Genomic DNA, 239,773 nt, shown 5'->3' on the forward strand with positions numbered 1-239,773 from the left:
AGCTCTAATTAATTCCCTCAGCAGCTGAGGAGAGTTCCAGAAGAAGACTGGCATTAAGATAATGCTCCTTCTCCTCACATGTCCTCTTGTCAATCATCTCTGCAATTTATCACATCACAAATGCCAAAGTGTACTTTTACTCTCTCTCTCTCTCTCTCACCCAGGCTCACATACATCTTCAGTTTGCACAAATGTAACAGACACCACATTGACAAACAAAAAGAAATCTTTAGTTCACCAGCAACTACCTGTTTTCTGCCACTTTAAGCTTTAGATTCCTTTAAAGCTCTTACTATTGTAAACAAATTATTTCCTATTCTTTTTCTGATTCTACAGTTATTTTCATAAATCCATAGCATTAGGCTTCTGTCATGTGTTCTACTAAATCAGGCGGAGGAAAAAGTCCTGCAAAACAACCGAGCACTGTTTTACATCACTCAGAAGAATATCGAATGAATGTTGTTATTTCCTCTTCATACATACATTACCTCTGTGCCTCACACATCGAAATTGTCATCATATCATCAGGAGGAGAACAAGAGCTCAAAAGTCAGAATAACACCAGAAAAGCCTGTCCACTGTTTGTTTAAATACACCTTAGATGGCGTACGTGTCTCCATCACGATAATGACAGTAATGACACTCTAAAACCAATAACACAACAACTAGCACAGGATTGAGGAGAAATCAATTGTACAACTATGATAATTTGGTGTAGGACCTTAAAAACAGCAAGACATTCTCAGTTTTATCCATCCTATGCATGGATAATCAGATGCAGCATCTTCAGAACAGTCCCACTCTAAAAAAAATCTTTATAGCTGCAGTAAAAGCTCCTCTGAATGTTCTTCTCCATTTGTATGAAGTCCACATGACTAAACTGTAGCCCACTGTGATCCTCTTACCATGTTGAGGGCCTGTTGAATACAATGAGTTTGATTGAAGAACAACAGAAAGAATAGGATCTTTGTTTCCCACAAGTGTCCAACCAAGGAGCTGCACACTCCCCTAATAAATACCCCCTCACGTCTACCTGTTTTCCAGAAAGTTCAGGATTGGGCTAGAAGCTCTAGACTGGGGACTTATTGACCAATGTGTGCCCTGTTTTGATCAAAAGCACCACCCCTGTCCTTGCATCCTACTTTAATACTTTACGTCCCCTGAGAAAACTCTATTGACCCATATTTAGATAATGCCCCAATGCCATTTATCAAGAAAAAAGCTGAGGGCGGGGGGACACTGAGAGGTTATTTTAGCAGTGGATAAACAGAGATTCTTCCAACAGCAGATGGACACTAGTCATCACATACAGACACACATACACACACATACACACACGTACACACACGCGTTTATCCAGTGAAATAGGAGATGGGTAAGATTTGTGGCATTACACACGATACATTTCTTCGCCTTAGCTGCCAATCAGCTGTGTATATGGAGGTGTGTATCTGAAACTGAAGTTAGAGCTTTTGCAGTAATACACTGAAGTGAGACAAAGGGATGTCCCCATGAGTCACAACAAAGAAATCTTCATTCTCCAATCAGGGAAATTTGTGTTGGAATCAACCTGCATTTAGACAGCAGCATACAATTATCCTGACAACATATTATATATAGTACATACACACATACGTACATACATCCACATGCCTGAGTGTCAGCAATAGCATAAAACAACAAATTCCACAGCCTGACACATGTACCATACTGCACAGTCCCAGCATTATTGATCAGCACACAGTATTGCACAGTTCTCTGGATCTTGCTATTTAAATTTCTTTCATTGAAGCTGGTCCAAATGTCACTTTGCACTTTGGCACACAGATGATCATATATTAATGTAAAGAATGACTGAGAAAGCTAGGATGAGAGTAGAGTATACTAAAAATCTTTGATTCCAATATTATATTAACAATTTCCCAGTTTTAGCCAAAATTCTTCATTGTCCTCTCTCACTGTCATTGAGATATTTAGTACCACAGCAAAGAAGTTACTTATCAGCCACTTATCTCCTTCTCCACATCTCCTTCTCCACATCATTTGCAATCTATACTAGCTGGATCTGATTTCATGCACTAATCCTTAGCTAGTTTCCCTTGCTTTGCTCATTTATCTAGACCAAGAGCTGAGTCTCAATATTAACAGTGAAATAGTCTGGCCACGAATATATAAACACACAAATGAGCATAAAAAGCTATAGTCAAAGTTATAGGTAACAATCAATTCTGATGGCATGAAATGAACACATCTCTGTCATGGACTAGCATGGTGGCCCAAAAAGAATTGTTCACAGTGTAATGAGTTCGTAATCACTTGCTGTGAATGTGGGGTGTGAAGACGTTGCTGCCAGGAGTTTATGATAATTATGAGCTAACATCAGACATCTCTCTCTCTCTCTCTCTCTCTCTCTCTCTATGCTTAAGCAAATTAATGTTTGTCATGACTATTGGGGTAAAATTCATACTGATTTTTAAAAATGGATTTTTTTTTTCTGACCTTTAATTCTGAAATAATTGAAATGAATAATGAAGTTACTGGGTGTTCCTTCATGCACATGGACCAGTCCATAATGAAAATATCCTCATATAATACAGTCACTAAACTGACAGTAATTAGCTTAACTATTTAAATGTCTACATCTGTGGCATACCCAGTAATTAATTTCATGGGGGAATGAGGAAATATGCATATAACATAAATGACATTTTACTTCATAAAACCAGATCTACCTAAAAACAAATGCATGATTCTGATGGTTAATCCTGTTTCTCTGCACAGTGGGTGGTAACCAGTGAACTGAGATTAAACAGAGTAGAGGAAGTGTTCAGTGGACTATGAACAACAGCACTGCTCAAAACAATGTTAACTGACATGTACATAATCACAGACATTGTATCTATGTTTTGCTAATCATCCATGAATACTCATTTGGAATGGTCATAAAATATTTCATTTTTTTGCCACTAGCCTATCCCAAAAAGACTAGGTACGAGGCAGAAATACACCCTGGATGGGAAGACACTGTGCACACACATTCATACGCTCATTCACACCAATTTCGAGTCGCCAATCTACCTACTGGCATGCTTTTGGGAAGTGAGAGGAAACCAGAAAAAACCTGGAGGAACCACTTACCAGACAACAGACAGAGCTCAGTATCGCAGTCAATTCAATTCAAATCAGATCAGGTAATCTGCCTAATACCCAATTAAAAACTACAACTATAACAGTAGTAGCTGATGGTGATCTAAACCATTTTTTAAAATAGCCATCAAATAAATAGCCATTTATCACAGAGATGAGCCATAATTTTAGTTTGCTTATACATTCCACTCATCTGATTATGTTCTCTTTTGCATACATTTCATGTTTGTAGTTCTAAAACTATATTTCAGTAATATTCAAGAATTTTCAATAAAATATTCAGAATATTAAAGAGGTCAGGTGAATGAGAAAACAGAGGTCTATTTGAATAGTGTAATCCTTTGTTTGTGCTGCTGTAATGCTGAAATATTCAACCTCTTTGCAAGATCAGTATCTTCATTGATTCGGGGACAGTTGCTTCAAGAGTTTGCAGATATGTATATCCTGTGTCACTTACTGCTACCTAGCCAGAAGGCATAATTCAAACCCCATGCTTCATATGTAGGGCAAAGGGTCTTTTCCAAATGTTTCTTGTTTCCTCAGATTTTCTTAAATCCCAGCACTCAGAAAAACCAGAATGTTTCTGACTTATGATACATTTGTTTTGGGTGTTTTTGACATCCAGAACATTTCTGCATTGTAGTTTTTAACAGCCGTGGTTTGTGGGATCTACCTTCACAAATCAGAATCATTAGTTGAACGATATTCCAATATAAAGTAATGCTAATATTTAACACAATGTCTTAATGATGTTTCTTGCAGAAGGTCCATATTAACTTCCTCTGGTTGCGCACTGGCCATTATACTGATAACCCTGCAGATTACTATAATGCCCAGCTATAAAAAAAAATCATGTTCCAAAATATAACCCTGAAATCCAACAAATATTCATTATCTAATAAGTAACCCATGTTTATGGCCTCTGTCACACTTACAAATTATTGACCATGACAGTTAAGATTTACTGAAAAGATTAATACAAACTGTTTGTTAATATCTAAGTAGTTTTATGTGAAAAGCTACATGCAGTATAATATGCAGTACTTTTTTTTTTTTTTGCAAAGCTTCTGGTTCCCTGTAACTGTTGCACCTGTCCAGGTTGTCCAGATAGTAGATTTGAATTTTCAAGCTAGATTAATTTAGAAACCTTCATATAGCCACATACTTAGTGTTATTTCAGCATGATTTTCCTTTTTTAGTCATCATATATGTACATAGAGAACACCAAACACACCGTGAAAGCTTTGACTTTAACATGTTTTGACACGCCGCATGGCCTTTCAGCTCCTTCTATCTTTCAATGATACCATGTTTATGAAATTTACAATAAAGTTAGTTATGTGGACATTTAGGTACAGTGTTTGTCTCAGTGTGTACTGATCCCAGATTACCCAAAAGATACAGATGAATCAGTACAAATGAATATAAGTCTCTGAGAAGCAGGTGGATTGAGGGAAAAGTAAAGCTCATTCATTTGATACCGAGTTGCCTGTCACTTAATGTATTTGTGCAATACTTGTGTGTTGCTTGGAGCCATGTATGTGGGAGAGACAGGCTACAACACACACACACACACACACACACCAGTTATAGTGATTTGACAGCTCAGTTAACAGGCATCTCGTCTCCTTGAGTAGGTGTTTAAGCCATTTCAGAGGCTTAAGCTCAGGTGACGGACAGCACCAGGTGGCGGATAGACACTCGCTCACTAACTCACTCTCACTTGATCTCTCTCGGCGCTCCACCTATTTTCCACACTCTATTCTTGGACATTCTTGAGAGGAGCAGCTGTAGCCTGGAGACCAACTTGAGACATGATTCAAACTAAATAAGGGAAGCGGAGCTGAGACCCTCCACCTCGTCCCCTCCTCAGACCCTTTCACCCATGTGTCCTTGAAGTCAACAGTGTTGCAAGAGTGGGTCAAGATGGATTAACACTACCTGAACAAAGACTTTTAGAAAAGAGGACTAATATTGTTTTGGCATCTTGGTTTTTCAGTTACAATCATGATATTCATATACAGATGTACTACTTATAAATTTTAAATTCAAATGGATTGATTGGGTGCATATTTTTATAACAAACTTTCACCATCTCCAACACTGCCTTCATAATCAGCACACAAAACAAGTTAAAGGCCAGTAATGTTTAATGCTGCCATAAATATGAGCAGGGGAGCACATGGAAGACATGACTATTTGAGTGATTTAGTTCACAAATAACTAAATTATAATATATAATTTAAATTATAGTTATATCTCAAGACATTGAGAAAGTTGCGAAATAAGATCATTACCATGACAAAACTGTCATTGAGAGGACATATTGATGGTAACTCCATATACTGTATACTGTGCATTGGTTTGTGCATCATAGATTTGTTGAGCCTATGTAACCTCTTTTAATTATAACTAGAAAGTAAAATAATGTAATATATTATTATTTTTTATGCCTATTCAAAGATTACCACTGATGTGATATACTAAGGAAAACTTACAAAAACTTAAAGACACAAAAGGGCTAATGACAGAGAATGTAAAGTTTTATTTGAATGATTTTGAAATATTTTGTCTTCAATTTTGCTGTGACAACCTTGGAAAACTAGAATTTCAATTCTCTGGTAAACCATGATCTGTTCTTCATTTCAGAACATGCAATAAAACATCTAACCTAAGATTATTTCATTTTAGCTGACAATTAAATACAAATATTCAACTTTTTTTTCCCTAACAAAATTAGTTTCAGATTTTTTCCTCTAAAACTATTACTAAATATTGTAAAATTCCAAATGTATGAGCAAATATAAAAGGTCACACAGGCTCAGATTTGATTTACCACGTTTACTGTGTGGTATTTAGGTGTGATGTCCTGACTAGATGTAGTTACAATGTGAATGCACATTTTTAGGCACTGAACAGGTTTAAACCATCTGACTCTAGGTAATTAAGACAAAACAGTGAGCTAGTCTATGTAGCTCAGAATAGTGAGAAACACAAAATTTCACAAAGAGAAACGCTGAAGGTAAGCTTGAATAAGCAGGGCTGAAATTCAAGTAATTTGAGCAACTGTGCTTTGTTACTGTGCTTAAGTATTGTTTATACTTTTACTTAAGTGATATTGAGATTTAATACTTGTACTCTTAATTACATTTCTGAGAAAAACCACCTTTTACCCCTAACATGTTTATTTAGACCATCAAAGTACTTATTACAAATCTCAAAGGTTCTCTCCAATCTTCTTGCATCGAGCCAGTGACTGTAGACTATACATCAATCAAATAGGCTCTTGCACATTTCAACATTTTTTTATTAACATTTTAAGCATCCATTGCAGTTCATAAATGTACAAAAAGCTATCAAGAGTCATGCCATTTGACTCATCTGTTGTGACGTTCACCTGCTACACAACACAGTTAGCGCTATAGCTATTCATGTGCATCTGAAGATGGGGATGAGCGCCCCTGGCTGTACCGCAGTAAAATATTTCTATATACTGGAGTAAACGAGGACTTAATGAGGCATCTCCTTTGCTTACCTAGAAGGTATGCAATCCAAAATGGCATAACTAACTTTTGTCTAAAAGCAGGTCCCATGAAAACATTACTTAATTTGGTCTGCTTTTCATCTACAGTTTATTACACTTAAAAATACCATTTTACTTTTACCTGAGTATATATCCTTTTTTCTCCCCCAACCCTTTAAATAAGGCAGTGGACATGAAGAGGTCAAACTAACCAAAGATGGGGTAAAAAATTAAAACAAGACTAAAGACAGAGCCCCTACAGGTTAAAAGTGTGTGCAGGAGTGATGAAAGGCAAAAGACTCCACTCTAGAGTGTATACAAAATATTAAACCACCACCCAAATGTCACTTTTGCTTAATCTTGATTGGCAACAAATCTAAATTTACATCTACAGCCATGCTGCAGTTCTGCATTTCACCTCAGTCCTGCACTCCAGCCAACCAGAGAGATTTAAAAGCCAGTCTTGCCTTTAAAACTGCACTGATCTGTTGATTTAACATTCATATCTAATGAAATTTGCTTACTCATTTAGTTTGAGTACAACATTAAAACAGCTCTCATGTTTCCTTATTTCACATTTAAAATGTGTCAAATCAAAAGTGAGACACTGCTTGGTAAACATTCCCTTGGATAGTTTTATTATACAAAACATTGTAAAATTAGATTTATTAAAGATATATACATCTAAAAGACATTTTTTCATCTACTTTCATGGGTCACCACTGGAGAAGGGCGATCGGGGGACTGTGAGTTGACGTGTGCTCTGCTTCGGTACCAGTGGTTTGTACTTCCTCACTGGGTTGGCTCTAAACGTGACTGCCTTTAAACAGCAACAAGACAAGGTAAAATTAGTCCTCCTGACACATATACATACATTATATATACATATACATACATTATATATATATATACATACATTATATATATATATATATATATATATATATATATATATATATATATATATATATATATATATATATATATATATATATATATATACACATACACACACATATACATACACACATACATATACATATATATATATATATATATATATACACATATACATATATATATATAAATAAATAAACAAACAGGAAAGCAAGAGCTATATGAATGAAACAGGCAAGTGACTGAAGGCAGAAAAACCAACCACTGCAAGACGACTTTCCTCCATCAGCCTCAGCTTCTCCAGCTTCCGCTCACGTGCAACTCTTCGCATGGAGTCACGCAAATCAAAGGAGAAGGGAGAGAACCGAGTGCAGTTCCTCCTGGACATGTGCCTTGACCTTCAGTCCATGAAAGAAAGATCAATGTTTTTTTAAAAAAATTAAAAAAATATATATTTTTAAAAAAGGGTAGTTTGCTTATCTACTGTGAAGCAGAAGGACTGAAACAGATCACATTGCATCTAGAATTTATACATGGTGATTCAGTACATTCAAGGTCAGGTATACACTCACTGTTCACTTTATTAGGGACACTGTAGATAACTGCATGAATGTGCAGGTGTAACCACCCAGTGATGTAGCATCAATCTGTGACATTGCATGGATATTGGTATCAGATGTGTTGGTCTGAACATTTCAGAAACTGCTGATCTAGGATTCTCAAACACCTTTAAGAGGTCAGAGGAAAAATGGCCAGATTGGTTTGAGCTGCCAGGAAGGATATAGTAACTCAAGCACTCTTTACAACCGTGGTGTGCACAAAAGCATCTCAGCATGCACAACACATTCAACCTTGAGGTGGATGGGCTACAACGGAATACCACATTGGGTTCCACTCCTGTCAGTCTCAGATTCCTGTTCTTGGCTATCATGGGCACGGACTTACCGAAACTGGACAGTTGAAGACTGGAAGACGACCAGGTGAATTGTTTTTTTTTTAATCTTCAATTGTCCAGTTTGGGTAAGTCTGTGCCCATGAGAGCCTCAGATTCTTTTTCTTGGCAGACAGGAGTGGAATCTGATGTGGTATTCTGCTGTTGCAGTCTATCCAAACTCTAGAGACTTGTGTGTTAAATTCCCAGGAGATCAGCAGTTTCTGAAACTCAAACAACCCTTCTGGTACCAACAACTATGCCACAATCAATCTAAGTCAGATCACACTTTCTTCCTTCTGATGTTTGAAGTGAATTAACTGAAGCTCTTGACCTGCATCTGGAGGATTTATGCACAGTGCTGCTTCCTGATTGGCTGATTAGATAACTGCATAAATGAGCAGGTGTACAGGTGTTCCTAATAAAGTGAATGGTGAGTGTACACGAACTTCTCCCTTTCAATTTGATATTTAAAACGCTTAAGTTTAGACCTCGCCTTGGAATTATGTTTAAAAAAAAAAAAAAAACTAGGGGAAAACTGAGGAAACTTGAGTAAAGTGCAGATGTGAGTGTGACTTAAGCTCTGATGAGAAAGGAAAGGTCTAACCTGAGCTGTGGGGAGGGGGAGGGGGAGGAAATGTCGTCTGGGCTTCTTCTAGGTGACGATAAAGACGTTGGAGCAGGAGACAGCGGGCGAGTCTGACCTAAAACAACGCGTTAATGTTATCAGATAAAGCAGAACAGTGGAAGAGAACAGAGCTAGAAACAGTAAGTGGTACAGGCTGGCTGATGTACTCATGTCAGAGCTCCCACTCCTCGGTAAAGGGTGGACAGCGGCTACAGAGAGACAGGGCCTGGAGCGCCACTCAAACTTCGGCCTCCAAACTTCACTCGTACCTGCGTGTTCCTTTTCTAAGAACAGCAAAAGCACCAGAAGATATTTTAACTTGTTTTTTTTTCCCAAGTTTTTATGCTGTAGTCTCTTTTCGCTTCCAGTTAAAGAGACCAACCTGCAGAGTCTACAGCATTTCCAACATCAAGGCCCGCGGCGTTTTCAGCCATGTTACCTGACATACTTAACCCGCCTCAGCGTCTATTCCAAACGTTAGCGGAAGTACGCCGGGGTTCTTATACTGCGTCAGGCGACATGGCGGACCAATCAGACCACACCCGTCAAATCAATTAGTCATTTGTGATTGAGCGCTGTAGATTAGCCCCGCCCAACTTTTCAAATATCTCCAATCTTTCCCCTCAGTTGTCCAGTAGGTGGCGGTCTGCACATTCAATTCGTGATCATCCGCCATAAATTTATAGAAAAAAGAAAATAAAAACTTATAAATTAACTTATTTATGATTTTCAGGTAAGTAGCAATCAATTATGATTTTCAGGTAAGTTGTAAAACCAGAATTTGATCACTTAAAATATAATAAAACAAAACAGTAGAGCAGCAGAGGAGTATTTAAATAAGTTTAAAAAAAAACAACTGTGTAAATATATAACAACTGTAGAAAACACAGAAATATAGATTTATGTGCAAAATGGGACAGACTATAACCAGTTACACTCATATGCAGGTTATAACAGTGTGCAAAAATGTTGTTGTGCAGCATTGGATTGAACATAATTCTTAAAGTCTTCCAAGAGGTAGTGCAGAAAAGCTGATGTTATGTGCAGAGTTGTTCAGCCTGATGACTGCAGGTAGAAAGGACCTGCAAATTTATTTAAAGTTAAATACAAAACTAAAAACTCACTCATTCATTCATCTTTGGTAACCACTTTAGGGTTAGGGTGCTGGTGGATCCAGTGCCTATCCTGGGAACACTGGGTGTGACATGGGAATACACCCTGAATGGGATGCAAGGCCATTGCAGGGCACCGTGCACACACACACACTCACACACACACACACACACACACACACAATTTAGAGTAGCCAGTCCACCTACTGGCATGTTTTGGGAGGTGGGAAGAACATGCGTAGAAGCTCCACAAAGACAACCCAAGCTTCAGATCAGACCAGAGATCTGGAGCTGTGAGACAGCAAGGCTATAGTACCTGCTGCACCACCATTTCAACTTTACATTTCATTAGATTGTGGAATTAAAAGTACAAGAAAGAATCACAAATGAGAGACATAGTGGCTACACACACTGATTTTGGTTATTCATCGTAAATAAGTGCTCTTTTTGCCAGTAAGGAACCAAGGAACGTAAGCAAACATTAACCAATGCTAACTAACAAGAGTGATATAAATTAGCTTGCATGCTAAAAACTAGCAGTCCTGTTTGCAGCAATAGATATTAAGTCACATGTTTTTATATTTAAGGCAGAATTTTTAAAGAAGAGCTTTTTTTAATTTTATGTTTTTCCCCCTACTTTATAGTGTAACACTACGGTTGTAGTTTGTTGTTACCTTGTTAACTGTTTGGAATTGCTAGGAATTTTATTCAACTGCTTGAGATCATCTTGCAAAGAAGTTACCATATTCAAAAGAGTCACCTTCGATGTATTAAAGTGAAGTGAAAAACATGAAGTATTTGAAAACCGTTCATACAATAATGAAGTAGTTGATTCATACAGTAATGAAGTAATATGGCAGAAACCAGAAATGTCAATGTAACCACCATAAACAATAGCTATTCCTGTTCCTCTGAAAGTGTTGATTCTCTGTAGGAACCACATCATTTGCATAGAATGCTCAACTAAGGTTCCTGAGGGTTAGATACAGATTTACATTTTATTTGTTTGATTTATTTGTTTTAGTGGTTATTTGAGTTACAGTAGCCTTCTGTTCAGCTTGAACCAGTCTGGTCATTCTCATATGACCTCGCTCATCAGCAAAGCATTTTCACCCAAAGAGCTTCAGCTCACTGGATGTTTTTTTTTTTTTTGTCATTCGTGCCATTTTGTGTAAACCCTAAAGACCCTAATTTTTTTCTTCGCATATCCCAGCTTGTTAGGTAATTGGGGTGAGTGCGCAGGGTCAGCCATGATGTATGATGTAAATTTAAGCTTCATTTTCTCCACTATTAACTCCCCAGCCATTTTAAATTGCCCAGATCAGTTATGCCCCACTGCAGTAATGATTTATGGCATATAAATTGGATTTTGGATATGACTTACCTGAGAGACTTAAGGCTGCAAATCTTGTCTGGGTCTGGGTGTGTGTACAGGCTGTTCACACTCAGACATCATCATAGAAAGATGCAGCACAAACACACTGCTACAACCCTTCAAGAAAATCCTGTTTTGCTACCACCTGGAAAGGATTTTAGTGCTTTTTTGTTTCCTCTAACACATGCCTCAAATCTCTTTTTGTTGGTGAAGATTTCTGATTTAACAGGCACAGGTTTGATAGTGGTTGCAAATATTTTTTTTTTGTTCTCACATATTTTATTGACAGCTGCCAGAATGTAATGTACTTACAAATACTGCAAAAAAGTTTCCTGAATTAAAAATTGGTGGCTCCACCTTTAAGTCCATGAGTAAACATGACTAGTTCATGTGCAACAGCAAGAAATTGCTTTATTGTTGCATATGCTTTGGAGGGAGCTACGTTATCATTATACTTCCTACTTTCGGTGGCACACAATGGCCTGTAAGCGGAACTGCCTATAAACTCAAAACAGGCAGAAATAAACTGCATTGCATACAACAAAGTATTTTTAGGCTCTCTTTATGTAGGACTGCCCATGTGATTAAAAATCCAAGTTTACCAGAAAGATAACACAGGGCTTTATGTGAAATCAATATGAGGAAGGCGATCATGACAGATTTTTCTTCCTTGCAGGTATAAAGAATGAGGAAGTAAAAACCCACACTGCAAACATTCCAATTATACTGAACTCTTACTGTAAGGGAAATGATATGCACACACGCTAGAGACGGACTGACAAAATCTCAGGTAAGAATTATTATTTGTCATTTTTAAACTTAAAGTAGCAAGTTAAATTTAACTTACTGTATAGCTGTAAAGAATAGGAGATGATACACGTTTACTTCATTTAATAACATATTTATGACTATTGACTCTAAAAGCCAATACAGAAATTTAAATCAAATAAATACCTGCCATTCAGAATGCTGTACAATGCACTTTAGCTAATAGTTAGAAACCCAGGAAAAAAATAAATCAGATGTTTTTTCCCTGAAATTATACATCACATTAGGTCGCACTGTTTTGTCTCTCTATAGATAGATAGCAGGGAAGGGTTAAGCTTAAATTTAAGCCTGGTACACAGCATAAAGAAATGGTTTTAGGAATCATTTCACTCTATGTAGCAATGTCAGAAGCTATTTGTTACATAATTTGGTCACTACAGTGCAAAACCATATCAGGATTATAGTATCTGTAATATAAATGCAGATTAAATGCAAAACACATGATACAAAAACCCATGCTGCATTTAGAACAGAATAAAATTAGATTCTCAGACCACGTCAAAAGCTCTAAGATCCAATTTAGCCAGGTGTTATACAAGATGCAGTGCAATTGAGCCCTCTCTCCAAGCACATTTGACAACCTAAACAGTGCCTGATCTGCTCGACCAGTCTTTAGTTCTTGTGCCCAAACTGTAGTATATAGTCAATAAGACATTTTGAAGATATGAAGATACAAACTGAAAACATATTACTGATGATAAGCTGATTTGCATATTACTGGTGATACAGCAGTTGGATTTCACTTACTCACTGGAGACACACTTACACTACAAATGTTAATGCATGTAGTAAAAATACTGACAAGATACAATACAGATACAACATGCAAGAAATGGCAAGGTGTAAAAAAAAAAAAAGGAAGTGCTTGCAGAGTACTTCATTTATTAGTTATATTTCGGATGGGTCTTTATAGCACACACTGCAAAATGATATATAATGTATAATGTCAAATTCCATTTGTATAAAAGATGTTTGCATCACAACAGGGATTTTAGTTTTTGATCTAAAAAATGGAAATAAAAAAATAAACAATTAAAACATGTTATTTTACATTTACAAGCTGTTTAATAACTGTAAAAATTGTAATAATACAAATATTGAATTGTATGTTACAACTCAGAGCTATGTACTAGAGATCTATTCATTTTCCAAACATCGATTTAAGGTTTTCACATACTGTATGAGTTTATACATATGCATATCCCTTTCATACATAGCGTCCACATTTATGGCTGTATTTAAATACAAGAAAACATATCACCTCCACTCCAGAAAGATATGTTTGGTGCAGAAACAAGACAGCTTATCACCCAAAGAACATCAAACCAACAGAGAAGCATGGTGGTGGCAGTATCGTTACGCGGCTGCTTCTCTTCAGCTGGAACTAAGGGTGTAGTCAAGAAGGAAGTAATCATTTGTAGCTCCAAATTCCAATCTATTTTGGCACAAAACCCTCAGGCCTCTGTTAGACAGCTGTAGATGAAGAAATATTTCACCTTCCAGAAACAATCATGACCCAAAGCACACATTCAAGTCAACAAAGGAATAGCTTCAGAAGAAGAAGAAGATCAAAGTTTTGGAATGGCCCAATCAAAGCACAGATCTAAATCCTATCAAAAACCTGTGGAATGACTTGAAGCGGGCCGTGCACAGGAGATCCCCTTGCAAGCTAATAGATTAGTGGAATAAAATTGCCAAATCAAGATGTGCAAAGTTGGTAGACTCTTAAAAAAAAAAGACTGAGTCCTGTATTACAAACAAAAGGTGCGTTAACAAAGTATTAGTTAGGGATGTGCACACTTATGCAACCAGGTTATTTTTTTCTTTTTTTCCTAAAACATTTAATTTGTTTTTCACTTGAATTTTATTGATTCTCTAGATCTGATATGATTTATCTTGGCTTCAATGTTTATATCACAAATCCTGCGATTTTAATAGGGATGTGTAGACTTTCTATATCCACTATATGCATGTATGTATGTATACCATAAAATTTATCATGAAGATATCATTTCAGGAGGTATGGCGATGAAATGGCAGCAAAGAGTATCCACATCTAAAATAACTTCTGAACATCTGCACTGCGCTGAGCACAGCCTGTTGTTTATGTGCGAGTTACCCACCAAGGAGGGACCTCAGGTTGCAAGGGAACAAGAAGCTGTAGAAGTGAAACTCCCAGCCCAGTGCACTGTAGAGCAGCTTCGCCTGGTGCTTTGCATGCGTGTACAGGAGACCAGGAAGTTCCAAGATCCATTTGGGCTTCTCGATCCTGAAAAGTATAGCCTATTGTACACAAAGGGGGAAGATCAATATGAAATTTATGATGACTGTCAGGTGCTGAAAACGCTGGATGCACCCTGGTTTCAAAACAATGAGGGATACCAAACAGTCCAGATTACAGTATTGGCAAAGCAGGATAACCCGGAGGAGAGGATGGAATACCAGCAGATTCTAAATGAACTAATCGGTTACGATTTTGACTGTGCAGCAGGTAATCGTTTAAGTGAGCTGAGTTTCACCCGCAGAAAGTTTGCCACACCACGTAAGGAAGAATTAAAAAAACGGGATCCTCTGGCTTATGCTACAGAGCCCTGGACAACTTCTGCACCAATTCCAAAAGACCAGCAAGATCAACTCAAACGCAAGCTACCAGTAACTGTAAATTACAATGATATAAGTATACATGTTAAAGCTGATTTGTTTAATACTCCTAGTGACCTCCTTATGGTTCTTTGGGAATCAATGCTTTCAAAAGACCAGTGTTTTTTGAAATGGTCAGCTAATCATGTTCTCAAAGTCTGTGGCAGAGAGGAGTTCCTGTGTGGAGATTTCCAACTTTCAGACTTTCTCTGGGTTCGACACTGCCTGAAAAATGTGAAGGAGCTTCACCTCAATGTGGTTGCCATAGCCTCACTTCCAGATGATGCAGTAAGAAAGGAATACTGGCCCCAGGTTGACAGTCTTACAGGTCTCTCTAGTTCCCATGAAGAAATCTCATTTGCGGGGAAAGAAATGGAAGAAATTGTAATGATATCCCTTTGGGATTGTGAGAGGAACTTAAGGGTAAAGCTCCTTGGGATTGATATTCCTGAGTTGCCAAGCAAAATCCCTCAACATATTTATGTAGAGGCTTCAATTATTTATGGCAGTAAGGTGGTATCATCAGTTTGTTCCTTGTCAAAAGAATTTGCAGAAGAGGTCTTGTGGAACACTTGGCTGGAGTTTGATATCCCTCTGAAAGATATCCCTCGTGGAGCTAAACTAGGCTTCACAATTAATGCCAGCAGCATGGATACAGCCCCCACTAGAGAATCTAAGTCCTCTTACCCCGGATACAAAGTTCCAGATTACCAGAAAGGAAAAGGGAAAGTATTATATTTTGTAAACCTTCAGCTGATTGATCACAGATCTCTTCTAAGCCAAGGGTCCCATACGTTGCACATGTGGTCCTTCCCAGAACAGGAAGAAGAAGCATTCACCTATGAGGCAGACAAACTCTCTACTGCCACCAACCCTGATGTGGCCAAATCCATGGCAATCACATTTCTACTGGATCGCTACAGCTTCTCTGTTGTGCTACCCCATAGCAGGGTGTCATCTGAAATCATGCCTTCTACTGTAATCTCTACTTCAACTAATCCCAGCTCACCTCTTCATGTGACTGGATCCAGCCAATCCTTGCCAGGTCATATGTCTTTACAAGCAAACTCTTTAGACAAACACTGCCTGAAAAGGTTCAGGGAAGTGAGTGTTCGTTATGCTTCAAACCTTCCTCAGTTTCTCCGCACAGTAGATTGGTTGGATCCCAGTGCTGTCCAGGATGTTCACTGGCTACTGAGTCACTGGGAGCCTGATGACTTGGAACTGCCTGTTGCTTTGGAGCTGCTTAGTGTTGATTACACAGATGAGAAGGTTCGAAGGTTGGCTGTCCAAAGATTGGAGATGATGTCCAATGAGGAGGTACTAAGATACCTACTGCAACTAGTACAGGTAAGAAGGCATATAGAGTCTAAAAGCCCACCTGATGAGTTTCCGAGTCACTTTCAAGATCATTGATAGTTCAACTACTTGATTAGAGTATAAATTTTATGTAAAATTGAACCTCAAACTCCAAGAGGAATACACTGGATAGACTCTTTACAAAACTGAACTAGGATGTTGTGATTCAAATGAGAATGCCTACTTAATTGTATCTTTTATATCTGACTTTATATAATTATATCTGACTAGAAGATTTATGGATAGGATAGGACTTTTCATTTGCCCTCTTGCAGGTACTGAAACTTAAACAATAAAGTGACAAGTGTTGTAATTTTTTTCATTCACCTAATGTTATTGCCTTCTTAACTTTATAAGACATAATTACAAATATTAATGTCTATTAAAATATTTGATCAATTAGACATTAAGGTCCAATTAGTTCCAACATAACATTAAACATGTAATAGCCACATTAGCAGAAATTAACATTATTTATGCAGCAGTTAGCCTTTTTTGTAATAATATATCATACATACATATATTTTTCAAGTCTGACACAGGGTTTTTTTAAGCACTGCAGCAAAGACTTCATCTCAGCAAACAATACAGCTCTGAACTACAGCAACTCTAATGGGGCAAATAAACAAGACTATTCTTATGTTTTAAAGGCAATACTAATTTTAAAGTAAAATGTGTCATACCACAATACACCAAATGTACCTATAAGCAGGCTGAATCTAGGACCTATGTCTTATTAACAAGTGTTACTTACTAGCTGTATTATACAGCATATCCTACATATCACATATTATGAGTACTTATTTATTCACCTTTGTACAATTCAACAATATGTCATGCCACATTATCTTTTTCGTAGACCCTCAAGGTAGAACCATACCATGACAGCTATCTGGCAAGATTCCTAATTCAGAGGGCACTCAGGGTAAGTCAGCTGCAAAACTGTTTACCTCAAAAAAAAGTATCTGATAGCACTACAAATCATAGCATGAAGCTTACACTTACTGGCCATTTTTATTAGGAAGTCCATACTAATACTAAACATTGGTGGTGGAAACAATTCTTTGAGATTCTGGCTCATGTTGATATGATTGCATCACATGATTGCTTCAGATTTGTCAGTTCCACATTCAAGCTGTGAATCCTCCATTCTACTACATCCCAAAGGTGCTCTGTTGGATCCGGATCTGGTGACTGGGGAGGCCAATGAATGTTCATGGAACCAGGTTGAGATGACTTATGCATTGCAAAAAATGGGCCATAAATAGGCCATCTCAGATAGACTGTGGTATTCCAACAATGCTCGATTGGTTTTAAGGGCACAAGGCACACTGGGTCCATTGATTCATGTGGCTGATGCCAAATTCTGAATGTTGCAGCAGCAGTTGATATTCATCTGATCAGTTGACGCTTTTCCAATCTTCAACTGTCCAATTTTGATGAGCCTGTGCCCACTGTGTGACAATTTTCACTGTTAAAAGTGCTATATAAATACATTGAAAAAAATTTCACTGTAGCCCCAAATTCCTGTTCTTAGCTGACTGGAGTGGAACCTATGTGGTTTTCAGCTGTTGGAGTCTATTCACCTCATGGTTCGAGTTGTTGTGCATTCTGAGATGAGTTTCTGCTCACAGCGGTTGTAAAGAGTGCTTATTTGACTTACAGTAGTCTTGCTATCAGCTTTAGCCAGTTTGGCCATTCTCCTCTGACCTCTCTCATCAACAATCAGAAATACTGTTCATTTTTTATGCCTCTGCCATTGAGTGGTGGAGGCATTATATTTTTGAGTTGTCCATCCGTCCATCCATCCATGTGTCCGAGATTCTCATTAACACAAACACAGTCCATTCAAGCATTTGTCTGAAATTCTTGTTAGTGCGGTATCTCAAGGACAAGTAGTTCTCGTATGTCTGTAGGATTTACATGGAATTATCATTGTAACCAGCAGTTGAACTGATTAGATTTTAATCCAAACAGAGTCAATGTCCCAGGAACATCAAATGAAATAGTTTTTCATCTGAAGTATATTTTAAGGGTATTTCTGGCATACAAGTGAGTAACAAGTAGGATCAGACTTGTTGGCAGAGGCGTCCCCATCGACACAGTCAAGTACTATTTGTTTTTCAGATTCTGAAACCCTCAATCGAGCCTGTCTGGCACCAACAACCATGCCACAGTCACCTACATCTTGACCTACTGTATATCTGCATGATTTTATGCATTGCGCTGCTGCCACACTATTGGCTGATTAGATACTTGCACAAATGAGCAGAGGTACAGGTGTTCCTAATAAAGTGGCTGGTTAATGTATATGATGGCATGCTTTAACAGTCAAAATTTGTAACACAGAGCAAGCGAGTTGGACACTTCTTCTTCTGGTACTTGCGGAGTGAGGTGGCAGGTTGCCCATTTTTCCGCCAGCGTATGGCAGTCATATTGGAAGCGTACCTCCTGGGCTGTGGTGAGGCTATGCTGACGAGTTTACAGCATCAAGTTCAAGTTGTCAAGATCCTGCATGAAGTGGCTATCAGGGTGAAGACACTGTATCCAGAAAAAAGCACTCTTTCAACTTTAGGTAACAAGCAAACAATTTCTTTCAAAATTCATAATAAAATGAATGAATGTAATTCTTATTGCTGTCTCTCTATATCAGCTGCTCAGAAACTTCAAGAAATACTGCAGGAGTATAGTTTCCCTCCTGAATTCCAGGTGCCTTTTGATCCAAGGGTCAGGGCAGGTGCAATCCTTGTGAGTTCCATACAGTTTTTTGAAAAAATTGTGAGGTATAATTTGATTTTTTTTTTTCAGATTTGAAATGGTCACATTTTAAAATGAAGTCTTGAGCTTTTTAACGTTTTAAGTGTTAGCTCCTAACCAGACACACAACACATATTACAGCTGAAGGAATGTAAAGTGATGGCTTCCAAAAAGAAGCCCCTCTGGCTTGAGTTCTCCCATGTGGAGTCAGAGGCAGCAGCTGGTTGTCCAGTGGGTATCATCTTTAAGCAAGGCGATGACCTTAGACAGGACATGCTCATCATTCAGGTAGATTTCATAATTCAGCCTAAACAGAACTGTAAAATACATCTATGTGGTTGCCAAATGCTAATTCATATTCTCATGAATTCTCATTTTATCATATCCATGTCTCATAAAACTTGAACATATATGGTTTCATACTGCTTTATAGACACTGATGGTGATGGACTCAATTTGGCAGGAAAACTGCTTGGATCTCAACCTGATGCCCTATGGCTGTATATCAACAGGATATCAAATAGGTACATAAGAAGTAGGGGTGTAATTCAAAGCTGCTATCTGAATTCATACCCGTTTAGTGCTCCAAGTACTTGTATCTGTATCTGTATTCACATTCATACCCGAAGCGGGCATGACCTAAACCTGAAGTGTATCTGAGCGCTCCCTGAGCATCATATCTGACCGCTCACTTTCACCGACATGAAAGTAAGAACCTTCTGCTCGAGCGACATCTTTCTCGCGTCCCATGGGACCCCAGTCCCAATGCACACCTTTAGTCTTAACCAGAAGTCCTGTTAACCTTTCTGGCAAGCCTTCTTAAAAAACAAATAGTGCACCTCCTATATATAATATATATCTGTATTATTATCCATTTAAACACATTATCTGTTCATTCAGAATAAAGTAATCATACTCACGTACATCCATAATAAGAACAATCCTACTCTTCTGAGTCAAACACAGATATTATCTTCATAGTTTAAATTCAACCTATGTAAAACTCTGGTTATATGTGTTTTTTCTCATGTAGGTATGATTGAGATTGTGAGAGATGCTGTTACAATCGCTGCTATTCAGAGGATTCAAGGTGGGACAACAGGAGCATTCAAAAATAATGCCCTGTTTGAGTGGCTCAAGGGAATGTGTCCCCTACAGGAGAAGGTATAGTGCTAGTAAAGTTATCACCCATACCCACACTGCTGGACTTGTGTGCTCTTGTACTGTAAATGATCCATTTTTTATGATTTCCCTCAAACTGAGCATCTTCATTAATTATTGAATTGTGATAAAAGAGTAAGTGCTAATTTCTGTTCTCAAATCCAAAAAAACTTTTTTCTTGTGTTCCATGTTGCCGTGTTCCACCGTTCTTGCTCCAGCACTATCAGGCAATGGAGAAGTTTGTCACTTCGTGTGCAGGCTACTGTGTGGCCACGTATGTGTTGGGCATTGGTGATCGGCACAATGACAATATAATGATAACAAACCAAGGTAAGGAAAAGCACTAGTAGAGACAATTCTAGTAATAAAAGATGATCTAGTCTCAAGAACCATTTACACACAATGCAACACTAATGCACTTCAAAATGATTTAATTTCAGTTCTTCATGTGAGTTGTGTTGTCATTCAAAGGGAATCTGTTCCACATTGATTTCGGGCACATCCTGGGCAACACCAAGAGCTTCTTGGGTGTGAGCAGAGAAAGGGTCCCCTTTGTCCTCACTCCCGACTTTCTGTATGTTATGGGTAGAGTGAATAAACATTCAAGCCTCTACTTCCAGAGATTTAAGGTTTGTGCAATTTCTCAAAATATCTCCAGCACTGTAATATTATTAAGGGTGTAAACTGTGTATGAAATGTGTGCATGTGAAACCTGGCATTCACAATCAAGCTACCCACTGTAAATTCCTCTAATCTGAATCCCTTTTAAGAGCAACAATGACTTAGATGTTGGAGAGCTTTGTACGCATGATCTCAATATACAGTATCTGGAAGCTGAGCTTTAAACTTGTTCATCACTTAACAAATCCAAAGTATTGCATATATAGAGCAGAAGACCACACTGGGTTCCACTCCTCTCAGTTTGAGGCTAAAGTGGACACAGATTCACTGAAACAGTTGAAGATTGAGCAAACACTGACTGGTCTTTTTCCAGTCTTCAATTTAGGTGAATTTGTGTCCATTGTAGCTTCAGATTCCTGTTCTTCATTGACAGGAGTGGAACCTGATGCTACTTTCTGCTTTTATAGCCCATCCACCTCAAGGTTTGATGTATTGTGCATTCAGAGATGCTCTTCTGTTCCCCACAGTTGTAAAGGTGATTATTTGTGTCATAATAGCCTTCCTGTCAGCTCAAACCAGTCTGGTTCTACTCTGACCATTCTCTCTCATCAACAAGCTGGATTTAGTAAAAAAATAAGCATAGTATGCAAAGTTTGCAGAGAACCAGTATGTTTTGGACAATAGTCCTTCATAAGGTGTGCAAGCAAAGTGCTTCTGAGGCTTTAGGAGGTGAAAACCATACACCTATATACAGTAGCTAATAGTCTGCACTTACAAACTTCTTGTCTTGGTAGCAAATCTGGCAACAGCTTTCAAAAGCAGACAAATCCAGGATTATGCCAACTCAAACAGTCAACAATCCAGTCCACCTAATTCAGTAATTCACATACGCTGGTTTATGAAGTCAATTCAAGCAGATATCTTGTGTTTTTTTTGTTTTTTTTTCAAAAGTATGATTTAATTAAAGTTAATCCCTCAATTAAATTCTGGGTATTATCTGTGATTTGTCCTAAATGCCCCTACACCTTGGATTTTACAGTATTTTACAGTATTTACCATATGTAAGACTTATTTATGTCTGATATACAGAACACAAGGGACAAGCAGCTATTGTTCTATTCTCTTCTTATCACACAGGACACTTGTATACAGGCCTACTTGTCTCTGCGCAACCAGTCCCGCCTGCTGGTCACCCTCTTCTCCCTCATGCTGCTGACAGGAATCCCCGAGCTCAGCACGGCACAGGATATGCGCTACCTGCGTAATGCACTACAGGAAGACCAGAATGAGGAAGAGGCTCGGCAGCACTTCCTGCAGCAGATTGCTTTATGTGAGCAAAAGGGCTGGACTGTCCAAGCTAACTGGTGGATCCACTTGATGGCTGGCATCAAGTAAACTGAAGGAGCAACTGATGTCTGATGTGTTTTTTTTTTCCTTTTGGATTGCATAGTACTTTTGTGTGTTTGGTTTGTGGCTTGTGTTGTTTAATGTGGCTAAGAAGCGTCATGCCAAAATGACTTGATAAATAGTGAAACTAAACTAATGAATAAACTGGTGTTTACATACAATTTGTTCCCGATATTTTTAGAAAAAATATAAATAAATGCCATTAGCAGATATACACCATCATATCAACCTCACATTAATCTTATTAGCCATATAATAGTAATTCTACAGATTTATGAGAGTAATGATTGAGACCCGGTGAAATAGACATATTCTTCAGGCTTATACTAATACAGCATCCGGCACCAGTCTACAGAGTTAAAGACTTTTATGACCATAGAGGGCACTGTGGCAAAGTATAACAAATGAATGGGAACACTGGGTGCGAGGTGGAACTACACCCTGGTGGTGTAACATTTGGTGTAACATTGGGTAGAATCTACATCCACCACTGTGCATCATGCACACACACACACATTCACACATTTATTCACACCCTATTAGAGGAGCCAGTCTGCCTACTGTCCTGTTTTTGGGAGGAGGGAGGAAAGAGGAAGACATGGAGGAACACCGCATGGACACTGAGAGAACATGGGAAACTCATACAGACAGTAACCCCAAGCTCCAAAGACTCTGGAGGGGTGAGATGGCAATGCTACGTGTCCTTAATACTACTACTACTACTAATAATAATAATAAGAAGAAGAAGAATACAATAATAATTATATAATAACAATAATAATAATAAAGGAGAAGTCCACAAAGACAAAAGCATCCCCACGCCCCCATGTGCACAGGCATTTATTTATTTATATATCTGTCTGCATACATGTCTGAAGGAATTAAACCTTGATGTGTTTAAAAAAAAAAGAGAGAGAAAAATTTTGATAAAGAAAAAGTTTGGCAGCTTAAGGAAATTACACACATTTTCAGTAAATCAGACTGAACAGATTACCATTACTGCAAGCATGCAGACAGTAGTGAGGAAAAGGAGGGGTATTTCGGGGCTGCAGGGGTGTTGTCAGTAGCAGGTAGGGGGCTGTCATCGCTCTAAGAGGCTGCAGACTCATAGGCAAGGCTCAATATCGCTTCAGCCAGCTTCCAACCCATCTTCCTTTCCTTCACCCAATCTTTCCTCTGTTCTTGGCTTAATGCAGGATTTTATTTTCCAATTAATTTAGCCATTTCATGTAGATTTTCCCATTCTTTCTATCTCTTTATCTTTCATTCTTACACACACACACACACACACACACTGAGTCAGTGCAGATGTGGTGAGCACATGGCCAGACCACAGACTTCTGTAGCCTTTTTTTGGAACTGTGTAATGCTCACGTGATTCAGAGAAGAATTTAGAGGCGAACATCACACTGTATCGAGAGGTAAGTCTGTAATGAGTCTGTGTCTAATTATCTTTTTAATATAACCCATAGCAGTGTGCCAGTCTAGCATGGCACCGTTTCCCAAACCAGCCACATGGCATCATTCCTGCTGCATGTACATAATAGATTTTAAAGGCTGGTGCATTAAAGACTGTATTTTCTAGTAGGATTTTACACCAGTGAATAATATAATTTGCAAAGGATGATGTAGATTTCTATTACATCATTAATATTTACCATGTGATGCTAACAAAAGGTCTAAAGATAACTTGCATGTATGTTACCTCGAAGCTGTCAGTTAGTGGATCAAATATTCTTAAACCCACTTGAACCACTTGGCAGGAAAGAAGCTGAAACTGTTTATTCAATATGAACTGAATCAGATTAAAAATCAGATTTTTAATTAGGTAAATGTATCTGCAGGTGCTTTGAAGTGGGAGTGAGTGCTGGTGAGAGTGTGAAGCATCTTTTTTTCTATTTCCCTCACATTCTAAAGCAGCAGTGTTGGTGTTTATCACATTCAGTGAGATCTTACAAATGCTGCTTTAACTTTCAAAGCCACAACCAGATCCTTTATTGATCTGTAGTCATATGTGAGTTCACAACACATACACATTCTTGAAGGACACTGTGGTTCTGGATGCATTCATCAGATTTTTAAAACATTCCAAAGTTGTCTCATAACGATTTATCTGTGTATACGGCAGCTTATAAATTCAAGCTACTGCATGGGTAGACATAGCAAGAAAAAGGGTAATTGATGTTTACTGAAAATGCTCTCTGTGTGGGTATGCAATGTTCTCCTTGATCACATTCTCACATATTATTATATTAAATATCCATCCAGACTATGCGATATCTTTGTATCTTTCCCTAACAACACACTCTTCTACTGACAATCTCACTAAATATATTTTCTCTTCCAAGTGAGATCTATCACCCTTGTGATAAATTCCAAGTTTTATCACCCATGCCAAATTATGCTGATTATGCTCCAGCTTCCGAGTGTCTTTTTGTGATTTTGATCCAAACACACCTTGATTACCTGTAAAAGCTGCTTGACTTTGTAGTTATATATTAAAAAAAAGAATAGTTTTGTCTAGCTATAGTTTCTATGCTACAGTTACATTTTCAAAAACTATTTTATAAAATAATGATACAAATAGTGAATAATAATAATAAATGTTTGGAATATGTGGACATGAAGACAATCACGCTAAAAATAATGGGACAGCCAATTGGAGCATGTACACATTTGTGTGTCCCTTATTGTATGTAAGCGTGTAATTGTGTCTGGTCGTGTGTGAGCGCGTATACACACACACTCGTTATTCCCCTCTTCTTACATAGATCCACTGGTCATGCTGGCTTTTGCAGCTCCTCTCTTTTCAACTCTGATGACCCGTGGCTAAGCAGCTACGACATACTTCAGCGTCCCTCAGGCCCCCAGACGAGGGTACAACTGTCGGACACTGAGGAGCCTTAAGAAAGCCCTCTCTCAATCTCAGAACAGCTGAAAGCTCCAAAAGTGAAGACATGCATGGAAAACTAGATGTGGAAATGACCCAGTACTCTTATAAAATGTATAATGCACATATTTTTTTCTCTTTTTTCCTCTGTCTTTCTTTATTTTTTGAATTCATTATATGAATTAGGCAGCTGATTCCTGATTTCTCTCCATAAAGGTGCTGTATTGAAATAATTATTGACATATCAAAGCTCCGTTTGATCCATTTGATTTTGGTGGAGCAGGACAACATTAATTTTCTTGTTCTCAGCATGTGAAATACTAGTTTCCCCATGGATTTCTGATATATGTACATTACTTCATAATCCCCATTTCCTTCTCACAATCTTTGCATCTTTGTAAAAATTTGTTAGATTTAATACTAAATATAAAACAAGATCTTGCTGGCCACAGAGCCCAATCTAGCAATCTATCTAATAATAACTGTCTTGTCTGCTGCTGCTCCTCCACTGAAAAGCAAGCATGGGGCAGAGAGTATCCAGGCCCCAATGGACTTCTATTATCTCTTGTTGCATTTCCTATTTTTGACCATTAGGTGGAATAATAACTCTATAGAAGCTGAGTGGGGCAGTGAGCGTTTTGCCCTGTGATTGTGCAACATCTACATTGGGGAAGAAATCGATGCAACATCGGCTTATAACTGTTAAATAGGGACACTTTTTTTAAATCATTACTCACTCAAAAGAGGTTATTAGTATTTTGACAGCTTTAAATTGTATGGAGCTGTGAATGAGGACTTGAAGATTAACTTTTGTTAAATGGCTGATATAAACGGTGGAGCTCTGCCCCACGTGCCCTTATGGACGAGTTACAATTGGATCCTGATATATTTTTGTATTGTAGAGCCACATAAAGACCATGGAGGGTAAATGTTTCCCTTTTCCAGCATGACTGATTTCTTTTGGTGTTCAGAGTGGACTTGAGTTTTCTAGCACCATTTGAAATCGGTTGTGCTGAAAGGCATGCTGTCTGCGAATCAAGCAGACCAGTGCAGTTCTTGGCCACATTTGTATGTTGACCACATTTTGTAGCCATGTCTGTGCCTTTAAATCTGTGGTGTGGAAAGACCTTTTAGTCTGGTTAGAGAACAATGCTTGACAGTGTGTGTCACTGACTGGATGCCACCACATTCACACTTATCTGCGATGTGTTGACCCCAGATGAATCAGTTTCCTTCACACTGGCCTTGACTGGTGTGAAAGTGGTTTAGTAGCACCCATTGTTCATGGAGGATGTCAAAAATGAACATTCAGATTTCAGGCTCTTCCACTAGTTGGTGGTTAACCGCTGCTGCTGACCACCAGTCTCTCCTCCATTGTTCTGTTGGGTCAAATGTGTCAGTGAGTCCTTGCTGAGTCACTGTTCTATATGTGATTGTGTACTGGCCAGTTTTCATGGTGTTTTATCTTTTGCAAGCTGCCATTAGAAATAGGGTGGAGAAATGTTTGTGTAAGCAGTTTAGGTGTGACATTGTGTGGAATCGACAAAGTATATTCAGGTTATACTTATTACGTATTACGTATAATCTATATTTCTACTTCTGTAACATAGTCTACACTTTATTATGTTTGTTTGTATGTATGTGCATGTCTGTTTTTATTTTTTATTTTTTATATAGTTCTGTTATTTTGGCATTCAATGTGGACAGCAAAGGCAGAATTTCATTGTTCAGGGAAACTTGGTTTCCTCACTGTGCACATGACAATAAACGCTTTGAATCTTGAATCTTGAATTAGGTTGGGGTTCAGCGTATTAACAAGAGCAAATGATTTAAAAATAAGAAAAAGAACATTCAGTGTAATATACCTGATCGAAAACCTGATCAGGTATGCTATATGGAGGGACGGGAAAATATTAGTTGCTGCTCTAAATTAGCTAGCTTGTATGAAGTATTGACTGCTCATCCAACACAAGATAGTGTTTTAACTTAAAACATAGCAAAAGTGATGGCAAAAATGGCACAAAATTTTAGTTCTTACTTAAAATGAAGAATTTTTACAAAATATGCTATTAATAAGCTTTAGCATTATTTTTTCTTTGACTGCTGTTTATGCCTACTAGCATGCAGGACAACAACAAAAGATTCCACCATTCCACCATTTTGGTTCTGGGCTAGCTTCTGTATGGTTCCCCAAGTATGCTTCAGGGCTATGAGTTCTTCCTCCACTGCTCAACACCAGGTGCTCTTAGGCCTTCCTCTCTTGCGTCTTCCTTCTGGTGTCCAGTAAAGGGCAGTTTATGGGATGTTGTCCTCTTTTCATTGGAGGACGTGCTCAATCCATTTTCATCTTCTCAGGATGGAAGTGTCCATGCTCTCTTGATTGCACTGGACAAGTAGTTACTGGTTGGAGATGGTTTTAGGCCTGAAGACTCGCATGAGGTACCTTGTGTTGAAGAACATAACTCTTACCTGCACTATACCATGGTGACCACCACATTCTGCTCTTGATGTCGCTCTGCTCTTGCAATCGTCTCTTGATGTCACTGCCTGCTCTTCCTTTGTATCTGACAATGCTGCACAGATAGGTGAACTCTTTGATTATAGGCAAATCTGTTCCATCTACTTGTACTGAAGATGGGCTTGGGGTGTTCAGCGTCATCACCTCTGATTTTTTTGGCTTATCTTCAAGCCTACTTGTTGTGCAAACCTGCTAAGGAGAAATGTTTTTTTTCCTGCGTGGGCTGGTGGATGTGGGAGACCAGTGCCAATTGTCTGCATAAGCAAGATCTTCCAGTGTTGATAAAAGGGTCTATCTGATGCTTTTTGGTTGGTCTTCAGTTGTTCACATGAATAATATGTTTATCAACTTTGCTTTGCAACTTAAACACTCTCCATGTTTCTTCCTAATCATAACCCATATCTACTCTATATGTGTTGTCCTGCCAATGCTTGAGCAACATTCTCACCGAAATTTCCTTTTTCTCTGTCTCATCTTTCGCCTTGCCCTTGCCTTCTCATCAGAGTCTGGGGATTATGTGTTCTCTGTACTAAAACTCTGTTCTTTTCTTTAACTGCTAGTTTAGATTTCTTTTCGGGTTTTTTTGTGGATATTTTTCTTTTTTTTTCCTTTTTTTGCTGCTCTTATAGTCATACTTTTTATTATTTCATTTAAAACTACCTACATGCCTGGTGGTAGGCCTACATATCTATATTTTCTTTTGAGAAATCACATGCATAAAATAGAATGCAGTGTAGCTAAAACCCATTTTAATCAGTTAGCTAAAAATAGGAGGTTAAGCTTTTAAACTGAGGCGCTGCACTGTTTAACACTGCATTATAGATGAAAAGTGAGTTTCTATTGGTGTTGCCAGATCATGTCTCACAAATACAGGTGGACTATTCTTAATAAAAATTGATCTGGAAATAAATAAAATTATGGAGGTAGTTTACATAGTTTAGATTTTTTGCCACAGTTTTATATAGTAGATTATGTCTCAACTGGGCTGATTTTAAACCAGGATTGGATTGTTTAATCTGGCAACCCTGATTTCTACACTACCATCTCCTTTGCAAATGCACACACACACACACACACTTGATGCTGGTCTTAATTGGTTTGATAGGAAGAATTCCCAATGCGTCCGCAGCAACCTGGTGTTAATAAAAGCTGAACCTGCACCTGCGTCCTGCTGTACTCCATTCATGACCAAAAGGAAGTTAATGGAGGTAGTTTCATAAATCATAAGACAGACCTACTTCAGAGTAACTATGTGTGTCTGGCCTTTTTTCACTCCCCATAAAATTAAATCAGAGTAAAATAGAATCAGAAAGAATTTTATTGGCTAAGTAAGGTTTCACTTGGTAGTATTACCACAGACTAAGCAGTGAATTAGACAGGTGCAAGGAAGAAGTAATAATAATAATAATAATAATAATAATAATAATCAGGATCAATTAGAATATGATATATGTGAATACAGAGTATAGAAATATAAATATGCAAAGATATATACAACTCTACAGTGTGTGCAAGCTGCAAAGTACAGATGGGTAGAGTGTTCAGAATAAGCAGTCCTAAAATAATAAATAAATAGTCCTGAGCATGTCAGTATGTGCAAAAATAACTATATGTGCAACATTATGAGTAGTGTATCATACGGTCTGAGTAAATTTGCACTAGCTGTGATGAATTACAGTGCAGTAATTCAGCAGTGCATTGGTTTGTGTTAATGAAATTTGTCCAGTTCGATACTGAGCACGACACAGATCAGCAGGAAATCTTTAATTCTTGAAGTTTTTGGTTTATAGTCTGGTATCTCTGAAGGACGTGGTTGAAAAACCCTGAAACCCTGAAGGAAGTGGTTGAATTAAAGACTTCTTATCCTTTAGCAAAATGAACATGCCAGAGTCCATGCTGCTACTGAAGTTTTAACATGCAATAAATGTCAAAGAAGATTTAACATCTCTCCCTGCTGTTAGCATCACACATAACTGCCTCATTCCTGCTCTCCTCCTCTCATCACTTCACAAAAGGTTTTGGATTAACACGGTAGGACTGGGCTCATGGATTCAGAGTCAATCATTAAACACTCATACACACACATGAGTACACACACATACACACGCTAGAACAGGCAGTACCAACAGTCCCAGAGCAGCAGGAGTGGGAGTCGGGAGGGTTTCTGTCCTGGAGGAATCAGGTGCTGTTTGTCACCTGGGTAACCATGTCTCCATGGACATCACAAGCAGCCCATCGGCCTGTCTGTGCCAAGTCAGGCTGATCTGAAGTCAGTAGATATGACGTCAGTGGGCTTAGACCGAGACACTTGGAGTCCCAAAGTCAGAGTCAGACACGTAGCTACAGCAGCAGGTAAGAAAATACTATTTTATTTGCTTTAAATTCACATTTATATGTTGGCTTATCAGTTTCATTTAGATAACATGAAAATGAGTGTTATAGAAGACCCAGGAGCCTTTGTATTAATGTGCCTGTTATTTTTAGTTAAATAAATCAGTTCGAAGTTAGCCTAAAAGGGACAGAAAAGGGAAGAAGATTTAGCAAATCACCAAATCATAAAATGTGTCCATTGGTGGTCAAGTGTCAAGATGCTGAATCAGAACATTATCTGTTGCAGTAGCTAAATAGCAAAGCATTGAAATTTACAATTGTTGTCCATTACAGTGGTCTTCTTTTTGTGCCTGAGAAGAGCAGTTGCCATTAAACATTACGGATGACTGACCTGAGCACAGATCAACACTCTGTCCAGTCAGTCTGGCGTGACTCAGATGAGTACTACAAGCAATACCTGCACAGGTCTGGTGCGCAACACAGCAACAAATTGTTTTGTGTGTGTGTGTGTGTGTGTGTGTGTGTGTTGGAGGGGCAGGAGCTATGTTTTTATATCTTGGTGAACAGGATAGGAATAACTGACAGTTTTGACCTTATGGGGACATTTTTTTAAAATAAAAGTAGCAGCTGTTGCACATAGGTACCAGCTTTGCCTGACGTAAGTGATACATGGGTGTGGGTCTGAAAGAGAAGTGGAGATCATTTGATGGATGAGAGGGAAAGTTTGATCAGCTGGCTCTCTTTCTTTCAGCTTGTTTGGGGAATCGATTGCTGAGTACTTCCTCAGCTCCTCCTACCTACCCAGAAACACTCCCAGCTGGTACACAGAGATAACAGACAACATGAGAGGTAGTACATTCAACACAGGCTGATTTACTGTATATTATAGAATAAAATATTATGTTTTAAAATTCTTTAGTGATTTCAAGTTGCTGTTTCATGAAACGGAGCTACAAATTACTTGAACAGCATGGATATATAAAAGTAATCTAAAAGTAGCTAGTCAAAATGAAAGTTAAAGTGAATGCTACTAAATGTATGCAAGTTAAAAGTAAAAAATTAGCTGATTTTACATGTAACTGTAATTAAAAGACAATGAACATGACTCAATTTGATTGAAAAGTTATGAAGGTAAAGATTTCATTCATATAAGATCAAAAAATCATGTTTCCCTTCAAATTAGTGAGAGATGGTTATCTTCTATATTAAGGTTCAGTAACTGTGATGTATGTAGAACAAGAAATAGAACAACTAATAGTCCTTAAACAAGATGATTGACCAAGTTATCCATACAGGTATTTAAATATTGTTAATATCTGCACAGAAATGTGTGCACAGGTATTTAAATATTGTTAATACCTGCACAGATATGTGATTGATTCAATTAGTAGCCAAGAAAAAGAAAAAAAAAAGTTGAGATTTGTACCTAGTACGTTAAATGAAAATCTAAGAAGTGTACATTTTGTTTTTTTCTTAGAAATTTTCTTAATTTTTATTCATATTCAAGTAAATCCCCTAAAAAGATACTTAAATATAGTAATAAAGTACAGTGGAGTACTTTACTTTTAGTGAGAGAAGAACTGTAGTATGTGTATTCATTTGTCACCGAACTTTATCAATAACAGTATTATATTTGAATATATTGGCCAATAACTGTGTTTTCTCATCCCCAATGCCCTATGCTTCTTCTTTTGCCAGGTCAGATAAGTGCCAAGGCATTATGGGATGCACTAAGACAACGCTCTACTAAGATTTTGGAGGAAATGGAGACTGAAACCTCTCAGGTGTGCTTTTAACAACAGAAATGAGAAATTCAGAACACGTCTTATTTACTATAGCTTATACTAGAAAACAGACAGCCTGGTAATGAGTATGAATTGTACAATATTTATTTTAGAGAATACACTGATATTTCAGCATGTTAAATGTTAAACATTGCTGCACTGTCCCTCAGCAGGTTGAGAGAATGCTAGTTGATTGGAACTTGCTGAAGAGACAGGACCATCTGCTACGCCTTTCAGGTTTGAGGTTCATGTACCGCAATGCCCAGCATAACCAGGCCTACTCCACCCTCCTCCTGCAGCGGAGACATCCGTCTCCTCTCAGTAACCTGGATATGACAGAAGGACCCAGGCAATATCTAACAGCAGAGAACACACTACTGACAGAATAAGGAGATGAGCTTGCTATCTAAAAGTGTAGAGCTGGAGTATCTCTCTTTAGTGAAGAAGGCTACTCAGCGCTCATGTTAATGGCATTCTGAACACTGAAATACAATGCAGTGGTGTGTAATATGGTATAAAATTATGTTTACTGCTAGCACAGAGCACAATATATTAAAAGGGTGGATCTTTCACCTTGTGTTTTATAGCTTGTTCTTTTAGCTTTTAGACTTCTAGTGCCATTGAGAAGCCAAACATAAATACAAATTGCCACTGAGAGTGTGTATGCAATCAGTGTGTATGGACATCAGTGCATTTATGTGAAATACATCACATATGAGGTGTTAGCACCTCACTGCCACAAGGAGGCAGAAGGTTATTGCTGTAGTGAGGACCACTGCAAAGTTCACTTCATTTATCTCGGTTTCTTGAACATAATTGTTGTCTGTTAGGTAATTTTCAAGTTGATAGCCTTATTTATACATTATATAGCCTTATTATATTTTTTTATTTGCCTGACAATGTTTTTTAGGACCCCAGGTCAGTTATGTAATAAAGGATCCAAAATACAAAATATTATCAGGTATGACACATAATGTGTTACTCAGCATTAATTTTTTTTACTAGTGCTTAGTATGCATGGGACAGGATTTCACAACTGTTTTTATAATTTTTTCTTGGTGCAAAAATTATTTTAGTAATAGGCATACTATACAAACGACAATACAATGTGTTTTATTGTTGGAGATTATGATATTAATATGAATTTGCATGTTTTTAAATTGCTTAAACAAAATTTGTGAAACAGAATAAACTACAGTTGTTTTAGGAACTATAACTGTAAACACTGTTTTTTCCTTGTCACTTTGAAGGAAAATGTGAATCGAAGAAAGTGTGTCTCAGGTATTGACCATTAAGCAATTAAACAATTAAGAAATGATTTTGTAAGATATTAAAATTACTCAAAAGAGAAAGGGAACCTACAGCCACACATAGCAGGATCTTATTTACTATATGTAGAGACTGGACAGAGTGTTGCTTTGAGACAGAACTCTAAAAGTTATATGCAGTGTAATTCAGTGCAATGCTTAGCTGATTGACTATACACAAAGTTCATCTCTCTCTCTCTCTCTCTCTCTCTCTCTCTCTCTCTCTCTCTCTCTCTCTCTGTTTTTCAGAGGCCACATTTTTTAACTTCAGTTCAAAGAGATCCTAAAACCTAAACAAAAGTATAAACAAAGCACCAAATGAGTACAATATTGCCACAACACAGCCTAAATGTCTGTTTTAGTCACAGAAAATATAATTATCTTATTCATTATATGAAAACAAAATCATATTCATGCTAGTGTATGCTGCACCATTGACGATTTTGATGTCATGTTAATGCGACTACTCGAGCTCTACAATCATGTGTTGTTGTGAATTGACTCTTTTGGGTGAATTGGCTCTTTTGGGTGGACGCTGAGAGTCGACTTTTATTTTTATTTATTTTTTTTTTCTTTTTGGTAGACGCAAGCAATACCATTACTCTTGCAGTGTAATTTAATCAACATGCTTCCATGAATGTATTTTTTACAATCTGAGCTGTTAGTTGATTAGCTGTTAGTGTGAATGTTGACTCTCATCCATTTGACTCTCGGCTATTTGACTCTCAGCTATTTGACTCTCAGCTGTGTGAATGAAGAAGCCTGAGAGGGAGGATCTGTATGTAATCAAGTGCATTAGGGAAGGAGATTAGTTATCAAGATAAAATGGAAAAGGAAATAACATGAATGCAGGAATGCTTATTGTACTGTGTACAATTGTACATCTTCTGTGTACGTTTGTGGTAACTTGCTGATTTTTCCATAATTTAACCCATGTGTGCTGTTTGTGTGCTGTTCACTACTTTGTGTACTGTTCACTACTTTGTGTACTCTTCATAAGTCATATTGCTTTGGGCAGCTGAGACAGATAATATAATGTTTGAAATGACCAACCACACCATTTTCTGGTAAGCTGTTTAAATCTCTTTCTTCATGATCAGTATAGAAAATGAGACAATAAAGCTTCATGTTGAAAAAAAAAATGTTGGTAACACTTTCTATGCACTTTCCATGCTCATAAAGAATTATAGCCCCATTTATAAATATTTATAAGCAAGTATTACTGTTCTATAAATACATTTATAAAGACACATCAAGACCTATACTTCATTATAATAACAGTTACAGTTACATTTATGTTATTGTTATAACTACTTATAAGTGATGCACTTGCTTTTTCAATGCCCATGCTCATAATGCATTATACACCGATTTATAACCCTGCTGAAAAAAACTATAAAAGCCCTCCTAGAGTTTGTAATGGTTTTAATGGTTATAATGGGAGTTGTATTGGTTTTAATGGAAACTCTAATGGTCCCTGTGGGTCTCTACTGGTAATTTGTTGCCTTCTATTGGTGGCATGTTATGTCTAGCAGATACCATTAAGAACCAATAATGGTAATGGTAATGGTTTTAATGGTTAGCTGATGGTTTTTACTGGCATGTGTAGTGGAAACATTAGAATTTCTGTGACGGTTTCTATTGTTGTTTTTTTTTTTCAGCAGGTAAGTGTGAATTAGTCAGTCTTATGGTTCCGCGAATGTATTTCTAAAGATGCAGCATCATAAAAACATTCACAGAACCATAAAACTTTACTTAGAAATCGGTGTATAATGCATTATGAGCATGGGCATTGACAAAGCAAGTGCATCACTTATAAGTAATTATAAGTTGGGGGTTTGATTCCCGCCTCCACCCTGCGAGCATGGAGCTTGCATGTTTTGGGGTTTCCTCTGGGTTCTCCGGTTTCCTCCTCCAGTCCAAAGACATGCGTGGTAGGTTGATTGGCATCTCTAAATTGTCTGTAGTGTGTGAATGGGCATGTGAGTGTGTTGTGTGATTGTGCACTGTGATGGATTGGCGCCCTGTTCAGGGTGTCCCCTGCCTTGTACCCCAAGTCCCCTGGGATAGGGGATAGGCTCCAGGCTCCCCGTGACCCTGTGTAGGATAAGCAGTACAGAAAATGGATGGATGGATGGATAGATAAATGTAACTCTAGGTCTTGATTTGTCTTTATAGACAAATATAGTATACAACAGTAATACTTGCTTATAAATAATTATGAATGGATTATGAGCATGGGCTTCATAGAAAGTGTTACCAGCTTGTACAGAACACAGTGGTTAAATGCAAAGTCATGTTGTTTTGTTAATTAGATTCATGAAACAATTTTAAACACATTTTGACTAAATATGCAGTCATAATAGCGCAAACTTTGTCCGGTTTCCGTTAAGGAGCCGGAAGAGTCGCCTCTCCTCTCTCTAACGCTTTCACTTGTGAGCTCAGAGTGAGTGGCTCTCTGCTTGGCCCCGCCCCCTTTCCAGCTACCTTCAGCATGCAGTGCTCTCTGCTCACACAGCAGCCAGGAGAGAGGAGAGGAGCTAGTGCACTCTATCCACTGAACAGGTGAGAGCTCACGTCTTACTTCTTCCTTCCAATCAGAACCGACACAGCCTGTTATAAACATGTCTGAAGTTCGCTGATATTGCTGACTTAGTCAAATGTTTCCCGCTGAAATGAATTAATCCAAGATTCAAGATAGTTTTATGCACGAGCTGCATGGTACAGTGAAATCCTCCCAGATGCTACAGTAGATTCAAAATAAAACCTAAACAATAACAACTAAATTACTGGCAAAGTTAATAACGCCAATTAAGTTGTCTTGGTCATAGGTTTAGGAGTTTTGTGAGTTATTTGTGCAGTATTTTGCAAGATATTGTGCAACATTGGAGAGTAATAACAACATTGCATAAAAATATGAAATATTAAAACTTTCAGGTATTATATAAATATAAATGTAAACATAAATCTATCAGATAACATTAATAACAGTGGATAAAATATTGGATTAAAAAAATCTGTAACATTAGTCTTGGTGATAATAATGCATAATAAGCAGTTTTCCACTGTAACAGATATTACAGATACACCTGAAGAGTGAAAATAAGTCAAGCTCCATATATGATTTGAGATCTGCCAGTTCTGTTTAGTGCAGTGTTGTGTATTATCTACAGCAGCACCCATGGCTGCTTGTAAATGTGCAGGTGTGCAGAAGAGTTTCACAGAGCTCCTTATTCATCATTTGGTTTTTGTGATTTCTGCTTGAGATATTTGATCTCATACTAATAAAAGATGTAGAGCGTCTGAAGAAGATCTGATTCATGACTAAAATGCTAGTTTTATCCAAATTAAAGCTTTGCAGGTTGGCTGCCGTTTCTCTTAGATCTAAGAAAAGATTATATGTGTTGTGTCGTATCTGTGAGTACGGGTTTGATAACTTCTAAAAGTTGCGTCAAGTTATTCAAATCCACATTGTAGCACAATGAAGTATTTTTGTGTATATGATTCATATTATTGAGCATACATTAATACTATGTGCATGTGAAGCTTGTCGCTGTGTTTGCTTAGTTTTAATTCAGGGTTATGATGACTGAACATTTGGGTGGACCTAGGTCTTTATGGTGGCTCCTGGTACTGTCCCAAGCCTTCTCGACATTTTTCAGGCTCAAAGATTTTAGACTTCTGCAAAAGACAATAACTGGATTTGAATAGAAGCCCTGAAAGTGCATTCCTTCATTTTTTAAAATTAGCTATTATTACTTTTCTAGTAGCCAATTAAAGGCATTAAAGCTGTAATCAAAATATTTTTATTTTTTTATGGAAGGTTTGAGAGAAGACAAGGAACTGCTGCACTGTCTGTAACAGCCACACAAACACATTGTGAGTATATCTGGAGCAGAGAACCATGGGAAAATATTATTCCAGTGTAGTGCTTTAATCAGCTGCTTTGCCCTTTGGCCTTGAGTGTGAATATGAAGGTTAAGAGTCTCTGGCCAGACCTTTGAGAAGGCTCCACCTTAACAGAAACCTTTTACCTGTAGAACATTTCCAATTTCTACATTTGCACTGCAGATCTGTTATTTTATTTCACCCTGTATTCTGTGTGTGTATATACCATTGTTTGGGAGTAGCTAGCTACAAGTAGTCCTGCTACTAGATAACTATGTCAATTAGCAGTGTGACAGTATGTGAAATATTTTATTCTTTTACCAAGTAACAGTGTAGTGTGACAAAACTAGCTAGCTAGACCTGAATGAACAGCAGTAGAGTCTGCCCTCTCTGTATTTGTAGCTTTTTTTGACGTTGTTTTAGTTTAAGTAATGTTAATTGTTTCTTTCGAAGAGTTGTCTACAGATAGAAAAGTTACACCTATTTGTTATACTCTGCAAAAAGTATGTACAATTTATATTGTGCAATAAACCAGCTGCACAATACAATGAAAATGTCCCAGTTCAGTTTCCTCAGTTTTACAAAGTTGCTTCAGTGTAGTTAGATACTTTTTCTTCGTAGCTTGTAGTGTAGCTAGCTACTTTATCGAACACACACACACATTCACTAGAGAGTGTGTTCAGTATGTTCGTGTTCTTTCGGAAGGGCATAATTGCATGTAGGATGTATCTATTTAACAACCAGGAAGAATTTACACCCATTTAAAGAAACGGTTGTCAAAATATCCTGTCTGCCATCTATTTACCGGATGTTGTTTTCCGCTGGAGACAATATGTCATGTGATTTGAACCAGTAGACCAAAAGATGATTTGGGATAAGCCATTCTGAGGTTTCTCTGCTGATCTATGATTTATCTAATTCTTAATTGATGTAAATCTTGATGTAAGTCAGATTGACACCAGGTCTTAATTTTCAATGGCACTGAATTGCAAAAAAAAAAAAAAAAAAATTCAAAAACAGAGAGAAATACAATGGGAAAAACACTGCAGAATAAAATATTACAGGATATGAGAATTAGAAGAATTATGCTTTGTTTAGGTATTCACATATTCCCTACCTATTCCTGCCTAGCACCATTTCTCCCTGGATAATGTGGTTAAGAATGAATGAATGTATTTTATTTTTCCAACGTGTAGTATCTCGGCAGTGTTCTTTTACATTATGAACAGTATTTTTTATATCAGCAAAAACGTAAATGTTCTAGAGAACATATATAGATAGTTTCAGCATGGCTGATTACGACTGATGCATTCTGATCCAGCGCTGTGTATTACCCCATCTTACCCCATCATGCTGTCAGATCTGTATTCAGTGAGTACTATACTCTGAGTCTCAGGCATTTTGTAGGGAATGCAGGGAATTACATTGTTCCCGAACATCACTCGTCACTTTTCCAAAAATTCCATCTCCATCCTAAGAATGCATATGTCTTTCATGTAAAGCTATTAGACTGGACAGCTTTACAGAAAAAGTTCAAAACTGAACATCAAGCAAAAATCATAGACTAGTCATCATACTGATTGCCCTGGAATCCTAATGGATGTCTGCTAGTTAGTAGTCACAAATAATAAGCAGGTACTGGCAACCCAATTGGATTGCATTGCTGAGATCCTAAAATGAGAACCACTCAGACTGTACTGTTCACCAGGTGAATCATTACATCCATACACACCTGCAGATAATATTTCTAAACACATCAGAGCGTGTTATCTCCAGCCCTGTGCTCTGGGTTGAATTGTGGGTTCTATTATCAGTTGAGCCAGGAAGTAAGGTGGTATAAAGTTTAGTCTTGACTGTTGTCTGGTCATGTTTTCTGGAAGCAAAACACAACGAAGGTGGTGAAAAATTGTTAATTCATTGTGTCTTGTTACCTATGCAGCACAAAAACACTTTTTATTCAATAATTTTCCAATTCCATAAAACGAAATTGCTTTTTTTAATTGACCTAGAATGTGTGATATCTAGTCTGGAGTTTATGGAGCTCAGGCACATCTAATCAAAAGCTCAGGGACAATCAGAGACATGAATAAACATCCGTTGTGCTATTTCCTGAGTCCAGTCCATTTCTGTTGTTAGTTCACATTCTGCACGTCCCCATAACACTGTCTAAAACCCTGCTTTCTACAAATACTACAGACATTTTGTTATTACCTAGGAGGTAGCACTAGAAACAGCACCAACAGACCCACAGGCCACGTTCATTAATTGTACAGTTCGGAGACAATTCCCTGATTTCTGTGCTAATGAGTGTGAATTGTATAACACAAAAGCTAGAACTGTAGCACATTATGTGCTTCCTTGTCATAGCAGTAAATAGGTGAAAGAAATACTGTGCGACAATGTGGAATATGTTTAGAAGCCTGGATTATTATTGCGTTTTATTGTGTTTTTGTGACTACAGTGACCCTAATGGGAAAGTTATGTACCAGCAAGAGTCAAAAGGGGATAAACTACATATGAAACATGCCTTGTAATTAGATCAGTGAGGTGTTACCTGATGTTACACAAACACACAATAGGTGCCTATTAATTATATTGTTATACTGCGTTAGTTCAATAAAAAAAAAATCATTAATTTTCGAATGCCCATATGCCCTCAGACATGGTGTGATAAGACAATTAAGCTTTAGGAAGAAAGACCTACTCAGAAGTTAGATATCTGTATGGACACATGCAGATTGGGGATGTAACAGAGTACAAATACATTATCTGGATTGAACGGATATTGTCTTCTAACCAGATACAAAGATACAAGCAAGAGGTGCACTACACTTCTTTTTTTCCCAGAAGGTTTCACAGGGTGTCTAGTTGAGACTAGAACATCGAGACTGGGATCCCACAGACAACAAAAGACAAAATGTTGCATCATTGGAAGATTTTTATATTCATGCAGGCATGAGCAAACTGTCAAGCATGATCCTCAAATAAAAATGGTGGTTCTTAGTAACTGCTTGGTCAGGGTTGCGGTGATTTAAATTCAGCTACTAGTTAAACTAAATTCATTAGAGAATATTGTGGACAGTTAAAAAAAATAATAACTGTGCAAGCGGGATTAAAACAGTCCTGCCCACATCTCTGAAGTGAAACCTGTATGATGTTGAGGATCTATAATCCACACACCATGCTGACGGTGCTGGCATTTCTGCCTCCGCCTCTTCTGCCTTTTCCAGTGCGTCCATGGGCATAGTGGTAGGGTTCATATTTAAATAATAAAAAAGAACGCTTCTGGTTTAGACCGTGCCCACTTCAGGTTTAAATCCAAATCCAGATACAGATACAAATATTTGAAGCACTAAACAGATGCAGATAGTGGCATTGTGTTACAGCCCTAGTGAAACAAATTATTTGTTTTTTTCTCTTTTGCTCTCTCTCTCTCTCTCTCTCTCTCATTCATTCTCTCCTTCTCTGCATGTGTGTTCAATACTTGAGGTAAATTGAATAAATTGAAAATGGAATGCAATTGAAGGCTGCAGTCTTCCTTGTTACTCTGACACACTCATAGTGGAAGAGAAAACTGATATCACACTCTGAATTTCAGAGTCAGAATGAGGAAGTACTGCATTCATAATATGCAATATGTAATGTCTTGAAGACATCTGGCTTATGCATGATCCCAGCGCTACAAACCCGTCGTGGTATTTGGGAACAATTTCAGCCTTTTCTCATTAATCGAGTGTTGCATGACAGAGCTATTCCTTTTTGGAGGGACAGTTCATGTGCATGGGGTCATTTATCCTACGACATTTTATATAATAAGTGTGTAGAGGTATGTTGTGGCTCACAAGAATTGTCATTTCTCAAAAGTAAAAGTAAACTGATTTTGTGATTTTGTAAACATTAAATAAAGCATTTTTTTTGTATTTCTTAAATACAGCACCACTGTTTGATGGCAGCTTGCTAGAAGACCTATTCTTGTGATACAATACATCTTGATATGAAATTTTTGTCATATCTCTCACCCCTAGGCTATGCTATCAACTTTTTAATCAAAGTCAGTGTATCTGTAGAGTTTATTATTATTATTATTATTATTAATAATAATAATAATAATAATAATAAGATGATTGCTCATTCATTCAGTCATTTTTTCACTGTCAAAACATGGTCAAACTAACAAAATATCATTTAAAAAGTAGACTTTGAAGATTTCTCACTTTAGGATCTGTAATAGAATAACGTTAAACTTCCAGTTTTACCAGCACATAATGATTAATGAAATTGGTTCATCCTTTTTATCATATCAAACACTTGCACATGGCCGTCATGTCATCTCCACTATTATTTGGAGGAAAGAGTGGCCGTGGGGTCCTGCGGAAGGCCATGGCAGTGTTTCCCTCCCCACTTCACCCCTAACCAGCCTGAACCATGGCCAAATAATAGACAAGTGCATTCCCCCTGCCTAGAGACCAACTCGTCCATTTTCAACAGGATCTTTTTTTTTTTAAACTGACAGGCACATTTGAATAAGAATTACTCTCCAATCAGCCCATTGCTGCATTGACATGGGGGAAAGGCAGGGGGGTCATGACTCCAGCCTTCCTGATTGGTCATTGGTGGCTGTTCAGTTTTTACACCTCAAAAGCCAGTTGTGGTTACCGTTATTCACGCACCCACTCTTTCTTCTTCTGTCCATTTCCCTCTAGCCACACTCACTGAAGTGGCATATACGTGCGAGAGAGGGTCTCCTCTGTGCAGAGGGATTTTTTTCATGTTGCATTGCGTGAGTAGTATAACTTTTCTCAATCTGATTCTTTAGATAATGAGCCAGTGAGCTGCTTTTGCTAGATTACACATATGCAGACGCTCAGTTCAGCAATGCAGGCGCACTGTCCCATATCTCCAGATAGTTTTGACTCTGCGCCATAATTCCTATAGAGGATAGTTCTGTAAAATCTCGACAATCTTTTTTTTTTGCTCTGATGTATAAAAAAAGGCAGTGTGATAAACATTCATTTTTTTGTTCTCTGTCTATTTTTGGTGGAAATTGTATGTTTGACTGAATACAAAATGCATGATTTCTATGATCGTTTTTGTTCTGAACTTAGTGTCTGATAAATTGAGAGGATTTTTAATAATAAAAAGTGTACTTACCTTGTAAGTGCAGATGTTATGGTATCTTTGTTTTTGACAACTGAGCCCAGTTGTTAATGTTCCTCAGTTTTCTAGTGAACTGTTTTGTTTCAGTTAGTACATTAGGATTAATCCCTCATCATCAAAGTAAAATAGTGCCAGATAGCAGATGTGTCTCAGTGCTGTGGTTAGCTGGGACTACTGGTGCTGTTAATGGTGTAGGAAATGGTGGAGGTGTTGTTGTATAGAGGAGCATGAGGATGAAGAGGCTGCAGCAGTGCTGTTCGGGAGCTGGCAGTGCTCCTCTCGAGAGCCCGGCTTTTCATTGCACGACCTCACAGCATGCTTGCCTCGCAGCAAGACCACCATTACAGCCTTCTTTCATTTCTGCTTCTTCTTTTGTCATTAATGGATTAGTGTAACAAAAATGTTCTTGTATTCAAAGACGCTGAGAGTGGTAATGATGTGTACACAAATCGTGTACTTAGAGAGTGTTCTTTTAGTGTTAATGCAAAGCCAGTGGTAGTTACAATGTTTATCACTGAAGCAACTGATATGCCTGAACAGCTCCAGGATCTCTTTTACTATCTATCAGTCTGCCATTTTAAAAACTTTAAAACAAATGAGCATTACAGCAAAGAAAGCCAAAAAAAATTAGAAGTTTGTTTAAAACAAATAATGGCCTTGGTTTGTCAATCTTACAGTAACGTTGTGTGTTAAAATGTTTGTAAGCCAAACCAAACTGAAAATTCCTAACAGCTACAAAAGGGTCTGGTGATTGTTTCATACTCAAGGGTGCATGTTGATAAATGCCAATCATGCATAAATTACCAAGCACATTCATGGCACAACATTAGTGACACGCATAAAAGGCAATGCTTACAGACAAAATGGTGCGGAAAGAGTGAAAGAGTGCCTCCTAAAGCATGTCGTGCACTAAATCTTCCAGTAAAGCAGCTCAGCTAGTGCAGCACATCAGCTGTTGTAGGCACAGATTGTTCCAGCTTTTGTAGGGTGCCATTTCTTTTGTCCTAATTTAATAGCTCTTATTTGTCTTCATTTATGGATTTTTTGCATTACTTTCTTTCTAACCATTAATATGAAACGACTCAATGAATTTCACAAACTTTTGTGTAATTGAAATAAACAAGTGAATTAAACTTGTCAACATAATCTGTATATGAAACTGTAGTATCTCAGGCCAGTTATATGATTTCAAGCCTGTCAGTTGAGGGCCACATTAGTGCGTCTCCTTAAGTTTACGAATTTTACGAATAAATGCATTTTTATCCAGTTTGATAAATAAGCACCAATGTCTTATTTCAACAGAATGCTATAATGATTGTGTTACAGATATATATATTTAACAATATCCTTTTGTTTCATTTCAGGCCTCTGGACAGGTGTCTGCTCTGTTTGCTTGACAGCCATCATGGCCAGTTGCCTGGTTCTCCTCATTCTAGGTGAGTTGTAGATTTGTGTAGAACATGAACATGTAATATGATGATGGCTTCACTACCTTCACTACCAGAAGTTTAAGCACAGCTTAAGAGGACTGATTACAGACGACAGTGCTTCAACAATTTCCTGAATGCAACTCTCCTGTGAACTGAGAGGAATATAAGCTGCTTATGAAAAGAAAAGGTTCATACACGCTGAGACCTATCCGCTTCCCTCCAAGCCAGATCACCTTGACTGTCTTTCATGTGAGAGCCTTTTTCAAACACAGAACAGCCCAGGCAGTTATCAGAGGCAAACACAACCTGCCTCTCACCTTTCTGCTCTCCGTAACGTCACCACCTCAATTTGCTCTGCTTACTTTTAACTCCCGCCACAAAGGCTACATGTTCTCATATGAAAAGCAATCAGAAGCATTGTGTGAGTCCTCCCTCTCTCACTTTTCTCTCTCTCTCTCTCTCTCTCTCTCTCTCTCTTGCTGGATGATGAAAGGTGTGTACGCTACAGAAGTGAAACAGTCCACATGTATAGGCCATTATGAACATATTCTCTCAGAGTTTGTTTAAGTGAATAGACCTTTGCCATGTCAACCACTGAAACGTTCTCATAACACTGTACATAGGTGTCTTTCTGATGTTAGGGCAAGCACTCACTAGTTTTATGATTTCATGGCTCTTGGTTAAGTCTTTGATGTTTTCAACACATACAAACCTAATAAGCACTCAATTCATAAATTACTATTTTTCCCCCACATATATCTTTGTAAGACATTTCCCTTTCTTCTGTTGTGTCTAATGTAGGTCAATGTCCTACCAAAAACACAACAGCAAATTCAGAAACACATCAGCAAATTCTGAAACACAACTGCATCAACTCAAACTGAAAAGAGGAGGTCCTTATTGATCACATTTGATTGCCTACAGCATGTATCAGTCTAAGAGACCGCAGAAAGCACTGTTTATTTTATCGAGGACATTCGTGTTATGTTGTATATGCTGTCAACTTTGCACAGAATTAATATCAGTATGCGAATGCTGAAAACCTGCCTATAGGAAGCCAGGTTATTCATAAGAAGGTATTACTCCACACTATAGTAACGCAAGCAACTTTGCATTAAATCGTTTTCACTAGGCTAGCAAAATAACAGTGAAAAGTGTGTGCTTCTTTATCCTTGTGATAGTCATACGCCGTTTCTTCCATTTCCTTTTTTAGTTTCTGAATTTTCTGAATCTGTTTTACTGTTGTGGTTTTGATTTGCTGTTTTTAGTTTTCTTGCTGCGTTTTTTGATTCGCCATGGCGTTTTTGTTTTGTTAATGTATCCTGCAATTATGGGCCACCGTAGTCTCCCTACTCTATTTATGTCCCCATATGCTGCTTTCACAGCAGTGCCACAGTAATCTCTTCTTTCCCAAACAGAGCAGGAGTTGGCTCACAGCAGGGGCAGCTTGGGGTTTGAATCAGTGTAACCCTCTGAATCTGCAGTATAGAAAGCAGCCACTTTCATTGGAAGTATGTGGTGTTACAGATTTTTAAGCAACACTGTAGGTGAAAACAAAGAGCATTTTTTTACTGAGCAAAGGAATACAAGAGGAGACAGCATACTATTAGGAGCAAGAAGATAAAATGGTGTAAAGGAGGTGGGGACAATTGGGAAAGAGATGTAAAAGTAAAGAAATTTAAGTATGGTTCATAGAAGCTGGAGTATCAGTGACTTAAAGAGTGTTATAAAGAGAATATTTGGCCTAACTCAGAAACAATTTGGTTAAATTACCAACCATATTAATGGGTAGTCTTACAGTGCTGTTCATCTGCCTCACAGCTCCATGATCCTAAACACAGGTTACTACCTGTGCGAAGTTTCACATGTTCTCCCCATGTTCATGTAGGTTTCCTCTAGGTTTTCTAGTTCTCTCCCATTATCCAAATACATGTCAGTAGATGGATTACACTAAATTGCCCATAGGTGTGAGTGTGTTTGTACATGGTACACTGCGTTGGACTGGCTATCTCATTCAGGGTGACTTCTCCTACCTTACATCTAATGTTACCAGGATAAGCTCTGGATCCACCACAGCCTTGATCAGGAGAAGCGGTTACTGAAGATGAATGAAACATGAGTGATGAACTGTACCTTTTGTAGTGTATCTCCTTACATTCTGTGGTTTTGTCATTTAGCTTGTCCATTTTCCCAGTGGATTATACACTTTATCTGTTTTCACCTCAGGAGGTCAAATGTAGCAACACACTGATGGTGTGAAAAGATGAGTCATATAATGAACAATCAGCATCCCAGAAATGAAAAGTGCACTGTAACAAACACATCATTTGTCTTTGGAGGTTGTAATGTGTTTTATATATTTAGCATGCAGTTAAATTGCACAAGCTCATATGGCTACACAAAGGCAAAGTAATTGTTGCGCTTGTTTTGGACTGAGACTAAATTTGGAAAACAACTAACCATTGAAGCTGCTGAGGTACAAAGTTAATTTCAAGCCCTGACTTAATGACTTAATACTTAGTAACTATAAATAAAATATTAGTTACCAGCAATCACCTACTGTATGATCACTACTTCCTGTCTCCAAGAACCACCTGTTTTGTCGTTGCTCTTTATCATCTGGTTATTTCTCCTGTGGTTTTATAATAGCAGGTAATAGAAGCTATAATATAAGCAAGTATTCAGAAACAGTAAGATATATAATTTCACCTTTTTTCTCTTCCTCTCTGTTCTGTTTATATCTCATGTCAAATCTGTGTCATTACATCTGATTCACACTGTCTACACAGTGATAACAAGAGGCTTTGTTATAAATCCTTCCGCTATTCTTCATAATAACGCTCTAGGATAATTTACGCAGTCTGGAATAAAACCTATAATGTCTACTTTACATCTTTGTGTTTTAATCTATATGACAACTGGGAGATGAAAGATGGGTTGATTAGAAAAATCTTCCCCATGATGTGAATGTTTTTCTTTTGCATTTCTGCAGTTATCCATTGTTTTCTCAGGAATTTGCTGGTAATCCTAATGGAGATTGATTACAGGGTCTCATGATTGTCTTCACCCAGAGGCTTGCCATGGCATTGGCAGCAGCTTATTATCTGGCACTCTTGAGCGTGTGCTCACTTCCTTTCACCTGCACCAGCCTGAGTCAGGGACAACACACTGAGCGTATTAATGTTTGTCCAAGGAAGGTCATCCAGGAGAGTCTGAGGGTGAATGTGTGTGTGTGTATCAGATGTTCTGATTTTTGGTCTCCTATTAAATTTTAGGCCACACTGCATAGGTGCATGGAGAAGTTCTTAATTTCAGTGATATTCATTCATTCATTTGCCACTTCATCCTGGTCGGGGTTGCAGTGGATTCAGAGCAGGAATACACCCTGAATGGGTTGCCAGATCATCATAGGGCTCCACACACACACACACACACACACACACACACACACACACACACACACATACACATTCATACCTGGTGGAATATAGCTTAGCCAACTTTTTTTTGGGAGGTGGAAAGAAAAAAATATAAATAATATTTTAAAAAATATAATAATATTTTACACTGTTCTCAGTGCATATCTTCTTCAGACTTCCTCCACTTTCATTTTTGGTCAGTGGACAAATTCAGAAGCCCATGATGCACACACAAGCTCCAAGTAATGACCATTTAGCCAGTAGTGCTGCTGAAAAATCCATGGATAGTGAAAGTTGGGAATTAACAGAGCAGCTGTGGCTTTAGCTCTCTGAGGACACAATCCATCATGGTGTCCAGTCGTTTGAACCTGATGGTCAGGGCCTCTGCTGACTTCCTACAGCACAGCCCAGTGCGTGTGAGGACTAGCCCTCTGCATGCTCAGTACAGCATTCCACAAGTAAAGAAAGGGCTGTTTGGAAGCAGTTATTGATATTCCAACACCTGGAATGTTTGTTGTAATGAATATTATTTTCCCTACCTTGCCCACATACCAGCCATAGTGCTACTCTGTCCAGATGCCAGGACTGCTGTTACAGTAATGGGATAATTTGTTGTTTGTGCACCTTTGGCCTGCAATCAGACAGGTGCTCCTGAACAAGACCATGTAGCTGTGTGTGTATGCGTGTAGTTTTGAGTATACAGGTTTATGGTGTTATAGGCATATGCTGAAACGTAATGCAATTGAAGATGAACATAGCAGCAGTTTTAGTTGTAGCCATACTAAAGTCACTTATCAGCTCTGTCCTACTTCTTTCATGACCATGCAATGGCATGAATAATAGACTTGATTTCCATTAAAATAATTGAGATTTGAATGTTTTCCTTTTTGCTACAGTTGAATTGTAGGTTATACAGGATTGCATCAACATTTCCTTCAGGCTTTCAGCTAATAATAAACCATTAGTCACGTAATTGCTCTTGGGATATCTCCATGAGAGAGACAGCAGTATGCAACAGAGGTGGGAAAAATACTGAGAAATTATTAGTAATTGTATAGATAATGTGTCAAAATCTTACTCAGTTAAAAATAGAAGTATCCAGCCAAAAATCTACTCAAGTGAAAGTAAAAAAAACTGGCTACTAAATGTACTCAAGTATTAAAAATCAAAAGTAAACGTTTGTAACTGATGAAATTAAATTAATGTGAAAAAATCCTTTATTACTTATCTAAAACTGTTAGAAGATGAAAGCAACTACTCCATTTTGCCTGAAAGCATCTTTCAATCTCTATTTGCTTGTCGTACGCATGACTAGTGCTACATAGTTTGTTAAAGAATTAATCAAAAGTAAAATGTAACATGAACTACACTGTGTAGCATGAGATGATGAATTGGCATGATTTTTTGATAGTTTTTTTCTCCACATTGATGAAATTGATTGGCTAAACTGAAATGATTGGATGCTAACCTGAGCCCATTCAGCTGATATATATCATACAGTCACTGGCTGGATGTGAGAAGAAACCTTTGTGATTTGTAACAAGTATTAAACTTGTAATGGAGTATGTAAAGAGTAAAAAGTAATTATTTTTCTTGTAAATCAGTAAGAAGACAAGTATTCAATTTCAATAATACTTAAGATAAATGACTAAATAATATTACGGCCAGCTGAACTTCTGTTAATCTAATTTAAAATATATTTTTGACTTTATTCCTTTAGAAAATAATAAATTTTATAGAAAAGTTCCAAATGTATAGTACAAAAGCAACATATTTATTTGTTTTTGTTTGTTTGTTTGTTTGTCTGTCTAGCTATCTAGCTATTTATCTGTCTCTTTTCCTTTTTTGACCCCAGTGTAATGCTTGTGAGCTCCTTTATATGTAGAGTATGTTCTGTGTGTTTTTCTGTTCTTTTGACTTTACAGTTTGGAGGTAAGGAATGTGTTGAAGCACAATAACAGGCTTCAAGATAACGTAGCATTCTTTTTGATTACCTCCTCAGTAAAAGGCATACATGCACACACGTAGGTGCATTATCTCATTCCCTGTCCTGCCAGTCTGAACTTGAGAAACTGTGTTGTGGAATTGTTAAACACATCCTTTGTCAGAGGAAGCCTGTTGTGGAGCATGCATCACTGTCAAGCCGAAAGTCAGCGTGGTGATTCTCTGGTGTGTGGCCTGTAAAGCCTAAGAAAATCCTTTAGAACACAAGCCTGTAATTATCCAACCTAAATTCACAGCAAATTACTGCAAAACACACCTTTTCACAACACACACGTTTTTAACCATGAAGGCATTTTCCGCTCTTGTATTTTGTTTTTACTTATTGCATTGGTAGTTATTTGCAGGAATTTCACTAGAGGAATTTCACCTTACTCTCAATCTCCTACTTGAGTTTTGATGAAACAATTAGATACTCACTGAACTTTTCCTAGTACATTTAAAAACCCATTAGTGTAGTATCTGTGACTTGGAGTAGTGGCAAAGTTGTTTAAACATTTCCTGCATTAGAGATGAGTGGAGGAAGGAGAAGGGAGAACGAGGGAGAGTTCAGATCTCGTGTAATGTCCTCACGCCTGCATCTCGTGCCCCAATGACTCTCAGCTATTCACACTAACCAGGCCGTTTTCTGCCCTGTTGCCTCCGTGACTGTTTGCGCAGGGAGAGTCTGAATGTGTGCATTGCTGCATTCCAAAGGTCAGAGATTTTTATTTGAGCATTATGGGTTTATTGAACACTGAGGCACTGAGAGTTAGCCCTAAGGCTCTTTTTGTTTGCTACCTTAGAAACTGCACTTTAGTTTCACATCTTTCTTTATTGTTATCCAGTGGAATCTGTGGAATGTTTTCTGGCTAAATTGATACATGAGAATGGGCCAGGTCTCAGCTTTCCAGGTATATTTGTAACACATGAACACGGGTTATTAAATCATTTACCATGCCTTATAATAAGTGTGTTTGTGAGTGTGTATGTTCTACTGCATGTTTATGTTCTAACCTAAAGAATTTTTGTCACTCATGGCCAGGCATTCAGCTAAAATTTGTCCAGTTACATAAAATCTCTTGTTTGCAAAAGTGAAAATAAGCAACTAACATAACATTTTAATGCTTAAACCTTAATGACTATAAATAACAATTTGAAGAGGTTGTGGTTTGTTTCACACTGGCACTTCATGGTACTACTTTTGACTAGCACCATGGACTCTGAACAGATGAGATGCATCTATATGGAATTTGACTGGGTGACAATAAATGCATACTTTTCTGTTAAATTGACTTTTGAACACTTGTTTTTGTTGTCAACTGTTTTTTAAAAGCCATGTCTTCAGTGTGCATATCAGACCAGAAAGGGTAAATAAAATGAAGTCTATGATAATTCTCCTCTTACATAATATCAATAGCCCTGTAGCTAGTCTCTGATCTGCAGAGCTGTCTGTCTTCAGTTAAATAATTTAAATGAGTGCATGTCTTAGATAAACTGCACCAGAGGATCTGCTACAGAAGCTGAGGTGGCTCATGTTTAGAAAACAAAATTTGATGAACTACAGCCAGGTTTTTCTTTCATATGTACATTTTTTTCCACATACATGGTTTGTTCCACTGAAACTGACAGCGGTCCACCAGTTGATGATCCCTGGCCTATACATTACTATAATAACACTTAATAAGAGTAAAACATCATAATTGTAGCAAAAGCACTAAGTATCTGTCTTGTATCTTGAATTATTTTATCAGCAAGCTCTTGGTCAGGGTATTAGATTAGCTCTGCTCAAGGTAAAGCTCTACCTGGGTTTTTAGATTCGTCCATTATTGGAACCCTTCCAGTGAGAGGCTACAGTAAAACTTCTACTATTCAGTTACCCTGAATGTTTTCCAACATTTTTCATATCATTCCTCTTTTCCATCTTCCTTATTATCCTTGCTCAAGATGGCATTGTGTAGTTCCTTGCTGTTTGATAAATCAGTCCAGTTTGGTAAGAGTTGTAAACCCCTGAGCTGCACTAGTATCACTAAGCAGTGTGTATCCAGTGTCTTACCATTGCATTGTTAGGTTTTTGGAATAGTGCCAGTTACTGTGGAGTCATTTTTGTGGAAAAATGTGATACTGTTACCTGGGTGTAACCGGTAATGTAGTGTGTACTGTATTGCGTCATCTCCCTGAAGCAGCTCACCTTCCCTACATTGCTAAAGTGTTAGTCACTGATCTAGCTCAATATTCAATACCCATGTTTTCTGGGTAGAAATTGGACAATATTGACTCTGTTCTACAATTTAACTACAGACTTAATGAATCCACAGAAAAGTGCAGAATGTTAAACATGGCTGCAGCCTGAAACAAGACAATAATCCAAAGCAAAGGCAAAATCATCAGAAAAGCCATTCATTTGAAAACTCCAAGAGCAAGCACAGGACTTGTGGCATAGTTAAAGTAGATATATCAAGAAGATTTGAGCAAAGATTGGCCAATCTGACTAAGAGGATCTAAAAGCTGATCAGAAAATACAAAAGAGGTTGGATTCTGATCCAGAAAGGGTGTTGCAGACTTTTATTTTGTTCTAATATAATAGCCTAACATACCTTAATTGTTTTGAAACTTTCTGAAACTTCTGAAACCGTAGCCTGTGAAACTTAAAAAAAAATCATGTCTTGTAGCTATAAATGTAATATTTGTCTTAGAGGGTATGCAAACGTATTCACTTAACTGTGGTAATATTTACACATTTTTATACTTACCTCAAGTTTGTTTGATAAAACAACTATCTGCTCTCTTCCGCATACATGAGCTCACAGAAGGCCGCAATTGGCTAGTGTTTCTTTGATTGACAGGGGCAGACAGTATGTCATCCCTCTCACCTAGATAGCATGGCCAGTTTTGCTCCCTTGCCTCCTAGATGGCTGTGGCGTTGTCGGGATTTGAACTCGCTATCTCGTAACAATAGGATGTATGCATATGTTCTTTTTCTGTTTTTGCAAGCACACAGTGCATCTCTTTATGAAAGACATTTTAATATACTTAATATGCATATGATTTGATGTAGAAGCAGTTTGAAGAAACACTTTTAACAAAGCATTTTTCTGTTGCCTGAATGTTTTTTTCTCTCTCTGTAGCTCTCCATACTTTGGCACAGGAGCTGCCATCAGGCAGACATGGCTGCACAGATGGAAGCTGTTATCCAGCTACAGGGAACCTCCTCATCGGGCGAGCTGTTAACCTGACTGCCACCTCCACCTGCGGCTTGGAAACACCTGAGCAATACTGCATTGTTAGCCACCTGCAGGTAATCTCACGTGGAGTCCATTAAAAATATTTACACACATAACATGTACTTTAACCTGCTCACAAAACAGTGTATTGAATGTTTTATCTTTCTTTCTTTCTTTCTTACCTGTATGCTTTCTGTTTTGCTTTCTTTTCTTTTTTTACTGAATGCACTCTCCTGTTTTCTGTACAATGTGTTCTGATCTCATTCTTGGTAAACAGTGTAGACCCCTTTCATCGTCTTCCTCTTTTTTTTTGCACTACTTCATGCGTGGTCTTGCCTAGTGTGTGATGTCATCACCGGGTGTGCTCACTGGAAACGTTTATTTCATCTCACTTTACAGGGTATTCTTAGAACCACTTTTCATTTTCATTTCATTTTATCTCAGTGGTACACCTTTTACACCTCTAGTATACTTCTTATACTTTGAAAGCTGCCTTTAGCATACTTATATAGATTTACTCTAAAAGGTATTTATGGTCCTGTTGTGTACTTTATTATACCACAGCGCTGTTGAATTCTCAAATCAGAAGATGGTGATTATTTTTCTATAACATCACAGCTATGACAGTAGTTCTGGCAGTAATTAAATTTAATTAATATTAAATTAATTATTAATATTAATATGCTTGATCTAATATTTTATCATTTCTATAGTAACAGCTAATTCATAGGGACTTGTGTGGTGGGTGTTCCACATAATCTTAATCGAATAATAAACAAATTTTAAAAATGTTCTATTATATTCTATTATATTCTGTTCTGACACTAGTAGTCCATAAATGTTTTAATGAAGTAAGTGCATATATGTGTGTGTCTGTGTGTCTGTGTATGTATGCCTGAATGCACTTCATATATTTTTAAACATCGCCGTCCTGCCCAGACAAACAGGCACATGGTAGCACCACTTTTCACTGCTCCAGGTGTGGCCTTTCAACCGTCTGTCATCTCGCTTGTGTTTCAGGCTTCCGTATCTGTCTCCACCTTTCTCACATACACAGTGAGAATATCTCATCATTTTGTGCATTTTATATTTTTTCTGAATATCTACAGAGCCATAAGCCGTAATATCTACTTTATTCCTTAATTACTGAATGACATTAATGAATTAAAGGACATTACCTGTGAGCCATTTAAAGATTAAGAAATGTAAGAAAAGCTTTAATAGAGGTTTTAATTTTAGTCACATTTGGCAAAAAAAAAGTAAGTCCTTTCTAGATCATAAGGCAAATTTGTGACCTCAAACTCCCTATTTGGGCATCCGTCTGTAAGCTGTGCAAAGTCACAGAGTTAGAATTAGTTAGGATTTGTTTTCTGCTACTTGGAATTTCTTAAGGGGGATGGTTGACTATAGATGGCATCTTAAATGAAAGTTTCTTTCCATCTGTGTCTGTCTGTTTGTGGGGCCTGTAGGCACATGCTTCCTACAATGGAGATTTCCATCTGTTTGGTTTATTAGTATGATGAAAGCAGGGCTAGGAAGAGAAAGTGCTGTTCATTGTGCAGCCCTCACATTAGTGCTGTCATGCTGTAAACAGCAGCAAAAAGCAGAGCAGAATGTATGTAAAAGACGATATAGTATCTGTGTAGGATTGAAAAGCACTTGAAAACAAAATCCAGGGTGAGGATTAGTCACATTGTTTCAGTAGCTCTAACCCGTGAAGCTTTTCATAGCCAGGTCACTGCTGGAGATTTCGTTTCCCTGGACAACAACCCAGTTTAGACAAAGTGATCTGGCTGTATTCCATTTAAGCTCTCTGCTTGGCTCAGGACTCAGACTCTGGGGTCCAAACTGGGCCCGGTTCCTGCACTCCCATCCTATTAAGACATTTTTGTCAGACTCTGACCCGCATTTCTTGTATCCTCTGACAACTAACTTGATTTCCAACCAGTAGGGTTTACCTAATGTCAATGCAATATTAATATTTAATTATACAAATGTTTTAAGAGAATATGAGCGTCTGGATTGTTGATCTCTTCAAATTCTTTTCCACTGTAGCAGTCAGATAAGTGCTTCACATGTGATTCTCGAAGACCCTATGACTTCCACCATCACAAAAGCAGCCATCGCGTGGAGAACGTCATCTACCTGAGAGATAGCAGAGGAGACCTTACATGGTGGCAATCTGTTAACGGTTAGTAGTCAGTGTGTGTATACAGGACACACAATTATTAAACGCAACTTAAATTTGTTCTAACCCTTCTAATTTATTCTACAGTAGTGCTGTAACAGGCTACAGGGCCTATCAAGGGTTCTTTGGATAGTTAAATATTTTAGCTTTCTTAGGGGCTTCTGTTTGGAACCTTTTATGAAAGAAAAAACATCTTTTTTTTGGGTCTACCTAGACCTTTTAAGGATTACCCAAGAGGGACATTGTCTAATAAAGTAGGGATGCATGAATACCGATACTGGTATGATACCATGCTCATTTTACTCATACACATAGAAATGCTCTGATACCAACATCTGATACCATGTGATACTATGTGATGTACATTGTTACTTTAATGAACAGACAACAAAATGATAGCAGTCTGGATATATTTCACAATTAACAATGGCAATCAAAGCAAAACACACTGCAAACTGTATTAGGTGAATATATATCAAGAGGAGTTATTACAGCATCATCCTATAATACTTAAAAAGTATATTTAATAGAGATTGCAAGGGTGGCCAACCTGAGCATGTGGTGCATGTGGTCATTAAAAAGAGCGCAAGATGCCATGAATCTGTCCAGAGGAAGTGACTTCACCCACAGTGCTCGCAGAACTGAAGCTTCTCTGCACACTAGCTTCATACTTGTGAATACTTTTACCAACCAACATAAACAGAGCTAAATAAAATGATGATGCCACCGATTGATTAATAGCATGTAGGTTACTCATTTTGGTATCAGTATCAGTATGAACAAGTACCAAAAACATGTACTCATGCTTGTACTCAGTCTAGAAAAAACAGTATTGATGCATGCTTTAATGCTTTAAGGTGTTAGATTTAAGCTTTTTAATGTTTTCTCCAGTGATTTAATGTTTTCTCAGTGATAATATGCTAACGTTCCTATCTTCCTAACAACAGGAGATGCTCAGACAATTCAAAAAGTTAGAATACTAAAACATTGCATCAGAAATAAATTAGTATTAAATTCTAGTGCAGTTTATATAAGTAGCAAGTGAACTTTGAACTAATGTGAAAGATAAAATGCTCTTTGTTACTCATACTTAATCTTTCTCCACATGAAACATTGTAGCTTTGATCCATTTCTTCTGTCGTTATTGTAAGAAAAAAAATGGTTGATATAGTTAGTATCCCATTTTATGTCCAGAGGCCATGCTAAGAAAAACTCCCTAACCAATATTATGAATTGCTGTGTCAGTATGTGTGTACATTTTACTTATAGGTGTCTACTGTCAGGCTACCTGTGACTCAAGAAACTGCAGATATCTTTTAAAATCAAGGCGTACTGTTAAAGGTTTTGTAAAATAAAACAAAGATTTTACTTTCTGGTGGCAGACAAATGCGAGCCATATTTGGGTCACAATGCACCAACAGCGAAGCACTGCTTTGTATAAACCTGTCCATTCTAGCTGTGTCTTTGTTTATCAGTGTGTATGAAGGAGACATTATGGATTTCTTCATTATCTCTGTTTGCTTGTTCCTAGGAGAGGAGAGTGTTAGCATCAGACTTAATCTGGAGACAGAGTTCCACTTCACTCACCTCATCATGAAGTTTAAGGTGTGTAGTCATGTACATCAACATACATTATACATAACTTCCATTATACCATAGCGCTGTTGAATTCTCAAATCTGATTAGTTAGAAGGTGTTGATTAATTTTCTCATAACTTTTCTTTGTTTTAATACATTAATGTTTCTATAGTAACAGCTCATTCACAGGGACTTATATGGTGGACACTCCGCATAATCTAAGACAGATTTAAACAGATTTAAAGTTGTGTAGTTATTTCACAAAGACAAATGTAAAATCATTGATTGTAAGGAGACATGACTGAAAGGAGAGACTGGAAGGAGTCTTGGGTGTCAGGGCTTTGTAACGGTCAGTAAGTTTTCCACCACGGGAAAGTTTTCAGAACTTTGGACTTTGTGCTTTCCGCTTTCTTAAAAACATGTCATGCCACTTTTTTTGTTGTTTTATTATCAACAAGAGAGAGAAAGGCTGGTAAGGGAACAGCTGTTTATAGCTGCTATAACATAAGAGAACTAACCCGCGGCAGCTGCTTCTGCTTGCAGACGTTCCACAACATTAAATGTAACTATAAACTGACAAAAAAAGAATACCGTGTCATTCTAAAACAATGTGATTTTCCGCAAATTATGGTATAAGAGGAATAAAACACTTGAGGAAGTGTTGTTCATGTAACTGCATACCGTATGATGTTTCATTCCTTACTTAATCAGAATGTGGTTTGGTCAATGTTGTCTGTGTATACTTGTCTGTGTATAGTGGTTTATACCTTATACTAGTCGTTTTGTTTCTTGTCCAGACATTCAGGCCTGCAGGCATGTTGATCGAGCGCTCTGTGGATTTCGGGCGATCATGGAGGCCGTACCGCTATTTTGCCTACAACTGCACCAGGACGTTTCCTGGAGTGCGTACCCGGCCTCTGCGGTTCATTGATGATGTGATCTGCGAGGAGCGCTATTCTGACATCGAGCCATCCACAGAAGGAGAGGTGAGGGTGCATTGAAGTAAATTTGGCAATTTTATATCCTGATTTTCCTAAACCCAAAATTTTTAAATCTTAGATGCTATATTAAAAAGAAAATCTCCATATGGTTTGTTTCAGGTCATTTTCAAAGTGCTTGATCCTGCAATCTCTGTCAGTAATCCTTACAGTCCTAATATTCAAGGTGAGCACAGTGTATTTCTGATCTGTATGAAACAGAATAAACACTTACTCACCAGGTTGGCGTTCAGTGAACGTATAATAATAGTGCCATTTGTTTATGGTGTGAAGACCTGCTACGAATCACTAACCTGAGGATTAACTTCACCAAACTCCACACTCTGGGTGATAACCTGCTGGATCGTCGCCCTGATGTGCTGCAGAAGTATTATTATTCGGTGTATGAGCTGGTTGTGCGCGGCAGCTGCTTCTGCTATGGCCATGCCTCTGAGTGCACCCCAGTTCCAGGAGTTCACACCCAGGACAATGGCATGGTGGGTTGGTACTGTTATTTCTAAATCAAAGAGGTCAATTTATTTTGTCTCATGACTGCAAATATAGATTAATTCACAGAGCACATAAGTAGAGATGAGGTTTAGGTTTACAGTTATAGCTTAATCAGATTAATTTCTTATGAAATTGGATTGAATAATTGTTGGGACATTTTCTAGACAGAATGTTTATTGAGGCTCTTTTGTCACTGGTCAGATTCACGGGCGTTGTGTGTGTAAGCATAACACAGTGGGCCTGAACTGTGAGCGCTGCAGAGATTTCTATCATGATCTGCCCTGGAGACCAGCCGAGGCAAATAACCCACACGCTTGCAGAGGTAAGACACACACACATCCACATGTCCGTGCATGCACAATCAATTTTCTGATTTTCCATAACAAAGAAATCCTCTTTTTTTTTTGCTTAAACCAGAGTGCAACTGCAATGGCCACTCCAACAAATGTCATTTTGATATGGCGGTGTATCTGGCCACGGGGAACGTCAGTGGAGGTGTATGTGATGACTGCCTTCACAACACCATGGGCCGCAACTGTGAAACCTGTAAACCCTTCTTCTACCAGGACCCAGCCAGAGATATCCGAGACCCCTACGTCTGTGTTCGTAAGTCTGCTACTGTTCAGTTCTGTATATGTGATCTTTGATTTATGCAATTCCTAGAAAGAATTTATTAATTCACTCATGTTATTCAAGCAGCTGTTTTATTAAGTATATATGTTTGAATGATTTCCCACCTGTCAGTCTCTTTCTGTTTTTCTGTGTTCAGGATGTGACTGTGATCCAGTGGGTTCTCTGGATGGAGGGAAGTGTGACAGTCATACTGATATTTATCTCGGAATGATTGGTGGTCAGTGTCGCTGTAAGCCCAATGTCCAGGGTCAGCGCTGTGACTACTGCAAAGAGGGGCACTATGGCCTCAGCCAAAATGACCCTCTTGGGTGCCAATGTGAGTGTGTCTGAATATGTGTTTATTGTACTATAGATTTAATTTAAAATGGATTAAATTTACTTTTGGCTATTAATCTACACACAGTAATTCATAATGACACAGCAAAAACATGTTTTTAGAAATTTTTGCAAATGTAAAAATTAAAAACTGAAATATTTCAACTAGGTAGATATTCAGACCCTTGGCTGAGGCACTCCAAATTGAGCTCATGTACATTCTGTTTGCTTTGATTGTCTTGAGATAGCTGTAGAACTTGACTGGAGGCCACCTGTGGCAAATTCAATTGATTTGACATGATTTACAAAGGCACGCGACTGTGTGTGTATACTGTGTATAAAGTCCCACGTTTCACAGTGCATGTCAGACCAAAAACCAAACAATGCTCATCAATTAATGGCTAATACCATCCCTATGGTGAAGCATGGTGGTGGCAGCATCATTCTATGGAGGTGCTTCACAGAGGCAGGGGGACTGGTCAGAATTAAGGGATGGTTGAATGGCCACATACAGAGAAGTCTTTGAGAAAACCTGATCCAGAGTGCACACCTCAGACTGAGGTGAAGGTTCATCTTTCAACACGAAAACCGACTTGTCCTGAAGCCAAGACAGCACTGGATTGGCTTCAGGACAAGTCTCTGAGTATCCCTGATTGGCCTAGTCAAAGCCTTGACGTGAACCCAAGAAAGAGCCTCTGCGGAAAGACATGAAGATGGCAGTTTACCATCTAATCTGTTTGAGCTTGAGAGGATCTGACAGGAAGAATGGGAGAAACTGCCCAAATCCAGGTGTGCAATCCCTGGAGAGACTTACCCAAGAAGACTCAAAGCTGTAACTGTAATTCTACCAAGTACTGAGGGTATACTAAGTATAAAGGGTCTGAATAGTTATCTAAATGAGAGATTTCAGTTTTTTGATTTTTAATAAATTTGCAAAAATTTCTAAAAACCTGTTTTCACTTTGTCATTACACTTGTCGACCCCTTTTTAAGGAACACCTGTACACCTGCTTATGTTTAACATGATATTCATTTTATGCTGTTTAAAATTGATGATAAGCCTAGAAACACTTTTAAATATTATAGCACCTTTAAGCAGAATGTGTATTTGTCTGTTTTATTATCATGTGTGTTGTGGCATTTGTTCTTACAAATATGGTCAACAGCATGTAACTGTGATCCACGTGGCACCAACATGATGGGACCGCTGTGTAATTATATCAGTGGGGAATGTTCTTGCAAGAGATATGTGACAGGTCGCTACTGTAACCAGTGCATAGTAAGAGTCTCCTCTTCCTAGAAAAGCTTCATATGATCCACAGTCCTGTGATTGTTCAGAACTCAGTGGTACATAATTTTGTTTGTGTGCACCTGCAGTCAGAGTACTGGGGACTCAGTAATGACCATGCAGGCTGCAGACCCTGCGACTGTGACTTTGGTGGATCGTACAGCAAAAGGTAAGGCAGTGTAGCATGTTTGTATTTGTGTATGGGATTGTGTGCATGTATATTAAGCAATAATCCAGCAGTGGGAGTAAGCATAGTGTGAGCTATGCAGACTATATAGCTTTATATACAAAATCGTATTTAGCCGTTCTTGAACACTACTGAACACCGCTACTCTGGTGTTTACAGGTGCAGGATGGAAGACGGTCAGTGTGACTGTCGGCCTCACCTCATTGGTCATCAGTGCTCAGATGTGGAGCCTGGGTATTTCTGTGCCGCTCTCGATTACTACACATATGAAGCTGAAAGAGCAGTGGGCCACTCTCCTGATAGTGCTGATCTACCGGTGAGTACTACAAACCAACATTAGTGCAAATTGATCAAAAATGAAAGTTAAACGTGTGCAGTGCTCTGGAAAAAAAACTTCAAATTCTGGTAAAAAGGTCACAATGTGAGGTTTCTGCCTATAACATACCTTGAAAACTCTTCTGTAAGAAAACATAAATACATCTGTTTCACCAAAATGACAATTTTTTTTTGTAACTTTCTAAACTTTCCTGTTATGTGCCTGCACAGATCACTTAGACGAGGAACCAGTTGCAGGTAACAAATGTGGCTGTAAAAACAGCCAGTCTGTTTAAGGTCTGCCTAGCTAGCTAAGTAAGCATAACTCACACACAGCGAATGTTATGCTTTGATCAAGTTGTTGGTTCAAGAGCACAGTAAGGGGTGGCACCATATAATTATGTATAGAGCAGGGCTTTTTTTTTTTTTGCAGATTCTGATTTGTTCCACATCACCCTCTGTCTGACTCAGTGTTCACTGTTTGCTGTTACATCAGGACTGAAATAATCACTAATTAATTTAATGAGTTATGTTCTCTTTTGGCAAAATTTCCCAAATTTTAATTAAATCATTGAAACATTGTAAAACTGTGCTATTGTCTGAATAGAGTATATAAGTGCTGTTTTTCTTTTTTGATGACAATGTAATGGCGCACATGCATCTTAAAAAAATTGGCAACAATTATCTGATTACAGCCTGAATTGATTAGGCTTATGTCTATTTTGCTGTCGCATGTAACTATCCTAAAACTCGATCAAAGTGTGATGATCACTGTGTGAGGAAATCACGTTTAGCTAGCAAGGTTTTAGGCATCTTTAAGCAGACTGACTGTTTTTGTGGCTCCTTACCCGACGTGATTTTGCAGAAAGTCTAGGCAAAATTATAAAGTAATTAAAAAATTTCCACATCGATGGTGAAATATATTTAAATATATTGGTTTATTGCTTTATTAAATTTGAGATGCCAAAGTACACTATATGGCCAAAATTTGTGGACACCTAACCATAAGATTCATATGTGCTTTTTAAACATCCCCTTCCAGATTTAGTCCCCCCTTTGCTATTATAATAACTTCCACTCTTCTGGGAAGGCTTTCCGCAAGATTTTGGAGCGTGGCTGTGGGGATTTGACCATACAGCCACAAGAGCATTAGTGAGGTCAGGCACTGATGTTGGGTAAGAAGGCAGTCAGAACTCCAGTTCATCCCAAAGGTGTTCAGTGGGGTTGAGGTCAGGGCTCTGTGCAGGCCACTTGAGTTCTTTCACTCCAACCTTGGCAAACCATGTCTTCATAGATCTCGCTTGTCATGCTGGAACATGTTTGTGCCCCTTAGTTTCAGTGAAGAGAAATTGTAATGCTACAGAATACAGAGACATTCTATACAATTGTGTGCTTCCATCACGTATGGGTGGTCAGGTGTCCAAAATCTTCTGACCAAATACTGTGTGTTATAAGTAGAAAAACCTAGTTTTGGTCAAAAGCAGATTTTTCATCATTTTCAGCTGTTTGACATGGATTTTCTGGATTTTCTGATTCTCCTTGTTCATTTAATCAGGAGATCATCAAAGACATCAGAAGAACTAAAGTAAAACCTCTTTCCTAAACAAAAGGGCTCCCATACTCACATTTGCTCTTCGTCAAAAAAACACAGACAAAACAGCCCAACTTCACTGATATCAGAGTCGCCATATCACTTGTGTGCCTTCAGGGCAGGCCCAGACACACACAACCACACAAAACACCAACTAATGGAATGTAAACTCTGAGGCACACTGGGGATGGAGTGGTGTAGTGCTGCAGCAGTGTGTCACCGAATCCGAAATGTGTTATTTTTCGCTATGGATAAGTGTTTTGAGTACTGCACGACTAATAATTTTTACTAGTCAACCAGTAATTTATAAAGGTAGTGGACTAGTCATCATTTGCATAGTTCAGCAAAGGACACGTCAAACTACACTTCAGTTAACAGCTATGCATGGGCTACAAATGAAATTTTCAGCTTCAGTGCTGTTTTGGCTACACTGTTAAGTAAATTGGTGCATTAATTGTGCAAAATAATACATTATGTAAGGATGTACCTTAATTCTTAAAATGCACTCATGTGGACGAGCTGGTGATTCAGCACAAATGGTTGTTTCTGAAACTGAGTTACAGCACAGTGCTGAAACTCCTTATAACTTATTGATGGGTTGAAGATGTGATGTCTCCAGCAGCGTCTGGGAGGTTTCTCCACCATGTTCAACTCCAGCCTCAGTGGCTTCCGATAACAATTTCGGATCTGCTGTATGAGCTGGCATGCACTGCTGATCTGACTCTAAACTAGCTGAGTTGGATTGGATAGTGATGTGCAGCCCTCAGCTCCAAAATCCCTTTCAAGCAGTGCTGGTCACAACAGAACTGACTATGCTGCAGTGCAGTTTTATTGACATTTTATTTAGCTTTAAAAGACAACTGCAGGAGGAATTCCTGGGAGTGGGATCAAAAGCAATCACCTCTCCACTTCATGCAAAGTGATATCAAAGTGTTAATGGTCCATTAATACAAAAGAAAAAAATATAGCCTGAAATATTTTGAGCAGATTTAGTCTACTTTCTTTACTGTCTGCCTGCATCTCATTACCATCTGCCACCCCCCAACTAGTCGACTAGTCTAGGCAAATCCTAGGGCTAATATGCTGGTGCTGCAGTGTTGGCCTTGTTATGCACTATATACTGTTCTAGGAATATAGACAGTGATGGTTTATGCAACACACACATACAAACACTGGGATGTCACCATACTATATAGTTGAAGTGACCCGGAAAACAGAGGAGGTGCCAGCCTGTCAGACGGAGTTAGTTATGGCTGCCTCACACAGAAAAACACTCATCACCTCTCTCTCTCTCTCTCACTCACGCACACACACACACACACACACACACTTTCTCTATCTTTATGTTCTTCTCCCATACAACTACACTTTCTCACCTATTTTTACACTTTATTGATGAACTGTCATAACACCACCATAAATCCCTGACATACATTTTAGGCAGTCACAGTTTATATCCATCTCTCATTCTCAGTCTCATTTCTCATTCACTGCAGTCATCTCTGCTTTTTTACTGTCCTTATAAGCAGAGTGATGCACTCTGGGCTGATTCGATCTTGAGCTTGGGTTACTGTCTGTGTGGTGTTTTGCATTTTCTCCCTGTACCCGTCTGGGTTTTCTCCAGGTTCTCTGGTTTTCTCCCAAAAACATGTCAGTAGGTGGATTGGATATGTTAAACTACTCCTAGATGTGAATGTGTGTACACTGGTGTATTTGTATTTCTGCCTCCTGCTCCCCAGAGCCAGGATAGGCTCCAGATCCAGCGTGACCATAACCAGGATAAAGCAGTTACTCAGAATGAACGAATGAAACGATCATATTGACAGACGCGACCTCCATGTTCTGCTTTCTTTTTTGTCTCTCTTTAGGGGAAGCCTCGCCCTCTAGTTATAAATGACTGCACACAGCATTTCAATAACCAGCTGAGGAGACACAGGCGCCATCAGCACATCACCCCGCAGCAGAGGGCGGCTCTGAGACGCATCCGGCAGCTTCAGCAGACTGTACGTCCTGATCCCTCTGCTTCTGCTCTGAACATTTGAAAATTGCCATTTTGTTTCAACTGTCTTTTCATTTTCTGGGTGTTGTGTTTCTACAGCCTGATGTGACCATTGCAGGCAGAGAGAGGTATACAGATCAGATGGTCACCTGGACCGGGCCAGGCTTTGCTCGGGTTAAAGATGGCGCTGGCCTCGTGTTTACCATCGAAGATATCTCGTATGCCATGGAGTATGACATCATGATTCGCTATGAGCCAGAGGTGTGTAGCTGGGCTTTTAGACTCTCATTGAAAGTCTTTCTAACTATATGATCTGGACATACAGAATATGTGAGAACAATCAAGGCAGTTACTGCGGTATAATTCAGTAATTATTTCAAATGTACATGAAGTATAAATTGCAGCATACTATGTAAAGAAACAGAACATTTTGGACAAAAGTCTAAAAGTTTCTAAAGCCTTTCAAAGCTACAGTTTTTTTGCTTTGCGTAACTGAATGCCTAGCTGAATGTGTAGCTGAAGGCGAAAACATTTGCTTTATGTTGGTCTCTATTAGGCAATCCTGACTTTAGTATACTGCTGATGCCATGGTTTGCCTCCTGGTGAAATGCTAATATTGTCATTTATGTGCTGTTTAACAACAATTCATATGGTAATGTTCACATGGTGATTTGGCTGCTAATGCTCTAGTTACCAGCTACCTCTATAATTTCAGCAAAACAGGGAATCATACATGAATGGAAAATTAACCCATCAACTTGTCACTTCTCATGAATGTATATATTGCATCAGTATTGTTGTGGACTTATTAGGTATAAATTGTAGAAGTCTGGCCAACAGGTCACTCTGTAGAAGTTCTTTCCAGATCTTGTAGAATAATGATGTCTATTTGGTCATTAAAAAATTGTATTGTAATGTTAACATGCATTGTATTATGTTCAACAACTAAGCGCTAATATGAATTATTCTTATTATTCTTATTATTCCTCTTATTATTATTCTTATTAGTATTATTATTACTATTATTATTATTACAGTATTGTTTATGTGTTATACACTATCATCCGCTCACTACTACTGATCAGTATTTTTATTACTAAAAAAACTTTTTAACTCACTTGTTGTACACAGTCTACAGAGGACTGGGAGGCCATTGTGAGTGTCACATCTGTGTCACTGTCCACCAGTACTCGCTGTGGGAACCTGCTTCCCACTGAGCAGCTCTACACTGTCACGCTGCTACACAGCAAGAGGTAACATCACTTTTATACACACATGATTTAATATTAAGTGTGTGTATAGGAATATGTATGAATTAAACGCAGTGGGGCAGTGAGATTATATTCTAAAACAGCACATCCCAAAGTGATTTATTCCTCTTATACTACAACAATTTTCCAACAATTACAATTTTAATGTACTAATACAACACTTCATAGTTTTATCCTTTCATAGTTACATTTAATGTTGTGGAACGTCCATGAGGCAAGTTAGTTCCTGTTATCACTTATGTTATAGCAGCTATTAACTGTTGAGCCCTCAACAGTGATAATTTAAAAAAAAAAAAAAAAAGGCATAGAAACCAGAAAATGCAAAGTCCTCTGCCCTAAAGACTTTACAGTGGCAGAAAATACTGAACAGTACAAAGCGCTGGCACTGGAGACTCCTTCGATAATATCTCCGTACAGTAAACTTCAACTTATCAATGACCATATGTTTTTCTTAACTAAATAACAGCACATAATTTTCTACATTTATTATTAGGCTTAGATTATGTGGAGTGCCTGTCATATAAATCCCTGTGAATGAGTTGTACTATAGTAACAATAATGTGTTTGAATGAGTGAATTATCCCTTTAACAGGCAGCTAAATCAAACGGTTATGCACATTTATCATCATAAATCCAATATTTGGTGTTCATAAATTTGTCTCCAAATTTTTCATTTATCGCAAGGATACACTTACAATGTGTATTTTTGACATATCTACAAGAGGATGCTTTCCATTTTTGAAATACAGCTTTGAAATCAGCATGAATACCAGACATTGATATCACCAGCCCTACTACTCATTCATAAAGCTAAAATGTCAAAAGCTGGTAAAAGGATAAAACATATACCTTGTTTTGACTTTCCACTCTTGACATTATGAAGATATTACAGTCATGCCCCTGTATATGTATATGTATGAGATCTTAAAACACATGTTACTGCACGGTCACTCAGTCGCTAAACTGAGTTCACTGCCTGCTGTCAGTCAGCTGTGACCTAGATTTATAAGCAATTTCATGAGCATAACCTTTTCTCAAGATAACTTCTTGTTTTACAATGATTATTAAAAAGATGATATATCAAAAATATGTCGATAAAGGAGAGACATGCTCTCATGAACCACAGGGTTTATTTCGCATGTTTAACAAAAGAAAGACCAACAAGTTAGGCAAGCTCAAAAACTGAGAGGCTATGGTTAAAACTTTGTGAGGTTTTTTTACTAAAATATGTAGAGTAAAGTTTTCAACAATGTGTGCAGGATATGTAGGATATTTTATTTTGTTTTATTTGTTTTGGGGTTTTTTTTATATAAAATGTTATAGTCTTATAGAAAGCTATGGTCATATCCTCATCCTGTCTAGTGTGTGTGGGAGACCAAAAACCTAAAAATATTTGATTGTAATTTCATCTCTAAGCATTTGGAAAAGTGTCAGAACTGCTGTTATAGAAAATTAATCAACACCTTTTGACTAAACATGATCAAGATTTCAACAGCACTGTTGTATAATATTTTTGTAATGATTGATTCTATGGTTACTAGACATATTTCTAGTAGTATGACTGTGTCAGCTCCTTTCTCTTTTTTTTTTTACTATACACAGAGGATAAAGTTGTCTGTCTATGTAAACCAGGTGCAACTCAGGCATTGCTCTGTGAGGATTTCCTGATATTTCAGCACAGCTGAGTGCTTGTGAGTGGAGTTATAATATAGCTAATCAGGTAACTGATCCAGAACCAGGATCCTGACAAAGCCTTCAGAGCAAATTAAACTCAGCGAGAAGCTGAAAATCCTTTTTTCAAACACTCTGAATTAAAAACAGGACTAGGGGCCACAGTGGGGATGTTTCAGGGAGAGTCAGGTCAGTTTGGTGGATTTATATGTAAATGTTGTAAACTTGTAGCTAAATAGCTAAAAGTAGTACAGTATGATTGCAGGGTATAATGAAGAGCAGCAAAAGGGACCAATTTTATAGAATGCTTCATTCTTTGCAAGTCAAGTTTAAACATTAAACTACCAGAAATCCCAACATTTTAACCACAGGGGTGTACTGTCATTTTTCATTCATGCAAATGTATCACACAAATTGGTTATTGATACGCTATCATTCAATCAATTCGATCCGTAATGAACTGAAGATTGGAATTTTTGAAGGTGAATTCTGTTCCCCAGAACACCTCAGTAGTCAACATAGTAGTTACCATGTAATATAATTTCAGTCCCTGAAACAAGTTTTTGTAAGATTTATAAAAAAATTTTTACAACACCTATAAATAGACATTCTATTAGAAACAGATCTCTATTGTAAGTCTCATCTACTCATGAGAAAGATAGCTGTACTACTTATTCAAAACTTTAGTGAAGTTGGTTTAAACACTGACATTAATAGACCTTGTGTGCACTGATACCCTACACTACTGTCCTGTCTTAGCATGTAAATCCCTGGCCAGAGCTGCCATGGGGCAAAAGCGCTATATAAACAATGGTGAAATGACTAATGCTGTTTTTCACTGAAACCTAGATCCACAAACTGATCATGCTGATATTGAGTAGTATGCAAGTGAAGGCAGGTAAAGCCGTGTGTGAGAACTGATCAAAGTGCTCAGTGCGCTGTGATTTCATCAGGTCTGGATGTGAATGGATCACTAGAGCATGACTCCTGCTGCTCCTGCTCCTGCTGCTGTGTTTTGCTGGTGTGACACTCAGGCAGAACCAATTAGGATAAGCTGACAATGTAGCGCAGTGCCAAAAAAACTCTGTGTGTGTGTGTGTGTGCATGTGTCTGTGTGTGTGTGTGTAGCTGGGCTTGATTGCTATTATAAGTGATTATTTGTAGGTGGTAACATAGTACACATATAGCTCAGCTGATTATGCGTATCAAATAAAACGTTTTGTACTGTAATGATATTCATAAAAGGTCAACGAAGACATCATTGCAGTTCCATATTTAACCACCTCAGATGTTAAATGAGCTCTTCCCTTACTTTGTTTATTCACATTTCGTTGGGTACCAGCTATTAAAGTTATTGGCTGATGGTAAATTGTACTTTCACTGCTGTCTGGCATTCACCTAAAATGCATGAGCACGTTGCACTTGTTGCATCTGTAATTGTACAGATCATATGCTGTGATTTTTAGCATATTTTCTCATTCCCCTCTAAAATTAATTTCTGTTTGTGCTGACTGATATGTGTGGGTATGTTTTTATATGTCCCCAAAAAGAATATCTGACAGTTTTGACCTTAGGGGGGACATCTAGCTGAGGAGGAAAACTGGTTTTTTTTGGATTTTCTTTTGATAACTGTTCAAGAAATTCAAGATAATTTGAATCATTTACAGTCATTCATACAGGCTTTATGTCTCTACAACATTTTTTCAACAATCGTTTGTATATATATATATATATATATATATATAGTATATGTGTGTGTGTGTGTACTTCTTCTGTTGGCAGTTATTGTGTTATTGTGCAATGCCCTTACCTAAAACACTTAGTTGTCTCTCATCTCCATGACTTTTATGAGAATGATCCTCATGCTTAAAGTCTGTTTTTGTCATTTTTGCTCAACAATGGTCCAAGGCCAATCTTGTATAGTCTATATAAGAGAGACCTTTTTCTGTTATTCCTGGTTTGTAGACTACACATGATAAGAGACCTGTACCAGTGTGTCTGAATGAACATCATGTTTTTACTAACAGTTCTGAACTTCTCACAGGCACGTCCTCATGCCCCAGCCTTTCTGCTTCGAGCCCAGCAACCGCTATGTGGTGGCCATCCGCTTTCAGCGCCATGCAGTCTCTCAAAGACACCTCAATGCTCACATCCTCGCCGACTCGGTTAGGACACACACTCACTTCTCATTATTCATTAATCAGTACCTTTTTAGAACATAGGTTTTGAGATAGGTGGCAAAATCTGAAGTGCTTATTTATAAGGGTCATTCTACACAAGTGGTGCAAATTCAGGCATGGTAAAAATATTTCTTGTTTTACACTTCATTTTTCTTATCTTTGTGTTGTACAGTATCTAAAATTATAAATCAGTTAAGCATACATTAAAATCTTTTGATGAATTTTCAGTGTTTTACTAAATTTTCAGTGTTTTACTAAATTTTTCAATTCTTATTAACCGAACTTTGAAGAATAAAGTTTACTCAGATTTTGGGGGGTTATTTAGCTGCCAAGTCATTTCATAATAATTTTTAATCTTCTACTAGCCTTTAATTTATAATATAACAATATGAAAATCAATCTTTACTGTGTCTAAATGACAATGGTATCATATTTAATGATACAATTACATATTCCACATACTATTCATAACTTATTCTTGTTTTTTCCAATGTTTCTAAAAAAAATGTGATTGGGAGTGACAGTATGTTTTGGTTGTGACCTAAATCATAGAATAGCTTCTTTTCAGACATCTTTGATAAATCTTGCATTGCTCTTGCATTTCTCATATTGACTGATTGGTCTGCTCTTTGCATAGGTGGCTGCATATGCATAGGTGGCTTTTTTTCTCTAAAATATGTAAAATTAGGGTCAATATAAAAATGCCAAAAATTGCTAATCGCTTATCTCAAGATGGGTAAATAGTAGAAATCTAGCATTGCATTTTAGTATTTTGTAGGTGTTCTATAGTGACACTTAAAAAAACACACAAATAATAATTAAAAAAACACATTCCGATTTTCAGACTTTGAAACAAAGGGTGATGTGTAAATGTGGTCTAGGAAATCTACTCACCAGAGTAGGAAAAAGTTCTCCCTGGTCACATTTTTAGGGGGCGTGGTAAAGTAATTTAAATACAACGTGGTAAAGTAAATACAACTTTAATGCAGAGAGATTTTTGTTACTGACATAATTTTTGGTATTGACATGAAAAATCAGATTTTAAAAAATAAGCAGCTATTTCCAAAAATAACTTTCACATTTTTAAGACTGGACAAGCTCATGTCCTCTTAATTTCGGTAGTGATTTAAGTTCTAGTAGGAAAATGTATTTTAAAAAAAAAAAATTAAAGAGGTGATTAATTTTTCAAAAAAAGTTTGCTAATTAATCTGTGAAATATAAAGGTATCCTAAAAGTTAATCTCCTTAGTAAGCAAATATTTGACAATGGATAATAGAAAATTACAGGTTTCAATAAGTTTATTTGTTATTAAAATCAGATGCACTAGCTGTGAGAAGAAGTTGTTGCATAGTAATTCTATAGCAGCAGGTCGCCATCTTGTGGTGCTGTTAAACATGTACTTAAGGGGGCAAATCAAATTTGTATTAAGAAAAACAAGATAAGACATGCTGGACTTACTTAGAAATAAGTTAATGATGTAGAATGACTTACTTAGCGAGAAATAAGATTCGCCTTCATCAGTTTCAAAACTTAAGCTAAAGTAATTTCAAAATAAACTGAAGTTATAAAGCAAACTTTATCTGTTTGTTTAAATGAAACTACTCATTTGCTGCTCTGCTTACTCTTTTTCATCTCTGTATTTTTCAGTCTGATTGACATTCCATCTCTGTTTCTCATCTGTCCTGTCTAGCTTGTATTAATCCCCCGGTATGAGGAGCTGCCAGGGTTCACAGGTAACGATCCCCTGGCTGTGCAGCGGCGAGAAGACATGGTGCGCTACATGTGTCTGGACTCCTTTATGACTACGCCAATGCCAAATCTGGCTGAGATTTGTATCAAATTGATCTGCAGCATCTCTTCTGTCATGCATACGGGAGCAATATGTGAGTTTTTAGGCACCATGACTCAAAACCAAGTTATTTTATTCGAGTGGTTAAGGCCATAAAAACTGTAATCACAAGAAATGATATAAATGTCATATCATGTTAAAATCATGTCATATAATGTTAAAATTCACAATGTAGCTTGCGTTTCTGCACTGATGTTTATACTAACTCCATCTTTACTATCTTACCCTTTATAGCTTGTCACTGTGATGCTCAGGGTTCATTGAGTGTCGAGTGTAAAAAGATCGGAGGTCAGTGTCAGTGTAAACCCAACGTCATTGGCCGTCATTGTAACCAGTGTGCACCGAGAACATATGGATTTGGACCCTATGGTTGCACTGGTACGTTGCCTGCTAGAGATTCTTCGGCGATAAACTTAGTAGTATGTGACACTTTTTTTTAATTCCTCTATGTTTCCTTCAGCCTGTGAGTGCCACCGCGATGGCTCTGATGCTCAGCAGTGTGACCCAGTTACAGGGAGGTGCCCATGCAGACCCGGGGCCTTTGGGCGGCAGTGCTCTGAATGCCAGCCTGGTCACTGGGGCTTCCCTGACTGCAGGCCGTGCCAGTGTAATGGACACTCAGAGACCTGTGACCCGCACACTGGCACATGCCTTCACTGCAGGGACAACACAGCAGGCCATCTATGTGAGAGGTTAGTCATAACGTTCATCACCAGCTGAGAATGTGTTGATTTGATGCAGCACAGATAACACAGAATATTATACTACCTTAGGTGCACGAATGGGTATTATGGTGACCCAGTGCTGGGTTCAGGAGAACACTGCCACCCCTGTCCTTGCCCAGGAAACCCAGGCAGTGGACATTCAAATGCAGATTCCTGTCACATGCAACATTCCTCCAACCGGATCATGTGCCACTGCAAGCCAGGATACACAGGTCAGTTTCATTAGCTAAGATTTCAGTGCAGGAATGAATGAAATAGTAAATTAATCAATCAGGTGATCTTTTTAGTTATCCAGCCAGTTGCAGAACTATCCTTCCAGCTCAGCTGTCTATCTGTCATTCCCTCAATTTCCAACATGCATTTAACTCATAATTAAAGGATCACTTTGTAATTTTTCATTAAAGCATTGATACGCTTTACCCTTCATCCCACCCAAAAACTATGTCTGCCTCGTGTAGTGCCTTTTAAAGAAAAATGGCAGAGCTGAGCAGTTTCCATGTCGGGCAGTGCTCATTTACTTGCCAAAAAATGTCAACAGAAACATGAAATAAAGAAACCAGCTAGAACAATTGCATTGCACACCACAGTTTTTCCAAAGAATCTCAGAAATCATGTTACTATAGGCATGATACCCCCTCTCAGTGCAAGCATGACAAGCACTGTGCACAGTTTTGTTTTGAAATCATATCATGTGCACTGTGATATTTTGATATGTACCTTTGTTTTGGTTTTGGTCCTGTCCCCTCCCCTCTCCCATTATTAGTCTGTTACCGATTGTATGCACCTTTTCTGTGGTTTCTGTGATTAGTTTGCCTTCTTATTTCCTCTGTGTGTCACTGTTCCTCACAAAGTCTCACTGAATATCATACATTTCGAAGCTTTGTTTCCATAGTGCCATGTGTCATAGTTTTGGTTTTTCTGGTTTTGATCCTCACCTCTTTGCTTCTCTTGCATTGACTCGGTCAAACATTGATATGATTTTTGGACTGCCCATAATAAATACCAAGCTGCGTTAACACACTTCCATCCTGTCTTCACTAACCGCACATTACACTAATACACTATATGGCCAAAAGTTTGGGGACACCTGATCATTATAGCCATATGTCATTATGTGATGTAGCATTACAATTTCCCTTCACATGTTCCAGCTTGACAGTGCCCCTGTGCACAAAGCAAGGTCCATGAAGACATGGTTTGCCATGCAAAGTTGGTGTGGAAGAACTTGCACAGAGCCCTGACCTCAACCCCACCGACCACCTTTGGGATGAATTGGAACGCCGACTGTACCCAGACATTCTTACCCGACATCAGTGGCTGACCTCACTAATGCTCTTGTGGCTGAATGCACAAATTCCCACAGCCAAGTTTCAAAATCTAGCCTTTCCAGCAGCATGGAGGTTATTATAACCACAAAGGGGGACTAAATCTGGAATGGGATGTTCAAAAAGCACATATGAGTGTTATGTACAGGTTTCCATAAACTTTTGGCCATATAGTGTATTTCTTCAACAATCAACCAGTCAGGTCTAAAACCTTGCTTCCAGTGTGTTAATCTTCAGTTCTACATATTGAAAGACTAGTTATTGATATTTTGTTACTAACATGGCATTGTATCTCTCAGGACATCGCTGTGACCGCTGTGCTCCGGGTTACTATGGTCACCCAGAGCAAAAAGATGGAGAGTGTCGGCCATGTGAGTGTAATGGGAACATTGTGGCTGAAGATCCTGACTCATGTGACCCCCACACAGGCCAGTGCTTGAAGTGCCTGTACAACACAGACGGACCCTCATGCTCCGAGTGCAAGCCTGGCTACTTTGGCAATGCCCTGGCCAGGGACTGTAGGCGTAAGTGTAACCAAATTTTCTTTGATGATATGCGTTACAGTTACAGTTACACAGTTGCTTTAGTATTGAGTCTGGGTATTGTCTGTTAATGCAAATTGAACTGGAAATTTAAAGTGGAAAATCATAACGATAACACCTTGTATGCTGTCTCGTGTTTGGCTTGTGTGCCTCTGTCTGTCAGGCTGTACATGTATGAGAATGGGAACAGACCAGGAGTACTGCAGTGATGAGGTGTGTTACTGTGACAAGCAAACTGGTGCATGTCCCTGCAGGCCCAACATTGTTGGCAATAACTGTGACCAGTGTGCTGCCAACCACTGGAACCTGGGCATGGATGATGGCTGTGAGGCCTGTGAATGCCATCCACAGAACAGCTTTAGCTCACACTGCAACTTGGTATGCCTATAAACAAATCTGCTAGACATTTTCTAAACATGGCACACTGGATTAGCGATGGACACATTCAGGCTCTGAATGTCAATCAAATTAAGAGATGAGACTCATCACTCACAACAATCTCTTCCTTTCTCCCATATGTGTAGATCAGCGGACAGTGTCACTGCCGGCCCGGTTTTGGAGGCAAGCAGTGCACCGAATGTGAGCTGTTCAGCTGGGGTGATCCAGCAGTGCGCTGTAACGGTAAGAGTTACAAAACTTCAACAAACATACCTGTTTCCATAGCAGTACAGGCTGTGTTAATCTGGGTCAAGGCTGCTTTTAATTCTTGCTTTCTTCCGGTTTGGGCAGAGTGTGATTGTCACAGACAGGGATCAGTGACAGAGCAGTGTGACCGTATCACAGGGGCATGTGAGTGTAAAGAGTGGGCAGTAGGCCAACACTGTAACGAGTGCGCCCGTGGTTTTACTGGAGGTTTCCCCAAATGTGTGCCGTGCCACCCCTGCTTCCAGCTGTGGGACGACATTGTGTGCCAACTCAAACATGACATGGATAGAATCCGCTTCATCATAACCAAGATCCTGGAGATGGGCGAGGTGCCCGGTGTTGGCGACACCCGCATCCATGAGCTGGAGCAGAAGTTGGCTGAGATCCGGAAGCTGCTCCAGGATGGAGAAGGAGACAGGATATATCAGCAGATCATCCAGGCCATTGACGACTTGAGGTAATACAGTCACACCGACCACTAGAGGGCACTGCTCTACAGCACAACCTGGCACATCAGCGATCCATTGAGGATTTCTAGTTGAATTGAATGAAGGGTCTAAATCTTAACCTTTTATTGGTTCAGGGCCGAGGTAGCTGTCACTGACGGCCGTTTGATGGGTGTAGAGAGAGAACTGAACGTGACAACAGAGCATAACAACATCCTAAAACACAATTTGACATCGCTTGAGCGAGAGTTCTGGGATCTGAACATCACCCTTTTTCAGTGGCGCAGAGAGCTGGAAAACTCCATCAGTAGTGGAATTATAGGTAAACCTGTAAAAGGGATTTTTTTCCTGACATGCCTGTACAGACAATGGGATCACTCCTGTTAAATGACATTATGAAAGCTTTTTATAATGTGTGCAGGCAGTGCACAATTTTTATATCAGCCCACTCATGTTTTCCAGTATTCAGAAAATTTTGCTATACTTTCTCCCTGGCTGCTCAGATCTGCTAAATAAAGTGCGGAAGTACTACCAAGAGTCTTTGGACGCTGAGCAGAAGTGCAACGCTTCTGTTTTTGGGACTCAGAGTCCTGTGGAACAGTCTCGACACACACGCAACATCACCAAGGCGCTGCTGGACCAGAGAAAGGGCCAGTTTATGCGTAATCTCACAGCTCAGAAAAAGTCCCTGTCTGAGCTCAAAAAGAAAGAAGAAGACATGGATAAAAAGGTCCATCACCTGAGCCAAAAGGTAGATAATCTGTAAGCACACACTCATGTTGAAGTACTAGCAATAAATATATGATGTACTACTTTGATGTAGGTACAAGGACAGATACTGGGTGCATTACACCTTTGCAAATTCCTTGTGCTCATTTCTCAGGTGTGTGGCAGCAGTGGCAATGCGAGCGCTGATGGTTCATGTCCAGACAGCCCTTGTGGAGGTGTTGGTTGTAAGGACAGTAATGATTCACTGGTGTGTGGAGGGCCACACTGCAACGGCACAGTTGGCGAGTCAATCAGGGCGCTGGAGAAAGCCAGTGATGTCAGCAAGAACCTGACAGCTGTCAGTGAGGACCTTATGAACATGGCCAAAAAGGTATGTTCAAAAGTGTGTATGTGGACTCGCATTGAGTGAAACAGTGTTCGTACCTGGTTAAAAGATCTCTCTTTTTATGTTTGGTCAGTTTTTAGGCTAGGTTTGCATTTCAGAATTAGCGAAACAGGGCTGTATTTGCATGAAGGTATAAATTTGTCGTCAACACATCAATATTGTCACATCCGTCATGTTGACAACATAACACAAGTGACTGTTTAGTTGCTAGATGGACAGGAGGAAATATTCCCATTCCTCCAGGCCTCAAGTGAGCAAATAAGCATAAGAAAAGAAGTTTGACAGTCATGCCATACACCTATTAGATTAGAATCTATTAGTATTATGGTCAGAAACATGGATGTGATAGAACAGTCTATTTTTATCTCTGCTATATGTGATGGAGGACCCATATATACGATGGCATCACCCTGTTTTGCAACCTATATGTGTGTGAAAGAGAGCCAGAGCAAGCTATTGACTATATTCTGATGTGTGTGTTGGATGTCTGGAACCTTTTTTCTCAATACAGTTTTACTTGCTAAACAGTTAGGGAGACCCAATATCATCCAATTATACATCAACTCTGTGTTGAAATTTGGTGTTTATGGATTGGAAAAGAATGCATCTAGTTTTTCACATTCAAATTAATGCATTTAAAACATTTTACCCCATCAAGAGATCATGGCCCTTTTTAAAAATCTGATTTCGTGTCCATATTCTTTAAAACTCAGTCTCTTTATAATCCTTGTCCCAGCTCCAAGACATTGCCACACTCACTGAGAATGTGAAGGCCCAGGCGATGAACACTCTGGATAAAGCCCGGAAGAAGAAAGAGCTCTTTGAAACATCCAATAACAAACTGAAAGATTTCATCCAAAAGATCCGAGACTTTTTAACTGGTTGGTGCTTCTTCAGGTCACTCTCTGTGTGATGACATGATAATGTCATTATAATGTCTCTTCTTAATCTTTTTATGAATAACTGGATATTCACACATATCTGCCAAACGATCTCTTTTGAGTAAGTATGATAAGTTTATTACACATAGTGTTGTGATTGAGAAAATAGATGTGGCTATTTGTTATTTTCAGAGGAAGGAGCAGATCCAGAGAGCATAGAGAAAGTGGCACGGCAGGTTTTGGCCATCACGCTGCCAGTCAATCGGACTGTAGTGGACAGCATAATTCTGCAGTTAAAAGACAGAATTGCCAACCTCACTGACATGGATGGAGTCTTCAACTACTCCACTGAGCAGCTGGCCAAAGCCAAGGAGCTGCTTGATAGAGCCACCAATGAACAGTAAGACAGATCCACATGAAGAAAAAGACACACACACACACTGCATACTGCTCATTTAGTTGGATGCAAGCCAATTTTCTCACCTGTTCTCACCCATTCGCTATATTTATGGTCAGAAGTTAATTTGCCCAGAGTGATGCCCAGATCATGTGACATTGAAAATCTGTGAGCAGTGGTATTTTCAAACTTACTTTAGTCTGTAATTGTGTTTATGTTTCTGTCTGTCAAGCCCCACTGTTAGCAAGGGTATGAAAATGGTATTTTTCTGACTTCAAGTGAAGGTGGAAAAGGTCTATCCCATTTCTCATAACTTTTTTGGGGATGTACACTATTTATGACACTCCAATTCAATATAAATAGCCTACTTCACCCAACTCCTATATATGAATACTCAGTAGGATGTCATTATGTGTGGAACTTCACAGATTCAGTGAAATGTCTGAAAAAGCTATATGTTATTTATTATTATTAAATTACACCCTCAGCAGACACTTTAATAGGAACACCTGTACACGTTCTCATTAATGCAACTATCCAATTAGGTAATCATGTGGCAGCAGTGCAATGCATAAAATCATGCAGAAACAGGTTAAGAGCTGTAGTTAATTCTCTGCTTTACATGTCATCTTAGTGACTTTGGCATGCTTTTTTGGTGCAAGACAGACTGGTTAGAGTATTTCAGAAACTGCTGATCTCCTGGGATTTTCACACACAACAGTCTCTAGAGTTTACACAAAATGGTGCAAAAAACAAAAAAACATCACAGTGAGTGTCAGTTGTGCAAGCGGAGAGAGGTCAGAGGAGAATTGCCCGACTGATTCGTACTGACTGGAAGGCTATAGTAAGTCAAATAAACAATTTTTACAACCATGGTAAATAGATAATCATCTCAGAATGTGCAACATGCGAAGCTTGAGGTGGATGGTCAAAAAGACCACATGTGGCAGGATGGGCAGGAAACCACATCAGGTTCCATTTTTGTCAGCCAAGAACAGGAATCTGAGGTTACAGTGGGACACACTCACCGAAACTGGATAGTTAAAGATTGGAAAAACATCATCTGGTCTTTTTCTAATCTTCTACTGCCATGTTTTGGCATGCCCGTGCCCACTGTAGCCTCTGATTCCTGTTCTTCCTGTACAGCTCTTGATCTGCATCAGGATGATGTTTTTGCACTGCGCTGCTGCCAAGTGATTGGCTGATTGGGTAATTGCATGAATGTGCAGGTCTACTGGTGTTCCTAATAAAGTGGTCTGTGAGCCTATGAGCTACATGTGGATCAATACGACAATCTTTTTCTTTCTGTGTATGAATTGTGAAAATAAGGCCCAGTGACTTTGAAAATACTATTTTTGACAAACTAAGTGACTTGTGGTTTGTTTTTGTGTAGGGAAAAAGCAGAGAAAATTACTGATGTTATTAAAAAGACTAAAGAGGCCATGAACACCACTCAGGAGGCCATAGAGAAGGCGAGGACAGTAATAGAGGAAGCCTTGAAAAACCTCAACAGCACACAGAACGTTACTGCAATGGTATGCTCTATGCTTTAGTTTGTGTACATGCATTGTGTGTGTGTATGTGTGTATGTGTGTGTTTCATTCATGTATGACTGCACTTATTTGGCAGGGCTGTGTTTGTTACCTCAATATTTGGAAGTTTACTTTATTTCTTTCTCATATACCTTATATTTTGTCCTCAATAATACCTTTTGACCAGGTGGAAGACAAGCTCTCAAATTTAGAAGCCAGCCTTATGGATATGATGATGCGTTTAGCTAATTTATCCCAAGAAGTGGATTTTTTGAAAAATAAGACAGAACAAAATAGACAGCAAGCCAAGGAAGCCAAGGAGCTATCAGACAATGCCACTCAGGCTGCCTCTGAACTTAAAAAGGTACGTTTGTTAAGAAAAGTTATGACTTAACATCTTCTATTTCTATATCTTTGGGTTGAAGTTACATGTTTGTTATTTTTGTGTATGTGTGTGTGTGTATGTGTTTGTACCAGGATTTGTCACATGTTGAGACTCGCTATAAGGAACTAAAAGATAAGATTGATTCTTTGGGAGGAGCGGCAGTAGGCAATTTTACCCAGAAAGCACTGGACATGAAGAACGAGGCCGAGGATCTTCTCAGGAAGGCCAATAAGGACATGGAAACACTTAAAAGTATGTATTTATAGACCCCCGAGTAAGACACATCACTCTGACATCAGCCGTGCCTCCTGGTTGCATAAAACATAGCATGAGACTCTACTGATTGTTAAGAGCAAATCAGAATTTGTTTTCACAAATTCTGTTTGGTTTTGTGCTGTTGGGTGTCAGAATCGGAAAAGTTTTGATAGATACGTTCATTTTTACTGCATACTATTGAATTGGACACTTTTCTAAGCCAACAGTAAAGACAGTCATGGTTACAGGCAATCAGGAGGGATAATTGGTCAAGGAGCTCTGGTCTTTGCAGTTCCCTATTATATCAGTAAAGTTGGCATGCTAACTGAGAATTTAGTTTGCTAGTTAGCTTATATGCCTAAATTTTATGGCTTTAAAAATGACATAGCTTGCCTAAAATCAACATCAAGATACTAGCTAAATTTATTCGGCTAACAAGAATCTTAGAATCTTAGAAGCTTTATTGTCATTGAACAGCAGTACATTGAAATTGAAGCACCACATCTGATCAGTGCAGAGAGACTAAACCAAGCACACCAATAAAACAATAAAAATAAATAATGTTAATAATAATAATATAAAAATAGTCACATTGTATGTTAAAAATTGTGTATTGCACATTAAAATGTAACAAATGGGTTTATGGCCTCTTGCTGGCTGTTACCACAGCTGTCAGTGCCACAGTGTTCTCAGTGTAATCATAAAACATTACATCTTGAATGTGCCTACAAACAACAAAGCTGTAAGCATCAAGAGACTTGTATGCCTTTATATGAGATACGTATATATGTCTGGCCATTGCAGGATAGGGCACCGCTTCTAGTGGTAATCCATAATAATATATGGATAACATTTTAGCTAATCTCAATCTGATTCTTTAAAAAAATCTTGATAGATTCTTCAGCCAGGTTATTGTAGCATAAGTAGCATCAGGTTGCTAGGCTACTCACGTCTTCGCAATCAGGTTGTGCACGCATCACTTTTTGTTTACATATAGCAAAGGGGTCTAATTATTATTGAGATATCACCCTCTTTTTTGCAATAATCTTGTGACAACTGCTGTTTCGTGTTTGTAGAGCTGGAGCGAAAACTGCAGAAGAATGAGCAGAGAATGCAACAGCAGCGGGATGAGCTGGCGGAGCTGGAAAGCAATGTTACAGACATCCGAAATTCCATCAGAGAAAAAGTCAATTTCTATAACACCTGTCAGTAATGACAAAATCATTTAATTCAGAACATTAGAATTTGTTTAGCCCATCACATTAACTCAGGACTACTGTCAATGTCAGTTAAATCTGTTGTGTTTTTAACGTGATGGAGTAGCTACTTATTCAGCCCAAATGTCAGCTTGAATGCCTGTTAAGAAAAAAAACTTGTCAGATTTTTCTGAAACTGGAAAGAGTAACTGATGGTGAATGAACAAAAAGCATAATTGTTTGACTAAAAGAACTTGCAAATTTGACTCTAATTATGTAAATGGGGAATTTATAAAAATATGATTAATTTTATATTTTTCCATGTAAATGATAGCAAAACTACTGCCTTGTCAAAATGGTATGGAATGAAATTATATATCATAATTTGTTACAAGTACTTTTTATACATTAGGTGCTCAAGTGTATTATTACAAAAAGTTACCTCTATTTTTAGGGCATTCAGAAAAATTTCAGTTGGACTTAGGATGGCATGATATCTAAAAAGATATTCTCTATATTAATGTCAGTGAATTGCTGAAGTGAATAAATATACATTTGATACAATATTTGGAGTTAAAAGCAACTGATTCTTCTAGGGTTTTTTTCACATTTAACATTCTGTTTTTGAGTCTGCATCAGTCTGTGAGCAAAATGTTCTTGTGTGGTAATCCTCTTCATGTCTGGATCATTGCACTTGAGGACTGTTTCCTGTGACTTGACTTTATGCATTTACGTACCATACTCTCAGGAACATTCTTTACAGGTGTAGTCAGTGACTGACAGAAATGAGCTGAAACTAGATTAGATTAATTATACTTACAGTGGGGTATACTTAAATGGTAAATGGTCTGCACTTATATAGCACCTTTTAATCTTAGCGGTTCTACAAAGCGCTTTACACTGTTTCTCATTCACCCATTCACACACACACAGTCACCCACCATGCAAGGCACTAGCCCACCATCGGGAGCAACTTGGGGTTCAGTGTCTTGCCCAAGGTCTACCACCTGAGTCACAGCCGCCCCTTTAAAGTAGAATCTTTGAAATATTTACAGGAATTTCAGAGTTTCTTAGTATTCTTAGACAGTGTGCAGTCAAGCTGGCATGGACTCCGCAAGTTTGTGCAAAGCCTTATGATCCATTTTAGATCAAGTCCATTGGAGTGTCGACTGAACACATGCTTCAATAGAAGAGATTAGGCATGAGGAAAATCTGATCTTTTGTACAAAGCAGTCAACATGGTCAATATCACACGTGTGCACTAGAAAATATTATATAAATATAATATTCAATATAAATATAAATATTCAAGATATTGAACACTTACTTTCTTTCTTTTAAATATATTTTTTAAAAATTTAAAACCTTCTGCTTATTTCCAATTTTAAAGTGAAAAAATTCCAGATTTTCAGTGGTCTCAGACTTTTGGAACCACTATATATTAAAACATGTTAAACTCCACATTCATAGGAAATATTACTTATTACTTATACCCAAAATCTGAAAATGATACCCAAGCTGACCCCAAGATTATAACAATGCACATTGCTACTGAAAAGCTTCTCAGCATGCACTAGCAGGCGCTCTCCATCTCACACATTCAGCTCTCGACATTGGCTCTGTGCATTATTTTATGTTTGTATTTTTCTCTGTTTTGAGTTAGTGAATAAGTTTACTTATTCTCGTACATTTTCTTTAATGATGACAATACATGTAATAATATTAAACCATTTCAGGACATTGGTTAAAGCACTATTTCAGGAAATGGCATATTTTTTTATTAAAATTTCTTGATTACAGTATATGTGATAATCATAGTCATTTAAACTGGGTTTTGGTTTTATTGACCTTTAACCATTAACATTGTTTCATTAAACCTGTGCAGACCTGGTAGCCCTGCCTGGGACATTACTGAGCTCACTTTATATATATATATATATATATATATATATATATATATATATATATATATATATATATATATATTTTTTTTTTTTTTTTGACAGAAAGTATTCTGATTTATTAATCACTGACCCCATTTTTTTACATACCTCATTACTTTTACATTAAGCTTTTTCCATGTTTTTCAATATTTGTAAAATTGAGATTCATAATTTGCAAATGCACTGTAAAGCTTACATTGGTGAAATCAATAGCAGTATGATCTGTCTTTCTGCAAAATATATGTTGATTTCTGCAAAAATCACAACATTTTTTGGGTTTTTTTTGTTTGTTTGTTTGTTTTTGTCAAAGTCTATGATGCATGAAGACCAGTTACTAATTTTTCTCATGGCTGAAAAATAAGATCGTAATAAATGTTACTGTTACTCAAGGCCAACTTTACTGCCAAACACTAAGAGACAGATTGCTGATTGCACTCTTTTTCAGTCATAATGCTACAGATTAAAAAAAATACATAAAAAAATGTCTATTTATCTACAGTATGTATGTTTTTTGTTTATTCATTCATATTTACTGAGACTATTTGGGGTTACTAGGCCACCATTTACACTCTCAGTAAAAAGAGATTCAACAGTGGCACAGTGGAACAGTGGGGGAACACTGCTGCCCCAGGGCCCCGGTTCATTCCTGAGCTCAGGTTACTGTCTGTGTGGAGTATTACCTGTTCTCCCTTTGTCCATGTGGATTTCTTCTGGGTTTTCTGGTTTCTTCCTAGCTCCATAAATATGCATGTAGGTGAACTGGGTATGCTAGATTGCCTGTAAGTGCAAATGAACATGTGAATGTGTATGTATGTGTGCATGAGGGACTGGTGCCCCAGTCGGGGTGTATTCCCGCCTCACGCCCAGTGTTCCCGGGACGAGCTCCATATCCACCAGGACCCTGACCACCATAAAGCAGATAGTAAAGATGAATAAATTAATGAATGATTAGCCTATGTTCAGGTGAAATATATTAATGGTACAAATGACAAGAGTACCACCCCTAGAGACAAGGAAAGGTACAGTATAGCACCCTTTCCTCTGAGAGTGCACTGTACCTCCCAAACCGCCTTAAATAGTAGATTCAAAATAGTACAGTATTCCAGCTTCACTGCTGCACCAAGGAGGCTGTTTGAAAGCACGTGCTGTCTGTGGCAACGCACGCGAGCGCTTTTAAATGGGCTCGCGCGGGCGCGCGTTTCTTTTTTCAAATGCGCGCGCTCGCCAGCTGGGCAGTCTCAAAAACGACGAGGTGGACTCCACTTGTTTTAGACGCCGGGTTGTTTTTTTTTTTAATTATTATTATTTATTTACTTATTTATATTTAAACTCCAGAGGTCTATAATTGTGACTCAGGGACAGGAACGGAGACTCCACGTCTCCGAAATCCACTGCGTGTTTTCAGTGACACATTCCCAGCGCTACTTCAGAAAGTCAGAGCTGTGGTCAGTTGGGTTTGTGGCGAAAACTGGTACAACCTCAGCGGCTTGAGTCTGAGGGGACGAACACACACACACACACACACACACACACAGCGGGGAGTACCAGAGTGCTGCTGTGAGTATCCTATTCGCAAACGACTGAATAAGATTTATTTCAGGTATATAACTAAGCCATGTCCGAGTTGTTTTCATTTCAGTAACAGATAGCATTACTGCCCTGAACCGTTTGTTTATGTCATTAGGCTGCTGTTCGACGCGCAGGAAAGTAAAACGAGCATCTTCACACGATGCGCACTTTGCTCCTGCTGTTCTTCTGTGGTAAGTCCAAACTTACTTACTTTATAATGTACTTATAACATTCTAACATCCTGTTATACTTCATACTTAATTACCAATACCCACATTTTTTCTGTATGACCCAAGTACTTCTACTGTAATCCATCACAAGCTTATCAAACTCCCAGCTACCAGGTGTGGACCAGGCAAGGATCTGGTTCCTCTCAAGGTTTCTTCCTAAAGCTGTCTCAGGGAATTTTTTTTTTTTGCCGCTGTCATCGTTGGCTTGCTATTTTAAGAGTTTGGACCTAGATTTCTGGAGAGCTGCTTTGTGACACAATGTTGTTAAAATCACTACAGGTCTACAAAAATAACTGGATTTATGGTTAAGTACAAGTAGGCAACCTGGGGTGTAACATAATGGCCTCCTTGCTAATATTGTGTATCATGTAGGATATTTTTTGAAGATATCCTAAATCCTATTTTAAAAAATAACACTAAAGAGAGAAAGGCACTCAACTTTTCAAATGGGCCAGATTTGCTCAGGGGAGTTACACTGTTTCTATCCGTGCCAAGGGGAGTTTTAAGAATAGATCTTATGTTTTTTTTTTTTTTTTTTTTTTTTTTTTGGTTACCCAATCTGACCTCTGAGTCCTTTCTTGGAACAGTCACTTTTTGTCATTGTTGACCACTGGAGCTGAAGATCACACTTAACACCAATACAGGGGGTTGCCTGGGTGGTGTGTGTGTGCATGTTTTTATATTTTGGTAGAGACCAGATGTCTCCACAAGGATAGGAACATCCGACAGTTTTGTCCTCATAGGGACATTTGGCTGATGCATTTTTACAAAAGCTTTGTTTCAAATACTAAAAGATGTTTTCTTTTTGTTGCTGAGGTTAGGGTTAGATTTAGGTGCAGCGTCGTTTTGATTAGCTGCATTAATAATGATGTCAATTAAGTGTCCTCAGAAGGATATTAAGACAAGTGTGTTTGTGTGTGTGTGTGAGAGAGAGAGAGAGAGAGAATGGAGTGAGCATTAAAAGGCCCTCTTTAATCTCTGTTTATTTTTTATCCCAGTCCAAACTCTTTTGCCCTTTTAGATCTCCATTATAATCCTCTTCTCTCCACCATAAACAGAGCAGGATAAGTAGTATACTGTTTATAGATATGTGTAATCCACGTGATTGTTTCATCCAGCATATTTGGTCACACACGTTTGTAAACTGTTACAGTGTCTGTTGAATCATGGTCAGTGTAGCTGGACTAACTTTATTACCTGGAACAGCACACATGACAACCAACCCCATTTCTGACAGACACTCATTCCTGTCAGAGCTTCAGCCTGAACGTAATGGGCCCCCTTAGGCTTTCAGCTAGCCTATCATGTTATTCTAACAACTAAAATAAATTTATTGCGGTACTAAACAGGAAGGAAGAGGACAACAAGTCACCCTGAAGGTGTCTTTCAACCATATTGTGTAACACCTGGCATGGCCTTCTTCAGAAGTGCTAATCATTTGTAAAAGTTAGATTTTAAGTCGGAGACCTCTGCAGTGAAGTCACAGAAATATATTCTAACATCCTCAGATTATATTCTTCTTAACCGTTTATTTTGGGTATTAAGTATATTTAATTAGGGGTGGGGAATATGGAAAAAATATACTATCACTATAACTGAACACATTTTCACAATACATGGTGTATATCACAATATATGTGCTTGCTAACAAAGTGATGGCAAAACTGTAGTGCCATATTAAAAACCTCTGAGCTATGAGCTGACATTAAATAAAAGATGAGAAAATTAATATTTGGTACAAAAAATGCATTTTAATGTCCAGATCAACTATTCATCACTGTGAGTAATAACATATTTGGTTAGCTTTTTAATTGAACATTCTTGTAGTTAAGGGTCAAAAATCTCAAAGGTATATAGTCCAGCAGAAACAAAAAACTGTTTTACTCGAAACTTGCTTACAATGATAGCTTTTAAAATACATGACTGTATATAATGTGGATGAGATAAATGTTCTCTTATCAAACCGCAGTTTGGTGACATGTTCACAGATTCTTCACTCTGAAAAAGTAATTCCCAGCTTATACAGATTTCTTTCTCTAAAAAATTCACAATTTTATGGAAAAAGCTTATTGATACCCCAACAACTACCCTTAGGCTTTTTTTTCAAGTCTTCTTTCTTCTCTGTTCTGGGAAACATGAACATTTCTTGTTGATGGTAATGGCACAGACACAACAGATAGATAGTAGTAGATAGATATTATTGAAAAATGCCGGGGTATTCCTAGCCTTCAGCGATAGAAGGTTGAGGTTAGAGGTGTTATTGCAAAGGTTACAGCATGGTCTGAGAGTATCCATATCCATATATAGAGCATAGAACATGACACCTCTCCAGTTGCTCTGCTTTTTCTGTCTTGTGCCCTAAAGCTTAGACTGTTGCTGACATCAGTCAGTTTATCTGCTTTTCTTAGTTTGCTGTTATCCAGTGTCCATCTCTTCTCTTTCTGTCCCTTTATTCTCTGTTTAGTGGGCCCCCATAAGTGATGGGAAACAGGGCCTCTCTGTGTGAGTTGTATGATAAAACTGTGGCACAAGAGAATGTGATGAGATGAGGAGGAGGAAGGAGGGATGGGATGGCAGTGTTATTTTTGGCCGAGAAGAGCTCTAATGAACGTAGTGGGAGGTGAAGTGACAGTCAGCAGATGCCGAGACATGTTTAGTTCCAGACATATTTACTGCCTGATGTCTAGCTGTGTCATTTTGGGTCATTTGAACAAATCAGACAAGAGTTTTGTGTGATCTCTGCTAATTTGCATCTGGTGATGATGGTGTGTTAAATGTGATTGTAATTAGATTGTTTTGGGTGATTTGGTCTTCGATTACTGTAATTACATGTGGTGGTGTGATGTTAATATTTTCCAATAAATACATGTCCCAAAGTATTTAATTCATCTTATACCACAGCTGTTTTCCACTGATTATAATTGTTTGTTGATGATTGCACGTTACACTTTTTTTATGGTTATAGTTACAATTAATATAGCGGAATGTCCATTTAACAAGTTAGCAATCACTTGTTATAAGTCCTGCTATCACTTATAACAGCTATAAACAGTCTGTCTCTCAGCAGCCTCTTGTTTCACTATCTCCTGAAGTGAATAAGACAAAAATGCAGCTTGCCTCATAACTGAGAAACTCTAAAGCTCAGATTCCACTGTCCTGAAGACCTTAAAGGAACAGCTTTACCTTAAAGCCCAAACGTAGAGATAAATGGTAAATAAATGTCTCCTTAAAGAAAGCTTAACCATAGCTACAGTTATATCATTTTTCTTTTTTTAAATCTGGTTATTCTTACACCTAAATTGCATTAGTTATATGTTAGTTAATAATATATTAGAGCAAGCGCATTCATATAAACCTGTGATTTGTCTTTGATTTTCTTTCAGCAATATTGTTAGAACTGCTATAATAGAAAATTAACCTTCTGACCAATAAGAGTTTAACAGTGCTGTGGTTTAATTTGAAATTTTTCCTCTTTAATCTTTTAATTCATATCTTGTTTTTATATACCCATAGAAGCCTTATCTGAGACTGCTGAAATGTCAGAATGCCCAAACTATGGTTTGTTATGCGTGCTGATTTGCAGGTTGTGTGCAAGTTCTTCTACTCCTCTCCTTTCTTGTTCTTTAGTGTTTACCTTTCACCTCTCACTGCAGTAGTCTTCTTATGCTAATATCTGCAGTCCAGAGTGGTGTGTTAAGAGGGATGTGAACAGGTGAAGAGCTGGAGCAGTGCTCAGACTGCAGGGCACTCAGTGTGATCCACAGAGGCCCGGGCTGGAATGCCCCTCCGGAACTGCACTCGGCAGAACAATGAGCCAGCCAAAGTCTTTGATAGAGCGATGAGGAGCAGGGGAGAGGGGCAGAGAAATGAAAGGACACAGTTTTTAGGGCAGGCATAATTGTGTTCATAAGAAAGAATAGTTTTGAATAAGGTTTCTTCCATGGGGCAGGGATTTGGAATTACGTACCGAGAGAGAAATAGAAATAGACGATGAGGTCGTGAGAATTTGTTTCTGTCTGTTATAGTTAAGACTGCATGATGACCTTCCAAACATTAACTTGTCTCAGTATGTGTCTGTCTTTTGTTGGCTAGTGTCTGGATGCAGGATCTATGATTAACTTCAGCCTGGCTACCACGCTCGCTGTTTCCTGAACAGAGCCTTGGCTGTAATTCAAAGTGCTGTTAATAATGACTGGTTGTCAGAGTTAAGCTATGGTTGTGTATTACTGAAGAGTGCAGACACCTTGCAGTTCACTTTAAACATGATACCCATTTCAAGATGAATCGTTGCCATCCACCACATGAGAAGTTAAGAAATGCATTTGAAAAACCCACAATGGACTTTTGTGCTTCTTTATTACTAACAACTGTATACCTGTCTTTCTTGTTTTTTGCACGTTAAATTCACATGTAAGCATCTGTTTTGCCCTGTGTTTTTCCCCTGTGCTTTTTTTTTTTTTGCCTTTATTTCCACATGCTTCTTCCAAGACATATGAAGCCAACAAACGTCAATTTTCAAACTGCTGCCCTGAAATCACACTCTGAGGAAAGCGCTGTCTGCCCTCTTCCATATACATGAGCTCACAGACAGCCACAATTGGCTAGTGTCCCTGTGACTGACAGGGGAGACTTGGTACTTTTCTCTCAGCCACGGATGACTATGGCATCGTCAGGATTTGAACTTGCAATCTCCGGGTGGCAGGCCAAACGCTTTAGCATGGAAATGCTGTTAAATAAACACAGTCAGGGTGTTCCTGAGCGGCTCAACAAAAGGAACACCCTCACTGTGTTTTTTAACAGCATTTCCATGCAAAATTTAGTCACAACAGCCAGGGACAGACAGAAGAAACTCAGATGACATGCAAGTCAGGAAAGATACATAGCTCAAGATACATCTCACTTTCGAACTTCACATGAAAATCTACATGCAGTTTATGATAGCTAACTATGCTACATTAACACTGGTTTGCCCCTCACATAGTGCCTGTGTCATAACAGTTTAATGGCCTAAACCTCTCCTCCCTCTTTCCTAGCAGACATGTACGAACAGAGCAGCACTAACAGCTTGTAAAAACACACAGGCCTCTGAACAGGAGCCGTATAAAGGGGAGGCCTTTGATATGGCTTTTAGATGAGCCTGGATCCAAAAAGGCAAAGTAGAAAACAGAGTCTTCTTCTAACCTCACCAACAGGTCCTTATGTGAAATTTATTTATGGATAGTTTTTTTTTTTTTTTTTTTTAACTCATTTTTAGTACTTGAATAGGTCAAATTTAGCAGGTGTCAGATTTAATTAAAGATTCTTTTATAAATATAGGTGAGACAAGTCCATCCTGAACAAATAAACAATAAAGAAAGCAGTCAAACCAAAATGAATAAAATTGCGTCTGGACGGCTGGTAGGATATTATGAAATAACCTCATAAAAAAGCATAATATTCAAGTTTCTTTGAATATAATGTCTAATAATAGTCTGTGAAATTTAGCACTGTATGGTGGCTTTTGTATGTAAATGTGGTACTCAGCTAAAGGACTTACGAGCTGCTAAAAATCCAAGTCTTATATACTTACTATAATTATTGATTATTGATATTCATTTAGATTATTTGACAGCAGATAATGCAGGTTTTTAAAGTGATATATGAATTTGCATATGCTCATTTTAAAATCAGTATTCATCTTTGATGAATAAGTTGCATATATTTGTGTGTGTGTGTATGTGCATACATATATATATATATATATATATATATATATATATATATATATATATATATATATACATATATATATATATATATATATATATATATGTCGTTATTCATACAGAGTTTACTTAGATGTGAGTCTGTTAAAGCACTTCACACAAACCCGATGCATCCCAGACACTGTTTGTTCACATTCCCTCAGGGACTATGCTCACTGACTGGCACAACTGTGTTGTGTGTGTGTGTGTTCACAGACATATTGCCATGTGTTCCTACAGCAGCCGCAGTTACTGTCTAGCAATAAATATTAAAAGAGGAAATAGTTTAATAAGAAATGGCTGTGAGTACTGTAGCTGTTTGAGTAGACTTCAACTGTTCTTGCTGTAATGCAGATTACAACAGCTGCACAATATTGGCTGAAATAATCATCATAATTATTTATAACAATTATTCTGAAACAAAGTAGTTTTTTGTGCTATATCATTTTAAATCAAGATCCTTTTATTTTACATTGCACAGTAAAATATTTCCTTAAATCTAAATAAGACTGCTTTCTAGACATAATCTTGTCAATATTAAATAATTTAATTCAAAAATACAGCATCAGTTTTTAGAAATTTTGATAATTATTGATATTTGCATTTCAAACAAAGGCTTCACAAAAAGTATTATTTTATAGATGATTTACCACGTGACCTCACATACACATCAAAGACACGCTGTGATTCTACTGAAGGAAAAGGAAAGAAAAAAAGGCGTGAGTGAATTATTAAAAACACATAACAAATTGCTGTTATTAAGCTAACAACAGCTAAATGAATGAAATGGATGACTGTATGAATTGGCTTTATGAGCCACATCTGGCAGGAAAACAGAAAACTACCATAACAAATGATTTAACCAGACAGTATTATTGTGTGCAGTGGTGAGGGTTTCCTTTCTGGGAGGAAAACACTGCTCATAGCCCCATCATATGACCAAACCTCTACAATAAATAGCAGCTATTTTGCTGAGGATATTTACTATTACAGTATGAATGCGACACTTACTGGATCGTTCAAAATGCAGACAAGCTGTCATTCACAAACATGCACTAGGTACTGGAGTCTGCTACAATAATGGGAACTGGTGCAATGCAAGAATATTAAATATACACATTGATTCCAATTTCATGGAGAATCATGCTGTGTTACTTCAGACAAGTATTTCATATTTCGTATCAATGCAATGTATGCAAAAATATATTGTTAATCTATATTTTAGACACCTAAATATAGGCATAAATAATGTTAAAATAATATATATATTAGTAACTAGTATATTAGTAAAATAATCAGTTTATTGATGGAATAGTCAATAAACTGACTATATTAATATCAACTGTTAACTTCTAGAGTCTAGTAGTTTCAAAACATTTCAAATTCAATAGTTAAATTCAGTGTAGAATAGAGGAAGTGACATTAACTTTGTATCCAGATAGTGGAGTTGTGTTGTGCTTTGCTGTAGAAGTCTCTGCTGGCCTTAGAAGTAGCAATAAAGCAATGTTCAGTTATAGTAATGGAGGACAATATGTAGGGGCAGAGGGAAGTAGCTGGAAGTGGTGACAGGACTGGATTAAGAGCTGCAAATAGCAGCAGGGTTAAAGGAAAGAAGAGCCACTGAGACTGGTCTATGGGCTGGAATTAGCAGCCAGCTCATATTAAACAACTCAGATAAATAGAAGTGTACTGGTGGTGTGGTTATCAAAAGCAAAACTGTAAGTCTCATATTTACCCCATCCTTTGTTTTGTACAGTAATCAATAGGTGACCCAGAAACAGAGAACCTACCTTAATAGCACAAGGTCCTTATTATTCTTCACTCCAAATTCAGCTTCACACACACATGGAGCAGGTGGTTTTATTCACACTGACTTGACTTCTGGCTTCTATCCATCTTACATCCCCAGGAGATTCATAATTCAGGATACACATTCCCAGAATTCCTCCTACTACCCTCACATTAGGCAGGGAGGACGATTGACCAGGGTTAAGAAATGCACCATGGGTGAAAAGAACACTGTGAATGGAAAAAAAACCTGCAATCTCATTAGAGAGAAGGCTTCAAGGACAAAACAGTATTTACATTGGACTATTATCAGCTTAGTGATAATTCCAGCTGTATCCCAGAACACTTAAAATTATCACACACATCCGGCATTAGCATGGCAAGTTTGTGAGAGATGCTGTAGCTTCTGGATGAACAGTTTGGGAAGTGCTAGGCTGTTCCCAGTTTGTTCAGCAGGTGGAGAATGTGTTGTGTAAGTGTCACATTTCCCCCCATGTCTGTAGACCTGAGCACTGTGTCGCCAGGAGAAGGACTCCTCTCTGGAATCATAGACAGGCATAAAGAGGGAAATTCTCTGCTCTGTACACTGTGGAACAACTGTTCACCCTTAAAAATTGAGACGGGTAGAGTTTGAGAAAATGAAAGGGCCCACTGGAGTCCAGCTTTGTAACAAAACAGACCAGCCCAGCAGATTTAGCCCCACCTGGCACAAAGTGCCAAACTCTAAGCTACAGGAAGTGAAGATGGAAGAGCACAACACACGCCTTAGAGAGAACGGAGGTGATGTGAGATGGATTGAAAAAAAAAATACTGAGTAAGGGATTTAGGATGTCAACATACAGACAGGGGCAGGAAGAGAGAGAATCCCCGTCTTTGTCTTGTCTTCCAGCTCATGTCAGGGAGATTAGCTAAGATGAGGCAGATGTAAAGCCAGAAAGCATGATGGGAAATGTCCAATCGTAACTCATTACATTTGTGTTTCAAAGTAATAGTGACAAGAATTACTACAGAGCTGTCATTGTAAAGCAAGATAAATATCTTTCCTGGTTGTGTACACATTCTGAACTGTGTTAATTTGCTATGGTCAGTGTTTTTGAACCTAAAAGGTTGGCTACTTGTCTCTCAGTGAAACAGCTGACAGAGGGCCTCTGGTTATAAGTTGTGTGCTTTGTTAATGGGGCAGTATTCTTCCGCTGCCAGCTGTCCTCCTACATTCCTGAACCTCTTGTCCATGTAAGGCGAGAGCGGCAGAGGAGCTGGGAGTTAGCCAGCCCGCCTGACCCAAACCTCCTGACTTCGGGATATTTGACTATCTATAGTGATTTCTTTACATTTGTAGTATTAAAATGGTCTTTGTTTCTTCTTTACATGGGTGGAATAATTGCTGCTCTTTAGCACATACTGAGTGCAGGTGCTAAAAAACAGGGGTATTATAGTAACCATGTAGTAAAAATATCAAAAATGTCAACTTAAAATTAAATAGTAAAGTTAATAGAACCCTGAGGAGATAAATATAGCTGCTATTTTCCAGGAGTGATGAGAAAGGGTTTTCAGGCCTATAAAGAATGCTGATAGATCCTGTGTATCACCAGCTACACATCAGGGTACTGTTCAATGATGACTAAAACTAATACTTGAAACTAAAATATATTTATGTGAAGTAAAATAAAATGTATGTAAAATGTTACATATAAACATATAAAATAAACAAACAAAAATCTTAGCAAGTGAAACTATCTTGAATATAGTCAAATTTGTCTATCATGACCTATTATAAGATTATAATAAACCAAATATAGGATTATTAAACCTATTTCCAGACGTTTCTTTTTTTAATTTCAAGCTTGAAATAGTTCTGTTCTATTGGCAGATAAATTTTTTTTGTCATTTTAAGCATTTCAAGAAAGAAGCATTATCTGCCAATTGAACCATCTAAAAACAGGCTGAATAATCTTATATTCAATTTATAATAATTTCATAATAAGAAGTAATACTTACATTTGCTTATGTTCAAGATATCTTCACTAAAGATATCGGTTTTTTTTGTTGTGTCGTAACATAATATAGAAATCAACCTTTTCTATTTCTATTTCCCTTTCCCATATGTTTTTATCCATATGTTTTAAAGTTTATGATATTAAAAAAATAAGTTACATTAACAAACATATATGCACTAGATTCATCATCACTATCCTCTAAAATCATTTCTGTAATTATCTGTCCATATGTTTTTCTTGCCCTTTTATTCAAAATTAATCAGAGAAAAGGGATTTAAAACAGAGAACTGGACTTGTATTCCTCTAAAAACCTGTATTTCCCTTAATTTCATTTCTTTCTGCATTCTCCATCTTTCCTGCTTCAGTTCACTGTTAAAGAGATCAGATTAATTTCCCAAGGTGAGATTAGCCACCTTTCAGGAGTTAGATTTGTCTTAGCTGGAATTTTCTGCTAGGAGTTGCAGTGAATCCAGGAAAGGGGGCAGAGATAACTTTTCCCTGGTGTAAGGAGCTATCCTTCCTAAACAGTCCAGCATATAATATGATTTTCCCAGCACTGTCAGTCAGCATATGTCCAGTGGATAAGTGTGTACAGTTTGTGAGTTTGTATGTTGTATGTGAAAATGTGCTTTGTCTACAATGTATGTGTTTGTGTATACAGTTTGTGTGTGAAGTGCTGAACCTGGCAGCAGTGTGAGAGGTGGTGTGGCGCCAAACAAACACAGCTGTCTGGTTTGAAGAATGAGACTTGTCTCCACTGATAGTGTCTGTGAATTCTCCTCTGCAGAATTTTTCCCAGGCTTTTTAAAATCCACTCATATAACTATGATTATTGTAATATTGCCTATATTATTTTTATATTTGTGTGATTACCATATTTTATATAGTTGATAGATTTGCCAAATGTTCTGGACTGAATTTATCTATTAAGGTTGAAGATGTTTGTGTGTTTGTGCATAAGTTCATGTAGTCACTTAGTTCTTTTACATCTCCGTAAAGGTATCAGTGACCCACTGATGATTTACATAAACGTTATTTCAGGGTGTTTAATTGCTGTTGTGTTTAAAAATTATTTATAAAAAGAAACCTTTAATGATTCTTTGGATAGGTGAGGGTTCATAGCTTCAGTGTACCCCAGAGGGATAATAGAGAACCTGAAGGGTTTTAGCTTTAACCTTTTTTCTTTCTCAGAACAACATGGCTTTAATTCTGAATGGGGCTCATATAAGGTCAGCTGTGCATAAAATCCTAAATAAACCAAAAAGGTACTGCTTTTGAAGAGGAACATAGGTTTGTACATTTGAATTTGATCTGGCCATCTCTATGATTCAGGCATGGTAACCACCCTTGCTCAAGAACCTGACCACCCTCATGGATGTACTCATGGAAGTTGTTACCCAGCAACCGGTGACCTCCTGGTGGGTCGAGAGAAGAACCTGAAAGCCTCGTCTACCTGTGGCCTCACGAAAAGAGAACCCTATTGCATCGTTAGTCATCTACAGGTAAAGCCTCAGCCACTTCCTGTTTGACCTCCGAATATTCTGGCCAGTGTAGCCACATGGAGCTTGTTGACCTTTTAACCCTTACGGCTTCCAATATATGACCTTATGTAGGAGGAGAAGAAATGTTTCCAGTGTGATTCACGCAGACCATACAATTCTGTGTACAACACTATCAGTCACCGTATCGAGAATGTCATCACCAGCTTCAGACCAGACCACAAGAAGTGCTGGTGGCAGTCTGAGAATGGTGAGATCATCAGTGGTTTTAATTTGCAGTAAAAAACACATGCTCTTTGATGTTTCATCAAAACTTTCAGAACAGATATACACAATTGGGCATTACGTGAAGATTTAGAGGTGCTTTCATGAAAGGCGCAGAGTAAAGTGATGAAGTGATTTGGTGTACTTTTGAAGAAATCTACCAGCTGCCACTGGGATTGCTTCAGTCATTAACCGCTATAAACCCAGCTGTCTGGCAGGCACCCACACTAAACACACAAGAGATGTATTATTAGAACAGTAATGTTCAAAGCAACCTATTAATACGATTAGAAGGGCCAAGGAGGTGTTCATTTGCACTGACATATAAAATGGAAAATAGATTATTTAATAGCAAATATTTTAATAACATTTTTCAAGCATAAAGTAGTTATTTAGAATTATGCAGAGAGGAGAGAGTGTAGAAACACTAAAGAAGGACGAATTCAAAGATAAAATGTCCATTCCCAGCAAATCACCACAATTCCACAGTCCCCAGACTTAGTACTGATCTGGGCTCTGGTTCAAGTCCACTAACGTATTATTTATCTTACCTACAAGCATCACGTGTGATTTCACTTAGTGTATTATTTTACATGCTCTGTGTGGCACAGGCTATAACTTTACATGGCTTCAGTTCATGGACGAAGAAAGTAGCTAAGTGAAACTTTATAAATATTTTCTCAACATAAATCCTCACTATGTTAAAGTCTGTATTAGACAGATTACTGAGCCTGTTGTTGTGCTGCACTTGTGAGAATAAGAGAAAAACTCTGACTAAGGATGGGCATTTAGTCAGTTAGCATGGCTATGCAGTTTTAAATGGGGGATTTGTGTAACATTGCATTTGTTGATTTAGATCTGATCATATGCACAAATACAGCTTCCATTAACTTACACACAATGCCCACATAGATAACTTCCCAACAGAGTCTTATTCATTTACATTCATTTACATTGAGACTCATTGTCTTAATGAGCTGTGTTATAGTACGGGAGGCTTTAAGGAACACGGAAAGTCAGGAGCTGACAGGAAATGGTGGCTATTTTTGCTTGAAGTCACCATGGTGTCAGTGCCACTGCATTGCGTATGCAGTTTAATGAACAGTGGATCACTTGTCTAGTGCGTGCATACTCATCCAAGTGTGAGAAAAACAGCTTCTTATGGAGCAATTGAGCAAAAGAGTAAAAACTGAGCAAGTTGTGCCACTTGTCTTTTGCCAGAAACAGGTGCTTATTAGTACTGGATGAGTTTTTCTGTGTTCTTGATCACCTCCAGGTTATAGTGGCTCTCTCCTATAGCTAAACACAAAAGTTATTCAGTCAGTTTTTTTCTTTCATATTCACCCTAGCCTTCACTCCCACAGTCTCTTATTCATTGCAGGCTTTGTTACGCCCCACCTCTCCTTTCCCTTTCCTTTTCCTTCCTCTTTAGCTGCCAGTTGTGAGGCAGGTTTGGTGAAATTTAGCAGACCTACAGACTCCTGCAGAACAGGGATAAGAGATAAGGTTAAAGTGCTGTTACTGTAATAGAATATGACGCACACAACTCACTGCCTTTCTTGTTCATTACCTCTCACTGACTTTATAAATAGAAAGTGAGGTATCAGAGAGCTGATATACAGTAGAGATTAAAAACTTCACACGGTAACAGCAGCTTAACTTTATATAACACCTCTGTTCCACATCCCCTGATTTATGGTCAGACTTAAGGATGTAAAGTAATCTAAGCTATTTAGCTCCTTATGCCTCAGAATAGTACTTGAGCTTGTTGAGAATCTTACCTTACTCACTGGCCACTGTAATAGGAACACAGATACCCCTGTTAATTCATGCTATTATCCAATCCATCATGTGTCAGCAGTACAATGTATAAAATCATGCAGATGCAAGTCAAGAGCTTCAGTTAATGTTCACTTCAAACATCAGAAAGAGGAAAAAACTGACTTTGAGCGTGTCATAGTTTTTAGTGCCAGGGCTGGTTTGAGTATTTCAGAAACTGATGATCGGGGATTTTCATAACTCAAATATCCACTCTTTACAACCGTGGTGAGCTGAAAAGACCTGTGCCCTGGTAGTTTCTGCTTGTTAGAAATGATAGTATAAAATGATAAGCAAGAGCAAAAGTGGGAAGTGTTATCATTTAGTATGTGTATTGTTCTACAGCTCTCCAAACAGCTCATCTGCTATTTTTACAGTAATACTACATTTTCACCATGAGGTCTATTAGATTTTAGTGGAAGTTTACATTTTTGAAATACACAGAATAATAACATCAGTTAGACATCAGTTACATCCAAGTTTTATAAATACTAAAATTCAAAATTGCCTATTTTTATTTCTTACAAAATATAGGTATTGTTACACCCATTTTAAACAATTATAAACAAATGCACATACTCTGCAGATGTGTTTCTGATATGCCCAGTTTTTTCCACACCATTTTTGAAAGTGGAGTCTACAAATATTTTATATTATAGGTAGTTTCAGAAAAAGATCCAAACTTAAGACCTATTTGAGCTGTTATTTTCTCAAGGTGGTGTCTTTATCTTTTCTGAGATAAATTTTGCTTTTGTATGACCATAAATAAACACAGCACAAGCAATTTTCCTTTTTTTCATGTGCTTTTAATAAAGCACTACTTTAGATACCCATTAGAATCTGAGAGTGGACAATGAATAAGCCTACAAAGGTTATGTATTTTATGGAATAGTTTTGTTTTTTTTTATTTTCCTCATTCAGTGGGTAAACTGTAATTTAAAAAATTCTAGTATGTGTTCTGCAGATATTTTACTTAATATGGTAAAAAAAAAAAATTGTTTAATTTTTCAATAGATGATAATAAGCATTTTTTCTATATACAGTATATAATTGGCTGAATTGATTGAGTGTGTACTTTTGTCCTCAGGCAAGTCTGATGTTTACGTTCAGCTGGACCTTGAAGCAGAGTTTCACTTCACTCACCTTATCATGACTTTTAAGGTATGATTAGATTCACAATGCTATTTTTTTCTGCTTTTGTTTAGCAATGAGATTTGTCATGTACATTTTTTTATGGAATCTGTTTGCAGACGTTCCGTCCTGCAGCCATGTTGATTGAGCGATCTGCAGATTTTGGGCGTACCTGGCAGGTGTACCGCTACTTTGCCCATGACTGTGCATCAGTCTACCCTGGAATTTCTCAGGGGCCACTCCGCAATGTTGATGATCTCATCTGTGAGTCACGTTATTCAGACATTGAGCCGTCCACTGAAGGAGAGGTGAGAACAGAGGAGGAACAAGTCAGTCAGCAACTAACAGTTTCTTTTCTGAATTTTTATTGGTGCATTTTATTAATTTATGTCATTCTGTGTCACTACCTTTTCCTTCCAGGTGATCTTTAGAGTTCTAGACCCTGCTATCCAAATTGAAGATCCCTACAGTGCTCGCATTCAAAGTGAGTCAAGTTCATACATGCTAAATTACAGCAAGCAAGATTGTGTTTCTTTCTTTTCATTCAGTTAAAACAGATAATTTTTATTTCTTCTTTTGAAAAGCACTGCATTCATAGTTTTGCAATTCCACCTGGTTCTTGTTTGGTTTGTTCATGCGCAGAGCTCCATTCACATGTCCACTACAGTGATTCACTAAATGTAGGAGAGGGGCAACATAATACGGGGGTGCCAATGAGAAAAGCAGCTGTTTCCTCCCACTCAATTTGTCCCTTGTTATTTCAACTGGCCTGACTTAACTAGGTTCCCAAGAACACATGAGCACATTTTTCCATGTTGTGGTAGGAGTGTGTTCTCTCCATCAGAAAAGCTCACTACAGAATTCTGGGCAATTTTTTTTTAATTACCAATGTTCGGACAGTACATGCAAATAGTATGTATTGATGAAAAAAAATGGGCAGAAAATGTGTGGTAGTATTTCTAAATAGTTGAACAAAGCCTTTTTTTGTTTTTTTCTATGAGAGGACAGTGTGATATGTTGGAAAAGATCGAGGTGCTGTCAAATGTAAGGGTCACTGACATAAATATATGCTTATTTAATTCAACTCATGTACAGTAAATAATATTATTAGGGGAGGAAAATGTTGTGCAGAAGGGATTGACCTTGGTTAATGTGAGATATCTCTGACAGCCTCTGACAATGTAACTTGCATTATAAAGAGTCTTGTTTTCATCAGTCATGGTCAATAGATCATGCATTTTGCAATGTGAACATAATGATATGCTCAGCTAACCCTGCGTGGGCACACTGACAGAACCAGCTTGTCTCCTTCTGTTTTTACCTAGATCTGTATTTTTTAACCATCATCTGCCTTATACTTTTTGCCCATCTCTTATACATTTTTAACTGATGCTCCCTCATGCTCATTTAATCTGTCTGCACATTGCACTGATGGACCATATGGTACGATAATATGTGATAATTTCGGGAAAGGAGTTTGTGAACACTCCCCCAACAATTTCCAGGAGTAGTGAGATGCTGTTGTGTCAATTAACAAGTTGATGATTAACAGCTCAGTTTAACCAGCACTCCCGTCCCGTACTGCATATGTGCATTAATATGTGAGGAGGGAGTGGGAGTGTGAAAACTGATGCATCTCACATGCTGTCTTCCTGAATGGAAAGAACAAGCTGTGCACAATAGCTATAATAGCAACTCTCTGTCTCACTCCTTTACCTCCATCTGCAGTCCCTCATACAAAACACACACGCTTTGCGTGCTTGAGTCTTTCATATACTCCCTCACCAGTACAGCTCTTCCAAATGATGAGTAATCATGGGACGTTCAATTAGAAAAGCTGCAACACAGTCTGCAAACAGTCTTCCTGTCTACATCTACAATTAGACATTTGGTAGATGCTTTATCTAGAGAGACTTAGAAAAGTGCAAACAGTTAAAGGCACCATGCTACTTGGAGAATTTGCAAGTATTCTTATTCTGAAAGACTAGAGAATAATGCTCATTTATTCAAGTGCTAGACTGGTCTAGTTGGTGACTAAAACAGACAAGTGAGGATCTATGTACATCTATGCATTAAGAAAACATACAAAGAAGTTCAGAAAACATAGCTAATAAAATAAAGATCAATATAAAGAAGTAAGTGTAGAGGCATACAGAGTATTTCTGAAGAGGTAGGGTTTTAAGGCTTTGTGTAAGGAATGGACATATTGGGGAAGCTCATTCAACCATCACGCTCGGCTGCCCAAGCCTCCAAACAACCAGGGAAAAGTCCATAAAAGCAACAGGCTCAGAGTTTAGAAAAAAAGAGGGTCAGAGGTCAGGGGTTAACAGGGGATTTACATGGCTTGATGATGTTCCCTTTTGGGGTTGAACAGTGGTGTGGTATGATAAAAATGACCAGAAGTATTACACAGGATAGAGCCATTATATTAACTTAGACAGTAACCTACCTATATGATCTATTTTATCTCTCATACAGACCAGCTGAAAATCACCAACTTGCGTGTGAACTTTACAAAGCTGCACACACTGGGAGATAATCTACTGGACTCCCGGGTAGAGATCAAGGAGAAGTACTACTATGCCATATATGAGCTAGTCGTCAGGGGCAACTGCTTCTGCTATGGCCATGCTTCTGAGTGCGCACCCATTGATGGGATAAGGGATGACATCGAAAACATGGTGAGCTGTTCGGACAGGGAAAGTACAATAAAAGTAAAATCTTTCAAGGAGAAAACATTGCCTTATTTTTTCATCTATTTCTAAATAGCTTCATGCCCTTACTGCTTTTGTGTGTTGCTAGGTGCACGGGAGGTGCGTGTGCAAGCACAATACAAAAGGGTTGAACTGTGAGCAGTGTGACGATTTCCATAATGATCTGCCCTGGAAACCAGCCGAGGGTCGCAACACCAATGCCTGCAAGAGTAACTAAAACAACTTCTTAAAATTCAACCTTTAGATCAATAGTGTATATATGAAATCAAAGTTGAACATGTACTGTTGTTTTTATGCTTCCACAGAGTGCAACTGTAATGGCCACTCCAACAAATGTCACTTTGATATGGCGGTGTATCTGGCCACGGGGAACGTCAGTGGAGGTGTATGTGATGACTGCCTTCACAACACCATGGGCCGCAACTGTGAAACCTGTAAACCCTTCTTCTACCAGGACCCAGCCAGAGATATCCGAGACCCCCGCGTCTGTGTAGGTCAGTGCAATTATGACATTTAGCAAAATGTGCATAATAGCCTAAAGTCATAGGTCCCTGTTATTCACACATTATCTCTTTTCTGTCTTTCTAGCTTGTAATTGTGACCCAGATGGCTCTGTAAATGGTGGTATGTGCGATGGTCGCGACGACTCCACTCTGGGCATGATTGCTGGTCAGTGCCGCTGTAAGGAGAATGTGGAAGGCCCTCGCTGTGACAGATGCAAGTCTGGCTTCTTTGGCCTGAGTGCTAATGACCCACAAGGCTGCCAGCGTGAGTACACACAGATGTCTGCCTAGTTTTCTCATGCTTTTAGTCTCATGCTTTACAGTCAAAAGAGTAAAAGAGTCATCATAGAGACAGAAGACTTATCCTAGGAGACCTTGAAAACATAATTACATTGTAAACAACTGAAAAAAATAAGACCATCTCTGAAAAGGCAAATTATACAGATTTAGATCTAAACTACAAATACCACTATTAACTGAGGAATTCATGAATATTCATTAATTCATCAATTCTACAAAAGTCTGTACAAATGCTGTTAAACTTCAGTTATACGTTAGTTTGAGTAAACAAGTTTTTGTTCTTTTCTCGATACTTGAAAGGTGTCAAAGTCCTTGTACACAGTAGTCACACATATGTAGCATATGTGTGATTACTGTGTACAAGGACTTTGACGTGCTGAAGGACTTTGGAAGTGCTAGCTAGAGATTAGGTTTAAAAACTACTGGAGTGTCCCCTTAAAGTATAATCAGTGTTCCATAAATTGTTTATTTTTGTGGTGGATGATTAATGTACCTCCTTGCTCTAAGTTCTCACCTTTCTCTCATCAGCATGTAGGTGTGACCCCAGGGGAACAGTCTCTGGCAGTCCCCAGTGTGACCCTATCCGAGGAGACTGCTTCTGCAAGCACATGGTCACTGGACGCACCTGCAACCAGTGCCTGGTAAATACATTAGAGTTCAGTCACACACCTGGAAAAATATATGAATGCATTGAGAACACTGATTTGTACTGCATCTCCAGTTCAGTAATAGTACACAGGAAACTGGGCTGCACAGTTATGCCTGGCGTCTACATTTAGCCCTCTGGTGTTGGTTTACATGGAGCTTAAAATGGTCAGCATGAAGAAAGAGGCATTCTGAGATAAGACGAGTAGTGGGTGCCTTTCACATGCCTTCCATTCTCATCAGAATCCATTCGATCTATGTGCCTGATTTACCTAACTGACATATCATTTCGGGACATCAGTTCTGACATTGTTATAAAATGAAATAGATCTCATATTTAGACATTCCTGCTGTCCTCATACTTGTCTGTTATTCTCTATGATCTAGCCAGAGCACTGGGCCTTAAGCCATGATGCCAGTGGCTGCAGAGCATGCGAATGTGATGTAGGTGGAGCTACAGATAACCAGTAAGTGCTATGTTCACATAAAACATGTGTAATAAACCTCTTTAGCAATGTATATGAGAATAACTTATATATCTCAACTTTTTTCCAGGTGCTCAATGGAATCAGGCCAGTGTCGCTGCCGCAATCACTTGATGGGCCGCCAGTGCAACCAGGTAGACACTGGGTATTTCTTCATGGCCCTGGACTACTATATCTATGAGGCTGAACTTGCCAAACTTGGTCAGGTAAGAACAGACCTGAAAACAGACTAACTTACTGTGTCTGTAAAGTGTCAGTGTAAATGCATATTACACTGCCATGGAGGATTAAAAAACGCAACTCATTATTACAAGATGTATAAGTACAATTGAGGCTCATGTATGCATTTATAGGGCTGCACTGTTGAGGAAAGGGAGTGGCAGTCAGGTCGACCAGTTTCTTGGACTGGCACTGGGTTTGCACGAGTTCCTGAAGGAAGCACTCTGGAGTTTTTCATCAACAACATTCCTTATTCCATGGAGTATGATGTTCTTATCCGTTATGAGCCTCAGGTAATGATCATGTTTATGCTATCTCATGAAACTGTGTATAAAACTACATGCATATACAGTACATGTCCCTGCGTGTTTTATAGATGCCACAAGACTGGGAGGAGGTGCGTGTAAAAGTTATTAGGCCTGGTTCAATTCCCACCAGCAGCCCATGTGGAAACACCATCCCTGCAGATGATCTACTGACTGTCTCCCTGCCCTCTGGATCCAGGTCTGATTTACACACACATAAACATATCCTACAGAACTTTCATCTATGCATATAATTAATTTAATTTATAAAAATATATGAACAGGAATATAGAAATATGGTCTGTATACCCAAGCCCAACCAAAAAGTCAACTAGGACATTCTTTTGTCCTTCTTCTGTCCTTCTTCTGTCCTCCACTATTTCAAACCCTGAGCATGTTGATTAGTAATTTTGACTATGGGTCTGACTGGTTCCTATGGTTTGTATATTGTTCTGCAGGTTCATGGTTCTGCCCTGGTCTGTGTGTTTGGAGAGAGGAGTGAGCTATACACTCCGTCTGGAGTTTATCAGCTATGCAGACAAAAATAGCATTCCTGGCTTTAGCAATGCCAACATCTTGATAGATTCTGTAAGTAAAGATCATTTTGATGTACTCATCTGAAATAAAGATCATAGAATTTCCATCATTTTATACTAAGTGTTCCTCATCCAGATTGCCCTGCTCCCTCGGTACAATTCCCTGGACATGTTTGTAGTGGGTGACCCTGCCTCTATCCTCCGGAAGCAAATTTATGAGCGTTACCGCTGCCATGAGAGTGCTAAGAGTGTGTCCCGCCCAGCCATGAGCGAAGTGTGTGCCAAACTTATCTTTAGCATGTCAGCCATCATTAACGACGGAGCACTGCGTGAGTCACCTCACTAACAAGCAGGAAAGAGCAAAGTGACTGAACTTTCCTGTGACCATAATTCCATACAACCAGACTATTTATTTATTTATTTATTTATGTATGTATGTATGTATGTATGTATGTCTTTTACTGTTCCTACTCCACCTAGCTTGCCAGTGTGACCCCCAGGGTTCACTCAGCTCTCAGTGTGATGTTCGTGGAGGTCAGTGTCCCTGTAGGCCTAATGTAATTGGCCGGCGCTGTGATAGGTGTGCTCCAGGAAGCTATGGCTTTGGACCTGCTGGATGCAAAGGTGAGATTCACACTTTGCAAAAACATATTTTGCCACAATTAATATGAAAAATTATGTCATTTATTTCTTTCTTTAGCATGTGAATGTAGTAAGGAGGGCTCTCGCAGTCAGTTCTGTGATCAGCACACAGGACAGTGTTCATGCCTGCCAGGAGCATTCAGCCAGCGATGTGACGGCTGCCAGGCTGGACACTGGGGCTTTCCCAACTGCAGGCCATGTCAGTGTAACGGACACACAGAGGAATGCCACCAAAGAACTGGTGTCTGTCTCAACTGCAGGGGCCACACGGCTGGGGACCAGTGTGAAAAGTAAGTGAAGTGAAGTGACTTGTGGCCAAGTATGGTGACCCATACTCAGAATTCGTGCTCTGCATTTAACCCATCCAAGTGCGCGCACACACACACACCATTTGGGGGTTCGGTGCCTTGCTCAAAGGTCTCAACTCAGTCATGGTATTGAGGGTGTGAGAGAGCGCTGGTCATTCACTCCCCCCACCTACAATCCCTGCCAGACCCGAGATTCGAACCCACAACCTTCAGGTTGCAAGTCCAATTCTCTATCCATTAGGCCACGACTGCCCCCACGAGCAAAGATGGCAAGAAAGATGACTCACATCCGAACCTCTAGAACCCCATTTACACTATTTTGAAGAGGCAATGACATATTAGAAGAAAATATCAGTACATTTTTCCATTTCACCTGTCATCATTTTTAAGCAATAATATGTTTAATTTAATAGTTAATTATTAATCATTTTAATATTAATCAGTTTAATAAAGAAGCACATGATTTAGGTCACATGGCAGTGACTGTTATCTGTATTTGAGTGAATGCCAAATAGTTTGTAATTTGACCATATAGTGCACAACATAGCATGAAGAAACCATTATTTAATTGTTTATGTTACGCATTAATATAGGGAATAGGAAGGAAAAGACAAAGCTTCTGAATACTAAATAGAAAACATAAACAAACACTTGAGTATTCAAATTATTTATACAGCTGTACGTTAAAAAATTTTTTTAGGAAGTCTGAGACATTTTAGTCAGATTTTAAATGACCTCTCCTACTCCTCCCATTACTGTAAGTCATAACACACGTGGTCCATGACAGCTGAAGTCGGTGCCTTTAAGGAAATTATAAACAAATGGAAACAAGGAACAGTACAAGAAGTTGATGGTCAAGTGTTCTGACGTCATTCACATATTCACATATTACAAGCAGTAATATCAGTTTTCAGTGTAAGTAAATGGAGGCACATTTAACTAAGTGTATATTTTCAGGATACAGTCCAGATACAATACATATGAAATAAACAGACAATTACCGTCGTAAAAGAAGGCAGTTTTTTGTCCGGTGCACTGAATTAATTTAGATTTAGTTTGACCTACCCTATCATAAAAAAAAACACAATTTTGGTTCTTGACAACAAATATTTGTTAAAATACAATATGATAAAACCAGATGATCCCAAAGGGTTCACAAGTTGGTTGTGGATGATTTAACTGAGAGGTAGCAGAAGAGGGATGTATAGATAGAAGATCATATCCTACATGAAGTCATGTATTGCTGTAACCAGCATTTTTTAATTTCAGGTGTGCTAATGGATACTATGGAAATCCAGTGTTAGGTTCAGGAAGCAGATGTCAGCCTTGCCCTTGTCCAGATGGACCTGAGAGTGGACGTCACTTTGCTGCCTCCTGTTACCAAGACAACCATAGCAGACAGGTGGTCTGCAACTGTAAACAGGGGTACACAGGTGTGTTCTCCCAATCCTCAGAGTTAAAGAATAGGAATTAGGTGCACTTGTTTGTGATTATGATAGACATATGCGTCAGAGGAGGTTGTGACAGCAGAAAATGTATTTATTATAAGGTGCGTTGGAGGTGCTTGATGAAATGTTTGTTAGCAACGTTTCCTGAGCCCAACTGCATTTGCATTTGTCAGGGTGCAATGATCACAAGGTATAACCCTTATTTTGGCTTTGGACTGAAGTAAAATGATTTTGTGTGTTATTTTCCCCTCACCCTTCTTGAATATACACAGGAATTGTTAAGCGCTCAGGAGGGACAGTCCTCAAGCGTGAGTAGCCCTGGAGATCCCCCTACCCTACCCTCAACTGTGCTACCCAGCTCCCACAATTCTCTCTTTCCTAACTGCGCATGGCTTCAGCACCCACCCCCCTTTATGGTGCTGTGCCTCTACACATGCAGTTTAATTTCACAGAGCCCCAAACCCTGATCCTAGGGCAGCAGTATTGACTCACCAGCCAAGCATGAATGTGCGTGAATGGAAGTGTAGCCCCTTTACCTGAACCAGTGTTTGAGCAGTGAAACTGTCACTTGCAACTGCTGATTTGCTTGTGTTGTCTGGCTGTTAGGCACATCGTAGGTACATAATTATTTTCACAATGCTACAAAGGGGCTTCAAACACTTTGCTAAAATCAGTGATATTGTTGTACTCATGTTGATGCTATATAAAATAAGCTGCTTTCCAGGTGGTAATTTTTGTCCTTATATAGATCTATTGACTGCTTTGGGACTGGAAGGCCCTGTGCTTCTATAACTAAAGCTGATATCTCCTGGACAGTGTCCATTTAAAACATGGCATCCAAATAATACCCTCTCCCTATTTACTTTAGATTTCTAAAACACTTTGTATGTCAAAAAATTTGTAAGTCAGATTTCCAACCTAAAACCACCTATTACACAAAAAGGTACAAAAGGACAAAAAGGAATCATATATTCCAAATAAGGTTTTGTATTTTGGCCGACCAAATTTGCTGCCATTCAGATTCAGATCCAGTCGGCAAATTCAGATCTAGTCGGCAGCCCCTTCATCCTTTATCAGAGGGAAATACCAGGAATGTTTTACCGTCTTATGAAGCTTTTCTGCTCTGTTTCGTATGAAAGTCATGCCTTCATTGTATCTGCCAAAAAGACTACAAAGGAGCTTTGGTGTTTTGGCTAATAAACAGATTCCTACTACAGTAATCCCATCCATGCTTATCTCTGCTGTTGGAGAAGTGTAGGAATTGGTTCAGGAGGATTTTCTGCATGAACTTCATTTTGTTTATGCATTTGTTGACATTTTTCCACATTCTTTCTATATTGGTAAGGTCCATTTGACTTTTAAATGTAAAATTTCATTGACCTAGGGCATTAACTGCTCTCTTATATGCCATAAACAGGACATTTAAAAAACAGATACCTTACGCTTTGAAATATATACCTCTATGGTTGCTCACTGGGGAAAAACATGCTTGGAAATCATGTTTACAGTTGAACATCTAATATCTGTTCTTCAGAAAGTGTTCTCCTTGCATGTCACACGAGCACTAGTCTGTTCCTAATGTCAGTGTTTCTTTCTTCTAAAGTAACTCTGTAACCACCAGGTGCGCGCTGTGAGGAATGTGCCCCTGGTTACTATGGTAATCCCTCTCAACCTGGTGGCCGCTGCCAGCCATGTCGCTGTAGTAACAACATCGACCTATCAGATCCTGAGTCATGTGACAGGCGGACTGGGGAGTGTCTCAAATGTCTCTACAACACTGAGGGACCTGAGTGTGCAGTGTGCAAGAGCGGCTACTATGGGGATGCTTCTCGTCGCAACTGCAGGAGTGAGTAAAGTAGATTTTTTAGTTTTTTGGCTGTGCTGTCTGTGCCATTTTGTTGCCTTGTCTAAAATTGCAGTGAAGGATATAGCACTTGTAAAATTCCACAATGCACCCCAATAAATAGTGTCCATAATGCTCTCTACTATTTGAACACTGTTACTGACAGTCTATCATTCTGTGATGTTTTGGATGCAACCACTGTGGGATAACAATGGCAAAATGTGTGTGATAATTCTGTTAATGTAATTTTACCATTACAGAATCATGTTCAAACAAGCCATGTAATGTAGAAAAACACTTACTTTAAACCACAAATGTATATCTTTATATCATGTTAATGATTTAGGGAGTAGTGTGTAGAATGATGAATGATAGGGTGATTAAATAACACGCTCTCCACACTCATCATTTTGCCACATTCACACCTGCTTATGCTACTTTTTATTCTTTTCCCAGAGTGCACGTGCAACTTCCTGGGTACAGAGCGCAGTCAGTGTCTATCTCGAGATGACTGTCTGTGTCAGCGTGCCAAAGGACAGTGCCAGTGTCTGCCTCATGTCATTGGACTCACCTGTGATCACTGTGCACCAAACTATTGGAACCTGGCCAGTGGCCATGGGTGTGAACCCTGCAACTGTGACCCCAACAATGCCTACACATCAGCCTGCAACGAGGTATCCATCTCTCCCTACATCAGTTAACAATAAAATTTATCACATTTTGCTTTTGCCTCTAAATACGTTGATGTTTTATGGGTTGTTTAGTTGTTTAGAGTGGTTTCAAAACAGTTCCTTTTGAGACAACTCATTCTTTTGAGCACTCTGACTTCCACAGTTCACAGGTCAGTGTCAGTGTCGTGATGGCTTTGGTGGAAAGACTTGCAGGGACTGCCAGGAGAACTTCTGGGGTGATCCCAGAATCCTCTGCAGAGGTATACTCCATAAACTGAATTAAATGGAATATAGCACTCTTATGGGAGCTGATCTTTTTCTTTGTTACCTATATCTGTCTGTAGAAAAGTTAATTACACTCAAATCATCTAGAATCATTACTAAAGCTCATTTTATATACTCTGCCTCTCTCCTTCTGCAGCTTGTGACTGTGACTCTCGGGGCATTGAGACCTCCCAGTGTGACCGTTTGACAGGTCACTGCACTTGCCGGCAGGGTGTATCGGGTGTCCGTTGTGACCAGTGTGCCCGTGGCTTCTCAGGCATTTTTCCAGCTTGCCAGCCTTGCCACCAGTGTTTTGGAGACTGGGATCGCATTGTCCAAGATTTAGCAGCTAGGACTAAGGCCCTCGTAGCCCGGGCTCAGGAGATCCAGACCACAGGCCTGACTGGAGCTTATGAGAAGCATTTTAGGGAGCTGGAAGAGAAGCTGGCACAGGCACAGAGCATTGTCAATGCCCGTAACGCCACTGCTGAAGCTGTGACCAACCTAATGGGCATGATAGAGTACCTCAGGTACAAGATGAATTTATTGAATTTATTGTATAACTAAATAGCAATAGAGTTTAAGGTGTTACAGTTTGGTCAGTTTTCCAGTTATGTATTTTCTGGTTTAAAAAGACATGCAAAAATCCAGAATCAAAATTTTTTCATTATTGAGAAGCAACAGAAAGGGAATGTATAGGGGGAACCTTGGGACCTAATTGGCTAATAATTAGCATGTTATACTAAGGGCAGCTGAAATTTTTTTCTCTTACTCTTTATAGGAACAGGTGAAAAAATAGTGTAGTGGTAACTGGCTAACATTTGGTGAGACAGGATGGAAGACCGCAGCTGCCTTTTATGTTTTTGCATCCTGTGCAAACAGATGTTGCTTTCTTGCTGTGGTATTACTAAAGACTGATTAATATTTGCACTAAATAAAGCATTTTTGAAAGTCTCTTTAGTAGCAAGCTGATGATGAGGCTAGCAGTGCAAAACTATTCTGGTTCTGACACATTTGGCTCAATGGGTTCAAGGCCACACAAACTGGAACTTGAGCCAAACCAGAATCAAGTGGAACAAAAGTTGGTATTGTATAATACCTATAGAATATCCAGTATAAAAGTCAGCAACCTTCTACAGGCCACAAGGGAAGCTAAAGACATCCTTTTAAATGATCTATAATTATTAGCAACATTTTTTCTTCACCTGTCCTCTGATTCATGAGCATTCAGGGCTTCTGTATTTCAGGGCATCAACATCACAAACTTGAACACCTCTTTGTTGTTTTACTCTTCTAGGTCTCGCATTGGTGAGACAACAGACACCCTGACCCAGCTGGAGGGAGACCTAACTGCAGTGCAGGACAGCAACTATGAGGCCAGCAATGACCTGAGCTCACTGGAGAGAGAGGCCAAAGAACTCAACCTCAGCTCTGAGAGGCTCAACAGCCAGCTTGACATCCTCAAAAATTCCAACTTTTTGGGTGAGCCATTAGACTATACAAGTGCACTGGTAATAGATAAAAAACCATTAGCCATAGCTTAGCCATATGACTATTTTATCTATATGACACTTATACATAATGCCTGGAGTCTGACCTATTTAAGATACTATTTAATGTTTGTTTGAAAAGATGCTGATACTCACGACATTTGACATTTGCTATTACAGGGGCCTACGATAGTATCCGTGCCTCTTACAACAAGTCACGTGACGCAGAGCGACGCACCAACCAGTCCACTACTGACATTCCAAGTACTGTCAGCCAATCAGCAGACACCCGTAAAAAGACAGAGCGACTAATGGCAGTGAATAAAGATGACTTCAACCGTAAGAATGCTGCAAACAAGCGAGCCCTCACTGATCTGAATACAAAAGTCCAGAATTTGGATATAAAGAAAATCAATGAGAAGGTGAGGGGAAACCTTTGATGGAGTCTCTCTTCATGTGAATATGAATAATCCAATGCTTATGTCATGTTAATCACTCAGGTATGTGGAGCTCCAGGTGATGTCCCATGTTCAGAGAGCCCTTGCGGTGGCGTTGATTGTCGTGATGATGAGCGCAGACACTGTGGAGGGCTGAACTGTAATGGAGCTGCTGCAGTGGCTGACAATGCCATGGAGAGATCCAAACATGCAGAAAAAGAGCTCATTAAAGCCATGGGAGAAGTGGAGGACCTCTTCAAGCAGGTAGGCACGGTGGTGCAGTGGGTAGCATTGCCACCTCACAGCTTTAGGGTCCCTGGTTTGATCCTGAGTTCAGGTTGCTGTATATGTAGAGTTTGACATGTTCACCCTATATCTGTGTGGGGTTCCTCTGGGTTCTCTGGTCTCTTCTCACCTCTCAAAAACATGCTGCTAAGTGGACTGGTTATTCTAAATTGCCCTAGTAAACATATATATGTATGGTGCCTTGCGATGGACTGGGATCCCATTCAGGGGTTATTCATGCCTTGCATCCAGGGCTCCCAGGATAGGCTTTGGATTCTACTGCAACCTGAAGATAAATGAAGGAAAAAATAAGAATACTTGTTCTCACCTAAATTTGCCCAATATCACTGTGTCAGATAATAAAACGAAGAGATCAAACTGTTTCAGGGAACCTAAACCTTTTTTGGCTAATTCAGGTAGCAGATGCTAAAACAAAGGCTCAGGAGGCCAAGGATAAAGCCCAGGCTGCTCTGATGAAAGCCAGCGATACCAAGAACAAAGTGGAACGATCTAACAACGACTTGCGTGACCTCATCAAACAGATTCGTGCCTTCCTTATGCGTGAGTCTTTGCCTCCAGTCATTAACTATGTATATGATATGTACTGTCACAAATAAATGCTTTACATATGTAAGTGTTAACATTGAAATTTGAATTACAGAAGAGGGAGCTGACCCAGACAGCATTGAGGCAGTGGCAAATCAGGTTCTTGAGCTGTCCATTCCAGCCTCACCCCAGCAAATCAGACACCTAGCTGATGAGATAAAAGATCGTGTCAGAAGTCTGTCCAATGTCGATGCTATTCTTGACCGGACCCAGGATGATGTGCGCAAAGCAGAACAACTGCTTACAAAAGCCAGAAATGCCAAGTATGTGTGTGTGTGTGTGTGTGTGTGTGTGTCTGTGTGTGTGTGTATGTATGTGTGTGTGTTGTTATGTAAGTATGTGTATGTGTAGTTTTAAGTTAAAGGTTCTAATGGTTTTTTGGTTTCTGTAGGAATAAAGCAGACAGAGTGAAGAACACAGCAGACAGTGTGAAACAGGCACTCGATGATGCTCGTAAAGCCCAGGCAGCTGCTGAGAAGGCTATACAGAGAGCAAAGGATGACATTGGAACGACTGAGAACCGATTGGCTCAGGTACAAATTCATAAGACTTCTGTTTAAGTTTGAGTCATTGATATGTTTAGTCTGACAGACTTTCGCAATCCAAAGATTCAGTCTGAGACGTCAGCTAGTGAGAAGGACCTGAATGATGCCATGAACAAGCTGGGGCATCTGGGACAGCAGATAGAAGCCTTAAAGGCCAAACGGGCCAACAATAGCATGGTTGCAGCTCGAGCTAAGGACACTGCCACCACGGCACAAAACAAGGCTAATGAAGCAAAACAGGTATGTGTTTTTGTACTTCACTTTATTGGTGTTTTGTGTACCAGACTTCCTCTCATACTAAGTTTGTCCACTGTCATGTTCAGGATCTAGATGGTGAACTTTCAGATAAATACCGCAGTGTTCAAGATCTAGTTGGCAGGAAAGCGAGTGCAGTGCAGGATGCCAAGAACAAAGCAGAGCGACTAAGAGATGAAGCAAAGCAGCTGCTTAAGGATGCCCAAGACAAACTGCATAGACTGGCAGGTGAGTGAGAGTGAATTAGGGTAATTCCATTTTAAATGTAAACATTTTAGCTGACATGTTAGTTCCACCTTTACTTAGCTTGGGTTTTAAATATTGTCCCAAACAAGTGAGATAAAATCAGATAAAGAAAAACATGTTTTTTTTTTATTCATGTTAAAATACAAGAATAAATTGCTGGTTTACGCTTTGGTCAACCAATAAGGCCAAAAGTCCAGAGGTCAAAAACAGGTTTGAAAGCTTTCTATGGATCGGGGTCATCCTAGGTATAGTTCATGAATAAATCAATTAAAATCTGTCACATATAGGGACATTGCTATATCAGTGTTTTAAAATGTCTTCTTCAAATCACAACTAATGCAACAACCACAAAGGCCATGACATAATTTTTGCTCTCACAAATTGGATGTGGTGATATTTATGTAAAACACAAAAGATAAAACAGAAATTGAACACACACAGGCATATTTGAAAGTGTAATCTACTCTTTCCAAAAATAATTAACTGAGAAACATTAGGCACTTGTGTATTCTGTCTCAATACTTCCAATTTAATTTCTGTAATTACAAATCAGCTTAATACAGGCTACTTTGTAAGTTGTTTCATTATTACTTACTGTTGTATTATATATACATTGACTTTTACATTTATTAATTTGTCAGATGCTTTTATCCAAACTGAATTAAGAGAGGACACAGTCCAAGCAGACTTCATTGTCATCATCCATTTATCTGTACTCATTCATTTTTTTCCACCACTGAATAAGTAATGTTAGAGGAAAGTGAGGTTTAGGGTGATTTGCTGTCGCCCTCTTTTGGATCTGCTAGGCTAACAAATATCAACTAGATGCAAGCTACAAATTAACTCCAGCTTTCGATGTGTTTTCATAGAACTTGAGAAAGACTATGAGGAGAATCAGAAGACGTTGCAGGCCAAAGCCAGGCAGCTTGATGGCCTAGAGGACAAAATGAAGATGATTCTGGATGCCATCAACAAGCAAATCCAGATCTACAATACATGCCAGTAAACTGCCTACCAGTCACTGCAAGAGCAGAGGATACAAAACTGGCACTAGTCATGACAATGAATGCTTAACTATGGATGAGCACTACTACTACTACTACTACTATTATTATTGTTGTTGTTGTTGTTGTTGTTATTATTATTATTCAAAGTAGTAGTAGTAGTAGTGTTTCTTAATTATCAAAGAGACCAGCGATGATGTTCTGATATTGGCCAACATAACATACAGGACATATCATTTGTGAGGTAGATTTTATCAAACTAGATCTGTAAAAGTCAGAGGTTGGAAAAATGCAAAATAAGGGAGGCACACCAGATGTTGCCAAGCAACATCATAATGGAAATACTTTAAAGTTCCAACCAATATTTAACAGAGCTGATTGCTCTGCTTCTGAAGACATTGACTAGGGTTTGAACAAAACTGCTCAGCAAGGTAGATCTCTAGAAGGAAGCTGGGTAACAAATGAAATCTGTGTGCCTTCTCTCTGGGTCAACATATCAGGTTTAACACATAACAAGTTTGATAATCTAATGAGTATTGTTAGTTATGATTGGTTGAATCATGAAGTGAATTAAACACTGATGAAACCGTCCATGGCAAGGTGTGAGCTACACTGGAGGTGCTTCTGTAACAGTCCTCTTTTTTCTCCTAGTCGAGAGTCATTAATGTTTTGCTAAAGTCAAGTCTCCAATAGGGTTCTGGGGGCAGGGGGCACCATAGTGCTTTAGTTACTTAAATATTTAATGTTATTTAATGTTTAAGAAATAATTATCTACATATCATTCTTAGACTACTACACCACTATAATACTGGACCAGGATAAAGCAGTTACTGCAGATGAATGAATGAATGAATGAATGAAATGTTTAGACCCTTCCTCTGGAAAAAGGCTTTTCCTGTTGTAAAATAAAATAGTCACATCATCCATGTCTTCCATTATTCCTCTGCGGATGTCGCAACACTGCCTGAAATGTGTCAGTTGCAATGGGTCAATAAATACTTCTTTTTTCACCAAAGGTTTATGGTTATGGTTGTACTTACTGAGCCTTAAAGAGTTATTTTGAAAATAAAGACCAACTGGCATAAGCTACAAATATAAGATATGTATAATTAACACCTTCCCATTAATAAACATAAATTCCAACACTGTGCAATAATCTTGCAAGTGATTAATTCACCACACATGCTGGGAACTTCAGCTATCAAAATGATCTGAATGTGATGTACCAACATCCATCCTACCTTTTTTTTTTTTGCCAGATCATGTTGGGTGCAGTTTCTAAGTGTCTAGGTCTGTAATAGCCATCTGTGATTTCAAACATACTACCCAAGAAAGTAACTGCCATGCAACAGATGAGGCTAGTTTAATTCTTTTTTCCATATTAGACTTCTACATAGTTTTTCCAGCCCTTATCTCTCCCTGATAGACCTCTGTCTGTTTCCCTAACTCCTTTTCCCTGAATACAACAGAAACCATAACACATTCTTCAATACTGTGACTTTACTTTTGCCAAGTGATACCTGGAGATGAGGATGACTGCTGCAATGACATGACATTAATCATTGTTTCCTAGTCTAATAAAAAAAAATCTGAAGATGTTTTAAGGAATCCAAAAGTCATTGCATTTTAATGGCAGATAAAAAAGACAGAAGAACAATGATTTTGTCCTTTAAGGAACAGGTACTGATATCGTGCTCAATATGGACACGAGGGACATTCAGAGGTCAGCCAGGGCCAATGCTGTTCAGCAAAACAAGCTGAAGATTGGAAAATGACCAGCCCATCTGATTCAAGGTTTGATGTGTTGTGCTTTCTGAGATCCTTTTCTGCTCACCACGGTTGTACAGAGTGGTCACAGCCTTCCTGTCAGCTTGGACCAGTTTGGCTATTCTCCTTTTCTCCTATCCTAACTTTTCTTATAACCTGTTTCTGCCTGGAGAACTGATGCTCACTGAATGTTTCTTGTTTATCGCACCATTTTGAATAAACTCTAGACTGCTGTGTGTAAAAAATCCCAGGAGATCAGCAGTTTCTGAAATACTCAAACCAGCCAGTCTGATACCAACTCAATGCCACGGTCAAAGTCAGTGAAATGACATTTTTCCCTGTTGAGATGTTTGATATGAACATTAGCTGTGGTTTTATGCATTGTGCTGCTGCTACAGGATTGGCTAACTGAATATTTGCATGAACGTACATGTGTACAGGTGTTCCTAATAAAGTGGTCGGTGGGTGTATAAGGAATACTTCATTTTAGCATAGCAGGTGGAGTAAGTTGAGGCCAGAAGAAAGCTTGCCAAGATGCCAAGGTTTTCAACTCCATTGTATTTTACCTCACAGGCAGCAGAGGGCGCTATAAATTAGAGCGTGTTTCTTTAATAACCTCATTGTTAGTTAGTGAACATACACCACTGACCTCTGCTGGCAGAGTAAATGAACACTGGCTGAGGCCGGAAGTCGTGGCGGTTCGTGAGGCAGGTAACTCCTGTGATCTTATCCCCGTCTCCGGTTTGTTTTCTGTTTCAGCCAGCGAGCTGGTAGCTGGGACCTGCTGATCGGGTTGAGGAAACAGAGGAAGGGCTGTTTTTTTTAATCCGCTGTCAGTCGCTGAGCAGCATGGGCCCTGGCTAGAATCTTCTGGAAAGAGCGGAGCTTTTGGTTTCGAGGTAACGTCGACGGCTCGCTTGCTTTATTAAAATTATTATCATTATTATTATTCTACCGAGCCCAGGGTTTATATGACACCGCGCTGCCGGTTTAACACACTGCTCAGACTCACACTCACACTGATACTGACATGACTCTCAACCAAAATGTAAACCATCACCACAATGAGGAACTGTGTCTTAAATTAACCATTAATAATTCCGCTGTTTCACTTATTCACCACCCGGCTTTGCGACAAGCTAGCTAGTTAGCTAACTAGCACCCCGGTGTTTAGGTCTGTGTAGCTAGTTAGCAGTGCGCTAAGTTAGCTAGCCCGCTCGGTAGCAGGCTTCTGGGTTCAGCCTGCTGCAGTTCTCACCGTCGGCTCCTGGTCACGGACTCAGTTAGAGCATTAGCTTGCTTTCTGTCAGGCTGTTGTTTTTGTTTGTTTGTTTGTTTGTTTGTTTTTGTTTTTTGTTCCCCCCTAATACCACGTAATAGCTTCATTAATATCGTCTAAATACCGTGTCATGTAGTGCGGTCTGAAATAAAAATCGACAGCTAACATTTTTCACTTATGGAAATAAACAGAAGTTTTTCCAGCCACTAAACCGTGCACAAAAAAAACTGGGTCGAAACCAGGCTAACTGGCTAACCGGCTAACTTCCAAAACTGGTCTGGTTCTATATGTTAAATTTTACTAGACATAATCCAGGTAGCTGATATACTTTAACTGAATGGACAGTTAAACTATATTCGGCGCAGCTTGGTTAGCTGTGTTCTTTTTGAAAGCGTTTTCTTTCACCTAGCCGGTTAGCTAACGCAGCAGTGAGTGCGAGCTAATCCGCTTTCTGTCGCTAGTGTTACCGGACACCGGCATCGATGATCAGAACAATCAGCTATGAGAGCAGACCTCTCGTCAGTCAGCTCTCCTCGCGGAAGACGGTTTTTTTTCTTTTTACAGCAATTTACTAATCATTTTTGGGCAGAAAACGCAGCGGGTATACGTCTAACTTTATATTTAATTGACCTGAATGCGGTTTTGACATCTTGTTTACATTGAATATTTACGAGTAAATAGGTACGTAACCTTGTGTTATTAGCCAAGCTAGCATGATAGCATGATAGCATGTCCTTATGTGTGGAGCCAAATCCTGTCCCAGAAGTTTGTCAAGCTGGAGATATTTGACAAGTTGTTAGTTGGTAAATTAAAGGCGGAAAGCACGAGGTGTGAGTCGGAGTGGCCGGGTTTTAGTGTTTTCTGCTTCACGGTGTTAGCGTGACACCATGACACTGCAGCTAACGCAAAAGACCGAGCGTTAGACATAGGGTTTAATGTTTTTGCAGACTGATTTAGTATGTGTGTGTGTGTGTGTGTGTGTGTGTGCGTATTTTAACACACACGGCTGCTGTCCTGCTCTGTCTTCAGCACACCCCGATTCTGTTCTGGGAGTAGCAACGCCGCCAAAATAGCCGGCCCGGGCAGGAAGCGGCGCAGCTCGGACTCAGACCCCAGTGAAAGCGGCTCGTCCGGCGGCAGTGAGGTGAGAGACAGCCGCCCTGTCAGCGGCAAGTGGCTGAAGATGGCTAGCAGCAGCAGCTCTGCATCGGGCGAGGCGAGCCGCAGACGAGCGCAGAGAGGAGCTGAGGAGAGCAGCAGCAGCAGCAAGAAGAAACAAAAAGATCGGGCTAACCAAGAGAGCAGAGAGGCCAAGCGTGCTGCGACTGCGGCCAGCCAAGACACCAAGAAAGGTGAGCCATCAGAGCCATGATGCAGATCAGGTTCAAGGGCATGTGTAATTACTGGCCCTTTTTATTTTGAGATCTAGACCATCATGACTCTATTTGGGATTAGTATTGAGATTCTTTTTTGGATGACCTCTGATTTTCTTTTGGATCCTACGTTTGTTGTACACGCAAATAATACTCCTAATAATCTATTAATAATCTGACTGATAGCACAATGAGAATATAAAACACTCATGTATATATGCCCTTGAGCTTGATCTGCATCATGACTCAAACATCCATACAAAGTCCTATAATGAAAGTAATCAGATACAAAGGTTTATTTACATGACTATTATTATTCTTCTGTTTAACACAGGACTAAAAGGAGTGTTGAGTAGAAATTTAATTTGATTCAATTTAAGGGAAATTAAAAATTCCCTTTTTATTTTGAGATTTAGACCATCATGACTCTGTTTGGGATTAGTATTGAGATTCTGTTTCGGATTACCAGTGATTTTCTTTTGGATCCTACATTTGTTGTACACGCATCCTAATAATCCGTTAATAATGTGACTGATACCACAATGAGTATATGAAACACTCATGTGTACACCTTAATCAGAACAGAATAAACTCACTAAGAATTCCAATTAAATTTCTACTCAACACTCCTTTTAGTCCTGTGTTAAACAGAAGAAGAAAAATAGTCATAAAAAATAAACCTTTGTATCTGATTACTTTCATTATAGGAATCTGTATGGATGTTTCAGTCATGATGCGCTGCTTGTGCAATAAAATGGTCCTCATTTTACAGATATGAATCTAAAAATTTTAAAAATGTAATAGACATCAAACTAATATTTTGAGGAAGATGTGGGACGTGACATCACCTTAATGATATTTGAGAGTAGAGGCATTATTCTGATGGATAATGTGTGCATTTCGTGTAATTTTTGACAACCAGGGCATCCTTTAATGCAAATATGAAATGCTGAGTGATTTTACTAGAGTCACAAACTCTTCTTCTTGCTGTATGTTCAGTGATCATGCTTGGATGAGGTTTTGCTCTGAAATAATTTAAAACTCATTAAAAACACAAGCAGCACGATTAAAAATGAATGCACTGACTGGACTTGTGTGCATATATATATATATATATATATATATATATATATAATAACAGTTCATCTGAAATCTGCAGTCGGAATCAATTTATATGGATTTAAAAAATCTTTTCATGTAAACAAAGCAAAATCGACTCCTACTAATTTTGTGTTGTGTGCATAAGAGGAAATGTACTGAACATCAATGTCAGGGCTGATGTGGGTGTTACAATATTTGATATACTACATGGCCCAAAGTTTGTGGACACCTGACCGTAAACCTCATATGCTTTTTGAACATCCCGTTCCAGATTTGCTCTCCCTTTGCTGTAATAACATCCTCCGCTCTTCTGGGAAACTTTCCAGGAGATTTTGGAGCGTGGCTGTGGGGATTTGCCCATTCAACCACAAGAGCATTAGGTATTGATGTCAGATGAGGAGGTCTGGGGTGCAGTCAGTGTTCCAGTTCATCCCAGAGGTGTTCAGTGGGGTTGAGGTCAGGGTTTCATGTAGTCCAGTCGAGTTCCTCCATACCAGCCTTGGCAACCCATGTCTTCATGGAGCTCGCTTTGTGCATAGGAGCATTGTCATGCTGGAACAGATTTGGGCCCCTTCGTTCCAGCGAAGGGAAATTGTAATGCTACATCACACAAAGACATCATATACAATTATGTGCTTCCAACTTTGTGGCAACAGTTTGGGGAAGACACACATATGGGTGTGATGATCAGGTGTCTGCAAACTTTTGGCCATATAGTGTATGTGCAAACTTTTGGCCTGTACGTGTGGTGTTGATTGGTGTAAAAGAAATCTTACACTGAACGTAACACAGAACCTGTCTTAAAGCCTGTCACCATTGTACCATTATGTTTTGCGTTATTAGGTGGCAGAAGCTTGTAAAGAGATGGCCTGGCTAAAACAATTTCAGTATCTGTGTCCCAAACTTTGGTATTTATATAGTGTCTAAAACGGTATGAAAAACTTCCCCCCTCTCTTTACAGTGACCTTTATGTGATTGGTTTTAGATTTTTTTTCCCAGACAGGTTTGTGGTATGACTTTACGACACTGACTTTTGATACTGATCATATTCCGCCTACTTATTGTCTGTTGACACGAAATGACTCCAAGTCATATTTTTTTCCCTTTCTACTATAGCATAGCTGCACCATACACACATTCCATGCTTTGTAATGTGTGAGCATGTGAATGCATTTGTTCCCTGCTGTGTTTGTGTGGGAGCAGTGAGAAAGCAGAAGGAGAAGTAACTCTTAATCCTGCAGCAGTCAGTATGATAAAGAAATAAACACACTGTGGAAAAAACACAGAGACACACACACACACACACACACACACACACATATATATATATATATATATATATATATATATATATATATATATATAATTATATCTTTTTTATGTAAAGATTGGTCCTTAAAAGCAAGTATCAGGATTGGTTGCGTAGAAATGTTCGATCCACCTATTCCCTTGTGTGAGTGGGTTAATAAGTGTCAGTTTTTATCCATAATATCAGGTGTGTGTGTGTGTGAGAGAGAGAGAGAGAGAGAGAGAGAGAACAAAGCAGATTTCAATGTTATTTCATTAGTTGCTCTCGGAAATAACATCATCTACTTATTCATCTGTCCTCTTACCCAGTCAGAACCTAATACCCCATGAATTTACTCTCCAAGTAAAGTCTTTTATGCCTCAATCATTCATAGAAAGATAGAGGGAGGTAATGTGCTTAGCGACATTCTGATAAATTATAGTTTTTGCTGATTTAGTGCCATTGGCACTTGGCAATGTCAGAAATTTTATTACAAATCTGAGTATGACTGCTGCTACAATGCTCACCTAAAATCCATCATCGGGGGGACTGCATTGCATGGCATGAAACTCACTGGAGAGCTACAAATACTGTAGTGGCAATAGCGAAACAGTGTACAGTAAAATCATCTGTATTACCTTTGGCTCACTTTGAAGAATGTTTCTGTTTGTGTTTCTATGTGTGAATTTCACATTGCGCTGATTGATGACATAAGCAGAATGTGGTCATTTTCTTTAATCGCAAGTGTACCATTAGAGGGTCTTCATCGTATTATCTTATATAGAGAACACATGCTATAACACAGTCTGCTGTAGAATATTGAGATAATCTCATACAGTGCAACAAGCAATAATCTTAAAAGTCTGCTGAAATCACACATTGTAAAACAAGCTTTAGAATCAAATTGAGAAGGTGTTTATACCTAATTACAGTGAATACAATAAAAGCTATGAGGAAGCAGTAAAAAAATGTCCTACATCCTTTTCAGTGTCATTTAACGTATGATTATCAATGGTTTGTTTAATTACAAGGCAGGGCAGCGCAGTGCAGCGAGTGCTCTTATAACTTTTCCTATTCAAATGAAACGTGTGGAAGAAGACAAAGAACTGAAAGTGAAACTGTTGTATGCAAAAGAAGGCAAAGACAAAGGGCAGCGTTATATGGGTTCTCTCTTCTACATATCGTTTTAATACTATGACCTGTTCACAGTTAAGTGCTTATAAATGAGTAAAAAGGTTGAGATGTGTTTCCTAATTGTTAAGGTGGGGAAAACATTGCCACTTGGATACAGCATGGACTGTGCAACTGTTGATTTGTCTTCAAAACTCAGCAGCTGTATTGTTCCTCACTAAGTGCTGACATAATGCAGACAAAAGCAGAAGTTACAATTTCACTAGTGTTGCTTGTGAATGAGGGTGAGCATACTCTTATTGATGGATCTTCCCAGCCTGGTTTTGATGTCATCTGTAGAAACCATCACACACCCATTTTTATCTGTTTTTCATTTCATAAAGAACTTAGGGTGGACATGTTTACCCTCCACGCAGCATGACTGTTTATTCTAACTATTATAGTATTTGCAAAATGATTTTTTCGTGTTCATTGTCTGGTCATTGCTTTTTAAGTAATGCTGTGTTGGCCTCTTATATATATACACACACACACACACACACACACACACTTCATTGCTCGAAGGCCATATAGTGTGGTGTTTGTTTGTATGGTAGTGCGTGTTTGTGTGTGTGCTCTCTTGCCTGCTGAATGCTGAAGTGTTGTTGTAATCCAACTCTGTGAGAGTCTGCCTCAGTGAAGCAGGTCTTTGTCAAGGTCATGAGAGCAGCTCTACCCTGCACCAGCTCTCAGTCCAGCACACACAGGCACCTCTTCAGCATGCTGGGCTCACACTACACCCTTTAGCACTACACTGCGGCTCAAGTGCTTTGTCCAGCTACAAATATTCTCTAGACAAACTAGCCCTTACTGGTTTACCTTTGTCATTCAGTAAGGAAATCCATAATACAGAGACAAGTAATTCTGTTTTTGGGATACAACAATACTTAATTATGCCCACTTGGTAAATTAGAGACCAAATGGAAGTAAGTGTCAAGGTGAGCTTTTGTCCCCCAAAATATATCCGTCACTCAGATCTATTCCTCTCCTTTGCAAAATTCTACATGCTCCACTTGTTATCAGACAAAGTGCGTTTTATGCAGAATGAGCTTTGAGCTCTGTGCTGAAATGTGAGACAGTTGTCTAGTGTTTTTATGTAAAGTATTGGAATTGGTTCTGCTGCTTGGAATATATATCATATCTCTAATTTTGCATTGATCTTTATTTAAGCATATGACATAATTACTTTCTCTGTTTGCAGATTTCACTAAACCACTCCACTAAACAGCCACGACCGACTGTAGCTTAGCAACTGTAACCATGTAATCTCAGACAGGAGGTGTAGGGTATGAATTAAACATTGTGGAAGACTGCATTAGCAGTTTAAGCCTGTCGAAAATCTTGCAACGCCTGCTAAACTTTGAATGTTATTTTAAAATTAACATAATCAAACATTTATCTATCCTTCAGTGCAAGATCAGTGCTGCTCCTTCATGACCATGACATCTATATGGACTGCTAATTGATTAGACTGTGTACCTAGATCTTAAGGATCCACAGGGTGTTGTGAATGTCAAGGTTTCTATCTTCTATCTAATGTGACTGTCTAAGAAACTAACTATGTTTCAAAACAGCGATGGCTTTCCCAAATCAGGGAACTGTTTTAACCTAACAGCAGTAACCTGATAATATTATTTAGTTCTTAGGTTTGTTACAAGACAGCTCTGTTAACTTGTTTCCCATGCAGAGATTGAGGAAAAGAAGAAAAATGTGTCTCCCGTGTTCAGTGCATGAAATGTTTGGGCTAGTTTCAAGTCTTTGTGTGCATTTTGAGATGGAGTTGGTCTGAAACCTGGCAACTGTGGTTGCAAGCTTCATACTCTGCACTGTACAAGCACTGTATGAAAGAGAAAACTTTTCACTTTCACGACTTCCCAGCCCCGATCCACATACCTTGTCTCAGCATGAAGCTTTCTTTAAAAAAAAACAAACAAACAAAAAAAAAAACTAAATAATGTATTTGTGTTTGGTGAGAACCCTTCAGTTCTGCGAGCACTGAGACGTGTCCTTTTTTCTCATGTTAAAGTAAAAGTAGAATAGCCATCACCTGTAATAAGACAAAAGTAATTTGTAATTTTGTTTTTAGTAGTATTTTTCGAGTTACATTAAAAATGCATGTTTTTGCGAAATTTTTTACTGCTACCTTTAAATGCAAATTTTCTATTGTTGTTGGTATTATTATTATTATTATTATTATTATTATTATTATTATTGATACAGGTCTAGTATGAAAGCTTGTTGCACATAGCAACAGTCAGTTGGATTGGATTCCATCAACTGCTTTCTTGGAGTGTGAAAGTTACTTTCTCTGCCAACTTCCAGGTGCTGACAGAACAGCATTAATGTGTATGTCTGGTTTGTGTGTGTGTGTGTGTTGCGCACACAGATATATTTCTAGACTGGAAGCAGAATGCAGATGAGGTGATAGTCAGGCTGCGATGTGGAGAGGGTGCACTGAAGGTGGAGAATGTTGACACTGCCTTTTCAGATACGGCCTGCCAAGTCCGCTTCCCAGGTAAACTAAACCTGCAGTGTTGTGTGCTGTCATATTTCATTGAATTTTTCATTTATGCATTGGTATATTGTTTCTCTGTATGAATCCTGTGTGCCGTGATCTCAGATGGGCGTGAGTGGCAATGTCACCTACACGCTGAGATAGAGAGCTCCTGCAGCAAAGTACTGTATAAGGAGAAAGGCAGCATATTGCAACTCATCATGCACAAGAAGATCCCCTTCAATAACTGGCCCAGTCTTATGGTATGAAGAGATACTCTTGCTGGTCTGAATGGATGGACCTTCGTGGAATGTTTTTATTCAGTGGTGCATATTCAGCCTTTTTTTTTTTTTTCACTGTTTTGCTTTATTTCCCTCAGAACAACAAAGAAAACGACCCAGTAAACATCTTGAGGGAGAATGGATGCAGTCACAAGTCAACAACAGAGAGGTCTGAGAAATCCAGCTTCAGCTCTGAAATGCTCAAAACTTCCAGCAGACCGGAAGAGCAGGCACCATCGACAGATCAGAAATGCAGTAAACCTGACCGTGGTGTAAAAAGAGGGATGAAGAACAAACAGGCAGAGAACTCTGAGAGTGCAGGCATCAGAGTATCTGAGACTAAGCCAGGCAGTAAAGGAGACCAGACACCTGAGCCCACTGCCAAGAGAACTGTCCGTCCTTCCAAAAGCACAAAGGAGCCCACTGTAGCATCTAGCCCTGCACGAGAGCATCAGCCCAAACCAGTAGTCAATGGCAAACCCATAATAAGCCATGGATCTGCCTCTGTGCCCTCTACTGCCCAAGAAGGCAAATCAGAAACCCAGATTAAAGCATACCAGGGGTCACAAAAAGAGAAAGAGATTGAAAAAAAGACAGACAGACGCACTCAGGTGAGGTGTAATATCTGATTATCTGGGATATTTGTAGCAAAGATGTTTTCATTCTTTAGGTCTATTGGCCAGCTACATGCAAATAAATATATAATTATTATAACGTTGGTGTTATATCGTCATTGTCTTTTAGGCTGAAGCAGGTAAAAATAAGGATCAGCTAGCTGTTTGTGAGCCAAGGCCTGAGCCCCATGAGCCTTCTGCTCCCGGAGTAATACCTCCAACTCCTGGAGAAACCTGTAAGCCTGGGGAGACTAGCAGAGGAGGAACTGCTCCAGAGGACAAAGAGAAAAGCAAAGAGCAAGGGAGGACTGATGGTGCTGTGCAGGACCAAAGACAAACAGATGTTCCGGCCCACCATCTGGAATCTGGAGAGACTGTTCCAACAGTTGACTCCAAAAGGCGAGAGTTTAAAAATACAGAGGAGGAGAAGAGGGACAGATCTAAAGAGGAGCCAAGTGAGAAGAGTCTTGAGAAGGACAGAGGTCAGTCCAACACTGAATAGATTAGAGCCCAAGTAGGCAAAGGCTGTGAAGCATACAAAGCTTGGTTGCAGTGTCATTTGATTTTGATATTTTGTCATGCTTTAACTTAAGTACTGTGTGTAATGCCTAAATGTCTGTCCCATAGCTGTGAGTCATGTCAGATGTGTGTAGGACTCCAAAGCAGGGCATTTGATATAGTCATGCGATGAGGCTAGTGGTTGGCGTCTTTAACATTCGCTGTCCCAAAATGTCCGGCGCTGGAGCATCATGGGGATTGTTGTTTCGAAACTGATTAAATGAAGAGACCAGAATGGCCAAAACCTGCCAGAATGGTTTAAATAATAATAATAATAATTATTTTTTTAAATAGGCCCAGAGCCAATGGTGAACCTGTCGTTTGTGAAGAATGACTCATATGAGAAAGGGACCGACCTGATGGTTGTCAATGTCTACTTGAAGGAAATCTGTAGGGAGATTTCCAGGGTGCTCTTCAGGGAACAAGACTTCACCCTTATCTTCCAGACCAGGTGAGTGGATGTTCAAGGATAATTTTCTTGCTTGGCTAGGAGCAATGCTCAAGAGTGTCAGAGAGGCATTGTGTAATCACTAGTGTTTTTTTTGTGGATTTTGTCACTGGACCTCCTTACAATGAGATGTACAGAGGTAATAAAATCAGTTTCATTCAAGTCAACTTACTAAACAGCAATTCTCTAATGGAAATGTGCTGAAAACATCCAGTAAACTGTATACATGATGTGTTATACATAATAAGCAAACTATTAAATAATAAGTACTTATTAAAAATTTGCTAAATATATTACTATATAATGAACATATTTTCTATTATGATATATTGTCTTATGTTTTATGAATATAAGAAGTGATTTGTAGTATCCGTTATTTAGATATTTTCTACAATGTCTTTATGCCCTGAACTGGATGTATGAAATAGGCACAGCAGTTGAAATAGACCCCTGACTAGTTGAAATGTGTTATCTCATGCAGATGTTTTCCTAAAAGGGCAAACTAATAAAAAGAGCGATTAATATTCAACATAACATTTTATTAGTTTTTTTCTACCAGAATAGAAATCCACCCTCATTTCATATTGTATTCCTCCTTTCAGTGATGCTAATTTTTTACGTCAACATCCAGACTGTGGACCAAACACTGTCTTCAAGTGGCAAGTCAAACTCAGGTAAGAGCTTCTGGCTGGTGGATAGTATTATTATCTCAAGCATCGGTGTCTAGTTTGTCCAGTATGTGTTTAAGTTGGATTTTCTATTGGGTAATATTTCAGGAACCTGATTCAGCCGGAACAGTGTAGTTTTTCCTTCACTCCATCACGCATAGACATCACCCTGAGGAAGAGGCACAGTCAGCGATGGGGGGGTCTGGAAGCCCAAGTTCCACAAGGTCTGCTGCCTGGCTTCTACTTGCTACTGCCAGATCATCACATATATCTTTAGTCAATTTGTTTGTGGACCATTTTCATGTTGAAAAACAACTTTGGTGGAATTGTTTCATAACCTCACTGTCACTGCTGGGTCAAGAGTAGTTTGCCAATCCAGAATTTCCGGAATAATGACTGTAGCTGCAAGATATCGTCTACGCCCTGGGAATTCAAAAACTTCCTCATTTTTGTTTGTATTATTGCACTTAATTAACTAACTAGCTTGTCCTTCTTCGGGATTAAATTACATATGCTACTACTCTCTAACCTGGGTACATATGCCTACTCTCTAGGTTTCTGGGCAACCAAAAAATCGTCTGGGCTAGCCGATAAATTTGATTTCTCCACCCTTTTATGGTGTCTAACTATGCACCTCTAATGTGGACCAAGAAGGTATGTGTATCTAATGAAATGCACCAGAAAATGCATTAAAAACTTTAGGTTATACCTGTGGGACATTACCAACAGCCCTGATTGGTTGGCCCAGCTAGCTCCCTCAGAAATAGCAAGTACCTGAGAGCGGAGTTTGGTATGTCCTGGCTGGGGTTTTGACCTTCTTTGTGGTGAGGGAGAGTTCTGCTGGCAGTATTGATTCTATAGCAGAGCGTAGTGTGGTAACTAACTGGCAAAGGGTTAAGGCATGTTCCAACCATACCAGCGACTTGCAGGTTTTTTTCAGAAAAGTCCTACAGTCCTTTCTGTAGAAATTCTCTCAGCTGTTGGGTAGAATTTTTGCCATGCTACATTTCTACCAAAACGTATTATAATGGGTGGGAAAGAAGGTGACCACATCAATGTATGTGACTGACTGACTAGATTTTACACAAAACAGATAAGTTAGTTAATTTGAATAAGCTTGGGTTTTGTTGTAGGTGGAGCAGCAGACAAGGGTTTACATGTGGACATGAGGGCACCATTCAGTGAAGGAGTGTGTAAGCAGAGAATGATCTAGTAACTCAATACAGACATACCACCTAGCATGTCCTTGTCCTGCTGCCAATCCCCCAGTCCAGGCACTATACTTCTTACTAACAGTCCTTCTTGTTTTAACTTCCATTTGGAGAGAAAACAGACTTTTATGCTATTGAAATGCAAATCTGGACAATCACTATTGCATATAAAATTGAAAAGCTAGGGTTTTTCCCCTTGGGGAACTGCCATTTACTCTTGACCTTTTGCTTTCTAACCACAAGCTCTATTCTCCTCTGTTTAAGGTGCAGTGGGGGGCGCGAAGGTTGCTGTGCCCTCCGGGCCTTCCTCCCTCGACAAGAGTCAGCCAGGGAGCAGTCAGCATGCTCTGCCTGCCAAGGAGGAGCCTCGGGCAGGGGAGGAGAAGCCTAAGTCCTCTCGGGCTCCAGAGGATGGTACTTTAGATGCCGTGGTTCCACGCTCTGTCTCTGATCATGTTCCTATCAAACAAGAGCCAGCCATTACCACGGTAAGGCAGGAACTGTGGAATGTTTTTTCCACGTCATTTAATTTGTTTTTTTTTTTTTTTTTTTTTTTTTTTTTTTTTTTTTTTTTTTTTTTTTTTAGTTCTCACAGTCCTTGTGTTAGGATGCCTGATGAAAGAGCTTAGGGCTTTTCCCACTGCACAAAGTACCAGAACCTTTGGTATCAGTTGACCATCAGTCTTGTTCCAAAGGATCCAACTGTATGTGGCTGCTGAGGCTTAGTACAAGCAGGAGCTTATACTTAACAGAAGTTTTTAGGATGTTTGTTTACATCCTTACAATAATATTTTTGCTTTGTCATATTTTTGTCATTTATGTTTTCTTGAAATTTAAAAAAATCTTTAGATAGCAAGCCTTTTCATGTGCTAATTTTGTTTTAGGTTGTATAAACTGGTAAACCTGACAGCTGTTTAGACAAAGAAACAAAGTTCAAGCTGTTCTTCCATTTTGGACTTGGCAGTGTAGTGCACTCAAAAGTTTATGCAGTGTTTTACTGCCGTAACTCTGACCGCAGCAGACTCAAGATGGTGGAAAATGAACTAGAAATGTTAGTTCTTGTTTAGGCCAGTTTTTGTTTCTGGATGAGCAATGGGAAAACACCCTCAGGTCCTCTTGGATGCATCTGCTGCACTAAACCAATCTGGATTTTCTCTCATCCCCAGCCGAAGCCCACCTGCATGGTGCAGCCGATGACCCACGCTCCTTCTGCAGGCAGTGAGCGACCTGAGGAAGAGGAGGAGAAGAAGGTGTGTCTCCCTGGCTTCACAGGACTGGTCAACCTGGGGAACACGTGCTTTATGAACAGCGTGATCCAGTCTCTCTCCAACACACGGGAACTAAGAGATTATTTCCATGGTATGGGGTTTTCAATGGCAAATGATAAAAGCAATATCAGTAATTAAAACTAATAATAACAGTATTCACTGGCCTCTGCTGGAGGTACTCTTAGAGAAAATCTGTTGTCTTTTTTGTAGAGCTGAATAGTTTGTTTTGTTTGTTTTGCTAATGCATGGTAACCTTTCTATTTCTATTCTCTGATTTTAGACCGGGCTTTTGAGACAGAGATCAACTGTAATAACCCCCTGGGCACAGGTGGAAGGTTGGCTATTGGGTTTGCGGTGCTGCTGCGGGCTTTATGGAAAGGCACTCACCATGCTTTTCAGCCCTCCAAATTAAAGGTACCAGTATATTTACCTTCTTACTGCTGCTGTACTATAGTCTCTCCGGAGTTCTACATAGGTTCTGCTGCTTCTTTGAACAGCCCGTGTCAACTAGTTGAACAAATGTCATCCTCTATTTCTCCCTGTAGGCAATAGTGGCCAGTAAGGCCAGTCAGTTTACAGGTTATGCTCAACACGATGCCCAAGAATTCATGGCCTTCCTCTTGGATGGGCTGCATGAGGACCTGAACCGTATCCAAAACAAACCGTACACAGAAACCGTGGATTCAGATGGCCGCCAAGATGAGGTGCTGCTCCTGCTTCCTAGTTCCAGTATAGTGAAGTTCTTGTTGCACACAACTAACAAGACCTGCACTGACATCTGCCTCGTCTCTCAATGAGTTTTACTTTCAGTTGAAGAATGCTAGTAATTTACATTAGTAGTGAACAATATTTAAGTCATAATAAAAGCTGGAATTTGTTCTAGCTGTATTGCTTTGATACCTCAGAGATTATGCAGTAGATTTCAATCTTTTGTTCCAAATTTATTTGAATGTGCAATATCTGAATATATATATATATATATATATATATATATATATATATATATATATATATATATATATATATCATATAATTATATATATATATATATATATATATATAATTATATGTTTATTGTTTTTATGGAAAAGGGAGAAAAAGTTTGCTGTTGTTTGTATGTGCTATTATGATTTGACAGGTTGTAGCAGAAGAAGCATGGCAAAGGCACAAGATGAGGAATGATTCATTCATTGTTGATCTGTTCCAAGGCCAGTACAAGTCAAAGCTTGTGTGCCCAATGTGCTCCAAGGTAAATAAATGTGTCTCTCTTTCTCTTTTTCTCTCTCTCCCTCTCTCTCTCTGTCTCTCTTATATACAATATGTAAAATATATACATACACATAACACGTACATACATAGACACATAAATGATGGTAAATTATTTAAAAACTTGGTCACAGTGCCCCTCTGTGGTAGTCTCATGTTATAGGGATAATGAGGCTTGGTTTTTATGAATGGTGTGAAATAGAAAAACTTTACTTGCAGTTTTTACTTGCAGGTTGTAAGAACTCAACAGGATATAAAATGTGGTGGAATCCCACTGTTTATTTTTTTTTTAAAGGTGGTCTAATCAGTTCTCACCCTCTTCCTTCTAGGTTTCTATTACCTTTGACCCCTTCCTATACTTGCCTGTCCCTCTACCTCAGAAACAAAAGGTGCTCACTGTCTTCTATTTTGCTAAGGAGCCCCACAAGAAACCAGTCAAGGTAAAACTCAGCAAGTACTTTGGCTCCTATACACAGGTCCATTACATTCATTTCATTTTCCTTTATCTACTGTGCTAAGTAGCTTTGTGAATGTCTTTATGTAGTTTTTGGTGAGTGTTAGTAAAGAGAACTCAAGCACAGCGGAAGTGTTGGAGTCTATTTCCCGGAGTGTGAGAGTCAAACCAGAGAACCTAAGGTTAGCAGAGGTATGCAATTTCTGTCCTTAACACTTTTATTATCTTTACTATTTAAATGCTTGACAAATGCCAGATTATGCCAAATAGTTCCAGGTCTTCATACGCTTAAACCTTTTAGCCCTGGAACTTTTGGTTTAAAGTGTCCTTTCCTCCCCAGGTGGTGAAAAATCGTTTCCATCGGATATTCTTGCCTTCTCACTCCCTTGATACGGTTTCATCTGCCGACATGCTCTTCTGCTTCGAGGTGTTGTCCAAAGAGCTGACTAAGGAGAAAGTGGTGCTGCTTAGGGTCCATCAGGTCTCACAACTTTGTTGCAAACATTTTAAGCTGAACTGCTTTCACGTCGAGTTTTTGTTTGTTTACTTATTTTCCTTTACATCTGCAGAGGCTTCAGGTTCCCAGTATTCCTATAGCCAAGTGTGCTGCCTGCCAGAAACCTCCTCTGTCAGACGATGAGAAACTGAGGCGCTGTACACGCTGCTATCGTGTGGGCTACTGCAACCAGTGAGTCATTAGTTCAGTTTCTGGTTGTGATTTGTGGATGGGGTGTTGCTCCTAGTTGTCACCATTCTAGAAAGTGAAAACACATTTTCCTGTGATATAGGGCTTGCCAGAAGAACCACTGGCCCAACCACAAATCTCTATGCCGGCCTAACACTGAGAATGTGGGCCTGCCGTTTTTGATCAGTGTGCCTGAGTCAAGACTGACCTACACCCGACTCACTCAGCTCCTTGAAGGGTATTCCAGGTATGCTGGACAGATGCCTGCAGATAACCTTTATTTGGATGTAGCTGTGTCACATCCAATTTGGTGTGGCAGTCACTCTTAGACTGTGCTCTATTCATGTGCAGGTATTCGGTGAACGTTTTCCGTCCTCCGTTCCAGTCTGGTCGGACATCTCCTGAGGCTAGTCTGTCTCGTGGTGAACACCCTCTTACAACCGGTTCAGTTGCTGAGGGACCTGGGGCGGAAGAGGAAGAACTTCATGCAATTGAAGCAGGGGATGCTCAGGAGCAGGACAGTGTTTCTCCTGAAATGGCAACAGCACAGGCCTCCGCTCACTCAGCGGAAGACCTGAACTCGCTGTCCACACGCACCACAGACTCTGGCTTCTCTGAGCTGCTGTCTAGCTCCCAGGATCCTTTTGGAGAGAAAGAAACATCATGTGAAAAGGCTGTGAAACCAGAAGGTAACTTCATAATAGGATTCATTGTAAAGTTTTTTTATTATTTGTCACTTTTGGATATTACTCGAGTTAACATTTGTGGTTGTGTGTGTGCCTGCTTCAGCTGCCGTCACAGGGTACCAGCAACCCTCAGACTGTAGTTACAGGAGTGGTTCTCAGTTCTATATCTCACTACAAGATGCCAACAACAAGGAACTAAAACTTGAAGACAAAGGTTAAAGCTCTATCTTTGCTCACTCCTTCATATTTATTCAAAGTCTGTCCTTTTTTCTGAGGAACCTCAAAACCACATGCTGATTTACTCATTATTACTTAGGTGATGGTGTACTGGAGGTGTCTGAAGACTGCACCTTGGAGCTGGTATGGAAGAATAATGAGCGGCTAAAAGAGTACGTGCTTGTGCGTTCAAAAGAGCTGGAGTTTGATGAGGATCCAGGCTCTGCTAGCGAGACCGCCAGGGCGGGACACTTTACACTGGAGCAATGCCTCAACCTCTTCACCAAGCCTGAGGTGCTAGCGCCTGAGGAAGCATGGTAGGAAATGGAAGGAAAAAAATGATGAAATAATGGCTTTCACTCTCTTCAGAGTGCACTATATTTGCATATATTGGCGTTTTGGATTAACCTCAGTAGTTAGCTTCAAATTTTTTATGCAGTAATGTTTCTTCTATTGTGGACTTTCTCCGTATGGTTTAGGTACTGTCCAAAATGTCAGCAGCACAGGGAGGCCTCCAAGCAGCTTCTGCTTTGGCGTCTGCCGAACGTGCTTATCATCCAGCTCAAACGATTTTCCTTCCGGAGCTTCATCTGGAGAGACAAAATCAATGACATGGTGGACTTTCCTGTGAGGTATGCAAAAGCTCCTGCCTATAATCTTTTGGTCTCCATAGTATATCCTAAGTGTTTTTTTTTTTTTTTGTTTGTTTGTTTGTTTGTTTTCTTCTCTTCTTCTTTTCTTCCCCTGCCTGTTTATCATGGAATAATTATATGATCTATTTCGTTCCAACTGCCTTTGTCCACAGGAACTTGGACTTGAGTAAGTTCTGTATTGGCCAGAAGGAAGATGTTCAGCAGCCCCCTATTTATGACCTATATGCTGTTATAAACCACTATGGAGGAATGATTGGGGGTCACTACACAGCCTATGCTCGTCTACCCAATGACAAAAACAGTCAGCGCAGTGATGTTGGTAGGTGCAGCTCTTCTTTTCTTTCTCCCCTTGTAATGAGAAACAGTGAATTTACATGTTCAGTGCAAGTATTTTTATTTTATTCCAAAAATATCTGGATTACATATGGGACTCAGACACTTACTCTCTGCTAGGTCTTAAGCAGGGCATGTAAATAAGCATTGGCATGAAAATCTTTTTAAGATTGAATCTAAATGTGAAATTTGGTGTCATCTTTGGATATTATTACATTTTTTTCTGTTTTTTTTATTAAGCAATATCAGACTAAGTAGCCAAAAAAAAAACTTAGTAAGGCAGACCTGAGCTTGCCTAAATAAATGTTAAATATTCTTATCTTTGCTGAAAAGTCTCGATGATGTAACAGACACGAGTGAGTCTTGGCCAGTAGAAGTTCACTCTGCGTTAACCAGTTTTGTGTCTCTTGCTCAGGCTGGCGTCTGTTTGATGACAGCACTGTGACTACAGTAGAAGAGAGCCAGGTGGTGACACGCTATGCCTACGTGCTGTTCTACCGACGTAGGAACTCTCCCGTTGAGCGACCGCCTCGTCTGCTGGACCCGCTGGGAGCCGAGTCTCCTGCTGCAGCTGGAGCTGCTGCCAGTCAGGTGAGCTGATTACACTCTCTTCCATGTAACGTTTCAGTTTCTGAAAAGCCCACGAGCTCTGCGATCATGCAGTAAAAATGCCAAAGCTACACTTGATGGCTTTGAAGAGATCAATTTAAAAAGTTCACTCGTCTGGATGATTAACAGCTGTTTTAGAAGTTAGTGCTGTACCCTACAATGGGAAGTGTGAATAAATGTGTACCATAGATTAAACGCCTGACGGTAGCTGGGGTGAAATTTGTCACTTTATTTTTTTCTTTCTAATTCCTGTGCCCTTTTCTCTTAAATTTTAATACTAAGCCTTAAGCTCTTTAAGGGTATTTTTTAATGTTGTTTTGTCTGTACATGTTGGAGATTGTGTTAAATTCAGAAGCGTATGCATATGTCTTGCATGTTATTTATTCATGCTAAAATGGAAGTCTGTGTGTCTTTGTAAGTCCGTTTTCTTTGAAACAAGATTAGGTTTAATTTGTTTTATGTTTAGCTACAAAATACCGATCTAGTGCAACCACAGCAACAACGTTTTAGTCCCTTAACCAAATTTCAGACTGTGTAAATTGTGTAAAAAAAAAAAAGTTTAAGCTTTTCTGTCTGTGTAGTATTTCACCTAATCCGTTGTGTAATATGTTAGGAGTGTCGGTGCTAAAAATGATCAGGGAATAGTTATGTCCATCCTACAGACCGAGAATTTGCTCTTTTATTAAGGTTAATACTAATACTAAGTCGTTCAAATTGCTATATATACATGGCCTTGTGACTGGTGTGGAAATTAATGAGGTCATGATCAAGCAAATATATTGTTAGTATGCCTGTGCATGTGTTCCGAATGATTAACATTGTGCAATTGTGTGTCAGAGTACAGAAGTATGAGCATTTATAGTTCTGATTCTGGTTATTATATGTTTGATATTGTCTCTGTGGCTAGTCTGCTGGTTGCTGTCAACTAATGACAAATTATGCAAAGATTTTAAAAACTTGGTATCTGCTCTAAATAATACTAAGGCCAAATAAGTATCTGGGTGTTAGTTGTGATAAATATAAGGGTATGCTGATGTTTTCTTACAGGTGAGTGTAAGGACAACCTTGTTAGTCAGTCTTTAGCGGGGAAAAAAAAAAACACCTCAAAGATGTTTGAATGCTAACTTTGTTCTGTACGCTACTCCAAGATGTCACAGCTGAACCAGGCATTGGATAATTAGGCACTATCCAAGGTTTGCCATCTGATTAATTTAGGGAATTGTCCATAGCATACCAAAGAACGCAATTCAGCTCGCTGGACTGTACAAGTGTACAATAACCAGGTGAGATTAGACTGAAGCAAGGGTGAGACTTGAGCATAAACTGTTTTTGGGAAGTTCAGATGTTTCAGGTTTCCATGTGGGAACAGGTCCAAAAAAATCAACATCTGTTAAAAGAAATAATTGAAAGTTTTACGAGAGGTATTTAATTACCTTGTTTTTTCAAAGCTGCACTAACAGCTCTAATGTTCTACGTATACAAGCTGAATCTAGTGCCAGGTCAATTTTCAGTGGTTTCTGATGAACTTGCGGTGTCTCATTACTAGCTTAAAGCATGTCGGAACAAAGACCTAATGACAACTTAGGCTTTGGCTAGAATACTGTATGCAAAGTAATTCCACTTTCGTATTTAATCACAAGGAACAAAATTTATGGAGTTTATGAATACAGCAGTTTGTGTTACTATAAATACTTTCAGTTAGTGCTTAAATTAAATTAAATTAAAATTAAATTAAATATTAAAATAAAAAAGGCAAATAAAATATCAGCGTGCAGTGTAATAAGCAGTAAATGTAAATTCTTTTAGTTCATGTCTGCTTAAAATCAGATGAAAAGAAGATAGCAAGAGACTGTTATGCTGCATGCTGAACATTAGCAATGGAGCTGTACTGAACTCGTACCTAAGGTGTTCTAGTCACACTGTCAGTATTTGGCCGAAATTTTTTTTTTGTTTGTTTGTTTTTTTTCCCCCTGACATGGCTGTTGACGTGTTACTAGTCAACTATACAGCTACAGTTACCATAACCTTGCCATTGCACTAAATGAACATAATTTCTTTTGTTTGTTTATTGTAATGCTTTTAAAGTCAGTAATGTTTGTAGAAATGTTAGATGTAGAAAAGGGTGAGCAGAGGTATTGCTATGGCTATAATTGGGTGCTTTTGAGGCCTGGCCCTGTCCCAGAAGCTGACACAGGTTTCCGCCAATCGCAGGCGTCTCTGATATGGCAGGAACTGGAGGAAGATGCGGAAGGGCACCAAGGCGCTCCCTCCTGGAGCCTCTTCCGGCCCAGACTCCGACAGAGAAGACCCAGGACAAGGCTGGAGGAAGAGGATGACCGCAATGGAGGGCTTACATGGCGCAGACAGGAACACGTTTCTGATCATTCTGATGATGACCATACCAAATATTTCCTCCTGGGCACTATGGCTGCAGTGTTTGCATTGCTGCTCAACATCATCTATCCCCTGATATACAAGTCTCATTGGGGATAAACTGAAAAGTGTCACACATGTAGAGTGTATATATGTACAGTGTGTTTGTTTATATACGCACACACCCACGCACACACATGCACGCATGTAATGTGTATTTAAAATGCAAACCAGTATGTAAACAAAAGAGAGTTACTTTAGATGGATGGTTTATTTATTGTGTAGATGAGGCTCAGGGCCTCTCTGTGACTTCTATATAAAAAATGGGATGATCATTTTTAAATGTCTGTTTTTCTATTTCTTTGATTTTTAAATACAGCAGTGTATCATAAAAAGAATTCCTAACTTTAATTGTACAGAACAATCATTTATACTGTTTAAGAAGCATCTTTAAGAAACTTGATTACAGGGCAAACTCAGGGCATCCTGTAACTGTTTTACACCATTAGCAATAGTTACCCTCTTATTTCTAATTAACATCAGACTGCTCATGTAACAGCCTTCAGATTTAGCTTAAAAAAAGAACAAAAAGCCATCAACTTCAGTTTAAACTTGTCAACACACTGACTTTGCATTTGAGTTTATTATACTGTCATAGTAATATAAAGCTCAGTATATCCATCTGCTCAAAACTCTAATCACTCAATAATGATTCTTCTTATACTGTGTAAATATATATTTTATCCGTCGAGTTTCTTACTAACAGGTGCTGCCATCCGTCCAACATGAAGACAGCTTTTTTTAGTTATAATGTCAAGCCATGTGGCTTAACCTCTCAAAATGGTCTGCAAGTTCCGCTGTTTTTGGTTTGCATTTTGATCACTGTCTCTTCTTATGCTTTTCGTTGTTTTGTTTTTTTGTTTGTTTTTTTTTTTAAGACATTCCTGCACACTCCCACAAAAAGTTGAACCAATCACATTATTGTTTACATTACTGGCTGCTCCTGCCTGTGATATTTTCTGACAAACCTTGTTGGTTCTGTGTCTAAAAATATTTCACCTATATAATAAGTCATTTGAACCACCATGAGCAGGTTAAGGCAATACTAAAGATGGATAAATAAAAGCAGTAAATGCACAATGTCACAATGCATCTCGCATGCACTAATGGTAATGAATGTGATCTTTCTTTGTCCCGTGGGTTTCATATCTGATTGCCCACTCCTGACCACAAGAAAGTTTAAAAAAAAAAAAATGAAAAAAAAAAAAAAAAAGCTCCCACTCCCATGACATTTGGGTCCTGTGGGATCTCCGTCCCGATGCACACCTCCAGGTTCGCTAATCTTATTAGACACATGTGGTTTCTTGAGATTTCATTAGTCATTTTGTGGGCCTTCACTTTGTAAGGAAATGTAGTATTAGCTGGAGTGGTCGTGGCCTCAGGGATGTAATTTTATAACACTAACTGAAGCCATTTATACTGCAATGTATAGCTTCAGTAACTGATTTTAATACCACTAAACAACTTATTCCATAATTGTGACTTGTATATGCTATTGCATGTTTGCACATACACTCACTCTGAAACTAGAATAACAGCTATATGTTTCTTTTCTATATGTTATTGTACATACACGGCTGTAACTTCAAATGGTTCTTTTTTTTCCACATCATTCTCATGAGAATATCTCTTCAGATGAGTCTTAAAGAGGTGTAAAATGTAACTTTACCAAATCCACATGTTGTCTACATTTTTGCAACTACACAGCCTTTGGTTTAGATTAATTCTATCATGTAATTACACTAATACATGTAATCATCAGTTGGCTTGTGCATACTGTATAAAATACTTTTACATGTTTTAGACCATGTTTTATTATATTATGTTTATTAAGTTATTTATGATAATGCTCTATTGTCACAGCAATAGTCACAACAGGGTCTACAGCAATGTCGTAAGTGCTGTAGTAGACTCACCTGTACTTCTGTTTTGTAAATAAAAATGACAGTCTTCCATTGCACAAATGTATTATAGCATGATTTCTTTTAACCCCTATAACTGTCAAACAAATGATGTTTCGCTTCTTGCAGCAGAATGGAATTGATTTCTCTTCTTACCTTTCGCTTTAGTTATGGAGTGCGCAACCTTTTCTCAGTTCATGTGCGCCAGACCGGGCGTGAAATCTCCCATTATAACCATGGTTTATTTTACAGGCTTCTAGCCAGGCACTCTTTGGGACAGACCTGGACCCTGAAGGACCCCCTCAGTTGGGTGCAGAAGTGACGTCTGACCTCTTTGCCCGGTCTGCAGAATGCTCCGGCTCGTCCTACACCAGCATGGAAGAGGTGGACTAAACTCAGCCCTAAAGCTGTGGCAGTGACCACCAAACTGCAGCCCTCGCCTCAGGGAGACTTCTTCCTTGAAAGAGACTTCAGTGCTCATCAGCTGATCAAGCGCAGCAAAGGTGCTTCTGTTGCACATGTGCAATGTTTAAAATATTAGAAATTAGCTAAATGCGTATGTCTCTCAACACACATGAAAATATGCTTAAAGTTTGGATTTAGATTCATTTGCATAAGAAGAGATGTGCACACAGACGTTCACTAATACCAGGCGGAGGAGGGGGAGATCTAAAAAATATATATGGAGCAGTTGTTAACCCCCTGCAGTTTGGTGCCCACATATTAATTGTTAACCCAGTGGACAGATAGTCTTGTGTTCACACTCGTATTTATACCCAAAGTGGACTGGCTTGTTGGAGTGGTTTTCTTTGTATCTTTCTGGAGTGTCACTTGTTTATTATTTGTAATAATTTGTTGAGTTATGGACATTTTTTCCCTCTCTCTCCTTTTTACATGCAACACCTTGTGGAAAACACCCTGCATTAAGTGCAAAAACCTAACTTACAGATGTGCATGTTGATAACCTGTAGTGTAATGTTTGTCATTTACTCTTTTCTTTTATTTTGGAGCGGATTGTCTTGCTTCCACACCCTTCTTGTTTGTACTAGACTGCATATTAAGCAGAAGCTGAGGGTTTGATCATAAGAATGCTGCTGTGAATAAAAGATATTAAATGGTTAATATAAATAAAACTTGGAGTAAGTTAACTAAAAGGCTATATGATAGTTATATGTCTTCTTATAACTAAAATTTCAAACTTTGAGCAGTAGATCTGAGAGATTAGCTTAACTGTAAGATAACGGTAGTCGGACCAGTGTTCAGGTAAGTCCAGGGTATTAAAAAAAAGAAAAATCAGTTTCATCCCAGAACAGGATTAACCTGTTTCTCTAAAGTCTGTCATTTTGACTTTTTGCAGTTTACAATGTCTAGCTACAGTCTGCCAGATGATTATTCCATTGATTTGAATTTATTTCGATTTTATGATTAGTCACGTTCATCTTGAAATCTCTCACCATCTGCATCTTCATCGAAATATAATTCTAGTCAGGTAAATATTGAAGATGTATAGCTAAACTACTTTCTTCATTTTCTAGATTTTTAAAATGAGTTGAGTTTTGTAAAGGAAAAGAAGAATTAAGGACAGGTCTCTCATAAGGCTGTCAGGGTTTTGTCTTTTTTGTTGTTGGCTTTTTTTTTTGTTTTTTGTTCATTTTCATGGATTAGCTTTGGCTAGGGTGAACAAGTTGGCATTACATCACAATTAATGTTTTTAATAATGAAGTGGAAAAGAGTTGTTCTACACAACTATATTCCAGCTCCTGTCTTGTTCTTTGTTGATTCTGGTTCATGTATATATAAAACCGATTTCCATGTGGACACCAACATGTAAATACAGAACAACCATAAAGCTTTCACTTGCCTTTTATATTAAAACAAGTGTTCTCAGATAAGATTTGCTGGACTCCTGATTGTACATGTTCAGATCAATCAAAACAACAATAAACAAGTCTATTCATCAGCTGGTTAATTGTGCAACACTGTCGCACTACGTCGTATCTTTTCAGTTTCTTTTCTTCTTCACTCCAAATCATATATTGATTACATTTTGGCTGACTTATTGTGATAATTTAATTGTCCATTCTTTTGACTTTATGCCATTTTTATAATAGGATTACAGGGGTGTAATAACACACTCAGAGTCAAAAACAGACATTTAGACATTCCATTTTTAAAGGTATTATTCAGACTTAATTTAGCAGATGTCCAGTGTAGTGAATCTATGTCATTCTAAGTTGTTTTTTTTAATCAGTTTTATGTTCTTACTTCTCAGTCTGTATCAGAATGTAGGAATGTTGTTCTTAGGTACAAGTATGCAGGATTCAGGTGAGATCATCCACTGAAAAAAGGGTGAGACTTGAACATAAACTCTTTTTGGTAAACTCTTTAGGGTATCCATGTGGGAGCATCTACAGCAGCGGAGAATGAGTTACAAGTGCAGAAACACCAAGCAGAAGAAGTATCAGGAGGACATTCACAAGAGCAGAAACTCACACACACTCTGCCACACACACTCCCATTTCAGTGTTACTGCTTTGCTGAGAATGGTTCATCACTCAAATAATACTTGGTTAGTGTTTATGCATGCTCCCTCTCCACTGATCAACATGGATGACAAAGACTGCAAAGTTACCAAGTGTGCTTATGTAGCCAATGAGTGTAGGCACCAGGTAGGACTAGCTAATAAACTGGCAAGTGAGACTGCTATAAGATAATATTAGTTTATTCATTCACTAACTAGTTTCCATGTGTATTAGACACAGATTTTGTAAAACAGCTGAACTAACCCAAAGCTTTAAAATGGCACCACCACTGTACGTGAAGTGTTGAATCAACCTCACGGGCCTTTAAGTTTTTTTAGTCTTAGCCAACTATGTCTTATGTTAGTCATATGTTATTATTATTATTATTATTATTATTATTATTATTATTATCATCATCTCTCATACTTACACATTATGTATAATAAATTATGCATGACTCACTAAATGAGAACCAATAAGACTTCATTGTGTACTGTGTTCATTAATGCAGGTGTTACATTCCCCTCCTTAACATCTGGCACTGCTGGATGCCAAAGTCTCAAGGTTATATCCCACTTCTACCCATTGGAATAATAGTCCTTGTTTTATTTTGTTATTAATGGAAATTTCCATGGTCTGAGTCTGAGACTAGATTAATATACAGTATGTAAGGAAGGGGAACTGTATAGCAGGGGCTGGAGGCTAAATGATTCATAACAGTGCCTTAATGCTTTTATTCTACAATAAATCTAGGATGTACAGGGATCATAACACACAGGTGTGGTTTGAGTCCTGAGAGGTGACTTATTTTTACTACCAAGTGCACTATACACTATACACTACATCGGCAGTTCTCAAAATTTTGTGCCCCCTATAACTGTAAAATAAATTCCATATACCCCTTCTGTCTACATTTATTTCATTCACCTGTGCAGTTTTTTAGACCTTTTTATTCCTGACAGAACACACAGAACAGTACATCTTAGGTCCAATATGATATTATTTATACGCCTACATGTTTTTTATATAAATGAGGTTTTGATAAACCCATTCAAGTCACGTGACCAGCCATACAAGGTGATAACTTTAAGAACTCAATACTTACTTTCATGTGAAAGAACTGTCTGATTTTTTTTTTTTTTCTGATCCTGTTTTATTAGTTTCTAGGAAACTCCTTTTTCTTATTAAACAGATTTTGGAATTGGATTTTTTTTACTGATTGTCTTAGTTATTCTAATTAAAACAAATGAATGCTTACAAATGAAGACCAAAAGCATTTGTTTACAGAAACGGAATAAGCTTAAGTGGTAGATTTGATATGTTGTAATCACATAACAAAAATATAACAATTCCATATAAATAAATAAATAAGTAAATAAATAAATAAATTCCATATTAAGTATAGGTTAGATTTTAAAAAATCTCTTAATAAATTAATCTTAAATGTATTTTTCAAGAAAACAAAAGTCAATGAAGTTTAGAATACCATACTTTATACTATTCATAATAACAGATATGTTTTTTACATTATGCCTATTATATTTTGATAAAAGCTCATACTGCAGGTTTTGCGTCGCATTCATGTGACATACACGCATGCGCAGCAGATCTCAGACTCGCCCTGTAACTCGTTAGCGCATGCGTGGTACAGATCCTCCGCCATCCTTCCCGCTTGATTTAAACTGCGCATGCGCTGCGCAAATCTGACAGGGGCACGCGGATCGGGCAGCCGCATCTCCTCAGTGTCAGACAGGAACACGGAAGTGTTTCAGTGTCACACCGGCGCTCTGAATGCCGGTGTCTGAGTGTGGGGTTTTATTTATTGAGCGCTGTGGTGATAAATAATTTACACTTAATATAACCAGCAAGCGTAAATATAAACAAGGCGAGTGGAGAGAAATGTAGTGTTATCCGGTGACATTACACTTACATAGCCTCCATGTTTTTAACCTTACTGCACTTCTTGTTATGGTAGCTATGCTAGCTGTTTAGCTACGAGAATTACACAGCAGTCCAGCTGGTTAGTTAGAATTCTTTTACGGCAAACTAGATTAATTTATTCTTATTCTTCTCCTTATGTGTAGACAAATCCGTATTTCCATACATCCATATGTCCGCATCAGCTGTATGTCTATTTATGTCACAGGCTTACTCCAATCTGGTTAATGAAATATCCAGTACATCTTGTTGGTTTATCTGACACTTGTAAGTTGTTTTTCTTCACAATGAAGATCTGCTCCGTTTAGCTCAGCTCTCAGTGTTCAAGGAGGAAAAAAGTGATTATTGTTACACCATGTCTGGCTTACAAAACTCTTGTGAAACGCCTAAGACCAACAATGATTGCAGAACTAATGGAGGTATAGCACAGGAGAACTCAGACAGTGCTGAACATCCATCTTTAGCAGCTTCACGACTGTTGTCACTTAGGAAAAGGAAAATAGTCCTTCACATTGATCTGAACAACACTATCCTGGTATCTGATGCTGTTACAAAACAAGGGACGGTTGCTGCTCTTGAGTATTTTTTGTCCACTGTGACCTGGGGACGGATGGCAAAAGGTGAGATTGACCCTAGTTGTTGGTGAAATCTGAAATGGCTCCTTGTTGGAAACACAACTGGAAATATGATCATATTATACCAACATTGTGATAAACTATATCACCATACACCTTTCTGAGTTAGCAAATTGCAGCTTGTGTTTGGAAGCAGCTGGATGTTAAAATATGGGGCTTAATCTTAAAAAAAATGAATAAAAGTTACAATTTTACCAATTTTTTTAAATTATTTGTCCTCATCCCAGTAGCAGTAAACATCTCGACGACAAGATTATGTGTAATTTGCCACCTTAAAGACTCCCAAATAGATATTTGCCATGTCTGTGTTTCATGTTTAAAAAAAAAAAAAAACAGGAAGTTTGAATTTTATTTAACATTTTGTCCTTCTACTTCAGCAGGTTTATTTACTGATTGGAAAAATATTGAATGAGTTTTTGTTATAATCTGATTGTTTTGTCCATGTCACAGGAAAATGGGAGTGGATGTGCGAGTCTCCGTCTCTGCTCCCACCACGCGAGGGTGCCGTGAGTTACTACTCTCAGTTTGGTAGAGTAGTAGGTTTCACCACAGCTGGGCCAGGTAGGCGTTTCCGGAAGGTTCTTGAGGAGCATCTCGAACTTCTGCGCTGGCCTTCTGACCTGCCTGCACACAAGGAGCTCTCAGTAAAAGGAGAAGATGGCAAGCTGTACCACTGGATCCTGCCCTCTTTCTTCCAGCTGTTGCAGGATCTGGTCTCACAAGGGATTGAGTTTTCCATCTTCTTCCGCACGTTTGGCACAGACCTTCCTCGTCTATTGATGGTCGTTCAACGAGCCCTTGAGCAAGGCACCCATCCACTCTTCCCTGTACTTCCAGAACTGAAGGTAGATACATATAAATAAAAAGAACTAACCTTAATAAATGACTCATTCTCAAATAAAACTCAAGCAGAATATTTTGCCACTTGTAGCTAAGTGTGAACACGACACCGGGTCAGATCAGATGCAACACTAAGGGTGTGATTCTGATTCATGGAGAGAAGCGCATATCCACACAGGACGGGGAACGGAGTCTGTACCAGTACCTAAGCTCCTCAGAGGGTCTGTGCGGCTTCCAGGACCACTTCAACTGGTGAGGATGCATTGATATGTAACCTAAGATCCATCCTGTTTAGTTACACTCATTGTGGTCGGTGTTTTTCCAACATAAATTGGAAATGGTGAAAACCTCAGCAAATAGCATTGAACCCACCCATTTTTCAAGTGATCAAAAATATTGGAACATGTGACTGACAGGTGTTTCTTGTTGCCAAGGTGTACCCTGTTAGATTGATTGTTTAAACAGTTAAGAGCTCTGGATGTCTACTCTTGGTTTGAGCCCTGGGTTTCACCTGTGGAGACTGCATTTGTTGTTTAAAAGGATAAACCAACACAAAGACCACAGAGCTGTCTATGGGAGAAAAGCAAGCCATTTTAATGCTGAGAAAAGAGGGAAAATCAATCAGAGGCACTGCACAAGCATTGGGCATAGTTAGTGCAACAATTTGGAATGTTTTGAAAAATCAAAGAAACCACTGGTGTACTAACAACCAGACGTTGAACAGGTCAACCAAGAAAAACAACAGCAGTTGATGACAGAAACTTTTGTGAGAGCTGTGAAGAAAAACCCAAAAACAAGTCACTGGCATCACCAACAACCTCCACAAGGCAGGGGTGAAGGTATCACAATCCATCATTTGAAGAAGAGCAGAAATATAGAGGCCATACCACAAGATGTAAACCACTCATCAGCAGTAAGAATCAGAAGGCCAGATTAAAATTCGAAAGAAATACAGAGATGAGCCACAAAAGTTCTGGAACCAAGATTAACCTCTGCCAAACTGTTGAGAAAGAAAGGATCTGCTCATGATCTAAAATGTACGAGCTCATCATGTGGAGGTACAAGCATGGTGGAGGTAGTGTCATGGCTTGGGCTTGCATGGCTGCTTCTGTAATGGGCTCACTAATCTTTATGGATGATGTAACTCATGATAGTAGCAGCAGAATGAATTCAGAAGTCTACAGAAACATTCTGTCTGCTAATTTACAGAGAAATGCATCCAATCTAATTGGGAGGAACTTCATCATGCAGCAAGACAATGACCCAAAACACACTGCCAACACAACAAAGGACTTCATCAGGGGAATCATCAGCCAAGTCAATCACCAGACATTACCCAATTGAGCATGCATTTCATCTTCTGAAGAGGAGACTGAAGGGAGAAACTCCCCAGCCAGACAACAACTGTAAGAAGCTGCAGAACAAGCCTGGAGAAACATTACAAAAGAAGATTGCAGCAGTTTGGTGATGTCATTGGGTCACTGGCTTGATGCAGTTATTGCAATATTAAGCGTTATTTACTTAAATTTACTTTAAGACTATCTGTTCCAATACTTTTGCTCACCAAAACATTAGGTAGTCTGACACCAAAAGTGCCATGTTCACTATGTTCAAGGAAATACTGAAAAAAAGGTAGAAATGTCAGCAGTGTCAGCTTGGTCTGTGAATTCTGGCTGTAACAGTTCATCTCACCCTCAGCAACATCACTTGAGTTCATACTTACTAATTGGTCTCAATTAGTTTGTGGGACTATTTTTTTTTTTTAAATCCAGATTGAGCTGTTAATATTTTTGTTGTACCTCCCTACAATATTTTACAACAAATTTAGTTGGTTCTGTGTCCAACTAAAGTATAGATAAACTGTTAGCCTAACTTATAAGACCACAACCCTTACCAGTTACTAAGGTGCATCACTCACGTTAATAAAATTGTCTTTCTTTGTCCCTTCATATCTGAATGTTTACGCACACCTGCATGAAAGTAAATACCCTCATGTTTGCGAGTATTTTCTCTTGCACACCTCTATTCTCAACCAGATGTCCTATGAACATTATGTGTTCATTCTGAATAACGTATCCATATTTGGTCAGGTCCCTTCTGTGGGGTAAAGTAGATCCTCCAGGTAAATAATGTGTGTACAAGGACTGAACTTACAACTGCTCATAATCATCTTCATCTTAACAGGTGGGCACGAAACACATACACCATTATGGGAGGAAAGCCACTGTGGATTGACCCATTTGACTCCACAGTCCAGCACATCTTTATTGATGACAACATCCGCCAAAACAATGATGACACTATTGTGCATCCTAAGGTGAGTGAAAAGCCCTGGTCATTTTTTCCCCCCACTAAATGCCCCCATGCTAATGCAGCTAAAGCAACGGTTTGTAATCCATCATGCTTCTGTAGGTATTTCTGGATCCTGAGGGCTTGGAGACCCGCACAGCCTCCACTTCAGAGCTGTATGACCTGTGTCTGATTCAAACGGACCTCCTCAGAGCCATTTCTGAGCCCAGCTACTTCACCCAGCGCATTCAGATCTGCATGGAGAACTATGAGAGGAACCTTAGGCAGCAACTCAGCTAGATTTCACATGCCTACTTCCAGGAGAATCAATATGGAGTTCACTTGAATATTCTGCACTAAATGAAACCAATTCATTGATGATTCCAGAAGAATAATCATGATTCATGCATTTGGGGCATGTTTTCATTAATGAAAAGCTCTGTAGGATGCTAGATATTGGCTAAAGGTGTGCTCACATCTGCAAACAACCACTCAAGAGTATTAGCACCATCTGTGTGTCACCTTAAAGGTGCAGTGTGTAGTTTCTGAAAGTGTTTGTACACCTGTAATAATCATGTGATTTCAGACATATCTTAGAAAAAACTGTGATTTGCAATGTTGCTATGGAAAGGATCGGGGTAGTTTCTTGGTTTTAGGCTTCTGTTCACATTTTTATGGCCCAAAAATAGAAAGTGTCCCCAGGTGGAATGTACCATTTTTCATTAATGGCAGCTCACAACACAAACATAATTTCAGAGTGTAATTTGCAGAGTGCATGAGGTCAGTTTGGACAAAAGTGTAGGCACAGACTAGCAAGTAAACACTGACACGCAACAATTAAATATATATGTAAGTGCACAACACAGAGACGTAATTCTGACAACAGTGGCATAGTGGCAAATCGATGTGCGCCGTTTGAGTTGAGATTTTCCTGATTGTGTGCGGTTATGATGTGAGAAAGTGACAACTCCAAACAGTTGTCTCCAGTAAATTCCTATGGCACAGTTGTCCAGTGTCCCTGGAAACCCTCTAACTCTCACTTTAGTTCCGAGCTGCATTTAGTTTGGATTCGATTGCATTTAGCATGCAAAGATTGTTAGTAAACAGCAGTCTTAATATTTTCTTGGTTTTACTTAAACAGTAACACAGTGACAGTGTATAGATTATGCAGTAGACTATACATTTTGGCTACTACCATCTCATATGTTGCCTCTTGGCCAGGTCGTCATTGTAAATGAGAACTGGTTCTCAATTGACTTACCTGGTTAAATAAAGGTTATTATTATATCAGAATTTAAAAAAGCTATACAGAATACTGCTGCGAGAGACAACAGTATAGAAAATATAGAACTGATATTAGCTACTTGTTGCTTCAAGTACCAAAATAAATAATGCACAATATTTTTTATCAAAAAGATCATGTGACAACTCTACTAGTACTGAGATTATTCCGAAGTTGTTCAGTTCTATGCAATTAATGCAGCATTTCTCTCTAATGTAGAGCTGAGTTGTTTGTGGAGAAGCTTTTCCTGATATCTAATTACTCAGGGATTGTGATGTTACTGAGTATTTTTGTAAGATTATTACATTATATTTCTAGTTGGTCATTATCATCATACTTGAATTTTTGGATTGTTTTACTTTGAAAAGGACAGGGCATTGGAGTTTTAAATGTGGCTATAAAATGGTATATCTTGGTATTTTGGGCAACGTATTGCTCAGGAGTGAACACACTTTTGAAATCCATGTATTTTTATTATTTTTATTATTATTATTATTATTTTACATATGCATACTCAGTCATGTTAGAATGATTTTCCCCCGTTTGAAAAGTTAGGGGGTAAAATAATGTCAGTGGAGAGCACATTACTTATGCTACTGAAATTTGACGCTGCATCATAATTACATATTTATGTATGTAGTTATTTATTTATTTTGATATTATATATAAATGCTATTTCGTATCTTTAATTTTTTTTTAAGGTTTCAGAGGTTCTGGGGTTGTAAGAGGAAATTACAGGCTTATATTTCTAAGACCTTTGTTCACTTATTGAATAGATTCATTTAAAATAATTTTAAACATCAGAAGGATCTCTATTATGTGTAATATAAACAGTAAATTATGGTCATCACATTACCACAGCGATCATTTTATTTGTACATAGTGGTAATCAAGAGGTAGTTCTTCCAAAATATCCCATGTAAAAAAATTAAGATATCACATTCTGTACAATTATTAGGAAGAATATTAATACGGATGTGTAACCTATATCATGCCAAAGGAAGTTATGAGATATAGCGTGTAGCTAACCTGAACAATTTCTGTCTTTTTGCTGTCTGTTATTATCATAGCGTGAGATATAGGAGATATAAGGATTCCTTACTCTGGGACGCACTTTCGCAGATCTACACCGAATAGTGTGTCCTACTGTTTTCTCTTATTCACTCACATTCAGTAACTGCCTTATCATGCTGTATGGTCAGATGGATGCTCGCTGGTCTGGATCCGAAGCCTATCCCGGGAATACTGAGCATGAGGCCGGAACCCTGGATGGGATGTCAGTCCACCGCTGTACTGTTCTGACAGAGCTGAATTCAAGTGAATTCAGGAATATTGAAAAATGTATGTTATTTCTCTTGCAATGGAAGTGCTTAATAGTGCTTGATAAATAAATAACATGACAGTTCAAGTGAAATCATGACATGGGGTGTCATCTGCAGAGGGTGTAGTCAGCATTTTTATTTATAAGGTTATAAAATTGCCATGGCTAATATATTCCACATATTTATGATCCATATATGCATATGATATAATGTAATCATTTTCAGGATGTCTCAAATGTTCTTTTTTTTTTAAAAAAAAAAATGTAGTTATGCTGCTACTGAAAGGAGTGAATTATAAGATGTTACTTTTAGTGGTGGTTTCCTGCTGTGATTTGTTGCTTAATCTGTTCATAGTGACTTTTAGAAAAGATGAGCTATGAATTTGGAAATTACTGAAGATTTTCTGTTGCTGTAAGAAAGGAATTAGAGAATGGTAATGATTTTTTTAATTAAGTCTGCAGTGTTCATACAATATTAGAATATGTCAATGATGATTTTGGAGATTATTTCAAATCCTGGTATTGAAATTTGATTTACTGATGTCATGAATAAAGATGGCTACAAAGAAATGTTTTTCTAACTAATGTCTAACGAATGATGAAAGCAAATGCTTCAACCAGTGAAAACGTGTATGTGTCCCAATTTACCAAACATGTCATTATATGTGCTTTTCAGACAGTTTAATTAATTAATTAATTTAAAAAAAAAAAAAGGCAAGCCATGCTTCTTTATGATCACGATTACTGAAGATGAATGATGTTTTAATTCAGTAAGGACCTTGACGATTTCAGAAATGTATCATGTGTTGTATTTAGTTTTATTTTGTATTTATTGTATTTATTATTATTTAGCTGCCCCAGTATATCTGTAGTACAAGTCACTTTACTATTTAGTAGTGTAGTATGCGGGTGTGGGCGTGGCTAATAAACGCCCTATCTGTTAGTGAGCGCGCGCGAAGGCTCAACGGAGGGACGACTTTTGTTACCATAGTAACCACGGTACACAACATGACTAGCAAGAGGGAAACATCAACCTAAATGATTAATTTACAACAGGTAAAACACCAGCACAGAATGAAAAACGTTAGAAATATCTGACAAATATATGTTTTATATATTTTTAACGTATTTTCTCCAAAAAGACCTCGATGTATTAAGTGGTAATCTAATTGATCAAAATGTGACAGTTATTAATATATTAGTCTGGCTGTGATGTTGGTATTTTAGTAGAAAAGATGTCAGTATTTGGCGAGGATGATGTGTCCCTCGGGGATTCTGAGGAAAAGCAGGAGGAAGATTACCCAGAAGACACAGCGCCGAAACAGGACGAGGTAAAAAGACCAAAGTCATCATGATGGTCTTAATGTTCATCATTAATGTGATTCACAAGACAGGACTACAGTCATATGGCACTTCATTTACACTCAGCTCCAGAATTACTGGAATAGGTTATGAAAAATAAAGGTATTTGTGGTTAATTAGCCCTTAAAACGCCTTATCAAACCTAATCTATTTTTAACAAAACCACGTGTCACAGTTATTGGCACCTCTGTATTTAGAACTTTGTACAACCTCCATTTCCCAACACAGAAGCATGAAACTCTTCTCCTCTAATTCTTGATGATACTGAAGAATACGGAGCAAGGAATCTCTCCAAACTCCTAGGTCATGTCTTGTGGACTCTCGTCTTCTGCTCAGCCCACAGGTTTTTCAGTGCACTTTAGTTCAGGGGACTGGGATGGCCGTTGCAAAAGCTGGATTCGGTTATTGATCCATTTCTGTGTGAATTTGGATGTATGTTTGTATCCAGGCACTTATGTTTGTGGATAGATGAAAGAAAAGATTCTGGCACATCATCCAAATAGTTTGTTGGCAAATCAATCTAACTGTAGATTTGGAGACTTCCAAAAAAAAATCTTCTCCAAATCTCAAACCCTACCTCTTTTACCATCCTCTTCACTGTGCACAGGGGCAAATATTTGTCAATTTTATAATTATTGAGCATTATGATTTAGGATTTATAAAGGTCAACACACAATCTTCATGATGTTGATGGATGACTAAGGGAATTTGAATCTGGGTCAAATAAAACAGGAACCACTCAATAGTTCCTAAACACTTAGGTGAACTTAAAATAAATAAATAAATAGATAGATGAAAAAAATTATATATATATATATAAACGTGCTTCAGTGACATGCTTCGGTTACTTGTGCATAAGAATTTTTAGGGGTACAATAATTGTGAATGATTATGCTACTTTTTGTGATAAATAAATTTACTTGAATTAAATGTTTTTTTCTTTCAGTATGAGATTAAGCTAATTGACACTTTTTTTTTTTACACCCATCTATAACAGTGGTGCGGATAACACTGGAACGGAATGTATTTACTGTTATACAAATGATTTATAACCTTTTATTTTGGTTATTACTCAAATTGACTACAAACACTTGAACATATTTCTGCTTTTCCTTGTTTTCATGTTGTCAGATTGAGCCCTGTTCATTAACACAGGATATAATAGGACAGAACCTTTCCTTATTGTGCCGGACAGGTGATGGACTTTCGCATGCATTTGTCAGACTTGACCTACAAAACAGGTATTTTTATAAAGTGTAAGCAAAACTGAAGTGAAAGTGTATAGCACAAGGATTTCCTTGTTCAGTAGTACTTTTTTGGGTTGTTGTACTTGTGTTTTAGAGATAAACAAATACACTATTGTCTTCATCACTGCTTATTCAGGAATCTGGCGGATATTGTCATGTTGAGTTCATTTGTCTATCTGCGTTTCCTGGACATCTCCTCCAACTACCTGACAGACCTTTCTCCACTGGCTACTCTGACCGAGCTGCTTTGGCTAAAGGCAGATGCCAATCAGGTTCAGAGTGTTCGAGGTCAGCCACTCAGCCAGCTTCCTTATCTGCAGTGGCTCAGCCTCAGGTCCAATCGTTTGAGTGACACAGAGGGCCTTGGTGGGCCTGCACTGGAAAACCTTAATCTTATAGGTCAGTGGCGCACCTTTGGGCAGGACAGAAGTCTACCGTTGGTTTACATTTGATGGAGCTAGGACGTGATGATATATGGGTATGATGGTATACAGTGAGAAGGAATTCATACATACGTATACTGTTGTTACTTTGCTATACTGGGCCCTATAATGTTGCTTTAAATATGCTGTCCAATTTTCAAACCAAGGTAGCCAGTCAATATTTTGCCATACCTATGGGAAAAACTGTGATATTAGATTACAGTTAGATACAGTTATTGTACCATTTTTTTTTTTTTTTTTTTGAGATTAAGCATTTCTGAATTCATTGAACTACAGAGAGATGATGAGGAGCAGAAATCTGTGTTCTGTCAGTCATTCATTAGTTCCCATTTTTCAGGTAATACCATTCAGATGGTGTCTGGCCTTGATTATGACAAGCTGACCAATCTAGTGTCTCTGGAGCTGAGAGGAAACTGTTTAGAAACTACAGATGGTATTCACCTCCCAAACTTGCGTCATCTTTACCTAGTAAGATGGTCATATTAGATGTTTGGTTAATGTCATAGGAAATTCATAATTATTGTTGTACTCTAAACTTTATCTGTAACTTTCCAGGCCCAGAATAAAATAAAACGATTAGAGGGACTGGACAAACTGGAGCGCCTAACAATCCTTCACCTTAGAGACAACCCGCTAGAGACACTTGATGGAATCTGTCCTAGTATGAAATCTCTGCAGTATCTTAATATCAGGTACTTGACAGACAGTGTGCTGTAGTATAGTGTAGTAACACGACAATGAAATACATTAATTATGCAGTCGAGTGCAAAAGTTTGCATGCCTTTAGAACAAATCAAAAAGAGATATTTCGTGTTTTGTTTTACTGATGTTCCTATAATTAACAAATAAGTGACAAATCATATCAATATAAATGTTTCCATCTCCCTTTCTAATACACCACCTTCTTTAAATCAGATCTGGAGATTGAGAAGATCAAAATGTGGCCTTTTTTTTTTTCAAAACAAAATTTTCAGTGTATTTTGCCTTCTGTTTTGGATTGTTATCTTGTAGCAGGATTCTTCTCATGTGGCAGGATGCACCCACAGTTCATTTAACTATCCTCTTTTTCATGGTTTCCAGAAACCATGGGAAATCCAAACTTTTAATTAAATGTACGGCCAGTGATTTTTTTAAGTCAGAAGATTTTTTTTTGTAATATTTGGCATAATTTCTTCTCACTTTCTGTAGAAATAAAAAAATGCTCAGAAGAGAAACTCCAGTTTCTGTAGCTGTTCCAGGTTCTATAAATGTGAGGGGAAAAATGAATGATGGTCCTTAGCTAGACCAACTAATACTTAAACCTAAATGTGAGAGATCCGTCATGACCCATTGTGTGAAATCAGTTTACCTGCTTTACCTTAAAAGTGTCTCCAACAAAAACTTGTTTAGCCTGTATACTCTAGCAACCTCTCTCTGTCTTTTTCTCTTCCTATTCCTTCTCACTATCCCCCAAAAGAGGAAACCTAGTATCTTCCCAGCATGCACTACAAAGCCTGATGGGTGTTGCTCGCACACTGCGGGCCCTGGTCTTGGCAGACAATCCTCTGTCAGAGACGGAGGATTACCGGCTCATTGTTATCTCACGCCTCCCTCTTCTTGAAAGACTAGACAAGATTCATGTCTCCCCTGTGGAGCAGGCTGAAGCTCAAGAAAGACTCAGAGTATAAACCTTTTCTACTAGAGTAGTAATTACTGATTTTAATTTTCATAGTGGCGTAGCGAACAGTATATAAACATCAGAGATATGAGATATTAGTTATCATCATACAAGTGACAGTAAAGTTCAAATCATTTCATCATTGTATATTTTCTTATTTTAGGAATTCCAAAACTTCACAGAACAAGAAGATGATTAAACAGGACTACTGGGAGCAGAGCTGCATTCATTTATCTGCAGTCCTGTTGCAGAAGGAAGATGTACATGGTTCAGTATATAGGTGCTGAATTAAATCAATAATTTTAGAGGTGTCTCCGTTTTTTTTTTAAACAAGTTCATTGTTTTATTTTATTACATTTTCTGACTGAGTAATATAATAATTAAGAATTACTAAAGATTATTCATAACTTCTGTTTAGTGTACACAAAGTACACATAGCATGATTCATAAAATAATAATATGAAGATGATTCATTACTTCAGTTCTTTGATTTGTAGTCTGTTAAGCTTTAAAATTGGTGAATGTCCTCATTTAAACATTTGAAAATAAATTTAAATCTGTGTATGTAAAGTACAGCGTTGTTTCATCAGTTACCAAAGTACACAAAACACAACAACTTATTACATCTATTATTAAAGATGATTAATAAGCTATTAAAGTTGATTCATAAAGTAAGTTCTTCGATTTGTTTTCTCTTACCCATATACTCAGTGGCCTTAACCATCTGAAAAAATAAACTGAAATCTGTGTATGTAATCTGTGTACAGTAATATTACATCCATTATCAAAGTACACAGTCTACACAAAATATAGCAACTTATTATATCTATGATCTTGTATTTTGTTCTTTGATTAAAATTATTATTATTATTATTATTATTATTATTATTATTATTATTAGTTAGTAGTAATAGTAGTAGTATTAAAACTAGGCGAACTGCGCACACCAGCACACACACACTTCCTACGAGATTAATGAAGAGTTTCTTCCACCAAGCAATCAGGCAGCTCCACAACCTGTTTAGAAATGCTTAAAATATGTGACTGTACTGCACTATTAGACACTTTACCATCGCCCATGCCACCTTCTTAACATTGCACATGCCATGTTCTACATGTTTTTCTGCTCTGCCTCTGACGTCTTTACAATACTGTCATATGCTTTATGTAAATGTGATGCCTCTTGTAGTGGAGTGTTGGATGGACACAAAATATAACAACTTATTATATCTATGATCTTGTATTTTGTTCTCTGATTAAAATTATTATTATTATTATTATTATTATTAGTAGTAGTAGTAGTAGTAGTAGTAAAACAAGCAAAGTACACACACTGGCACACACACACTTCCTACAAGATTTATTGTTATTGAATTCTGCCTTGATGAACTACATGCCAGTAAGAATTTTATTGTACTGTGGGCCACATGACAATAAAGTAATGTGAATTGATTGGTATATTACATAATGAATGAATCTAGTAATCTGTCTGAGAAAAGTTTAGATTAGAAAAGTTTAAATTGAAAACCTGAATATTTTATGGAGACTTTCTGTATTTATTTATTTTATTTTTTTTTTACCAAAAATCTTTCAACACAGACAGTAGTTTCAATTTATAAGATGTTTTAAAGGGATTTTAAGCTTGTTGTCACTGTAATCAGGTTCATTCATTCATTCATCTATGTATTTATCGATAGATTTATCTTTTTATTTATATTTATCTGTAAAGCTTATATGAGGACATACACAGACTGTTGATTTTTTCCCTAAGGAAGGATGAGAGAGCAAAATTCCCACCTTCCTTGTTGACTCATGCTGCGTCCTCAGTCTGCTCTCTTTTAAAGTGACAGATGCAAGTGTTAAATAAACTCTGTTTAATCGTTTTTTTTTATTTTTAGAAATATGACAGTATTCCTAGACATATTATGAACACACACGCAACACACGCACATGTACTTAAATATGCCGTGCGTTATAAATTAAAGTTGTGATTCTTAGTTTTCTAAAAACCAGTTCGGAATTTCCTTATTGCGACTAAAACCTAGATTAAAATGATCCATCACACTAACTATATCCTTACCTTACGCTCAGTTTTCTGGCTGATTCGGTTATTTATAAGGAATGCATTTAGATGACATATTAAACGAGAAAGAGCTGAGTTGAAGTCATGACGTCTTGCTACGAGATTTCAGCCAATCAGAAGGCTTCGTGGGCGGAGCCAGTGTCAAGCCTCACTTAAAAGTGCTGGAGCACGCTCCTGTCCTGCTCCTCGTTCCACTTCTGCAAGCGCTATCTGAAACTTGTATATTCGTTATTTCTGTATCTCGTTTCAGGTAAACATCCTCAAAAATGGAGAGTTACCACAAACCCGACGAGAAAACTCTTCAGGGCCTGAAGAACATTGCTAACAAGCTAAGAATTCACTCCATCAGGGCGACATGCGCCTCAAATTCAGGGTAGGTTGGATGCACTTGGCTAGCTAACAGGCTAATAAAATATTGCTAAGTCACTGAGTGGACGAAAGATTTAGCTTCGAAGGGGTAAGAGGTATAACTGGAATTTCCATTTGCGTGAAAGTTACTGAATTCTGCTTAGCTAGCTAGTGACAGGTTAGAGCACTTTAGCTATAGTTTGCAGCCCATGTACATGTTTCATTTCTGTGTTAATTAATTTAGTGTATATTCAGTGTCCTACACAGCTACAGTCACTAGCTGGATGAATACACGCCACAGCCGCACCTACAGTGTATGTGCTACAAGGTGTTGCATATTATTTGGCAGCCATGACTCAGGCCGGCCATGTGGCGGGGAGAAAACTGGCTTAGCCTTTTCAAGTAGCTAACACTTGCTAACCTGGTTAGATGCGTGTCAGATCTCACGTCAGTTTCTGAAAGATTATCCGTTGGAAGAGCCAGTCGCTGTCGAGCTCTAGTTCAAGATCCAGTTCGTGTTGTTGGTTTTCTTAAGCGCAGCACGCGCGCTAAAATGCATCACGTGCACGTCTGGAGTTCTCGTGCTCCCCTTTACTTTGGGATTTAGGGAAGAAGATCCAGATCACAGTCTGGTTCACGATTTGGTGCAAACCATACGTTCTTGCATTGCATTACAGTTGTGTCGATAACCTGGTGAATACTTAACCTGAAACTTGCTCGGATTAACGCAACGTGCTTGGAAAGCAGAACTGCAAACAATGCTCTTGTGTCATGTCTGATACTAGTGATCCAGACCATTGCATGACACTAGATAACATGATTTCGCACTCGTGATTGAAAGGATAGCTTGTGGTGTTAAATGACGTCAAGATGAAATTTGGATTATAATTTAGATACGCACCCAAAGCAATGTTCATCCCCAGAAACTTTCTTTCATTGACAAATGTAGTAAATTCAAGGCTATGGTAATCTTCTCTAGTTCAAGTGACTGTAAAAGTGCTTTTTTTTTTTTTGCTTTTGTTTCCTCATTCTTTTTATTATGTGATAGTCTGTATGTTTGGTTTTTTCCTGTTACAGTACACCTCCTCCAGGCACCTGAAAGAAGCACTGTACCTGATTTAGTTGAATTTATGTTTGTAGGCACATTGATCTACTCAGCAGGAGACCTGTGATTTCCCTTCATCTCATTTTCCTTTTTATATTTCAGCTTAAACATCTGTAGGATCCAGATGGTAATTTATTAATGAGTTGCTAATGTAGTTGTACATTTTGGACTGCATTGTGAAGCCGCATGCACTGTGTGTTTGGCAATAACTACTGATTGAGCTGCACGGTTTAGAAATTTCCTTGCCCTATTTTGAAATATGCAAACCAATATTTACAGACTAAAGAGACAGTTTAGTTGGTGAATTTAACCTTTCTTGTCTTTGAGGTAACTGTTTCCTAATGTGCACTTTGTGTGACCTTACTGTTAACACATTGTATCTGTGTTTGGCCTGATAGGGGGTGATGAGTTCACATGAAAAACCCTCTGTTCCTGTGCTTTCTGAATGGCCTGTATGAGATGGTGGCCTTGTCCCATCAGTCCCTCATGAGTGCACAAAGTGCAATCAGATTATTGCATGAACTTTGGCCTTTTCAGTGCTGAATTGTTGAGGCAATAATTGTGGTTAAATTGTGGTATTGTACATCTAACTTTGTTAGGTCCTTCATAATACAAGCAACAACTAACTTTTAGATGTCTGATCCAGCTGTTTGTGCACAGCTGACTATAAACCCACATGTAATGTTTATCTATGTATAAATTTCACACATAAAAGAAAACAGGAGGGTGTTGGAGTACTAACACCCTGTAATACCTTATAAGGTTGATGTATCCCTCTAATGAATACACTAATTTTAAACTATGTTGATAACCTGCATGTACATTGGGGTGTCTAACCTATGGCTACATTCAGTCTGACCGTAAATGACTTCTCTGTCCATTACTGATGGTAGCGTTTTCTCCCATGTGCAGACACCCCACATCATGCTGCAGCGCCGCAGAGGTCATGTCTGTGCTGTTCTTCCACACCATGCGCTACAAAGCTGATGACCCCCGCAACGCCTGCAATGACCGCTTCGTCTTGTCTAAGGTAGGCCTTGGGTAGTTAGCTATTATCCTGTTTGACTTGTTTCAAAAATTATTTGATTTTCTGTGAATTGTTGTATTTAAAATGTTTAGAGTTGTGTAAAGCAGTTTTCCTCCTTCCTATCTCAGGGTCATGCTGCTCCCATTCTCTATGCAGCATGGGTAGAGGCTGGCTATGTGAAAGAGGCTGAATTGCTTAACTTGCGCAAGATCGACTGCGTCCTTGAGGGCCATCCTACACCTGTGAGTGACACTGCGCTGAGTGAATACAGTGATTGTGGTGACCTGTCGAGTGTTGCACATTTTTAGAGCCTCCCTTTGAGCAGATGTTCAATAGCTTTATTTTACCTAATGTATTTTTTTTTTTTTCTTCTTCTTCTTCTTCTTCCAGAAATTAGCCTTTGTGGATGTGGCTACAGGCTCACTGGGTCAGGGTCTGGGAGCTGCATGTGGGATGGCTTACACAGCAAAGTACTTTGACAAATCCAGGTATATCAGCTGAACCATGAACACCTGCAGTGATCCAATAATGAGTAACTTTCTACTTAATCAAAGTAACCCTGTTGTGTAGTTACCGTGTGTACTGCCTGCTGGGAGATGGAGAGTGCTCTGAGGGTTCAGTGTGGGAGGCCATGGCTTTTGCTTCCTACTATGGCCTGGATAACCTGGTAGCTATTCTGGATGTGAACCGTCTTGGGCAGAGTGAGGCTGCACCTCTGGAGCACAACATGTCTGCCTACCAGGAGCGCTGCAAGGCTTTCGGGTAAGCATCACAAACATGCATACACAGTTTATCTTTCCTTTTTCCTGCTTTCCTTTTCATCAGGTCAAGATTTCTGACACTACATTCACACTAGCAGTGTCTCCTGTAGTTTGTCTCCTGTAGGTTTGTAGTGACTGTGATGAGAAACAGCAGTACAGTATATAGCTTCTAAAGCTAACTAGTTAAACAGAAATTAATGTACTAGTCAATGAAAACTGGTTGTTTGTATGTTACTTGCAGATTAGTAAAGCAAGGAAACTACTACATACACTCACCAGAGGCACCAACAGTCTCTGCCACTTTCTTCCAAGCTTCATTTTCTTTGTAATGTGTCTGTACACATTTCATTAGACGTCCTATAGGACAGGATAATATGAAACCATAGTTATAATTTTTTCTTCAAATTTTGCTGTTCCAACAGTAAATAGTCCAAATAATTTTTTTTTTTTTTTTTTTTTGGAAGTTGTGGTGTGAATTAATGTCTGACAAGAGTCAACTATGGATTGGTCCAAGGAATGGAGTATTTGCACAAACACTTCTGCATTTTATTAACTACTGTCCCTGCATTTCCTGTTCATTCACTGCACTCATAATTGTGGTGTTTTCAGCAAGAGCTCCCAAGATAAATGCCAGTGGCGTTCACTGGATATGTAAGAAATACTTTTAAAACCCCTCCTAGCAAGCTGGAGAAAGGCTTCAATCTGCATGCTTTATCATAAATATACAACTAATGAAGGTGTGATAATGCCTATTAAAAGAAACAAGCACATCAGCATATGTTAGTCCACATTGTTCACTCCAAAGTAGCTTGTGCGGTTGCTAATGGGGTGTCTTCATTTGAAACTGGATACCGCTCATGATATTAATTTCTAGACACATACATTAAATTATTATTGAGATTTGTCTTGGTGATGTATCATGACATGATTTTTTTTTTTTCTTCTTCTTCAATGGTAACTCATGCTAATGCATATTAGCTGTCTTAGCATGTAAAATTGTTTTAGTAATTTAATAATTATAAAAATGTAATAATAATGTATTGTAAAATGGGTGTTTATTATCCAGTGCCTTTCTCTCCTTGTACTATACATTCATTTGCCCTTTGTGTGCATAGTTCAGAAGTGATCAATAATAACACTATAAAACAATGAGGAATGCAAGAATGACATTTATTACATTTTCTGGAGGGTTTTCAGTTGTCAGCTTGAAGGAAGGCACTAAAATGTTTGGTGTGCAGCAGACAGCCCAAACAAGTGCTATGCTATATTTGATCACTGTGCAATGTATGTCTTTTCAGCTGGAACACGTGTGTGGTCGATGGCCATGATGTGGAAGAGCTGTGTAAGGAACTGTGGAACGCAGAACGTTTCAAAGGGAAGCCCACTGCCATTGTGGCCAAAACCTTCAAGGGCAAAGGGCTCAAAGGTGTGCCAGTAATGTAACTCAGGGTAAACCTGTGCTACTTAAACTCTAGCTTAGTATTGCTGCTAATGCTACATTTATTTGCAATATGCTGTGTGCTCTGGTTTTCAGGAATTGAGGACAATGATAATTGGCATGGCAAACCCATCCCTAAGGAGCATGTGGATGAGCTGATTGCTCATCTTGAGAACCAGATCCATGCTTCTGGGAAACCCCTCCAGGCTGCACTGCCTAATGACGATGCAGCTCCTGTAGACCCTAGTCCCATCTACCTACCGTCTCCTCCAGAATACAAGCCTGGAGACAAGGTGATTACTATACCAACTTGGTCCATAAGCAGCAAGCCCGTGTGATGTGTTTTGTTTTGTTTTTTTTCTTCTTCCTTGTGTGCGCCCTTCTTTCTAAAAAGCATTTTCCCTGTCTATTTGTGTGCAGATCTCTACCAGGAAAGCTTATGGTGTTGCCCTAAAGAAGATGGGAGATGCCAGCCAGCGTATTGTGGCTCTGGATGGAGATACCAAAAATTCTACCTTCAGTGAGACCTTCAGGAAAGCTCATCCTGATCGCTACATAGAGTGTTTCATTGCTGAGCAGAATATGGTGTGTTTATTTTTAAAACTCTGCAGTATATCCAGAGCATTATTTACAGTCAGTTCTAAGATCAGCAGTGGCATTTGTTGTATCTAATCAGGATTTAAGTCTGAAATTTGTTCACATTCTTATCACATATTAAGTGTTTACTCACTAGGGTGTGACTTAACACACCTGCTCGTAAGAGGTCTTCCCCAATACCGATTTAAAAATGAGCAATCAAGTTGCATTCTTAAATGAAGGCAATTTTAATATTAAGTTAAATTAAAAAAAAAAAAAAAAAAAAAAAAAGGTAGTTTTAGTTCAGTTTATTGTATTTGAGGAGTCTGTATTTAACCTTCTTTCTTGTGATTTGTAGGCAAGTGTGGCAATTGGGTGTGCCACTCGTGATCGCACTGTTCCATTTGCCAGCACGTTTGCTGCTTTCTTATCGCGTGCCTATGACCAGATCCGCATGGCAGCAATTTCTCAGTCTAATGTCAACCTGGTGGGTTCCCACTGTGGCGTCTCTATTGGTAAGACCCACTGTTAACCTCTGAACTATATTCTTCAGAACTCCTTACTTCACTTTTTTTTTTTTTTTTTTTTTTAAATACTTTGTTCCCTGCCTTTACATTTTCAGGTTAACATTTGTGATCTTTGTGTGCATAGGTTAAAAATAAATTGTCTTTTGCTCAGGTGAGGACGGCCCCTCTCAGATGGCTTTGGAGGATCTTGCAATGTTCCGTGCTATCCCAACTTGCACTGTGTTTTACCCTAGTGATGGCGTGTCCACTGAGAGGGCAGTAGAGTTGGCAGCAAATACAAAGGTAATTGTCATTATCATTACTGAAATAGGGGAATCTAAATACCTACATTTTCACAAATACCTTTTTCACCAGTTACATTCATTTTGTACCACAATACCACTGATCTCCACCTTTTTCAAACAGAATCTGCCATGCTGTGTAGCTAGTAGTTGTAGTTGACTTGTGCATAGTACTGTAAATGCTTTTTGTGCCATGTTCAAGTACAAGGAGTGGAACATTTGCCATATGTAAACTTGGACATGGCACAAAAAACATTTGGACTACTGTGCACCACAAGTCATAGAATAGGACCAAATGTACTGCTTCATTTTGTTGACATGACAAAATAAATAAATGAGGTGTACGTAATTTATTTTACTTGGAAAAATATAGTACACTTGAATGCTAAACCAATTTTAAACAAAAGTTATTTATTTTTCTTTATCTGAGAGGTGGGATATTGGTTCTTTTATGAAATTTGCTCTCACCATAATACTAAAAGCATAATGAAGGTGGTGTGTGCCAAACACTAAACATTGTGATGCTTACATCACCAAAATACTTTGTAAAATCAAATCAGTCTTACTAGCCAGAAAGTACATTTTCAGTGTCTGAAATCCAGGAATTCTTATTTAAATGGTGTGTGTATGTGTGTGTGTGTGTTCTGCTGGTTTTCAGTGCTGTCTGTAACTTGTTTTCAGGGTATCTGTTTCATAAGGACCAGCCGACCAGACACAGCAGTCCTATATGAGCCAAATGAGAAATTTGAAATTGGCAAAGCTAAGGTAAGTGTGTGAAGCAAGCGCTGACTGTGTGCAGCGTTGTACACTTGCATTTATGCAGTGCTCTTTATTTATTTATTGTTTGTTTCTATTTAATGCCTCCGCTACCAGGTGGTGGCAGCATTGTGTTTAAGTTGTCTTTCCATCTGATATTTTTATTAGCGCAAGATCTTAAGAAGAGTGGTTGAATGTTTGTAGGATTTATGTGGAAATATCATTAGATTTTGGAGATTTTTCAAATGTCTGAGTTTTTCTTCTATTGTTTACTTTCTGGTTGAATAATATTTTAAGGGCAATAACAAGGACTAGACTTGTTGATGGTGAAGGTATCCCAGCCAACACTGGCATCGAGTTCTACTTGTGTATTAATGAAATTCATTAGAACACATAGTAGCCACGGTTTGTTTATTATTATTTTTTTTTTTTTTGTTTGCATGCACCAGGTATTCGCAATCAGCAACAGGTTGATTCGCAATCAGCAACAGGGTGACGTTGGCATGCAAGCAAAGTGATTTGTCAATGCATTCATAGCATACTGATTTAACATTTGTAATCATTTAATATTGTGTTTTGCTGTATAATATATGGGGGTTGTATTGATTAGTCCACTAAAACATTCACTAGAGGCCGCTGTGGGGAGATGTTGACTAGGTGGTGGGGACAAACACTGGTGAGACAGATTTTAAAGAAAGCAGGCTAGATGTCCTTTGTTGATATAAAAAATTCACATTAGATGAAGCAATTTCTACAGTCAACTCTACATTGTGTGGGATTTTTAAGTTTCTTTTATTTTTAATGCAGTACTCTATCATGTTTGATGAAAGTGTAATGTTAGTAATGATGAGGCAGTTTTAGTCTTAAAACATCAGCAATGATTCAAACAAGTTCTCAGTAAGTGTTTTTTTTTGTTTTTTTTTTAAATGGAAATTGAAGTGGAAATGAACTGGTTTTGTGTTTAATAAGCTTCAGTGTAATTTCACTTTTTGTCCTGTAGGTGGTGCGTCAGTCTAACAGTGATCAGGTGACTGTGATTGGAGCTGGAGTCACACTGCATGAGGCACTTGCTGCACATGACATTCTGGCTAAGGAAGGTTAGAGTGCCTACTACTGTGCAAAATATTAATTGTGCACAAAGATCATCTCATAATTAAATACTCTAATATAATATTGGTTACTCTAATATAATATCAATACTGTGATATTGTACTAGAAAAAGCCTAATGGTGACTAATGCCACTGTGATTTGCAGGTGTACACATCCGTGTAATTGACCCATTCACTATCAAGCCCCTGGATGCTGCTACAATTGTGGCCAGTGCTCGTGCTACTCAAGGCAAAGTGATCACAGTGGAGGATCATTACAAAGAGGGTAAGCAGTTTTTTGTTCGTAGTGTGAAGGTGCTATGAACTGGCTATTTCTGGATCTGAATGAGCACAAGTTCTAACTTCTGAAAATGTCCTTTTTATTCCTTACTGTTCTACTATGAGGAGGTTTTAGTCATGTTTGTAATGACAGTGTAGTAATGTCTTGCTTTGTGCGCAGGTGGTCTGGGTGAGGCTGTCTTGGCAGCAGTTGGGGAGGAACCAGGCATCGTGGTACATCGACTGGCTGTGTGCGGAGTGCCCCAGAGTGGCAAACCCCAGGAGCTGCTGGACTTGTTTGGCATCAGTGCTAAGTCTATTGTGGCTGCAGTCAGAAGCACTTTTGCCAACTGAATCCCAACAAATCCCACCCAGTCTTTCCTTCCTCCTGACCTACCGCTAATACAATTGGCTTAAATTCTTTTGGCCTGTAACAAGTTCTCCCCAACTAGAGCACTGCAATTAACGACGTTAGAGGAAAACATCTGAAACGGTTCTTTTTTTTTCTTGATGCTTCTAATGTGGCAGCTTTGCAAAGATTTTGAGTAACATTTCTGGCGTTCAGGTCATGTTACACATTCATCCTGACAGATGAAGAGTGACCTTCTTCATGATCAGTCATGTATTGAACATTTCATTTGCTAAATCATGGTGCAGTGCTTATGACACATCACTTATGTTTAACTTTGCCATTCCAGTTCCTACATTTCTTTCATCTTCTCCTCTGCTAATGAGTCCCCCCAAGTATGAATGTTACCTTCAGTAAAAAAATATTTACTGTCCTTAGATGGTAAATTATGGTTGCAGTTGAAATTCCTAACTGATTGACGTAACTGACGATAAGTTCCTCTGACTACTTCAGAGGAACGTAACGAGGCACCTATAATGTTTCATATCTCATGTGTCTAAGCTACTGTGTATTTGCTTCAGTCGCAGCTATTCTTGTGTACCGGTTTGTGCGTCATGTTACTGAACTGCACAGATGGTTGTTGGTTGTGTGAATTATCTGGTTCACTCTGCCTTTCATAAACAGTAATAAAATTAACTGTTCTCCCAGTCTGTTTATTTGTCTTTTGAACTTAGTAGCTACTAAATCTAAAAGAACTCTTATGTATATTAGTATTGGCCAACATCCTTCACCAAAGTGCACCCAAATATGTCTTAAGTCTAGTTCTTCATTGTATTCCAGACAACACTGGTGCTTTGAAAAGGAAGTTAACATGACAGGACTACAAAGAACAGACTGCAGATTTTTCTCACAAAGTTTGTGTTTTGATGAGGGCATGTTGAAAGATACAGTTATTGTTGGTGGGCATACAGCATTCAGAACCAATACATGATGGATAATAATGCAAATTATTTACATGTCTTGCAAGCTTTTTTTTTTTCTTCAACATATCTGGTGAGCATACAACTCTCCAATTACAGGTGATGGTGATCCTGTGGTGATGTCCCAGCTCCAGGACAGGGAATGATGAGGTGATACATGGGGCTGTTGAATCTGCGTTGGGGTCTTCAGCTAGGCAGGTTTTTTATTCCACGCCCTTCATAAATTCCAAAAACTCTGTAGGTTTGAGAAGGAATATGCACAATGAGCTAACAAAAAAAATTGGCAGATTTCTAAGAAATGTTGAGGTTTCCCTAAGACTTTAAACCTACCATCATAGTCAATTTTGCCATCATTGTTTTTGTCCCCATCCTTCATGAGTTCTTCAATGTCATCTTCAGTAATGGCCTCGCCTGTCGATTCTAGCATGTTCTTCAGCTCGTCTAGGTCAATGTAACCATCTCCATTTCTTTGAGAGAGGATGTTAATTACTTGGTGTAGTAAGCTACAAATGAACAAACTGCAGCTGTTGAAGCTGTGATAAGTCATTATGTTCCTTACTTGTCAAACATGCGGAAGACCTCGGCCAGTTCCTCCTCGGATTTTCCTTTGCTCTCCTCTTTCATGCAGCGCACCATCATGACCAAGAACTCATCAAAGTCCACTGTCCCGCTACCTACACAAAAATACACAGCCTCCATATTCATATGAGATGTGATATTTGTTCATGCTCTAACAACGAGTTGTAAAACTATGGCTCTATTTGAGGTTTCTTTTCTTGGAAGAGCTGTTTGCTATTTTGGAACATGCTGGGTCTTTAATTACAGAGCCTTATTTTGTGGTGTAGCCTAAATGTGTACAATGCATCAAAAAGACCCAAAATATGTCAGTGGCTAGCATACCATCCTCATCGACTTCGTCCACCATCTCCTGCAGCTCTTCTTGAGTGGGGTTCTGCCCCAGCATCCTCATCACCTTCCCCAACTCCTTAGTGCTAATGCAGCCATCCTCAGCGTCCTGCACGAAGATGTCAAAGGCAGCGCGGAACTCTGCCAGAGACACGTTAACACATACGCATATGACTTCATACATCTCACACAACCTGATATCACTTTAGAGTGGGGTTGTTAAGACACTAGAGCTAAACAGAGAACAAGGCCTATAATCAGCTACAATAGAGAATGACAAAGTCTTACCATTTTTTTGTTCCTCTGTTAAATTCTCGACCTGTTGTATAAAAGAAATAAACAGGTGACGGCTCAGTAGCTAAACAGTAATCTGATACAGCATGTCATGTCAAAGATGTCATTCCTCAGATACTGAGCAGGTTCTATTCTTTACGCACATAAGTCATGATTTTATTTTTGACATCTAAGCTAACACCTAGACACTGGACACTAGACACAACCCACTGTTAATCTCAGTAACGCCACCCTTCTGACCCTCCACTCATTCAGCAGCTATTGTATGATATTTTTAGCTTCCATATTATGTTTTATGTGGCACTTATTTATTTGTGTTGATATTAAAATGTGAACTTAATTGGCTTAAGTGAGAATCAGGCCACAGGCCTTTAATGTGCACTGACATGAATATTGTAGGTTATGACGGTTACCTTATTCTATTTTTCCTCAAGAGTTCTTTGGATCTCTATAAAAGAGTCTTACTTGAACCCCTCTCTTATAGGGAAACGCTCTGTGGTCACATTATACGTAGGAGGTTCTTCCAAGGGAACACAAAACCTTTAGGACACAGGTTCCCAACCCTGGTCCTGGAGTACCCCAGTCCTGCATATTTTAGTGTTTCCCTGCTCCCAACGCAGCTGATTCAACTAATCAGCTTATTAAGCTGAGATGAAGTGGGTGTATTAGAGCACTAAAATGTGTACGACAGGGGGTTCCCAGGAGCGGAGTTGGGAACCTGTTCTTCGGGATATTAGATTTATTTTTCTACAATTGTCTGTTTTGTTATATTACATTATATTATCATTTTAATCTGCTTATTTATCATTCCATAACACCATCTTGTTGTCTGTCGTATTTAAGGTTACCATGGTAGCAGGTAAAAGCATCTTTTAATTACTGCTGTTAGAACTTCAGGTACGTTCAGGTCCAGTAGCTGTTGCTGCTATTTCCAGTTAATAAATTAGTCTGTATCCTATAGAATTTCTCACCATGATGTACAATATATAGTTCTGTTTAGCATTACAACCTTGACTGAAAATCAATAAATAGCATTGTAAAAAAAAAAAAAAAAAAAAAAAAAGTCAAAGTCTGCTGACCGGCTTTTCTACTGACCCCAAACGTTGGTTTAACCTTGAGTGCTCATACAGTGTTAGATTTCACTTAATCCATTTTTGAAAATATACACTCAATGCACTCCGGAACCCTCTTTTTAAGTGAAAAGGTTCAGAATATCAATGTTTAACACAGTTTTGGACTATAAAATTTTGTAAAAATTGTATAAAATTTTACATCATCAAGGTTTTTGCTGCTCACACTTTTTTCCTTCTTTTTCATTTCAAAAAGGAACCTAGATTCTTTTCACACATTACAATCGCTTACCGCTGCTTTATATACATCATCCATGGCTGTCCTGGGTTCTGACTCCCTTCCTCAAACTATGTAGTTCTCTATGATGGTCCTTCTCAGGTAATCCAGCACTCCTCACAGCACTGTGGACAGAGGACAAAGAGTCCCAGGGCCACCTTCTCTGGCCTTTATGCCTGGAATGGGTGTCTCAGAAAAGACAAAAGTCTGCTGTCACTCCCCCTTTCCTATCTGAGAGAGAGAGATGGATAGGAAAAGAAAAGGGGCAAGAGAGAATGGGCTTAGGGATGGAATAGGCTATAAATAGAGATGGAATGTCAGAGACAACAGGCAGGAGAACGTCAGTTATGACAATAAGTCCTTGGTGCTGCTCCCTGTGGCTGTCCAGCCTGCAGGCCCATATTGAGCTCTAAACTTAACCTCCGGTCACCTGCATTTGCCAATCACCGAGGGAAGAGCACTAGGCCTCTAAGAGAAGACCCCCGAACAAAGGGAAATGGCCATAAAAAGCCAGGCCTTTGTCAAACTGTTATGCCACTGTTATTTTCACACCTGTTGGTGTTAATGTAGTCTATATGTTCTCTGTCCAAGATCACATATAGATGCACTAAAGAGTAAGATGAAACAGTGCAGTGCCAATAACTCAGCAATCTATAACGGTCTTATGTTTTTATATACTGTTTAGTAAGGTAGTATGTGGTTTTAAATGCAGACAATATAGCTGAGTTAGGGGTGGGCCCAGCGAGGGTTGCAGCTCTAATGTCATTACTCATGCAGCTGTTCTGGTGCCCTTTGGCCTTAACAAGTACTGGCCTTCTATCTCTGAAACTTGAGTGCTAAAACAAATGCATTACAAAAACCCAGCGTATATTTGCAAATTTATAAAATATATTTATAATTTATTAAAAAATAAATTTTATACCATCTAGCTTTATATCAGTCTTAAGCATTCATGTGTCCTTTGCATTGCCCCTTTGTGGAACGTTGTAAGCGATGCTGCCCAGCATGTGTACATGTCGACGTGTTTCTGGCAGTACTAGGTACCCATGTTCTCTCCACACCCTGCCTGTACCAACCACAGCCACCTCACTCACAGTTGCCAGATTAAATGGTCTGTTTTCAGCTCAACAACAGTTTAAAAAAAACTGCCCAATTCCCTTAGTGCCCAAAAAAATAAATTTGAAGCATTATATCTACCAGACCAAGGCCTTTTTTAGGCTAATACTGAAAACATCTAGGGCGTGTTTGCATGTTACAACTTTTCTTTACTCTTGTATCCTTTTCTATTAGTTTCAACGCAGTTCTAAAATAATAGTTCAGAGTAGTTACTGATTATTATGCTTTAAAGTGAATAACTAGATAAAAAGGTGGTACTGTGGGTGTTGCTACAGCCCAGTAGTCAGGGGTTATAACAAACCCTGACCTTACACTGAGAACATGTTGAGCTGAGAGCCCTGGAGGAGGGCAGCAGGTGGAGAGGGTTATTTCAATGTGGACACACACACACACACACACACACACACACACACATGCACGTGTTCGTGAGAGAAAAGGAGTCTGTGTGGGTTGTCAGATTAAAATTACAAGGTTTGTACTTGTTCCTAGGCTGTGTTTGTTTGGAGACTGACTCGGGATAAAAATCCATCTCAGGCTTACACGAGCATACTGCTTGCTGGAAACTTGTACTTTCTCACCGCAACTAATTTGAGAAAAAAGCTGGATGGTCACACGCTTGATATGTTCTGCTACGGAATTTTAATATTTACACAAGAACTTAAATTAAGCACTGTTCTAAACCATAATTTCCAGCAAACCTAAGAGGCGAAGCCTGTTATTGTAAATAATTAAGTTGGCCACATAGTCAGCTTCATGGTCGTGTTCACTTGTTTGTTGGCTGTCCAGTCGTTTGAACGGATTCCCTTCTCCCACTGCAAATCTCTAACTTGGTTTCTGACGTTAGCATTAAAACCATCTCGAAGAGGTTGGGAAAATCATGTACTTGCTATATAAACAATATATAGCTGTAGTCCGTGTTGTAGCCTCTGTGCGTCTTAGCAAACATTAATGGAGTCACTGGGCTATCTCTCACTCTACAGTGATTCTTTGTGGTCAGCATTCCCCCATGCAGTCACCCCATGTGTGTGTGTGTGTGTGTGTGTGTGGGAGAGAGAGAGAGAGACCTTACAGTCAACCTCTCATAACTTTTCATTCTTTAAGCTTACAAACTTTTACCTAACATTTAATCCCTCAGGAGCTCATTCTTTTTGCAGCAGAACCCCCTGCTGTCTAAAAATATTCATGGACCCTCTTATGATCTCAGAACAGGGTAAATTTATGAGCATTAACCAACTGTTCAAATATTAGGTACACTAGATAAATTTTTGCCATCAAATATATTTACTAAAGCCATTCATTACATCTTTTTATTCCTGAACTTTCCTCCCACAGCATCCAAACCATTTGCACTGTGTCAAAATGTACATTTAAAACTATGAATCTAAATGAAACCTATGAGCATTAGATTAAGTAAGGAATAAAAAGTGAATGGTTGCGGTTATAGGGAAATAATGAATACTGAGGTAATGTGACAAAGTGGAGGGCCCCAGATTTGATTATTTTCAGCTCATCCTGAAGTCTGTTAATTTGTCAATAATTCCAGTTTTTTTTAATTGATTAAAGGACAGCACATGATACTTTTAACCATATGTAGTTACATTAATTTTGTGGAATATCCATGAGACAAGTTAGTTCTTGTTGTGAAGCATCCACCATACATGTCCCTGAGAATGGGTTGTTACTATAGAAATGATAATGTGTCAGAATGAGTGCATTAATACAAATCTGTGATTTGAATTACAGCCAGCACTATTGTCAGAGCCATGCTGTTACGGAAAATTAACCAACACCTTCTGACCAATCAGATTTGAGAATTCAACCGCACTGCGGGATAAACCTGTTAAATTCTCAAAAGGTCAGCATTGAGTTTTGTCTACGTTGTGTCAGGCTGTATTACACCACCCCTTCGTGGGTTATTTTTCTTTAACAGCATGCCCCATCATGGTTTATTCCTTACTTCATTTAGTGACCTGTCAATTAGACATATTAATATACAGTAATAACTAAATAAAAGCTATAACAATTATAAAGCTTATAGTGGTTAGTAGCGATGCTTTACACATTTAATAAAACCAATTAAAAATAGCACTAAAACAGAAACATTTTGTACAGTGGGTAGTATCTAAAGAGACACTCCATAAGTGTCCCTGTCTCACTCTTTTTACTTGCTTGGTTATTTAGTTCTGTCTTTCTTTTTGGCCTATGTCCTTCTCCTTTTTCAGACATACATGCCACTGGCCATGTGCCATACAGAGCTGGAGACAGACGCAGAAGTGTCAGCCAGTCCACTCCCTGTTTTCACACTTGTTTTCTTATTTTCCCAATTTGTCTATCATAAGTGTTACAAAGTGTGAAGCTGTGACATTCTGGCAGGCTTGACATGGCTAATACCACTGTCTGCCTTTCTCCCTGTCCTGCTGTGTCCTCTCTCTCTCTCTCTGGCTTGCTCCCTCCCTCTCTCATTCTAAAAATGCTCCAGTACGCAAACACAGCATAACCACTGAATGCGTAAAAGAGGGGATGATGTTTCTGAAAAAGGGATGGGTTCCAGGCAAGGATGTTCCTTGTACATGATTAACCCCCTCCCCCTGGGCTCTCCTCTTCCTCCAGCTGACTCTTTAAGAGGGCAGCCATCAGGTACGCACTGAGTGAGACCGTCACGCCGAGCGTTAGAGCACAGAGTAAATCAGCACCATGCAGTCAGCGTGGATATTATGTATCTGTGTAGGTGTGTGTGTAGGAGCTTTGGCTGTGGAAGCAGATCCTCCAAACGCACTGGGAAAGACTACTGAGAATGGGACAAGCACTGACATTACAAACACTCCAGAAGTGGAGACAGCAGTGGAATATTCAAGTAAGTTATGCTGTGATGATGCTCTAATGGTACAGGTGTCTGATATCTAACTTCATACACTGACATGGTTGGATTTCTGTACAGCTGTAATTTACAAATTCCAATGTTCCAATGTTGTTTTTGTCCAATGTTACTCTTATTCCAATTTTTATTTCAATCTTATCCACCTTAGATCAAATCCATCGGCCTGTCTACTGAACATGTGCTTCAAAGGAAGGATAAGATTCACAGAAAATCTGACTTTTTGTACAAAGGACTTAACATAGTCATTTATTTTAATTTTTTTTATTTACTTAAATTTAATTATTGACCTAGAAATTGGTCAACATCTTGAATATTGAATAGTCAATATGTGGCACATGTACTTTTTTGTTTTACAATTTTCAAAATTCTGAATTTTCTGTTTATTTCCAGTTTAAAAAAAAAAAAAAAAGATCAGATTCTTACACACACACACACACACACACACACAGATACACACAGACACGCACACACACACACTGTCCACTTTATTAGGTACACCTGTACACCTGCTCATTTATGCAGTTATCCAATCATATGGCAGCAGCACAATGCATAAAATCATGCAGATTTTACACGTCAGGAGCTTCAGTTAATGTTCACATCAAACATCAGAATGGGGAAAAAGTGTGATCTCTGTGACTTTAATCATGGCATGGATGCTGGTACCAGATGGGCTGGTTTGAATATTTCAGAAACTTCTGATCTCTTGGGATTTTCACACACAACAGTCTCTAGAGTTTACACAGAATGGTGTGAAAAACAAAAAACATCCTGTGTATGCAGTGTCTTCAGGCTGAAACACCTTGAGCCTCAGATTTCTGTTCTTGGCTCACAGGAGTGGAACCTCAAGGTTTGATGTGCTGTGCGTTCTTTGGGAGTTCTTTGGGAGTTCTTTGGGAGTTCTTTGGGAGTGGAACCTCAAGGTTTGATGTGTTGTGCGTTCTGAGATGCTTTTCTGCTCACCACGCTTGTAAATAATGCTTATATTCATTACTATAACCTTCCTGGCAGCTCAAACCGATCTGGCCATTTTGCTCTGACCTCTGTAATCAACAACGTGTTTCCACCCACAGAACTGTCGCTTACTGAATGTTTTGTGTTTTTCGCACCATTCTGTGTAAACTCTAGAGACTGTTGTGTGTGAAAATCCAAGGAGATCAGCAGTTTCTGAAATACCTAAACCAGCCCATCTGGTACCAACATCCATGCCACAATCAGAGTCACAGAGATCTCACTTTTTCTTCGTGATATGTTTGATGTGAACATTAACTGAAGCTCTTGACCTGTATCTGCATGATTTTTTTGCATTGTACTGCTGCCACATGATTGGCGAATTAGATAACTGCATTAATGTGCAAGTGTACAGGTGTTCCTAATAAATTGGATGGTATATATATACACACACACACACACACACACACACACATATATATATATATATATATATATATATATATATATATATATATATATATAAGAGCAGAGAGAGAGAGAGAGACAGAGAGAGCGCGGTAGTGAAGTAGAAGTAGTAAAAATAGATGAGCCAGCAAAAAGGTAGAAGGAAGATGAGGATATAGGGGATGATGCTGATGATGAATCAGCTTCTTTGGAAACATGCATTACACTGCAGTTTTTACTAGTTTTAAAAATCTATATAAGATAGATCTTACATGACAGACCATTATCAATTTGTTTGCATCAGTGAATATTCTTCAAAGTCTCAAAATTGTGGTGTCTCACAGTCTTCTGTTTTAGGTCCCCTACACTCTCAGAAAAAAAAGAAGAAAATTACGGGTTTTATATTTTGTCTCTCTGGGGGACAACAGAGGGTTTCAGTTAATTAACGTGTATAAATGTAGCATTCACTTCTGTCAAGTGCCATGTTCTTGGCTTACATACAGTCAGCTCCACAATCTTTGGCCCACTTGGTAAAGATGGGTAAAGAGGAGAAGAGCAGAGTCCAGAAGAGAAGTATTCTTCAATCTCATTAAGCATTATAGGGGAACACTGTGCTATGTTGTCAAAGGGAGATTGCACACTAAATACAGGAGTGCCACTAATTGTGACATGTGTGGTTTTGTTAAAAATATATTTTTGATAAGGGTTTTTATTTTCTTGGAATAAATTTACTTCAGATAAATGCATTTAGATTTCTCATATTTCTTTTTTTATTAAGAAAAGATGCCAATAATTCTGGAGCTGATGATCTATGTACAATTTAGTTAGCATTTTGCTGTTTGAGGCAGTGTCTTAACTCAAGTATTTGTCCCTAGGGGAGAAGGGGGCAGCCGAGAAACCAAAAAAAGGCGCAGCTAAGGACACACAGGTGAGCCTGGGTCCATGAAAACATTTGAGGACCAACAAACTCATTTTTTTTTTACTTCTTAAGCTATGATTAAATGGGAAGAAATAGCAAAACCAAGAAGTTTCAATTACTTTACAGTACGTGTATATGCAGTTACATGTACATTAAACGCCTCAGTTTGTGGTCAGCTCAGTAGGTGTGCCCCTGTTATAATGAGTGTACTGGCTATTTTTATCTTCTACTGTAGTATTTCATCTCACAAATTGGCACTGCTCTTTTTCTGGCTCCCCTATTTATCCACTACATTTAGTCTTTTTATGTTTGTGCCAAATCAGTCATTTCTGTATATTTATGTCTAATGATGGGCTCCATGTTTCTGTCAGCAGCCAGCTCTGGGTCGGACCCTGGCAGCGTGGGTGGAGCTAAATTCCATCTTGAAAATGAGAGACGGAATTTCAGGTAAACTGAGCACGGTACTGCACGAGCTCGGTAAGGAAAAGAGCCGCCTTCTTGGCCAGGGTAATGAGCCAGCGAAAAAGAAAAAGGAAGAAGATGATGAAGATGAGGATGAAGAAGAAGATGATGATGATGAAGAGGAAGAAGAGGAAGAAGAATTAGAAGGGGGAGAAGGAGGAGAAGAAGGAGGTGAAGAAGAGGAAAATGAAGGGGGGGAGGAAGAACAGGCAGAGGAAGAGGAGAATGAGGCAGCTGGTAACAGTACTGCAGAATTGATACCAGAGGGTTGCCAGCTGAATGGAACTGAGATTTCCTGTGCAGACGCTGGCATTGCTGAGTTTCCCATCATCACCGACCTCAACATCACTACACTTGACTTATCTGGTACGTTTAGAAGAGGAATGTAGAGTCTAAACAACTGTGCCATGAAATCTTCAAAAAAAAAACAACAAAAAAAACTTCAGTTAAAACATATCATTTTTAATTCTGCTTTTCATCTTTCTCACAGGAAACAACTTCACCACATTACCTACTGAGATTTTCTCTGGTCTGCCTAACCTGGAAGTGATCAACTTGAGCAGGAACTTTCTGGATGACTCCTCTATCAGCCCTGACTTCTTCATGGTGTTCTATATCTCCCTAACATATTATAACTTTTTAGCTTACACAGGCAGCAGTCCTGTGGCTACAACAAATATACATTCAGTATTAAGGCTAGAATATGTCATTTTATCATTAAAAATGAAACAACTATCATAATAGTGTCGGAGAAAAATGTCAGGGTTCTTGTGTTGCTGCAAGTTACCTCCTGATAAAAATAAAATTCATTCAATCAGTCATGGCCACAACTTTAGGCACTACTTGACTATCATGATTTTTACCACTAGCAGCTGTGGGATTAATCTGGATGTAGGAGAGCTGTGCAGCACAAGTGATGTTACAAAATGTTTTTATATGAGATGCATTGCAATAATGTATTTCCTTTTGGCATTCAGAATAGATATGCATTTCTAGACCTATACCAATCTCAGCAAAGGACACCCACATTATTTCTCAGCTGAGCACAGTTTCCCCCAGAATGATTATTTATTTCTCTGAGACTTTGAAAATGTTATAGAAAACCTATGAGTCAATACCTATAAGAAACTTCAGCATTGTACAGAATACTGTCTCTGTATAGAGTCTATGTAATTACTGGAGGAGCAAGTGCTCTCAAAGGGCCAGGAAATGAGGTCATATTTTACAGTATCCAATCCTGATGTGCCACCAATAAAAAGGGCCAGGAGATTGGTAGGTTTAGATGGACAGGGTGCTATTGGAGTGATGGCACGGTTTTAAAAGAAGGCTTTTAGCTTAAAATATCCTACCACTACAAGAGTTCCTGACAAACCAAGAGTACCCATTTGGTGGTTTTCCTGGAAATACAGCCAGATTAATTTAGCATCGTGATGAAAAGATGGTGTTTAAGCATGTAAAACACTGTACTCTGTGGTTATTCACAACTTATACCACAGCTGTACTCTGCGGTTATTCAAAAATGTCCATACTCTTTATTTATCCTTAACAGAATCTGACAAACCTAAAAACGCTGACTCTTGATGGCAATGGTCTAGAAACAATCCCACTTCTGCCAGGATCTCTGGAGGAGCTGAGAATCAATGACAACAAGATAAACCAAGTGCTTTCCCACAACTTTGAAGGTTTGGCCTGATGGTTTTGTCTTAATTTAAAATATGCAGTAAATAGTGAGATGTAAGGAATAAAACATGACAGGGCATGCTGTTAAAGGAAAAACATCAATAATGGGGTGGTGCGATGCCAAGCCGGAGTTGATTATTTTCCAATAACAGCAAGTCCCAAACAGTTTTATTCCCTCAACAGCATCACTCTTTTCTCTCTCTTTAAGTTAATAAGGCAAAAAAATGCAGATTGTCTTGTTACTGAAAAACCACAAAGCCCTCCATCCTGAAGGCTTTTCTGTGTCTGAAAACTTAGTGTTACAGCTCCAACTGTTACAAAATGCTGACAATCAATGGAAACTCCTTCCAAAAATTCTAATCTCCTCACAGAAAAACATAACCATTTCAAACATTAGACGTTTTTTAATTTATTTATGTGGCACGTCCACCATACAATTCCCCGTACAAGTTGTTACTATGAGAAATGTAATGCATTAGAATGAGCACATTAATATAAGCTGTGCTGTTATAAAAAAAAAAAAACAGCGTCTGACCAATCTGAATCAAGCACTCAACAGTGGTGTTGTTTAAATTTCATTACATTTCATTAAATTAGCATTAGAGCAAGGTTAAAGCAACCTTTTATAGCATGTAGAAAAAACCTGCCAAAAGGATATTGAGAAAATTTTTATTTTAATAATTTTTATATAAGAACATTTAGGAGTTTTGTCTCAGAATGTTCTTTGAATGTTCTGTAGGTTTGTCCAACTTGCTCCACTTAGAGCTGGCAGGAAACATCCTGTGGGAGGGCAGTGTTGAGCCCTTGGCCTTCCAGCACCTCACCACGCTCAAGCACTTGAGACTAGACAACAACCGATTCTCCTCCATTCCATCTGGGCTGCCCCCATCTCTAGAGGTCAGCTCCTGCAAATAATTTATTGCTTAGTTTATAATACTTTCCTTTCTAACATTGTGTGTATGTGTGTGTTTGTTTTTACAGGATTTGAAGATGCCACACAATCAGCTAGTGGAGGTGCAGGAAAGTGTTCTGAATAACTCTGTCCACTTGACAGCCCTGGATCTGAGTCACAATCTCCTGAGTGACACCAGTTTCTACCCTGGAGCCTGGATTGACCTGCCGTGAGTTATGCGCATATACCTTTTATTTCTTAAGCTAAAATTTTTACATTTGCAGTAGTTGAGAAGAGTATTCATATTTATTTGACATGTACAGTCAGGAAAAAGTCCAAATTTTTTTCACATATACAGTAATAGGGCAGGTAGTGTTGCTACCTCACAGCTCCAGGATCCAGGGTTCCATCCTGAGCTCAGGTTACTGTCTGTGTGAAGTTTTTGCACGTTTTCCCACGTGGCTGTGTGGGTTTACTCTGTGTACTTCAGTTTTTTTACACCTTCCAAAAATATGCCAGTAAGTACATTATATACATATATTATCCTTTGAAATAGTAACATATATATTGAGGGAAGTACAGTGTTTCGATGGGTAGTGTTACCACCTCACACCTCCATGGTCTCCCAGTTCAACCTTGCGCTCGGATTACTGTCTGTGCAGAGTTTTGCATGTTCTCCTTGTGTTCACCTGTGAATATATGGGTGCATGATGCCCTGTGGTCCCATCCAGGGTGTATTCCTCGCTCATGTCCAGTGTTCCCGGGATAGGTTCCAGGTACATCATGATCCTGACCAGGATACTGAAGATGAATGGATGATTCCTTTTGAAGTAGCAACATTTATTCTGAGTCAAAATGATTTATGCATTTTTATTACATTACACTAGATGGCGCACATCAACCTCGTACACTATATGGCCAAAAGTATGTGGACACCTGATCATAACACCCATATGACCCAAACTGCAGGCACAAGGTTGGAAACACACAATTGTATAGGATGTCTTTGTATGTTGTAGCATTAAGAATTGCTTTCCCTGGAACTAATGCGCCCAAACCTGTTCCAGCATCTCAATGCCCCTGTGCACAAGGCAAGGTCCATAAAGACATAATTTACCAATGGAGTAGAAGAACTTGAGTGGCCTGCACAGAGCCCCGACTTCAACCCCACTGAACACCTTTGGGATGAATTGGAAACTTTGCTCTAGGCCTTCTTGCTAAATGTCAGTGTCCAACCGCTTGTGGCTGAATGGGCAGAATGCCCACAGCCACAGTCCAAAATCTAGTGGAAAGCCTTCTTAGAAGAGTGGACACTGTTATAGCGACCAATCAAAGGGACGACCAATTCCAATATTAATGTTCATGGGTTTGGAATGGAATGTTCAGTGGTCAAGTGTCCACATACTTTCGGCCAAATAGACTGTCACCATCACTACCGTAAAAACAGAGCATTGAGAGAGTGTCCCAGAATCCATTGTTTATTTTTTACCTGGTTAATAATTGAACTAGTGAACATCTTTTGTCCTGGCCCAGATATCTACCAGCAACACTTATACCGAGTCAAGACAATTTATGCATTTTTTTTACACTACACTAGATGGCGCACATCAACCAGGTATCACCATGACTACAATAAGAGCACAGCATTGATAGAGTATCACAGAATCCATTGTTTATTTTTACCTAGATAATAACTGAACTGGTGAACATCCTTTGTCTTGGCCCTGACAGCCAAAAGTCCTCAGGCTCTGCTCAGACCACAGTCCCAGGGGTTACATCCTACAGAGGAGATGTGTATCTCTGCAGGGTCAGTCACACTGTACAAATAACTCCGGTGAATCCACTGAGCTGAAAGCTAGAACACTCAGCACTGCTGTTCCTCTTTCATCTGCCAAATAGATGGAATGTTTCTGATAAGACTGAAAGCACAGGATTCAGTGAGTGATTAAGAAAGTGGAGGCGATGTAGTCATTGACAAGGGCTATTTCATTATTAAGCATGAGCAAGCACATTAAGGATTGGCAAGCACTGCCAAATGGGGTCCGTGACTTAAAAAAAAAAAATCACAGTGCAATTACCAAAGTTATTAGATTTAGTAATGAGTTCTTATGGTTATTAGTCTATATGACTGGTCACTTTTATTGAATGGGTTCAAACTAAATCACAAAAACAAGAGTCAACCTATTCAGTAACACAAAAAGCATTAGGGCTCCAATAAATAGCCAGAGTATTACTGTACACATTCGAGTAATAAGCCTAATATTTAAATAGTTTTATTATGTTAAGAAAGGTGTGCCGATGGGGCCTGTGAAATTTTAAGAGGTCCTTGGCTGCAAAAAGTTTGAGAACCCCTGAAATAGATATAAATAACATTCCTGAAAGAATGCGTCTTTGATACATTACATTAGGCTGTGACTTTGGACATACACATTTATGTTATTATATTCTTCCTGAAAAGAGGAACATTAGAGAGAAAGAAGAAGAAGAGAGTAATGATGGAGAGAAGACAGGAGTGGGTAGATATAATCATTGTAATTTTTGCTGCTGTTGTTGCAGCCATTTTTTACAGCAGCTTTTATGAGTTTCTCAGTGGAGAAATCTATAATCTTACAGTGGCACTTGGTACCTGGTAATTATCTTAACAACTTTACTATCACGTTCACTTAATGTTCGTGCCACTAACCTATGCCATTTTCATCTTTTTGATGCGTCTGTGTGTGATCTAACCAACGTCTAAGCACTGTGCTATTACCTCTGTGTAAATTTGAGCATCTACCCCAATTCAGACTTTCACTGCTTTCATCTCCTCTCTGTTTGTGAGTGCCTGTCAGTCCGAATAGACTCCTTAATTCTGCTCTGTGAAGCCAGTCTAATTACCACCACCAACCTTTACATGTTACCTCATTAGCTGCTCTGCCAGTTTTTAACTCTTTAGTGCACCCAAGAACAGTTCTCTGTGTAATCCACTGAGAAAATACACAAGAAATTGTCTTGCTTCATCCAAAAGCACACTTAGGCACACTTAAAAATGCTGCCCCTCCTATAGAGCCTGGCACCTAGCTCATAAATTCTCACTTTGGTTTTGGGTTTGACTTAACAGCTTTTGCAGTGTGTTCCCTTAAAAGTCCATGTGCTGCTGTACTCCCCTTTTTATGGTATACTATATTTATAAGATCAGAGAACAGCTGCCCAGAGACGTAATGTTTCCTTTACCAATGACCCATTCATGACCGGTGATTTTAAAGGAATACTGCAGCATTTTTTTAAAAATGCATTTCTATCCACTGCATTTATAGTGTATGTGTAATCACCATGTACAAGAATTCTTATAATAACAGAAAAACTGTTGAATTGGAACTCACCTAAAATGGAAGTCTAAGAGCAAATGTTGACATCTGTCAATAAATGTTTAAAATACACAACTATACAATGCAAATTCAAAAATACAACCAGCACACTCTAATGATATATGTCCTGGGATGAGATAGGCATGAGACAAAGTCTCAAAATGTTCTCTTTAATTAATTTTCCAGCACTAGAGCAATAGAGAAGGTTTTGTGGTATCTATGCACAACAGGACCCAAACAACTACACTGGTAACTACAGATTCTTCCTCTTGCAAAAGTAGTTCCTAAAAGCATAAACTGACCAGATGTAGTCCCTATTTTTCAAATACCTATGACTGAAGACTTGACAAAATTGATCTAGAAATTATACATTTTGCATAAACTATTGATTGTCCCTACAGCTATACTATAGACTTCTATTATAAATGAGTTTCCTTCCTTTTTTTCAGTACAGAAAAATGTGCCAAAATTTATGTCTGAGGCAATAGCACAAACACAACAGATGCAGCTGATAGAGACTGAAAATCACTGGAACATTCCTGTAAAATATTGTGTTGCCCTTCTCCTTGTTCTAATGCTGTGGGAATTGGAGCAGCTTGTGGGTGAAAGACCCACCGGACTCTGCAGGGGTGACGATTTGTTTGTACGTGTTGTGTGCGCTCAAATGTGTGCTTGTTAGTGTTTGTGTGTGAGAAACAAGAAGGGGACCTCCAGGAGAGCTCCATTTGTTTCTGGTTAGCTTTGAGCTGGGAACAGAGTGTAAGAGGGGTTTGATGGATACTGAGGGTTGTGGCACTATGATGTATGAACCGAAAAGACCCTTGCTCTGGCTAATGAGTAAGAATTACAGTGGTTGGACTTACAGGGGTGAACTTAAGGACATGCAAAAGTACTGCTCAAAACACAAGCTAACCTTAGTAAAGAGCACACAACACAATTTCATAACAATTTACATAAAGTACCCCTGGGCAGAAAAAGTCAAAGATATTCATAAATAAGAAAAAGAGATCTCTAATCATAATTGAAAAAAAAAACTATCCAAAAATTGTATATGTAAATTGATAGAGTGCATTGATAGAATGTGTAACACAGATACGGGAGCTGCAAGGAAAGGGATACTGCAGCAGCATTTCGCTGCAGTGTCCTTTTCCTTGCAGCTCTTGTATCTGTGTCATACATCCAGAAATTAAGGGAGCAAACAGGGCCAGGATAAAGCCTTCTGCATGACTGCACAATGGTTGTCCTGGCCAGCATGCAGTGTTGCGTAAGCCTGGTTGTATAACTCTGGCACTGGTGAGCATCTGCATATCTGGTGGCAATCGCAAGACCTCTGCTTTTCAGTAGGACTGCTTCCGACTTATTGATTGCTTTTGGCTGAAAACACAATTCCAGTGCCAGCATATGCAACTCAGGAAGTACCCATTAATCCTGAAGATTAAATTCACTTTTGCAATGTGTCATTCCTTGGAGCATTATAATAATGCTTTATTTTCATTTTTACAAGATCCTTTATACTTTTGCACACGCACAATTTTGGCAATTTTACTTTAAGCTTAAAACATCTTTACATTCTCTAGTGAAGATAATGATTATTTATGTATTTACTAGCTTCTATTCTAATCAGTACATAGGGGTGACTAATCTATTTGTTAAACACACATAGTCAAAGATTATGGCCTAGGCATACTTATCTTAAATTTAAAAGACTTTGTTCTGTGTTCATTAGCAGTCACAGGTCTCATGAAATTGCACTGAAGACTGCAGAATATTCAGGACGATGAGAAATAAATTTTGGGTATACAGACAGCTGGCAAAGTAAGGGAAAACTGGTGGCTCTGCTATGCTGTGGAGGACATTTGGCTAGCAAGGTTTGGCTCCACCTGTGCCATTAGAAAGAACAATTACTACAAATCAACACAAGGTTATTCTGACTGGTCACCTTAATATGATGAAACATTTCTATCCTAATGGGAGTGATCTCTTCCAAGATGACCGTGTCCCCATTGATGAGTATGAAAATTATGTAAATCATATGCTTTGGCCTTCAGAGTCGCCAGATCTCAACCCAGTTAAACATCTATGGGAGATTTTGGACTGACATGTTAGACCGCACTCTCTTATATAACACAAATATAAGGAATATCATTTAGAAAAATAGCGTTCCTCCCTCCAAGAGAATCTATGTCATCATGCATTGAAGCTGTTCTGGCAGCTCAATATCTTACTACACTGTGCGGTGTTTTTCAATTTTAAATTTGTCACCCATTTGTATGTGTATTTATTACCAACTGAACATGATCCTTACACTGATGTCCCAATACTATGACTATTTTTGTATTATTTTTAATGCCTTTTATTTATTTATTTCTTTTTTAATTAAAATGTAGCTACAACTACCAATGATTGACATAGATGAAAAGGGAATGAAGAGAAAAGGGAAAAAATGTATTATTATGGGCGGCTTCTGTATGCTGACCATAGACTTTAATTTCTCTTGGTTTTATATGAAAACAACTTTATGGGTTAATTTTAAAACTCTTTTTAATTTTAAAAGATTTATCTTCAGTATCCGCTTTATCCTAGTCAGGGTCCAAGGGTGGGGACACACCCTGGCCATTGCAGGACACCATACACATTCACACACTCATTCACACCTACTGGGGTAGCCAGTTCACCTTCAGGCATGTTTTTGGGAGGTGGGAGAAAACCAGAGAACCCAGAGGAAGCCCAAACAAACATGTGAAGGACACAAAACTCTGCACAAACAGTATAAGAAAAACAATGGATGATTTAGCAAAGCTTGAATATTACAATTCTATTTGTGTTATAATTACTGGTTACTGTGTCAAAATCTTTACACATATTGTTTTTATGCATATCCTATAGTAAAAATAGTTTGTTCTTTTTACACACACTCAGGAAGCTGAAGACTCTGGACCTGTCTCACAACCATCTGTATATGGTACCTGCTCACCTGCCGAGAGTTTTGCGACAGCTCTCCCTGCAGCACAACTTCATCCAGTCCATCCCTCCCAACACTCTGAGCCACCTGCGGCCAGGCCTCCAGTCACTGCGCCTCTCTCACAACCAGCTACTGGAGCAGGGGCTGCTAGGGAAGGCCTTCCATGGAGCTTATAAAACTTTGGAGGAGCTCCTCCTGGACAACAACAGGTTGGAGAGGGTCCCACCAAACGTTCGTTACTTCAAGAACCTGCATCAGCTGCGGCTGGATCACAATCTTATCAGGTGAGTGTGAGTAAAGTCACCATTGTATGAGCCATTAGCAGCCTTTAAACAGACTCATCAAGTAAGACACTGATAGTACGCACTGTGTAGATTCTTCATTTATTGATTATAAGTGCTCATATTACAGTTCTGGCAATAAAGTGCACCTCTTCACAAGTATATGTCTAAGGGTGCTATCGCTACGCAAAAATCAAACCTGTCTGAAGCATAATTATTTTAGATAACTGAATAACTGAACAGACTTGGTCATTTTCAACCTTCTTTTGAAAAAATAAATAAATAAATCAGTCAGTGATCAGCTCACAAATCATCCATCATATCATCTTTAATCACCTAACCTCAACAGTACCAGCAGCATCAGTTCAGTGAAAAATCCAATTTACACAACTTTCCACAAGGCAAGTGTAGTTAATAAGCCAAGACATGTTTGATACTACAGCTACAAAGCTAATGTAGCTTACAAGAAATGGAAGTATGTCTCAGAAATACATGCCCAAATCCTCATATACTGAATTAATGAATTGTGCAAATTTGACTTATCACTGAACTATTCCTTTAAGGAGATGTTAATTATTGTATGATGCTAGCTTCAAATTGTACATTGTAGAATCATCTCAGAAATTTGCGGATCTCCTCAATTTAGCATGTAGACCATATCCCTTAAAATAAAACCCAGATTACCCCCCGTTGTTCCCATTTATTCTCATCCTTTCCCTTGCAAAATTCAATCATTAGGCATGTGTTTCAGAACCTAGTTTCAGCAGCTGGTTTGCATTTCAAACCCATAAGCTTGTCTCCGCATTAAAGTTATTCTACATTCTCATGGCAATTGTACCCTACCTAAAGCACTGAAAACTCCAGACTAGTTCGAAAAAAACGTGTTTCCTTTGGCTGCCTGCCAGTAATTGTGTGGATTCAAATACAGAGACCATAACTCCTGCTCACAATGTTTTCACAGCCCTGCAGTTTATAGCCATGCTGAACCGTACAGCTCTACAACTACTAGAAAGAATCAATATAATATTTGGAACTCAAATTCTTTCTTAGATGATGAAATATGTAGGGTTAAATATTTGTTAGAGATTTATGTGTATGTAACTCTGTACATGAATGATGTGTTCCAGTGCTGTTCCAGTGAAGTCTGTGTGTAAAATCAGTCTCACTAACTCGTCTCCCCTGTTGGCTCTTCACCTGGAGAACAACTACATCGATGTGAACAGGATCCCACGAAAGGCTCTGTCCTGCATCCCTGACCTTCAGAGGGTCATACTGGAGCCGCAGACTCATAATGAGATTGTGTAAACGTTCTGCAGATTGCATCTTTCAAATCTCATCTGCTTACTGTTATGTTTGAAAGCACACACTAATCTGAATTTTTTATTTAACTATTTAATTCAAAGGCGTGATTCAGGGTATTTATCTGTATTTCTTAAGACACAGTTGGCGCTATTTTCTATGTTCTGGATGTCTGCTTATTCCAGTCTTTATGCCACTGCAGTATCTTCGCTTCTAATAATGAAGTGACTTTTCTTTTTGGAAGAGATGCCAGTGCTGTTCTAATATTTGTTCATATCAGTTCTTATAATATAACTCTTTGGCTAAATGTTTGTACGTCTGTAATGTGTCTTGAATACAAATGTGCATTTACACTTGCTACCAATATGATTATCAATATTATGTTTTTTTTTTTTAATCTGGGAAACATGACAAACTAGATGTATGATTGATCATCACACGAAGTAGTGACTAATTCCACAAAGAGAACTGACACTGAGTAATCTGACTCATATAATGGGAAACAAAAGGGTAAAATGATTACATAAAAGAAACAACTTATGAGGTTAGAGAATTATAGAAGGAATGTAGACTCTATGCAGGTCACTCTAGACTCAGAGCCTCCACAGGAGAGCAACTCTGTCAAGTGTGTGTCAGCAGTAATACCACAAAGGCACAAGGTGTGTGTGTGTGTGTGTGTGTGTGGAAGGGTGGTTGATGAGGGTGATTATTTGGCTTTCCTCAGGAGGACCGAAATAAAAAAAACAACTTGCTTTTATAACCAAGTGGCTGCTCCATTAGCAGAAAACAATACCTATGTTCTTTGAGCCACTCCACTCCCTGAGCAGCAGGGGAGAAATGGAGGAAGAAATTCTGTAACAGAAATTAAGTCCAGACATTGAGCTCCAAGCTGGGGACCTTCCCAAGCTCCTCTTTAGCATATAAAACCCACAACGGCACTGATGCCTGGCCAGCTCTGTTCGTTATGCAATCACTGTTTTCAGTGTTCTCTGACTTGTCATTAGCTTAAATCTCACAGTGTGTAATGTCCAAATTGATTCTTTTAAGTCTTAATCTTCATGTGCCAATTCGACTTCACCAGTATACAATGTTTTTTCTTGTTTGCTTGTCCTGCCCCCCTCCTACCTTCTCACTTTCCACATTCTGATGGTAACCAAGGCCAGCAAATTTGTACAAGGACACAGATTTCACTAATCCCCTGCATCTCCCCAGAGTTTAGAACTTATCTCTATTAGGCTTTCTCATTCCTCTGCTTATACTCCTCCTTCTCCTTCATACGGGTTCAATTACTCAGTAAGCCTCCTCTCTCTTCTGACCACTCTAGACCATTCTGCACATAAATAAACAAGGCGCCAATTTATTACAGTAAACATTCAATCTAATACATTTTTCATAACCAAAAAACTGAGAAGGCCTAACTTTTAAAAACCAACAGAACATCCAGTTCAATTCATTTTCCCTCTGGTCTGTGTACTTTTCCATGAATCATAATTTTCCGTATTTACCTGTCTGTCCCAGTGCAATTCACCAAAACCCAAGATCGGACACCCGTAAGATATAAGTTATCCAAATTCTCATTTGTCACCTACAAAGCTAATTTAAAATATAAACAAGATATTCTGTCTTTAAAGGTAAGTGACTTATCACTTAACATGGGCCAGAAAGCCCAGAAAAGGTTGTAGCTTTTTTGCCACTTCATCTCTATGTTCAACAAAAGTCCACATAACAGAGATGACACTGTGCCTCATATGAATGTTGACTCAGTCTGCATTCAATCAGTCTTTGTTCCAGATGGGTTTATGTCTAGCTAATATTGTCAGTGATCTATCTATGGTGCAAATGCCGCAATGCAGAAAAGTTACATTTGACATAGTGTGTTTGGATTATTCTGCACAATGGGCCTCGTTTATCAATCTTTCAGTAAAATTGTGTGTAAATGTTTGCGCTATGTTTACAACAGTTTCAGAGACAGCTTATTTGCCCACAAAACTCCATAAAAGGTCTAGCACACAGAATACTGGACACACAAAATGACTACTAATGGTGAAAGACAAGGCAAATAGGCTGAAGTGGAAGTTATTTTGACTCATTTTTATGTCAATAAAAAATATTTAGCTGTGTAACAGCACCTAAAAAAGTTAAAAGCTAGATAAAGATGAATTGAGGTGGAAAAAATTGTATGATATGAAAATGGAGGAGAAAAAAAGATTCATAGTGTACCCAGGTGATCATGCACACCCAGCACGTCACACAAGGAAAAACTGCTCTTTTTAAGATTGTTTTAAATGTCTCAGCCAACATGCTGGATCTAAAGAGTGGCCCCTCAGTGACAAAATGCAGCTTCTAGCTGCAAAATTCAGATTGTACAACACAGCTTTCAGCACCTAACCACCCTCTTAACCCTGTTACAGTATGCAGAGGACAGCAACTTGGTTTTCCTTTTTTGCCGAACATGTAATCACACGTTGCATCTCTAAACTCCCCCGCTGCCTCAACTGTGTGCGGTTATCTCAATTCCACATAATTGTACAGTTGTTTTAGTGAGAGGGTGGCTGTCTCAGACAGCACCCATCCATTCTAGGCATGCTTTTGCTCTTCATGCTCTAGCTTGTATTTGGAGAACATGTCAGGCTGGGTAGCATTTGGCCTCATTTCAGAAAATGTCATATTAAATGTCGTGGTTCAGCGACAGTATCTTCCTCTGGACTATTTGTGCACTTTTCTTACTGTCGCTGACCATCTAAAGGACAGAAATTCTTACAGTATTCCAACATACAAGCATCAGTGTTGTCAGCTTTAGAATTGTCCTGCCATCCTCCTCCCACTGTGACTGGTCTGAATTTCTTGGAGGAGGAAATCAGAGCACTGAAGATATATAGCCCCTGTTTAAACATGCCGAGATTCTAAAATCTATTCCGGTCTTTTCACTGTACCACCTCAGATTGTTTTTGCATGTGGCAAGAGCTTAGAAATCAATCCTCTGTTTTAGGCATGCAAGAGTTCAACAGCTGCTGAAGGATAAGGGTTCTTCAAAAAAAAGACGATCTGTGTAAACACAAATATGTACACAAGGCCAGTGAAACATTCCACAGTTCATACAATGTTATCAAAAGCTGAACTTGATATAAGAGTGACAAAACACTCATTTGTGAATCACTTGTTTAATACTCAGATGTGCCATAATCAGGTGCAGGCATCTCACCTATCAATATGATATTAAAAGGGAATTTCACAGATTATTCAAAATTGCTAAACAATTCACTTGTTAAAAAAGTAAACAAACTCTTTTGTATTCTGATTAAAAAAAAAACTGCCCCAGTAATCAAGCTAATAGTCTTCTACACATCTGACCCATCATACGATTAATGTAATTCCTGCTTGGGAAAATACATGCAGGATTTTGTAAGGGGAAAAAAGCACCCAACTATTCATTATCTAAATCTTCAGTAAGCGCTTTATCTTGGTCAGGGTCTATATCCTGCTCCAGGACCTATCCCAGGAACACCGGGCATGGAGCAGGAACACCCTGGATAGGACACCGGCCCATTGCAGTGCAGTACCCAATTTTTCATGTATATTAAGTGATATAACAAGCAAAACAGCTGGCTGAAGATGATGTACAGAATTTCATTCTTTCATCTTTAGTAACCACTTTATCCTTTATACTTTATTTATTTTTTTTAGGATTGTGGTCGATCCAGAGTCTATTCAAAAACACTGGGTGTGAGGCCGGAATACACATTGGATGGGATGCCAGTCCATTGCAAGTTGCCATGCACACAAATGTTCATACTTAGGGGCAATTTAGAGTAGGCAAAACATCTACTGATATGTTTTTGGAAGGTTGAAGGAAACCAGACAACCTGGAGGAAACCCACATGGAAACAGGGAGAACATACACAACACTACATAGACAGTAACCTGAGCTCAACAGCTGTAAGGCAACAACACTACCCACTGCAACACTGTGGTTCTTCATGTACAGTAATCTTGCAAAAAAAAAAACTACAATTTCTCTAGATTATTTTTCAAAAACACTATATGATTTTTTTTTACTTCACATTTATAAATGAGTATGTATGAATTATATATTCATACATATTATGTTCATTTTATTTCTCTGAAATGGACGAAGTTTTTTTTGCCTCATTTTTATGCCCTTGGTCAGCAACAGGAGCTTCCTGTGTTTATTATTTGAGGAGATGGAGAAGGTGCAGATGCCGACAACCCCCTTATGGCCAATTCACACATGGAGCAGAACAACACAAACCCAGACACAGTGTTCCACAATCACACTGTGTAGGAAAGAGGGACACATAACGGCAGAGGAAATTAGAGAGCATGTGGCAAATGAGTGGATGAATTTGCTAGTAACATAACATGTGCCTGACTCTGCGAAAGGTTTGTAAAATATATCATTTCTTAGTCATAAGTCGAAGTATTCATGGATTTGTGGCACAATGTTTAGGATGCTTTAAAATATTCATCAAGGGAAAACCACTGTATTCCAGAGTATTTAAAAAAATAGATTATAAGTGTTGTTTCAGACCCCCTCCCTGTTCAAGGGTGGTTATTCGAGTTCCAGAATGACAGCACTTTCTGCTCCCTTCTCCTTTTCAACCAGGTACATTCTTTCCACCCATTGTTGTTCTGGAAGGAGTGTGTGTAAAAGGCATGCAATCATCCACAATCAAAAGTGTCCCCTGATTTGTCAGACAGGAGCTTAGGCCTATACAGTAATATAATTGAATAATCATAGCACCCAAAAGTGATTAGAAGAACAGAACTACAAGAGATACATACAAAAACAAAGACAAGAATTACAGAAAAAGACAGTGGTTGATCCATCACATATTCATGATGTCTTAACAGCATGATGTACTCAAAGATATTCTTGCAAAGATTTGATCTACATCTCATCAGTGGCTTCATTACAACCCTCAAGCTCTGCTATTACAAATAAACAGATGGCCGAAAGTCCCAGAGAGAATGTTTGTACCAGAAAGCTCTATTCACTGCTAAGTAGTAAGAATCCATTTTGTGTTTCACTGGATACATGATGAATTGTGTGTTCACTGGTTACAGTCATTTGAGCAAGGAAGATGCAAAACTGCTGATGCCCCATTCAGGTGCAAATTTGATAAGTAAAAAGGTTTAGTACTTTGCTGAGTAAGCTGTTGTTGGCAATTACAGAATGGGGGAAAAGTGTGATCTTTGTGACTTTGATCATGTCATGGTTGTTGGTGTCAGATGGGCTGGTTTGAGTATTTCAGAAACTACTGACCTCCTGGGAATTTCGCACACAACAGTCTCTAGAGTTTACACAGATTGGTGTGAAAAATAAAAAACATTCTGTGAGCAGAGGGTCTGCAGGCTGAAACACCTTGTTGATGTGATAGATCAGAGGAGAATGACCAGACTGGTCTGAGCTGACAGGAAGTCTATAGTAACTCAAATAAACACTCTTTACAACCGTGATGAACAACACATCAAAACTTGAAGTGGATGGGCTACAACAGCAGAAGACCACATCAGGTTCCACTCCTGTCAGCCAAGAACAGGAATCTGAGGCTATCATGGGCACAGACTCACCCAAACTGGACACAAGACCCAAGAAGGTGTGCTGTGGTATCTAGCACCAAGACATTAGCAGCAGATCCTTTAAGTCCTGTAAGTTGCGAGGACGGGTCTCCATGGATCAGACTTGTTTGTCCAGCACATCCCACAGATGCTCGATCAGATTGATATCTGAGGAATCTGGAGGTCAAGTCAACACCTTGAACTCTTTATCATGTTCCTCAAACCATTCCTGAACTATTTTTGCAGTGTGGCAGGGTGCATTATCCTGCTGAAAGAGGCCCCTGCCATTAGGAAATACCATTGCCATGAAGGGGTGTGCTTGGTCTGCAGCAGTGTTTAGGTAGGTGGTACGTGTCAAAGTAACATCCACATGAATGCCAGGACTCAAGGTTTCCCAGCAGAACATTGCCCAGAGCCTCACATTGTCTCTGCTGGCTTGTCTTCTTCCCATAGTGCATCCTGGTGCCATCTCTTCCCCAGGTAAGCAACACACATGCATCCAGCTAGCCTTTGCTCCCCAATGAGCCTTGGGCACCCATGACCCTATCGCTGGTTCCCTAGTTGTCCTTCCTTGGACTACTTCTGGTAGGTACTAACTATGGCATACCGGGAACACCCCACAAGACCTACCATTTTGGAAATGCTCTGACCCAGTCATCTGGCCATCACAATTTGGCCCTTGTGAAAATCCCTCAGATCTTTATGCTTGCCCATTTTTCCTGCTTCCAACACATCAACTTCAAGAACTAACTGTTCACTTGCTGCCTAATATATCCCACCCCTTGACAGGTGCCACTGTAATGAGATAGTCAATGTTATTCACTTCACCTGTTAGTGGTTTTAATGATCGGTGTGTATATAAGTAAGGTTTTTATTTGACTCACCCTAGTATATTTTTAACATAGTGTCCAACTATTTTTTTCTCTGTCAGTTTCATTTTTTCATATCTTTGTTTATGTTTATGAATACATACTTATTTGTTAATATTTAGAAGTACAAAGTCAAAAGACATTATGTGTGTAAATTTGAAGTGGATATATGCAGTGGAAGTATATTTAAAAATAAATAAATTATTCTAAATACTAAATTATTATCAATGAATACATCTACCTGGATTGATGTTTGTATTTGTAAAATACACACGGGAAAATGAAGCTACATTTTAAATAAAGCAAAATTTTTAAATACAGTGAGTCAATTCACACCGCTTAGGTCTCAGTATGTCATGGGTAAGTGAATGCTAGTATTAAACAGGACTCAATCAAAACTAAACTGAATTACAACAAGTGCTGCCAATGGTAAATAAGAAGAAGGCTGTAGAAATAAATCAGCATTATGCACTGCACAGGGCTGATTTGCTACTTGAGATTATGAATTAATTAAGTGATGATCAATCCTGGAAATCATGTTTATATTGTTCGGGTTTAATCCATTCTATGCTCCATTAATGTATTAATGTACATATCTGAAAGTGCATGTGTGTGTTTGTGTGCCTATGTGAGTATGCATGCATACTTGTCTTAGTATGCATGCATACTCACATAGGCACACAAACTAAGTCACTAAGTTTGCTTTTTAACAGTAACGGCACCAGATCAGGCTCTAGTGATAATACAGTTAGAAACACACGTCCCCCTGCATTCTTTCTGAGATACATCTTGTTGCTGTTTCAGAAGAAAGTCTGAGGGACACCCAGCACTGAAGTTTGCGAGCAGCTGGAAGTGCATCTGTCTAGTACCAGACTGACTCTGAGTCTGGATCGCTCTTCAAGACCACAACTATGACTAACCCTGAAGTGTGCAACTCAGGTTCTAAACACACAGCTTCTAAACACACAATTCCTTGTGGTTCTTCTGCCCTATTCATGCCATGTTTTAATGGTTCTCTGACCGCAGACACCATAGAGGAAAAAATGCCAGTGGAAATAACAGGAGGGAACTCAATCTTTTCTGACAGTTGTCTTTTACTGACTGTGTTTTCTGTGTTTACTGTGTTAGCTAATACAAGAATGATTCCTATTTGATTAATTGTCAAATAAAGGTTTTAGTGCAGTGAGATGTTTAGACACTAGGGGGAGCACTGCTTTAGAACACACAATACCTAACTACTTTGAATGAACTTTTCAAAACACTAGGACACTGTGGCATTTTTTTAATTATTATTCTAACAAGAAGTTTCAAATAAACCATCTTCATGGCTTCATGTAGATTATGTTTCTGTATGAAAACAAAGTGAAAGTGAACAAAATAATCCCCCAAAGAAAGTGAAAAAGGTGGAAATTGAGCACACAGGAAACCATACTGACATCTGATAATAAGAGTTAATAATCATTAACTGTTCTGAATTGTAGCTAAAGGATCACATAAGTCATTAATCCAGGTGTAGAAACAATTAGCCATTAGCTACTAGTATTACATTAGCTAATCCAAACCACATATCCTATACCACATATCCTAATAAATGGATTATCCTGAGTACAGGCTCAGTAGATAACTAATACACATTTCTATAGTTTATAAAGGTGTTTAATGTAGTGTTAGTGTGTTACAGGCTATGTGCACTCTCTCTCAGTGCTTTCTGAGCATCCTGTGTGGGAGAGGTTGCTCTAAGTTTTGGGCTGAACTTTCTCCAGATGCAGCTCCTCCGTTATTTCCTAAGTTTGTGAAGGACTTTCAGTCGTCCATTCTGCTGCAGAATACAGACCTGACACCCCGAAAAAACGGAGACAGCTCCTTTTCCTTGGGTGATAGCAAAATATTAAAATACTACTAATTCTTATGTAACAGAATTTCGACTATTCGAAGTGACAGGGATAGTTGACGCTGAGAGAGAATCTGAGGATATTGCTGTTTAACCAAAGGTAAGTTTGGAGTTTCTTTCTTTCTTTTTTTGCACTTTATCCTTGGAGGTTGTGCTTATTTTTTAAATTAACATGGTTACTGGGAATAACTTAAGGTTTAATATCTATATACTTCCTAATATCTTAGTAGTCAATTCGTTATAGTTAAATAGTTCATCTCAGTAACTTGTATGCAGTATTGGTGTGAATGCTACTGAATGCTATTGTTTAGCTACATTAATGCTGAAGCAGTATTGAAGACGTATTGACGTCACTTTAGCCTAGATACATCCTGATACATGTGGTAGACTGTCGGCTGTACGAGGTGCACTAATATTATGTGTTAGTTGTTGTTTTGTGGTAATGTGTTTTAGGGTCTTTAGATGTCGCTCCAGGGCATAATTCAGAAACAGGACGCTCAGGTGCATTTAAAGGAATCACTCAGAAACAAAATCATTACAGACATTTTACACTCACCTCAAATATTGACTGGACATGTTCAGAGCTCATGGAGGTCAAAATCACTGAAGCTTATCATCATTAACTAGCATCATGCCAAAATCATCACACATTTATTATTAAGCCAACATACCCTGCTGAAAAAAAGAAAAAAGCAAACAAACAAAAAAACAATATAAACCCTATTATATAAATATAATAGATATAAATAGAAATAGTAATGGTTTTAATGGTTATAATGGGAGTTGTATTGGTTTTAATGGAAACTCTAATGGTCCCTGTGGGTCCCTACTGGTAATTTGTTGCCTTCTGTTGGTGCCATGTTATGTCTAGTGGATACCATTAAGGACCAGTTATGATAATAGTTTTAATGGTTAGTTTGATGGTTTGTAATGGTATTTGTAGTGGAAACCATTAGAAGTTCTGTGAAGGTTTCTATTGTTTTTTCAGCAGCATAGATATGTTTTGTAGTTTCTGACATAGCTAAACCCCTAATTACTTAATCTGATTTGACTCACTGTAATACTGTGAAACTACATGAATGGTGTTGTCTTAGGTTATTTGTGTCAAATGTGATGGTTTCAGCATGTAATTTACCAGTAGTCCAGTACGAAACCTAAGAAGCAAAATTCATACAACCAGCATGATATGATGGGAAGTGGACAATATGTATACATATGTTTTTTTCTCTCCAACTGATGCTTTACATCTTATGTTTCCTATTTGATTGTTAGATTATAGTGTCAAAACTCAACAACCAAAAATGCTAAATGAACTCGCTGATGAAATCTTCATGACAGTGGCTCAAAGACATTTTGTGTTGTTCTAACGGTATTAGTCACATTTTGCTTCATTCGATTTGATTTGCCAAATCTTACTCATAGGATAAATAAATATTTTTACTGTGAGTAAGATTTGGCAAATTAAATAAAATCGAATGAAGCAAAATGTGACTAATACCGTTAGAACTACACAAAATGTTGTTGAAGTTCATGGGAAAATAATAGTATGAGGTTGAGAACATGACCATAAATAAAGTGAAGCCATCATATCTGGAACCCCTTGTAAAGATTTTGGGCCCCCCTGAGAAAAGCTTACACTAGACTGCCACCCAACCCCATTTCAACAGAAATGTGTGCTTAATTCACATGTTCCATGACCCGTCTACTTCTGGACCCCCAGGTTTCTAACCCCTTACGGCACCCCTGCCTCAGCCCATGGTATGAACAAAGCAGTTAGCTGTAAAGACAGAAAGGAAAGAAAGCATGTAAAGGAAAAGTGTGGCGCTGTCTATTGTAGACTGCAACCTCTGGCTTTGGGATGTAGAAGTGAAGAGCGTCTGGCTCTGACCTCTAAGTCTATTTTTAAATATATTCCTAGGGCACAGATCACAACATCTGATTACGTATTATTAGACACAACAATCTGGGAAAAACAGTGGCTTGCATAAGTATTTATCCCCCATTTTCCCCCATGTAGTGTTACAACCTGGAACTGAAATGGACATACTAGGGATTATATAACATGAATTTACACAAAATAGTCTATAATACTAAAAGGATGGGAAACACCCCCACCCCCACTCAACACACACACACACACACACACACACACACACATTTCAGTTATGGGCTATTTTGTGTAGATTCATGACGTATAATCCCAGTTAAGTCCATTTCATTTCCACGTTGTTACATGTACAAAATGTGGACAAGTTCAAGGGGGTCAGTACTTATGCAAGGCACTGTATATATGTGCAACTTGTTAGACTCACAGTGACACAACCCATGTTTGAACTAAGTACAGCTGCCGAAGAGAGGAGAGGAGATAATAAGATTTTCTATTTTAATAACTTCAGTCTTCTCTCTGCATTCTATCCCCCCTCACCCTGCCTTTTGACCTTTTTAAACAAGTCACGGAAATAGATTTATCATTTTAAATTAAACCTTGCACACCAACAGTATCACCAATAGCACTAAACAGTTTCAAATGATTTGTGACTGTGTGAATTGGTCTTGTGAAATGTCACCAGGCCTAGGAGTCGGTTCTGTTTTCTGCTGATTAGACTAATTTGTGCTGAGTTTCAAGCCAGACACCACATCCAAAAAGAGTGGTGTCACACACTTTGCCAGGCAGGGGCTTTTTTAGGGACACAAGTCACCAAATTACAGCTGAGAGTGTAGTTAATTCTAGCCAAGCATTCATATTTAGGAACCACCCAATGGTTAGTAAGGGAGCAGAACAGTGAATGCACTCCACTAAGGGAAGTACAGTGTAGGAAATTTTATATAATGGCATGTCAATAATATTTGGCTTAATGAGAGTATAAGAGTCAGGTATTAAATAATTGTCTATTTTAACCACTGGTGTCACTCAAATGGGTCAAAGACACAGGAAATCGTTGGAAATTGTTGCCCTGCTGGTAAATGAAGTTACATAAAGTTTACGTCAGTTCAATTCCTCATATAGTGACATATGTAATAATTATATGTTTTATTCCTTCCAAATTTGGATTGGCACTGACAGAAATTGTGTAATTATCCTAATTGAATGTTCCTTTTTTTTAATCACTACTGGACATTCAACTTTACTTCCCATATTTATCAAATTCTTTAACTATTTTTATGTATCTAAATGAATATGTTTATGATTGGTGTGGATGTCCTCCAGAAGTGTAGGAATACTGAATTATTGAAAATTGAAGCCCCAGTTGTTGGGTTATTTATTTTGGGAAATTCAAAATATCCCCTAGCAAGGTGAGACTTGCTATTTACAAACACTGTCTTTTTCTCCATCACTCCCACTGTCTCACCAATTTGACTTTGACTGGGACCTGAGACTTGAGCTGTCCCTATTCCTTGCAAAAGAGTGACTTTTGGTGATGATGTGATGATGTTGACAATCCTTTTTGTTAGTTTGGATTTCAGCTTGTGAAAGTGTTTCAAACAGACACAAACATAAAAATCAATGGGGAAATTATTTCTTATTGTTGTTTTATTATAGTAATCAAACATGCTTAGCTACCTAGAGAAGGTTCACTGCTTTATACGTCATTGTGAGAATCAAATATAATCCAAAAGAGTGCTAATGTCTGGAGAGTTGTATTTTTAATGAAAGATTTTTACATTCATGTTTGTAGTCCTCAGACTAGGTGGAGACTATAACGGATGTATTAAAACTGTAAACTTTTATGAGCAGTGACACGCATGCTTGAAGGTTAAAACCCATTCTTGAGTCATAATGTGAACACATTGTCTACATTGTGCAAGAAGTTATTAAAACCTGTGCATTTGCTTTGGAGTTATTATATCATTTTCATACCATTTGCACATTCGCTGTCTTTTAGATCAGCTCTCTCACTGTAGTTCCCTTCACATTGCACTCTATTCTTCTTTTGTTCTGTTTTTATTTCTTTTTTTCTCTCTCACACACCACTGCACCACTAAGACTAACACAGTGCCTGGATGGGGTGACAGAAATAGTTGCTTGCAGCCCCTGGAGAAGGGGAATGTGGTCAAGTAATTACCAGGAGAAACCATTCTTTGGTGTAACCCTTGTCCTTCTGGGTCAGATCTAACTTTTAAGTTTTTGTGTGCATTTGCAAAAGACAGACATTTTTGTGAGGCTTCCCTTTCTTCTTCTTCTTTTTTTCATGTCTTTTTATTTATATAAATAGAATTTTACAGTCAGATCTTTCTGTTACCAATTACAGTTGACCCTATCTCTGAGTATTTGGATTCTGTGGACATAGCCTGCTGATCAGATTCTTGGTTTTTCCCACACCATAAAAATACCACCGGGTCTTGCTGTGTGTTGTAGCTTATTAAAATGTCCCTGAGAAAAGTTGTGAAAAGTAAAATAAATAAAAATATATACTTATTCAGAACTTGGTGCTATAATGGTTATAATGTAGTTTGTAGTCTGCAGGGCAAGCAAGATGCGGAGACCAATGGGTAATTTTTTCTCGGTCCCAGCATTCCTCTGGCCAAGCCAAACTGGGAGTATGGTATAATTTAGCAGCTATTTTTACAAATAGGAACATACCATATAATGTTGTTTTTTTTTTGTTTTCTTAAATTATATTTAATTCAGCAGCATGAGAGAAATGGCTCCACTTTTCAGTTTTTAAAGACTGTAATGCATACCCAGTAAGGTGATTAGACTGCAAAGCATATATGCAGTGAAGATTCCGGACTAGCTTTTCTTTGGTGGGCTGTTTGGGGGACAGATCAAAGGTCCTGCCCTTGTATGGTCCAGCTGTATTTATTGTCTCGGCAGCAGAAAGAATGTTGTAACATCGCACTTGAAGAGAGAGGTTAGGATTTCAATAGAATGGTGATAATATTAAAACATACTATAGGATTTGCGTGTTTATTGGGCCTTTGCTTTTTCAAATTTTCTTATATTTAACCATTAGTTATGCAAAATATATGTAGTCAGATTAATTGTATTGTGCATTAATAGTGAAAGTGATATTAGGTGTGAGTCGTATGATAATTTACATTGTGCCTCTTCGTACTGTAACACCTAGCCCGGGCAGTTTCCCTCCAGAGCCTCAAATGGCCACCTCCTCTGAATTTTGAATGACTGCTTGACATTAAGGTTGCACACAGAGTTCAAATCCAAATCCAGGAAATGAGCTGGATAACCAGTTCAAAAAGCACATGGACTTGAACTCTGTGCAAAGCCTTAATGTTTGCCTGCAATTATGTAAGTTCTGAGCCATATTTTGTATGATAGCGATTTCATATATTGTTTGAATCTTCTCAAATTTGCTGTTTGCCTAGCCCTTTGATCTTTTTTTTTGTTGGATTTCAATGTTTGTAATTTTGACCCTGCTCTGCCCACTGACCTTGCTTCTTGCTACTATTTTTGGATTTGTTTGCGTTCTGTGTATTTCTGGCATCGATCCAGATTGTCTTTACTTTGATTTTTGTTAAATAAACCTCCAGCATATGGATCTGTACTCAACGTCTCTGAGTCCATTGTTACAAATGACTTTGCCATGCAACATGGATCCAGTGGAGGTGTATGATCTCCAGACCTCAGTGTCCTTGCAGGGTCAGTTGCTTGGCAACCATAAACAGCATCTTCAATGCATGGCCCACGCGATGGAGGAACTGTTTACTCTTCTACTTACTGGCAAAGTGCTCGCCTGAGCCACTGCCACTTTCAACTCAGTGCTGCTGAACCACTTGTACGCTAGCTTCAAGCAGGAATTCCGTATTAGTATTCAACCACACGGAAATGGGCAAGGACACCAGAGAAAGACTTCTCAATATAAACCATGGTGATCAAATTGCTGCTGAGTTTGCTCTCACCTTTTGTGCACCTTTTGGAGAATGAGCACCAAAAACATTTCTACTGTGAAAATCAGACCAATAACATCATCCCTACGATCGAGAGTAGACACATCTCATTATCAGTAAAACTGTAATGGTGTTCTGAGTCCCATTCTGTTCCTGTTCTGCATGATGAAACAATAGCTGAGATGCTTAACATATCTCTTGTTCTCCTAACAGGCCCTACTCACAGTCAAAGCCCTAGCTGGTTCACCACTGGGAAGAGGGAAGGTAACCAGAAGTACCATCCCCCTCCAGATGTCCACAGGCATGTTGCATGCAGAAACACTTTTGTTCATGATCACCAAGTCCCTCCAAAATCCGTTCGTCTTGGTCTTACCCTGGTAATCCATGCACAATCCCATTATTTCCTGGAGGAAAGATGAACTCATGGCCTGAAATCCATCTTGATTTAAACACTGTTTGTCTCTCCTCTGTCATTCTACCCATGTAGACAGCCCCAAGGCCCAGAGAGAGGTGGAAATCCCAGCACCCTATATAGACCGCGCAAAAGTGTTCCATTGAATTTCTGGAGGGCACTACACCCCCTAGGGGCTGAGATTACCCACTCTCTCTCCCAGAGAACAAAGCCATGGAGGAATATATTGCAGAAGCTCTAGGCCAGGGTTATATCCGCCCCTCCAAATCTTCTGCCGCTGCAAGTTTCTTTTTTGTGGAAAAAAATATGGCAGACCCCGACATTGCACTGATTATAGGGGACTGAATCTTGCCAAATACTGGCCAAGTACCGGTATTTACCGGTAATTACCCTTGTCCCATTTTCCACTGAACAGGAAGATGGGCAAAAATCTTTATTAAACTTGACCCATGAAGTACATACAATCTGGTTTGTATAAGTGAGGGGGACGAGTGGAAGACCACCTTCATCACTAACACTGTTCATTATGAATATTTGGTGATGCCATATGGGCTAGTTAATGCTTTTATCTCACAAACTCAATGAAAAATAAGTCTTTCTACTTGATATCACCCATAATGGATTGGTCATTTGGAATGCCTGAACCAAGTGATCTTGGATCATCCTGTAGGAACAACCAACAGGAATATGGTTGTTACCTCCACTGGGCAGAGTATGCATAAACCTAGCCACTGACTGTCCACATTGGGATTTTGACCCTTTGTCTTATGTACCTCGACCTTTTTGTGTACCAGCGACTGGTAATAAAACCTCCTGGCATGTTATCCTGATATCATGAGAATTTTTTTTTTTTTTTTTACAAATTCAAATGAAGAAGGGTGGTGTTTTTTATTTCATTCATAAAGTTGTAAGAAAAAGTTTAAATGATAACCTTGTCACTAACTTTAAACTTTGTAACTTTTCATACAAACTGAGTCATGCAAATTACTACAAATTTGGAAGTGTGAGGTTCACAGGATGGTTTAGTAATCTAACTAGGTCAAGCTGCCTTGCTTATGCTGACAGAAAAGAAGAGTGCTTCTGATCCCTTTCCCAAGATTAACAACTGTTAAAGTACAAATAAATTACTCTTATTTTATTCAGGAGGAAAACATTGCATTTGGTTGTGAGTTGTAGTGATTCAAAGGTTCAAATTTTAGAGCTGGATATACATTTAATAGTGGTAAGCAATTGGTGGTCTAGATTCATTGGGTATAGCTATGAGGTATAGCTTGACAATTAGGAAAAGTGTCATGTTCATCAGATGGGAAGACAGTGGAAAGACTATCAGTAAATCTTTGTTTAAAATTCAGATGAATGATTGTAGTATCAGCAGCAGTCTGGCACTTTCTTTAACTCCTTTGCCACAGAGTGAACCGTTAGCTCATCTCAATTCCTGTCACAGTGAGACACAATCACCCTGAGCTGGAACAGGTTAAGGCATGACATCATGAACTTGCTGTCCACCCTCCCAGACAAGTACACGGACTGAGTGACAGAAATAACCCCACCTTCCCCTTTCCTGTCTAATGAATAGCTTGTGTGTTTGTAAAGGCCTGTTAGACTTTTCCACTGCCACCACAAACTGTATAATCAGTCCTGACCCAGACACACATATGCACACAGTTTGTCTCATTATTTTCTCCATTCTCCTTTAACTTGGGGGATTTTTTTTACAGCTTTTACTAGAATTATTATTCAAAATGCATTTGTGAAATCAGATTTGGCAATGATTAAATTAACACATTTACTTAAATTACTCACTGGATCCTCTGGGCACCCACATGGCTCAGGCCTGGGACAAATTACCCTGTGCTCACCATGAGAGTGGAACTGGTTTTATTCATTTTTTTAAATAATATAATACTGTATATTACATTTTAAATTCACATTATTATGCATTCCACACCAAAGATGTCTGCTAATTGCTAAAGTGGTTTAGTGGTAAACAGTTATTTAGGAGTTTTTTATGGTTGCAAAGTGCACCTTGTCCTTGTGTCTATATTCTGGTCCCAAGACAGAGACAATCTTTTAGCACTTTTTCTTTTTTTTTTTTATCCTGTTTTTTCAGACGTACTTGATAATTCTCCACTATCGCACCATCAAGCTATCAGCTGAGGAGGGAAAGGCACTAACTCATGCTTTCTCTAAGAAATGTGCAGCTCTGTCACTTTGTCTTCTTGTGCTGTTCATGCAGTGTCACAGCTAAACAGGCTTGAAGCAGATGATAACTGCCCTCTTTTTTATACAGTGTATCTCTCTGATTGACAGACAACAGCACCAGTTTTACTGTATTGGATCCATGGCCAATGGTGGCTATGGCATTGTCAGGATTTCAACTTGCAATCTTCCAACAATAGGGTGAATGCTTTTCTGTTAAGCCACTTGGGAGCCACATTATATGATTATGTGTCTGCACAAGTGAGGAAGATTAACCATATACTGTACTTGCACTGTACTTGCACTGAATAACCTGATTGAGCTGAACTCCAGGTGACTTTATATTTGGATTTCTTAATATGTGATAATGGCTTTCATATGATTTAAAAGATCATAGTATACTGTTTATATGGCAGCATAGAAATGTGGAAATCAGATAGTTGTTGGATTATTAGCATGCATGTAAATGCACACCATGTAATATTCATTTCCAGTGCAGGTGCATGGTTTGTTACCCTGTTAAATTTATGCATGGCAGCAACCAGTGAACCACTTGGCTATTTATTCAAAGTTTTCTTTTGAAAATGATGCTTAGCAGACTTGCTGACTTTGCTGACTTATGGAAAAAAGCAGCATTACTGAAGAGAAGCTGGTCTGAATTTATGTAATACAATAGGCCTATTATCTTTGCATTACACACTGTTGCACACAGTGTTATTACTTTTTTCTGAAGATTTGTGAAGCCTATATCTAAATATTTTTTGTGGTTGACAAGCTGATGGCCCAGTTTGCAAATGTCAAAGGCTAGTTTTAGCACGTAAGCATGTACATTCAAGATCTTACATGCATCATAGGGATAGTAGTACAACAACCTTCCATTGTACCACTGTTTTACCAGACCAAGCTGCTGGGTTATGGGAGTTTATGTACAAAGGTCACCCTAGAGAGTAGACCTAGCTATAACTTTCAAAAGTCTACAAATTGTAAATGTTAATGTGAATACTAAAGTTCAGTTTTATAACACATTTACTCTACATTCATTTCTGCCTATCTCTAATTCTTTCTTGCAGGTCTGAGCATATGTGTTTGTGCTCTGTCAGAATCTCAGTGATGTTCTCCTACTTCTCTCTCCTGCTGCTGCTGAGTGTGTTCAGCTTGGCCTCCGTCTCACTGGCGCTGCCCTTTGAGCAGAGGGGCTTCTGGGACTTTGGCATCGATGGCGATGGGGGTGGTCTGACGGTAATGATGAGAGATGAAGAGGATGGCTCAGCTGTGCTGCCCACAGAGCTGCCGCCTTTTGAGGTTCCTTTGTGTCCATTTGGGTGCCAGTGTCAGCTAAAAGTGGTACAGTGTTCTGACCTAGGTGAGTAATGTGTGTGTGTGTGTGTGTGTGTACATGTGTGTGTGTCTGAAGGAGAAGAGAGAGAGCAGGAGAGATGCATACCTAGTTATGAATAAACAAGCAAATGAATCAGTTAAGGAAGGAACCCATTTAAAGGCTAAGTGAAAGTTTGAAAGATAAACCCAACCCCTCTGTCTCAGGCAGCCGTAAAAAGCGATATTCTGAGTGCTTAGACTGAGAGGGAGACAAACAGAAAACGACAGGCATTCTTTAGGGATTTACCCAAATAGCCTGGAGGAAATGTGGCCTTTGATGGCAAACGAGATGTTTCTGTGTAATTTCCTTGCAAGCATCAAGAAGAAATTTCGTGTTGTTCTTGGGACAGACACAGGATATTTTACCCCCAAAAAAAAGGAAATAGAGTGACGTCCTGCAGACAGAGACATGTTGAAAGGCTGAGTTTGAAGAGCTTTTGTTTGTCTGTAAATTAAGGACAAAATTGACGAGTCATCTATCCCCTGAACCTTTAAATGTTGGGACAGTTGTCCTTGTTAAAAGAAGCCCATGTCAGAGACTGATATACTTCCTGTTAGCTGTTCTCTGCCCTCTGTTTTTCTTTGCACTGCTGGGAAATAACAGAATTGTGTTGTTTTACAGCAAACTGTGTGTAAATTTGTCATTACTACATTGTCATTAATCAAGTGTTTCCAAAAATACACTATAAATAACATACGCAGTGATAAGAGAAGAGGGAGAGCAAGAGAGAGAGAGAAAGAGAGAAAACACAGGAAGTTATTTTTCTTTTGTGTATTTCTATGTATGTGTGTATTTTGTGTATGGAAGTCTCTTTGTGTGTCTTTTCCTTTATGATAAATACATTGTTAGACAAAACAGTTCCATTTAGCAGCCTCAAAGGTTCTTACTGTTTGTCCCTCTGGCGACGCTTCAAAGGATCTACAATACAGGGTTTTACTTTTCAGTTCAAGTAAAACCCATTTAAAAAACCATTAACCATTTAAAATCATTAACTGTACAAAGTAAGATTGATGGTATATATATTTATTTTTTTTACCTAGGCCAATATGTTCTTTTTAACCAGTCCAGTTGAAAAACCTTTTTAGCCATTGGAGCTAATTGGAGCAGCTCAAAGGTAGAGATGGCACCTCACAGCTCCAGGATCCCCAGTACGATCCTGACCTCAGGGTGCTGTCTGTGTGGAGTTTCTGTGCACGTTCTCCCTGTGTCTGTGTGGGTTTCCCCTGGGTTCTCTGGTTTCCTCCCACCTCCCAAAAACATACCAGTATCTGGATTGGCTATGTTACATTGCCTCTAGGTGTGAATGAGCGTGTGAATGTGTGTGCATGGTCCCCTGTGATAGAGTGGCATCCCATTCAAGGTGTATGCCCACATGCCCAATGTTCCTGGGATAGTCTCTGGAACATTGGTTACTGAAGATGAATGAATGAATGAAATAACCAATTGTGCATTTAACCTGTTTTCAGAATATCCCACATGTATATTCATTGACAAGCTATACCTCATAATGCTGTCTGTGTTTATTTCTGAAAGATGTTAATTATTTAAAATATAAGCCAGCTTTTGGAGTGCAGATTTGTGGGACATTGTGGTTGGTTTGCTGCAGCTGGGGTGTAATTTTGTTTTGAGTTGTGGTTGGAACTCAGCTGGATTGTGGAGATTTGTTGGATACCCGTGAAAAGATGACAGACTGGGTTGTCTTTGTGTTGATTTTCTGGAGTGGCAGGTGGGAAACCGGCTAAGAAACAAATAAAGATACTTTTAAATAATGCGCAAATCCTCCCGAAATGTTTAACCAGCACACAAGGCTATCTCAGTTTTCTGAATTAGTTGTGCCCTACTAATGGCACAGCGTATATAGAATAGTCTTGCTCAAGAGCCCAAGAGTGGCTCTCTGGCAGTTCTGGGATTCAAAAACATAACTTTCCAATTACTGAGCCCCCACTTCCTCTAGCTAGTACATAATGATGTCTTATTGTTGGCATAAAATGGCCTCTAATAAGTTGAGTGGTTTTTAATTTCCCTCTCATGTATTTCTGACCCCTTCTAAGCCATAAGCTGGAGTTATTTAACATTTACTGCACTGGAAATGAATGCAGTTAGGTAGAGGTTGAGGAGGGGCTGATATAATTCACTCCTCTCTACTGGGGGTCATGAATATCCTGCTGCAGGTTTTATGGCATTGAACTACTGCAATATAGGTATGGCCAAAACCCACAGATAATATTACCATAAGTTGTGTTACAGTTACCTCTTAGACTTGAGTGCAGCTCCATTTAAAGCCAGTATGTTTGACTGCTGTTAATGTTCATGTGGTTTCTTTGCTGCCTGCAAAACAGACAGCTTCATGGTTCATGGAACATCCTAAAAACACTAAGCTTTTGCTCACAGTAAATACTTCCTATCTCAGCACTGAGTGTGACAGAGGCTGTCAAAGTTGGGGTGTTATATTTAATTTTTATTTGTTTGCTCTCACTTGCTGACACAGAGGAAGCCCTGGCCTAAGTGCTTCTGTGAATCTAAACCAGCTGGAGACCATATGGTCAACTATAGTTTTTTATGTTTTGTGTATCTTGGTGGGGATCAGAACAAAAGTCCCCATAAAGATAGTTATATGTGTCAGTCTTGAACTTGTAGCTGGTCCTCAAAACTGACACTTTTATTAAAAAAAAACAAAAAAACTAAAAGAGCCTAAAGATTTCCTTTTGGCTACTGACGTTAAGGTAAGGGTTAGGTTTAGCTGTAGGCACAGCATTAATTAGCTGCATTAATAATTATGTCAGTCGAAGGTCCTCACTAGAATGATGTGTGTGTGTTTGTGTGTGAGTGTGTGTGTGTGTCTGTATGATTGTGAATTCGACTGAGATTTTATGCATGTGTTTACCAAATTTGTCAGTCATATGTACACACACTTGTACACTTGCATATGTACACACACTTGTATATGTATAGAAATGTCACGTCATTCACATGTACACACACTTGTCTATGTATAGAAATGCTGTACAATAAAACATATACAATTTGTGTTTGTGTTCAGGTTTGACCTCAGTCCCTCAAAACATCCCCACCGACACCAAGCTTCTAGACCTGCAGAACAACCGCATTACAGAGCTGAAGGAGAATGACTTCAAAGGCCTCAGTAATCTCTATGTAAGTAAGGCTGAAAGACAGATCATGAAGGGGCATATTTTTAGGAATAATTTCAAGTCAGCTCAAGTCAAGTGGCTTTATTGTCATTTCAATCATATACAGCTGGTATAATACACAGTGAAATGAAACAGCGTTCCTCCAGGTTGTGCAAAAATATGTAACAATATAATAATAAAATGCTGTAAATGTAAACATAGCATACTATGACATGGTATTCAGCTGATAAGCTTATAACATATATGGACATAGCAGTTATTGGGGTAGCAGCCAGGTAGAAAGTATAAATACAGTGATAGCCTCAAGAATGCAGGTGGTCAATACAGTATTTTGTTTATGGTGTTTTAGCAGCAGTTTAAGAAAGAAATGTGCAAAAATTGCAAAGGGAGTGGAATGGTGTTCAGTTGAATATGTGTGTGTGTGTGCGCGTGCCTGTATGTTGAAGGACTACAGTGCTATATGGACAGATATATAGATGGAGGGAAAATATGTGGGAGGAAAGATGACAAAACAATCCAACAGGATGTTGAAACAGACCATGTTGTCCTGCAACAGAATGCCCCTGCTGTTCTGGAGAGTGTGGGTTTCTGCCAAACTGAATATTTTAGTTCCGTCCTGCACTCACAGCCAAGCACTTTTTTTCCTCCTCATGTATTTAGAGCCCCAACCAAACTCAATATTTAACATGGCATATAAATGTAATAAGAATATACTGTTAAAATGGCTTTTATTTAATACACTATACAAAATGGTTCTTCAGAGGTACTTTTGTTTTTTAAGGATTTGAGCTTTCTATGGGGGTTCTACTTGGAACCTTTTCTGACAGGGAAACCCTTTTGATTTCCCCCAATAGCCTAAAAGGTCCTAGATTAGGGTACTAGGGTACTACTTTTCATACATGGTACACTGAATGGGTGCTGTGTTCCAGGGGTTCTCAAACCTTTCGCAGGCAAGGACCACATTGCCTATAAAGTAAATCCCATGCGCAAATTTATTTTATTAACATAAGTCAACTTTATTTAACAGTAGGCTCATTATTTAAATGTGTACAGTATCATTCTGGTTATTTATTGGAGCCACAGAGTTTTTTAATTCCAGAACTTTCTACCCTCAGAACATGTTAGATTCAAGTTTACATTATTCATAAGCTGAATTGTTTTGAGTTATTGAGGTTTGGATTAAACCCATTCAGTTCAAGTGAACGATCAGACAGGTGAATAACTATAAGAACTCAATAACAAATAGAACTTTAAGCACCACTAATTACTTGCTTAGCTTTGGATTGTAATGTCTGATTTGTTTCTGTTTCTCTCTGTCCTGCCAGGCTTTGTCACTGGTCAACAATCAGATCTCTAAAGTTCATCTGAGGGCCTTCACACCACTAAAGCACCTACAGAAACTTTATTTTTCCAGGAACCTGCTGACAGCAGTACCCAAAAACCTACCACCCTCACTGGTGGAGCTGCGCATCCACGACAACCGTATTAAGAAGGTGCCTGCGGGCTCCTTTTCTGGCCTCGGCAGCATGAACTGCATAGGTCTGGAGTTCCCTCACGATCATGTGGAACAGTGGTTGCACTTTGTCTCAACAGCTCCCTTTTTAGATGGAGCCTATTGGTTTTGTGGTGGATGCTCTGACTAATTTTTGACCATCTTTCAAAATTTTCCTTGCAGAGATGGGTGGGAACCCCATTCAGAACGGTGGCTTTGAGCCCGGAGCTTTCAAAGGTCTCAAACTCAACTACCTGCGCATCTCAGAAGCCAAGCTTACTGGTGTGCCTAAAGGTGATTATCTGAGTGAGATATTTATTCTATTTATATGATTAACCAAAAGCACACGTTTTGATATTCTCTGGTTCATATTTGTCTTCCTGAAGGGGTGAATATACATGCTTACACATGTTTAGTTAAACTGTACAAACTCTGATTTTCATTCAGTTGCACACAATACCAAAAACTTGCCTGTTCTGACTGTGATTAATCCCTCTTCTCTCAGATCTCCCTGAGAGCCTCCATGAGCTCCATTTGGACCAAAACCACATCCAAGCAATTGAGCTGGAGGACCTGAGGCGCTACAAGCAACTGTATAGGTCAGTCAAACTTCAACTCCCCAACATTTGCAGCAACGGTCGTGGGGCTTCCCTGTGGCAACAGTGCCACCTAATGCTGTAATCCATATACATACACTGAGGAATGAGGGCATAGATTAAATGTTTTCTTTAAGTTGAGAGTATTTTTAATGATGAACAGTGAAATTCAGTGTTAATTTACCTATGAAAAACACTCTGAAACAGGCAATGTTTGTGTATTTACTGCACTTTAAACCAATAAAAACAAAAAAAAAACCAGGATTTGACTAAGGGGGTGTTGTCCTATTTTGCTCAGTTTACCTCTGCAGGAGTTAATTTAGGGCAATGGGCCTAGAAGTTTCACTCTTTCGTATAACCTGTCTGGTGAAGCTAAAATATGTATTCAGGTTCACTGGATTTCCATGTCAGTGTGTTGCTTTCCTTAATCTGTTGGCATCCTGTACTGTTTCTCACATGTATATATTTTTGTGCATTTTCACTGTTGCCAGACTGGGCCTGGGTTATAACAACATTCGCAATATTGAGAGCGGCAGCCTGTCCTATTTGCCAAACCTGAGAGAACTGCATTTAGAAAACAACCTGCTGACCCATGTTCCCAAGGGCCTAGCTGACATGAAGTATCTGCAGGTGAGTGGAGATGGTATGGGAAGTGAGGAAAGCATACAGTGAATATGTTTGGCAAGGTCACATCTGGGATAGGTCAGATCTGTCATGCAGGATGGAAAGGTTAGAAACAGGGAGCTCACTGTTGCAAGGAAAGAAGCAGGACTTGAGAGCTACCTCAAGAAAAGCCAGACCATTATAGTAACACACAAAAAATAACAAATCTAACCCTAATCCTAAACTAAATTCAATCTTTCAGGTGGTGTACCTCCATTCCAACAACATAACCCGGGTAAGCGTGGATGACTTCTGCCCTGGAAGCTATAACATGAAGAAGAGCTTCTACAATGGCATTAGTCTTTATGGAAATCCCGTCCAGTACTGGGAAGTTCAGCCTGCAACTTTCCGCTGTGTCAGTGACCGCCTGGCCATTCATTTTGGAAACTACAAGAAATAAATGCACCCAGAGGCAGAGAGAAGAAAGAAGGAGTGATGGATATTGAACAATATCAAAATAAAACTGAAGAGAGGAAAGAAAATCAGAAGACTGGGGAGGGGGATAAAATATACAGTGGGTTTAGATTAGAGTCGTCTTGATGTAGAAGGAGCTTAAAAGCGGTTTAATAAGGAATGGGGGCTTGTCACGTTTCAAATGTACAGCCTGAGAGCACAGTCTGGCTACATGCCGGGATATATTCACTGAGCTGACATACAAAAAGCACCATTCAGTTTTTATAATAACTGTTATTGTTCACCAGATCTGTTTAGTAGTAATTCATATGTATTATTATTATTATTATTTGAACAGAGAAATTAAATATAGATTTTAATGTTAAGGTGCCCTTTATGTGTAGATCTGCCTATATGAGTGTCTTTACTGAGTCACTGTCTTGCTTCTTGTGCTTTCGGCATCTCTTCCTGAGGGGCTGTAGTAAATGTATACTGTATGTGATAGGAAACTACTTGTCCTATACTTTAAAATGCAGTTTGTCAGACCCCCAGGCCCCATATGTCCATTCAGTGTCTTTACTGAGCCTGGAGCTGATCTATTCTAATGTACTGTTTTGCACATTGCCTCTTCATATTCTAGATGGAAGCTCTGGATGGGTTGAGCCTGTCCCTGCTTGTACTCTGCTCATCTGCTGCATTTTGAGAATAAAATAATATTCTTTATGACTTGATAATGGTCTAAAATATGTACATGCATTTTTATACTGTATACGCACACACAATATTATATATATATATATATATATATATGTGTGTGTGTGTGTGTGTGTGTGTGTGTGTGTGTGTGTGTGTGAAGTGAATAACACAGGTGAAGTGAATAACATTGATTATCTCGTTACAATGGCACCTGTCAAGGGGTGGGATATATTAAGCAAGCAAGTTAACAGTCAGTTCTCAAAGTTGACGTGTTGGAAGCAGGAAAAATGAGCAAGCATAAGGATCTGAGAGACTTTGACAAGGGCCAAAAGAGGACTGGGTCAGAACATCTCCAAAATGGCAAGTCTTGTGGGGTGTTCCTGGTATGCAGTGGTTAGTACCTTTCAAAAGTGGTCCAAGGAAGGATAACCGTCGAACCGGCGACGGGGTCATGGGCGCCCATGATGGGCGCTCATTGATGCATGTTGGGAGTGAAGGCTAGCCCTTCCAGTCCAGTCCCACAGAAGAGCTACTGTAGCACAAATTGCTGAAAAAGTTAATGTATATATTATAATATATATGTTCTTCTTCTTTCGTCTGCTCCCGTTAGAGGTCACCATAGTGGATCATTGGTCCACATATTTGATTTGGTACAGTTTTAACGCCGGATGCCCTTCCTGGATCAACCCTCCCCAATTTTTATGCGGGCTTGGGATTGGCAATGGGAGTGTGAATTGAACCCGGGCCAGGGCAGTGAGAACGCCGAGGCCTGACCACTAGTCCTCCATATGTGTCTGTTAGTTAGTTAGTTAGTTTAATGTTACAAATAAATTACAATAAAAAGTTGCAATAAATAAACTAGTGTTTTCTACTAAGCCCCTTATAAGAGTAAAATGTGTTAGGTCAGGGAAAACGCAAAAATGTGCATTGCTGGGAGATTAATGTATAAAATATTGTGTTCCATCCCAAAACATATGCATATATGAATGAATGTTCCCGTCTAACTACATGTTATCAGGTAAACCTACCATGTGTAGATATACCATTTATGACTGTAGCCCACCTCACTCTCCATCAGTAGAAAACAAACATCAAAGGACTAGTTACTATTTGGGTGGTGGGCCAGTAGCAATTAGAAAATACAAGGTGGAACAAGAAGGTAGGTGTGTGCAATACAGTTGTCAGTAGGCGTACACAGTTAAAAAAAAAAAGAAACAGCAACGCTTGGGAGTCTTATCTTACCAGCTCCATAAACACTACAAAATCAGTGTTACTGCTCAGCTGAGAATGGCTCAAGAGCCAAAAAACACCATGTAGCAGTGGTCACATGGTGTTCCTTTTTTACTGATGGACAGTATAAAGGAGGGCTGACAAATTGTGCATATTATCAGATAGGCTATATTCAGCACCTATATGATACGTGTGTTTAGCATTAAATGGTAAGGAGTGCAGATACAAGGCAGGCATATGATGCCCACTGAGTATGACCCTGGGGGGCTTGAGCCCCTGCTCATAAACTCTCAGACTGAATAAATGCCCTCTTGGCTGGTGTGTATAAAATATATGGCCTTCAGGCGTCTACCAAAGCAAAGATGTAGCCTGGAATGCACCTGAAACATGACTGAAACAGGGGACTCACTTCAAATCAAATCAATTGGCACAACTAACTGATAAGAGCCAACATTTTCATTTTTTTTTAAGAGTTTGCGATATTATGACTGGTGATTGTTCTTCTTTGCCTAACTATGGCTGAGAGTGATTCATGAAATCTTACTCTATCTTCTAATTAACAAAATATTACTTTGCATTGCATTTTATAAAAATCTACATATTTACATAATCATGGAATCAGCAAATGGTAATTGACAAAAACAGTAAACATATGAACATATCACGTATAAATGATATTAATGTTAATGTACTCTGACTACATATTGTACATCTTCAATAGGCAGCAGTGCAGCAGATTCTCTCTGTCATGCTGCTTTATTCACACAGCTGAGAGTCAGACACACAGCTCAACATTCACACTAAGGAACAGCTCAGATACTGCAAAGAAGAAGGGCAGATATAGTACACAGGATATACTACATAGCAATATGATAATGGGTCTTGACAGATTTAGGTCTTCCAGTGGTGCCATTTCTTTCTCCCTGGTCCATGTGCACAAGCCTGATCCCAGTGGACTGTGTGAATTTTGGGCTAAACCCTCTATCAGTCCTGCATCTGCCAACCCCACCCCCACAAAGAAAAAAAGGGTTAACAGGTACTTGTATCTGGATGCATAATTGAGTGTTATCTCTTACTCAGAGTAGGACACAGTACTCAACTCAACTCACAAAGCAGTAAAATCGTTTTTGTACTTCACCACTGGAGTCGCCAAATCGCGCGCGCGCACACACACACACACCTGCTGCAAACGCATAGTGGAGACTGCTCGTGATGGTACACACGTTTCCACATTAGGGTTATTTCTGATTAATCCAGATGTGTGTGTGTGTGGGAAATGTACGCACGTGTATACGTCAGGCCCCAAACTGGAAAACACTGGAGCAATAGAGTACAATTAACAATGCATGCGGGGTTGCATGCGTTTTAAGTACCTAAAAAAATCGCCCTGCTTTTTTTTTTTTTTTTTCTAGTTTAGGGATGAAGCAACGCTGTGCAATTTATTCACCTGTAAGCTTCTGAGTTGTGCGTCAATGCAAGTGGATCAAACAGGCCAAAATAGACTTAAGATCCGGAACATTAGTCTAAGAAAGGCTCCATCGATCTGTTTGTGGGGACATTGCCTCTTTATCTGCTGCTGCTGCTGCTTTCTCTCGGGCATGTGGCACACTGGCTGAGCTGTTGCTTCTCTTCTCGGTGAATGAATGAAGGCGCGTCACTGCGCTGCTCCCTCAACATGGCCGTCCGCGCGCAGCACTGTGGCAGCACGCTGGACATGGACGCCTGATCACACACACTTTCACTCGCTAGGATGTGCGCAACGGAGGCTGTTTGTGTAGGGTTCTGCTCGGCGATCGACATGATCACTGACAACCGCTAAAATCACAGCCTTGGTGATTCGTCCTCGGATGAAGGCCGGTGCAGGAGCCTCGGGCTGGATTTGAGAAGCGGCGCTTAAAGAGGTGAGATCAGGAAAAATCCCATCATTTCCATTTAACACTAAAGCACCCATAACATTAATCAATATTTTTATTTTACACTAAAGATTTAGCACTACTACTTATTACTAGTTTATCATCATTATTATCATCATCATCATCATCATCATTATTATTATTATTATTATTATTATTATTATTATTATTATTATTATTATTATACTGTTGTTGTTGTTGTTGTTGTTGCATAGCAGGAGTTGTGAATGTTACAGTTTGTGCAGGGTGTACAATGTTTTGTAGCGTGCCAGAGGAAGAGGAGGCTGAGCTCTGACTAGTGTGGATGAGAGCACAGGTACTGTCATTCTTTACTCCTAAAGTCTTCTGATCCAATTCATGCTTTATACACCTATGCATATTACTGAACATTTAGAGATGTTTTTTTTTTTCTTTAAAAAGTACTCCAGTGTATTGTGTATTGTTTTTTCCAAACTAATTACTGTTCACTCCATCTCTGGAGAAAACGCATGAAAGAATTTAAAACCCACTGACCCACCAGGAATATGTCTAAGAGTATTTGTTGAATTCTGTCAGTAAAATATGTAAGTATTAGTGCTGGGAAACGATAAAATTTTTTAATCGCAATTAATCGCATAATTTTTCTGTGATTAATCACGATTAATCGCATTGTTAAGCGTAAAAATAAATAATGAATTCAAAAGTAGTGTATTGTGCACTTTTATTTTAAAAGTACTGCTATATGAACAAAAGTGCAATAACATTTGGTTTGCAAACACTTTAAACAGATAAGGTGCTTTTTACAGCAGTATTCCCTTTACATAGTAGCAGTTAAAAATTTGAATTTAAAATATTTCTTGTAAATCTCAACTTAAACATTAATGTAATCAAATTAAATATAAAACCAAAGCTATCTGCCACTGCCAGGGCATTAACGTTTAGTCTAGTTTGTTACAGAAAAACAAGTTATGCTCAGAGCCCAGAGCCCCGATCATAACATTATAACACCTTCAGAGCAACAGCAAGTTAACATTTATAAATGAACATGTTCTGAACATGTCAGGGAAGAGATTTAAACTGAAAATGTCCATGTAAAAGTTCGGTACCTTTCTCCAGTTTTCAAGGTTGTTCTTATTCAACTTATTCAAAGCTGGAACAATAAAGTCTGTTCACTTAGCTTGTACTTTCTCTAAGGGTTTTTGGCATCCATGCTCAATCAGACCAAACACAAATTCATACCTTTAAAAATATCGCCATCTCTGATAGAATAATTATTCCAATTTAAAGCTTAATTTAAATACCTTTGACTAAAGAATTCATGAATGTATTTGCATAAACTTTTAATGACTGGCCCAAAAAGTTCCATTATGTGAATTCCAAGTATAGTTCTCTGACTACTGTGTGTCAGAATTATTGTCTGTAATTTTCTCTAAACGCTGCAGCCGCTGTATATAGTGATTAATTTGAAAATGCTGTATAACTTGTGCATATCAGTCTAGAGATTGCACTGGGTTTTGATGTCTTCCTGATTTTAATGTGTGGTGTTTCTTGTTTTACAGTGGCCAGTTTACAGGAGACATGACTGTGCATTCCTTATACATTAACACAGGGCTGTCAGTTAATATCAGAAATTACTTCATCTACTTCAACAATACCCTTCCTCCCTAACCTTTTTCTTCCAGCTCATCTATCCCTTCCTTAATTGTTCCTTTTTGTCTTTAACATGTCAATTACCCTACCCTTTCTCATGCTCATGACCTGACTGACCTTCCTCTGTCAATGCACCTCTCCTTCTACTGCTTTGTTTGTTCCTCATCACTCTTTCTCTGTGCTCAGTGCCGTGATGCTGTGCTGTGGCCGAGCTCTGGACTCTCCCTGTACTCTAGCTCTGCTGGTGGGCTTCCAGTTTGCATTTGTGCTCTATTTCTCTTTGGGAGGCTTCCGTGGCCTTGTCTCTGTGCTGGTGCACTCCTCAGAACCTGAATTTGACTACTCTCGGCCACATGATGTCTACACCAACCTCAGCCAGCTCAGTGCCCTGCTGCCCCCTCACCCCAGCGGAGCCGAGCAGCAGCTCAGGGGCTGCTTGCTGCCATCACCACTGCTTGGTGAGTCCCTGTTTTTACAGATATATAATGTTACACACACATAGAGTATTAAAATACTGTCTATATATATATATATATATATATATATATATATATATATATATATATATATATATATATATATACATTTTTACTGTTTTCTAATTTTTTTTTTTCTGTTGCTTTGTGTTAGTGGGTCCTGTATCTGTGCGCCTGTCCTCCCCTCTTTCCTTGGAGGAGATAAAAGAGAAGAACCCTCTGGTGACCCCAGGAGGCCATTACCGTCCCCCGGACTGTGAACCGAGGCACCACACGGCTATCGTGGTCCCCTACCGGAACCGGCAGAGCCACCTGCGAACACTCCTCTACCATCTGCACCCTTTCCTGCAGAGGCAGCAGATACACTATGGCATCTACATTGTACACCAGGTTTCTTCATTACACACACATTTACTGTAAAACTCTGATGAAGTTATGTCTTTCATGAAGGTGCTCTTCAGTAAATCTTTGGTAACTGTTCCTTTACTGAGACCTTCCTATGAGGTTTTCAAAGCATCTTTTTCTCTTGTGCTTCTTTGTTGTCAGTCAGGAAACTCAACATTTAACCGTGCAAAACTACTGAATGTGGGAGTGCGGGAAGCTCTGAAGGAGGAGGACTGGGGTTGTATCTTCCTTCATGATGTGGACCTGCTTCCAGAAAATGACCACAACACCTACACTTGCCACCCACAGTACCCCACTCACCTCTCTGTGGCTATGGACAAGTTCAGATACAGGTAGCGCCCTTTAGAAGACATGCAATAAGACATCAGCACAAATAAGAGAATGCTATGACCAGCGTTTCTCCCCCTGTAGGCTTCCGTACCCTCAGTACTTTGGTGGAGTGTCTGCCCTCACTCCAGACCAATACCTCAAGATGAATGGCTTCCCAAATCAGTACTGGGGCTGGGGAGGAGAGGATGATGACATTGCTACTCGGTGAGGACCAAGCCTCATGAACATGCACTCAACAACCATATGAGAAATGCATCCTGTGAAACAAGTGTGATTGTGCTGCATGTTGTGTGTGTCTTTTACCTCTCTTTCTACATTCCTCTCATCACCATGCCCCTTACCACTGCATCTCTTCACTCCTCCATGATCACTCCTGCATAGCCACTGGAAGGGTCAGTAAGTACACGCATGAATGACCAGCACTGATGTTCAAGGCTTCAGCTTTTTGCTTTTCCTTACTTTTTCTATCCTCCATTCCTTAATGTAGAAGACCATTAGGTGTAGAATGGGGTGTGTTCAAAGGCTAAACAAAAGTTGAAGCTTTGGAACAATATTTAGGTTTGTGTTTAGTTTCAGGAAATGGGTTTTTCTTGGATTTTTTTTTCCTCTAAGTTTTGCTTCTTCTCATGTCTGGTATACACTTTATTAGGAACACCATACTGATCCTGGGTAGGACCTGTCTTTGCTCTCAGAACAGCCTCAATTCTGTGTTGCATAGATTTCACCCTGGTGTTGGAAACATTCCTATAGATGCTGGTTCATAGTGACATGATTGGATCACATAATTGCTGCAGATTTGTCAGTTGCACATTAATGCTGCGAATCGCCCGTTGTACCACAACAAAAAAGATGCTCTATTGGATTCTGGTGACTGGAGAGGCCTTCATGCTGGAAGTAGCCATTAGAAGATGGGTAAATTGTAGCCATAAATGGATGCATGTGGTCAGGCTGTGGCATTCGAACAATGCTCAGTTGATATTAAGGGACCCAATGTATGCCAAGAAAACATTCTCCACACCCTTACATCACCACCACCAGCCTGAACTTTTGACATAAGACAGGTTGGGTCCATGGATTCATGCTGTTAATGCCAAATTCCTCCCCTACCATCTGCATGCCACAGCAAAAATCAAGATTTATCAGACCAAGTGGTGTTTTTGTTTTTGGTTTCAGTGAGCCTTTGCCTGCTGTAGTTTCTGATTCCTGTTCTTAGCTGAAAGGAGTGGAACCCATCATGGTCTTCTGCTGTTCTAGCCCATCTGCTTCAAGTTTGAACATACTGTGGATTCTGAGATGCTTTTCTGCATAGCCAGGGTTGTAATGGGTGGTTATTTGAATTAGCGTAGCCTTCCTGTCAGCTTGAACCAGTCTGGCCATTCTCCTCTGACTGTTTGCAGAACTGCCACTCACTGCTTGGTTTTTTTTGTTGTTGTTCGTTGCACAGTTCTGTGTAAACTCTAGAGACTGTTATGCATGTTATGCATCTGGCTCCAACAATCATGCCACAGTCAAGGTCACCAAGATCACATTTCCGTTTCAATGTTTGATGTGAACATTAACAAAAGCTCTTGACCTGTAGCTGCATGATTTGCTGCTGCCACATTATTGTCTGTTTGGATAATTGCATGAATAAGCAGGTGTACAGGTGTTCCTAATAAAGTGGTTGGTGAGTGTAAATGTGTCTACAATATAGAGATCTATGTAGACATATGTAGGGATCTGCTCCCTGGCCCTGGTAGTGTTGGGCTTGCTAGTGCATAGATGTCTATTTCTGGTCATGATAGTGGAAAAGGTGGTTGTAGAGAGATTTCCTTTTAGATTTTATATTGGCACTTTTTAATGACTCAGTGACACTAGAGGGATCCAGAGGGTAAGGAATTTTGAGTTTGGGACTTGTTTTTACAGCTAATAATTAAAAAATGAGTACCAGATTCTTAGACAATTATTTCATTGTAGTAACATAGCTTTGGCCATTTTGACAATCTCCCACATCATTCTTGTTAATCCTGTTTTAAGCTACAGCTTTCTCCACACATAAGAACTTTCCTCATTTCTCTATTTATTTTTATCACAACATCCTTACATCCATTATATGGCATGCTGTCTTCTCTCCTGTTGCTTCTGCATTGCTACTTTTCTACTTGCTATATACGGTCTGTCTCCTCAGAGTTCGGCTATCTGGGATGAAGATAGTGCGCCCTCCTGTGGCCGTGGGTCATTATAAGATGATTAAGCATAAGGGGGACAAGGGTAATGAGCAGAACCCCAGAAGGTAATCATGCATTGAACTAGAGGTGTGCTGGACTAGGATCCCGGGGAAACCAACAAAAAGTTGCGGGAGTGGGTGGTTTTGACTTTCACGTGAGTGGAATCAGGTGCTTACGTATGAAGCTCATGTGATTCATTAGCATGGATGCGAATTGGGTGCTCACATGGCATTGTTCGATGTGTTTACAGCATTCATTCATTCATTCTTAGTAACTGCTTTATCCTGGTTAGCATTACTGTGATTTAAATTGACTTCTTTATATGTTGGAAAACAGAACCAACTAAGATCCAAACAAAAATAAGAACTGCAGGGGTGGGTGTGATTGGTCAAGATTCCTACAGTCCTGCACACACCTCTACATGGAACTGTTTCAACCAATCATGTACCTTAATCAGATTCAAATATCAGAGCGCTCTGGGTCTCTGCTTTACAAGTCCTTTCCATCATGTGCTCATCCCTCTTCTATAGGTTTGACTTGTTGAAGCATACCTGGTTAAATTGGAGATCAGATGGACTCAACTCGCTCACTTATCAGCTCCTGTCCAAAGAGTTAGAGCCGCTGTACACAAACCTGAGTGTCAACATTGGGGAAGACCCTCGCCCTCCTCCCAAAAAGTCTGCACTCCCTAAAAATGCCTCTTATCCTGCAGCAAGACCCAAAGACAGAGACAAAGACAAGGGAACACTAGGAAGGCAGTCCACTCAAGCTACCAAATTAGAGGAGGGTCACGTAAAAGTAACCAACAGGAGTTCAGACGTTGGTCAGAAAGCTGCCGTGAAACAGGAAATTGTTTGATGACATAGACGTAGTCCATAAAGCACTGGCAGTACAAGTGGATTTGTACCGTGCCAGTTTGCATCGTTTCCTCTTTAATATCATTGAGTTTTGCACTGAGGTGAGCTTGCGGGTAAGTTGAATTATTGCACTGAATGTCTACACTGGCATGGTGTCATTTGCACAGACCTCTGCTGTACCATTTCCTGATGATCTCTTTGCCACGGAACTCATCTGAGCGTGAACCGAGCTAAGCATTAATGAAAATTGTGTGCTCCTGTGTAATTGTGCTGTAGAGACACTTGCACCAGTGCTAGTCCTGTGTGCTTATCCAGCCAGCCTGCGGTTAACTGCTAATCTTCACACCACCGTGTGGGTTCTGTCTCTTTGTGCCTTTTCTCGCTCTAGAACCAGTTTCTGTCACCATCTTATTACATATGTTCTTAATCTCAATGACAAGCATATTAGTGCAGACTTGTGTATCGGAGTAATAGGCTACTAAATGCTCTGAATTGCTGCTGCTCTTATTTCTCATCACCATGCAGCTTTGTGATCTTGTGCTTGAGCAGACTGTTATCACTGTGTACTATTTTTGGTCTTGCTATGGAAATGTGCAGCTCATCATGTTTGCAAAAGTTTGTGTTTTTATTTTAGAAATGTCTAATCTAAAAGTACTTTTCTTTGCTGGTCAAATAACGCTTTTTATTTTCAAGTATAATAGGGAATATCCATTATTGCCAGATGGCTCTTTTGGTTAGACAATCATAAGGATAAGTTAAATGGCTGCCAAATCAATCAGTTAACAAAATTCTGTCTTTAAAAGTTAATTTTCTATCATTATATCATATAATAGTGAGTTAGATTTATTCAATATATTTTATAGTAGATTTGTTAAAGTGTCAGAGTTACAGTTTGGTGAATTATTTTATTGCAGTTCTCATGGAAAGTGTTGCTGCATATAATTGATATAATTATCGCTATAATCTTTGTACATAAGCTATATTTAGTCTACAAAAATGCCCCAGCAGACATTCGCCATATGCAAAAATATGAGGTATTTCTAATTTTTAAAAAAATCAAACAAATATCTATACACACTGATGAGAACATATTTTCAAATATTGACCTATTTCTGAACCTTAACACTGCTGTAAAATGGTTGGTGTTTTAAATGCGTTGGCTCCTCACAGAGGATATACAGCACTTTTTCTTCTTTTTTTTTTGTATCCAGCAATATCAGAAAATGATTATTTGAATGTACTTCATTCCAACTATGTTGGTAATGTTTTCTCTCTCTCTCTCTCTCTCTCTCTCCCTCTCCCCTCATATGAATCTGCCAGTTATTTTTTTTTTATTATTTTTTTTTTTTTGGGAGGACTTTAATATAAAGTAATGTAACAAAGACCTTCATATAGACCTTAAATTATGAGTTAATAAACCTCTTTTTTATGACACCTTTATTAGAGTACAGGTAATTAGGTACTTTAACTTTATAGTATAGGTAATTAGATATACCTGTCATAAACCTAATATTTATTTATTCATCACCAAAATCTATTAAATAGAGTTTAAACAGAATTACCTATATTATCTTTATCTGTGTGTGTATAAATAGGTACACGCATCTTGGCTTATTAGCATGTGTCCCAAAAACCTATTTCTTTTTACCATATTTGCAAGACACTAATATATTTATTTAATACAGTAGATTTGTATGAGATGCTTAGTAATAGTTATACTGGAATATCTAAGAGTATCATAGTCTGACAACTAATTTCCTTGTTGCTTAAAGTTGTAGTAATTATCTTTGTGATTTAAAGAGTTTTGTTTATTTTTTTATTAAATCTGTATGAGTCCATATCATCTGGAGCAGTCTGTTATATTCTATAGGCATCTTCACAAAAGGAACCTTAATAATAGAGTATCAAATGTCCAGAAGCATTTCACTTGACATAGCATGATCTCAAACTCACTGCTGCTCTAGGGTAGAATACAGCTGATCATATGTCAATTACCGTTCACTTTATTACACTGCAGAGCCCATTGTAATAGTGTAAAGTAACAGCTTGATTGTACTCTAATCAGCAGACACTGGCTTGAAGCTTTGACAAGGATCCTTGAATACTGCTACTGGTGACTTACAACAACTCTCAGCACATCTCCATGTTTCCATGGGTTATTATAGCTGCTGGTAGCATTACATCATTTGCTTCTGGGCATTAAAGCGATTTACCGATGACTAGTGAAATTAGTTGATGCTCTATTTCTGAGGGACTACAGGTGTGCTAATGCTTTATGTAATAAATTTCCATCCAGCATATAAATTATATAGATAAATAAATTATGTTGAAATGAAAGACTCTGGCTATTTTTATGACAATGTTATTTTAAACTAATCTCTATGTATTACACATTAGGAATTTATACAGATGACTACGAAAGTTTGCACATGTGCACCTTGAACAACTAATTTATATTGGTTATTTGTGTCTCAGGAAGTTATTTTTGTTCCTTTCCACTTTAGTGTCTTTTCTTGTCGTTTCTTCCATTTATGATATATATGGTAACTATTCCTAAACATTTTGATACCACACCATTTTGTTGCAGGTCTCGTGGTTGTTTATCTGATCCTGTTGACTCCTAACTCAACTTTTTCCACCCAAAAAACAAGCAGGATGCAAACATTTTCATTCAACTACATGAGAACATCATTAAGCTTATATTAAAGAACATAGTATGTTTGTAACTGTATGCAGATTGTGACTGTCAATAAACAAAGTCAGATTTGCACCAGTAACTTCAACATTTTTTTAAACTTAGATATAAATCAAAAGACAACCTCCAGCACAGTATTCCAGTATTCTTGTTCTTTCAAGTAGAGATCTGAATTTTCTTCTAAGTCATACTATCAAATCTAAATCAAATCATACTATCATTACACTGCTTTGTAGCTATTTGTTTTATACACTGGCTGCTCTACTAATCTTGATTTCTGGTCTGGACTAAGCTTGGCTGGCCTGCGTCAGTGGTCTGGACTTGGGCTCGCTTTGTGTAGAGGCTGGTTGAGGCTCAGCATGGCTTTGCTGAGTTGCTGGTCTAGACTGAACTTGGCTTTGCTGAGTTGCTGGTCTAAACTGAGCTTGGCTTTGCTGAGTTGCTGGTCTAGACTGAACTTGACTGGCCTGTGATATGGTCCTTTCCAGTTCGGGTCCATCTGGAGCAGGATTACTCACAGAAAAACCCTCACGCTGACAATCACCACCAGTGCCCTGAAACAATATAGACTGATTATTCAAATTAATGTTCGAATTCGCACTGGCAACAGGAGTATAAATGGACTGTGACAAATATTTACCTCACACTGTGGTGTCTTGCTGTTTTCATTGGTTTCATTTAGTTTGCTAGAGGCTGATGGAACCAGGTGCTTCACCTGTCCCCATGCCCTGAGGCGCTGCTGGCCCTCCTGTGAGCGTGCTGTAGGGTTAATGTGAACTGGAGGGATATGACTTGGTAAGTCCCAGGTCCCCTGGAATGAGGTCCAGGGACATCCACGCTGGCAAAAATATGGAAAATAGAAAGGAAACTGTATTAAAGATGAAAGGATTAACCAAAGGAGTTGCAATAACAACAAATATGTAAAGTGTGACAACATTCATTCATTCATTCATTCATCTTCAATAACTGGTCAGATCCTGGTCCTGGTCAGGGTCATAGACGTTCCAGAGCCTACCCCAGGAATGCTCGGCATGAGAAGGAAATACACCCTGGATGGGATGCCAATCCATCTCACTGTATGATGAACACACACATTCGCACACTCATTCAAACCTAGGGGCAATCTGGAGTAGCCAATCAACCTACAAGCATGTTTTTGCAAGGGGGAAGGAAATGGGAGAACCTACAGAAACCCTACATGGACAGGGAGAACATGCAAAACTCTGCACAGACAATAACCTGAGTTCATGATTGAACCCTGGAGCTATGAGGCAGCAACACTATCTGCTGTGAAACCAAGATGCCAGTGTGAAAATACTGTGGTACAGAATATTGTGTGGGTCTGTGTAGCTCAGAGATCATCAGTGCTAGTCCTGGAGGGCCAGATTTCAGCACAGTTTGATGATTTCCTGGTAATTAACCAGTGAATTAAATCATGTGTCTTTAAGCTGACAAATCACATAGCTGTCCAAGCCTTTCAGGTCTGGAAGTGATATCCCCTGGTCTACGCAGTGTGTTAATTTGATTTAAAGTGTTTATTTTACATTCAGTTTTATTTCAAACCTTCACACCAGGAAGCAGGTGTCCTCTGTCTGTAGCTATAAATTTAGTGTGTCCTTCTGCTGGCGACGGTTTCTAAAATACAACCAGAACATATTTCTTATACAGGAGGATGTAATTACATAACACTGAAATATCATCAGATAGTTACAATAAGTATTTACATTGTTATTTGCTGTTATTCAGGCTTGGGGAGTAACGGAATACATGTAACAGCATTATGTAATCAGGATACAAAAAACTGGTAACTGTAACCCGTTACAGTTACATCAAAAAACAAAGTAATCAGATTATAGGTATATTTTGTAAAAAAAAAAAAAAAAATACAATTTTTTCATGTAAAACCAAAAAAATTAATCTTTTGACATAATGCAATATAGATAGCTGCTTGATTATTGTTCTGGTTCTCTCCTGCTAGTTGTGACTCACGTGAGACACCTCCTGGTGCATACACAAGTAACATCTGTCTCTAATCATTCTGCTCTAGAGGCACGCTGAAACAGCTGTTTATCACAATGATGCCCGCCGAAAAAATGCATCACAGTCGTGGACATTTCGAAATTATTTTGTATATAAAGGAGAAAATGGAAACACCACACTACAGTGCAAACTATGCCTTCCAGCTGTGAAGAGGCTGTCTTTTTAGACATGACATCTAATTTAAAGAAGCGTTTAAGCATGGAAATCATGTTAGCTATGTTAGCTAAAATGATTTAGTGTTAGTTAGTGCTTTGAAATTCCCTGGTTTGCATGATCACGGTTGTGGGTAAGGTTGCCAGCTGTGCTGAATTAGCTGTGTTTTGGTAGAAATGAACACGACTCCCCCCACAATCACGCTACTCCATCCATTTCTGGTACACAGGATGCCTACTGTCAAAGCCAGTAAGGGGAACGCCCCCAACCCCCCAAGGTCGATCAGTGAGATGAAGAAAGATCACATCCTCGATCAACATGTTTTTTGAAATAGCCTAATGTACATGTAGATGGTGTAGACATTTTTTAATATTGTGTGTGATGGAAATGCAATTTTTAAGGGGCCAAGCACTGAAGGTGCATAGGCACCCTGTTGTTATTCTATGTTTTCTTCTTCTTCTTCTTCTTCTGGCTAGGGTGTCTATGGGAGCCCATAGAACCATCTAGTAAAAAGTTGTGAAATTTGGCGCAGTGATTGGGGAGAGTCTAATGAACATTCTGACCAAAGTTGGGCCAAGTGCTGCCAACGCTCTAACGCCACCATTGGGTCAAATTTGGGCCTAATTTGGAAATACATTTATGATCATGACTTTTGAACCGTGTATCCAAAATTTTAAATCCCTAGATTCCCTGGGTCGAGACGAGTTCAATGCACCCTATGACGTCAATTTCCACCACGTTTTTTGCTACTCCTCCTCCACATTTTTGTCCAATCTTCATCAAATTTGGTTCACATCATCTTGACACCTGTCTAAACAATGCTGCAGCAATGCCACCCTGCTGCCCATTTATTCATCTACACCTTTCCTCCTACAGTCAGAGAATTCCACCACTGTCTGTGATCAAAACATACTCATCACGAGTGAAACTACAAATCACTCTTGAATCCCTTTGCCTAAAGTTATGGCTCTGCTTTCCTGTGATTGCTTAGGCAACAACTGGGTGCTTGGCCCCTGAAAATGCTTTAATTTTCCTTGTACTTGTTAACATTAGTTAATGAAATTTGAATGAAAAAGAACAAAATGTACAAAGAACTGGATTTTTTTTCTGAATCAAACTCTTAAACAAATAATGTCTTTAGTAAGGACATACTGTATAACAAAGCTTCTAGGATCATGTTGCAAAAATATGAAAATTAATATCATCAATCTTCAGATTTTTGACTGATCTCTCCCTTGTGCTCCACTGCCACTTCTTATTTCCATCTTAACTTCAGCTGAAACTCTAAAGCTGTTCTCTGAAATGCTTTTGTGATGTTGCTGATGTTGCTTTTCTCTTGACTTCTATTTACATATGTGACCTTGAAGTAATCCAAAAGTAATTAGACTACATTACTTTCATATTGTGATACTTGGATTACATTACTAATTACATTTTTTATGAAATAATTTCTAACTGCAACATTTTTAAGTAACCCTCCCAACCCTGCTGTTATTTAACTTAAGTGGCTAAGCGAACTTACCTCTTTGTAGTGTTTTGGTACTGTCCAGTTCTGGAGTTTATTCGACTTGAAAGCGTTGTCATACTGCAAAATAATAAATAAATAAATAAATAAATAAATACTTGAGATAGCAAGTGAATATAATCAGTGAATACTGATTATGTAATTATGAATATTTTAGCTACCTGGTTTGCGGAAAAACTCGACGACATCTTTAGTTGCGCCGATCAACAGCCGTCTCTTGGCAACCAGACCAACACACATCGACCAATGAAATCTTTCGTTACAGGGGTGTTTGAATATTCAACTAACGGACCAATGCAAAGTTAATAACAATAAATATAAAACTGTATTATTGTATTTGTTGTCTTAAAAAACAAACGTAATATATATGTCACTATCTATATACTAAATAAATAAATAAATAAAAATGAAGTCTTCACTCCTTCCGGCAGGCGGCGCTGTAGTGAACGGTTCGGTTTAACCAGCTGGCGCTTGCGTTCATTTCAGCCGAGTAAGAAAAGCTGGTGACGTCACGCGCTTCAGGTTCGTTTATGACCTGTGTTGCCAGAAACGCAGTTTTTAACCTCATAATTGGCATTTTATTGAGCTTTGAGACATACGTTAGATTAGCCATTTTAAAATCATATTAGTATGATATATTCGTGTCGAAATCTACTTTTATTGTATAAATGTTTATGATTTGCGTCAGTTATCTGATTTCCATAACTATTCTAAAATGATACTGTATCCAATAACACCTTACATTTTTAGGGCAGAATTAGGGGTATGTATATTTTTTTTAATATTTCTTCGATACATGTGTATTGAAGGTATGCAAGAAAAGTGCTTTTGTGGCTTTAGGAAATGGGGAGAAAACTGTTTTCACCTCTTGCTATATGTAGTGAAATTAGTTTGTTAGTGACATTTGAGTTTTGGTGATGTGATGTTTTTGGGTTAGAGTAGCCCGTGAACTCACACAGACCTGGCAACCCAGAAATTTTCTCCTACGTAGGGGAGGGTTTCTGACTTGATACTATCAGTAATAGTAATTTAAGAAACCGGTGTTTTTGCTCAGTAGCTACTGCATTTTCTTGTGGTTAAAGTTGATGGGATATCATATCTTCCTGCCCATACTAAGAGCTCAGGACTTCTGATTAACCACTACTCAAGCTAGCAAGCTCCATCAGCTTCCCTCAGACTTCCATCCAGACGAATAATGTAGTTAGTGAAATAAACGTGCTCCTTTGTCCTGTATAGATCCAGGTTCTGTGTCCAGCTAGTCATGCAAGCGTCCCGCTCTGCACACGTGGCCGGCATGGAGAATAACAGTACAGCTGCAGGAGACTCCAGTAATGAAACCAAAACACACTTCCGGGTGTGTCGCTTCATCATCGAGACGGGTACCTGATTCCACCTTTTAAAACTCACTCAGTAGTTAGTAGGTTTACACACGTGCCATTGCGCCAAGGAATAAAACACGACGCGTTTATTTCTCTTATACCACAGCCACAGCGATTTCCCACCGATTACAATGTTTAGTTTACTCATGAACAACACTTCGTGATTTTTAACCGTTTATAGTTACATTTAATGTTGTGGAATGTCCGCGAGACAAATTAGTTCCTGTTATCACTTGCCTCTCTGTTTTTCTCTCTTGTAGTTAATAAAACAACAATAACAACAACAAAAGCAGGCTGTCATATTACCGAGAAACCACAAAGTCTTCAGCCCTGAAGACTTTCCCATGGCGGAAAACTCACTTACCATTAGTCAAGTCAAGTCAAGTGGAGTTTATTGTCATTTCAACCATATACTGCCAGTTAGTACATAGTGAAATGAAACAACGTTTCTCCAGGACCAGGGTGCTACATAAGACAAACACAGAACAACACAGAACTACAAGGGACTACATAAATTTATACATAAAGTGCACAAGTGCAGACAGCACAAGACAGTACAATGACTACTGGGATAGACACTGGGCACAATAAGTCCCAGTGCAGCACCCCCCAGTACACAGTTCTATTAGAAAGAGAATCCAGTGACAATTGTGCAAAGAGTACAATATAAGTTGCTGAAATAGTGTAAATATAAGAAGTAGCAGCCTATGTATAAAATGTATTATAGCCAGTATAATAAATATTATAAATATTATTTTTGGGCACTGATGCCCAGACTCCTTCCATAAAAGTTAAATTAAAGCCTCCTTACAGAAAACATAACAATTAGATGTTTTTCTTTGTTAAATAAAAATATATTTTCTTAATCATTTTCTTAATCATTTTATTATTAGTATTCAAATATTTGATTATGAGTGTCTGTTATTCCCTGTATAAGTAATTACTATAGAAATCGTAACGTACTAGAATAAGCACACTAATATAAACCTTATATTCGAATTACAATGAGAACTACTGTCAGAGCTGCTGTTATAGAAAATTTCAGATTTGAGAATTCTATAGTGCAGGGGTATATTAAATAATGACATTACATTGTAAGCCTTATGTATAAACTCGTGTTGTTGGTTGCAGGAGTGAAGTTGGGTATGCGGTCTGTTCCTGTAGCCACCGCATGTTCACTCTACCACAAGTTCTTCCAGACTGCCAGTTTACAGGTCTACGAGCCATACTTAGTGGCCATGTCCTGCATTTACCTTTCGGGCAAAGTTGAAGAACAGCATCTCAGGACAAGAGACATTATCAATGTCTGTCACAGGTACATGCAAGTCCTGGTCGAGTGCATCACGCATCAAGTGCATGCTAGTGACAGGAAGGTTATGAGTTCAAATCCCTGGACTGCTACAGAACCACACTCTTGTTAGGATGCATTCACATTGCAGCATCGCAAACTGTCCTTTGCTAACAGCTATATGCTTTCTTTTCATTCACCCCAGATGGGATTCCAGTACATCGGAGGGCACCATGCATACACACATTCACACATTCTTTCACACCTAGGGTCAGTTAGTGTAGCCAGTCCACCTGACTGCATGTTTTGGGAGGAAATAAGAGAACCCAGAGGAAAACCATGCGAACATGGGGAGAACATGCAAAATTCAACTTTTGCATAGGATTTTATGCCTGTCTACAATGAAAGCATATTAGAGGTGGGAGGAAAAACATTTCTGGTTTGCTGCAGAGTGAATGCACAGCTGTTTAGCTATAAGGGCCTTGAACTAAATCCTACCTCAATCGTAAGTTACCAAATGTAAATGAAAAAATGTGCATTTGTCCTTTGAGGGAATAACATTTTATTTGAACAACTTTGATTTACTGATACATGAGTATCAGTCATTCATTTAGACCTTCACCTTCATTTGGACCTTCACCTGGCCACAGGAATCTAAACTTTGAAATGGCTGATATTATATTTTATTTCAAGTTGAGATGCCATGTAAGAACATACTGAAGTCACTTATGTTGTGACGTTCTGGCACTTTTCTGGCTCTGTAACTTCTGGCTGAGCCCCCATGGCCATAACTTGTAACCTTAACCACAATGCAGTCATTTGTGGCCAAGACACTTCCAGGTATCTGTCATACATTTATGTCTCCTGCAGATATTTCCGCCCAGGAAGTGATCCACTGGAGCTGGATGAGAAGTTCTGGGAGCTGCGAGATAGTGTGGTACAGTGTGAACTCCTCATTCTCAGACAGCTCAACTTCCATGTGTCTTTTGAGCATCCTCATAAGGTAATGCGCATCACTGAAAATGTTACTTCATAATTTTTTTCTATAATGACTTGGTTTCTGAATTTCTCCAAACAACTTTATGGTGATTGTTTATAATCGTTTTGTCTTAATTAAGTACAAATCTGATTCCAGTACCTTCTGCACTACCTACTGTCCGTGCGGAGTTTGCTGAACCGTCACGCTTGGGCTCGGACCCCCATTGCTGAAACAGCCTGGGCCCTGCTCAAAGACAGTTACCATGGACCGGTGTGTGTGCGCCATCAGCCTCAGCACCTCGCACTAACAGCAGTCTACCTTGCTCTGCACACTTACGGAGTCCAGGTACCTGCAGGAGAAAGGGAGTGGTGGCAGGTGAGGGCATTAACAGTCCTGCAGAAGATCAAGACTGGTTTGTGATGTAATGAGGCTGTGGTGCAGATGCTCTTCACAGTCAACTGCTCTATCTAACTTTTACTGCATAGTGCCTTTGGATTGTTTACATACATTGTGAGGTAAAAACATCATGCTTAAATTTAACCTGCTTACTCACTAGCAAGGTCAAAAATTTATGTACACCACCCCCAAATGTGGGTTAATTGTATTCGGTGGCAATTGTCAAGTCATATGCTACCTTGGCATCATTCATTCATTCATCTTCATTAACCTCTTTACTATAGTCAGGGTCACAGTGAATCTGGATACTATTCCAGGATCACTGGGCATGAGGTAGGAATACACGCCAGAACATCACAGGTTTCCAAATTACTTCACTTCTATTTACATTTTTCAGAACAAAGTTAGAATGTTGCAAGTCAGCTCCATTGGCAACAAAAGCTATAACACTTTGATCAAAGTCAATATTGTGCTCTCTTGGGCATTGAACTTTGGTGTTGGCCAGTTATAATTAAATGTCAGCAAAAAAATTCACATGCCCCCACCTTGCTTGGTCACAACACAAAATGCTACACAACCGGGATAAAACAAAGATGCCAAAGTAAATTAGCTCACAGCTCATAAACTATAGTACAACATTAGAAATTATTATTATTATTTTTTTATTGCTACTTTTCCTTCCTTAAGATGGAAAATTTCAATTTCAAGATTTGCAAATTTATCCAAAGAGATTCATTTTGCCTCTTCAAATAGGTGATTTTTGCTACTACATGAGACTTTTAGTGTAATTAAATGTTAGGGTTGCAGCAGAAACATATAAATCTGTAGGCCTACTATTGTATAGAGGGATTATTAGGATATTAATTTTCCATGGGTATGTGTAATACCATGGTCAGTGGATATTAGGTCATAATATCATTTGGTAATATAATAATGCACCTAATTCCAGAAAATATAATTTCGTTACACTTCCATTGAAGGAGTGTTCATTACCTTGTGCATATATGCCGTATTACTTTTGTCCTTAGAAATATGCAACTGGGCCAAAGTGTGTATGTAATTACCAGTTATACTGCAGTAATTTCAGAAGTGCTTTTCTGTGTCTCCCTCAGTGAATGCATTTCCGGTCTCTAATGAGATATCTACTTCCCAATGCTTTCTGATAACTCTCGAGAACTGGAACATCATACACAAGTGAAATCAAGCTTCTAGAATAGCAATGTTTTATAACCATTTATACAACAGCATGGTTGAATCTGCTCGAAACTGATTGGTTAGAAGGTGTGCATTATTTCTGTATAACAGCACAGGTAGATCTGGCTGTAACATGAATGATAGGTTAGTAATAATGCAGTCATTCTAATATGTTATTGTTTCTATAGTAACAGCTCATACACGTGGACTTGTACGGTGGATACTCCACATAACCAAGACTAATAATAATAAATGGATTTAAAAACATGTTAACAAAGTATTTCTTATGATCGTTGATGTGGCGAAGTTATTTTGTTAGGAGACATTTATTTAACATTTATGGCAGGAGTCTTGGTTGTAAGCATTACTATGCTTTCTGTTTTCTCCATTTTCTCAGTAAAATGTGTGTGAGAGACAGCAAGTGAGCTAGTGATCAGAGAGAGAGAGAGACTGGTGTGGGAATGACTGTTTATAATTAGAATGTTTGCAAATGACATATGCAACATGTCATTTGTTAATAAATTAAGCATTGTAATCACTGTCAAGTTATTGTGGTATAAGGGAATAACACATTACAGACCGTGCGGTTATACAAAAATAATGCACTTCTTGGGGAGGCTGTCGTGCCACATCACACACCGTGTCACTGGTTTTGCAAAGCATTTACAAAACATTAGTGAAAGTATACTACATACAGTGTATAGCAAGTATATAAACAAATGCATTGCAGTTCTATTTCCTTGTGATCTCTTTTACACAACTACACATCCCTTTTCTAACGGCCTGCATATCTGCCTGGTTCAGATTCAGTACTGCCCCAGATACCACAAGAAACAAGACAAAGAGCATTTATCACAATTAGCAGTATAAAATTGGAAATGCATATTTTCAGCTGAGTGTACATATACAGTATTAACTGTGTCAGATTCAAATTTTATCCATGGGGAAAACTCTTAAAAAAAAATAAGCATATTTGAATTGCCCAAGGTTTATAACCCCTCTCCTATCAAATTGAATATATAGGGAAAGTTATGATCTGGGCTATCTATAGCATAAAATTGGTAAGGATCTAGGGAACAAAGCAATAGGTAGAAAGGAAATAAATGCAAGTTCAGCAACAAATAAAGGAATGTACATTCTTCTCAAACTCTGTGTTCCACTGACTTACAGATCATTTCAAGATCATATGTCATCAGCACAGTCCTGTACATCTCAGGAAATATTTCAATAGCCTTTTCTGTCTTTGTCATTCAGTAGCATAATCACTGTCCTCACTCACTGTCCACTTCATTAGGAACACCTGCACGATAATGCACTTATCCAGTTAGCCATTCATATGGCAGCAGTGCAATGCATAAAAAACAGGTCAAGAGCTTCAGTTAATATTCGCATCAATGGTGCCAAAAACAAAAAACATCCAGAGAGTGGCAATTCTGCAGGCGTTGGTGAAAGAGGTCAGAGGAGAACGGCCAGACTGGTTGTAGCTGACAGGAAGGCTACAGTAACTCAGATAACCACTCTTTATAACCGTGGTGAGCAGAAAAGGATTTCAGAATCCACAACACATCAAACCTTGAGGCCGATGGGCTACAAATGCAGAAGACCACATTGGGTTCCACTCCTCTCAAGAACAGGAATTTGAGACTACATTGGGTACAGGCTCACCAAAACTCAGCAGTTACAGATTGAAAAAACATTGGCTGGTCTTGTTCCAATCTGTCCAGTTTCAGATGTTTTTTTGTTTTGTTTTGCTTTTAGCACCATTCTGTGTAAACTCTAGAGACTGTTGTGCATCAAAATCCCGAGAGATCAGCAGTTTCTGAAATACTCAAACCAGCACCAACAACCATGCCATGATCAAAGTCATCTATCTCTGTGTTTGTGTGTGTTTGTGTGTTTTCATATTATTGGCTTACAAATAAATTTAATTTACAAATGAATAGTTTAACTCTGGACTCTGGAGATTTGAATTCTTATATACAGTTGATCTAAAAAAAAATCTAAACACCCTGTTAAAATTGCAGGTTTTTGTGATCTAAAAAATGAAACCATGATAAATCATGTCAGATATTTAATGTGGTATAGCAACCAACAGAATTCAAATGTCTTTGTTTGAAGAATTCAAGAATCTTGTTTCATTTTTTTACATCACAAAAACATGCAGTTTTAACAGGGTAGTGTAGGTTTTTTTTATATCCATTGTATACATTCCTAAGTGATCACACTTTTATTGTCTCCACAGGTTCTGTGTGAGGACATTACCAAAGCCCAGATTGAGGCCATAATGACTGAACTGCTGCAGCTCTATGACATGGAAGCCAAATGTACCTGAGAGGGAACAGATTGTGAAACAGGCCATGTAAAGCAGACTACAGCATAGTCTAGAGTCCTTTTTTTCCCAGAACCATCCCATCACCACCTCCCCTGAGACCAGAGAAAGTCTGGATCATGGACCAAATTCCAGAAATAGTTTTTTCCTTGATTATTTGGTGATCTGAAATTATACAGCTGGATTTTTTCACAGCTAAGGAAGTTGTCAAAGTGCCAATGCCCACACTAATATGAGGTAGGGTAATGAGGACTGAGAGTGTGAGTCACCAGGTGACAGTCAGAAAAACAGGCTTTGGCCACAGCACATCAATCAGTTTCCAAGCTCATGCCCTACTTTCTTTTCCTCCCTTGTTCCAGTTTCTCTGGGAAGGGAAGAGAGAGTGTGAGAAAAAAGGGGAAAGTGTGAGGGGGAAAAAAGAATTAAAGAAGAAATCTAACTATCCTAGGAGCTAGTCTTTACTGGAGGTAAAGCAACCAAATCTGGGGCACTGCTTTGATATGCTATAATTTAATTACACACTTTCTCTGCCATTAAAACCTATCCCTATGGTTCCCTGAAGTTATATTACAGTATATTATATGACACTGTAAATTGTGATTGAGTAAGACAATTGTGATTTGAGTTTTGTTCACTCAACTGTTAAGGTATTTTAAAAACAAAATGTTATAAAAGTGGAAAAATCCATACCTTTTTGGTTACTTTGGTACGTGTCTCTTTTTCGTGACTCTGATATAGTATTAGTGTCACATGCACCATTTCACTCGAGAGCTTTTACTGTGCTATCAGGTTATTACAGCATGCACAAGCATGCTTGTCCCACATCAGAGGAAAAATAAATGAAGCGAAAGCCAAACTGGGTAATAAGTTAGTATTGAATGAAATCAGTACATTTTAATGTGTATTATCATTCTTAAAGCTGTTGAAACATGATGGAGAAAATTAAAACCTTATCCTCTTAATAATTTTGCATTAATCAAACAGAAGTTACATTTAAGTGGCTAATAAAGGTACTATATTTGTTCTGATATTATAATCCTTTTAAATGAGTTGAAACATTCCCCATCTCTCTGCAGGCAGGCCCTAATGCTAGGCGCTATGAATTATGAAGAGGGTACATGTGCAGCCGGAATCTCTCCCATAAATAAAACATCAGCATGGCTCTTGCTATGGCATATAGTGCTTGGAATAGGAAGGATGGGATTGATTGAGACTATACCCCTAGCCTGTTTCCTGTTCTTCTGCCTGCATGCCTTTATTCCTCAATTTTCTGGCATATAATCACTGTCCTCTATTTTTGTCCGCATTGTATGCAGTCAAACGCAATCACTTCTCCCCCTTGTAACTGTATCTGGTCCGTGCTTCCTTTTGCCTCCTGGGGTCTTTTTCTCTCCAACTCCTTTTTTTTTTCCTACTGTGGGCGCTGTTGCTCTGACTCTCTCAGCCTTTCAGTCCATCTTACATTCTAAATCCTTCCGCCACTTTTCCTGCCTCTCAGGTTTTCTTCCAATTCCATCCCATTTAACCTCTGTACAGCTCTCTTCTCTCCTTTGCTCTCTCTCTTTCTCTCTCTCTCTCTTTAATAATTATAAATAAGGACACTTTGAACATATTGAAAAGGATTACAAATACTTGGCTATTCCCAACCCTCTATTAGATCTATAAGAAGTGTCCCCTTTTCCAGAGCATGTTCCCTGGAAAAATGTATGCTTAAAAGAGAAAAGAGATGCATTGTGCATACAGCAGTAAGGTCAAAGCATTGTTCTTCAGGAACAATGGGTCATTTACTCTTCAAACACATGGCCAGTCTATCACCATGAAAGATGCAACATGCACGATGATGGGAAGTAGGGAATTGATATGTAATGTGTGCCAGTGCGGCACAGGCTGTCTGCTCAGGCTTCAGTGGAGGCCTTCTAAAGCCTGCACTGCCTGCTGAGCTAATGCACAGCTGCTCCCTGAGGAAGTGGCATCTCCTTTCCAAGCCCTCAACTCTGAATTATAAATACCCAATTCAGCAGAAACTTTACTCCACCACACAGGCCACACCTCACAAATGTGTCTGAGGCAAGGTTGTGGTGGAAGATGGCCTCTGTGTATGTGTATGCAGAGCAGGGAGGTTCATAGGACTGAAGTGTAGGCTGCCACTACTGGATGGCACACTGGTAAATGCAGTGGTTTGTATGAGTAGAGCAGTTGTAGTTAACTCTGTGCTTAGCCTGGCAATACTAACAATTTTAGAAACAGAAATTTTAGAAAATATAAAATTAACTATAACAGGGAGACCTCAGATCTTGCACTTTTTGTGTGTTTGTGTTTTTGCTGTGATCCATTTAAGAACATTTGCACAACTGCTTTATAGGTATGTGTCTTTGTATTTGCACATTTGTATACAATTCCTACAGGACACTCTTAAGCAGATAAAAGCTTCTTCTTGGCCCAAAAGCCCTCCTGCATTAGACCTATCAAATTTGAACCCTGTGGGCGTATGAATTTACATATTTTTAAATTGCTTTGGGACAGCTATTCTCGTGGCAGACAGCCTGACGAGAGGGCAGATGTGCATGTTCTGGTGTGAGCCAGTTCAAATACTACATGAAAAACTACTTTTTACTACACGTTACAGAAACATAGATGTTCTTTTTAAGTAGATTTTCTTTTAAGTAGGCTGTGTGGTTAAGTACACTCAGTTTCCCTGGGAATTCCGGCATAAAACTAACATTTAATTTGATATCTGTCATGTCATGTTGCGTAGCGCAGTATTGTTAGATATATATTACCAAAGCCCAGAACCTGTAGATAGATGTTTTTGTACTTTTCCATGTTTTGTAAACTACTTTTTACTTTTCTCGAGTATAAAGTTTTTTTCTCCAATAAATGTCTCCAGACACCCCCCTTATTTCTTGTTATATAATTTAATGAAATAACTTATTTTAACTTTAGAACAATAAATTGTTATAATAACTTTTTCTGGCCAGCATGACCAAATCTCTAATTACTTTCAACCATTGTTTACTGTGGTAAGTTGTTAAAATGGTTATTTCTATATATTTTATCTCTCTGTCCATTTGTGAACTGTTTATTATTTCTGTCTAGATGAGAAATAATTTTGCCTATATTCTAAGAGACCTTTAGGTAGTTTTCCAGCTTACAGGCTGAAAAATTACGTTAGCTAACTTACTAACTACTACCCAAAATGTAGCTAGCAAAGGTATGCTGGATTGGAAGTTTCTTGATGACCAATTTATTGTTTTTAACTGTAGTCCAGTTAAATTTATATCTTTAAAACTACTCAAAGTTTTACAAACACATTCTGCTTCAATTGGTGAACCCTTAGTAAATTAAATAACTGCTAGCTACAACTACAACAGGTATATCCAGTAGAGGAGCTAAAAAAAAACATCCATCACCAGCTACGTTAACAGACTTTTATCTAGCTAATCTAGCCATGGTTTAATGTTAATAGTATCACTAGAGCATGCAACTCTCCAGATCTCCGGGTTTAATTGTTTGCTATTAGGAATGCACTTTTCAAAGACACCCGCTTCAAGTCAAGTTAATGCATAGGCTGATATGGAGGATGTATAAAGATGTATCACCAACAAAAGAGGAAGCATTCACATGGGGCTCCTAGTAGACAATGGTTGATGGAGGTGTCTCATCCCCTTTATAAAGGCAGTAATAACCTATGGACCACAGAAAGATGTCATGTGCCCACCTCCAGTACTCCTGTGGCACCAGACAGCCCCCTTCTAGCAAGCATAGTGAAGTTGCTGATGTAGTTGCCATCATCAGTCCAACAACAGATTTGCATTTTCAACAGATACTGATATCACGGGCAGTATGGGTAAACCTTAGGGAGCAATCTATTTGGCTGTACAGTTTGAACAACATCTGCCAATCATAGCATATGACCTTGGAGGCTCTGTAGGAACCAGTTCCCCCCTGTCAAATCAAGATCCTTCATTTGAACAAGAAAATAAGTTGTCTTAAACTGTGCAGTCTAAATTTTTTAGCACCTTTGTCCATAAGGGAAAGAACTTCATGAGACAAAGCATGAACTTCGTTGGGGTCTAAATTCGGCAAGGCCATCATTGGAACCATAGTTTGTACCATTGCAACATTTTTACAAGGACCACTGATCTGATGAGGTCGCTGTCCAGTGAGTGATATTCTCAACTGTAAGATGTCACATTGCCAGCACTTACCCTTCAGGCACATGTTCAGGATCTACTGGCTAGGGTCCTCCCTGCTAGTTTGATGTGGGATACTGAAATGCTTACCAGAAAGCTGATGGTGTGGCTCATCTGAAGCCAGTGCGAGGCAAACGGCACCCTGTAAGTGTTGGAAGGCGGGCAAAGTTTGTAGTATCCTAACCACATGGATGGTCTCTTTAGCCATGCAGTCTTCGTAATTCTGAAAACAGCACACTCTTGTCCAGGGCTGTTTTGACAGAAGGCCCTAAGAGGAAGGCTCCTCAGGGTTGATAACTCCCCTCCCGGTGGGAGGGATTGTGCCAATCGCACCTGACGTCATGGACAAACTTTGTCAGTCACCCCACATTGTGGCCAAGATGACCCATCTCCAGAAGTGAGTTGTTATCTAGCTTTGTTATAGAGCTAAGTCATAATTATAGCTCCCTAGCAGCAGAATAGCCAATGTGTTACAAGTACATATATGCGCCATATGTATAAGTAATATGTTCATAGTCAGCCTGCTCAGGATCCATCATATCAGCCAGAATATGCACCAAGGAGCCCAGGCGTGGGTGAGCTGGGACCAACCAAAACTGATGTAGTTTTAAACAGAGTGTGGTGACTCAGCCGGTAGGTCATCATCAGGATGACTGGCCACTGAGCTATAAGGAGGACAATGCTGGGGAATGCAAGCTTCCAAGTTACAAGATCTCAGCGCCTGTATCATTGATTTCAGCTGAGCCATGTCTGATGCCAAGTTGTTCATTCGTCTAGAGAGCAACTCAGACTGCTTTTTGGGCCTCTTGCAGGGCTTATTGTTTGTCACTGGGCCTGGGCATTTACAAACAACATGCTGCTTGGACTGATGAGCCTGGGCTACATTCAGCTCTCTGCCAGGATTCAAATCTTCCAGCCGAACACGTGTCAGGACTGGCATACAGTGCAGTCTGTGCAGGAGATGTCTGAGTCAGACACAGTGTCTTGAAGATGGTCAATGTGGGGACCGGGTCACTGAGACCAGGGAGATAGCATTCAATCCCCTGGAGTGAATGCCTAAAATACAAATATCAGTGAGTGCAAAGTAGACCAGTAGAGCATGCACAGAATAAAAACTGATTCAAGGCTAGCAGATGCTAAGGTGCTCAGTAGTTCTTTAAAATGATGTTCATGATATGAGAAAAGAGAACACGCTCACCAAAGTAGAATGGAAATAAGAGGGGGGCTATACACAGCTGTGGAGGTAGGTATTGTAGCTCCGACAATAGTCACAAGCTGCTAAGTGGATAGCTCCATACCATGTTTATGTACATGCATGCAAGCAAATGGAAAAAACAGAATGATTGTTGTATGACAACAGTATTTATTGCAAATACTGTATCATACATTGCTATGTGACACAGCATTCATACACACATGCACAAGAGGGTATTTGGGTGATGTCCTACCTACCAGCGGTGCTGTATGGATGAAAGTATGTGCAAGGATATGGAAACTAGGGCTGCTGATGGTGCTGTCAAGACTGTAACTTCACAAGATTATTAGCGGGCCAAGCACCAAAGGTGCATAGGCAACCAATTGTTATTCTACCTTTTCTTCTTCTTCTTCTTCTTCTGGCTAGGTTGTCTATGGCAGCCCATAGAACTGTCTGGTAAAAAGTTGTGAAATTTGGCACA

General features: G+C 38.7%; 16 protein-coding genes across 40 annotated transcripts in view; 12 read left to right on the top strand and 4 right to left on the bottom strand.

Annotated features, from left to right (window-relative positions):
• The window catches only part of LOC113530767 (troponin C, skeletal muscle), a 4,646-nt gene extending 3,575 nt beyond the window's left edge, over positions 1-1,071 (bottom strand). Inside the window, exon 1 of the mRNA XM_026921073.3 lies at positions 906-1,071. Coding sequence (XP_026776874.1) covers positions 906-908 — 3 coding nt within the window. The 5' untranslated portion in view covers positions 909-1,071. The remainder of the gene's footprint in view (positions 1-905) is intronic.
• A 6,210-nt stretch (positions 1,072-7,281) lies between these two features.
• sinup (siaz-interacting nuclear protein) lies at positions 7,282-9,639 on the bottom strand. 3 transcript variants are annotated; one of them, XR_008304331.1, is made up of 5 exons: positions 9,509-9,639; positions 9,278-9,410; positions 9,106-9,202; positions 7,830-7,965; positions 7,282-7,490 (listed from the first exon to the last, which is right to left on the bottom strand). XR_008304331.1 is itself a non-coding variant. In XM_034312148.2 (5 exons), exons 1-5 carry the CDS (start codon positions 9,570-9,572, stop codon positions 7,380-7,382), a joined length of 525 nt encoding a protein of 174 aa, XP_034168039.1. In that variant the 5' UTR covers positions 9,573-9,639; the 3' UTR covers positions 7,282-7,379. The 3 variants fall into 3 exon arrangements, 2 of the variants coding, with proteins under 2 accessions (XP_034168039.1, XP_034168040.1); XM_034312148.2 differs by having other exon boundaries at positions 9,294-9,410; XM_034312149.2 differs by having other exon boundaries at positions 9,396-9,410; positions 9,509-9,619.
• si:rp71-17i16.5 (phosphatidylinositol 4,5-bisphosphate 3-kinase catalytic subunit gamma isoform) lies at positions 9,146-22,570 on the top strand. Of its 3 annotated transcripts, XM_053240996.1 has the most exons (11): positions 9,146-9,266; positions 12,290-12,403; positions 14,459-16,431; positions 17,300-17,365; positions 18,790-19,188; positions 19,339-19,485; positions 19,631-19,721; positions 20,231-20,361; positions 20,577-20,688; positions 20,830-20,987; positions 22,117-22,569. In XM_053240996.1, exons 3-11 carry the CDS (start codon positions 14,464-14,466, stop codon positions 22,372-22,374), a joined length of 3,330 nt encoding a protein of 1,109 aa, XP_053096971.1. In that variant the 5' UTR covers positions 9,146-9,266; positions 12,290-12,403; positions 14,459-14,463; the 3' UTR covers positions 22,375-22,569. The 3 variants fall into 3 exon arrangements, with proteins under 3 accessions (XP_053096971.1, XP_026776867.3, XP_026776866.3); XM_026921066.3 differs by lacking the exons at positions 9,146-9,266; positions 12,290-12,403 and having other exon boundaries at positions 13,909-16,431; positions 18,790-19,015; positions 19,094-19,188; positions 22,117-22,567; XM_026921065.3 differs by lacking the exons at positions 9,146-9,266; positions 12,290-12,403 and having other exon boundaries at positions 13,909-16,431; positions 22,117-22,570.
• A 6,816-nt stretch (positions 22,571-29,386) lies between these two features.
• si:rp71-17i16.6 (uncharacterized protein LOC100148415 homolog) lies at positions 29,387-34,395 on the top strand. 2 transcript variants are annotated; one of them, XM_034312150.2, is made up of 5 exons: positions 29,387-30,146; positions 30,459-30,590; positions 30,877-30,974; positions 31,824-31,909; positions 32,080-34,395. In XM_034312150.2, exons 2-5 carry the CDS (start codon positions 30,508-30,510, stop codon positions 32,296-32,298), a joined length of 486 nt encoding a protein of 161 aa, XP_034168041.2. In that variant the 5' UTR covers positions 29,387-30,146; positions 30,459-30,507; the 3' UTR covers positions 32,299-34,395. The 2 variants fall into 2 exon arrangements, with proteins under 2 accessions (XP_034168041.2, XP_034168042.2); XM_034312151.2 differs by having other exon boundaries at positions 32,083-34,395.
• A 1,316-nt stretch (positions 34,396-35,711) lies between these two features.
• lamb2l (laminin, beta 2-like) lies at positions 35,712-80,887 on the top strand. 3 transcript variants are annotated; one of them, XM_053240987.1, is made up of 36 exons: positions 35,739-35,781; positions 37,040-37,095; positions 43,626-43,697; positions 52,219-52,388; positions 54,370-54,505; positions 56,034-56,107; positions 56,878-57,066; positions 57,181-57,244; positions 57,352-57,554; positions 57,769-57,889; positions 57,985-58,173; positions 58,337-58,516; positions 59,681-59,793; positions 59,892-59,971; positions 60,149-60,305; positions 63,764-63,898; positions 63,994-64,155; positions 65,026-65,147; positions 68,881-69,001; positions 70,707-70,899; positions 71,100-71,243; positions 71,326-71,557; positions 71,639-71,802; positions 73,215-73,439; positions 73,621-73,835; positions 73,982-74,078; positions 74,187-74,559; positions 74,686-74,870; positions 75,052-75,299; positions 75,432-75,647; positions 76,399-76,543; positions 76,736-76,943; positions 78,334-78,475; positions 78,660-78,836; positions 78,950-79,109; positions 80,189-80,887. In XM_053240987.1, exons 3-36 carry the CDS (start codon positions 43,667-43,669, stop codon positions 80,323-80,325), a joined length of 5,508 nt encoding a protein of 1,835 aa, XP_053096962.1. In that variant the 5' UTR covers positions 35,739-35,781; positions 37,040-37,095; positions 43,626-43,666; the 3' UTR covers positions 80,326-80,887. The 3 variants fall into 3 exon arrangements, with proteins under 3 accessions (XP_026776853.3, XP_053096962.1, XP_053096963.1); XM_053240988.1 differs by lacking the exon at positions 35,739-35,781 and adding an exon at positions 41,808-41,884 and having other exon boundaries at positions 37,046-37,095; XM_026921052.3 differs by lacking the exon at positions 37,040-37,095 and having other exon boundaries at positions 35,712-35,781.
• A 2,492-nt stretch (positions 80,888-83,379) lies between these two features.
• On the top strand, positions 83,380-115,185 carry lamb2 (laminin, beta 2 (laminin S)). Of its 2 annotated transcripts, XM_053240989.1 has the most exons (35): positions 83,380-83,808; positions 83,936-84,011; positions 94,912-95,081; positions 95,193-95,328; positions 98,248-98,321; positions 98,411-98,599; positions 98,712-98,775; positions 100,770-100,972; positions 101,094-101,214; positions 101,311-101,499; positions 101,594-101,773; positions 102,337-102,449; positions 102,841-102,920; positions 103,009-103,144; positions 103,292-103,450; positions 103,534-103,661; positions 103,921-104,050; positions 104,135-104,327; positions 104,479-104,622; positions 104,699-104,930; positions 106,218-106,381; positions 106,669-106,704; positions 108,018-108,242; positions 108,696-108,913; positions 109,074-109,170; positions 109,332-109,704; positions 110,472-110,656; positions 110,845-111,086; positions 111,165-111,365; positions 111,803-111,947; positions 112,048-112,255; positions 112,384-112,525; positions 112,601-112,777; positions 112,861-113,020; positions 113,908-115,185. In XM_053240989.1, the coding sequence occupies exons 2-35, from the start codon at positions 83,981-83,983 to the stop codon at positions 114,042-114,044; spliced, it is 5,382 nt and encodes a 1,793-aa protein (XP_053096964.1). In that variant the 5' UTR covers positions 83,380-83,808; positions 83,936-83,980; the 3' UTR covers positions 114,045-115,185. The 2 variants fall into 2 exon arrangements, with proteins under 2 accessions (XP_053096964.1, XP_026776859.3); XM_026921058.3 differs by lacking the exon at positions 106,669-106,704 and having other exon boundaries at positions 83,382-83,808.
• A 1,288-nt stretch (positions 115,186-116,473) lies between these two features.
• usp19 (ubiquitin specific peptidase 19) lies at positions 116,474-140,767 on the top strand. Of its 6 annotated transcripts, none has more exons than XM_053240991.1 (26): positions 116,474-116,708; positions 118,118-118,440; positions 124,407-124,535; positions 124,641-124,777; positions 124,894-125,406; positions 125,540-125,891; positions 126,262-126,418; positions 127,018-127,089; positions 127,192-127,307; positions 128,559-128,782; positions 129,461-129,653; positions 129,843-129,976; positions 130,108-130,266; positions 130,701-130,811; positions 131,158-131,268; positions 131,373-131,474; positions 131,623-131,763; positions 131,852-131,970; positions 132,071-132,214; positions 132,319-132,656; positions 132,757-132,867; positions 132,970-133,186; positions 133,349-133,501; positions 133,675-133,841; positions 134,271-134,446; positions 136,676-139,039. In XM_053240991.1, the coding sequence occupies exons 2-26, from the start codon at positions 118,272-118,274 to the stop codon at positions 136,955-136,957; spliced, it is 4,527 nt and encodes a 1,508-aa protein (XP_053096966.1). In that variant the 5' UTR covers positions 116,474-116,708; positions 118,118-118,271; the 3' UTR covers positions 136,958-139,039. The 6 variants fall into 6 exon arrangements, with proteins under 6 accessions (XP_053096966.1, XP_053096969.1, XP_053096970.1 ...); XM_053240994.1 differs by having other exon boundaries at positions 128,565-128,782; XM_053240995.1 differs by lacking the exon at positions 136,676-139,039 and adding an exon at positions 139,051-140,767 and having other exon boundaries at positions 116,475-116,708; positions 128,565-128,782.
• Positions 140,768-143,013: 2,246 nt separating this feature from the next.
• Positions 143,014-150,206, top strand: si:dkey-32e6.3 (uncharacterized). Its single transcript, XM_026921069.3, has 5 exons — positions 143,014-143,878; positions 144,344-144,738; positions 144,825-144,985; positions 146,918-147,050; positions 147,146-150,206. The coding sequence occupies exons 1-5, from the start codon at positions 143,614-143,616 to the stop codon at positions 147,320-147,322; spliced, it is 1,131 nt and encodes a 376-aa protein (XP_026776870.3). The 5' UTR covers positions 143,014-143,613; the 3' UTR covers positions 147,323-150,206.
• A 361-nt stretch (positions 150,207-150,567) lies between these two features.
• Positions 150,568-155,568, top strand: lrrc23 (leucine rich repeat containing 23). The gene is made up of 8 exons (XM_026921070.3): positions 150,568-150,681; positions 150,853-150,956; positions 152,119-152,228; positions 152,371-152,633; positions 153,015-153,145; positions 153,233-153,369; positions 154,134-154,338; positions 154,498-155,568. Exons 2-8 carry the CDS (start codon positions 150,861-150,863, stop codon positions 154,531-154,533), a joined length of 978 nt encoding a protein of 325 aa, XP_026776871.3. The 5' UTR covers positions 150,568-150,681; positions 150,853-150,860; the 3' UTR covers positions 154,534-155,568.
• A 989-nt stretch (positions 155,569-156,557) lies between these two features.
• On the top strand, positions 156,558-165,660 carry tktb (transketolase b). The gene is made up of 14 exons (XM_034312146.2): positions 156,558-156,790; positions 158,783-158,900; positions 159,026-159,139; positions 159,288-159,385; positions 159,468-159,659; positions 160,957-161,084; positions 161,193-161,389; positions 161,517-161,681; positions 162,031-162,187; positions 162,351-162,481; positions 163,162-163,245; positions 164,237-164,333; positions 164,492-164,611; positions 164,786-165,660. Exons 1-14 carry the CDS (start codon positions 156,684-156,686, stop codon positions 164,956-164,958), a joined length of 1,881 nt encoding a protein of 626 aa, XP_034168037.1. The 5' UTR covers positions 156,558-156,683; the 3' UTR covers positions 164,959-165,660.
• A 194-nt stretch (positions 165,661-165,854) lies between these two features.
• On the bottom strand, positions 165,855-168,677 carry tnnc1b (troponin C type 1b (slow)). The gene is made up of 6 exons (XM_026921072.3): positions 168,496-168,677; positions 167,128-167,158; positions 166,834-166,980; positions 166,493-166,607; positions 166,264-166,400; positions 165,855-166,168 (listed from the first exon to the last, which is right to left on the bottom strand). The coding sequence occupies exons 1-6, from the start codon at positions 168,517-168,519 to the stop codon at positions 166,137-166,139; spliced, it is 486 nt and encodes a 161-aa protein (XP_026776873.1). The 5' UTR covers positions 168,520-168,677; the 3' UTR covers positions 165,855-166,136.
• A 3,440-nt stretch (positions 168,678-172,117) lies between these two features.
• Positions 172,118-186,025, top strand: si:dkey-32e6.6 (extracellular matrix protein 2). Of its 2 annotated transcripts, none has more exons than XM_026921074.3 (9): positions 172,118-172,450; positions 174,748-174,800; positions 175,163-175,619; positions 175,744-175,859; positions 176,803-176,935; positions 177,673-177,830; positions 177,915-178,054; positions 184,092-184,418; positions 185,543-186,025. In XM_026921074.3, exons 1-9 carry the CDS (start codon positions 172,291-172,293, stop codon positions 185,718-185,720), a joined length of 1,722 nt encoding a protein of 573 aa, XP_026776875.2. In that variant the 5' UTR covers positions 172,118-172,290; the 3' UTR covers positions 185,721-186,025. The 2 variants fall into 2 exon arrangements, with proteins under 2 accessions (XP_026776875.2, XP_034168038.2); XM_034312147.2 differs by having other exon boundaries at positions 172,119-172,450; positions 175,166-175,619.
• A 7,861-nt stretch (positions 186,026-193,886) lies between these two features.
• Positions 193,887-210,917, top strand: bgnb (biglycan b). 2 transcript variants are annotated; one of them, XM_026921068.3, is made up of 9 exons: positions 193,887-194,154; positions 200,115-200,202; positions 203,583-203,875; positions 206,931-207,043; positions 208,365-208,578; positions 208,715-208,825; positions 209,037-209,130; positions 209,619-209,757; positions 209,993-210,917. In XM_026921068.3, the coding sequence occupies exons 3-9, from the start codon at positions 203,593-203,595 to the stop codon at positions 210,188-210,190; spliced, it is 1,152 nt and encodes a 383-aa protein (XP_026776869.3). In that variant the 5' UTR covers positions 193,887-194,154; positions 200,115-200,202; positions 203,583-203,592; the 3' UTR covers positions 210,191-210,917. The 2 variants fall into 2 exon arrangements, with proteins under 2 accessions (XP_026776869.3, XP_026776868.3); XM_026921067.3 differs by lacking the exon at positions 200,115-200,202.
• A 2,083-nt stretch (positions 210,918-213,000) lies between these two features.
• b4galt3 (UDP-Gal:betaGlcNAc beta 1,4- galactosyltransferase, polypeptide 3) lies at positions 213,001-222,263 on the top strand. Of its 10 annotated transcripts, none has more exons than XM_034311976.2 (9): positions 213,020-214,010; positions 214,259-214,338; positions 215,838-216,109; positions 216,282-216,517; positions 216,674-216,864; positions 216,944-217,066; positions 217,244-217,258; positions 219,030-219,134; positions 219,600-222,263. In XM_034311976.2, the coding sequence occupies exons 3-9, from the start codon at positions 215,845-215,847 to the stop codon at positions 219,925-219,927; spliced, it is 1,263 nt and encodes a 420-aa protein (XP_034167867.1). In that variant the 5' UTR covers positions 213,020-214,010; positions 214,259-214,338; positions 215,838-215,844; the 3' UTR covers positions 219,928-222,263. The 10 variants fall into 10 exon arrangements, with proteins under 10 accessions (XP_026776685.1, XP_026776684.1, XP_034167867.1 ...); XM_026920880.3 differs by having other exon boundaries at positions 214,268-214,338; XM_026920881.3 differs by having other exon boundaries at positions 214,287-214,338.
• A 142-nt stretch (positions 222,264-222,405) lies between these two features.
• cfap126 (cilia and flagella associated protein 126) lies at positions 222,406-226,672 on the bottom strand. Its single transcript, XM_026920887.3, has 5 exons — positions 226,501-226,672; positions 226,337-226,399; positions 224,185-224,256; positions 223,262-223,459; positions 222,406-223,175 (listed from the first exon to the last, which is right to left on the bottom strand). Exons 1-5 carry the CDS (start codon positions 226,525-226,527, stop codon positions 222,909-222,911), a joined length of 627 nt encoding a protein of 208 aa, XP_026776688.3. The 5' UTR covers positions 226,528-226,672; the 3' UTR covers positions 222,406-222,908.
• Positions 226,673-227,299: 627 nt separating this feature from the next.
• ccnq (cyclin Q) lies at positions 227,300-236,803 on the top strand. The gene is made up of 5 exons (XM_026920138.3): positions 227,300-227,718; positions 228,850-229,033; positions 229,877-230,009; positions 230,142-230,360; positions 233,818-236,803. Exons 1-5 carry the CDS (start codon positions 227,601-227,603, stop codon positions 233,905-233,907), a joined length of 744 nt encoding a protein of 247 aa, XP_026775939.3. The 5' UTR covers positions 227,300-227,600; the 3' UTR covers positions 233,908-236,803.
• Positions 236,804-239,773: the final 2,970 nt, after the last annotated feature.

Source organism: Pangasianodon hypophthalmus, chromosome 16 (genome assembly GCF_027358585.1).
Source record: "Pangasianodon hypophthalmus isolate fPanHyp1 chromosome 16, fPanHyp1.pri, whole genome shotgun sequence".
Lineage (NCBI taxonomy): Eukaryota > Metazoa > Chordata > Actinopteri > Siluriformes > Pangasiidae > Pangasianodon > Pangasianodon hypophthalmus.

What these genes read in the sequence shown, in the direction of transcription:
- sinup (XM_034312148.2), bottom strand. Translation starts at nt 9,572, where the DNA reads ATGTCAGGTAACATGGCTGAAAACGCCGCGGGCCTTGATGTTGGAAAT. An exon ending in GAGTGGGAGCTCTGACATGA is followed by an intron (nt 9,203 to 9,293) that starts GTACATCAGCCA and finishes GCGTTGTTTTAG; the next exon opens with GTCAGACTCGCCCGCTGTCT. An exon ending in AGGAAAGTCGTCTTGCAGTG is followed by an intron (nt 7,491 to 7,829) that starts GTTGGTTTTTCT and finishes TGCTGTTTAAAG; the next exon opens with GCAGTCACGTTTAGAGCCAA.
- si:rp71-17i16.5 (XM_026921065.3), top strand. Translation starts at nt 14,416, where the DNA reads ATGTATGTATACCATAAAATTTATCATGAAGATATCATTTCAGGAGGT. An exon ending in TAATTCAGAGGGCACTCAGG is followed by an intron (nt 17,366 to 18,789) that starts GTAAGTCAGCTG and finishes TTTGTAACACAG; the next exon opens with AGCAAGCGAGTTGGACACTT. An exon ending in ATCAACAGGATATCAAATAG is followed by an intron (nt 19,722 to 20,230) that starts GTACATAAGAAG and finishes TTTCTCATGTAG; the next exon opens with GTATGATTGAGATTGTGAGA.
- si:rp71-17i16.6 (XM_034312150.2), top strand. Translation starts at nt 30,508, where the DNA reads ATGACTGACCTGAGCACAGATCAACACTCTGTCCAGTCAGTCTGGCGT. An exon ending in TACAAGCAATACCTGCACAG is followed by an intron (nt 30,591 to 30,876) that starts GTCTGGTGCGCA and finishes TCTTTCTTTCAG; the next exon opens with CTTGTTTGGGGAATCGATTG. An exon ending in TGGAGACTGAAACCTCTCAG is followed by an intron (nt 31,910 to 32,079) that starts GTGTGCTTTTAA and finishes ACTGTCCCTCAG; the next exon opens with CAGGTTGAGAGAATGCTAGT.
- lamb2l (XM_026921052.3), top strand. Translation starts at nt 43,667, where the DNA reads ATGGCCAGTTGCCTGGTTCTCCTCATTCTAG. An exon ending in TAACCCACACGCTTGCAGAG is followed by an intron (nt 57,890 to 57,984) that starts GTAAGACACACA and finishes TGCTTAAACCAG; the next exon opens with AGTGCAACTGCAATGGCCAC. An exon ending in TTATGAACATGGCCAAAAAG is followed by an intron (nt 75,648 to 76,398) that starts GTATGTTCAAAA and finishes TCCTTGTCCCAG; the next exon opens with CTCCAAGACATTGCCACACT.
- lamb2 (XM_053240989.1), top strand. Translation starts at nt 83,981, where the DNA reads ATGCGCACTTTGCTCCTGCTGTTCTTCTGTG. An exon ending in GCACCTGCAACCAGTGCCTG is followed by an intron (nt 102,450 to 102,840) that starts GTAAATACATTA and finishes TCTATGATCTAG; the next exon opens with CCAGAGCACTGGGCCTTAAG. An exon ending in ACAAAAGCCAGAAATGCCAA is followed by an intron (nt 112,256 to 112,383) that starts GTATGTGTGTGT and finishes TGGTTTCTGTAG; the next exon opens with GAATAAAGCAGACAGAGTGA.
- usp19 (XM_053240991.1), top strand. Translation starts at nt 118,272, where the DNA reads ATGGCTAGCAGCAGCAGCTCTGCATCGGGCGAGGCGAGCCGCAGACGA. An exon ending in CCCACAAGAAACCAGTCAAG is followed by an intron (nt 131,269 to 131,372) that starts GTAAAACTCAGC and finishes GTCTTTATGTAG; the next exon opens with TTTTTGGTGAGTGTTAGTAA. An exon ending in CTGGAGCTGCTGCCAGTCAG is followed by an intron (nt 134,447 to 136,675) that starts GTGAGCTGATTA and finishes CGCCAATCGCAG; the next exon opens with GCGTCTCTGATATGGCAGGA.
- si:dkey-32e6.3 (XM_026921069.3), top strand. Translation starts at nt 143,614, where the DNA reads ATGTCTGGCTTACAAAACTCTTGTGAAACGCCTAAGACCAACAATGAT. An exon ending in TTCCAGGACCACTTCAACTG is followed by an intron (nt 144,986 to 146,917) that starts GTGAGGATGCAT and finishes TCATCTTAACAG; the next exon opens with GTGGGCACGAAACACATACA. An exon ending in ACACTATTGTGCATCCTAAG is followed by an intron (nt 147,051 to 147,145) that starts GTGAGTGAAAAG and finishes ATGCTTCTGTAG; the next exon opens with GTATTTCTGGATCCTGAGGG.
- lrrc23 (XM_026921070.3), top strand. Translation starts at nt 150,861, where the DNA reads ATGTCAGTATTTGGCGAGGATGATGTGTCCCTCGGGGATTCTGAGGAA. An exon ending in GGAAAACCTTAATCTTATAG is followed by an intron (nt 152,634 to 153,014) that starts GTCAGTGGCGCA and finishes CCCATTTTTCAG; the next exon opens with GTAATACCATTCAGATGGTG. An exon ending in ACTTGCGTCATCTTTACCTA is followed by an intron (nt 153,146 to 153,232) that starts GTAAGATGGTCA and finishes GTAACTTTCCAG; the next exon opens with GCCCAGAATAAAATAAAACG.
- tktb (XM_034312146.2), top strand. Translation starts at nt 156,684, where the DNA reads ATGGAGAGTTACCACAAACCCGACGAGAAAACTCTTCAGGGCCTGAAG. An exon ending in ACCGCTTCGTCTTGTCTAAG is followed by an intron (nt 158,901 to 159,025) that starts GTAGGCCTTGGG and finishes TTCCTATCTCAG; the next exon opens with GGTCATGCTGCTCCCATTCT. An exon ending in CAAGGGCAAAGGGCTCAAAG is followed by an intron (nt 161,085 to 161,192) that starts GTGTGCCAGTAA and finishes TCTGGTTTTCAG; the next exon opens with GAATTGAGGACAATGATAAT.
- tnnc1b (XM_026921072.3), bottom strand. Translation starts at nt 168,519, where the DNA reads ATGGATGATGTATATAAAGCAGCG. An exon ending in AACAGAGGAACAAAAAAATG is followed by an intron (nt 166,981 to 167,127) that starts GTAAGACTTTGT and finishes TGTCTCTGGCAG; the next exon opens with AGTTCCGCGCTGCCTTTGAC. An exon ending in GTCTTCCGCATGTTTGACAA is followed by an intron (nt 166,401 to 166,492) that starts GTAAGGAACATA and finishes CCTCTCTCAAAG; the next exon opens with AAATGGAGATGGTTACATTG.
- si:dkey-32e6.6 (XM_026921074.3), top strand. Translation starts at nt 172,291, where the DNA reads ATGCAGTCAGCGTGGATATTATGTATCTGTGTAGGTGTGTGTGTAGGA. An exon ending in GACAGCAGTGGAATATTCAA is followed by an intron (nt 172,451 to 174,747) that starts GTAAGTTATGCT and finishes ATTTGTCCCTAG; the next exon opens with GGGAGAAGGGGGCAGCCGAG. An exon ending in TCAGCCCTGACTTCTTCATG is followed by an intron (nt 175,860 to 176,802) that starts GTGTTCTATATC and finishes TATCCTTAACAG; the next exon opens with AATCTGACAAACCTAAAAAC.
- bgnb (XM_026921068.3), top strand. Translation starts at nt 203,593, where the DNA reads ATGTGTTTGTGCTCTGTCAGAATCTCAGTGATGTTCTCCTACTTCTCT. An exon ending in CGCTACAAGCAACTGTATAG is followed by an intron (nt 209,131 to 209,618) that starts GTCAGTCAAACT and finishes CACTGTTGCCAG; the next exon opens with ACTGGGCCTGGGTTATAACA. An exon ending in CTGACATGAAGTATCTGCAG is followed by an intron (nt 209,758 to 209,992) that starts GTGAGTGGAGAT and finishes TCAATCTTTCAG; the next exon opens with GTGGTGTACCTCCATTCCAA.
- b4galt3 (XM_026920883.3), top strand. Translation starts at nt 215,845, where the DNA reads ATGCTGTGCTGTGGCCGAGCTCTGGACTCTCCCTGTACTCTAGCTCTG. An exon ending in GCATCTACATTGTACACCAG is followed by an intron (nt 216,518 to 216,673) that starts GTTTCTTCATTA and finishes CTTTGTTGTCAG; the next exon opens with TCAGGAAACTCAACATTTAA. An exon ending in AATGAGCAGAACCCCAGAAG is followed by an intron (nt 219,135 to 219,599) that starts GTAATCATGCAT and finishes CCTCTTCTATAG; the next exon opens with GTTTGACTTGTTGAAGCATA.
- cfap126 (XM_026920887.3), bottom strand. Translation starts at nt 226,527, where the DNA reads ATGTCGTCGAGTTTTTCCGCAAACCAG. An exon ending in TACCAAAACACTACAAAGAG is followed by an intron (nt 224,257 to 226,336) that starts GTAAGTTCGCTT and finishes GTTGTATTTTAG; the next exon opens with AAACCGTCGCCAGCAGAAGG. An exon ending in GCAAGACACCACAGTGTGAG is followed by an intron (nt 223,176 to 223,261) that starts GTAAATATTTGT and finishes ATATTGTTTCAG; the next exon opens with GGCACTGGTGGTGATTGTCA.
- ccnq (XM_026920138.3), top strand. Translation starts at nt 227,601, where the DNA reads ATGCAAGCGTCCCGCTCTGCACACGTGGCCGGCATGGAGAATAACAGT. An exon ending in TCGCTTCATCATCGAGACGG is followed by an intron (nt 227,719 to 228,849) that starts GTACCTGATTCC and finishes TGTTGGTTGCAG; the next exon opens with GAGTGAAGTTGGGTATGCGG. An exon ending in ATTATCAATGTCTGTCACAG is followed by an intron (nt 229,034 to 229,876) that starts GTACATGCAAGT and finishes TGTCTCCTGCAG; the next exon opens with ATATTTCCGCCCAGGAAGTG.